The sequence below is a fragment of the Heptranchias perlo genome, chromosome 10, assembly GCF_035084215.1.
Source record: "Heptranchias perlo isolate sHepPer1 chromosome 10, sHepPer1.hap1, whole genome shotgun sequence".
In the NCBI taxonomy this organism is placed as follows: Eukaryota; Metazoa; Chordata; class Chondrichthyes; order Hexanchiformes; family Hexanchidae; genus Heptranchias; species Heptranchias perlo.
In genome coordinates, this window is record NC_090334.1 from 2,218,838 (window position 1) to 2,462,630 (window position 243,793).

At 42.5% G+C, this 243,793-nt stretch overlaps 1 protein-coding gene across 2 annotated transcripts; it reads left to right on the top strand.

Moving 5' to 3' along the window:
• Nucleotides 1–14,180: 14,180 nt before the first annotated feature.
• On the top strand, nt 14,181–238,678 carry ttbk2a (tau tubulin kinase 2a). Of its 2 annotated transcripts, XM_067991120.1 has the most exons (16): nt 14,181–14,499; nt 37,236–37,395; nt 78,537–78,684; nt 105,294–105,367; nt 116,601–116,741; nt 120,272–120,376; nt 132,937–133,002; nt 137,655–137,747; nt 143,574–143,699; nt 150,153–150,310; nt 170,287–170,518; nt 176,922–177,133; nt 190,614–191,061; nt 207,113–207,358; nt 230,156–231,600; nt 234,749–238,678. In XM_067991120.1, exons 2-16 carry the CDS (start codon nt 37,288–37,290, stop codon nt 235,224–235,226), a joined length of 4,080 nt encoding a protein of 1,359 aa, XP_067847221.1. In that variant the 5' UTR covers nt 14,181–14,499; nt 37,236–37,287; the 3' UTR covers nt 235,227–238,678. The 2 variants fall into 2 exon arrangements, with proteins under 2 accessions (XP_067847221.1, XP_067847222.1); XM_067991121.1 differs by lacking the exon at nt 207,113–207,358.
• The last annotated feature ends 5,115 nt before the right edge of the window (nt 238,679–243,793 follow it).

The following is a 243,793-nucleotide window of genomic DNA, read 5'->3' on the forward strand; positions in this document are numbered from 1 at the left end:
CCTCTCCCCCCCCGATCTTCCCCTATCCCCCTCGATCTTCCCCTCTCCCCCCTCGATCTTCCCCTCCCCCCTCGATCTTCCCCTATCCCCCGGATCTTCCCCTCTCCCCCCTCGATCTTCCTCTCCCCCCTCGATCTTCCCCTATCCCCCTCGATCTTCCCCTCTCCCCCCCCGATCTTCCTCTCTCCCCCGATTTTCCCCTCTCTCCCCCGATCTTCCCCTCTCCCCCCTCGATCTTCCCCTCTCCCCCCTCGATCTTCCCCTATCCCCCTCGATCTTCCCCTATCCCCCTCGATCTTCCCCTCTGCCCCCTCGATCTTCCCCTCTCCCCCCTCGATCTTCCCCTATCCCCCTCGATCTTCCCCTCTCCCCCCGATCTTCCCCTCTCCCCCCGATCTTCCCCTATCCCCCTGATCTTCCCCTCTCCCCCCCAGATCTTCCCCTCTCCCCCCCAGATCTTCCCCTCTCCCCCCTCGATCTTCCCCTATCCCCCTCGATCTTCCCCTATCCCCCTTGATCTTCCCCTATCCCCCTCGATCTTCCCCTATCCCCCTCGATCTTCCCCTATCCCCCCAATCTTCCCCTCTCCCCCGATTTTCCCCTCTCCCCCCGATCTTCCTCTCCCCCCTCGATCTTCCCCTATCCCCCTCGATCTTCCCCTCTCCCCCCGATCATCCCCTCCCCCCCGATCATCCCCCCTCCCCCCTCGATCTTCCCCTATCCCCCTCGATCTTCCCCTCTCCCCCCGATCATCCCCCCCCCCCGATCATCCCCTCTCCCCCCTCGATCTTCCCCTATCCCCCCGATCTTCCCCTCTCCCCCCTCGATCTTCCCCTATCCCCCCGATCTTCCCCTCTCCCCCCTCGATCTTCCCTTCCCCCCTCGATCTTCCCCTCTCCCCCCTCGATCTTCCCCTCCCCCCTCGATCTTCCCCTATCCCCCGGATCTTCCCCTCTCCCCCCTCGATCTTCCTCTCCCCCCTCGATCTTCCCCTATCCCCCTCGATCTTCCCCTCTCCCCCCTCGATCTTCCCCTATCCCCCTCGATCTTCCCCTCTCCCCCCTCGATCTTCCCCTATCCCCCTCGATCTTCCCCTATCCCCCCGATCTTCCCCTCTCCCCCCTCGATCTTCCCCTCCCCCCTCGATCTTCCCCTCCCCCCTCGATCTTCCCCTCCCCCCTCGATCTTCCCCTCTCCCCCCTCGATCTTCCCCTCTCCCCCCTCGATCTTCCCCTCCCCCCTCGATCTTCCCCTCTCCCCCCTTGATCTTCCCCTATCCCCCTCGATCTTCCCCTCTCCCCCCCCGATCTTCCCCTCTCCCCCCTCGATCTTCCCCTCCCCCCTCGATCTTCCCCTCTCCCCCCTTGATCTTCCCCTATCCCCCTCGATCTTCCCCTCTCCCCCCCCGATCTTCCCCTCTCCCCCCTCGATCTTCCCCTCTCCCCCCTCGATCTTCCCCTCCCCCCTCGATCTTCCCCCCTCCCCCCTTGATCTTCCCCTATCCCCCTCGATCTTCCCCTCTCCCCCCCCGATCTTCCCCTCTCCCCCCTCGATCTTCCCCTCCCCCCTCGATCTTCCCCTCTCCCCCCTTGATCTTCCCCTCTCCCCCCTCGATCTTCCCCTATCCCCCCGATCTTCCCCTCTCCCCCCTCGATCTTCCCCTCCCCCCTCGATCTTCCCCTCTCCCCCCTTGATCTTCCCCATCCCCCTCGATCTTCCCCTCTCCCCCCCCGATCTTCCTCTCTCCCCCGATTTTCCCCTCTCCCCCCGATCTTCCCCTCTCCCCCCTTGATCTTCCCCTATCCCCTCGATCTTCCCCTATCCCCCTCGATCTTCCCCTCTCCCCCCGATCTTCCCCTATCCCCCTCGATCTTCCTCTCCCCCCTCGATCTTCCCCTATCCCCCTCGATCTTCCCCTATCCCCCCTCGATCTTCCCCTATCCCCCTCGATCTTCCCCTCTCCCCCCGATCATCCCCTCTCCCCCGATCTTCCCCTCTCCCCCCTCGATCTTCCCCTATCCCCCTCGATCTTCCCCTATCCCTCCGATCTTCCCCTCTCCCCCCTCGATCTTCCCCTCCCCCCTCGATCTTCCCCTCTCCCCCCTCGATCTTCCCCTCTCCCCCCTCGATCTTCCCCTCCCCCCTCGATCTTCCCCTCTCCCCCCTTGATCTTCCCCTATCCCCCTCGATCTTCCCCTCTCCCCCCCCGATCTTCCCCTATCCCCCTCGATCTTCCCCTCTCCCCCCCCGATCTTCCTCTCTCCCCCGATTTTCCCCTCTCCCCCCGATCTTCCCCTCTCCCCCCTTGATCTTCCCCTATCCCCTCGATCTTCCCCTATCCCCCTCGATCTTCCCCTCTCCCCCCGATCTTCCCCTATCCCCCTCGATCTTCCCCTATCCCCCTCGATCTTCCCCTATCCCCCTCGATCTTCCCCTATCCCCCTCGATCTTCCCCTCTGCCCCCTCGATCTTCCCCTCTCCCCCCTCGATCTTCCCCTATCCCCCTCGATCTTCCCCTCTCCCCCCGATCTTCCCCTCTCCCCCCGATCTTCCCCTATCCCCCTGATCTTCCCCTCTCCCCCCCCGATCTTCCCCTCTCCCCCCTTGATCTTCCCCTATCCCCCTCGATCTTCCCCTATCCCCCTCGATCTTCCCCTATCCCCCTCGATCTTCCCCTATCCCCCTGATCTTCCCCTCTCCCCCCCCGATCTTCCCCTCTCCCCCCTTGATCTTCCCCTATCCCCCTCGATCTTCCCCTATCCCCCTGATCTTCCCCTCTCCCCCCCCGATCTTCCCCTCTCCCCCCTTGATCTTCCCCTCTCCCCCCCCGATCTTCCCCTCTCCCCCCTTGATCTTCCCCTATCCCCCTTGATCTTCCCCTATCCCCCTCGATCTTCCCCTATCCCCCTCGATCTTCCCCTATCCCCCTCGATCTTCCCCTATCCCCCCGATCTTCCGATCTTCCCCTCTCCCCCCCGATCTTCCCCTCTCCCCCCGATTTTCCCGTCTCCCCCCCCCGCCCTGGATCTTCCATTCCAGCGCCTCTTTCTCTCCCCCTCCCCTCTCAGCGTTGCAGCTCCTGTCAGCAGCCAGCCTGTCAATCAGGGGCTGTCAGGCGTGAAACCCTGAAAGAATTTTAATCCCCCTCGATTACATCGCGATTGCATTGGAAAAGGTAAGTTTTTTTTATTTGGGTTTGTCACGCGCCCCTTCACCACCGCCCCCCCTCCGCTGCCAACCCGCCACCATTTCAAAATTGAGGCCCTAGTAGTGTTTACTCCAGCAGTAACATAAAAGAAAATGGTATAAAAGGGGATACATTTCACTCAGGAAGAACTTTTGCCTACCTTCATGATCAGGTAACATGAACATAAACCATGCTTGTAATTTTCCCTAAAAGTTCCCTGCACAGATGGTTTTAAATATAGAACTAAATGTTTACTATTCTGTATGAAGGTTTAAGATGAATGTTTTGAAACAATAATAAGTTTAAGTTAATTGTCAGAATCTGTTAAAAGAATAAGGATGGAATTATCCAACACAACTGAGCTCCATTTGGCTGGGCGAAATTATTAACTAAGATCCTGAAGTGTGCCAAGTCCGCTGGCATTGACCCGTGCTGATGAGAGCAATGCTGTCCTGGTATTGACCCGTGCTGATGAGAGCAATGCTGTCCTGGTATTGACCCGTGCTGATGAGAGCAATGCTGTCCTGGCATTGACCCGTGCTGATGAGAGCAATGCTGTCCTGGTATTGACCCGTGCTGATGAGAGCAATGCTGTCCTGGTATTGACCCGTGCTGATGAGAGCAATGCTGTCCTGGTATTGACCCGTGCTGATGAGAGCAATGCTGTCCTGGTATTGACCCGTGCTGATGAGAGCAATGCTGTCCTGGTATTGACCCGTGCTGATGAGAGCAATGCTGTCCTGGTATTGTCAACATCAAAGATTCCAGAGTGCCAAAAAAAGAGTCCTATACAGAGAGCTAGAATGGGGTAAGTAGAATCAGAGCAGGCAGTGAAAGAGAGACAAGAACATTCAAATAGGACCTCGAGCTATGGCGTGTCAATGGTGAGAGCTGCCGAGCAGTGATACACAGTGGTGTCAGCGACAACAAGGACAATCGGCAACAGGAGAAATGTGAACAGCAGCAAATTGTCAATCCCAGACAGTTCATTCGGGTCTTCAAAACATGTGGGAGAGCTTACCTCTCCCCTACTGGCCTTGATTCTGAAATACTTAAACTCTATTTAGCCCAAACTCAAAGTACTAATTTTGGAAGCAAAGATGATTAAAACTGGATGACATATATTTATGGTTCCCCAAATTGTGTGTTGGAGGGAAGTTTCCCCCAGTCACTGCGTTTAGTGATTGCCAAAAATGCGGCTGTGCTGTAGATGGTTTATTGGGTTCAATGGCATCAGTTGGTCCTGTAAACAGTCTGAGCATATTACTATTCTGGAAGTTGACTCACACCAGTCTGTATCTCCTTGCACTGTGGCGTAACCCAGAGGCATAACAATACCACCCTTTTATGATCTGGACTGGATATACGTATCTTTCCTACAAATGCTTCTTCAGTTTCTCTGTTTGAATTAATTTTAAGAGGGAGTCAACGGAAACCCTCAAGGCTATTTCTTTAGAAACCTGATTGTGTGCACAGCTTTCTCTGCCAGTCTCTGTCCCTATCTCTATCTCAGCTATATCTCTGTTCACAGCTTTCTCTGCCAGTCTCTGTCCCTATCTCTATCTCAGCTGTATCTCTGTTCACAGCTTTCTCTGCCAGTCTCTGTCCCTATCTCTATCTCAGCTGTATCTCTGTTCACAGCTTTCTCTGCCAGTCTCTGTCCCTATCTCTATCTCAGCTATATCTCTGTTCACAGCTTTCTCTGCCAGTCTCTGTCCCTATCTCTATCTCAGCTATATCTCTGTTCACAGCTTTCTCTGCCAGTCTCTGTCCCTATCTCTATCTCAGCTGTATCTCTGTTCACAGCTTTCTCTGCCAGTCTCTGTCCCTATCTCTATCTCAGCTGTATCTCTGTTCACAGCTTTCTCTGCCAGTCTCTGTCCCTATCTCTATCTCAGCTATATCTCTGTTCACAGCTTTCTCTGCCAGTCTCTGTCCCTATCTCTATCTCAGCTATATCTCTGTTCACAGCTTTCTCTGCCAGTCTCTGTCCCTATCTCTATCTCAGCTATATCTCTGTTCACAGCTTTCTCTGCCAGTCTCTGTCCCTATCTCTATCTCAGCTATATCTCTGTTCACAGCTTTCTCTGCCAGTCTCTGTCCCTATCTCTATCTCAGCTGTATCTCTGTTCACAGCTTTCTCTGCCAGTCTCTGTCCCTATCTCTATCTCAGCTATATCTCTGTTCGCAGCTTTCTCTGCCAGTCTCTGTCCCTATCTCTATCTCAGCTATATCTCTGTTCGCAGCTTTCTCTGCCAGTCTCTGTCCCTATCTCTATCTCAGCTATATCTCTGTTCGCAGCCAAAAACGGAAACTCACAATAGAACGGATGTGAGGTAATTTTTGATTGCTGACAGCCTAACTAATTGCTTATTTACAGTCTATGGGGAAACCTCATCAAAGCTCGCTCATTAACATCTTAACTGCCTATCATCCCAGCCTTTTTTGCTTGCTATTTTTAGTGAAATCATGAATTAATTTTGCTAGAAGTAGGAACTGGAGTAAATCTTTATGCATGTGGGGGTGCGGAAAGGAGGCTACAGAGAGAGGGAAAATCACCCTGGGTTTGCTCTGCTGCAATGGCAGGTAGTGGAGTAAATTTTTGGAGGCACAGGGCCGGATCTCCAGCCCATACTTTCATTCTGGGAGAGACATCCAATGATGATTTCTCCCCGTCCCTTAATTCACCATGTTTGATATTAATGATATTAGAATAATATTTAATGTGTTAGAATAATTTTAAAAGTACTCTTACCGATAATCTTTCGTAAAGATAACTCAAAGCATCTGACACTAGTGAGGCCCCTTTTAAAGAATCAATTGCAAAGAAAAGCCCATAGGATTATAATATAAATCAGACCTATCGCTCATATTTTCTCATGGAGTATTGGCTTTTGCTGCAATAGCTGCAGACTCCAACACAATACCTGTATTGAAACAAACAGAAATGATTACAGGTACAGCACTAATTTAAAATTAAACCAGGTTTAAGACTGGGTGTATTATCAATAAGATTGGTGCACACATGGACTCAGATACTCTTTACTGATCCCTCTGTCAATTTCTCCAGCTTTAGAATGAAGAGCTTTTTCAATAATACTGATGTTCAACTAGTAAATGTTTTATTTTATTATTTTCATTGTGATTTTTGATTCCACACGTTTCCTAGCTCTTGCCCCTCCTTTTGGTATTCCCACACTACATATTCTAGCAGAGCTGTGGGGGAAGAAAGTGACCTTTACTTTTCCTCTTTTCGCTGTGCCAAACTTACAAATTTTTCTACAGCAACAACACTGAGCCAGAGGCCATGCTTTATATATAATAAATGAGTGGAAGTGAAGTGCAAGGATGTTGAAAGATGGGCTGAATGAGCTGGATGGGCTGAATGGCCTACCTCATTATACTTGGCTTTGTGATGTCATTGACTGAAAGCATTTGTGAACTCACAGTTTGGGAATATATGAGTGACTTCATCATCATACTATCCACATTGCAGTAACTTGGTACATCAATTCATTGGACTCCCTGCCTCTCCCTATCTCTGTAACCACCTCCTACCCTAAAACCCTCCCGAGAACTCTACCTTTCTCTAACTCTGGCCTCTTGCACATTCCCCTTTCCTTCACCCCACCATTGGCGGCCGTGCCTTCAGCCATCTACGCCCCACGCTCTGAAATGGGGACAGTCAGGAGTCAGGACTGTGATGGAATACTCTTCGCTTGCCTGGATGAGTGCAGCTCCAACAACACTCAAGAAGCTTGACACCATCCAGGACAAAGTAGCCCGCTTGATTGGTATTCTATCCACCACCCTAAACATTCACTCCCTTCACCACCGGCGCACTGTGGCTGCAGTGTGTACCATCCACAGGATGCACTGCAGCAACTCACCGAGGTTTCTTCAACAGCACCTCCCAAACCAGCAACCTCTACCATCCAGAAGGACAAGGGCAGCAGGCACATGGAACAACACTACCTGCACGTTCCCCTCCAAGTCACACACCATCCCGACTTGGAAATATATCACCGTTCCTTCATCGTCACTGGGTCAAAATCCTGGAACTCCCTTCCTAACAGCACTGTGGGAGAACCTTCACCACACGGACTGCAGAGGTTCAAGAAGGCGGCTCACCACCACCTTCTCAAGGGCAATTAGGGATGGGCAATAAATGCTGGCCTTGCCAGCGACGCCCACATCCCATGAACTAATAAAAAAAATTCCTTCCCGAAACCTCTACGCCTCTCTACCTCCCTCTTCTCCTTTAAGACCCTCCATAAATCCTACCTCTTTGACCAAGCTTTTAGTCACCTCATCTCATATCTCCTTCTTTGGCTCTGTGCTAATTTTTGTTTGATAATCGCTCCTGTGAAGCATCTTGGGATGTTTTACTACATTAAAGGTGCTATATAAATGCAAGTAGTTGTTGTCATGTTTGACCTATATGACACCTCACAACAGATACTTTAGTACTGAGAAATTGTTTGATTCCTAGCCAGTGACTCCCAGCTGGAAAGTGTAAGTGTGCACACATCAGGATCGGAGTCAGTTGGATCGTCCTCAGTGGTTGAATATTCTGCTGACTTTCACTATCTTGGTTCAAGCGTGGAGAATGGTCTCTTGGTCAAGGTGTCAGATGCCTGAACACACCTGTGGAACTGTGCTTCCTCGCTTTAAATACAGGAGCAATGGAGAAAAAATATGGAAAAAAAACAAATCAACTTGTACGAAAAATGATAAATTTGTGTGGCAAGATTCCAAATGATATAATTATGTAATCACTTGGAGGTAATTTTGACTTTGTGCAGTAGTGTAAAACGGATGATAACAAGTCCGGAGCTCATTTTACATCTCTCCCTATTCTCATTTCCATTAAGCTGAATGGAAATAAAAATCAGGAGAGGTGTAAAACAGGCTGCGGTTCACTACCACACATTTTACATTACTGCACAAAGTCAAAATTACCCCCTGTGTGTTCTTGTCCTCTTTTTAAGAAATATATTTAATTGTCTTGCTAAATGAAAGTAGCTCTTTGGAACACAAGAGAACATAAGATGAGAAAAAGCTATGTGGTTCATTAAGCCTGTTCCTTCCATAGACCACCGACAGCTTGTTCCACCATGGCTCTCTCCTGCCTGTGGAATCTCCTGAGGAAAGACTCTACAGACTTTCTCCCTGTACACTCCCCACTCCCCAAAGATAAATTGAGTAAAACTCGAAACTCCAGAACTCCTAGAAATAAAAAGGATTGCTGAAAATCTGACTCAAAACCTAGAAAATGCTGGAATGATGTAGCAGGTCGGTCAGCATCTGAAAGAGAATGGCAAGATCGGGTAGGAGTCCTCATCATCAACAGAATACTTATGTCTAATCTTATGTGAGATAAATACGAATGTGGATTGCATTTCAGCCCATTGTAGTTTTCTCATTCAGTAAGAATCTTTATCCCCCTCCTTACAGCATCCAACTGTTTCTTAAGCTGCCAGCCGTGGCTCAGTGGGTAGCACTCTTGCTTCTGAGTTAGGAGGTTATAGGTTCAAGTCCCACTTCAGAGATTTGAGCACAAGGCTGATACTTCATTGCAGAGGTAGAAAGACTTGCATTTATACAGAGCCTTTCAGGACCTAGGACATCCCAAAGCTCTTCACAGCCAGCTGTGCAACACACAGCCAAAGTGTAGCCAAACCTAGGGGCCAGTAATGCTGCTGAAATCCATAGTGCAGGCAAGAGACCTCCTGGGCTTTTGTGTATTGACAGTACAGCCGATCAAATGAACCTGTCTATATATTGACCAAAGCACCTTTCAGTTTACACGCTGTTAAATGAACCAGATCACAAGTCCAGCCATGGTTGTAGCAGTGTTGTCACTGGACTGTGTTTTTCAATTTATAAAGCTTAAAATTTATAGTCTCTAAAATTATGAAAGTGTTTGATAGAGTCAACATAGAGAAGATGTTTCCACTTGTCGGGGAGAACAAAACTAGGGGCCATAAATACAAGATAGTCACCAATAAATCAAATAGGGAATTCAGGAGAAACGTCTTTACCCTTCGTGTGCTTATCTACCTTCTATGCTATTTGCCTCAACTACTCCTTGTGGTAGTGTGCTCCACATTCTTACCACTCTTTGGGTAAAGAAGTTTCTCCTGAATTCCCTTTGAATTTATTAGTGACCATCTTATTGATGGACTTCCCCACAGTGGAAACATTTTCTCTACCTTTACCCTATCAAACACTTTCATTATCTTAAAGACCTCGATCAGGTCACCCCTCAGCCTTCTCTTTTCGAGGGAAAAGAGCCCCAGCCAGTTTAGTCTTTCCTGATAAGGATATCCTTTCAGTTCTGATATCATCCTTGTGAATCCTTTTTACACCTTCCCCAATGCCTCTATATCCTTTTTATAATACGGAGACCAGAACTATGCACAGTACTCCAAGTGTGGTCTAAGAACATAAAAACATAAGAAATAGGAGCAGGAGTATGCTATACGGACCCTTGAGCCTGCTCCGCCATTCAATCAGATCATGGCTGATCGACCTCACTTTCCCACCCTATCCCCATATCCCTTAATTCCCTTAATCTCCAAAAATCTATTGATTTCAGTTTTGAATATACTCAACAACTGAGCATCCACAGCCCTCTGAGGTAGAGAATTTCAAAGATTCACAACCCTCTGTCTAACCAAGGTTCTATAGAAGTTTTTCAATTCTATCCCTCTAGAAATGAACCCCAGTGCTTGGTTTGCCTTTTTATGGCCTTATTAACCTGCGTCACTACTTTTAGTGATTTGTGTATTTGTACCTCAAGATCCCTTTGTTCTTCTACCCCATTTAGGCTCCTATTATCCAAGCAATATGTGGCCTCCTTATTTTTCCTATCAAAATGCAGCACTTCACACTATATTGAAATTCATTTGCCAATTGCCATTCTGCAAGTTTATTAATGTCTTCTTGCATTTTAACCCATTCTTCCTTTGTATTAACTATACCTCCCAATTTTGTGTTGGCCGCAAATTTTTAAATTGTACTTCCGATTCCCGAGTCCAAATCATTGTTGTAAATTGTGGACAACAATGGTCCCAGCACTGATCCCTGTGGAACATCACTTCCCAGCTTTTGCCAGTCTGAGTAACTACCCTTAAACCCTACTCTCTGTTTTCTGTTTTGTAGCCAGCTTGCTATCCATTCTGCTACCTGTCCCCTGACTCCACATGCTCTGACCTTAGTCATGAGTCTACAATGCGGTCCATTATCGAAGGCCTTTTGAAAATCCAAATATATTACATCTACTACATTACCCTTGTCTACTCTTTCTGTTACATTAGCTGTCCGCCAGTCCTCTGGCACTATTCCCTTCTCTAATGAATTTTATATATATGTAATAGTGCCTCTGCTATCTCTTCCCTAACTCCTTTTAATATTCGTGGATACGATCCATCCGGACCAGGGGTTTTATCCTCTCTAACTTTGATTAGTTTATCAATTATCTCCCCCTTTCTATCTTAAATGTCTTTATATCATTTTTGTTCTCTTCCTCTTCTGTCGTGCCCATCATGTTAGTCTCCCTGATAAATACTGAGGCAAAGTAACGATTCAATATTTCTGCCATTTCGCTGTCATTACCTGTGAGTTTATCTTGTGCATCCCTTAGTGGCCTTATCCCTATCCCTAGCCTGATTTTTCTTTTGTTAGTGATGTGTCTGTAGAATACTTCACTATTTCTTTTTATATTCCTTGATAATTTAATTTCATAGTTCCTCTTTGCCTTCCTAATTGTTTTTTTGACTTCTTTCCTAACCTCTTCCTATTCCCTTTTGTTGTTCTCGCCATTATTGTTTATGTACTGAGAGTATGCCTTTTTCTTTAGTTTCAATTTTACCTTTATCTCTTCATTCATCCAAGGTGTTTCATTATTGACTAGTTTGTTCTTGCTTTTCAGAGGAATATATTTCTCCTGAACTCTATTGATCACAGTTTTAAATATTTCCCACTGCTGTTCTATCTCTTTGCCTATTGAAATTTTTTCCTGTTTACTTCCCCTAGTTCAATTTTCATCCCCTCAAAATTAGTTATTTCCCAATCTATTACTGTGGTCTTTGTCTTACTTATGTCTTTCGCAATCATTATTTTAAACCTTATTATGTTATGATCGCTATTGCCTAAATGTTCCCCTATGCTTACTTCTCTTATCTGCTCCAGTCCATTTCCCATTACTGGATCCAGCAGTGATTCCTCTCTCGTTGGGTTTCTCACATACTGCGTGAGAAAGGAGTCATGCACACACTGTAAAATCTCCATTCCCCTTTCCCCACCTCTTCTTGCCAGTTTATTTGGGGGTAGTTGACATCTCCCATGATTATTATTCGCTGTTTTTTACTCATTTCATAGATTTGCCTACATATTTCATCGTCCATTTCCCTTCCACTATTAGGTGGTCTGTAGAATATGCTTATAAATGTGATTGATCCCTTTGTCTCAATCCATATGGATTCTGTTTCTATCTTAATATTAAATATTATAAAACTACTTTTTTCTATTGCCATTATGTTGTCTCTAATTAGTATGGCTACTCCACCACCCCCTTCTTCCCTCCTATTCTTTCTAAATACGTTATATTCAACAATATTTATCTGCTGGTCCTGTTCTTTAAGTAGCCATGTTTCAGTTATCCCTACTACATCTGGCTCCTCACTACAAATTATTGGCTCCAGTTCCCCCATTTTGTTTCAGATGTTGTGCACATTGCTGTACAGGCAGTTTAATTTGTTATTAACAATTGTTCCCCTCACTTTATTTTTAACAGTCATTTTGTACTCATGTCCTATAACTATAATTGTGCCCCGACCATTTATGTTACCCTTGTTCCTTACCTTGGCCTGCCGTTTACTCTCATTTTTTTTTTGTCCTCAGACTTATGTTATTTTCACTAGATTACCCCCCTCCTCCCCCTGCCTTACTACTGGTGCTTGTCTTTTTGAGTGCTTAGCTTTTTGGAGCTGCATCAATTTTTTTTTGAAGCTGTTCATCAGTTTTTGCAAGTTTTCTAGGCTGTCATGAATGTCTCCACCACGTCATCTCCTTTTAAGGTTTGAAAGACCAAGTTTTTCCAGCCTTTCTTCATAACTCTGACATTAGGGGTAGATTTCATTGATTAATTGAAATAGAGTCTGCCTATGGATACACTGTAGGGTGCCCCATGCTTCAGCCTTTGGGTACATGAATGTCTCTTAGGGAAATAATAACTTACCAACCACTGACCTGACAAACCTGATTGAATTTTTTGAAGAGGTGACTAAAGTAGTGGACAAGGAAATGTCAATGGATGTTATTTATATGGACTTCCAGAAGGCATTTGATAAGGTCTCACATAAGAGACTGTTAGCTAAGATAGAAGCCCATGGAATAGAGGGAAAAGTACTGACTTGGTTAGGAAGTTGGCTGAGCGAAAGGCGACAGAGTGTAGGGATAATGGGTAGGTACTCGCATTGGCAGGATGTGACTAGTGGAGTCCCACAGGGATCTGTCTTGGGGCCTCAATTATTCACAATATTTATTAACGACTTAGATGAAGGCATAGAAAGTCTCATATCTAAGTTTGCCGATGACACAAAGATTGGTGGCATTGTAAGCAGTGTAGATGAAAATATAAAATTACAAAGCGATATTGATAGATTAGGTGAATGGGCAAAACTGTGGAAAATGGAATTCAATGTACACAAATGTGAGGTCATCCACTTTGGATCAAAAAAGGATAGAACACGGTACTTTCTAAATGGTAAAAAGTTAAAAACAGTGGATGTCCAAAAGGGACCTAAGGGGTTCAGGTATATAGATCATTAAAGTGTCATGAACAGGTGCAGAAAATAATCAATAAGGCTAATGGAATGCTGGCCTTTATATCTGGAGGACTGGAGTACAAGGGGGCAGAAGTTATGCTGCAGCTATACAAAACCCTGGTTAGACCGCACCTGGAGCACTGTGAGCAGTTCTGGGCACCGCACCTTCGGAAGGACATATTGGCCTTGGAGGGAGTGCAGCGTAGGTTTACAGGAATGATACCCGGACTTCAAGGGTTAAGTTACGAGGAGAGATTACACAAATTGGGGTTGTATTCTCTGGAGTTTAGAAGGTTAAGGGGTGATCTGATCAAAGTTTATAAGATATTAAGGGGAACAGATAGGGTGGATAGAGAGAAACTATTTCCGCTGGTTGGGGATTGTAGGTGTAGGGGGCACAGTCTAAAATTTAGAGCCAGACCTTTCAGGAGCGAGATTAGAAAACATTTCTACACACAAAGGGTGGTGGAAGTTTGGAACTCTCTTCCGCAAATGGCAATTGATACTCGCTCAATTGCTAGATTTAAATCTGAGATAGATAGCTTTTTGGCAACCAAAGGTATTAAGGGATATGGGCCAAAGGCAGGTATATGGAGTTAGATCACAGATCAGCCATGATCTTATCAAATGGCAGAGCAGGCACGAGGGGCTGAATGGCCTACTCCTGTTCCTATGTTCCTATGATCTTTGTGATTTAAGGACTACCATCAATGATCATTGTATTATTTTAATAATCATAATTTGGGGGGGAAATATTAACTATTTTTAGAATTGTAACCACAGCCAGTAGCACCTAAATTTTATTTGACAGTAACTTCAGGCAAAGCAGCAAACTCCCTGGGCATCCTAAACAACTACAATACCCAGAATGCGCGGCGCGCGGCGGCTGGCGTGGTGGATTGTGGGTGAGTGGGGGGGGGGGGGGGAGATAAAGGATTTTCCAATCAACCTAAGCTGCATGCGGCAGTACTGTGACGACAGGTGATGGGCGTCGCTGTGCGCCAATCATAGGGAGGAGCGGGCGAGCGTGCAGGCGTCGCCCCGCCTCAAGGCGAAGGGCGCCGTCCAATGGTAGGAGTCGAAGCGGAGAAAGTGGGCGGGACAGGGGTTTGTGGGCTTGAGTTGCCTGGGCCGGTTGCGATGGTACAGTGCGACGTAAGAGGTTGCTGCAGTAATGGAAGGAGAGGGAGGGGGAGGAGCTGGAGCCGCCGCCGCCTGGTCCTGGTCCTGACTGAGGAGGAATTTGTTTTATTTATTATTTTGAGGTGTTTTTCTTTCCCCCTTTCACCCACCCACACCCCTCGTTAGGAGATGAAACAAGGACGGAAGAAAAGTCCGCGCCGGTTTTAACGTGAAGGGAAAGCGCGGGGCGGCGGGCCGGGTGATTAACCCTGTGAGGTGGGGTGATGATGGTGTCGATGGCGGTGATGATGATGATGATGATGATGATGATGGTGGTGGTGTCGAGCTATTTCACAGGTAAGGTTCTTTATTGAAGCCGCGGGCCCTCTGCCATTGTTTTTAGTTACTGACACAGGGGGGGGGGGGTTTAATGAGCCTTTAACTACCTAACAGGAGAGAGAAAATGTCCTGATCAAGTGTGGTCAATATATTAAAATGGAGTGAGGGGGGCAGACAAAGGTGCTGCTTGTGTGTATATTTCTCTCTGGCTGATTTTGCTTTTAGTTTCTGAGTGTTGCCCGAGGGGCGTTTTTATTTAGAGTTTCGACTGATTTATGTTTATTTGGGGTTAAATGTTACTTTCCCTGGAGGAAGGCTTCATGGGAATAAGCCTGGCCTGCTCATTTTTTCCAGGGTTTTTAAAACCACAACCTGCTGAATCATGCACATAATCTTTTAAATATAAACATTCATATATATATATACACTAGCACCGTGTTTTTATATATATATATATATATACACACACACATATACAGCTGACCAGATCCAAGAATAACACAATTAAATGAAGCACTCCCACTCAACCTCTCCCTGATTATAATTTCATCAGGCCTGTTGTCCCATGTTCTGATTGACACACTGTGTAGTCACTCAGCGTGGATCTGCTTTTTACTGAAACCCCCCTCTCGCCTCCGTTTGGAAATTACGATGGCCATTATTTGCAGTGCATTATTTGCAAGGCCTTCCTGTTCCTTTTTGGTTTTGGCAAAATGATTTGCGGGACCGAGCAATCTACTCTCCTCTTCCAAATATTTGGAAGGAGGCTTGCTTCAGTTTGCGATCATGTAAAATACATTTGACCTTGAAGCGTTGCATTTGTTTAGAAGTAATTGGAAGTGAAACAGCCGCAGCCTTTGATTTATTTTGTTGTTGGGGGGTGGGGGAGCCATTTGGTCCTGACAGGACGAGATGTTCCTAGAATGGATCTGTGAAATAAGGAACGACGATAGAGCTGCCATTGGCACAAGTGAAGATGCCGCAAAAATGCAATTCCACTGCAATATTATTGTCTCATGGTGTATTCTGTTCATGCCTCAGTAATGTGTGTATTCAATGTCTTGATTACTTTTAAAATAAAAGGGATTTATTTGGATTATTGTATTTTCAAAATGACATTCGTTATGCTTATTTGTATTCTGTGCTAAGTGGTTAGGTATAGCACTCCCTCATGGCTTTTAAAAACATTGGGTTTATGTATTTAGGAGATAATGCAACATAAGATGTTATATTTTTGTGCAGTATGATGCCCAGTTAACACATTAACCTGTTGAACAGAATGCAATGATAGTTACTGAAAATTTAATTCAATATGGAGTTGAGTTGAACGTGCTTCATGTCAAGACAGCTTAATTTTAAAACACTTTTTTGTTGTCTATGAAATTTATGTACTGTTTTGGATGTAAGTGAAAATACTTTTTTCAATGTTTATTGGGTGTTTTTAATTCACAATACAAAAATAAGCTTCAAGTGTATGTGGTATAATCTGACTGATAGTCATGGATAATTATAGGTGTATAAATTTAGAAAAATGGTGCATGTTTGCATGCATCTTGAATTAATTCATAGTGGTTTGTTAACTTTCTACTGGGGTCTTCAGAAAGTTATTTTGAGCTAATCCACCCTGGCTTTTGCAAGCTAATACTTTGACTGCCATTTTCCAGGACAGTAAGAATGTAGGTACCGTAGATTGAGTGAATTTTTATTTTAAAAACTAATCCAATTGTTTTTCTGGACTGCCATTGTCCTTTGCTAAGATCTGTCCAGAATAATCAATAGTAGATAATAAATTGGATGAAATCCACAAATGGAATGGTAGTTGGTGAGATTTATGTAGTGCTCCTGACTAGGTAAGTGATAGGCTTCTGGCAAGACTTCTTTTGAGGTTCCTGACTAGGGTATCCAACAGAGTACTGGTGAGATTTCTGTTGGGGTCGTGAATAAGTATGTAATTGTCTTGTTTGTGTGCCTTTTCTGTGCTCGGAGGAGACGGATCAAGGGCAGGAATGTGTGATTTGAGCTTGGATGTTTAAAATGGATGCAGCTTTGAATTTTTATAACTTATTTGGGACCTGGGTACTTGCTCATTTTCATGGCATTAAGTACGTGTGCAAAAAAAAAATAGAGTTTTCAGTAACAGGTTTTTGAGGTTTGAAAATATGCAATGGTTGGATAAGTCAGCAGCTCCAAAATAGTCATTTGTTCCCAGGAAATACTGGTGAATGTTGGTACTGATTTGTATTTGAACAGAAATCAGGTAGTTGTCTCTGAAGGTAATAAGCAAAGGTAGTGACAGTGTGGGTCAAGATCAAGATTTGAGTTCCTGCACTAGGTGTCTGGTTCAATTAGTTAGTGGTTTTCTAGTTTTGCATGCATCTTAGAACTGTAGGCTAATTTTTCATAGCATCTATTTTAATCATGGCCAACATGAACTGATTGCGAACTTGGAATGTGACTTTGACCACCTGTTTCATGAACCCCCCCACCAAGGCTTTTGTGACCGCCATGGCCATTTAGTCACAATTTTATTCTAAACATGGTGTACTGTTGTAATTAATCTGTTAAGGATGGTGAGTATTTTAACGCCTGGAAGGTAAAAGATCTTCCAGGCAAGTTAAAGTAGGTGAGCAATTGTCAGAATGTTTAGGTACCAGTGACAGTAGCTCTCCAGAAATTAAACATGGACCATATTTTTACTGACACTGATCAGTAACCTTCAGGTTCATAGACAGTTACCACTACAAAGTATAAAACTCTTGCTGTCCTAACTGGAGTAGATTTCAAGCTGATATGTGAGGTAGTAAAGAGCAAGTCTTCTCCAGTGATGTGGAAATCAATCCCAAAAGATAAGAGTATGTTAATTTTAAAGGAGATGACCCACTTTCTTTTATATTTGAGGGACATGCATCAAAAGAGCTTTTAGTGCTACTATCTGAGAAGTTATGAACATTAGTCTCTGTAAAGTGGACCTCTCATGCTAGTTGTACGGCCATTGGTTAAATATGCTTGTCAAGTATTATCCTTATTGCCGAGGATGGAACTAATACGAAATCCATCAAACAGCAAGGAATGAATATTACACAGGGTTATAGAATCATGGAAAGGTTGCAACACAGAAGGAGGCCATTTGGCCCATCGAGTCCGTGCCGGCTCTATGCAAGAGCAATCCAGCTAGTACTTATCCAGTTTCCTTTTGAAGGCCATGATTGAATCTGCCTCCACCACCCCCTCGGGCAGTGCATTCCAGATCCTAACCACTCGCTGTGTAAAAAGAAAAAAGATTTTCCTCATGTCACCTTTGGTTCTTTTGCCAATCACCTTAAATCTATGTCCTCTGGTTCTCAATCCTTCTGCCAATGGGATCAATTTCTCTCTATCTACTCTGTCTAGACCCTTCATGATTTTGAATACCTCTATCAAATCTCTTTGCAACCTTTTCTGTTCCAAGGAGAACCCCAGCTTCTCCAGTTTTCTCCACGTAACTAAAGCTCCTCATCCCTGGAATCATTCTAGTAAATCTCTTCTGCACCCTCTCTAAGGCCTTCACATCTTTCCTAAACTGGACACAATACTCCAGTTGTGGCTGAACCAGTATTTTATAAAGGTTCATCATAACTTACATACTTTTGTACTCTGTCTCTATGCTTTTTTAACCACTTTCTCAACCTGCACTGCCACCTTCAACGATTTGTGCACCTATACCCCCAGATCTCTCTGTTCCTATACCCCTTTTAGAATTGTGCTCTTGTTTATATTGCCCCTCCTCGTTCTTCCTAGCGAAATGTATCACTTTGCATTTTTCTGCGTTAAATTTCATCTGCCACATGTCCAGCCCATCTATATCCTCTTGAAGTCTATCACTATCCTCCTTACTGTTTACTACCCTTCCAAGTTTTGTGTCATCTGCAAATTTTGAAATTGTGCCCTGTACATCCAAGTCATTAATTTACATCAAGAAAAGCAGTGGTCCCAGCACTGACCCCTGGGGAACACCACCATACATCTCCCTCCAGTCTGAAAAACAACCCTTCACCACCACTCTGTTTCCTGTCCCTTAGCCAATTCTGTATCCATGTTGGTACTGCTCCCTTTATTCAATGGGCCGCAATCTTGATGATAAGCCTACCATGCGGTACTTTATCAAAAGCCTTTTAAAAATCTATATACACCACCTCAACTGCATTGCCCACATCTACCCTCTGTTATCTCATCAAAAAACTCTATCAGGTTAGTTAAACATGATTTGCCTTTAACAAATCCATGCTGGCTTTCCTTAATCAATCCACCCTCGTCCAAGTGACTGTTAATTCTGTTCCGGATTATTGTTTCTAAAAGTTTCCCCATCATTGAAGTTAAACTGACCGGCCTATAGTTGCTGGGCTTATCCTTACACCGTTTTTTTGAACAAGGGTGTAACATTTGCAATTCTCCAGTCCTCTGGCACCACCCCTCGTATCTAAGGATGTTTGGAAGATTATGGCTAGAACCTCCGCAATTTCCACCCTTATCCGATCCGGATGGGATACTGGGGGAATAAATACAGCTAGCCTTTCTAGTACCTCTTTATCAATTTTTAGCCATCCAGTATGTCAACTATATCTTTCTTTACTGAGACTTTGGCAGCATTTTCTTCCTTGGTAAAGACAGATGCAAAGTACTCATTTAGTACCATGGCCATCCCCTCTGCCTCCATGAGTAGATCTCAATTATGGTCCCTAAGCGGCCCCACCCCTCCTCTTACTACCCGTTTACTGTTTAAATGCCTGTAGAAACCTTTTGGATTCCCTTTTATGTTGGCCGCCAGTCTGTTCTCCTACTCTCTCTTTGCCCCTTTTATTTCCTTTTTCACTTCCCCTCTGAACTTTCTATATTCTGCCTGGTTCTCACTTGTGTTATCGACCTGACATCTGTCATACACCCCTTTTTTCCATTTCATCTTATTCTCTCTTTTGTCATCCAGGGAGCTCTGACTTTACTTGCCCTACCTTTATGCCTTGTGGGAAAGTGCCTAGACTGTATGCAAACCATCTCCTCCTTAAAGGCCGCCCACTGTTCAATTACAGTTTTGCCTGCCGATCTTTGATTCCAATTTACCCAGGCTAGATCTGTGTTCATCCCATTGTAAATGGCCCTCCTCCAATTGATTATATTTACTTTAGAGTGGTCCGCATCCTTTTCAAAACACTTGCACAACTGGAATTATGTGGTTTGGTTACATTAACTGATTAACGTAAAAAAATGTGTCACACAGTCTTTGGTGAAATTGAAGCCCCTTTGTGTGGTTTTATTTTGCTCCCCCTACCCCCCATAGATGGAATACAATGTATATTAAAGAAAGAACTAGTATTTGTATGATCACAGTCTCAGGACTTCTGAAAACAATTTTATAATTGATGGATTACTTTTGAATTGCAGTCACTTATGTAAACAAATGCAGCAGCAAATTTACAAAAAACAAGGTCTCTCAAACAGCAGCAACAACAACAACTTGCATTTATATAGTGCCTTAAATGTAGTAAAATGTCCCAAGGTGCTTCACAGAAGACACCGAGCCACATAAGGAGATGTTAGGATAGGTGACCAAAAGCTTGGTCAAAGCGGTAGGTTTTAAGGAGTGTCGTAAAGGAGGAGAGAGGTGTAGAGAAGTGGAGAGGTTTAGGGAGGGAATTCCAGGGCTTAGGACCTAGGCAGCTGAAGGCACAGCTGCCAATGGTGGAGCGATTAAAATCGGATGCGCAAGAGGCAAGAATTGGAAGAACGCAGAGATCTTGGAGGGTTGTGGGCTGTACGAGGTTAGAGATAGAGGGGTGAGGTCATGGAGGGATTTGAAAACAGGGATGAGAATTTTAAAATCGAGGCATTGCTGGACTGGGAGCCAATGTAGGTCAGCGAGCTTGGGTGATGGGTGAACGGGACTTCACCCGTTAGAATACGGGCAGCAGAGTTAGGATATGGGCAGCAGAGTTTTGGATGAGTTCAAGTTTATGGCAGGTGGAAGATGGGAGGCCGGCCAGAAGAGCATTGGAATAGTCAGGTCTAGAAGCAACAAAGGCATAGATGATGGTTTCCGTATCAGATAAGCTGAGGCAGGGGTGGAGACGGGCAATGTTACGGAGGTGGAAGTAGGCGGTCTTGGTGATGGAGTGGGTATGTGGTTGGAAGCTCATCTCAGGGTCAAATAGGATGCCACGGTTGTGAACGGCCTGGTTCAGCCTCAGACAGTGGCCAGGCAGAGGGATGGAGTTGGTGGCTAGGGAACGGAGTTTGTGGTGGGGACCAAGGACAATGGCTTTGGTCCTCCCAATATTTAGTTGGAGGAAATTTCTGCTCATCCAGTATTGGATGCTGGACAAGAAGTGTGACAAATCAGAGATAGTAGAGGGAACGAGAGAGGTGGTGGTGAGGTAGAGCAGGGTGTCGTCAGTGTACATGTGGAACCCGACATGTTTTCAGATGATGTCTAGGGGCAGCATGTAGATGAGAAATAGGAGGGGGCCAAGGACATGACTGGATAGATAAGAATGGAATCAGGCCAGTGCAGTCCCACCCAGCTGGATGACTGAGGAGAGGTGTTGGAGGAGGGTGGTGTGGTCAACCATGTCAAAGGCTACAGACAGGTCGAGAAGGATGAGGAGGGGGCTAGTTTACCACGGTCATGTAGTTGTCATTTGTGACTTTCATAAGGGCTGTTTCAGTACTGTGCAGGGGTTCAAACATGGAGTTGTGGGAAAGATGGGCACAGATTTGGGAGGTGACAGCACATTCAAGGACTTGGGAGAGGAAAGGTGAGAGATGGGAGTGGTAGTTTGCAAGGACAGAGGGGTCAAGGGTGTTTTTTTTTTGAGGGGGTGATGACAGCAGATTTGAACGGGAAGGGGACAGTATCTGAGTAGAGTAACATCATCAGCTAACGTGGGGGCTAGAGAGGGAAGTTGGATGGTGGGGTGAGGGTCGAGGGAGCAGGAGGTGGATTTCACGGTCAAGATGAGCATGAGGAGAGAAACTCGAGAAAGGTGCGAGTTCAGGGCTGGGGCAGGGGGAACCATAGGGGAAGTTTGGCTTGGTGGGCTAGGGGAAGGGAGGGAGGCAAGCACCAGAGGCAGCTGACCGGATAGTTTCAATCTTAGTGACTAAGAAGTCCATGAGCTACTTGCACTTGTTGGAAGTGAGGGTGGAGGAGGCAGGGGAGAGGGGTTTATAGTGAAGAGGAGTCAGTGGTTATCTTTGCATTCCAGGATGATCCTGGTATAGTAAGCAGTTTTGGCAAAGGAGAGCAGGACCCGATAGTGCTTTGTTAGCAAATGAATCATAAGAATATAGATAGGAGCAGGAGTAGGCCATCTGGCCCCTCAAGTCTGATCGCCATTCAATAAGATCATGGCTGATCTTCTACCTCAACTACACTTCCCTGCCCGATCCCCATATTCCTTCATTCCCCTGGAGTCCAAAAATCTATTGATCTCAATCTTGAATATACTCATTGACTGAGCATCCACAGCCCACTGGGGTAGAGAATTCCAAAGGTTCACAACACTGAGTGAAGAAATTCCTCCTCATCTCAGTCCTAAATGACTGACCCCTTATCCTGAGACTATGCCCCCTAGTTCTAGACTCTCCAGCCAGGGAAACAGCCTCTCAGCATCTACCCTGTCAAGCCCTCTAAGAATTTTATACATAAGAAATAGGAGCAGGAGCAGGAGTAGGGGATGAGGGGGTGGACGTATGAGGAGAGGTTGAGTAGATTGGGACTCTACTCATTGGAGTTCAGAAGAATGAGAGGCGATCTTATTGAAACATATAAGATTGTGAAGGGGCTTGATCGGGTGGATGCGGTAAGGATGTTCCCAAGGATGGGTGAAACTAGAACTAGGGGGCATAATCTTAGAATAAGGGGCTGCTCTTTCAAAACTGAGATGAGGAGAAACTTCTTCACTCAGAGGGTAGTAGGTCTGTGGAATTTGCTGCCCCAGGAAGCTGTGGAAGCTACATCATTAAATGAATTTAAACAGAAATAGACAGTTTCCTAGAAGTAAAGGGAATTAGGGGTTACGGGGAGTGGGCAGGAAATTGGACATGAATTTAGATTTGAGGTTAGGATCAGATCAGCCATGATCTTATTGAATGGCGGAGCAGGCTCGAGGGGCCGATTGGCCTACTCCTGCTCCTATTTCTTATGTTCTTATCACCTCTCATTCTTCTAACTCCAGAGAATATAGGACCACTTTACTCAATCTCTCATCCCAGGAATCAATCTAGTGAACCTTCGTTGCACCCCCCCCCCCCCCCCCCCCGGTAAGTATACCCTTCATTAGGTAAGGAGACCAAAACTGTACACAGTACTCCAGGTGAGGTCTCACCAGAGCCCTATATAATTTCAGCAAGTTCTCCTTACTCTTATACTCCAACCCCCTTGCAATAAAGGCGAACATATCATTTGCCTTCCTAATTCTTTGTTGTATCTTCATGTTAACTTTCTGTGATTCGTGTACATTGGCACCCAAATCCCTCTGAATACCAACCTTTCTTAGTGTCTCACCTTTTTAAAAAAAAAATTCCCCTTTTCTATTCTTCCTACCAAAGTGGATAATTTCACATTTCCGCACATTGTACTCCATTTGCCACCTACTTGCCCACTCACTTAACCTGTCTAGACTTTTCAGACTCTTGTCCTCCTCATAGCTTACTTTCCCACCTAGCTTTGTATTGTCAGCAAACTTGAATACGTTACACTTGGTTCTTTCATCTAAGTCATTAATATAGATTGTAAATAGCTGAGGCCCAAGCACTGATCCTTGAGGCATCCCACTAGTTACAGCCTGCCAACCTGAAATGACCTGTTTATTCCTACACTCTGTTTTCTGTCCATTAACCAATCTTCAATCCATGCTAATATATTACCCCCAATCCACCACCGGTGCACTCTGGCTGCAGTGTGTACCAGCTACAAGATGCATTGCTGCAACTCGCCAAGGCTTCTTCGACAGCACCTCCCAAACCCACTACCTTTACCACCTAGGACAAGAGCAGCAGGGGCATGGGAATACTACCACCTGCACGTTCCCCTCCAAGTCACACACCGTCCTGACTTTGAAATATATCGGTTGTTCCTTCATCGTTGCTGGGTCAAAATTCTGGAACTCCCTACCTAACAGCACTGTAGGAGAACCTTCACCACGTGGACTGCAGTGGTTCAAGAAGGCGGCTCACCACCACCTTCTCGGGCAATTAGTGATGGGCAATAAATGCTGGCCTTGCCAGCGAAGCGCACATTCCATGAATGAATTTTAAAAAAATCCCACGAGCCCTAATCTTGTGCAACAACCTCTTGTGTGGCACCTTATCGAATGCCTTTTGAAAATCCAAGTATACTACATCCACTGATTTCCCCCTTAACTTCCCTGCTAGGAAAGCAAATGGCATGTTGGCCTTTATTGCAAGGGGGTTGGAGTACAAGAGTAAGGAAGTCTTATTATTGTACAGGGCTTTGGTGAGACCTCACCTTGAGTACTGCATACAGTTTTGGTCTCCTTTATCTAAGGAAGGATACACTTGCCTTAGAGGCGGTGCAACAAAGGTTCACTGGATTCATTCCTGGGCTGAGAGGGTTGTTCTATGATGAGAGGTTCAGTAGAATGAGCCTCTACTATCTGGAGTTTAGAAGAATGAGAGGTGATCGCATTGAAACATATAAGATTCTGAGGGGGCTTGACAAGGTAGATGCTGAGAGGTTGTTTCCCCTGGTTGGAGAGTCTAGAACTAGGGGGCGTAGTCTTAGAATATGGAATTGGCCATTTAAGACTGAGATGAGGAGGAATTTCATCATTCAGAAGGTTGTGAATCTTTGGCATTCTCTATCTGAGGGCTGTGGATGCTGAGTCATTGAGTATATTCAAGGCTGAGATCGATAGATTTTTGGACTCTAGGGGAATCAAGGGATACGGGGATCGGGCAGGAAAGTGAAGTTGATGTTGACGATCAGCCGTGATCTTATTGAATAGCGGAGCAGGCTCGAGGGGCTGTATGGCCTACTCCTGCTCCTATTTCTTATGTTCTTACACCCTCTTAAAAAAACTTCTCAGATTTGTCAAACACGATTTCTCTTTCATAAAATCATATTGACTCTGCCTTATCATATTATGATTTTCTAAGTGCTCTTAATAATAGATTCTAGCATTTTCCCTATTAATTATGTCAGACTAGTTGGCCAATAGTTCCCTGTTTTCTCTCTCCCTCCTTTCTTGAATAGCAGGGTTACATTTGCTACTTCCCAATCCACAAGGACCATTCTAGAATCTAGGGAATTCTAGAAGATCAAAACCAATGCCTCCACTGTCTCTGCAGCCACCTCTTTTAAACCCTAGGATGTAAGCCATCAGATCCAGGGGATTTTTAGTCCCATTAATTTTTCCAGTATTTTTTCTTTACCAATCTTAATTACTTTAAGTTCCGCACTCTCATTGGACTCTCGGCTCCCCACTATTTCAGGTATATTTTTTGTGTCTTCTACTGTGAAGACAGGTATAAAATATTTGTTTAACATCTCTGCCATTTCCTTATTCACCATTATAATTTTTCCTGTCTCTGCCCCTAAGGGACCCACGTTTACTTTTGCTAATCTCTTCTGTAGAAGCTCTTACAATCTGTTTTTATATTTCTTGCTAGTTTACTCTACTTTTCAATTTTCTCCCTCGTTATCCTTGAGTGAAGAATCTTTTTTGGGTGGCATTGGTTGAGGGAGGTTTAGTAACCAGTACCGGGAGAACTCAGTGCTCTTCCAGTTAGTGCTATGGGATTTTTTATGTGCACTTGAGAAGGCATTTGGGGCCTAGGTTTGTTGGCGCAGAACTTACTTACCTTGGACACCGCTCCATAACGGTGTCCATCCCAACTGCTGTCGAATCCATCGGAGCAATGTTGCCAATGCGCATTAAAACCCGGAAATTGCGAACTTGCTCAGATTGGTTTGACAGTCCCGAATTAAAGGGCCAACCATGCCACAATCAATACAATTAAACACAGTCACCAAACAATCGTAAATTTGCCCAGCTGCAATGAAGATACTTATGCCACGAGAAGGTACGCTTGAAAATACCAACCCTGCACTACTTTTTAAAAGCGCGGAGACTTATAATTGCAAAACAACAAAAAATTTAAATTTTAAAAGTGTGGAATGTCTAATTATTCCTATTTTAATATTTTAAATTTTTAAAAATGTTTTAAAACTTTTAATTTCTCTTTCAGAACATTATAAAAAGGCAAGGAAATGATTTATAATGTATGCTATTATGTTAAATTTTTATTTAGACTAACAGGGAATGTCACTTTAAATGAGTATTACTTGCCTGCTTGTGGGCGGGCTTCCATTCTCACAGTCTTTGCATGCACACGTGGCCTGCGCTGATCTCGGAGCGCACTACTGGAGAAGATTTCATAATTAAGAAAATTGACGTCGTGGTCTACGCAGAGAGTATATTTGTATTTTTTTATCCATATGTATAGATGTATTGAGAGCCTTGCCATGCCATTCGGAGCAAAGAGCACTCCCTCAATTACTGCACTGGAGTGTCAGCTTGGGTTATATGCTTAAGTCTGTAATGGGGCTATGACCTTCTGACTTGGGCAAGAATGCTACCAAACAAACCAAGCTGATACTGAGATTAAGACAATTTGATAAATTTGTAAATGTTCTTTAGCCTTTTTCCTATTGCAAAAATGGGACTCAGGCTAAGAATAGCCTGTACATAGAAACAGGAGAAGGCCATTTAGCTTCTCGAGCCTGTTCCGCCATTCGATGAGATCATGGCTGATCTGTTACCTAACTCCATGTACTCGCTGTAGCCACATATCATTTAGATTTTTGATAACCAAAAGATATTATCAATGTCAGGTTTAAAATTAACAATTGAGCTTGCATCAACTGCCATTTGTGGAAGAGAGTTCCCAACTTCTTCCACCTTTTGTGTGTAGAAGTGTTTCCTAACTTCATGCCTGAAAGTCCTGGCTCTAATTTTTAGGCTATGTCCCTTAGTCCTAGACTCCCCAGTCAGCGGAAGTACCCTATTATCTCGATCTACCCTATTAGTTCCCTTTAATATCTTGAAAACTTCTATCAAATCAACCCTTAATCTTCTAAATTCCAGGGAATCCAACTCTAGTCTGTGTAATCTCTTCTTGTAATTTAACCCTTGGAGTCCAGGTATCATTCTAGTAAATCTATACTGCACTCCCTCCAAGGCCAATATATCCTTCCTAAGGTGCCCAGAACTGAACACAGTACTCCAGCTGTGGTCTAACCAGGGCTACGTACAGCTGCAGCATAACTTCTACCCCCTTGTATTCTAGTTCTTGAGATATTTTTGTAGAGGTTTGTAAGGTTTAGACCTATTGATAAATCTGGTTGATATGCCTGTGTTTTGAAAGATGTTAATATTATAATGCTGGGGTAGGAAGCCCTGATGATTGGCTTTAATTATAGCAATTATTGTAATTTAATGTTGTAATTGTACTTTAGCCTTTGGGTTTACCAGAATATCATGAAGATGATGTGCCATTAGTGACGCTGTTCTTTATTACTGTAGATGGTGTGCAGAAGGAACGTAGAAATTAAACTGTTTGTACATTATCTGCTTTGTTTCTTCCCAAAAATCCACTGACATCACTTTCCTTTTGAGTAAAATTAAGGTGAAAATCAGTGTACGGCGATATCTTGTTCACGTGATCAGTAGCTTTAATGGTAAAACGTTGAATTCTCATTTAGCGGTCCTGGTTTAAATTGAATCATAGATTCTTGATTGGACTGCTGGATGACTCAAAGCATTCCTGTCACTGGGGAGGATAAGTAGAAATTGAGATATAGTGCAATCCATTTAGTGTGACTCCTGTTGAGTGATTGTGCAGCAATATTAACGGTGTAAACGTCTATATCTTAGTGCTCCACCCCAACAATTGAATGGACACCGTATGGAATACTGAAATAGGATAAAAGGAAAGATTTTAAAAAATGATGTAAATATCTTTTGTATATTAAATTGTAAGAAACAACAGGCCTGTGAATACATTGTTGTGAGCTGTAAATCGTGCCACAATACTGAGTGATTACAATTTTCACTCTAGGTTATAATGTAACCACCTGTAATATGCAGATTGTACTAACTATAACATGAACTTTTAGGTTAGTAGCCACTAGTCTACCAAATTATAACAGCCTTGTCTTGGATGCTTTTAATCTCAATTTAATAGTGAATTGTACCTTTTCTAAGAAATGTATTGGAGTGTTTTGAATACTTGAGTCCATTTAAATTGTTGACACTCATGCACAGTACCTTAGATGCAACAGACCAAAAAAAAACCCTTTGTTTGCACCAGTAAGGAATATATTTCAGGAATAATTTCCTTGCACTAACACAGTGGCAGTTAAAATTGATTACTGTACATTGTCGAAGAAAAGCAGCAACAATTTCTGTTTCACCTTTGGGAAGAATCAATATAATGCACTCAAGTGATGCTGAACAAAGGAGCTAGAGCTTTTTTCCATGAATGTTAATTGAAGATTCTATATCTGAATTCATAGATTTCAAATAACAGCTTCCCAATGATCTACCACTCTTTCATATCCAAAATGAACAGTTCTGTCTTGCGTCAGTGGGTATTGATTGTTCTCAGACTCTGTTGCTGTGTGACTTATTCTTGCTGTTTCTCACTTTCTTTATTGCTCATTCCTGAGTGTCTTTATCTGGATGGAAGGTGTGGATGTCTCTTGCTTTGTGTGCCTTTAATCCTTTTTTTCTCTCCCTCATTTTGGATGTGTTGGTGCTTGTGTCTTGTTGATGCTTGAAAGCGTGAACTTACATTTATATAGTGCCTTTCACAACCTCGGGACAACTCAAAACAAAATACTTTTGAAGTCTCTTGTAATGTAGGGAAGCATGGCAGCCAGTTCGCTTACAGCAAGATCCCACACACAGCCATGAGATAATGAACAGATGATCCACTTTAGTGATGTTGGTTGAGGGATAAATGTTGGCCAGGACACCTGGAGAACTCCCCTGCTCCTCTTCGGAATAGTGCCATGGGATCTTTTACGTCCACCTGAGAGGGCAGACGAGGCCTTGGTTTGACAGTGCAGAACTCCCTCTGTGCTGCCTATTTTCATGTGCATATTTTGATGCAATTATGCAGTCTTATACATGCAATTTATGATAAGAAAACTCACTTGGTTGCAAGCTTGGGTAATCGATTGTTTGCAGTGTAAAACCTATGTAAATCATGAAGAGATATTCAATTATTGATGCAGAGAACATTGAAAAAAATTGGTTTATGTGCTCGAGTCTCTAGAGCGGGACTTGAACCCACCATCTTCTGACTCAGGTGAGCGTACTACCACTGAGCCACGGCTGATATTATGAATAAATTATTCATGTTGCAAATTCAGTACTCTGAACTTGTAGCACAGAAGGAGGCTGTTTGGTTCACCATGCCTGTGCCAATTATAGTTCTTCACCTGGATTTATCTGCTTTAATCCCATTGCCTTGCCTTTTCTCCTATCCTTTTATATTCCCTTTCAATACTTTCAAATACAAAGGAAGTTATGATGAACCTTTATAAAACACTGGTTCGGCCATAACTGTCCAGTTCTGGGCACTGTACTTTCGGAAGCAAGTGAAGGCCTTGGAGAGGGTGCAGAAAAGATTTACCAGAATAGCTCCAGGGATGAGGGACTTCAGTCACGTAAATAGACTGGGGAAGCTGGGGTTGTTCTCCTCAGAGCAGAGAAGTTTGAGAGGAGATTTGATAGACGTGTTAAAAATCATGAAGGGTCTAGACAGAGTAGGTAGAGAGAAACTGTTCCCATTGGTGGAAGGGTCAAGAACCAGAGGATATAGATTTAAGGTGATTGGCAAAAGAACCAAAGGTGACATGAGGAAAAACTGGAATGCATTGCCTGAGGGGGTGGTGAAAGCAGATTCAATCATGGCTTTCAAAAGGGAATTGGATAAGCACCTGAAGGGAAAAAATTTGCGGAGCTACGGGGGAGTGGGACTAGCTTGATTGTTCATGTAGCGAGCCGACACGGACTCAACGGGCCGAATGGCCGCCTTCCGTACTATAACCATTCTATGATCCTACTTGTCCAATTCCCTTTTAAATGATGCTTTCTCCACACCGCCTGAGGAAGGGGAAAGCCCCCGAAAGCTTGTGGGATTAAAAATAAAATCGTTGGACTATAACTTGGTGTTGTAAAATTGTTTACAATCTGCTTTAATAACCACTTGTAGTAAAGGATTCCATGTCCTAATAACCTGTGTAGAAAAATACTTCCGATTTTTCCCTTTGTTCTTTTGTGGCAATCAGTGGCAACAGATTGCATTTATGTAAAAATTCAGATGCGCTTCACAAGTAGATAAGAGAATGGCGGCTGAGCAATGTTGGGAGAGATTAGGATGGATGACTGCAAGCTTGCTTGAACCTGTTAATAACAATAAACCAGTTGGGGTGGGGGAGGAATACACAGAAGGCCAATGTCAGAGAACTAGACAGGATATAAGACTGGAGGGAGTTGTCGAGATGGGGTGGAGGCAAGGCATTTGAGAGGGTTGAGGGTGAAGATTTTAAATTTAGTGCTATGTAGGACAGGGAGCCAGTGCAAGCCTGAGAATGGAGTGGTGGGTGAGTAGGACCTAATGCAGTGGAATGCTATAATTTGTGAACAAGAAATCATATTGTAATAAAAGTTTAATGAAATATGAGGTGAAAAATTGCTGCAGATGTGAAAACTCACTGAGTAAGGTATGAGGTGGCTGCTTATAATGTATCTCCTGTTAATAACAATAAAATGGAGGAACAATGTTTGCCCTGGATTTTGGGGTGACACCACCTGTGCGATCTGATGTTTGAATAGGGGACTTATCTGACTGCTTTAGATCCTCAATTCTAGTGTAGAACTAAAGAAGTTCAGCTCTACAGCTGTGTGAAGATAGACAGCTTGGAAGTTTTGGAAGTTTTCAGAGTGCTAGAACCATCGAGATTGATAATTATTATATATTTTTTTCGATAATCCTCTAATTGGAAACAGGAAGTGGAAATTGAAGCTATGTGATCTGCTTCGTCTTCTGAAAGCCATTTTCTTAGGACTGGAAAGCCAAAAGGTCATTGGAGTGGGGAAACATATATTCAAAGTGGATTGCAGCTGAACAATTAGATCCTTCCTTGTTTGAAAAACATGCCCAGCTTGAAAGCCTTTGGCAACATTTAATTTGCTGGGACTATTCCAGTAACTCTGTTGTATCTATCAACATTGAGTTTTATAGATTGTTATTCCTCATAATTTCAATGGATGACTTGCATTTTAATTTTTTTTCCCCTCCTATTTTTGATGATCTTTTTTCCCAGAACTTAACCATGTTGATTTGTGACTGGGTGTTAGGAGGTGCCTGAGATCAGTTCCAGTTGGCTGTCTGATTTTGCATTTCTGTCCAGTGGAGAAGTGCCATGACATCTCCCTGGAATGATCCGGCTGAGCTTGGTAGCTCATTGAGCAATTGAGGTAGAAAGCTGCATTATACCACTTGTTGGCGAAGTGCATTAAGAGTCCAGTGCACTGTTGCCCCTTAAATTGACTGTTTCTAAACTTCAACAAAATTCCACCCAACATCCATTTTATTCTGCTGGTCTTGGAGTGGTGCGAATGCATAGTTCCATAGATTCAGTTGAAACGAATTAGATTTTACTAAGACAATAAAAATATAACCCTTAACTTAGATAATTAAAAAGGAATGAACAAAAATCATCCAGTGAGCACTGCTGAAAAGTAAACGTGTGTTTGTCTGGTAAAGATAGAATTGTGCTGCGATTTGCCCTCAGTCAAAATAGCCAATCATTACTTATTATCTGGTTCTAACAAAGAATGGCCAGTTGACTAAAGGTACTGAGTGGCTGCTGGTGCCCATGGAACTGTACCTCATGGTCACCACCTTCGAGAGAAAGTGGGGGGGGGGGAACCTCGCCTTCACCCCCTTCCCTCCAACTTAACCATGCTGTTCTATATCCTAGTTGATAAATAGCTAGCACCATAGACATAGAAGTTACAACACGGAAACAAGCCATTCGGTCCAACCAGTCCATGCCAGCATTTACCCTCTACGCAAGCAAATAATTCTAATAATATGTACGCACTCCCTTCCCATATCCCTTCATTGAAGCTACAGCACAGAAACGGACTATTCGGCCCAACTGGTCTGTACTGGTCTCTACACGAGCCGCCTTCATCCATCTATCCAATCTAATCTTGAATGTTGACATAGTTTCTGCCTCAACCACTAACCCTGGAAGTGAATTCCACAGTGTCACAACTTTTTAAAAAAAAAAGTTTCTTCTTTCTGTTCTAAATCTCTTGCATTGAATTTTGTAACTGTGGCCTCTCATTCTTGACCCCATAGCTACTGGAAACTGTCTGCTTCTATCTACCCTGTCCCATCCTTTCATAATTTTAAACACTTCTATTAAAGTGCCCCATAACCTGTATTCTAACTTTTCAAATCTTTCTTCGTATTTGTATTTCCTCATACTAGGCAGCATCCTAGTGAATCTGTGTTGTACCCTCTCTAAAGCTTCGATATCCTTCCTATAGTGTAGAGTCCGATACCGTACACAGTGCTGTTAAGTGAGGACTTATTAAAGTTTTATATAGGCTCATCATTACCCTTTTTAATATTGCTGTTGATTTCACCTGGACCAATAAACCAAGTTAAATTACTGAGAATAGCCATATATCCTCTCTACACCAATCAATAATTGAAATGTAATTATACGTTCCATCTGTTAATCAGTACTGTAAATTGATTGAAACTGGACAGTGATTTTGACTTGGTTCTTAATTTGCCTGCTGTGCACCTCCTGATAGTTTAAATTTTCATTGTTTGATGGTGGATGAACCAATAGATGCATCTTAAAAGTTCTGAGTTTTGTTATTAAAAGAATCCTGTTTCCATTAGAATAAAACGTGTATTCATGGGGCTCTTATTGATGAGCAGATGGGTAGAATATCCTGCAGATTCCCTGTGGATTTACTACAGCTCTCATTAAAACTCCCTTGAAGGCTTTGCTGACATTTTCCCAGATTTCTGTTGACCCTGACTGTTAACCTTTAGGTAGTCCCATGCAAAACATTGGTGATTAAATGCAGTCTATATCAGGATCTCTGGATGGTCCAAGTGATTTTATTCGTTGTGTGGCTCAGCTACATGAATAAAGAAGTGCTGAGTTAGCGAATCTCAGCTGAGGAGTTGGTAGGGGTGTCACAATTGCTGTCAATGCCCTTGGTTTAGTGGTGGGGAAAATCAACTAGATTTACTGACCCCTTGGCTATCCAGCAATTTCCGCTGGCCATGTATGTTTGCACATCGGGTGAGGACACAATCAAGCTTGTCTGTGATACCCCTGCAGCTGAATAGCTTGCTGACACTGCCGAAGCTCACAGCTGAATAATGGCCACTCTGGTGAAGCACTGGATGCCTGTGGAACGGCGTCCTGGCAAGGGAGTCGTCATCTTCAGTGGGTGGAAGAGCATTGTCAAGGTGGAAAAAATATTGTATAATCTCTTTGTACTGTTTTAAACCCCAGTATCGTAATTTCTCCTTGTCCCAGCATCTTTTCTTTACACAGCCGCCATTTATGAGGCTGTTTAAATGAGTTGCAAATAGCTTAACTCGTCATTGTTGTATGATTCACAAAAGACAGATGATGTTTCAGTTAGTTGACTGGTATTGACAGGCTGGTCAGTACAGGGAATTGAGTTACCATAGGAACGCTGAGTGTTTTTTGATGCTTATATATGTTAAGTTACTATTCGATCTCCCCTGGCATTGAACATGGGGAGCCAAGACCAAGTGTCGGCTTCATGTGAAGTGGGGTTAGAAGGCGGGAATTAATTGGACTAAGATGTGCAGATGTAATGCAGTCACCATTTTAAAAACATACATTAAAAAAAGTGATGAGTCCACATATTTGCTTTCCTTTATAATGGAAAAAGTTGACATCAGAAGTGTCACAAAAACATAAGTTAAGTGGTGCAGACAGGAACATACGTAGATGTGTGATAATATAGATAGGTCAAATGCAATAATCAGTAAATATTAAGAATTTAAGAGAAACAGTGTTTAAATATGAAACATTCAATAATTGCTATAACAAGTAATGAATAAGTATTTTTAAAAAATAGTTCAGTATAGATGTTTGTACAAATAGGTTCAACCAAAAACTAGATCTGTTTTTGAAGGGAATAAAGATTGGGGAATGTCCCCCTCCTTTTGGTTCACTTGCTTGATCAGATTGAGTGATCTTTTTGTTAAGCTTTCATTTGTTAAGGAACAGGCCCAAATCACATCTAGTTTACAGAACTGATTGGCAGGTCCATTATACTTTTGCATTTTCCTTGATCTATGTAAAAAGGACATATAGCCATTCTCAGGGATGCAGCAGCCAATGAGTTTATTGGTCCAAGTGAACACAAAGTTAGCATTCAGCATACTGCTAGAATTGATCAATGAGAAAGGGACAGGCTTGTTGAGCCAAATTGATTTGTTCTCAAGCTAGAGAGGGAAGTACTTTCAATGTGAACATGGTGAAAAAAAGTTGTTTTTTGTTGTAGCTGAGAGCCTCTTCAGTGACAACATTAACTGTGAGAGGCCCAGGGGTAGCAATACAGATCTGTGATGTCTGCCCGACTCAAAATATCTGTTCCACTGCTGCTCTTGACCAGCAGATCAATGCCTAAAGCACAGGCACAAAGGAGGACCAGTACCAATAAGCTTATGAGTGTTTCTGATTTAAGATTGTGACAATTCAATAGACTATTCTTGCATTTTAAAATGCTTGTTTCACATCTCTGTGGCTAACTCTAGATATATACATCAGGATAAGGAAGTTCTAATGATTATATCTTCATGTGTCTATCAGGCAATTTGGTATACTTTCCATGGGGGAAAAAAAATTGGAATCAATGTTCATCATATAACTCTATAGCTGCTTTGAAATTGTGACTCTAAACTTTGTGCAAAAATAGCAGAAAGCTTTGTCAGTCAATAATTGACTTCCTCATACCGGTTGTGATCGACCTGTGGGAGATATGCTTAGAATGTTCACACATTGTTCAATATTATTTACAGTGCACAGTTGATGGATGAAACTGCTTTTGCATTTTTTAACCAGGATAAGTGGATTTTTTTTTAAGGGGAGTATTCAAGAGCGAGCTTTGGCAAGCACTTTGTTCAATAGTTCACTTTCGGTTACTTCTACCTAAATCGCTGCTCATTGCTCTTGGCGCATTGTCAACAGGTGCACATCTTTTTATTTACGGTTGTTAGAGAATCTTTCTCTTAGAAGCTAACTGTAATACAAGAGGGGTCCAAATGTTAGAAATAATTCAGTTTGTGCAGTTTCTGGATGTATGCATCCAGCCCCCTCCCCTGAGTTACTCTTCTATTTATCATAGCCTGGTAAAGACCATGTGAGTCTTTGCTTGGATATAAAATCAATTATGTCAAGACAAAACTACTTGTGCTGATTCCATTTGCTCCCCAGAAACATGAAGGAATCTTTTTTCTGTTTCTTTGGATCCTTTCAATGGCTGATCACCCGAGATTTTGCAACTCCTACTTACCTTAGCACTCTGATTATATTGCTTAAAGACATGGCCGGCCATTCCAATTTTATTGGTAGGGAGAATAAGTTTTAAAGATGCACACTTCTCTGTTTTGCATTTTTCAATTGTCCAAATTTACATTCCTCAGAACACCTTCATTGATTTCCAGTCAAATTATTCATTTTATTTGGCACACCAAGAAATCTTGGCTGCGGCTTAAATTTTGCACGTCAGTTGTGTTACTATATTTTTTTGTCTATGCTACATCTGCTGCATGGTGGACTGGATTTTTCTTGACTATTCCATTGTTCAAAACACTGCACCGTCTCATTTTCTGACCTGTCATATGGACATGAAGGAACTGTTGTCACTACTTCCATTTTTTTGCTGAACTTATTAGGCAGTTTTCCCTGAGGGAAAACTTTGGTATTTTCCTCCTCCTCGTCCTCCCCTCCTCCCCCCCCCCCCCCCCCCCACTCCAAAACTGATTATGGAAAAACTTGGAATCGAAGGCCCAAAAGATTACAGGATCCAAGATGAGAGATCTAATTGCCCATTTATATGTGATAATATCCCATTCGAGGCTCATTCTTCAGTTACCCTGAGATACCTGACTTACTTTCAAATCTGGAAATGGTGGACAAGATTACCTGTTCCTTGATTACACTGACTTTTCCTTTGTGTGCAGTTATACATCAGTGAACTTGTAAGATCTCTTGCGATTCTTCAGTTTATGATTGACTCTTTGCGAGACAACTCAACATACATATTAACACAGTTTGAGACTTCAGAGCCGTTCAAGATCTCCTTCATGTTTCGGATTTGCTCCTTCGTAGTCATTCTGGGCTATAATTCTGCAAGAGGTTAAGACAGTTAAACTTTATTTGAGTCAGCTCAGTGACTTCCTTTTCTGTGTTACTTATAATTGTGTTCCAGTTATCTGCTGTCACCTGGATTTAGAAGCTCTGGAAAATAACCCAGTTGAAACAGATCATGTATTTTCATCAAATCAATTCTTCAGATAAGGCTTATGTCACTGTATTTTGTGTACTAATCTTCAGAAACCTTTCCTTTCGAGGTGGTAGTTGGGCACTGTTCATTGGAGCCGAGAGCAAGGATGGTGGGATTCAGAAGCCTGTTGATCTTCTGAATCTGTCCCATCACATTTTTATCCAGACTGTTTAGCTTAGAACAGTATTTTGGGTCCTTAGTTAGATCTTGTTAACTTTCCCCAGTACCAAGCTCTCAATATATTGTACTTGTAATCTGTTTCGTATCCTTTCTTTCTATCTATTGTGTACCTAAGTTGAGTCATGTCAGTATCGATAAGTTCCATTGTCATCAATACCACTGTGCTGTGTTATACTTTTATGCATGTGTGACATTTTCAGCATAAAATTGGAAAATAAAAATCTTAAAACAATAAAGGGAGTGGTGATGATATAGGTAGATGTATAAGAGACCCTGTCAGCAAATTGTTATGGGATTGAATCATAATGTGGGTGACTTTCCAGTGTGCTTGCCATGTGCATGTGATGAATTGCATTAGGCTGATGGTGAGGCCGTCCTATGATGGTGCTAGGGTTGGCCACGTATTACAGGTCACCTTCATGAATTGTCGTCACCTGCTTTTGTAAAAAAAAAGTACTTTTCAAGCATTTCTTTTTTACTGGCACATAAAATGTGTTATTTGTTAAAGGATGTGGAAGAATATGCTGTATACTCTTGGAGGGAGGCGAGTGCTAGAAAATACTCCTTTTTGGGAAAGGTTCAGTCCTGCTATTCTCAACTTCAGATGAAAGGAAAGGTTAAAATGCCCACATTATGGTGTCATTACTTTGTTTAAAACTAGCTTGCATATCTTAAATTCTCATCAATCTTGTGTACAACGAACATCATTGTTTTAAATTTTGTTTTGAAATGTTTGTATTGTGCAATGTGCAAATTGTTTCCTATTGTTCAAGCACATACCATTTTTAGTCTGTACTTATCAAACAGTACAGTCCTGTTACATATTGTAATTTATAATTTGGATGTTTTCTGCTGTAATACCATAGATATGAATTAATTTATTGTCAATTTCAAATGCTGATGCATTTTGATTTATTTCTCTAGCCTCTGGTTAAATGGAACCTGCTTTTGGAACCCTGAAGATCCAGGCTGACTTATGCACTGCATAGCAGCTATTCCAAAAGGGACCACAGACATGAGCGGGGGAGGTGAGCAGCCTGACATATTGTCAGTCGGTTTCCTAGTAAAGGAACGATGGAAAGTGGTGAGTACAGCTGCTTTTTGATATTTTGTGCATTTTATAAAATGTGGAAACTGAGGGCTACTTTAGCTTAGGGATTTTTAAATACTACAATGGAATCACATGCTTTGGGTGTCCACAGTACATTTCATCTGTAGTCTTTAATTTCTTGTGAATTATAGTCCTTAATTTGATCTGTTTTTCAGCTCCTTTATTAAAATCCTTTCTTTACGTCTTTGTTAGAAAACCCTGTATCACGCATAAACAAATGTCAATCTAGTGAGCTCAAAGCATTTGCTCAAATTTGTAAGTTCAAATTAGTTTGCACTTCTAAGTTGGGATATCCTCTGAACTCCCTCAATGGCTTAACTACATTTTATAACTCGTGCATAGACAGAACTTTGTGGAAGGGAGACTATTTAAAAAATAAATTTGTATTTATATACCACCTTCTCAGTGAAACATCTCACAGCACTTCAGTTTATTTTGAAGCGCAGTAACTGTTGTGTCTATCTACATGGGTTGTAAAAGATTTTTATAGCAATGCATTAAAATGTGGTTATTGTGTAAAGGGACATGGAGAATGGTTGACTGGCTTAATGCCTTTGGACACCGATTTCTCATTGTTTAGTGACAGCAAGTGAATCATAGTTGACTGCAGGATTGTATTAAACACAGGCTGACTAGCAAAACGCTTGTGCAACTTGAGTTCTTCAACGGCCAATGATAGATGCCTTTTACTTTTAGCTTTGTAACCTGGTGTGTTTGCATATGCATTTTGTCAGGAAGGTGTGCATAGTGAATGTGTTTCTGCTCTGGATATTCCTAATGGTTTGTAGACTTTCCCCAATGTTTTCCAGGCTTCCTCCAGTGCCATGATAAATTGGTCAGTAGGGACTGTGTGACACTGGCCTGGGAACAATGCTGGCCCATCCAATTTTTGCTTTCTTGATACCCCAGCCAGTCTCCCCCATCACTCACTTTAGTTGGCTTGTTGTTTGGTACTCTTGCCTGATGACTCAACTTAACTTGAACAGCCATCCACCACCTGGAGCAAACCCAAGTGCAGATGTTTGCCAAGGCTGGGATCTGAATTCAAGTGCCTCGTCTGTGGCATACGGGATGGACCAAGGATGTGTGCAATGTTAGCAGGATGCTTATTTTTGCTTTTCTACTCTTTATCGAATGGGTAATTTAACATTGCCAGTTCAATTGTGGATTTCTTAATATGGATTATGGTTCTATTCAGCACCAAGGTTGAATTGAACTTTCAGATGCTATAATTGGAAATGAACTTGTTACAAAATATTTTCTGTAAACAAGCTCCATTTTTATCCATGGAGGTGTTACCTTTGGGGGTCTTGCTTTTTGTATGTATGAGGAAGTCTTGTACTTTGTGCAGATATGTGACTTCCCATATACCAATCATGAAACCCACTCGCTGGTTTTCGCATGTTTATTCAGTCCCCAGCTCCAAAAGCTTGGGTATTGCTACCCCAGCTCACCATTGTGCATCTTTTTCTTCCTTTGTGCTGTTTTTGGAATTAATGTTGATGGATTTACCAATGGACGAATAGTTATCTGCTAGAGGTTTAAAGCTATAGTAAATGGAAACTTAAGCCAATTGGTAATTGTCAGCCTGGCTTTTTTGGTAGAATGCTCACCTGAGTCGGAATGCTGGGGTTCAAGCCCCATTATGGACCTGGACTTGAGCACCTAATGTAGGTTGATGTTTCAGTGCACTACTGTGGGAGTACTGAATTGTTGGAGGTGCTGTCCTTTTTGGATGAGGCTCTGTTTTCATGTATAGATGGATTTTTAAAAAATCCTGTAGTATTCTTTGAAGAAGAATAGGGGAATTGTCCTGGCCAACATTCATCTGCCCCAAACAATACCAGATGAAAACAGATTAACTGCTCATTCATTCATTTTGCTGTTTGTGGAACTTTGCACAAATTGGCTGCTGTGGTTGCCTACCTCAAAAGTAATCCTTTGGCCTTAAAGTGCATATTGGGGTGTCTGAGGGTGTGATAAAGCGCTATATAAATCCAAGTTTGTTCTTTCTAAGAATTGCAAGTACTGATCTTGAATAACTGCCAGCTAATTATCAGTTTTAATCAGTTAATTAAATACAACAACTTGCACTTGTATAGCACTTTTAACATCGAATAACATCCCTGAGGAGAAATGGACTGAGCACTAAGCCTTTGCATTAATCTTCGAGGGAGTTCCAGAGGGGAGGACCAAAGCAGCTGAATACTCTGCCATGAAGGTGGAGCAAAGGAAATAGATGTACAGGAGATCAGAGTGAGAGTGCTGGAGGACAAGATTTGACGTGCGGAGAAGGTTGCAGCGGCAGGTTGGAATGAGGCCATGGAGGACTTTGTAGACAAGGGTGAGACTTTTCAATTTCATCTGATGGAGGAATGGGAAGCCAAAGTAGATCAGCAAAGGTGGGGTTGCTGCTGAATAGGGCTTAATGTGCAAGTGGTGGAGTTTTGAATTTTAGAATTTGTGGAGGTTGTTAAGGAGGTCTAGAGAGAAATCGAGTCTAGCGATGATGAATGAGTGGACAAGGGTTTTGGCGGTTGTGAGAGTGAGGTAGGAGCAGAATTACGCAATGATGTGCAAGTGATCTTTGTAGTTGGGATTTGAAGCTCTGCTTGAGGTTGTGTGTCACTTGGACGCCATTCCCTTCCTTGGCTGCTCATACAGGTAGAACCATGACAATGAAGTGGGACCGATTTAAAAGCATCTTCAGGATTCTCAATGTTCACTTGGAGGAAATTCTGCCTCATCCATGACTTGGTGTCAGATAGTCATCCTTACAGCATAGAGGTAGTTGTAGGAAGAGATGGTGAGGGAGAGCTGGGTGTTGGCAATTGCAGGACTCTTTTATAGAGCCCTTTAGTTCTTTATTTCAGTTAATATTCTCTTAACATAGTGCATTTGGAATTGTCCTGCTCAGAAAATGTTGTGGGTTATTTCTTTCCCTCTCTCTCCCCAGGGCATCACAAAATATATGTTTTATCAGATAGTGCTGTTGGGAGTTGCGGGGGTGGGGATGAAAGTCTACATGATCGGACTACAAACAGATTGATTGGATTGACACCAGTTCTGTGGATCAGGTGCCTCTCTGGAATGGATGAATAATCTATAGCTCTGACCTAGGTTTATTTCAACAAATTATAAAACCTGTCTCAGTTATCTAGCTGTAAGCCCTTAAAATCCCAAGTATGTACCCCCAAGATTGTACACCCCATTACATTTGGACATTTTACAACTTTCAGTATTTCCTGTAAGATTCACTTGTACATTTGCTAATTTGTTACTTCAGTAATTTTTCAAGAGGTTAGCTGTCAAGATAAAGCTGCTGTGATTAACGCATCATCTAGCAGTTTCAAGAGTAAGGGGTAACATTTGGGGGTTTATTAGTATTGTTCTTTATTGACATCTGTGCCACTACAGAGAATGATATACATGGAAATAAGTAAAACCTTTTTGAATTGATGGGATTAAAATGCTAAATTCCTGGCAGAGAAAATCAATATTTAATTGATTTCCTTTCCATCCCTTCTCTCTCTTTCTCCCCCACTTACCCCAGTAAAATAATTGTACTGAATGTAAGCCAAGCTTTCTATTAAAATTGGCAGACAAGATTATAAGAAAAGGAGAAAGCTGGAAATCTGAAACTTGTCATTTGTAAGTCGATGGCTTCATTAGCATTCTCACATTGTAGGATATGAGGTGTGCTGCAGGAGCATTGTTTGCAATTAATCATCTGCACTTAACTGGCGGTCCCTTATCACTAGGCATTAATTAGTTTGAGCACAGCTCTTTCAGGAAATCTGGATGCTGTGGTGTATGTTACTTTTTGAGAGCACAGCAGGATGTTGTCCTTGTATCCTGTTGGGAAAACTGATAGTTTTGACTTATTGTTTGCCCTTTGTCCCTGATTTGTGCCTCTTATGGATTTTTTGCTTCTACCTCTGATTTGTCTCTCAAGTACCTCCTAATTCTCTCAGCACAAGAGAACCTAAAAAAATAAGTTAAGGGGAGGAACTTAGTGGATTTAAAACAAGTTTTTTAAAAAATGGTAATGGAGAAAATAATGGGACTTAAGATAGACAAGTCTCCAGAACTTGTTGTTTCCACGCCAGGTAATTAAAAGGAGTAGGTGAGGAAATTGCAGATGCATGGGTCATAATTTTCCAAAGCTCTTTAGATTCTGGAATTGTGCCCTTGGATTGAAAAATTAGAAGTGTCACTCTGTTATTTGAGGGAGAAACAAGGTAATTACAGACCTGTCAGTTTAACATCAATTGTATGGAAGTTACTGGAATCTATTATCAGAGACCAAGTGACTGAGCACTTGGACAGGTATTAGTTGTTCAGAGAGTCAACATGGATTTGGTAGGTCATGTCTGACTAATCTAGTTAAATTCTTTGACGTCACTAGCATGATGGATAGGGGAGTATCAATGGATGTTGTCTATATGGGCTTCCAGAAGGCATCAGATAAGGTTCCACACAAGATTATTAGAAAAAACGAGAGCGCATGGAATTGGAGGTAACCTTGTGATCTGGGTTGATAATTTGTTGGGAGGTAGGAGATAGAGTAGGGATAAAGGGTTTGATCTCTGATTGGCAGCATGTGACAAGTGGTGGTCCCCAGTGATCTGTACTTATGCATAAGCTTTCCACCATATATGACTTAGATGATGAAATAGTGTTGAAAATCCAAGTTTGCAGATGACACGAAGTTGGGAGGCACAGCAATTTGTGTGGATGGGAGCAGGAAGTTACAAAGGGACATAGACAGATTAAGTGAGTGGGCAAAATGGTGGCAGATGGAGTTCAATGTGGGGAAGGGTGAAGCCGTCTACTTTGGATCTAAGAAAGACAAACCGGAATATTGTCTTAATTATTAGAGACTAGGAGTTGTGGAGGAGCAAAGGGATTTAGGTGTGCATGTATACAAATCACTAAAAGCTAGTGCACAGGTACAAAAGATAATCAAAAAGGCTAATGGAATGTTGGCCTATATCTCAAGAGGGCTGGAATATAAAAGTGAGGAAGTGATGCTTCAGTTGTAGAGTCCTGGCCAGACCCTATCTGGAGTACTGTGTTCAGTTTTGGTCACCGAACCTCAGGAAGGATACATTGGTCTTGGAAGGGGTACAGATTTACTAGAATGGGACCAGGGCTTACAGGGTTAAATTCTGAGCACAAGTTGTATAAACTTGGCTTGTATTCCCTTAAGTTTAGACAGTTGAGGGGTGATCTAATTGAGGTATTGAAAATTAAGGGAATTGAAAGGTTAGATAGAGAGATTATTTCCTCTGGTGGGCAAATCCAGAATAAGGGGTGTAATCTTACAACTAGAGCTATGCCAGTTAGGATCAGTTTCTGAGGTGCCTACACAACCATGTGTTTGTCTCTATATAGTGCCCAGCACGAAGATATAATAAATGTCGTGGGAGGCTGTTTGTAACTCGCTAGTAACATTGTCACTTGTGAGTTATTAAACAGATCTACAAGTGAGCCTGACTCATCATGTCTCATAGTTGGCCATGGCATATATCCTTTGTAAGTCCTTCCCTCTCGCTAAGGTGATGTCGTAAAGGGCTCTTTGAAGGATGGCGCAGCAGCTTAACGCAGTGGTGCGTGTGCTATGCTGCAAAATGGTAAGACTCCAAGCTCTCCTACCTTGAGTTGTAGACTGCATCAGATGAGAGTAACTTGGAAGCGAGAGCTGAATTGTTTAGCTCAGCTGGACTCCATATCATTGTAAGGAAAATGGCATTATTTTTGAAGCTGCTACGGCTGCCTATTGTAGGGCTATGATGAACACTCTTTACAATTTTTTTTTTAAGATTGATCAAGTTCAAATTTGAGAGCATTCTATTTGCATTCATTTAATGCCGCCACATGTGAGTGGAATATGGGTGATGTGTCTTACCAGTAACGAGTCCATTTGAGTTATTGCAATACCTAGTCTGTTGAGGGACATGTTTTGAAAGGCATGCTTTAAAAAGTCAGTGGTTGGCATCCCAGCCCTGGTTTGTGTATGGCGAGCCTGCTTTTCCATTTCAATTTTGAGTCCTGTGACAGTTAAGTAACCTACACCAGTATATTCTGTATAACCTACATCCAAGGGTTCTAAAAGAGGTGGCTGCAGAGTTAGTGGATGCCTTGGTTATGATCTTCCAAAGTTCCCTAGATTCTGGAACGGTCCAGCGGATTGGAAGGTAGCAAATGTAACCCCGCTATTCAAGAAAGGACGGAGAGAGAAAATAGGGAACTACAGGTCAGTTAGCCTGACGTCAGTTGTCGGGAAAATGCTGGAATCCATTATTAAGGAAGTGGTAACAGGGCACTGAGAACATCATAATATGATTAGGCAGAGTCAACATGATTTTATGAAAGAGAAATCGTGTTTGACAAATTTATAAAAGTTCTTTGAGGATGTAACTAGCAGGGTAGATAAAGGGGAACCAGTGGATGTGGTATACTTGGATTTTCAAAAGGTATTCGTTAAGGTGCCACATAAAAGGTTGTTACCCCCAGTCTCTGCTAAAGTCTCTGGTAAACAAAACTAACTTTTCCAGCAGAAACTTAGTTAACAGGCAAAAGCTAAAAAGTAAGAATTAACCGTTTCCTTACAATTTGAAAAAGAAAAATTTAAAAGGGTATGATAGAGCAGGAAATTGGGACGATTGGGTCTGGGCAGGTGCATTTGGCTGAAAGGGCTCCTTCTGGTTCGTAATATTCTAGGTAGTGTCTACTGCCACCACTACGGTGGCAGTAACACATTCTGGTATTGCCACCGACAAGATGTGGGAAGACAATACTCACCCAACCCTTTGTCTGCGATGTGTAATTTGATCCAGTCTGCTGTAGAGTAATTAAAGTTCTCTGGAATGTGTAATTTGATCCAGTCGTTGTCAGGCAGGCTGCAGAGTTCAGACAAGGCACAGGCCTAACACTACCGATTTCAGAGAACGAAAGGCGCTGATGCTACCGAGTTCAGACAAGGCACAGTGCTGTCGCTGCTGAGTGGGTGGACAAGACTTGCTGTGAGTTAGGATATGGGCAGCAGAGTTTTGGATGAGCTCGAGTATATTGAGGGTGGAAGATGGGAGGCCGGTCAGGAGAGCATTGGAATAATCAAGTTTAGAGGTAACAAAGGCAAGGATGAGGGTTTCAGCAGCAGATGAGCTGAGGCGGGGCGGAGACACGCGATGTTACCGAGGTGGAAGTGGGCAGTCTCGGTGATGGAGCAGATATGTGATTGGAAGCTCACTTCAGGGTCAAATAGAATGCCAATGTTGTGAACTGTCTGGTTCAGCCTCAGACCGTGGCCTGGGGAGGGATGGATCGGTGGCTAGGGAACTGAGTTTGTGGTAGGGACCGAAGACAATGCGTTCAGTCTTCCCAATATTTAGTTGGAGGAAATTTTTGTTCATCCAATACTGGATGTCGGACAAGCAGTGTGACAAATGAGGCAGTGGAGGGGTCGAGGGAGGTGGGGGTGAGGTAGAGCTGGGTGTCGTCAGTGTACATGTGGAACCTGACGTTGTTTTCAAATAATGTTGCCGAGGGGCTGCATGTAAATGAGAAATAGGGGGCCAAGGATAGATCCTTGGGAGCTCCAGAGGTAATGGTGCGGGAGTGGGAAGAGAAGCCATTGCAGGAGATCCTCTGGCTAGGACTGGATAGATAAGAATGGAACCAGGCGAGGGCAGTCCCAACCAGCTGGATGACCGAGGAGTGGCAGTGGAGGTGGGTGGTGTGATCAACCATGTCAAAGACTGCAGACAGGTTGAGAAGGATGAAGAGGAATAGCTTACCATGGCCACGGTCACAGTCACACAGGATGTCTTTTGTGACTTTGATAAGGCTCCTTTCAGTACTGTGGCAGGGATGGAAACCTGATTGAAGGGATTCAAACGTGGGAAAGATGGGCACGGATGTGGGAGATGACAACAAGTTCAAGGGCTTGGAGAGGTAAGGGAATTTGGAGATAGGATAGTCGTTCACAAGGACACAGGGATCGAGGGTGGGTTTTTTGAGAAGGGGAGGGGGAACAGTACCTGAGGAGAGGGAAAAGTTAACAATATCCCCTGGTGGGTCTCATGGTAAAGATGAGCTTGGAGAGCGCATGAGGGGAGATAAAGAAACTAGAGAAAGATGCAAGTCCAGGGTTAGGGCAGGGGGGATCCTTAGGGGAAGTTTGGCTTGGTGAGCTAGTGGAAAGGAGGGAAGCAGCAGAGGCAGCTGAACAGATGGTCTCAATCTTAGTGACTAAGTAGTCCATGAGCTCCTCGCATTTGTTGTTGGTGAGGGTGGAGGAAGCAGGGGAGAGCGGTTTAAGAAGACTGTTTGTAGTGAAGAGAAGCCGGGGGTTATCTTTGCATTCTAGTGCGATCTTGGAATAGTGAGCAGTTTTTGCAGAGGAGAGCAGGACCAAATAGTGCTTTACGTGCAAAGAATGACTAAACCAATTGCCCACCATAAATGTTCAAATCTGCATCCCTTGAACTTAAGGAAGCAACCAGGGTAAGGGAGAGTGATGGTTTCAATGGGGACATGGGCATCAAAGGTGGAGGTGAGGGTGTGATTGAGCAGATTGGTAACTGATTGGCAATCATCCACAATAAACTCATGCAAGGGCTTTGTTCATAAGTGAAGAACATTCCGGAGGGTAATAGCTGATCTGCTAAAGTACACCGGGTCAGCGCTGGGAGGGGTGAGTGGGATGGGAAGGAGATTGGCAAGATTAGACCTTATTGGGTGCGCTGGACGGGAAAGTCAGTGGGAGTGTACAATTGGGCAGTTAGGGTTGCAGCTCGTAAGAAGACAGCGATGAGTGCCTCGATGGGCCTTTCAGAGGATGCGAAGAGAGGCACTGAGGGAAGCTGCAGGCTTATCTGAGAGGGAGTCAAGCCAGGGATGGTGGCAGGAGAGCAGGAGGTTGAGGAGTGCTGAAGGATTGGGTTAGGGATTTGGTGGGGGCAGAGTACTTGAGAGGGGGAAAAATGAAAGGAGGCATGACAACAGGAGAGAGGGGCCTTGGAGGGATAAAGAGAAAAGAAGGAAAAAGGGAAAATAAAAGCGATTGGCTCGGGTCCAGAACGGCAGCCAAAACGTGCATGTGAATGGACACAGGGAAACTCAAGTTACATGGGAGTGGTTACATAGCAAGATTAGAATAAATATGTCCTGGTAATAAACAGGGAATAGAGATGCGACAATAGGAGGGAGTCCAAAGTTAGTCAGAGGTCCTGTGGTAGGATAAGGTTGATGTAGATAGGGTGAAGTCAGCCTGGAGCATCGGCGAACTGATGTCCCGGTTCGGAGACAGGTGGAGGGCAAGTCAATAGGTTGCCTCCAATGTGATGTGCTCTTGTTTTTCTTAACGGTCTCTTATGTGGAACCTTGTTGAATGCTATCAGCATGATCTGATTTTAAAAACTCCCACCAAACTCCCCTGTGCTTTGGGGGAGTGAGGCCTGCCCATTGAACAGCCTCCCACCTCACTTTGACTCTGAAATCACTCCATGCCAGGCCAACCCAGCAATTAACTTGTGGGCCCCATCAAATATGTGGCCCCATGAACGGACACTGAAAGGTCATGCAGGGGGCTGTGGACGTTCCTCTGTGAGGCTGAATTTGACGAATCCACAGCATTGACTATTTGACCTAATTTGAGCTACAAGGTTGGTTTAGTGAGGACGCATTTCATTCATCGAGAAGGGGTGAGGGTGACGTCATTGGAAGTGGGATCACGAGCAGAGCCATAGCTTTTTAGCATGCGCTGCAAGTGACATCATCGGGTGGCCCGGCACATGCGCAGGAAGACGTCACGCGTCGATCGGAAACCGGAAGTACCCACACTCACTAATCACTCCCGTCAAACTAAACACTGTGGGAGAGAGCTGTGGTGACTGATGGAGCATTGTGTGTGGGTCATGGATTATTTTCTGCTTTTTTGGTGGGGGGGGGTCACATTTTTACATTATAAAGTGAATAGTGACACTGCTTCTGATGACCTCACTTACCTGGCATTCCGAGAAATCAACTTGCTGCTGTTCATGCTAGAGCACGATCCAGCTTTGGGATGGAGGGGTGAGGTGGAGGGAGATCGAGATCTCTAACCAGCCTCTCTCTCCACACTTTAGATCTGGATCACATTCCCCCTTCTTGCACTGCTGCTTCTCACCATGTTGCTTCTGCTCCCCACCCCTTGCTCTTGCTCTCTCCCCCCCCCCCCCCCCCCCCCCCCACCGTGCTGCTTCTCTTTTCTCCCCCCCCCTGCGTCTTCTGTGTTTCCCCACCCCCACTTTTTTTTTTTGTTCGTTCATGGGATGTGGGCTTCGCCGGCAAGACAAGCATTTATTGCCCATCCCTAATTGCCCTTGAGAAGGTGGTGGTGAGCCACCGCCTTGAATCGCTGCAGTCCGTCTGGTGAAGGTTCTCCCACAGTGCCGTTAGGTACGGAGTTCCAGGATTTTGACCCACCGACAATGAAGGAACGACGATATATTTCCAAGTTGGAATGGCGTGTGACTTGGAGGGGAACGTGCAGGTGATGTTGTTCCTATGTGCCTGCTGCGCTTGTCCTTCTATGTGGTAGAGGTCGCGGGTTTGGGAGGTGCTTTCGAAGAAGCCTTGGCAAGTTGCTGCAGTACATCATGTAGATGGTACACGCTGCAGCCACGGTGCGCCGGTGGTGAAGAGAGTGAATGTTTATGGTGGTGGATGGGGTGCCAATCAAGCGGGCTGCTTTGTCCTGGTTGTTGTCGAGTTTCTTGTGTTGTTGGAGCTGCACTCATTCAGGCAAGTGGAGAGTATTCGATCACACTCCTGACTTGTGCCTTGTAGATGGTGGAAAGGCTTTGAGGAGTCAGGAGGTGTCACTCCTGAAGAATACCCAGCCTCTGACCTGCTCTTGTATCCACAGTATTCGTGTGGCTGGTCCTGTTAAGTTTCTGGTCGATGGCGACCCCCAGGATGTTGGTGGGGGATTTGGCAATGGTAGTGTCAAGGGGAGGTGGTTAGACTCTCTCTTGTTGAAGATTGTCATTGCTTGGCACTTGTCTGGCGCGAATGTTACTTGCCACTTATCAACCCAAGTCTGGATGTTGTCCAGGTCTTGCTTCATGCGGACATGGACTGCTTCATTATCTAAGGGGTTGAGAATGGAACTGAATACTGTGCAATCATCAGCAAACATCCCCATTTCTGACCTTATGAAGGGAAGGTCATTGATGAAGCAGCTGAAGATGGTTGGGCCCAGGACACTGCCCTGAGGAACTCATGCAGCAATGTCCTGGGGCTGAGATGATTGGCTTCCAACAACCACCACCACCTTCCTTTGTGCTAGGTATGACTCCAGCCACTGGAGAATTTTCCCCCTGATTTCCAATGACTTCAATTTTACTTGGGCTCCTTGGTGCCACACTCGGTCAAATGCTGCCTTGATGTCAAGGGCAGTCACTCTCACCTCACCTCTGGAATTCAGCTCTTTTGTCCATGTTTGGACCAAGGCCGTAATGAGGTCTGGAGCAGAGTGGTCCTGGCGGAACCCAAACTGAGCATCGGTGAGCAGGTTATTGGTGAGTAAGTGCTGCTTGATAGCACTGTCGACAACACCGTCCGTCACTTTGCTGCTGATTGAGAGTAGACTGATGGGACGGTAATTGGCCAGATTGGATTTGTTCTGCTTTTTGTGGACAGGACATACCTGGGCAATTTTTCACATTGTTGAGTAGATGCCAGTACTGGAACAGCTTGACTAGGGGCACGGTTGTTCTGGAGCACAAGACTTCAGCATTACAGCCGGGATGTTGTCGGGGCCCATAGCCTTTGCTGTATCCAGTGCACTCAGCCATATCACGTGGAGTGAATCGAATTGGCTGAAGACTGGCTTCTGTGATGGGGGGGATATCGGGAGGAGGCCGAGATGGATCATCCACTCGGCAGTTCTGGCTGAAGGTGGTGGCAAACGTGTCAACCTTATCTTGTGCACTCATGTGTTGGACTCTGCCATCATTGAGCATGGGGATGTTCACGGAGCCTTCTCCTCCCGTTAGTTGTTTAATTGTCCACCACCAATCACGACTGGATGTGGCAGGACTGCAGAGCTTTGATCTGATCTGTTGGTTGTGGAATCGCTTAGCTCTGTCTATAGCATGTTGCTTCTGCTGTTTAGCATGCATGTCGTCTTGTGTTGTAGCTTCACCAGGTTGGCACCTCATTTTTAGGTATGCCTGGTGTTGCTCCTGGCATGCCCTTCTACACCCCTCATTGAACCAAGGTTGATCCCCTGGCTTTGAGTGAGGAATATGCCAGGCCATGAGGTTACAGATTGTGCTGGAATACAATTCTGCTGCTGCTGATGCATACATACGAACATACGAACATACAAATTAAGAGCAGGAGTAGGCCATTCGGCCCCTTGAGTCTGTTCTGCCATTTGATAAGATCATGGCTGATCTGATTGCAACCTCAACCCTATTTTCCCGTCTACCTACTATAACCTTTGACTCCCTTGTTAATCAGGAATCTATCTAACTCAGCCTTAAAAATATTCAATGACCCTGCCTCCACCGCTGTCTTGGGAAGGGAGTTCCACAGACTCATGACTCTCAGAAAAAATTTCTCCTCATCTCTTTAAATGGGAGACCCCTTATTTTTTAAATTGTGGCCCCTAATTCTAGTCTGTCCCACAGTTGGAAACATCCTCTCAGCATCTACTGCTTCTAATCCCCTCAGGATCTTAAATGTTTCAATAAGATCACCTCTCATTCTCCTAAACTCCAAAGTATACAGGCCCAACTTGTCCAACCTTTCCTCATAAGATAACCCCCACGTCCCAGGAATCAGTTGAGTGAACCGCCATCAAAGCAATTATGTCCTTTCTTAAATAAGGAGTCCCCAACTGCACACAGTATTCTCGATGTGGTCTCACCAATGCCCTGTATAACTGTAGCAAAACATCTCTACTTTTATATTCCATTCCCCTTGCAATAAATGACAACATTCCATTTGCCTTTCTAATCACTTGCTGTACCTGCACACTAACTTTTTGTGATTCATGTACTTGGACACCCAGATCCCTCTGTACCTCAGAGTTCTGCAATCTCTCTCCATTTAAATAATATACTGCTTTTCTATTCCTCCTGCCAAAGTGGACAAGTTCACATTTTCCCACATTATACTCCATCTGCCAAATCTTGCCCACTCACTTAACCTATCTATATCCCTTTGCAGACTCCTTATGTCCTCTTCACAACTTACTTTCCTACCTACCTTTGTGTCATCAGCAAATTTAGCAACCATACATTCGGTCCCTTCATCCAAGTCATTGATATAGATTGTAAATAGTTGAGGCCCAAGCACTGATCCCTGTGGCACTCCACTCATTACATCTTGCCAACCTGAAAATGACCCATTTATGCCTACTGTTTCCTGTTAGCATGGATAAAGGATTGGTTAGCTAATATGTTGCCCCCTACACCATGAGCTCTTATTTTGTGTAGTAGCCTTTGATGTGGCACCTTGTCAGATGCCTTCTGGAAATCGAAGTATAGCACATCCACAGGATCCCCTTTATCCATGTTGCTTGTTACTTCCCCAAAGAACTCTTAATAAATTAGTCAAACACGATTTCCCTTTCACAAAGCCGTGTTGACTCTGCCTGATTGCACTGAGATTTTCAAAGTGCCCTGCTATAACCTCCTTAATAATAGATTCTAGCATTTTCCCTATGACAGATGTTAAGCTAACTGGCCTGTAGTTTCCTGCTTTCTGTCTCCCTCCTTTCTTGAATAGAGGAGTTACATTTGCTATTTTCCAATCTGTTGGGACCCTTCCAGAATCTAGGAAAATTAATACCAATGCATCTACTAGCTCTGCAGCCACTTCTTTTAAGACCCTAGGATGAAGTCCATCAGGGCCTGGGGACTTGTCAGCTCTTAGTTCCAATAATTTTTTCAGAACCCTTTCCCTGGTGATTGTAAATGTTTTAAGTTCGTTCCTCCCTTTCAACTCTTGATTCGCAATTATTTCTGGCATGTTATTTGTATCCTTTTACAGTGAAGACGGACGCAAAATATCTGTTCAATCCATCTGTCATTTCCTTATTCTCCGTTATTAATTCCCCAGACTCTCACTCTAGAGGACCAACGCTCACTTTACTTACTCTTTTCCTTTTTAAATACCTGTCGAAACTCTTACCATCTGTTTTTATATTTCAAGCTAGCTTTCTCTCATACTCTAATTTCTCCGTATTATTCTTTGTCATTCTTTGCTGTTTTTTATATTCTGTCCAATCTTCTGACCTGCCACTAATCTTTGCGGAATTGTATGCTTTTTCTTTCAATTTGACACTATATTTAACTTCCATAGTTAGCCACGGATGGTACGTCCTTCCCCTAGAGTCTTTCTTTCTCACTGGAATGTATCTTTGAGTTATGAAATATCTCATTAAATGTCTGCCACTGCATCTCTACTGACATATCCCTTAACCTAAGTTCCCAGTTCAATTCTGTCTTCATGCCCTCATAATTGCCCTTATTTAAGTTTAAAACACTAGTCTTAGACTTGCTTTTCTCTCCCTCAAATTGAATGCGAAATTCAATCATATTGTGATCGCTGCTACCTAGCGGTTCCTTTACAATGAGGTCATTAATTAATCCTCCCTCATTACACATTACCAGATCTAGAATAGCCTGCTCCCTGGTTGGCTGTAGAACGTGCTGCTTTAAGAAACTGTCCTGAAAGCCCTCTATGAACTCATCCTCCAGGCTACCTTTGCCAATCAGATTCTTCCAATCTATATGTAGATTAAAATCACCCATGATTATCACTGTTCCTTTCTCACAAACCCCCATTATTTCTTCCTGTATACCCTGTCTTACAGTGTGGGTACAGTTAGGGGGCCTATAAACTACTCCCACAAGTGACTTCTTGCCGTTACTATTTCTTATCTCCACCCAATCTGATTCTACATCTTGGTCTTCAGATCTAAGATAATTTCTCTCTTATACTCATGTCATCCTCAATTAACAAAGCTACCCCTTCACCTTTTCCTAGCTTTCAGTCCTCATGAAATGTCAAGTACCCTTGAATATTCAGGTTCCAGCCTTTGTCATCTTGCAGCCATGTCTCTGTAATGGCTATCAGATCGTACATATTTATTTCTATTTGAGCTGATGGCCCACAGCACCTCATGGATGCCCAGTTTTGAGCTGCTAGATCTGTTCTTAATCTATCCCCTTTAGCATGGTGGTAGTGCCTTACAAAAGTTGGATGGTATCCTCAGTGTGAAGATGGGACTTCATCTCTTTTCTTCTCTCCCCCCTTGCTTTTTCTCTTCCCCGCCGCCCCTTGCTGCTTCTCTTTTTTTTTTTTTCCCCCTCCCTTTTTCATGGCTACCTGCATTGGCTGCATTTTTGGTGCCCTGCCTCTGATCAGCGTTTTTAGTGAACGGCACTGCGGGAGTTGGTGACCTAAAGTGTGCATGTGTGGTCCAACACTTTCCGGGCTCGAGTGAGCATGCGCTAGTACTGGTGCTAATCACAGCGCAAACATTAATGTGGTGAGGATGTGCAGCAAGGAATGAATCTAGCTGTAGGGGTGGCTGTGTACAATGATTTTGGAACTTTAAGTGGGGGGGAAAGGAGCTTGGAGCTTTTCGGAACCACTGCACTGCCATCATATAACCATTGAGATTGTAACAACCTAACTTGTTCGACCAAAAAAGTAACCTCCCCACTCTAGGCAATTTTCATGCTGAAGCTGAATGTGCTGCTGATTAGGGCGAACTATATTCCATTGTGATGGTGATGTTTGGGTACTTGTGGAATAAATATTTAAAAATGATACTCTATGGCCTGAAAAGGCACATGACTGGCATAATGTTTACTGTTTACACTGCCCACACTTTGATTAAATGTGAACAATTGTTCTATTTTCTAGTAATGTATGGATTGGCTCCTGAAATTACTGGTTTATAAATATTTCTAGCATCTGCATTTTGTTTCAGCATAATTTAGGTATTTGGTGAAAAAACTCTTTGAAAACATCCCTAATTACATTGGTGTGGATGGCCGGACCTGTGTTGCAAGGTTGAAACAAGCCCAAGGGGTTTGGGTGATGTAAACCACAGCTGTGCGGCACTCTGAAAATTAAATCACCAAGCAATTGGTAACATCCCAGACGAACAGCATCTCTGTCATTAGAACTGGCAGATAAAAGGATGAATGCTTCCAAGATACCAACTCGTTAAGCAAAAGGCCTATGAAAAGGACTTTGTTAATGGGTTGGTCTTAAAATCTGCTTTTTGATCTTTTTAGAGTTCCATCGTGATAGTCCATCCAGAACAGTGTTCCTGACAAGGTCACAATTTATGATAGTTGTGAAAGATAAATTTACAAATGAGATGATTCCTGGCAATCTCACTTTTGCTGGAAGTTGTCATGCACTCACAACACATGACTGCACCTGATATAGGAGTCTTCTCTCTAAGGGGTTTGAGGCGAAAATGTTGGGAATGGAATGTGAGCACTCTGCTGTCAACGTTTCGTGGCTGGTCTGTCTGTTAAGTACATTTGCTGCTCACTTCTAGTCACACAATACTTTTGGAACTCTTGCTATCATTATAGTGCATCCATTTGAAAAATGATCCATTCTCTCTTTCTTTTCTCTCTCTTTCCCCCCCCCCCCCCCCCCCTTCCCAAAAATGATGCGGACAGTTCAGGGTAAGTTGAGCTGAGGGCTCAGATTTAACACCAAGTTGTAGCGTTTCAATTTTCCCAGTCAGCTTTTTAGCACCAGAAGAATTTTTGCTGTTGACCTGGTGTGTTTGTTAATTGTGGTAACATTAATATAAGATTAAAAGGTCAGTCTACGAAAATGAATGAGCTTTTATCTGTCTCTTCTCCCATATCCTGCTAGAGACCTGCCTTTTTATCAATTTTTAAAAATAAAACATTCATTTTTACGATTATTTTGTAATTAAGATGAAAAATTGATTCAAACACCATTTTTGAGTGGAGTTTTCTTCTGTCTTTAGTGTTTACAAATCTTTCTGATCTGAAAGGGAGGGTCTCAAAATTCCTACAAATATTGACATGCTCCCAGGGACCCATTCTCCTACTTTCCAAAGGACAGTGTAAGCTGCCCAAAGCAAAAGAGTCCTATCGTTATAGAACTCGTTTTAAATTTATGAACAGCAAAGGAAATAACGTGCTAGTAAATGAACAGATACAGAAAAATGCAGAAATCCAATGGTAAATGACAGACATTTGATGGCCTCGTGGACTGACTGGAATCCTTTTGTGGGCGCCTAATTTGATCTAATATCTAAATTAAAAAGCATGTTCTGCACAAGTTGGACCAAGTTGGGCTTTATTAATTAAAATGTAACATTGCAACCTTTTCTGAACCTTATTCCCTCTTAATTTCCCCCTGTCTGTCATCTGCTGCTGAAATACTCAACTGTGCCTACGAGATCTCCAAACTTGATTATTCCAAAGTTCTCCTGGCTGGCTTCCCATCCTCGACCCTTCATAAACTTCAGCTTGTCCAAAACTCAGCTGTCTGAATCCTATTCTGCATCATTCGGTCACCCATCACCCCTGTCCTCACTGAACCGCGTTCTCTCCCCGTCCCCAATGTCTCCAATTTAAAGTTCTCATCCTTGTGTTTAAATTCCTTCATGGCCTCACCCCTCCCTATCTCTGTAACCTTCTCCAGCCCTACAAACTCCGCCCTCCCCCGCCCCCCCCCCCCCCCAACTCTCTGTCCCTCTGACTCGTGCACTGCCCCCTCCCTTCACCCCACCATTGGCGGCGGTGCCTTCAGCCGTCTAGGCCCCACACTCTGGAATTCCCTCTCTAAACTCCTCTGCCTCTCCACATCCCCAACTTCTTTTAAAAGTCACCTCTTCGACCAAGGTTTTGGTCACCCCATCTAATATCTACTTCTGCTTGCTGTTAATTTTTTCCTTGGATTTCTGTTAAGTGCCTTGGGGTGTTTTTTTTTTGAAGTGTTATATAAATGCAAGTTGTTGAAAATCTTCCTCCCTAGTATAGAACTTTACACCCATTGGGTATTTCCTGTATCTCAAATTCAATTAGATTTAGCATAGTGATGGAAAAGGACAAAGATAGACCAGGAGTAAAAGTTCTCAATTGGGGAAAGGCCAGTTTTACTAAGCTGAGATGTAATTTGGCAAAAGTGGACTGGAAACAGCTACTTGAAGGCAAATCAGTGTCAGAGCAGTGGGAGTCATTCAAGGAGGAGATAGTGAAGGTTCCGAGCAAATATGTTCCCACAAAGAAAAAGGGTGGGACTCCCAAATCTAGAGCCCCCTGGATGTCCAGGAGCATAGGCAAAAAAGGGAAGCTTATGTCAGATACTGAGAGCTCAAATATTGCAAAAAAGCCTATAGGAGCATAGAAAGTGCAAGGGTGAAATTAAAAAAGGAAACTAGGAAAGCAAAGAGAGGGCATGAAAAATATTGGCAAAGAAAACCCAAACCTGTTTTAAAAATACATAAAGAGCAAGAGACTAACTAAGGAAAGAGTAGGGCCTATTAGAGACCACAAGCCCATTTAGACCTGTGTGTGGAGGCAGAAGATGTGGGTATGGTTCTTAATGAATATTTTGCGTCTGTCTTCACAAAAGAGGGGGACAATGCAGACGTTGTAGTTGAGGAGGATTGTGAAATATTGGATGGGATAAACATAGTGAAAGAGGAAATATTAAGGGGCTTAGCATTTTTGAATGTAGATAAATCACCAGGCCCGGATGAAATGTATCCCAGGCAGTTAAGGGAAGCAAGGGAGGAAATAGTGGAAGCTTTGACCATCATCGTTTTCCAATCCTCTCTGGCTACAGGTGTGGTGCCGGAGGACTGGGGGACTGCTAATGTTGTACCGAAGTTTAAAAAGGGAGAAAGGGGTAGACCGAGTAATTACAGGCCAGTCAACCTAACCTCGGTGGTGGGCAAATTATTGGGAAAAATACTGAGGGATAGTACGGATTAATTAAGGACAGTCAGCATGGATTTGTTAAGGGAAGGTCATGTCTGACTAACTTGATTGCCTCCACAAAAAAATTCAGTGAGGAGGGTCGATGAGGGTAGTGTGTTTGATGCAGTCTACCTGGACTTTAGCAAGGCTTTTGACAAGATCCCACATGGCAGACTGGTCAGAAAAGTAAAGGCCCATGGGATCCAAGGGAAAGTGGCAAGTTGGATCCAAAATTGTCTCTGGCAGGAAGCAAAGGGTAATGGTCGATGGGTGTTTTTGTGACTGGAAGACTGTTTTCAGTGGGGTTCTGCAGGTATTAGGTCCCTTGCTTTTTGTGGTATAGATCAATGATTTAGTCTTAAATGTAGGAAGCATGATTAAGAAGTTTGCAGATGATACAAAAATTGGCCGTGTGGTTGATAGTGAGGAAGAAAGCTGTAGACTGCAGGAAGATATCAATGGACTGGTCAGGTGGGCAAAAAAGCAAGGTAATGCATTTGGGGAGGGCAAACAAGGGAAGGGATTATATGATAAATGGTAGGATCCTGAGAGGTGTAGAGGAAGTGAGGGACCTTGGAGTGCATGTCCATAGATCCCTGAAGGTAGCAGGACAGGTAGACAGGTGGTTAAGAAGGCGTGCGGGATACTTTCCTTAACCGAGGCATAGAATAGAAGAGCAGTGAGGTTATGTTAGAACTGTATAACACACTAGTTAGGCCACAGCTTGAGTACTGCATACAGTTCTGGTCACCACATTACAGGAAAGATGTGATTGCACTAGAGAGGGTACAGAGGAGATTTACGTGGATGTTGCCAGGACTGGAGAATTTTAGCTATGAGGAATGATTGGATAGGCTGGGGTTGTTTTCTTTGGAACAGAGGAGGCTGAGGGGAGATTTAATTGAGGTGTACAAAATTATGACTGGACTAGATGGAGTGGATAGCGAGGACCTATTTCCCTTTGCAGAAGGATCAGTGACCAGGGGGCATAGATTTAAAGTAATTGGTAAAAAGATTAGAGGGGAGCTGAGGAAAAACTTTCACCCAGAGGGTGGTGGGGGTCTGGAACTCACTGCCTAAAAGGGTGGTAGAGGCAGAAACCCTCGTTGCATTTTAAAAGTACTTGGATGTGCACTTGAAGTGCCATAACCTACAGGACTACAGACCAAGAGCTAGAAAGTGGGATTAGGCTGGATAGCTGGCACAGACACGATGGGCCGAATTGCCTCCTTCTGTGCCATAAATTTCTATGATTTGTGAGAGATTTCTGTATATCTGTTTAGTTCTGCCTCTGTGTCAAGTGGAAATGAAGTAAGGTTGGCTGATCAGCTCTTTTTTGTTCAACATTGTTGGAAAAAAACATTTGGGTTCTGAATACTGTTGTTTTTACTTGGTGAAATCACTGCATGCAAAATCTAGCTCTGTGCGTGTGTGTGTTTTTCTAGTTTCAGCAGCATGACTGTTAATGTGTGGGCAAAATTGTCAATGCCACACTTCGAGTGCATTTTAATTGCATAGGTTTAGTCCCCTCTTGTCAAACGTATCATTTTTCTGGATTCTTCTGATTATAAACTGGTGTGCTAACCTTCATTTTCCTTTTCATTTTGAGTTTCTTTATACCTATTGGGTATTTCCTGTATCGCAATGCCTTTGGTGTTCGATCTCTTTCTGATGTGCACTGTTGGCATTTGAATGAAGGGCAAATTAATGTGTATGGCAGAACAGGTACAGCCATACAGTTTGAACAGGGGACGTTGCTTGATTGCTGGAACATTTCCACAAGGCTGGCCACCCTCCAGATTTTTTTTGGCGGGAGGATTCAAGTACCTTTCCTATTTGTTCCATTACATAAAGAACTATTTTCTGGTGGGAGGGGAAGGAGAGAGAATGAGTTGTGATGTATCCCCTCATTCCTTCCTTTTCACAGTACGGTCTGGTTTGTACACATAACTTGGCCAGTCTTCCTCCCCAGACCAGCTGGGGTGATCGAGCTAATGATAACTCTCTTTTCTGTTACTGTACTACTCATTACCTGGGAAACAGGACTGAAACTACAGGTGGGTGTGACTGTACAGTTGCAATTTGATCATTTTAACCATCTGTTCAAAATGGTCATCCTGGTGGTTAACTAGAAGCTTGAAATTTCACATTTAAAAAAAAAATTATACTTGATTCATTGTATAATCATTATATTAGTGAAGCAGTGTTCAAAAGTTTAAAATTCTGAATCTATGCCTTAAACTTTATTGCTCCAGTTATATCTTTTCATTGAAATTGTTCCACTGGATGATGAGATGGGTTGAAGAGTTTAATAAGAGCAAAGACAACAACCAAAATGCGGGTACATATAAAAGATTTAAAAACTTTTGAACATTATAAATTTAATCCTTCAATTCCTGCAGAGGAATTCCCATCCACTACTTGCCAGAATTTAAATATTTTTCTAGTAATTTTAGGTTCAGGCTTTATTTCGGCAGTCAGATAGATACCTTGCTGTCCTTGTTAACATTTATTGAAAATATTGTTGCCTTAGAATGGAATTACAAATAAAATGTTGTTACCTGATGCCTAAGCCTTGTTATTTCCTATTGATTTACTGTGGTAGACTATGTAATGAATGTTGACTTATCTGAATCTTTGAGCTGGGCTAACACTACAAACTTTTGTTTTTCGGGCAGTATATTCGATTTTATTGGATAATCGTTAATTCATGTAAGAGCTAAGGTATTGGAATGTATTTTATGTGACAAAATTTGCAGTAGTCTGTCGGTAGTAAATTAACTTATTTTCACACCTCCTTCGCGTAGAAATTGTGTGATCCTCTTTCAATGCTTAGATCATGTGTTTTTCCACCAACTTCTCAAGCACCTAGGATGATGCATGTGATGGCACCATGACCAGACTTTAGTTTACGTGCCTCCTGGAAGAGTGGTTCTGAAAGTTAATGGAGCCTTTTGGCACTTTTGCTGATAGCTTTACCAATCATTTGGATATTTCCCACAGCTCCTTGCGTTTTTCCCTCCCAATTTTTGCCATCACTCATCTCTTGTGATGTGGTGAACCATGATGGTTGTCTTTTTTTCATTCGTTCATGGGATGGGGGCGTTGCTGGCGAGTCCAGCATTTATTGCCCATCCTAATTGCCCTTGACAAGATGGTGGTGAGCCGCCTTCTTGAACCGCTGCAGTCCTTGTAGTGAAGGTTCTCCCACAGTGCTGTTAGGTAGGGAGTTCCAGGATTTTGACCCAGCGACAATGAAGGAACGGCGATATTGTTCCAAGTCGGAATGGTGTTACTTGGAGGGGAACATGCAGGTAGTGTTATTCCCATGTGCCTGCTGTCCTTGTCCTTCTAGGTGGTAGAGGTCGTGGGTTTGGGAGGTGCTGTCGAAGAAGCCTTGCCGAGTTGCTGCAGTGCATCCTGTGGATGGTACACACGGCAACCACAGTGCGCCAGTGGTGAAGGGAGTGAATGTTTAGGGTGGTGGATGGGGTGCCAAAAAAGCGGGCTGCTTTGTCCTGGATGGTGTCGAGCTTCTTGAGTGTTGTTGGAGCTGTACTCGTCCAGGCAAGTGGAGAGTATTCCATCACACTCCTGACTTGTGCCTTGTAGATGGTGGAAAGGCTTTTGGGAGTCAGGAGGTGAGTCACTTGACGCAGAATACCCAGCCTCTGACCTGCTCTTGTAGCCACAGTATTTATATGGCTGGTCCTGTTAAGTTTCTGGTCAATGGTGAACCCCAGGATGTTGATGGTGGGGGATTCGGCGATGGTAATGCCATTGAATGTCAAGGAGAGGTGGTTAGACTCTCTCTTGTTGGAGATGGTCATTGCCTGGCACTTGTCTGGCGCGAATGTTACTTGCCACTTATGAGCCCAAGCCTGGATGTTGTCCAGGTCTTGCTGCATGCGGGCTCGGACTGCTTCATAATCTGAGGGGTTGCAAATGGAACAGAACACTGTGCAATCATCAGCGAACATCCCCAATTCTGACCTTATGATGGAGGGAAGGTCATTGACGCAGCTGAAGATGGTTGGGCCTAGGACACTGCCCTGAGGAACTCCTGCAGCAATGTCCTGGGGCTGAGATGATTGACCTTCAACAACCACTACCATCTTCCTTTGTGCTAGGTATATCTCCAGCCACTGGAGAGTTTTCCCCCTGATTCCCATTGACTTCAATTTTACTTGGGCTCCTTGGTGCCACACTCTGTCAAATGCTGCCTTGATGTCAAGGGCAGTCACTCACCTCACCTCTGGAATTCAGCTCTTTTGTCCATGTTTGGACCAAGCCTGCAATGAGCCGAGTGGTCCTGGCGGAACCCAAACTGAGCATCAGTGAGCAGGTTTTTAGTGAGTAAGTGCCGCTTGATAGCACTGTCGAGGACACCTTCCATCACTTTGCTGATGTCTAGGAATGCTGGCAGCTTGATGGGTACCTTTTCCCAGTAGTCATTTTTCATGGGTAAGCCTAGGCTAATTGTTATCAGGCTATTTGACCATGGGGAAGCATGACAGCTGAGACCGTATCCAGTGTCCATATGCAGTCTCCAACAGGGACCACCTTAACAGCAATTAAGACTGGAAACCTTGGCTGATTTTTATTTCTTTTCCTAGCCTGATTTTAATTTTCTTCCTAGCCCAAGGGCCCAATGACACAGACATCAATTGCAGAGCTCCCAATACTGTTCAGCTGAGATCAGCACAGAGCCATTTTTGTTTCAGGTTTTCTTACTTTGAAGAAATTTAACTTTTCAAATAGTGGCCAGTGGTTACCAATTGAAATAGGTCTGATATGAGGCCTATATTTCAGTAGCTGAACCAAATATTGGTGATAAACTGTTGTGGATAGCAATATAAATAATTACATTTTGGTTGTTTACTCTGTAAATAAATCAATTTACAGTCTCCCTGATGGCTGTGAATCGAAGCACTGTAAACTGTTCTAATTAGCCATCTAGTTAGGTGATTTCAGTCACGATGGTAATAGGGACACCACAGATGGCTTCTGAATTGGGAGGCCAAAATTAGTCTCGAGGTCCTGATTCTGCCCCCTGGGTCCTGATAGAGTTCACGTAGGGACTTTGGATGAGGATATGGCTTGGCTGTGATGCCCTTCCTGCGTAAATATTCAGTTGACAATTATCTAGGTTCATAATGAGGGGCCACTTATCGGAGGGCTCCTACTGCTTTGGAACCGTATCCTAGCGTTGGCTGAAACCTTTTGAGAGGAGAGAAGAAATGGGCAGTGAGGGAATCGAATTTTAATTATTTTGTGGATTGTCTGGCTACAGTGGAATATAGTCTTGATTCCAGTGGCTTTTCAAATTACAAGGTAGCTTTACTACACTGAGATATTAGGAATTTGGAATTGTCACTTCAGGCAGGATCTGAAGTGTTTTTGTCTCATGAGTGTTCTACTTCCATCAATTGATATTGAGGATGAGCAGGATAGTAGTTACCTTCCACCAAACAGGCAATGATCCAGTTAGCTACTGAGACTCCTATAGCAGTGTTGTACAGTAGAAATTGCTGACTAGCCACAGGTGTTGCTAAGGCGATAGCGTCCTAGCCTCGTGCACTAATTTTAGTAGAAAAGGCCATACACACAATACAGGTAAACGTACTTCATTTATATGTACACTTAGCAAACCTCTACCACCATTCAGTGTGAAACTTTGCAGTCTTTCTCTTTCATCAAAGTTTGTAATTCTGGCATGAATTTATCAGACACACCACATCTTAGTATAGCTTCTAGGATTTTGTCCAGCAGTTCCGATTGGTACTTTGACTTCACCAGAGTCGCACCAGAATGCGGTTGAATGCTACTTGTTCTTTGTCATGACATGCCCTCCTGGAGCTGCTTTCTGCTGGCTTGGAGTGGTTATTCCAATTGATCAAGCTGACCATGATAATATTAAAGGAGAACATGGGAACAGCAGTCGGCCATTCAGCCCTTCAAGCCTGTTCTGTCCGCCATTCAATTAAGCTGTTCCAGTACAGCTACAACACTGGTATCTACCCGACAATGTGGAAAATTGCTCAGGTATGTCCTGTCCACAAAAAGCAGGACAAATCCAATCCAGCCAATTACCGCCCCATCAGTCTACTCTCAATCATCAGCAAAGTGATGGACGGCGTCGTTGACAGTGCTATCAAGCGCCAATAACCTGCTCACCGATGCTCAGTTTGGGTTCCGCCAGGACCACTCGGCTCCAGACCTCATTACAGCCTTGGTCCAAAAGGGCGTATGACAGATGTCAAGTTGATAACACAAGTGAGAACCAGGCAGAATATAGAAAGTTCAAAGGGGAAGTGAAAAAGGAAATAAGAGGGGCAAAGAGAAAGTGTGAGAATAGACCGGCGGCCAACATAAAAGGGAATCCAAAAGTCTTCTACAGGCATAGTAAGAGGAGGGGTGAGGCCGATTAGGGACCATAAAGGAGATCTACTCATCAGACGGGATGGCTGAGGTACTCAATGAGTACTTTGCAACTGTCTTTACCAAGGAAGATGCTGCTGCCATGGTCTCAGTAAAGGAAGATATAGTTGAGACACTGGATGGGCTAAAAATTGATAAAGAAGAGGTACTTGAAAGGCTAGCTTAAAATAGATAAGTCACCTGGTCCGGATGGGATGCATCCTAGATTGCTGAGGGAATTAAGGGTGGAAGTTGCGGAGGTACTGGCCATAATCTTCCAAACGTCCATAGATATGGGGGTGGTGCCAGAGGAGAAATGCAAATGTTACACACTTTTTCAAAAAAGGGTGAAAGGATAAACCCAGCAACTAAAGGCCAGTCAGTTTAACCTCAGTGCTGGGGAAACCATAAGAGATAGGAGTAGGAATAGGCCACTTGGCCCTTTGAGCCTGCTCCACCATTTAATGAGATCATGGCTGATTTTGATTTTTACCTCAACTCCACTTTTCTGCCTTTTCCCCATATCCTTTGACTCCCTTGCTGATCAAAAATTTGTCTAACTCAGCCTTGAATGTGTTCAATGACTCTGCCTCCACAGCTTTTTGGGGTAAAAAATTCCAAAGATTCACGACCCTCTGGGAGAAGAAATTCCTCCTCATTTCCATCTTAAACGGGGGACCCCTTATTCTGAGACTATGCCCCCTAGTTTTAGATTCCCCCATGAGGGGTAACATCCTCTCAGCATCTACCCTATCGAGTCCCCTCAGAATCTTGTATGTTTCAAAAAGATCTCCTCTCATTCTTCTAAACTCCAATGAGTATAGACCCAACTGTTCAATCTTTCCTCATAAGACAACCCTTCCATACCTGGAATCAACCTAGTGAACCTTCTCTGAACTGCTTCCAATGCAAGTATATCCTTCCTTAAATAAGGGCACCAGAACTGTACGCAGTACTCCAGGTGTGGTCACACCAGCACCCTGTACAGTTGAAGCATAACTTCCCTGCTTTTATACTCCATCCCCCAAGAAATAAAGGCCAATATTCCATTTGCCTTCCGGATTACCTGCTGCACCTGTATGTTGACTTTTTGTGTTTCATGTACGAGGACACCCAGCAGTACTCTGTACCGCAGCATTTTGTAGTATTTCTCCATTCAAATAATATTTTGTTTTTTTATTTTTCCTCCCAAAGTGGATGACTTCACATTTTCCCACATTATATTCCATCTGCCAAATTTTTGCCCATTCGCTTAACCTGTCAATATCCCTTTGCAGACACTTTGTGTCCTCATCGCAACTTGCTTTTCCACCTATCTTTGTATCAGCAAATTTGGCCAAAATACACCCTGATCCTTCATCCAAGTCATTGATATATATTGTAAATAGTTGAGGCCCCTGCGTCACCCCACTAGTTACAGATTGCCATTTTGAAAATGACCCTTTTATCCCGACTCTGGCTAACTAACAGAAAACAATCCTGTATCCATGCCAGTATATTACCCCCAACACTATGAGCTCTTATCTTGTGCAGTAACCTTTTACGTGGCACCTTATCAAATGCCTTTTGAAAATCCAAATATACTGCATCTATTGGTTCCCCTTTATCCACCCTGCCCGTTACTTCCTCAAAGAACTCTAATAAATTTGTCAGACTTGATTTCTCCTTCATAAAACCATGTTGACCCTCCTTGATTGTGGTATAAACTGGGCGACATGGACATGTTGGGCCGAAGGGCCTGTTTCCATGTTGTAACTTCTATGATTCTATGATTCTATGATTCTATGATTCTATGATTGTATTGAGTCTCCAAATGTCCTGCTCCTATTTCCTTCATAATGGATTCTAGCATTTTCCCAATGAGAGATGTTAGGCTAACTGGTCTATAGTTAGTTACTTGCTTTCTGTCTCATTCCCTTCTTGAATAGGGGTGTTACATTTGCGGTTATCCAATCTGCTGTGTCCTTTCCAGAATCTAATGAATTCTGGAAGATCACAACCAATGCATCCACTATCTCGGTAGCCACTTCCTTTTAAGACCCCGGATGCAAGCCATCAGGTCCAGGGGACTTGTCAGCCTTTAGACCCATTAGTTTACCTAGTACTTTTTCTCTAGTGGTTGTTTTTAGTGCCTCCCTCCCCTTTGCCTCTTTATTTTCTACTATTATTGATATGTTGTTAGTGTTTTCTACTGTGAAGACAGATACAAAATATCTGTTCAATTCCTCTGCCATTTCCTTGTTTTCCATTATTATTTCCCCAGTCTCATCCTCTAAGGGACCAATGTTTACTTTAGTTACCCTCTTCCTTTTTATACACCTTGTAGAAACATTTACTTTCAGTTTTTATATTTCTTGCAAGTTTACTCTCATCATTTATTTTCTCCCTCTATTCTTTTAGTCATCCTTTGCTAGTTTTTAAAGTTTTCGCAATCTTCGGGCTTATCTTTGCCATGTTGTATGCTTTTTCTTTTAACCTGATACCATCCTTGACTTCCTTAGTTAGCCATGGTTGGTTCACCCTTTTTGTGGAGTCTTTCCTCCTCACAGGGATATATTTTTGTTGCGAGTCATAAAATATCTTTTTAAATGTTTGCCAGTGCTTATCCACCATCATACCATATAATCTGTTTACCCAATCCACTTTAGCCAATTCCGCCCTCATTCCTTTATAATTGCCCTTATTTAAGTTTAATACAGTAGTTTCAGACCCAAGATCCTCGCTCTCAAACTGGATGTGAAATTCATCATGTTATGATCACTGCTTCCCAAGGGATCCTTTACTTTGAGATCATTAATTAATCCTGTTTCGTTACCCATTGCCAGATCCAAAATGGCCTGTTCCTTGGTTGGTTCCCTGACATATTGGTCTAAGATACAGTCCTGAATACACTCTATGAACTTCTCAGGGCTACTTTTGCCAATTTGATTTGTCCAATATATGTGAAAGTTAAAATCACCCATGGTTATTGCATTATCTTTTTTACAAGCCCCCCCTCCCCTTGTTTCCTGATTTATATTTTGCCCTACAGTGTAGCTACTGTTAGGGGCCTATATACTACTCCCACCAGTGATTTCTTTCTCTTGCTATTTCTTATCTCCACCCAAACTGAGCCAAGATCATCTCTCACTATTATACCAATTTCATCCTTTATTAACAGAGCTACTCCACCACCTTTACCTTTTTTTCCTATCCTTCCGAATTGTTAAATAACCCTGAATATTTAAGAACATAGGAACAGAAGTAGGCCATTCAGCCCCTCGTGCCTGCTCTGCCATTTGATAAGATCATGGCTGATCTGTGATCTAGCTCCATGTGCCTGCCTTTGGCCCATATCCCTTAATACCTTTGGTTGCCAAAAAGCTATCTATCTCGCATTTAAATTTATAAATTGAGCTAGTATCAATTGCCGTTTGTGGAAGTGAGTTCCAAACTTCTACCACCCTTTGTGTGTAGAAGTGTTTTCAAATCTCGCTCCTGAAAGTTCTGGCTCTAATTTTTAGACTGTGCCCCCTACTCTGAGAATCCCTAACCAGCGAAAATAGTTTCTCTCTATCCACCCTATCTGTTCCCCTTAATATCTTTTAAACTTTGATCAGGTCACCCCTTAACCTTCTAAACTCTAGAGAATACAACCCCAATTTGTGTAGTCTCTCCTCGTAACTTAACCCTTGAAGTCCGGGTATCATTTTGGTAAACCCACTCTGCACTCCCTCCAAGGCCAATATGTCCTTCCGAAGGTGCGGTGCCCAAAACTGCTCACAATACTCCAGGTGCAGACTAACCAGGGTTTTGTATAGCTGCTGCATAACTTCTGCCCCCTTGTACTCCAGTCCTCTAGATATAAAGGCCAACATTCCATTTGCCTTCTTGATTATTTTCTGCACCTGTTCATGACACTTCAATGATCTGTGTACCTGAACCCCTAGGTCCCTTTGGACATCTACTGTTTTTAACTTTTTACCATTTAGAAAGTACCCTGTTCTACCCTTTTTTGATCCAAAGTGGATGACCTCACATTAGTTAGGGCATCTGCAATTTAGCTCCCAACCTTGGTCACCTTGCAACCATGTATCTGTAATGGCCACGAGATCATACCCATTTGTTTCTATTTGTGCCGTCAATTCATCTACCTTTATAACGAATGCTGCGCCCATTCACATAAAGAACCTTTTATTTTGTCTTTTTACCGTTCTTTCCTCCTCCGGCCCCATTTGCAAGTGCACTCTTACGTTTGTATGCTCTATCCCTTCCTGACACATTCTATCATTACCCCCATCACTTTCCTGTACTACTTTCTTGTCTTTTCTCTTTATCAATCTAAACTTCGCCCCACCTGAACCCTCCCCCCTTCTATTTAGTTTAAAGCCTTCTCTACCGCTCTAGTTATTCGGTTCGCCAAGACACTGGTTCCAGCATGGTTGAGATGAAGCTCGTCCCAACGGAACAGCTCTCTCTTTCCCCAGTACTGGTGCCAGTGCCCCATGAATCAAAACCCACTTCTCCCACACCAGTCTTTGATCTGATTTACCCTGTGCCAATTTGTTCGTGGCTCAGGTAATAATCTGGAGATTATTACCTTTTGTGGTTCTGCTTTTTAATGTAGTCTCTAGCTGCTCAAACTCTCTCGGCAGACCCTGTTTCTTAGTCCTACCTATGTCATTGGTACCTACGTGGACCATGACAACTGGATCCTCCCCCTCCCACTCCAAGTTCCTCTCCAGCCCTGAGGAGATGTCCGTAACCCTGGCACTGGGTAGGCAACTCAGCCTTCAGGACTTTTAGAAACGATAATCTGGGATAGAATTAACAGTCACTTGGACAAGTGTGGATTGATCAGGGAAAGCCGGCATGGATTTGTTAAAGGCAAATCGTGTTTAACTAACCTGATAGTTTTTTGATGAGATAACAGAGAGGGCAGATGATGGACTTTCAAAAGGCGTTTGATAAAGTGCCGGACAGTAGGCTTATCAACAAGATTGCGGCCCATGGAATAAAGGAGGCAGTAGTAACATGGATACAGAATTGGCTAAGTGACAGGAAACAAAGAGTAGTGAACAGTTGTTTTTCGGACGAGAGGTATACAGTGGTGTTCTCCAGGGGTCGGTCGCTGGGACCACTGTTTTTCTTGATATATATTAATGACTTGGACTTGGGTGTACAAGGCACAATTTCAAAATTTGCTGATGACACAAAACTTGGAAGGGTAGTAAACAGTGAGAAGGATAGTGATAGACTTCAAGAGGATATAGTCAGGCTGGTGGCATGGGTGGACACGTGGCAGATTAAATTTAACGCCGAAAAATTCGAAGTGATACATTTCAGTCGGAAGAACGAGGAGAGGCAATGTAAACTAGAGGGCACAACTCTAAAAGGGGTACAGGAACAGTACAAAAATATGGAAGTCATGATGAACCTTTATAAAACACTGGTTTGGCCACAACTGGAGTATTGTGTCCAGTTCTGGGAACCGTATTTTAGAAAAGATGCGAAGGCCTTAGAGAGGGTGCAGAAGAGATTTACTAGAAAGATTCCAGGGATGAGGGGCTTAGTTACGTGGATAGACTGGAGAAGCTGGGGTTGTTCTCCTTGGAACAGAGACGGTTGCGAGGAGATTTGATAGAGGTATTCAAGATCATGAAGGGTCTAGATAGAGAAACTGTTCCCATTGGCAGAAGGGTCAAGGACCAGAGGACATAGATTTAAGGTGATTGGCAAAAGAACCAAAGGTGACATGAGGAAAAACTTTTTTATACAGCGAGTGGTTATGATCTGGAATGCACTGCCCGAGGGGGTGGTGGAAGCAGATTCAATCATGGCCTTCAAAAGGGAACTGGATAAGTACTTGAAAGGAAAAAATTTGCAGGGCTACAAGGATAGGGCGGGGGAGTGGGACTAGCTGGATTGTTCTTGCATAGAGCCGGCGCAGGCTCGATGGGCCCAATGGCCGCCTCCTATGATTTTCTAATCAAAAAATGCAATTATCTATACATGGATTCAGAATTTGCCACTAGCGACAACACTGTCCTGTAAGATTCTTTGACTTCAAGAATTTCCACGTCTCGAGAGACCTTATGGAGCAAAACGGGACTTATTTTTGGGGGTGGTAACTGTTTGATGCAGAGTTCAAGTATTCCTTGACATTTGTGAACTGCTATATGTAAAGCTATCCCTTAACACTGAAATGGGCGTAAGCTAAGTCACGAATGACATTCTCTGTAACTGTTACTGTGGTGCATTATCCCTCTCCATCCTTCTTGACCTCTCTGCAGCCTTTGACACAGTTGACTGCACCATTTTCCTCTAACACTTCTTCTCCATGGTCCAGCTTGGTGGCACCAACCTCACTTTGTTCCACTGATGCCTATATAATTGCAGCCAGGACATCTCCAGCAGTGGCTTCGCTTCTCACCTCTGAGCAGTTGTTTCGTTGGCCGTCTCATCTACATACTCCCCCTTGGCGGCATCATCCACAGACATGGGGTCAGCTTCCACACGTGCACTGACACTTAGTTATGCCAATGGTCTCTCTGGCATGGTTGTATATTTCTACAGTTAGACTGCCATGTTTACTTGCAATATTTTAACCTTGTATGGAAATTGTTTTAAAAAAACAATGTTAAAACAGAGAGCATTCCTTAGCTAGATAAAGCAGACTATTTAAGAAATATCACCATCATGCTCTTCCATAATATTTTATATGCAAGGCATTGGAGATAGAACATTAGCAAAACTAAATTTCCTGGAAGTTTGTCAATGTTGGAACTACACAGTGAGATTAGTTTTATGATTTAAGGACTGTTTAAACAGGCAGCTGAAAATTAGTTTGAACTCAAATAAAATTATGGAGAAAATAACAGTGTGGAACATTTAGGAATATTTTCATGTGCCATAAATAGATAGCAATGAAATAGCAAGGAAAACAGAAATATGATCCCTCTAGATGTTTTTCTTCATGCCAGCCTCCTGGCGAATGTGCCCAAAGCAGCCATTTTGGAGCTTAGTTTGCGCCTCGAGTTCTGGGTACCAGTACAAACTGTACAGATTGACATTTCCAAGATAATTACACTTTTAATGATCAATAAGGAATGAGCTGAGTTGTCAGTTTGCCACTGTGGCAGTGCAGTGATGTTTTTAAAGTGTTTCCTGCGCATCTGGTCTATTGTTTAGTTTACTGCCTTGTCTTTGTAACTCATATTGTACTGTCTCTCTAACCACCTTGGTGAAATGATTATTTCTGTTGGGTTTACTACTTTATATGTAAAACCTTGTAAAGGATGTAAAATGAAGTGTTGCTTAGGCCACAGCTGGAGTATTGTGCACAGTTCTGGTTGCCATACTCCAATGAGGTTATCTAGGTATTGGAGGTAGTGCAGAAAAGGTCAAGCAAACTGATATCTACTGTAAGACATCTGTGCTATGAGAAGTTGAAGAGCCAGGGGTTGTTCATTCAGGAGAAAAGACTCAAGGGAAATATTATTGAAGTATTCAAAATTCTGAAGGAAGTAGATAAAATGAACCCCAATCACCCTTACCTGAATGCCAGGGACGGTAGAACAAAGAAACATGGGCTCAAGCTAAGAAAAGGGATGCTACACAGTTCACATTTAACTGGTTTATGCAGAGGTGGTGAATGTGTGGAATGGACTGCCCAAGGAGATAGTGGAGGCAGAGTGTGGAAAATTTAAAGGGAAACTTGGATAGATATGAGAGAATGGACGATTTGAAAAGTATTAGTTATTGGAACTGGCCAGATGGACTGCAACCTTTTTCAGTCCTGCACTTTCTTCTTTTCCTTTCTTTGTTCCCATCCTAACAGCATTTAATATTTTTACCTACACGTCATGGCTCCTAAATGAAGCGTGTTCAGACATGAATTGTAACTTTGCCCGCCAAACTGGAAGCGCCTATCCATGCAGGGAGCCAGTTAAATTGGGAATTTCATAAGCATCTGCTAACCTGCCATGTGTAAAGCTTACAGCCACATTGGTTAATTGATTATCGTGATCTTCAATTGATCTTCTTCCCAGTGGCCCTCAAGTACAAAGGGCAACATAGAGAATCCTGAAATTTAATAAGTTGTCTGTCTCTCGGGACAATTGATTGCACTCATTTGGAACTTCTGTTAATTACATTTCTTTCTGCAAAGCTAGCTTGTGTTGGCAGCCTCATGTAACACACATCCATTTGCTTCTTCTCTAGGATTGTCAAATCTAGGAGTCCATGCAGATTTCCATAGATCACTGTTAGGATTACATACTGCATTCAAGGAATAAAAGTGGGGGTGGATGGGATTTATCCTCTTGCATCCTTAGATAACTGTAGAATGTGTTGTCAAATATGAGACAGTGACAGAAAGTGTTAATATCTGTAGCAGACTATCAGTACTGTAGTGGTGTTTTACACTATTGAGACTATCCATTTGATCATTTTTCATAGTGGCCAATTGACACACTAATCATTAATTCAGCACTTGGATTTAAAACCTGATCAAAATACTGCTTAGAGTCCTGCTATAACATCTACAATTCAGGCATTCTTTGAACATCTATACTCACAGATAATTTTCAGAAGCAGACTTGAGTGAACTGTGAGCTGAAACCAGTATCTTTATTCACTGTGCTGTTTGGGTTAGTGTAGCCTAGATCTAACAATTAATTCTGAATCATGGTAAATTGCTTACTGGAGAATATATAAGTTGGTTGTGACATCTCCAATCACCTTGAATAGTAGAAAATACAATACCACTGGATTGCTTACAGGTTAATGTACTGTTTTGGGTTTATTTGCAAGTAAAATGATACTTGGAAGCAAAAAAACGCAATCTAGTTACTAAATAGTACAATACTTAAGTGAACTGGAATTGGTCCAAAAGCTGCCTCTTGTCTCTTGGCACCTAACTCTTCCTTTGGACAAAACTGGACTTCTCTTTCCGCACCCATAGTCATTTGAGATGAGGTATTACAAGTGGAATGTGTGAGTGACAACCTCCGAATCATTGAATTGAAAAGATTATAGATGATGGTGCCTGAGGTAATTCAGGGTATGTTACCTGGAGATTGAGTCTTAGTGGGCATCTTTGAGATGATTTTCAATCTCACAATCCTGCAATCAACATCACTAAAACAGGTCATTATCTCATTACTGTTTGTGGGACCTTGCTGTGTGCAAATTGGTTGCCGCTTTTCCCTACATTACAATAGTGACTATGCTGCTAAAGTATTTAATTGGTTGTGTAGTACATTGGGACGACCTGAGATTGTGATAGCCAGCCTCCCTCCCTCCCTCCCAGGCTCAACTTTCAGTTCCACTTAGCTGTACTGTCACAAATCTCCATACTTAAAACAACTGACTAGTGAGAGCTTTTTCCTGAGAGGCTGCTTGTGTGACTGTAAAGCAGGGTCACTGTATCCCAGGACTTTGGCTTCTTTGTCATCTATAAGAAGTCTCATCTAGATCCAAAGCAGGTGCGTTGTTTTGGACTTTACTGAGGAAAAATCTTTCCCGGGTCATAACATAAGAAATAGGAGCTGGAGTAGGCCATACAGCCCCTCGAGCTTGCTCCGCCATTCAATAAGATCATGGCTGATCTTCAACCTCAACTCCACTTTTCCGCTCGCTCCCTATTCCCTTAGAGTCCAAAAATCTACCTATCTCAGTCTTCAATATATTCAGTGAATATAACCCTCTGGGGTAGTGAATTCCAAAGACACTCAACCCTTTGAGTGAAGAAATTTCTACTCATCTTAGTTCTAAATAGCTGATCCCTTAACCTGAGATATGCCTCCTAGTTCTGGATTCTCCAGCCAGGGGAAACAGCCTCTCAGCATCTACCCTGTCAAGCCCTCTTGGAATCTTATATTTCAATGAGATCACCTCTCATTCTTATAAACTCCAGAGAGTATAGGCCCATTCTACTCAATGTCGTCTCATAGGACAACCCTCTCATCCCAGGAATCAATCTAGTGAACCTTTGTTGCACCACCTCTAAGGCAAGTATATCCTACCTTTGGGTAAGGAGACCAAAACTCTACACAGTACTCCAGTTGTGGTCTCACCGAAGTCCTGTACAATTGCAGTAGGACTTTCTTACTCTTGTACCCTCTTGGAATAAAGGCCAACAGGCCAACGTACTATTTGCCTTCCGAATTGCCTGCATGTTAAGTTTGTGTTTCGTGAACAGCAACATTTAATAGATTCTCCCTATTTAAAAAACATTCTGCTTTTCTATTCTTCCTACCAAAGTGAAGAACTTCATATTTCCCCACATTATACTCCATCTGCCACCATCTTGCCCACCCACTTAACCGGCCTAAAATCCCTTAGAAGCCCCTTTGCGTCCTCCTCACAGTTTATTTTCGCACCTAGCTTTGTATCATCAGCAAACTTGGATACATTACACTTGGTCCCTTCATTTAAGTTATTAGAATAAATTGTAAATAGCTGAGGCCCAAGCACTGATTCTTGCGGCATATCACTAGTTACAGCCTGTGAACCTGAAGGAGGAATTTCTTCACTGAGGGTTGTGAATCTTTGGAATTCTCTACCCAAGAGGGCTGTGGATGCTGAGTCGTTGAATATGTTCAAGGTTGCGATAAACAGATTTCTGGACTCTAGGGAAATCAAGGGATATGGGGATCAAGCAGGTAAGTGGAGCTGAGGTCAAAGATCAGCCATGATCTGATTGAATGGCGGAGCAGGCTCGAGGGGCCATGTGGCCTACTCCTGCTCCTATTTCTTATGAAAATTGGCAATTCAGCATCCTTTTAATGGCTGGTGTCTCTCTTCGCAAGGTCAAAATTCTTAGTGGGATATTATCACTGTACTCTGTTTGATGACATAAGCCATCTTTATCATGCTCAATGTGTGCCTATTTGTGGATCTGCTAATGGTCATCTCAGTTAGGGTTATCACAGTTAATAGAGGTAAATTAGGTGTCTGCTAGAGATCTGAAGTGGTGGCCCCAGAAACGCAATCTTCAGGTTGTGCTGCTACAGCTGCTGCTTCCTTAGCTGCCTCTAGTAATAGATATCTTCCTGTACGAGTGGGGAGCATAAATCCACTGAACTTAATGGAGGTAGACTATGGATGGTAGTTGTGATTATTCAGGCATATCGACTGCTCAGAACTCAGTTATACATCTGGCCATGCGACAGCTCCAAACTGTGGTTCAGGGCAAGTTGGTACATCTCTGGTAAAACGGCACTACTGTCATCCAATACATGATCAAATAGTTTGAGACTCATTCTCAGTCCCTCTGTCAAGGTGTGTTCTGTCTGAACCACCGAGTAATGCTCAGCACATCATCTAGAATCAGAGAGACAGGACTGAAACTGATACTTCAAGCCTGGTAATTCATAGAATTTTACAGCACAGAAACAGGCCATTGCCCCAACCTGGTCTATGCTGGTGTTCATGCTCCACATGAGCCATCTAAATGAATTTAAGATCAAGGTGTTCAGAACTTTTTATGGACTTGGTGTTACCCAACAATATACCTCTTCACAGCTCCGACATTCACATTTCCTTTTTTTCTGCTTAAGTTCTGCGGACTAGTTGGTGGTGAGGTTTCTGTGTACTTTTCTTCCATTACTCTGTATTATAAAACGTAGAGCGAAGCAGTGAACATAATTCTGGTAGCAACTTTTTGACATTGAAAAGAATGGTTCAAAGATAGTTCTAATTTTCATGGCTTCTAAGCATTGAAAAGTGCCTGCCCAAACTCTTTACTCTGCAAGAGGAACATCTCTCAACTGCTGGACCAAGCTCTGCATCCTGACCCAGCAGGTTATTTATTGGCTTGGCTGTTGAAAGGGAAACCTGGATTTGACATTGTCAATAATTAACACAATATTGACCTACTACTAATGCCTATAGTGAAAAAGTTTGTCCACTTATGCTCAGCTAAGTATATTTCCCCCTCTCCTGTAGCACACCAAACATTATAGAATATGTTCACCATCTTGATTTGTGCCTGAAACCCAGTTAATCATGTGTATATCTTTTTGCAATTTGTTTTCTTTGACCCTCTGACATTAGGTTTATTAAGATGATATCCCTTGATATCTCATTTTATGAATGTCGAGTCCTAATAGACAATTGCTCACCTAAAATGGATCCAAATTGATGTAACCTCCATTCAAACCTCTTGGCACATGGAGCTTATAGTTCCTTTCATGGAACAGTTCATTGCATCCTGATCGGGCAGTTCTCAAGACTTGCCCACGTTTTCTGCCAAAAATAGTTCTAATTTTCATGGCTTTTGTCCGTCCCTCACAAATCTGTATAAAAGCACTATCTTCTCTGTGGATGCTCGTTTTACTCTTGACTTTGTACCAAGCCAATTCACAGGTATGCCAACTATTTGTTAGTATGGTACTGAAGTCCAAGATGTCCTGTTTCTAAACACAGGCTTGCAAAATGGTTAGTAGCATGTATTCTTAATTACCTATTTTGGCATGTAGCCTAGTGATTCATTGAAAGATCATTCCACCTGTTCTGTTGGCTGCTTCTTGGGCAGCCTCAATTCATAACATGTGCAGAGCCACCACGTGAAATAATCCACACACTTTTACACTAAACACTACTGCTTGCATTTTGCAACCATGAAAGTTGCCATTGGCAGATCTATCATGATGGTTGGCGTCTGTCCCTCACCTCCCTGCTCACAAAAGTCCCTATCTTCGTAGAGCCAAGTACTGTAGCAACTCGCCAAGGCTTCTTCGACAGCACCTCCCAAACCCGCGACCTCTACCACCTAGAAGGACAAGGGCAGCAGGCACATGGGAACAACACCACCTGCACGTTCCCCTCCAAGTCGCACACCATCCCGACTTGGAAATATATCACCGTTCCTTCACCGTCGCTGGGTCAAAATCCTGGAACTCCCTTCCTAACAGCACTGTGGGAGAACCTTCACCACACGGACTGCAGTGGTTCAAGAAGGCGGCTCACCACCACCTTCTCGAGGGCAATTAGGGATGGGCAATAAATGCCGGCCCCTCGCCAGCAACGCCCACATCCCATGAACGAATAAAAAAAAACTATTAGGTTAATGTGTTGAGGATTTGGATGTATATTGATTGTTAGCTAGTAGGTTAAAATAAACTGCTGCTTCATTGCGCGTCAGGACCTTGGATATGGTGGGGGAACCATGTGGAACTACATTCCTTTATGTTGGCACCTAATGATGTTGAAAACATCATGAGAAGCACTGCCCCACCAAGTGGTTTCCTCAGGACAGTTTACTGTCCAGCTCAACTTCGGTGGGTGGGTGTTTTCTGTTTGAAAAATGCTGAATACCCCACAAGTTAGTTAATTTTTCTATTGTATAACATAACTTGGGGAATTAGACTTGCATATAATATTGTAGTAGAAAAATGTGATTTTGTTTTGTAGTGCTACTAATTTGTTATACATTGGATAATAAAGTAGAAGATTTCATGAATAATGATTACCAACCAATTTAGCAGTCCTATGTACAGATTATTTTATGTTTAATACAGAAAGGATATTACAATTGAGTGAATTTAGAGCAGTAATGGAGGATATATAACTTCTTGCTAAGAATGTTCAAAGGATATACAGTTTAATTTATATCAAGTTCATTAATTGACCTACAACAGGCATCGAGTACAAAAGCAAAGGTTATGATGAACCTTTTATAAAACGCTGGTTTGGCCACAACTGGAGTATTGTGTAAAATTCTGGGCCTTAGAGAGGGTGCAGAAAAGATTTACTAGAATGATTCCAGGGATGAGGGACTTCAGTTACGTGCATAGACTGGAGAAACTGGGGTTGTTCTTGAAGCAAGGGAGTGAAAGGATATAGGGAAAAGGCAGGAAAGTGGAGTTGAGGTAAAAATCAGATCAGCCATGATCTCATTGAATGGCGGAGCAAGCTCGAGGGGCTGAATGGCATACTCCTGCTCCTATCTTTTATGGTCTTATGGTTCTCCTTAGAGCAGAGAAGGTTGAGAGGAGATTCAATAAAAGTGTTCAAAATCATGAAGGGTCTAGACAGAGAGAAACTGTTCCCATTGGCAGAAGGGTCAAGAACCAGAGGCTATAGATTTAAAGTGATTGGCAAAAGAACCAAAGGTGACATGAGAAAAAACTTTTTCACACAGCGAGTGGTTCTAATCTGGAATGCACTGCGTGAGGGGTTGGTGGAGGCAGATTCATTCGTGGCTTTCAAAAGGGAATTGGATAAGTACTTGAAGGGAAAAAATTTGCAAGGCTATGGGAATAGGACGGGGGAGTGGATTGCTCTTGCATAGAGCCGACGTGGATGGATGGGCTGAATGGTCTCCTTCCGTGCTGTAATCATTCTATGATTCTAACAGCAGAAAGTGATTAACAAACAATTGCTAGGTACAGTGTTTTCTCTTTGCACTGCATACATAGTCTTTAATAAGGTGTTATCTCCTTTTAACAAGCTTGTGAGTCAGTGGTTTTTAATATTATGAAGAAATGTTTTACACTGCTTGTTTGCATTAGTGTCTATGAAACTGGAGTTGGCATACCCCACAGAGCTTTGGAGACCGACCGCCTTGTTAGTTAGGGGCTGTTGAAAAGGAGCAACATTTTCTGTAGGAGGGGACAACTGTTGTGTATTTTTTGGAGACCAGGCGGTTTTTGTGGGGCATGGGTAGAGCTTAATTCATAGAAAAGGATAAAATTATAGGTGAACAGGTTCAAAGAACTTTTCAGAAGTTAGGTAGCTAATGGGACATTTTTTTAAATCAAAAGCTAAATACTACAGATGCTGGAAATCTGAAATAAAAACAGAAAATGCTGGAAATACTCAGCAAGTCAGGCAGCGTCTGTGGAGGCAAACATTTAGCATTTCAGGTTGATGACCTTTCGTCGGAACTGCAATTTTTTATATTGAACACACTTTCAGTAGCGCCTTTACACCTGTGGGATTTGTATGAGCATATGGGCATATGCAGTTCTTTGGGAGGATAATTGAGGAAGTACTTAATGGATTGAAATATTTTTTAACTATCTTTAGAGTTTTGTGATGAAGTAGTCTGCTTACAATGTTGTCCGGCAAACTTCATATTACACACGTTAAAATATATTGAAAGGAAAGGCCTTGCTTTTATATAACGCCTTTCATGACCTCGGGATCTTCCAAAGTGCTTTACAGCTAATGAAGTACTTTTTTGAAGTGTCGTCACTATTGTAATGTAGGGAAACGTGGCAGCCAATTTGCACACAGCAAGGTCCCACATACAGAAATGAGATGCATGACCAGACAATCTTTTTTTTAGTAATGTTGGTTGGGCAATAGATATTGGCTATTGGCCAGGACACTAGGAGAATTCCCCTGCTTTTCGAATGGGATCCTTTACATCCACCTGAGAGGGCAAATGGGGCTTTGTTTAATGTCTTAATTGGAAGACGGCACCTCCGACAGTATCCACGACCTTCTGACTCAAAGGCTACCACTGAGCCATGGCTGACACTACTTGAAGGTTTATTCATCTTGTATATCTTCTATTGATTTATGTCAATGAAGGTGTGAAAATTATAAATATCTTGGCAGCTTTGCAAATGAGGTGCAATTGATAGCCATTTCTGGTTCAACCCAATAAAATTTATAACTGTGTCTAGTGACAGATGTCAGATGTACTATGTTGTGTTTTATAAGGGTGGTTTTAGTTATTAAGGTTTAATATTTTTTGTTTTGCAGTTGAAAAAGATTGGAGGTGGGGGCTTTGGAGAAATCTATGAAGCCGTAGACTTTTTGACCCAGGAAAATGTTGCTCTCAAAGTGGAGTCAGCTCAGCAACCAAAGCAGGTTCTCAAAATGGAAGTTGCTGTTTTGAAGAAACTACAAGGTAAGTTCCGAAGTTATGTGTTTAGACTTTTTTTTTAATTGGGTCAGTTACAGTGACTCTGAACCATCCATTACCACAGTTGTACCCAAGATCTTGCATTAGTATGATTAAGAATGGTATTCGTGCAACATGGTTTGCAATGTTTATAATTTGAATAAATAATATAGTCCATTTCCTGTGTGGTTGTTGGGCAACAAGCATTATCGCACTTCAACATATAGTGGGTGAACAAAGTTAGATGTTGGAAGATGGAAGAAGTTACCTGGTCGCTGTAAATGAACTTGATGTGCATTAGGATTAATCATACACTGCAAGATTAGATTCAACAATAGGATTGACCTGGTTACTAAAGTAATATGGATCTCTCCAATAATTAATCTCTAATATACATTTAAAACATTTCAAGACCAATGCACTCCAATACTCTTTTTAAATGCAACTTGCTTTCTGGTCCATAGGACATTGATACTGAATGTGTTAACTCCTGGACTAAATGTAATTTTAAACTTCTTCCCATATATTAAAAATGTAAATGAACTACTTTGTATCACTGACAAAACACAGAAGAATTTTAAATCTCTTAAGCTGCCTGAGATTGCATTCTTTCAAGTATGTAATCCATGTAGTGAGAAGTGTGGAAAATTTATTAATAGAAGTAAACATTTTGCCATACATTTATGGTAAATTGCACAAGAGAAGTTGTAACAAGATCAGGATCTGCACTTTTTGGCATGATAAAACTAAACTTGGTAAGCAACATTCATTTAAATCATTGTAGCATGCTGTGCTAAAGGAATCCTTTTTGGTTCTGGTTTGGAAATATTCATTAAAAGATTTTTTTTTAAATGTTTTATTTGTAAGTGCACCTGGAAAAATTAAGTTTTGATTGGGAGAACTTTAAAAAAAAAATGACAGTTTTGTATTATGTGCATCAATGCCCAAGTGGCTGTTTAGTTAATGAGACTGTCAAATGCACTAAAAAAGGTGAGAGACCTTCAGTTATACTTTTTTTTTGTGGTCAAGATATGGGTGACGATGGCAAGGCAGCATTAATGGCCATCCCTAAAAATTGAGTGGTTTGTGAGGCCACTTCAGAGGGCATCAAGATTCACTACTTCGTGTGGGATTGGAGTCCTGTGTAGGCCAGACCAGGTATGGGATGGTAGGTTCCTTTCCCTGAAAAGCATTAGTGAACCAGACAACAATCTGGCAGCTTTCACCGTAATTTTTTTTCACCCTGGTGTCATGGTGGAATTTGAATTCTGACCTCTGGGTTGCTAGTCTAGTATCATAACCACTACACTACCGTACTTTACTGCCACTTTCTTCAAGTATACAGCCACCTCTGCTATCTACATGTATAACTGCAACCTAAATGACTGCTAGGAACAGTGTTCCACTCTGGAGGAGTTTGTGATGCCATTAACTGAGACTGAAGCTTGAACTATAATTCATCTTCACATCCTGTTTGTGATGTCCCTTTATAAAAGGTGTAAGGACCTTGCATGGAATGCTTAGAGTAAACACTCTAAAGAGGCTAACCTTTACCAATGTGGGCCCATTGTGCTGGTATCAGGATGTGAAATACAAAGGTGTCCATTTTTGAAAAGGACTTGCATGCAACACCAGACTATTATCCTTTGTCTGGTGACAATGCTGTTCAAAATATATGAACACTAATATCTGTAAAGTGCTCGTATCCCCAAATGGCAAATTGAAGGAGCATAAATCAGACTTGCTCGTAATTTCTGAGTGCCACTATACTTGGCTGCAAACAGTGAATAATCAAAGCTATAATTATCTGTGCCCAAGCCTTATTTTGCTATTATAAGTGATTATATTTCTAGACAAGAGTGGCATCAAGCCTATAGTTCAGAGTGAATGAAAGTGAAAATTTGCTTGCTGCTAGTGTTTGCAGTAAAAATATACTTTAAATATATCTCTCTTAAAAGACACTATGGGCTTGTTCAGTGCCAAATAAGGTAACACTGAGGATACACATCAGGATCTGGTTGGGTACAGTATTCAATTGGGACAACCAACCGATACACCGTTGAACAAGTGTGTTATGAAGCTGAGGATGGGTATTGCATAAATATGGAATCCAGAGGAACCTCAACATTTTTTTTTCTTTATGCATAAACAGAAAGATGCACTTTTTAAAAAAAAACTTTCAAAGGAATATAAAAGATTAGGAATAAGTAATAAAAATCAAACTTAATGTTCTTCTGATGCCTTAGTTGGTAAAGGAAGTAACTGAGCCCCACACTCCATAGGTGTACGTAGATTCACATTTCAGGTTTGATTTCTGATCTGTGCTGAGTTAGTTGATATCAGCCAGGATAGCAGTTGACATGCTGCAGGGTATTGGGGTTTAAGGTGTTCGAGCCCCATTTGGTGATGGTTAGCCAAAGTAGATACTCACCAGTTATGTTCAAGTCTTCAAATTTGAGCTCATTGAGCGGCTGTTGTATCGAGGGAGTCGTGGGGATGGGAGACTGTCTGGAAACTGAAGGGTGTTGAAGATGGAGGCAACTTGGAACACGAATTTCGTCACAACTAAGGGTGGCAGATTTGAGTGCCAGAGTGCCGTGGAACTCAAATCTATAGTATTTGGGTTGTGAATCAAGTGCTTTTACCATAATGTAATCCTGCTCTTCACAGTGGTTTCAACATTTGGTGGATGTGATCTTTGTTTTCGTACCTTTACACTCATCCCATGCATTCATAGGGGATGTTTTGTCGTGTAGCAATTAGAGTCGATTGCATTGGGTATAAGTTGTTTTGTTCTATGTGCTGTTTATACACCATCAATTTACAACTCTGACCAAATTATAGAGCAGTGTTTTGTGTTGCAGGCTATGGAGACATTCATAGCATGTTCTTCAAGTCATGAGTCCCTGTGTGGGGTTGGCTGGTTGTGAAGGAAAGTGAAGGGAAATGGGATAATTGAATCAAAAAGAATGGGGGTGGAGGGGGGGGGGGGGAATATCTTAATCATGAAAGTATACACATCTGTGTTAATTCACTATGATAAATGGACAAATGCAGTGAATGTGCTTAGTAAGTGCCTGTTGAGTTTGATTAACACAAGGGCTAGGACACAGGAGAATTGGCAACTTCCAGAAGATTGATGAGCGGAGCTTTTGAGGTGGCAATGCTTTGTTTGTTAAAAGGCAATACGATCTCTGTTGCATCAGCAAAGCTCAATGCATAGTCTTGCAAATTAAGTAGTATTTTCTGGCCTTGTATAAGCATGAATGATTTGCAGATGTATAAGTGTTGCACTACAATTGCAAATGCTTATCAGATATGAAGTTATTTTAATAATTGAAGTACTCGAAGATTTTGGAACACTGGCACAGTGTGTACCTAAACAGTTAGCGGAATTTTGCATCGATCAATTGAAATAGCCATCTCACCATGTTATGTCGAAGTTGGGGGTAAATTAGAGACTGCTTGCACAGTTATAAGTTGTACTGTTCCCTGAAAGGCTAAAATGCATTCATTGTTCTCACAGAATTTTAAGACACTTGAGGTTAATTCCATGTTCAAGCCAGCCTGCCATGCACATTTACCTGGGAGATTTCATCCTAGTTTTCATGGGGCTTTCATGATTTAATTTCAATTAAGTGAAAGAATTTTGAAGAAATTCCAAAACTTCCCACACATTTTTATTTCTTAAAGGGAACTTTAGCTACATGTGTAGTGAGAGCGTAACCAAATAGCTTGCATGCCATTTGCAGATGATTACCTCAGTGCCTTGCTTTCCATGCAGAACTTTTATATTTTAGAACAAATCGTCTTGTGTCAAATCTCCCTTCAATATCCTCTTACTCTGTGCATTCTGAAATAGGGAAGTGTGTACAGATTTCTCCATGCTTTCTCATGCCAGCGTTGACTGACAGGCATTGATATGTGACTATAGCTAGAATTGTTTTCTCTTCCTTGCCCACCCCCTCATCATCTGTTAGGCATATTACTGCCCCTTAACACTGGATATGACAACCCAGATGCGATCAGCTATTTAGTGAAGGCCTGAGTACAAATCCTATCTGAGGGTGGTACTTCAAACCTGATTTGCTGGATAAAGAAAAAGAAAACCTGCATTTATATAGCACCGTTCACAACCTCAGGACATCCCAAAGTGCTTTACAACCAATGAAGTACTTTTGAAGTGTGGTCACTGTTGTACTGTAGGAAGCGTGGCTCCCAATTTGCGCACAGCAAGGTCCCAAAAACAACAATGAGATAAATGACCACAGCATCTGTTTTTGGGTGTTGGTTGAGGAATAAATATTGGCCAGGACACTGGGAGAACTTCCCTGCTCTCTGAAATAGTGCCGTGGGATCTTTTATCTCCTCCTAGGAGGGCAGACGTTTAACGGTTTAACGTCACAATCAGTACTGCACTGACATATCAGCCGAGATTATGTGCTCAAGTCTCTGGAGTGGAGTGGGGCTTGAACCCATGATGGCAAAATAACCCATTAATTACTGTTCAGTCACTACAACCTACATTTTATTTAAATTCCTCTTTATTCTGTCTTTGGTTTATAAGCTGCTACTTTTTTTGAAGGAGAAAAGGTTGCTTACATGTCATCTCGGTTGGAAAATGGTGTATAGCAGAAAGGGATGGTAATGCCATGCCCCATTGCAGGACTGAGAACAATCCTTGTCTAAGCCAGCCCTGGGCTTGGCCTCTCTCTTAAACTGCTTACTGGGAGGAGTGAAAGAATGGCTTTGTTGTAATTCTTCATGATTTAAAAAAGTGACTTTCTCAAGGTGAGTGATATTGGACATGGGGACTGGGAACATTATTCTCATTACGGTTCCTCTTAGCATTCCTCCTATTTCAACATCAAGAACTCAGATTAAGCATAGCACAAGCAAATGCAGAGTAACAGTTCCTCTGTTTTCCCCCAACAATGTTTTTAACTGCCTCAATACAGAACACCATGTGCTGAGCAACATTTACCATTTAGCAACTCAGTGTTCTCTCGTCTCTTCCCTCTCCCAAATCCCAAAAGAAAAAAAAACAATTTTGTTTCTCTTTTGTTTCCCTTTGTCGCATTCTGCACCCCCCCCCACCCCGTTACCTAACTGAAAGTGGGGCCCATCATGTGATCTCAGCACTAACTCGCTGCACTAAGCATTTGGAAATATTTCCCTTCCATTATTTACATTTTCATTTTTTTTCTAGTGACCAATGCAGGTGAAATTAATGTTACATTTTTAACACCAATCACACAATTGATGGTGCACATTAGAATCTTATCACAGAAATTGACCGTCAAAAAATGTTTTAAGTTGATTTTATCTGAGTTGTGGGCTATAATATAAATCAGACTACAAAGCGTATTGCATAGCGCAAAGGTCAGTGAAACTGCATTAAGCTTATAACACACAGCCATGGATCATTTAATATGATTACAGTGATGGCAGTAAGCTGACCCAGATGAGATGATTGGATGAGGCGTGATGCAAAGCATAAGGCTATTTTCATGAGGCTGTTTGGACTAAGTGTTAAACTTCATTATATTTATTATTGAATTTTTTTTAAGGTACATTTTAGTGTCTTTCTCGATAGGTGAAGAGACTCAGTCGTTCGGCTGGAAATGTTTTTGATGGGCTATAGAAACTACAAGTCTGGAGGAGTGGAGGCAAATATGGAGTGAGAAAAGACTAAGAGGCTAGTGACTGATGGCCTTTTGCCAAGGGAAGCACAAAGGCACAGAAGCACAAGCTGGATGTTTTTACAATGTGCTGTGCAAGGAGAATGTTGAGGATCAGCTAGAAACACAGGGCAACCAACACTGAATTAATGAGCGTGTGATCTGTGTGCCATTATGGTGAGGGTTATGATGACATTGCAGTGTAGAGAGTATGTATGCTGTGTGCCTGATGATCAGTACCCTTGAAACTGTTGGAATGGATTCCAGCTGGAAAAGACAGTGTAATAGAACAAAGCTGAGCTGGTAAAATAGTGTACAAGAGGATCTGAATGGAAGAGAGATGCTAGGCAGAAAGCAAGCTGAGAGGTTAATGGATCAGCCTTGTGCTGTCATTGGCCAGATTGATAATGATGACTGACAGACTTGGTATTAGTATTATCAACCCTGAAAAGATATTTTTCTTTTCCCTCTATAATTTAATGTGTAACTTAAATTTGATGGGCTTGCTGTAAAGTCTCTAATGAAAATGTGTTTTTTCAAAACCTATTTCATAAAATTGTCCTTTTAATGTGAAATGTTTTTGTATATAATCTTGCTGTTTCAAATGCGACTGGAGCAAACGATCTAACTATTTTGTAAAATAATGGTATTTTATATTTAATTTTGTTTTGTGAAGTTGTATTTTTCGTAGGCATGTCCTCCCTTTTATAAAACACTGCATGCAAAAGGGAAATAGTATGAAGGTTTTAAATAAGGTTATGCTTTGAATTGCAGCAGGTTTGGAGTTCCCATATAAATTGGTTTTGTGTAGCTGAAGACTTTTAGAATTTAGTCATGATTTCAAGCCTGTGAAAGCAATGATAATTTCATTGATTTCCATTTCTCTCCGCATAACATGTCATTCCAACGCCACTAATTCCCATGGTTGGGTGTATGGCACAAGGATACTTGTGCTTCACTAAGTGTTGCACATATATTCTTGCTATGGCTCATTCCTCTGACACCCTTTACATAGTACTGCCGAGTACCATCCCTCACTCTATTTTCCTTCATTGCTTGTACCAGTTGCATTCATGTGGATCCTGTTACAGATTAAGATAAAGGATTTTCCAATTGTTCAGCTCTGTATCTGCCCGTGGACATCAGTTCTTTGTATGGTGGAGAACTCTTGATGCAAGCCCTGGCACAGTCTTCCTACCCATTCAACCACTATTGGTGGTTTCTCCAGATTATGACATAACATTACCATTTTTTTTCAAGTTTGAAGGAACATCCATCGCAAAGTGAATGGAACAGCTTGAGATAATTATCAAGGAGAGAAATGACGAGGCAGTGATGGCTTCAAAGCTCTCTGGGTCATCCTTGTCCACCTTCCTTACTCCAGCCTGTGTTTTTTTATTCGTTCATGGGATGTGGGCATCGCTGGCGAGGCCAGCATTTATTGCCCTTGAGAAGGTGATGGTGAGCCGCCTTCTTGAACCGCTGCAGTTCGTGTGGTGAAGGTTCTCCCACAGTGCTGTTAGGAAGGGAGTTCCAGGATTTTGACCCAGCGACGATGAAGAAATGGCAATATATTTCCAAGTCAGGATGTTGTGTGACTTGGAGGGGAACGTGCAGGTGGTGTTGTTCCCATGTGCCTGCTGCTCTTGTCCTTCAAGGTGGTAGAGGTCGTGGGTTTGGGAGGTGCTGTCAAAGAAGCCTTGATTTGCTGCAATGCATCCTGTGGATGGTACACACTGCAGCCACAGTGCGCCGATGGTGAAGGGAGTGAATATTAAGGGTGGTGGATGGGGTGCCAATCGAGCGGGCTGCTTTGTCCTGGATGGTGTTGAGCTTCTTGAGTGTTGTTGGAGCTGCACTCATCTAGGCAAGTGGAGTGTAATCCATCACACTCCTGACTTGTGCCATGTAGATGGTGGAAAGGCTTTGTGGAGTCAGGAGGTGAGTCACTCATAGGAACGTAGGAATATAGGAACAGGAGTAGGCCATTCAGCCCCTCGTGCCTGCTCCGCCATTTGATAAGATCATGGCTGATCTGTGATCTAACTACATATCCTTTGGCCCATATCCCTTAATATCTTTGGTTGCCAAAAAGCTATCTATCTCCGATTTAAGTTTAGCAATTGAGCTAGTATCAATTGCCGTTTGCGGAAGAGAGTTCCAAACTTCCACCACCCTTTGTGTGTAGAAATGTTTTCTAATCTCGCTCCTGAAAGGTCTGGCTCTAATTTTTAGACTGTGCCCCCTACTCCTAGAATCCCCAACCAGCGGAAATAGTTTCTCTCTATCCACCCTATCTGTTCCCCTTAACATCTTATAAACTTTGATCAGATCACCCCTTAACCTTCTAAACTCTAGAGAATACAACCCCACTTTGTGTAATCTCTCCTCGTAACTTAACCCTTGAAGTCCGGGTATCATTCTAGTAAACCTACGCTGCACTCCCTCCAAGGCCAATATGTCCTTCCGAAAGTGCGGTGCCCAGAACTGCTCGCAGTACTCCAAGTGCAGTCTAACCAGGGTTTTGTATAGCTGCAGCAAAACTTCTGCCCCCTTGTACTCCAGTCCTCCAGATATAAAGGCCTATTATTTTCTGCACCTGTTCATGACACTTCTATGATCTATGTACCTGAACCCCTCGGTCCCTTTTGGACATCCACTGTTTTTAACTTTTTACCATTTAGAAAGTACCCTGTTCTATCCTTTTTTGATCCAAAGTGGATGACCTCACATTTGCCTACATTGAATTCCATTTGCCACAGTTTTGCCCATTCACCTAATCTATCAATATCGCTTTGTAATTTTATGTTTTCATCTACACTGCTTACAATGCCACCAATCTTTGTGTCATCGGCAAACTTAGATATGAGACTTTCTATGCCTTCATCTAAGTCGTTAATAAATATTGTGAATAATTGAGGCCCCAAGACAGATCCCTGTGGGACTCCACTGGTCACATCCTGCCAATGTGAGTACCTACCCATTATCCCTACTCTGTCGCCTTTCGCTGAGCCAACTTCCTAACCAAGTCCGTACTTTTCCCTCGATTCCATGGGCTTCTAACTTAGTTAACAGTCTCTTACGTGGGACCTTATCAAATGCCTTCTGGAAGTCCATATAAATAACATCCATTGACATTCCCCTGTCCACTACTTTAGTCACCTCTTCAAAAAATTCAATCAGGTTTGTCAGGCACGACCTACCTTTCACAAATCCATGCTGGCACTCTCTGATTAACTGAAAATTCTTGGTGTTTAGTCACCCTATCCTTAATTATAGACTTCAGCATTTTCCCCACAACAGATGTTAGGCTAACTGGTCTATAATTCCCTAGTTTCCCCCTCTCTCCTTTCTTAAAAAGTGATGATGTGGAGATGCCGGTGATGGACTGGGGTTCACAAATGTAAGGAATCTTACAACACCAGGTTATAGTCCAACAGTTTTATTTGAAAATCACAAGCTTTCGGAGGCATTCTCCTTCGTCAGGTGAAGTGTGGGATTCCTTGAAGGTTACCACATATATAGTCTGAGAACAATGCCCGTTGTCAAGGCAATCAAAGTGTTCAGACAGAGAGACATTACATACAGGACCACCGAATATACAAATGGCCAGAGACATCCGAAAGGAAGGAAGAGAGAGAGAGAGAGAATGACCCATTGTATCAAAAACAGATAACTTTTTTTCGCTGGTGGGGTTACGTGTCGCGTGACATGAACCCAAGATCCCGGTTGAGGCCGTCCTCATGGGTGCGGAACTTGGCTATCAATTTCTGCTCGACGATTTTGCGTTGTCGTGTGTCTCGAAGGCCGCCTTGGAGAACGCTTACCCGAAGATCGGTGGCTGAATGTCCTTGACTGCTGAAGTGTTCCCCGACTGGGAGTGAACCCTCCTGTCTGGCGAGTGTGGCGCGGTGTCTGTTCATCCGTTGTCGCAGTGTCTGCATGGTCTCGCCAATGTACCATGCTCCGGGGCATCCTTTCCTGCAATGTATGAGGTAGACAATGTTGGCCAAGTCACAGGAGTATGAACCATGTACCTGGTGGGTGGTGTCCTCTCGTGTGATGGTGGTATCTGTGTCGATGATCTGGCATGTCTTGCAGAGGTTGCTGTGGCAGGGTTGTGTGGTGTCGTGGATGCTGTTCTCCTGAAAGCTGGGTAATTTGCTGCGAACGATGGTCTGTTTGAGGTTGGGTGGCAGTTTGAAGGCGACCGCACTGCGACAACGGATGAACGGACACCGCGCAACAATCGCCAGACAGGAGGGTTCCCTCCCAGTCGGGGAACACTTCAGCAGTCAAGGACATTCAGCCACCGATCTTCGGGTAAGCGTTCTCCAAGGCAGCCTTCGAGACACACGACAACGCAAAATCGTCGAGCAGAAATTGATAGCCAAGTTCCACACCCATGAGGACGGCCTCAACTGGGATCTTGGGTTCATGTCACGCTACATGTGACCCCACCAGCTGGAGAGAAAAAAAAGTTATCCTTTTAATACAACTGGACATTGTCTGCCTGTCTGTCGGATCGGACCCATCGTGTATCCCGTATACCGGGATGTAATGTTTTCCGTGGCTAATCTGTCTGAACACCAACGACACCTTTGATTGCTGTGACTGGCTCCCAGCCTAATATGATATGCGATTTCAGAACCCTCACTCACCTGACGAAGGAGGTAAGCTCCGAAAGCTTGTGATTTTCAAATAAAACTGTTGGACTATAACCTGGTGTTGTAAGATCCCATTGTCAATGACAATATCCCCACTTTCAGTTTTTAAGGGGCCAACACTGCTCCTGACCACCCTCTTTTTCCTAATATAACTAAAAGTTCTTTGTATTGGTTTTGATATCCCTTGCAAGTTTCTTTTCATACACTCTTTTTGCAGCTCTTACTATCTGTTTTGTGACCCTTTGTTGATCTTTGTTCTTTCACATTCGCCAGGATCTGTGCCATTTTGTGCCTTTTTGTGTGCCCTATCCTTATGTCTTATACTGTCCCTTACCTCTTTAGTTGTCCATGGCTGTTTTTTTTTGGCAAGTAGAGTTCTTGCCCCTCGGGTATAAACTGATTCTGCATCAAGTTAAATGTTTCTTTAAACATTTCCCACTGATCATCAGTCGTTTTACCCATTAACAGATTTGCCCAGTTTACTGTGGACAGTCCCTGTCTCATCCCATTGAAGTCGGCCTTTCCCAAGTCTAGAATCTTAGCAGCTGATTCACTTTTTTCCCTTTCAAACACTATCTTGAACTCGATCATGTTATGATCGCTATTGGAAAGATGTTCACGCACAGTTAAGCTGTTAACTAAATCTGGTTCATTACTCATTACTAAATCTAGTATGGCTTGCCCCCTTGTTGCCTCTAGGACATACTGCTGCAGAAAACTATCCCGGATACACTCAAGAAATTCACTACCTTTCTGACAGTTGCTAGTCTGCTTTTCTCAATCTATGTGAAGGTTAAAGTCACCCATTAAGACTACTATGCCTTTGTTACACAGTCTAATCTCTGCATTTATACAATCTAGCATTTCAGAGCTGCTGCCAATGGTCCTATACACAACTCCCACTATAGTCTTAGATCCTTTCCTATTTCTCAAAACAACCCATAAGGTCTCTGTTGGCTGCTTACCTCTCGTTATATCCTCCTTTATCATTGAAGTAATTTCATCTCTAATCACTAAGGCTACTCCTCCCCCTCTTCCATTTTCCCTATCTCTCCTGTAGACCTTATAACCCGGTATATTTAGTTCCCAATCCTGACCATCCTGCGGCCATCTCTCAGTAATAACTATCATTTCATACCCTCCAATTTGAATTTGAACCTGTAGTTCATTTAATTTATTCCGTATACTCCGTGCATTTGTATATAGAACTCTTAGTTGGGCCACACACCCTAGCCTGACCTTCAGCTTTGATGCAGGGTTAATTGCTTTACGCCTTCTAGTTTTCACTTTATCTGTAGTGTCTAAAGTACACTTTCTTTCTGCTGCTCTACGCTTTTCCCTTTCACTTGTTCTTGAACAACTGTTTGTACTATTTGTATTGTAAATTTCCCCTGGATCTTCCCCTCTCTTGCTACTCTCAACTTTACTCCCTTCTGACTCCCCGCTCAGGTTCCCACCCCCCTGCCACTCTAGTTTAAACCTTCCCCAACAGCACTAGCAAACACCCCAACGAGGACACTGGTCTCGGTCTTGCTCGGGTGTAACCCATCCCGCTTGTATGGGTCCTACCTTCTCCTGAGCCAGGTCCCAATGTCCCAGGAATCGAAATCCCTCCCTCCGACATCATCCCTGCAGCCACGCATTCATCCAGTCTATTCTCTTGTTCCTATACTCATCAGCACGTGGCACCGGTAGTAATCCTGAGATCACTACCTTTTGAGGTCCTGCTTTTTAATTTATCTCCTAACTCGTTAAATTCACCTTGCAGGACCTCATCCCTTTTTTTAACCTATGTCGTTGGTACTGATATGGACCACCACTACTGGCTGTTCACCCTCCCCCTCCAGAATTACCCAGCCTCTGACCTGCTGTTGTGGCCACAGTATTTATATGGCTGGTCCAGTTAAATTTCTGGTCAATGGTGACCCCCAGGATGTTGGTGGGGGATTCGGCGATGCTAATACCGTTGAATGTCAAGGGGAGGTGGTTAGACTCTCTCTCTTGTTGGAGATGGTCCTTGCCTGGCACTTGTCTGGCGCGAATGTTACTTGCCACTTATCAGCCTAAGCCTGGATGTTGTCCAGGTCTTGCTGCACGCGGGCTCAGACTGCTTCATTATCTGAGGGGTTGTGAATGGAACTGAACACTGCAATCATCAGCGAACATCCCCCTTTCTGACCTTATGATGGAGGGAAGGTCATTGATGAAGCAGCTGAAGATGGTTGGGCCGAGGACACTGCCCTGAGGAACTCCTGCAGCAATGTCCTGGGGCTGAACATCTCTAAGATAGGGCCTACCAGAAATTCATTGTCCCCCAAATCCCAATGTCTTTGGGCATCGGCCAAGAAGACAACTTACATTTATGTAGCGCCTTTAATGTAGGAAAAGATCTTAAGGTGCTAAAATGGCCACCGAGCCAAAGGAGGAGATGTTGGGATGGGTGACTATAAAAACTTGGTCAAAGAGGTAGGTTTTAAAGGAGGAAAGAGAGATGAAGCGGTGGAGAGGTTTAGGAATGCAATTCCGGAGCTTAGGCCTTATACGGCTGACAGCACAGCTGCTAATGGTGGGGTGAAGGGAGTGGGTGATGCACAAGAGGCCTGAGTTATTGGAGGGTTTTAGGGGTGGAGGAGGTTATAGTTTAATTACAGCACAATTTTTAATTCTCAGTAGTATTATTTTCATTAAAGTCAGAGTGGCATTTTTTAATTAGAAGATAATAAGTATGTAACTTAATCCCTGAATAAAGATGTGGCCACCATCCACAATTTTATTCATAATCTGTGTGGGAAATATTGTTAGAAGTAAAAGCCCTACCTTTCCACAAGATTTATATCACAATAGCAAAGGTATGGTCACAAAGATGGTTCGATTGATTTCCTTCAAACTGCAAATCTGTTCATTCGAGATTGCTTTTGTTTAAAACCTGTTAAATGTTTTAAATAGAAAAGCTGCCAACCAGTGGGTTGTGTTTCATTATATCAACCCTAAAACAAACCCACTAGTGATTTTTCTGATCAACTTGAGATATTATATGGCACGCGGGCTGGGACTGCTTCATTATCTGAGGGGTTGTGAATGGAACTGAACACTAATGGGTACATACAAGATGTTGAATAGTCACACCCAATCCCAATTACTGGGCAAATTGAAATAATGGCCTCTCTGACATAAGTCATTCGATTTTTTTTTTCTCTTCCCCCCCCCCCCCCCCCCCCCCCCCATGCATGATGAAACACAGCAGCAACTATGCTCCATTTCTAAACCTGTATCTCCATTTATTTTATAATGGGTTTGATAAACTGATTTCCATTTCATTGTTTTGATCTAACTTTTCTTCTGCGAGCCCCATGAAGAGCTGATTAGGAAGTTTTATGCATAATAAACCATGAATGCTGCTTCTGGCCTAGGATTAGATATAGGGAGAGTCATTGTGCTAAAATAAAGGCGGCCTATCCACCCATTTATTCCTTTACAGTGATTGCACTATAATGAAAGCAATTTTGGGTTAGTAGGGAGGTGATTACAGGGTGTAAAGTGCCCTCACTGTTTTGAAAGTGGGGTGAAAACTGCAGTGTATAATGCATTTTTGTTAATGGTGAATATTGCAAAAACCTTATTGCTACATCATTGTTGGGTTATATAGGAGTTTTAATTATCTTCATATGGTTTGATGGGGAGTTTATAGCAAGCAAAGTTCCAAATTTAAAGCTTGACTTTCAAAAGCCAATTGGGGGTTAAATTGGACACGGCCAATAATCGGGCGCGGGTAGTGTGATCCGCAACTAACCTTTGCCTGGTGCTTTCTGTGCAGGCAGGATGAGACATTCGTCCGGCCTGAGTACTTAACTTCAAGCCGCATTAAAAACTCGGCCTGACGTGAGGATTCAAGAAAATGCGCACTTTCCACCAGCAGGGGAAGCCCGAATCTCTCAAAGGGAGAATGTCTCTTAAAATCTCAAAGGTAGCTGGTGCCTGTTATTTGCTGAAAATAACAGTCTGCTGTCTGAACGGAGATCAGACATTGCATACATAAAACACAGATGCAGGTCCCCTCCCTATCTTTACAAGCTGATGAGTTATGTTAAAACATTGAATAAAGGTTGCGCACTGCTAAATCCCACGTCCTCCAATCTGCAAGCCAGATCTCACCAATCTGCTGATCTGAGTTTGTACCAGGCCTGCGAGAGAGCGTGCACTAAGGTTCTCTGCTGATGCACTAAAGGCCTTGGTGCAAGAGGTGGACAGAAGGAGGGACATCCTATATCCGCAGGGGGTGGCAAGAGGCCCTCCAGACATATGCTCAAAAGGCAGCGGGGGATGAAGTCAATGCCAGGCGCATAGCACATGCATGTGGATGTAGTGCAGGAAGAAGTTCAATGCTTTGACACGAGTGGTCAAGGTAAGTGGCGTCTCCTACCAACTGCACCACTAGCTGCATCCGCTGCTCCACGCACTGCACCCCCATCACCCACATACCAACAAACTCTCATCAGTACTCAACTCTGCCAATCAGATGCTTCCTTTCACCCTTACACATTACCACTGTTGCAAGCTGCACACCCACAACTCACAGGCCACACATGCTGGCAGCTATTCAACCATGATAGGCACATCACCCAGACACACGTCCTGTTTTCTTGCAGGAGAAGGTGGCGCATAACTGGAGGCAGCAAGTGGCAGTGGCATTTAACCCCTTGAGCCTGTTCCGCCATTCATTGAGATCATGGTAGACATGTGACTTAACTCCATATACCTGCTTTAGCCCCATGTCCCTTAATACCCTTGGTTCACAGAAATCTTATCAATCTCAGACTTAAAATTCACAATTGCTGTCTGCAGAAGAGCGTTTCAACCTTCTCCCACCCTTTGCATGCAGAAGCGTTTCCTAACTTCACTCCAGCAAGGCCTGGCTCTAAATGTTAGGCAATGTCCCTGCATCCTGGTATTGAAGTCTAGGAGATCTCCAAAAAGTCACAAATGCATCAGCAGCCAGATGCAATAATCCAGCCACTAACCTGTAAATCCTGCATGGTCCCTTTAAATACTGCTGGTGGGGCGTCCTCCAGGCACTCTAAGACATGTTGTGGTTAAGACTCTGCGTTAAGTCCCAAAATGGTGTCATCACTTTAAAACAGCGTTGCACACTGTATCCATTTTCTCCTTACTTTACATGCTGCCGGCGTTCATTATTTGCGCATGCGCTAATACCTATACCAAGATGGTGGCCGGCACACGTCGCACTACAAATGTGCGTGCGCAGCCAAGATGCCATCTCGGCACTTCGAGAGGCCGCATAGCGCCGAAACAGGCGCTGGACGGCCCAATTTCTAGCCCCTTGTGTTTAAGCAGTGAGGTTATAATTTACATCATAAACTTTGTGAACCCATAACTATGCAAGACATTGTATAACTAAAGGAAAAAGGATTAACTTGATTTTAAATATTGAATCACTCCTAAACACTACTGATGAGCTCAGTGCCTTTTTCCTCTGAGAATGTACTTTTTTTTTTCACCACTCCTTTTCAGGATCACCCACTACTGACTCATATGCAAGAGTGGGGTGGTGTGAGCCACAGAAGTTGCCCACATCTGTACTCACCCCCTCTCCATGATGAGCTGATGGAAGGCATTGCTTTTATCCAGCCAGGGACCTGGCTGAGAACTGGAAAACTTGTCCAGTGACAGCAGGAGGGTTTGAATCTTGGTCAAAGCTGGCGCTTGAACCTGTGACCTATACTGGAGTACAGGTGCTATATTTATTACTGCACATGTGTGCAACCATGGATGAACAGAAGATTGTTGTGCATTCTTTTTAACAATATCTTATAGATTTCATTTTTCTAAAATTGAAAGCCATATTAATAAAACAGTACAAGACAATGTCTTGAATTATTTCAGCTATCGACTAAATGAGGAATAAACGTATACATTAAAGTTCCCCCATTTTCTCACCATGGACAATCCATGTAAAACTTAAACAACTATTACAGTTCTTGAAAGGAAACCAATTAAAATATCTGTCAAAGACTAAGTATCTGAAACAAAATTGTTTTCTGACAGTTATGCTGCATGATTGGGGCAAATCAGGTGATGTGTTTTTGATTACAAGATAATTGTGGAAGATGGAGAAGGTTTTCAATCTTGGTCATCATACATGACCATGAGAGCCTGTATCATTGACAAGGTTCTCTCCAACCTTTTCCATAACTCCACACTGCCAAGTGCCCACCCTCTCTGATGTTGCTTTCTACATCTGGGAAAAAAAAACTACCTCCAAACTTTTTCCCTAGTGCTAGCTCAAACTCTGACCTCTCCCACCTCTGGCAATGATGTGGAGATGCCGGTGATGGACTGGGGTGGACAAATGTAAGGAATCTTACAACACCAGGTTATAGTCCAACAGTTTTATTTGAAAATCGCAAGCTTTCGGAGCTTACCTCCTTCGTCAGGTGAGTGAGCGAAAGCTTGTGATTTTCAAATAAAACTGTTGGACTATAACCTGGTGTTGTAAGATTCCTTACCTCTGGCAATGACTGACATCTTGGTCAATCCTGTTCATAATCCCTTCAGCTCAGTCATCTCGTCCATGAAGGCTACTGACTCCTCCCTTGTTACGCTCTTATTCCAGTCCTGACTACCCATTTTTATCACATCCACCCCCACCACCCCTCCCCATGCTTGCTGGTGTCAATTCTCATCCAATACTTCAAATCCACCATTATCACTCCTCTTCAACTAACCCACCCTACCCCCCTCTAATCTCTCCAACTATTGCACTATCAAACCTTCTCTTCTCCCACCTCTCTTTGTTCCCATTAATCCCTCAATTCCATTAATTTTCCTAAGCTCCCACCTTGTGCTGAGTCAAGGGGGGTACACATTGGTGGTGAGTGAGTGAGGACAGGAAACGTGGAGAGAAGGGCAACATGAGGAAAGACCGTTTTACACAGCAAGTGGTTATGATCCGCCAAGCACAGCCTGAGAGGGTGGTGGAGGCAGACGCAATCGTGGCTTTCAAAAGGGAATTGGACAATTACTTAAAGGGAAAAAATTTGCAGGGCTATGGCGAAAGGGCGCGGAAAGTGGGACTAGCTGGATTGCTCTTGCAGAGAGTTGGCACAGGCTCGACGGGCCAAATGGCCTCCTGTGCAGTAACCATTCTATGATTCTAAGAGGTGTGGAATACTGCCCAACCTTGACCTTTGGTTCCCCATTCTAGCCATCCTGTTCTCCCACCCCCACCCTTCCTTTGCCGCCTTATACTAAAGTGCTCAGGGGCACTTTATAAATGCAAGTTGTTATTGCCAAATATGGATACACTTGGTGTTACATGACCCTGTCTTCAATTGGCAGTACTTTTCCATGCAGAACATGGGGACATGCCAAGGCTTGTACAAGTCCAGGACATGTGGTCACTGCGGCATAGATGCTGTGACTTCTATTATATTCTATTAAGCAAGACTGAAAGTATTTATCACTCTGTTGAGAGTACCTGTGAAATAAATTAAACTACCTGTCTTTTTTTTCTTTGTGGGAGAGAAGGAAAGCTAAATTTCTGTAAAATGTTTCCAGAAGCTAACAGCCCTAATGGCTTTACCGTGTTTTTTTTAAAAAATAGCTGCACAAAATGCTGGTTATGCTGATAGGGCTTAATGAAGAGGGGTGGGAGGAGGCTTGTGTGGAGCATAAAAGCTGGCATAGACCATTTGGGCCCAATGGCCTGTATGTACTGTACATTCTGTGTAATTCTTTGTAAAATATTTGGATTCCATGACTAGTGTTTTGACCACCAGTATATTTTAAAAAGCTAGGTTAGGGTTAATCAGTTAATCCAAATAGACTTGCATCAGCAGGTGAGGTAATGCTGTAGTTTGTCAAAATATCCTACTGTGTGACATAATAATAAGAATATGTAGCTCCTCAAGCTCTTTTCCCTCTCCAATTAAAGGTTTGCTCAATACTCTTTAATAGGCAAGTTGAAGATTTTATTACTTGAAAGAAAGGAAGTGCAGTGCTTTTTTTTAAAAAAACAAAAGCACCAAATAACCAGCATTAAATTTGCATTTATAGGTTCAAATTATTTTGCATGCAATAAATTACTTTAAGATGTAGTGACTGTTATAATAGACAGTTTACACACCAAGTTCACACAAATATCAGTGAAGTGAATGATCAATTAATCAGTTTTGTAGAGGTGGTTGAGATAGGAATGTAGACCAGGATACCAGAAGAATTTGTTCGAATAGTGCCATGGGGTCTTTTAACATTCAATCAAGCCTTGGTTTAACCAAAGATGCCACCAGAGCATTCCTTCAGTAGTGCATTGGACTGTCAACCTAGATTATTCACTCAGGTCCTCGAACAGTGCTTGAACTCACAGCTGTCTGATTCAGAGGCAAGAGTGCTGCTATCTGAGCTGAAATATTGGAAGAATTCTTTATAAATTGTGGAAATTCTGTGAATAGATTAACTTTCAATAGCAACAACTTGCATTTATATAGCACCGTTAATGTAGTAAAACATCCCAAGGCGCTTCACAGGAGCGTTATCAAACAAAATTTGACACCGAGCCACATAAGGAGATATTAAGACAGGTGACCAAAAGCTTGGTCAAAGAGGTAGGTTTTAAGGAGCGTCTTAAAGGAGGAGAGAGAGGTAGAGAGGCGGAGCGGTTTAGGGAGGGAATTCCAGAGCTTAGGGCCTAGGCAGCTGAAGGCACGGTGGAGAGATTAAAATTGGGGATGTGCAAAAGGCAAGAATTGGAGGAGCGCAGAGTTCCATAAATAGTGTCATAAATGTTGTCCACTGTAGACTCATTAGGAGTTGAAATTATAGCTATACTAAATATTCAAGAACAAAAAACAAATTAACTTTGCACAGACTGTAATTTTTCTTTTATGGATTTGAAAAGTTTTCCCATCTGAAAGATGTTCCCTAAAGTTAATGATAGAAGCAGTGCAAATAATTTTCATTGAAAGAATTTATTGCTCAACACTGCATCATCCCTAATTACTATGCCTGATGGTAATTGCTTGAGCTTTTCTCTCCTGGTAAAGATTCATTAACATTGTGCGCTTCAGTTTTCTGTCTGTGATTTTATAATAGATGAGTATTAAAAATGATATCTGTGTACTGTTAGCTGTCTTGTAGTAGAAGTATTATTGATAACAAAAATTTACTTTATCAAAAATTTAAAGATCATTTTGAAACCATTTGATTTTCAAGTTATTGACTTCTTCTTGAAAGCTTGTCATTTGTTACAGTATATGATTTGTTTGTACAATTACAGATTCCTTTGTGGACAGTAATACTTTGTGTCTTGTAGGCTGATCAGTGAAGTTTTTTTGCAATCTGATAAATTTTTTTAACATGTTCTATAGTGCAAACGGAAGCAAAGTTGATAGACTTGTATTAAATGTGGCAGTAAATTATCCTTAGAGCAGAGAAGGTTAAGAGGAGATTTGATAGAGGTGTTCAAAATCATGAAGGGTTTTGATAGAGTAAATAAGGAGAAACTGTTTCCAGTGACAGGAGGGTCAGTAACCAGAGGACACAGATTTAAGGTAATTGGCAAAAGAACCAGAGGGAAAAAAATTATGCAGCGAGTTATGATCTGGAATGCACTGCCTGAAAGGGTAGTGGAAGCAGATTCAATAATTTTTTTAAAGGGAATTGGATAAATACTTGAAGGGGAATAATTTGCAGGGCTATGAGGAAAGAGCAGGGGAGGAGGGCTAATTGGATAGCTCTTTCAAAGAATTGGCACAGGCGCGATGGGCCAAATATCTGCCTCCTGCTTGTGCTGTACTGATAGTATGGTACAACAATTAATTTCAATTCATCGCTCCATCCGTCTAGCTCTGAGTGGGATTACTGAATTAGTGCCAGATTCACAGTTTTATGTCCTTAGAGTAAGGCTCATGATATTCAGCCCACTTAGGGCCCTGGGAGCTTTTGGAGAATCACATGTTCAAACCATCTGTGTGAATTGATTTTATTTGCATTGATCAATTGCATTAGCTTGGCATTTTTATGATGGAGGTGTAGGGGGAGAAAGAAGCTTTTAGCTTGCCTTAATATTATCATGTCCCCCTCAAATAATGAGCTAATGCCTTAAAATTCTCATCACTGATGACCTTGATTTAGTTCAAATATGGCATCCTGGTTTTGTTCTAAACTAGATTCTAAGGGAATCAAGGGATATGGGGATCGGGTGGGAAAGTGAAGTTGAGGTCTAAGATCAGCCATGATCTTATTGAATGGTGGAGCAGGCTCGAGGGGCTGTATGACCTACTCCTGCTTCTATTTTTTATGTTCTTTTAATGGTTTCAGAAATGTTTTTCTCTGAGCCAAAATCATTAACCTCAAGGGGTGACTGGTATTATATCTTAAAGGCCCATCAGCCTACATCTCCATATTTGGAAGTCAGCTTTTGATTATAATCTCCTGTTTATAAGTACAGGTCTCATTTAAAAGCAGTGTCCTTCAGTGTTGAATGAAGTTCTGATTCTATGTTTAGCAGTTAACTTTCTTTAATGAAGATTGGTGCTAGCTTTTCATACCTGTTTCTAATTAAATATGGTCTTTTATTCTAATGTGTGGCTCGCTCTCTGGTTCACATGACAGTTTTGAGTTGGTTCTGGTTGGCTTCCAAACTGGAAATAAATGTGCAGCACAGCTCCATGTAGTGTTCTGTTTGTTTGAAAGAAAATAAATTGAGCCAACACCAGGATGGCAAGGACACTGCATCAATTTGTCATCAAGTATGGAAATTATTTTAGTTTCCCTAGCTCTGGTACCACATCGGGAAAGATTAAATCCCAACTTCTGTAGTTCTCCCCAAATCTCTGCGGTATTTCCTCAAGACCATGAGAGATCAGTGGACCGTATGAAGTGCCAGAAAGGGTAACAGTAAGGTTGTTTGTTCAATGTTTCTTTTTGTATGCCCAGAGTTGCAGAATATTAGAAATTCTAAACCTAAAATGAGAATATCTTGGAATTTGTGTTTAGTATTTGTGTCAAATATCTGATTATTATTTTAATGTGGCTGATTACATTTTTGTTCAACTCGTTATCTTGTACCTTAATTTACAGGTGGTGCAGCAATTTACCTAAATTACATTTATTTATACAGAAGAATTTAAGCCCACCTCTCCAAAAAAAAAATGGGGGATATATTTTGACACAAGTTAACTTGTCTTATTGATGAAAATTTCACTGTCCTCAGTTATGTTTTCTAGATTTATATTTATTTTTATTTGTATACTAGCGGATCCCCTGCTCATGGGTTGTCAGGAGCACAGTTGTGAAATTTAGCTGCTAATATCACTTTAAGCTGGATCTGCCCTAATTTTGCAGCGCTGAAAGTGCATCACCAAGTGCAATTGCTTTGCATTATGCAGCTTGTGATAACTTGCTCGAATAGATATGATAAATTTGTTTTTCTAGCCCATTTTGTCAGTAGGAATTGGCCTAATATTTACACTTCTATGAAGTATTATAAAGAATAAAACATAATTTCAGGTGGTAATTGTGTGAAAAGAACACATTTAAAAGCAAGGAATGGTTAAAATGAACACTGGTTTAAAAAAAAGCTTCCTCATAAAGAGGCTTTTCCTCTTCAAAATGAAATGTGTAATTTCAGAATACAGGAAGCTTGTCAGAAATTTTACATTGTTATTCTTACTCTATTTTTGATGGAAATGAATAAATATTATTCATATCTGCCAGTCTAATTTGCTTAAGTTGAAAAATAACCCTGCACTAATTGGTTGGAATTCTTAAGTCAATTATAATTAAAGGTAATGGAATCTTCAGAGTAACTAATCTCAAATAACCAGTATGTGCTAAACTTTTGGTAATTTCACAAAAGAAGTCATTTTTTAAAATGTGCATGAGGATGAAAATCTGCTCCAGTCTCAACATAGACTTGGAATTACAAACATATGAAAATGAGGTGCAGGAAAAGATTAGCTGGTAAATCAAGCCTGCCCCACACTCATGATGGCTGGAGAATCATGTCTAGACATTTCCTACCCGCCCCCCCCCCCGCACAGCCATGTAATGTCCCGGGAGAGGGGAAAAAAAAAGAGGAAAAACCCAGGGGAAATACAGGAAAAAATACTCTGGAAAATTCCTCTCCGACCCCCTCAGGCGATTGAAACCAGTCCAGGAGATCGCACGGACCAAGTGTTATCTATAAAGATGCTTGCCTTCTATATGATGTGATCTCTGCTCCAGGCAGGAACCTGTCCAGCTCCCTCCTAAGACATGCAGAGAGTCAGTACCCACCACACCAGCTGGCAATATATTCCAGAGGCACACTACTCTCTGGGCAAAGAACCACTTCCTAACATCCAGTCTATTCCTACTTTTGCATAGTTTAAACACATGTGCCCTGGTCTTCCCAAATCTGTCAAACTGGAATAATCTATCAGGTACGCTATCTGGCCTTTTCATTATTTTATAAACCTTTACGTCTATGCTGCTCTAAAGTAAATAGACCCAGCACCATAATCCTATCTGAGTAACTGTGGTTCTTTAAGCTAGGAACCATTCTCGTAGCACCCATTTGAACCTTTTCTAAGGCCACTATCACCCACCATGTGAGGGGACCAACATTGGACGCAGTGCTCCAGATGTGGCCTAACCAGAAATCTGTTGTTTTTTGTGTAACTTTTTATTTTCGAACAATACAGATGGAGGTGGTGTAACAGAAAGTTTGTTTTCCTTAGCATTCTTGCTCCTGAGGCAGAAGATTCTAGGTTCAATCCCTACACTAGGACTAGAGCACGTAATCTAGGCTGACACTCCAGTGTCCTGGCCTATATGCCTTTTTAGACCACCACCAAATCAGATTTGCTTATTATTAATCTCTCTTGTGAGATCTTATACTATGTAAAATGAGTGTCCTGTATCCGTACATAATAACATTGAGTGCAATTCAAAGTAATTCATTGTGTATGAAGTGCCTTGAGACAAGAGAGACATAATCTAGTACAGAAATGTAAGTCTTTCTCCTAAGGGAGAAAATTCTGAAATATAGATTACAAAGAACATATGCAGAGCTAACACTTTCCTTCATCCCTTCATCCCTTCCCTCAGTTTTCTTTCCTTTTCTGAAGCACTAACTCTTATTGGAGCATTGTTCCATGGGTCCCACTTGTCCTCTTGATAGTTCACCCAAGAAGCTATGCAGTATTGGCAAGTTGTTCAGCTGAGCATTGACATGTTGTTTTACCATAGGATCCATCACAGTTGAGCCTGATCTTTCCTCACCATGTGCACTTTCAAATAGGAGTGGGAAACCTGGCTAATTTATCTCACTCCTTCCCCAGGGCACTGAGGTGACTCTTAGTGCCCAAATGCTGCCCCATCCAAGATCAGCTAATTCTGCACAAACAAAAGAGCCAATACTTTGAACAAATGGAAAGGTGCAGCCATCTGTCCATTAGAGAGCCAATTATATTAGAGCTTTGCAGCCAAATTGAATTCAAAAGTGGTTAAGTAAATAAGCAGTGAAATGTCATCCATGATGAAGGGTCATTGGTTGCAGAAAATGCCTAGCCTGAAATCCAGCTCAAAGGTCAACCAGTTTCACATTGAGAAGATGAGGAACATCTGCATCTGGTACCCAGTGCCAAGACCGTTTCACTTAATCAAAAGCAAAATACTGCGCATGCTGGAAATCTGAAATAAAACAGAAAATGCTGGAAATATTCAGGTAAGGCAGCATCTGTGGAGAGAAAAACAGAGTTAATGTTTCAGGTTGTTGATGAAAGTTAACTGTTTCTTTCTCCACAGATACTGCCTGACCTGCTGAGTATTTCCAGCATTTTCTGTTTCTGTTTCACTTAATTCTGCCCAAGAAAAGAAGGCTATATCAGGAAGGAAATTATTATTGACTGCTTCTGCCCACTTAACCCTGTCTAATACCCAACTTGTCGACTCCATGTTTGCTCTTCTAAGAGCTCGACTTTAATTATATTTATTCAATAGAAATATCCAGCAAACACAAGATCTCAAGTCGAATGCTGAATAGTATTTGCTCCAGTACGTGCTTCAGCTTGCATTAAACAGTTACTTATTACAGGTCAGGTATTTCAACTAGAATTTTTTTTTAAATGGACTCCAATAAGTTTGTGCCAGTTTGGCTTCAGTAATTGTAAAAAGGCTGCCAAATTAACACTGTTCCTTGATTCACTACTATTGGGGGTGGAGGAGGGAACTGATCTCAGTAAGCATTGTTTGCTGAAGCTTATCCAGCTGGAGGTTAATCCTTTTTATATGCTCTACAGTGTTCTGCACCTTTCTTGACAATAGAAGAGCTTGCCAATAGAACAATGCGTGTTTGTGTGTGAGTATCCAGGTACACAAATCACAAAGCTAGTGCACGGGTACAAAAAGTACAAGAAGGTGCAGAGTACAATTTATGTTTAGAAGTGCCATTGCTGGCAAATGGAGGTACTACTATATGTATTATCTGCATTTATTACTAACCAGAATGAAGTAATAGAACAAGAGTGTGTTTTTTAACGTTTTCTCCTCTCATCCCTAAAAGTGTGACTCATGCTGGAGTACAGTTCTGTGGATACCAGCAGGCCTCTAGGAACTCATCCAAGTGGCCATTCTTCATCTCCAAGTTGTGTTGGAGCTTAATCCATCGTAGGAAGTATCACTGCCGAATCTGCGCTGTATCCCCTCAAAGGCCAATATATCCTTCCTTTGGTGCTGTGCCCAAAACTGAACACAGTACTCCAGATGGGGTCTGACCAAGATTCTGTTCAACTGACGCATAACTTCCACCCCTTTGTACTCCAGTCCCTTGAGATAAAGGTCAACATTCCATTAGCCTTTTTGATTACTTTTTGTACCCATGCACCAGTTTTGTGATTTGTGTATCTGGATACTCAAATCCCTTTGATTTTCCACAGTTTCTAGTCAATCACCATTAATAAAATACTCGGATTTGTCTGTCTTGGATCCAGAGTGGATGAACTCACACTTCCCCGCATTGAACTCCCATCTGCCACAGCTTTGCGCATTCACTTAATCTGTCCTGTTGTAACTTCCTGCTCCTCTCTATGCAACTTTGCCTCCTAACTTAGTGTCATCTGCAAACTTGGATAACCAACTCCCTATTCCTTCATCCAAGTCGTTGATATACATGGTGAAAAGCTGAGGCCCCAGAACAGATCCCTGGGGAACACCACTTATCACATTCCCCCAATCAGAGTACATTCCCCTTATCCCTACACTGTCTCTTACCTCCCAACCAATTGAGTTTTTTTTTCAACATCCAAATTTTCATAATCAGAAATATTCTGCTGCAGAATGTATGATTAGGTAATTGGTAGAGGAATGGTTTGCACAGAAGAATGGCTGTTAGATGTTGCTTAAAGCAAAACTATGTATTCTTCATCATTTTTAATAATAGGGCAGGTGTAGAGATTATTTCCATAGTCCTTGAAAAACTCTTATGATTTGAGGAGTATTGAGTTGACATAGGCTAAAAGCTTTCATTTTATGCGTTCACATCCATATGCTGCTTTTGTACTATGCTGACCATAAAATAAATAAATAGTTTCAATTGAAATTGATCCGTTTTGTGAGTTTAATAAGAACATTGGAACTTACTAGCTTAACAGGTTTGTATTGTGTATATTTCATGTCTGTATGGATTACTGGTAAAGTAATGATGCATTACATTGTAACAGTCACCTGTTAAACTGTTTAGTCTAATCTCTGATAAAATGGTGCTACCTTGTGTTCTACAGACATCAAAATAGAGAGGTTATGTTTAACCTAAGCTTTTTCTAGCCTATGTGTTTGTCATCAATAATTAATAGACTTAGTGGACATATGAAAGGAGAAATCCCTGTAAATATTAATAAATCTTGAGTATTTCCCAACTCTGTAGTTTGTGAATCAGCTGAGGGCAAATTTTTCTAGCATCATTGAGACTAGAAAATTTCAATTGTGGAATAGGCTTATTATGGTTTTCCATTCTTACCATTGATGTTTAGTAGCCCATGGACTTCAAACTACAATTTATAGTATGGTACAAGATCAACAGTACTGCCTAATTCTCAAGAGAGCACTCCATGATGAAGGGGTTGAAATGAATGGTATTGGATGGTCTATGTCTGGAGCTTGTTAATTATTGCAATTTCCTGTTGTGCTGTATCCGCACCATGTTTCAGCTTTAGTCACATTAACTCATAAGTGTAATTGCTGATGGACATTTTTTTCCTCTTTACAATAGGGAAGGATCACGTTTGTAGATTTATTGGCTGTGGAAGAAATGACCGATTTAATTACGTTGTCATGCAGCTGCAGGTAAGTTCATTTTAAAAGCACCAATGACCTGTACAGATGACTAAAAGTTTACTCTTCACCTTGTTTTTGAAGTACCGAGTTTCTAATGCAGCTTAGAGCAGGGTCATTTTAATGCATTTGTCTTTATTCTAAATATAAATAAAAGCATTTATTCCAACTAGTTTTTATCTTAACTTTCTTAGAATGTCTGTGGAACTGTATTTGATTTGTGTTTAGACAAATAAAATGACTTTTGTAATGATCAGAATTTCTTTTTGATGTGTTGAAATTTAATTTGCTGTAATTTAAAATGCACTTTTACTGATTGTCTTTATAATCAACATTGTTTGTAGAGTCTCTAACCTCTGCAATTTCCTTATTCCACTTTATTAGTTTTGTATTAAATTGTCCAACATACTATTACTAAAACACAAGGCCAACTCAGTGGTGTCTTTTAGCTGGGTTCTGGAGCTGATACCACCCTCCAGTTGAGTGACCTCAGTAATATACTTGGAATGGGTCAGTACTGTCAAAGGCAATGTTCTAGTTGCTTGTAGAACAGGAATCTCATCGTGCATGTAAGGTCATTGCTGTGTATAGAATCATAGAATGGATACAGCACGGAAGGAGGCCATTTGGCCCATCGAGTCTATGCAAGAGCGATCCAGCTAGTCCCACCTCCTCATCCCATTCCCGTAGCCCTGCAGATTTTTTCCCTTCAAGTCCAATTCCCTTTTGAAAGCCACGATTGAATCTGCCTCCACCACCCCCTCAGGCAGTGCATTCCAGATCATAACCACTCGCTGTGTTTTTTTAAAAAAAAGTTTTTCCTCATGTCACCTTTTGATTCTTTTGCCAATCACCTTAAATCTATGTCCTCTGGTTCTTGACTCTTCGTCCAATGAGAACAGTTTCTCTCTATCTACTCTGTCTAGACCCGTCATGATTTTGGACATTTCTATCAAATCTTCTCTGCTGTAAGGAGAACAAGGCCAGCTTCGCCAGTCTGTGCACGTAACTGAGGTCCCTCATCCCTGCAATCATTCTAGTAAATCTCTTCTGCACCCTCTCTAAGGCCTTCACATCCTTCAAGTGAGGTGCCCAGAACTGGACTCAATACTCCAGTTGTGACCGAACCAGTGTTCATCATAACCTTGTGGCTTTTGTACTCTATGCCTCTATTTATAAAGCCCAGGATCCCGTATGCTTTTTTAACCACTTTCTCAACCTGCCCTGCCACCTTCAATGATTTGTGCACATATACCCCCAAATCTCTCTATTCCTGCACCCCTTTTAGAATTGGACCATTTAGTTTATATTGCCTCACCTTATTGTTCCTGCCAAAATGTATCCTGTCACAATTTTCTGTGTTAAATTTCATCTGCCATATGTCTGTCCATGTCCTCATGAAGTCTATTACTATCCTCCTCACTGTTCACTATCCTTCCAAGTTTTGTGTTATCTGCAATTTTGAATTGTGCCCTGTACACCCAAGTCCAAGTCACTCATATATATCAAGAAAAGCAATGGTCCTGGTACCAACCTCTGGGGAACACCACTCTATACCCTCAGATAATGAAGCAGTCCGTGCCCGCATTCAGCAAGACCTGGACAACATCCAGGCTTGGGCTGATAAGTGGCAAGTAACATTCGCGCCAGACAAGTGCCAGGCAATGACCATCTCCAACAAGAGAGTCTAACCACCTCCCCATGACATTCAATGGCATTACCATCGCCTAATCCCCCACCATCAATATCCTGGGGTCACCATTGACAATGAACTTAATTGGACCAGCCATATAAATACTGTGGCTACAAGAGCAGGTCAGAGGCTGGGTATTCTGTGGCGAGTGACTCACCTCCTAACTCCCCAAAGCTTTTCCACCATCCACAAGGCACAAGTCAGGAATGTGATGGAATACTCTCCACTTGCCTGGATGAGTACAGCTCCAACAACTCAAGAAGCTCGACACCATCCAGGACAAAGCAGCCCGCTTGATTGGCACCCCCTAAACATTCACTCCCTTCACCACCGGTGCACCGTGGCTGCAGTGTGTACCATCCACAGGATGCACTGCAGCAACTCGGCAAGGCTTCTTCGACAGCACCTCCCAAACCCGCGACCTCTACCACCTAGAAGGACAAGGGCAGCATGCACATGGTAACACCACCTGCACGTTCCCCTCCAAATCGCACACCATCCTGATTTGGAAATATATCGCCGTTCCTTCATCGTCGTTGGGTCAAAATCCTGGAACTCCCTTCCTAACAGCACTGTGGGAGAACCTTCACCACACGGACTGCAGCGGTTCAAGAAGGCGGCTCACCACCACCTCAAGGGCAATTAGGGATGGGCAAGAATTGCTGGCCTCACCAGCGACGCCCATATCCCATGAACGAATTTAAAAAAAAGCCTCCCTTCAATCTGAAAAACAACCGTTCACCACTACTCTCTTCTTATTACTTGGCCACTTTCGAATCCATGCTGCCACTGCCCCTTTTATTCAGGGGGCTTCAACTTTGATGACCAGCCCACTTTGTGGCACTTTATGAAACGCCTTTTGGAAGTCCACGTCCACCACATCAACCGCATTGCCCTCATCGACCCTCTGTTACCTCATCGAAAAAGTCAGTTGAGTTACTTAAACACGATTTGCTTTTAACAAATCTGTGCTGGCTTTCGTTTATTAATCAACACTTGTCCAAGTGACTGTGTTGATTTTGTCCCGGATTATTGTTTCCAAAAGTTTCCCCACTTCTGAGGTTAAACTGACTGGCCTGTAGTTGCTGGGTTTATCCTTGCACCCTTTTTCTGAACAAGGGTGTAATATTTGCAGTTCTCTAGTCCTTCGGCACCACCTCCGTATCTCAGGATGATTGGAAGATTATGGCCAGTACCTCTGCAATTTCCACCCGTATTTCCCTCAGCATCCTAGGATGCATCCCATCTGGACCGGGTAAAGTATCTACATCAGGTCCGGCTAGCCTTTCGAGTGCATCCTCTTTATCAATTTTTAGCCCATCCAGTATCTCAACTACCTCCTCTTTTACTGTGACTTTGGCACGATCTTCTTCCTTGGTAAAGACAGATGCAAAGTACTCATTTAGTACCTTAGCCATTCCGTCAACCTCCAAGCGTAGATCTCCTTTTTGGTCCCTAATTGGTCCCACCCCTTCTCTTACTACCCATTTACAGTTTGTGCTTATAGAGGACTTTTGGATTCCCTTTTATGTTAGCTGCCAGTCTATACTCATACTCTCTTTGCCCCTCTTATTTCGTTTTTAGCTTTCCCTCTGAACTTTCTATATTCAACTTGTATTATCAACCTGACATCTGTCATACGCCCCTTTTTTTGCTTCATCTTACTCACTGTCTCTTTTGTTATCCAGGGAGTTCTGGCTTTAGTTGCCCTAACTTTCTCCCTTGTGGGAATGTACTTTTTAAAAATTCGTTCATGGGATGTGGACGTCGCTGGCGAGGCCAGCATTTATTGCCCATCCCTAATTACCCTTGAGAAGGTGGTGGTGAGCCGCCTTCTTGAACAGCTGCAGTCCATGTGGTGAAGGTTCTCCCATAGTGCTGTTAGGTAGGGAGTTCCAGGATTTTGACCCAGCGATGATGAAGGAACGGCGATATATTTCCAAGTCAGGATGGTGTGTGACTTGGAGGGGAACGTGCAGGTGGTGTTCCCATGTGCCTGCTGCTCTTGTCCTTCTAGGTGGTAGAGGTCGTGGGTTTGGGAGGTGCTGTTGAAGAAGCCTTGCCAAGTTGCTGCAGTGCATCCTGTGGATGGTACACACTGCAGCCACAGTGCACCGCTGGTGAAGGGAGTGAATGTTTAGGGTGGTGGATGGGGTCCCAATCAAGCGGGCTGCTTTGTCCTGGATGGTGTCGAGCTTCTTGAATGTTGTTGGAGCTGCACTCATCCAGGCAAGTGGAGAGTATTCCATCACACTCCTGACTTGTGCCTTGTAGATGGTGGAAAGGCTTTGTGGAGTCAGGAGGTGAGTCACTTGCCGCAGAATACCCAGCCTCTGACCTGCTCTTGTAGCCACAGTATTTATATGGCTGGGCTGGTTAAGTTTCTGGTCAATGGTGACCCCCCAGGATATTGATGGTGGGGGATTCAGCGATGGTAATGCCGTTGAATGACAAGGGGAGGTGGTTAGACTCTCTCTTGTTGGAGATGGTCATTGCCTGGCACTTGTCTGGTGCGAATATTACTTGCCACTTATCAGCCCAAGCCTGGTCTTGCTGCATGCGGGCATGGACTGCTTCATAATCTGAGGGGTTGCGAATGGAACTGAACACTGTGCAATCATTAGCGAACATCCCCATTTCTGACCTTATGATGGAGGGAAGGTCATTGATGAAGCAGCTGAAGATGGTTGGGCCTAGGACACTGCCCTGAGGAGCTCCTGCAGCAATGTCCTGGGGCTGAATGATTGGCCTCCAACAACCACTGCCACCTTCCTTTGTGCTACATATGACTCCAACCACTGGAGAGGTTTCCCCCTGGTTCCCATCAGGGGGAAAACCTAGACTCCACCTGAACCACCTTCTCTTCAAAGGCCTCCCATTGTTCAATTACAGTTTTGCCTGTCAGTTTACCCGGGTCAGATCAGTTCTCAACCCACTGAAATTGGCCCTCCTGAATTGAGTATTTTTACTTTAGAGTGGTCCTTGTCCTTTTCCGTAACTAATCTAAACCTTATGATACTATGATCGCTGTTCCTTAAATGTTCCCCCACTGACGCTTGCTCCACTTGACCCATCTCATTCCCCAGAACCAGATCCAGCAATGCCTCCTTCCTCGTTGGGCTGGAAACGTACTGATGAAGAAAGTTCTCTTGGACACACTTCAAAAGTTCCACCCCCTCTTAGCCCCTTACACTATTACTGTCCCAGTCTATTAGGATCGTTGAAGTCCCCAGTTATCACTATTCTATGGCTCTTGCAGCTTTCTGTAATTTCCCTGCAAATTTGCTCCTCTATCTCCTTCCCACTAGTTGGTAGTCTATAGAATACACCCAGTAGTGTAATGGCACCTCCTGTTGTTTCTTAACTCTAACCAAATAGATTCTGTTTTTGACCCCTCCAGGACATCCTCTCTCTCCAGCACTGCAATATTCTCCTTAATCAATGCTGCCACCCCCCTCCTTTCTTTCCTTCCCTATCTTTCCTGAACACTTCGTATCCAGGAATATTTAGTACCCAATCCTGCCCTTTTTTGAGCCAGGTCTCTGTTATCGCCACAACATCATTGTCCCATGTGGTTATTTGCGCCTGCAGCTCACCAACCTTGTTTACTATGCTTCGTGCGTTTACACACATGCACTGTAAACCGATCTTAGACCTTCTTGTATTCTCTCTTAATCTGATACCACGTAATACTGAACTATTTCTTACTCTAGTGCTGTCGGTCTCATCCAATCCTTTGTGCACCTTGCTTCTCCTTTCCAATGCTACATCCTGGTGCCCATCCCCCTGCCAAATTAGTTTAAACCCTCCACCAAAGCACTAGTGAACCTCCCCGCAAGGATGTTGGTCCCAGCTCTGTTGAGGTGCAACCTGTCCGGCCTGTACCAGTCCCACCTCCCACAGAACTGGCCCAATGCCCCAGGAATCTAAAGTCCTCCCTCCTGCACCATCTCTCCAGCAATGCATTCATCTGCCCTATCCTCCTATTTCTATACTTAGTAGTGCATAGCATCGGGAGTAATACGGAGATCACCAGCTTTGAGGTCCTGCTTATTAATATCTTGCTGCAGGACTTTATCTCTCTTTCTGCCTATGTTGGTACCGATGTGGACTACAACCACTGATTGTTCGCCCTCCCCCTTCAGAATGTTCTGTAGCTGCTCAGTGACATCCTTACATCCTTGACCCGAGCACCAGGGAGGCAACATGCCATCCTGGAATCACACCTGTGGCCGCAGAAATGCCTGTCTGTTCCCCAGCTATTGAATCCCCTATCACTATCGCTCTCCTGACCTTTCTCCTCCCCGCCCCCCACCCCCCCCCGTACAGCTGAGCCACCCATGCCGCTGTGGTTGCACTCCCCAGAGAAACACTCTCCCTCACAATACTGGCTAGAGAGCGAGATGCACTCGGGTCTCCTGCACTATCTGCCTGGTCCCCCTTGTCTGTCTGGCGGTCACCCAGTCCCTCTCTGCCTGCACTTCCTTACGCTGTGGGGTGACCACCTCCTGAAACGTGCTATCCACGTAGCTCTCAGCCTCATGGATACACTACAGTGACGCCAGCTGCTGCTCAAGCTCCGAAACCCAGAGCTCGAGCTCCCCCAGCTGACGACACTTCCTGGGCTCTGAGGTGCTCTGCCATGCCTCGATTTATTAGATTGCTACGCAACTTAACAGAAATAAAGTAAAGACTTAAAAATTGTTAATTTACTTATCCCGATTAACCTACCTCTTTTTAATTTCCTAGCTCCTATTGTAAACCAATGCCCTAGTTTAGAGGAAAAAAAACGGTAATACTCACCAGCCAATCAATCACCTGCTGCCCTGTGAAGTCACTCCTTGAATGTTGTTGTTGTTTTCGACCTTAGTCCTCTGCTCTTTATGGGCCCCCTGTTGCCGCTCAGGTCCTCCATCGCCGGTATCTCTGGTCTCGAGGCCTCTTCCCCCGCTCTTTACAGGCCTTCTGTCGCCGCTCAAGACCCCCACCGCCGGTAGCTTTGGAGGCCTCTTCTCCCGTTTTTTATGGGCCTGCTGCTGCTCTTTCGCCGCTCAGGTCTCTGCTCTGCTGCTGTCAGTACCTCTGGTCTCGGCCTCTTTCCCCCACTCTTTATGGGCCCTCTTGTCGCTGCTCAGGTCCTCTGCCGCCAGTACCTCTGGTCTGGAGGCCTCTTCCTCTGCTCTTTGTGGACCAGTTGCCATTCAGGTCAGGTCTGCCTACACTGGCAGCATTTTGGATACTAGTGGAAGATACTACTGAGCAAGTTCAGTTCTCACTGATTTTTATTATTAACATAATTTTGAGCAGTTCTGATAGATGCCATCTTGAAGAAATTCTACCCCCATCCTCATTTTGTATTGCTCTGTTATCTCTCCCTTCCTCTACTTCCTCTGGAGTCACACATTATTCCTCACCTGAGGAGTTGGATTGCTGACCTGATTCCACCTTTTCCTAACTAGCAAGCGAGGTCCACTGGTTTCCTTTTTTCCTTGCTCACTTTGGTGAAGCACCTGGCCTCCACTCTGTATGCTTCCCTGACACAACAATTGAGATTGCTACTTTTTGCAGGTATTTAGCTCAGACTTGCTTGTCTTGTTTAGATGAGTTTCATCAGTCTTTATGTACCTGTGTAGTTGGGCCTTCCATATAGCAGAAGGAAAAAGTGACGATGTCTCACACAAATGCATTGTATGATATAACGTTGGTGCCAATTCCCCCTTCTGCCACTCCGGCTCTCTGGTTATGAACAGCCTGCAGAAGAAAAATTTTGGGGTGGGGGTAACTGAACTTTGAAAATTTATAAATCCATCCATTTCATACATGCAGTCTTGCCACATTATTAAGGTAAAGTGGATTATTTTTCTTATCTTTTATTGTCATGTCCCCACTTGTTTTTCAAATCTTTTGACCAGATTCCTATTGAGTTCCTTTCTGATAATACCACTTTATTATAAATTAGATATATTATAAATATACCACCTTTTTGTCACACCAGTTACAAGTATTTGCAGCTCCTTCTGAATTGGCAGTGTAAACAAAATTTCCCTGCAGTTCCCTTCAGCAGTCGCTGCTAAAGATGATAATATTTTTATTTATTATTGTGCGGCACAGCAACAGGATGCAGCCAGAGGCAGCTATGACTGTGACAGATTGAACAGAATTGAATTTCTGGTGGTTGCTGAGAGCAGAAAGACCTGGAGGAATTGGAGAGGGGGACCGGATGACTGGAAGCTCCGAGCTTTTCATAGTCTGTGCGCTGTTTGTGCATAGAATCATAGAATGGTTGCAGCACAGGAGGCGGCCATTCAGCCCATCGATTCCTTGCTGGCTCTTTGTAAGAGCAGTCCAGTTAGTCCCATTCCCCTGCTCTTTCCCTTTTAGCCCTGCAAATTTTTTCCCTTCAAGTATTTATCCAATTCCTTTTTGAAATTCACGATTGAATCTGCTTCCCATCCTTTCAGGCAGTGCATACTAGATCATAACCACTCGCTGCGTAAAAAAGATTTTCCTCATGTCGCCTTTGGTTCTTTTGCCAATCACCATAAATCTGTGTCCTCTGGTTCTCGACCCTTCCGCCAATGGGAGCAGTTTCTCTTTATTTACTTTATGTAAACCCGTCATGATTTTGAACACCTCTATCAAATCTCCTCTTAACCTTCTTTGCTCTAAGGAGAACAACCCCAGCTTCTCCAGTCTCTCCACATGACTGAAATCTCTCATGCCTGGAACCATTCTAGTAAATCTTTTCTGCACCCTCTCTATGGCTTTCACATCCTTCCTAAAGTGCGGTGCCCTGAATTGGATGCAGTACTCCAGTTGTGGCTGAACCAGTGTTTTATAAAGGTTCATCATAACATCCTTGCTTTTGTACTCTATGCCACTATTTATAAAGCCCAGGATCCCATATGCTTTTTTTAACCGCTTTCTCAACCTGTCCTGCCACCATCAAAGATTTGTGCACATATACCCCTGGGTCTCTCAGTTCCTGCACCCCCTTTAGAATTTTACCCTTTTGTTTATAATGCCTCTCCTCATTCTTCCTGCCAAAATTTATCACGTCGCACTTCTGTGTTGAATTTCATCTGCCATATGTATGCCTGTTCCACCAATCCTGTCTTGAAGTCTATCACTATCCTCCTCACTGTTTACTACCCTTCCAAGTTTTGTGCCATCTGCAAATTTTGAAATTGTGCCCTGTATACCCAAGTCCAAGATATTAATATATATCAAGAAAAGTAGTGGTCCCAGTTACGACCCCTGGTGAACACCACTTACACCTCGCTCCAGTCTGAAAAACAACAGTTCACCACTACTCTCTGTTTCCTGTCACTTAGTCAATTTCGTATCCATGCTGCCACTGCCTCTTTTATTCCATGGGCTTTAATTTTGCTGACAAGCCAATTTTGAAATTCATGATTGAATCTGCTTTCCATCCTTTCAGGCAGCGCATAGCAGATCATGACTACTCGCTGTGTAAAAAAGATATTCCTCATGTCGCCTTTGGTTCTTTTGCCAATCACCATAAATCTGTGTCCTCTGAAAGTCCATGTACACAACCTCAACTGCATTGCCCTCATCGACCCTCTCTGTTACCTCATCAAAAAACTGCATCAAGTTAGTTAAACACAATTTGGCTTTAACAAATCCGTGCTGGTTTTCCTTTATTAATCTGCACTTGTCCAAGGGACTCTTAATTTTGTCGCGGATTATCGTTTCTAAAAGCTTCCCCACCGCCGAAGTTAAACTGACTGGCCTGTAGTTGCTGAGTTTATCCGTACACCCTTTCTTGAACAAGGGTGTAACATTTGCAGTTCCCTAGGCCTCTGGCACCACCCCCGTATCTAAGGAGGATTGGAAGATTATGGCCAGCACCTCTGCAATGTCCACCCTTACTTCCCTCATCACCCTAGGATGTGTCCCATCCGGATCGGATGACTTATCTACTTTAAGTACAGTCAGCCTTTCTCGTACCTCCTCTTTTTCAATTTTTAGCCCATCCAGTATATCAACTACCTCTTTTACTGTGACTTTGGAAGCATCTTCTTCCTTGGTAAAGACAGATGCAAAGTACTCATTTAGTACCTCTGCCATGCCCTTTGCCTCCATGTGTAGATCTCCTTTTTAGTCCCTAATTGGCCCCACCCCTGCTCTTGTTATATGCCTATAGAAGACTTTTGCCCTAATTCAGGCAAAATTTGGCCAGTAGTTATCGTTACCCATACACAAGGCCACATACTAGACTGACATTTCAAAATCCCTACTGTCACTGCGTTATGGAGTCAGAGACTGGAGTCTGAAACTTTGGGAGACCCATCCCTCTACCAGTATTCCCAAGGAAGTTTCTCCTTGGCCAACCGTGCTGGCAGGCCTGGTACTGCCATACTCTTCACTGCCCGTTGGGAGGTGAGATTGATGCCTGATTAAAGACGTTAAGACAAGCTATGCATTCCATCAACTATCAGGCCCCAAGCCTGCCATCTCAGAGATTATTTACCGAGTTCATGTTTCCAGTGGGGAGCCTCACACGCTGGAAGTGGGTATGGGAAGTTTGGGCGAGTGCTGCCCACTATTTTCTCCATTAAAACAAATGGATGGGAAATAGCTTTCACCATGTGCCCAAATTGGCTCCCCATGGAAAATTATTCCCTCCCTGCACACCGAACAAGCCCAAATAAAGTTCCAAAATGACCCAGTGCTGTCGATCAACAGGACCATTCTAGTGCTAGAAAGGTAGATCATCTTTTCAGTATGTTGTTGTGGTCTCCATGTAGATTTGTATGCAAAAATATCACCAGAGTTTTCCTGAACCTTTCTAAATGTGGCAGCAGAATCTTACTGGAGTGAGATCCTGTTTGGAGAAGTATTTCACAGAACTCTTTCCCCCCAGAATTGCCCTAGGTGTTTTTTTTCCTGAATTTTTGCTCCTCCTAGGACATTACATGGCTGCTGATGGGTGGCACCATTAAGGGTCATGATGCTTAGTTGCAGCATGACCTAATGGGACTGGCTCGATAGACCAGCTGATTTTTTTCGTATGTTTATGTACAAGGGAAAATGCGCTGAGTCTGATCCTGTCCTCCTCCGACTTCCGGGCAAATGCTTCCAGCACGTGTCACTGGACAGTGATCAGGAACGACAGTTGTTTCCTCCCTGACTGAGGAATGCTGAGGCCAATTGTAATTCCTCTGTTGCCACTGCGGCTGAGATTGGTTAACCCTGCATAGACCGGGGTCAAAATGCTGACTTCCATAAACTACATTTTCCATCTCTTTCACCTTTGCACAGATCCTAATAAGGATAGGTAAATAGATAAGTATTAGCCTTAAATTTATGAAGGTGCTAATGTTGCATGCTACTTTTTAAAAGTATATTCTGGGCAAATTAATATCAAAAGTATCAATAAACAGCAATTAAAATGAAATCCCTCACCTCGGCTCCTGCCATGCCCCCAGTCTATCTCTTAGCACCCCACCCCCCCCTTTCATGAGTGGAGATATATTAATAATAATATCATGTTTTTTGGACTAAAAGAGAATTTCTCTTGCTGTTCAGGGTCGGAATCTTGCTGATCTACGTCGCAGCCAGTCTAGAGGTACCTTTAGCATCAGCACTACTCTGCGACTGGGAAAACAGATTCTTGAAGCAATAGAAAGTATTCACACTGTGGGCTTCCTTCACAGAGACATCAAACCTGTAAGTAATTCTCTGGGGAGTTAAAGCTGCTTTTCCTAGTCTGTTACTTTTAAGTTGGTCCAGATGCAGTTTGAGATGGAGCGAAATTAATCAACACTAACTGGGATTGCAGACTGTGAAGGTTGTTGGAATGTTCTCACCCGGTAGAAAGACTTGCATTTCTATAGTACCTTTCATGACATCCCAAAACCCTTTATAGCCAGCGAAGTGGAGTCATTGTTGTAATGTAGGAAATGAGGCAGCCAATTTGCACACAACAAGGTCCCACAAACAGCAGTGTGATAATGACCAGATAATTTATTTTAAGTGATGGTTGAGGGATACAGGGGAGAACTCCCCTGCTCTTCACAATAGTGCCATGGGATCTTTTATGTACACCTGAGAGGGCAGACAGGGCCTTGGTTTAGGGAAAGATGGCACTCCGACAGTGGAGCCCTCCCTCAGTGCTGCACTGGAGTGTCAGCCTAGATTATGTGCTCAAGGCTCTGGAGTGGGGCTTGAACCCACAACCATCCGACTCCGAGGCGAGAGTGCTACCCACTGAGCCAAGGCTGACGCCTTGGTAACTAGAGGTAATAAAGTTGTGGAGTAAGTTACCATGGAAAGCTATTGAAGCAGGTAGTGTAAATGGTTTCATGAGGCAATCAAATGCATTTTTGGAAAGAAAGGATTGAGGGATATGTTAAGGAAGCATGATTTTTTTTTTTTATTCGTTCATGGGATGTGGGCGTCGCTGGCAAGGCCAGCATTTATTGCCCATCCCTAATTGCCCTTGAGAAGGTGGTGGTGAGCCGCCTCCTTGAACCGCTGCAGTCCGTGTGGTGAAGGTTCTCCCACAGTGCTATTAGGTAGGGAGTTCCAGGATTTTGACCCAGCGACAATGAAGGAATGGCGATATATTTCCAAGTTGGGATGGTGTGCTACTTGGAGGGGAACGTGCAGGTGGTGTTCCCATGTGCCTGCTGCTCTTGTCCTTCTAGGTAGTAGAGGCCGCGGGTTTGGGATGTGCTGTCGAAGAAGCCTTGGCGAGTTGCTGCAGTGCATCCTGTGGATGGTACACACTGCAGCCACAATGCACTGGTGGTGAAGGGAGTGAATGTTTAGGGTAGTGGATGGGGTGCCAATCAAGCGGGCTGCTTTGTCCTGGATGGTGTTGAGCTTCTTGAGTGTTGTTGGAGCTGCACTCATCCAGGCAAGTGGAGAGTATTCCATCACACTCCTGACTTGTGCCTTGTAGATGGTGGAAAGGCTTTGTGGCGGTGAGTCACTCACCGCAGAATACCCAGCTTCTGACCTGCTCTTGTAGCCACAGTATTTATGTGGCTGGTCCAGTTAAGTTTCTGGTTGATGGTGGGGGATTCGGCGATGGTAATGCCATTGAATGTCAAGGGGAGGTGGTTAGACTCTCTCTTGTTGGAGATGGTCATTGCCTGGCACTTGTCTGGCGCGAATGTTACATGCCACTTATGAGCCCAAGCCTGGATGTTGTCCAGGTCTTGCTGCATGCGGGCTCAGACTGCTTCATTATCTGAAGGGTTGCGAATGGAACTGAACGCTGTGCAATCATCGGCAAACATCCCCATTTCTGACCTTATGATGGAGGGAAGGTCATTGATGAAGCAGCTGAAGATGGTTGGGCCTAGGACACTGCCCTGAGGAACTCCTGCAGCAATATCCTGGGGCTGAGAAGATTGACCTCCAACGACCACTACCATCTTCCTTTGTGCTAGGTATGACTCCAGCCACTGGAGAATTTTCCCCCTGATTCCCATTGACTTCAATTTTACTAGGGCTCCTTGGCGCCACACTCTGTCAAATGCTGCCTTGATGTCAAGGGCAGTCACTCTCGCCTCACCTCTGGAATTCAGCTCTTTTGTCCATGTTTGTACCAAGGCTGTAATCGGGTCTGGAGCCGAGTGGTCCTGGCGGAACCCAAACTGAGCATCGGTGAGCAGGTTATTGGTGAGTAAGTGCCGCTTGATAGCACTGTCGATGATACCTTCCATCACTTAGCTGATGATTGAGAGTAGACTGATGGGATAGTAATTGGCCGGATTGGATTTGTCCTGCTTTTTGTGGACAGTTATCCTATGCACATGAGGCAGGCTGATTTTTATTTTGTTCCTAGAAAATTTTGCCTGATGATCTAATGGTGGTAATGTTTATTGTGCAACCTCTTTCCAAGGAATAAGTAACCTGTAGCTGAGTACCCAAGCTTTTGTCTTCAAGGACCATTTGCATACATACTATATGGATTAACCATGAAGATTGAATTCATGATCCCATTAGTTTGCATGTATTTCAAACCACTGAGAGTAACCGATCTAGGTGTTCTGATTTAGAATTGATCCTTCAGTGGGGCAACATGTTAAGAACAGCCTTTTCCAAATCTTCAGGCCCATAAAACTCAAAAAGGACATACAACCAATAAGAAATACAAATGCAAATTGTAACCTGGATTCCCAAGGCCAAATGCTTTAATGCTCTGCTGGGAGCTTCATATTGTACCGCTGTTGGCTCTTATTTTGCCTCAGTTAACTGGAGCTGACTTGGAAAATGGCATCTTTGTTTTTACAACATTTGGCAACAATGATTTTAATTATCAAATTATCAGATATATATTACAGAAAAGGAGGGTATGAATGTTCTAATGCAATCTTGATGTTCAAATTATGACCATAAACTATTCCCATGTTTGCTCTTCTGGTTTATCTGGTTCATTGAGGCCAATCACTCAGTCACTACAGTCCTGTCCTCTGGAACTGTCTAACCAAACCACTTCACATTACAGAAAGAAAATTGTTGCGTTCAAAATCTGTGAGAACTCCAAACCTTTTTGTTTCTTTTGTATTGGGTTTAGTGGAGTGCTCAGGCTGCCAGTTCACAACATATGGGTCTCATGCAGCTGCCAGTAACCCCCAAAGTAAACTGGCTGCATTTGCTAAGGCCAGTGGCCAGGGTGGCCTGCTATACTGGGTCTTCCCTGCCATCAGTATCAACGGATCCAGCACCTTTAGCGTTTCCAGTTGCGCGAGACCCATATGTTGGGTGTTGGCAGCCCTAGCACCCACTAACCCCATTGCCTTAAGCTTTTCTCCCCCACCCCCCGCAGAATTTCTCCTTTTCTCTTGTTTTTGTGCCCAGTGATGTTTTTACATGGGTGCCGAATAAAACAATATCACGTGTCAATCAGATTATACCTTTTTAATTCACTCTCTGCTATCCATCTATATATATTATGTATAAATATTTATTCCTCAACCAGCATTACTAAAAAACAGTTTATCCAGACATGTATCTCATTGCTGTTTGTGGAACCTTGCTGTGCACAAATTGGCTGCTGTTTTTCCTAAATTACAACAGTGACTACACTTCAAAAGTCCTTCATTGGCTATAAAACGCTTTGGGATGTCCTGAGGTCATGAAAGTTGCTATATAAATGCAAGTTTTTCTAATTATGAAGGTGGGTCGATTTAAGTGGTTTCTGTCAATTTGTTTACTAAAACAAGAAAAATGTTTTTTATTTTCAGTCAAACTTTGCAATGGGCCGCTTTCCTAGCACCTGTAGAAAGTGTTTTATGCTGGACTTTGGTTTGGCACGACAATTCACAAATTCCTGTGGAGACGTTAGACCTGTAAGTATTTTTTTTGTTAGAGGTTTTTAAGTTGAATCAAACACAGTCATGTTGAGAACAGTTGGGTGATGCAGTGGGGCCCTGCCCTTTTTACCTTTTAAGACCTGGATTTAAATTTGCCCTTTTTAAAGTTAGTGTGTGTGTGAAACACGATGAAACTATTTCAACTCAGATTGTAAGTAGGCAGGGCCACTACTTGGAGCTGATCACAATTTGATATAACCGGGACAGTCACTCACAGAAGTTAACCGATGGCTAATGTGGGAAATAGAAAATTCGCTTCGAAGTAGGGCTGCGTTTCTAAGGTTAGGGTTATTGCAAACTGTTGAAGGAGCAAGATGCATTGATCAGGCAGAGCAGAAGGGAGCTTATGCTTTATTTTGTACGTAGAGATGGCCTGTTTTAGAAGCTGCCACGTTTGCACTAATTTAAGGTATGACATTTTTTTTAATGATTTTAAATGAATACAAGAGGGCAAGAAAGCACCATCAAACCTGCTCCATCCAGACAACGGTACAACCTCATACACTATTCCCCTACCCCCATACGATGCTATCTAGTAAGAGAGTCAAACAAAGAAAACCTGCGGAAAATTCTTCTTTGGCTCCTTAAGGCAATGATGCAAACTGCAGAAGACTATGTTAGCCTGTAACTCATCAACATCGCAACTAACTAACAACTTATCCCTTTTAACTGGAAATGTCCTCTTCACTCAGGGATGTATCACAGTCCCTGTTGAAGGACTGTAGCAACCCCTTATCCACTGCATGTTTTGGCATGTTGTTCCGGAGAGCAGTGACTTGATGCAAAAGGAAATACTTCCTGGATTCTAACCTGACTTTGTTTTCGGATTCTTTAGGCACGCTCTCCAGTCAAATAACCTACCTGACCAATCCCTTCATCTTTTTAAAAACCTCAGTCAGAACCCTTCTAACCTTGTGTTTCTCCAAAGTAAATGACCCTAACTCTAGATGTATATCCTGTTTAATAAGGGCTCTAGGGTTAAGCATAAGTGGTCATCCTCTTGTGTACCTTTTCCAGAACCTTGACACCTTTCACCATATGTGGGGATCAAAACTAGACATAGTAGTCCAAATGCAGATGTACCAGAACCTTTGGGACGTTTTTCTACGTTAAGTGTTCTATAAATGCACATTGTTGTTAAATAGCCTAAGTATTGTTTGTATGCCACATAAAAGATTATTACTTAAGATAAAAAATCACGGGATTGGGGGTAATATTCTGGCATGGGTGGAGGATTGGTTATCGAACAGGAAGCAGAGAGTTGGGATAAATGGTTCATTTTCGGACTGGTAACCAGTGGTGTTCCACAGGGGTCGGTGCTGGGTCCCCAACTCTTTACAATCTATATTAACGATTTGGAGGAGGGGACCGAGTGCAACATATCAAAATTTGCAGATGATACAAAGATGGGAGGGAAAGTAGAGAGTGAGGAGGACATAAAAAACCTGCAAGGGGATATAGACAGGCTGGGTGAGTGGGCGGAGATTTGGCAGATGCAATATAATATTGGAAAATGTGAGGTTATGCACTTTGGCAGGAAAAATCAGAGAGCAAGTTATTTTCTTAATGGCGAGAAACTGGAAAGTACTGCAGTACAAAGGGATCTGGGGGTCCTAGTGCAAGAAAATCAAAAAGTTAGTATGCAGGTGCAGCAGGTGATCAAGAAAGCGAACGGAATGTTGGCTTTTATTGCTAGGGGGATAGAATATAAAAACAAGGAGGTATTGCTGCAGTTATATAAGGTATTGGTGAGACCGCACCTGGAATACTGCATACAGTTTTGGTCTCCATACTTAAGAAAAGACATACTTGCTCTCGAGGCAGTACAAAGAAGGTTCACTCGGTTAATCCCGGGGATGAGGGGGCGGACATATGAGGAGAGGTTGAGTAGATTGGGACTCTACTCATTGGAGTTCAGAAGAATGAGAGGCGATCTTATTGAAACATATAAGATTGTGAAGGGTCTTGATCGGGTGGATGCAGTAAGGATGTTCCCAAAGATGGGTGAAACTAGAACTAGGGGGCATAATCTTAGAATAAGGGGCTGCTCTTTCAAAACTGAGATGAGGAGAAACTTCTTCACTCAGAGGGTGGTCGGTCTGTGGAATTTGCTGCCCCAGGAAGCTGTGGAAGCTACATCATTAGATAAATTTAAAACAGAAATAGACAGTTTCCTCGAAGTAAAGGGAATTAGGGGTTATGGGGAGCGGGCAGGAAATTGGACATGAAGCTGAGTTCGGATCGGTCAATGCCCTGTGGGTGGCGGAGAGGGCCCAGGGGCTATGTGGCCGGGTCCTGCTCCGACTTCTTGTGTTCTTTAGATTTGTGGTTGGGATCAGATCAGCCATGATCTTATTGAATGGCGGAGCAGGCTCGAGGGGCCGATTGGCCTACTCCTGCTCCAATTTCTTATGTTCTTATGTTCTTATGTTCTTATGCTGTGGTTCTAGCAACCCTGTCTGCTTTCCCTATAACTAACTCACATTGCTCTTCAACTTATTATCCCCAGGTCTCTTTCTGGACCTATTCACTTTAATGTGCTCACGCATGGTGTAAATAGGCCTGAGTTTCCTAACTCCAAGTGTGTGACATTATATTTGTCCACGTTAAAAGATATATGCCACACACTTGCTTATTCACCCAACTTGTCTAAATCAGCCTGTAACCCATGGATTTGATTTGAATTGCTAGCTCCATGCACATTTTTGTGCCATTGACGACTTAAGGATAGTTCCATTTCAGCCCTCCTTTTTAAATTAACCATGAAAATGTTGAACAGTGGTGACAGTACAGAGGCATGTGGAACCCTACCCATGGCAAGATCCCAATCAAATCCATTCCCGTTAATATCAACCCTCTGCTTATATGATCTCAACCAGCTGTCTGACCAACTTAGTAACTGTCCTATCATCCCATGTGATCAAGCATTATAGCAGGATGTTGAGGAAAGGTTTGAAAACTGGTTGTAGTTTTAATCTGTGGTAAATAGAAATTATGATTTAAGCAGAAAAAATTTTGACAAGTGAGTTACACTTATTGTGATTTTGATATGTTTTGTATTATCCTCCCTGGTGCTAGGGTCAAGGATGTCACGAAGCGGCTGCAGGACATCTGAAGGGAGAGGGTGAACAGCCAGAGGTCGTGGTCCATATCTGTACCACGGCATCGGTTTAAAAATAGGGATGAGGTCCTCAAGCAGAATATAGGGAGTTAGGCAATAAATTAAAAAGCAGGACCTCTAAGGTAATAATCTCAGGATTACTCCCATGCCACGTGCTACTGAGAGCAGAAATAGGAGAATAGACCAGATGAATGCGTGGCTTGAGAGATGATATAGGAGGGAGGGGTTTAAATTCCTGAGGCATTGGGACTGATTCTGGGAAAGGCAGGACCGGTACAAGCTGGACGGGTTGCACCCAAGCAGAACCGGGACCAATATCCTCGTGGGGCATTTGCTAGTTCTGTTGGGGAGGGTTTAAACTAGTATGGCAGGGGGATGGGAACCAAAGGGCAGGTACAGATGGGACAAATTCAGACTCGGAAACGGGAAGTAGAAAAACAGTTAGTGACATAGTTATCGACTCAAAGGCAAAAGGAGCAAAAGGTTAAATAGTGTTCAGCACAGGAATTTGACTGGGTTAAAGGGTATATACTTCAATGTTCAGGGAAGGTCCTGCCTTACAAATCTGATTAAATTCTTTGAGGAAGTGACGAGGAGGATTGATGAGGGTAGTGCAGTGGATGTTGTCTGCATGGATTTTAGAAAGGCATTTGACAAGGTCCCACATGGCAGACTGGTCAGAAAGGTAAAAGCCCATGGGATACAGGGAAATGTAGCGAACTGAATCCAAAATTGGCTCAACAGGAAACAAAGGGTAAAAGTCGATGGATGCCTTTGTGAATGGAAATACGTCTCCAGTGGTGTGCCACAGGGCTCAGTGCTGGGTCTCTTGCTGCTTGTGGTATATATTAATGATTTGGACTTGAATGTAGGGGGGCATGATTGGCAAATTTGCCGACGACACAAAAATTGGCCGTGTAGTTGATAGTGTAGCTGTAGACTCCAAGAAGATATCAATGGGTTGGTGGAATGGGCGGAAAAGTAGCAAATGGAGTTCAACCCGGAGAAGTGTGAGGAAATGTACTTAGGGAGGGCAAACAGTAAAAGGGAATACGCAGTAAACGGGAATATATTGAGAGGGGTAGAGGAAGTGAGAGACCTTGGAGTGCATGTGCACAGGTCCCTGAAGGTGGCAGTACAGGTAAATAAGGTTGTGAAGAAGGCATACGGAATGCTCTCCGTTATTAACAGAGGTATAGAATACAAAAGTAGGGATGTAATGATGGAACTGTATAAAACGCTGGTAAGGCCACAGCTGGAGTATTGTGCGCAGTTCTGGTCACCACATTACAGGAAGGACGTAATTGCTCTAGAGGGAGGGCAGAGAAGATTTTCAAGAATGTTGCCAGGACTTGAAAATTGCAGCTACGAGGAGAGATTGGATAGGTTGGGGTTGTTTTCTTTGGAGCAGAGGAGGCTGAGAGGTGACTTGATTGAGGTGTACAAAATTATGAGGGGCCCTGATAGAGTAGACAGGAAGTACCTGTTTCCCCTAGTGGAAAGTTCAAGAACTAGAGGACATAGATTTAAGCTGATTGGCGGAAGGATTAGAGGGGACATGAGGAAAAACTTTTTTACCCAGAGGGTGGTGGGTGTATGGAATTCGCTGCCCGAATTGGTGGTAGAGGCAGGGACCCTCAACTCTTTAAAAAGTACCTGGAGCTGCACCTAAAGTACTGTAAGCTGCAGGACTACAGACCGGGTGCTGGAAGGTGGGATTAGAATGGGCATCTGGTTGTTCTTTGAGCCGGCATGGACACGATGGGCCGAATGGCCCCCTTCTGTGCTGTATCTTTTCTATGGTTCTATCATTAAAATATCAGTAGTTTGTAATGAGCATTGCTTTAAACTTTATCAGATGTACTATTAGCTAGCAATGCTAGATTTTATGGGACCCAAGTTGGTAGCATGAATAATTCTGGTAGTTATACTACTAAGGCCAAGAAATTATATATCGAAAAATATGTATTTTGTTATGAATTGACTAGATTTTATGGCTTGAGAAGTAATGTTTTATAAGCCTGTGATGAAACTCAGCCTCTTACATTTTATAACTAACATTCCCACAAAATGGGGCAGGAATTCTGATTAAATCTTTTAACAGTAATAGTAGTTAAGGAAAGCCATTTGCTCATTACTTTATTTAACCGTTTGCAAATATTGACCAGTGGATCCAAGATTGTGTTGCCGTGGCACTGGTGACTGTTTTCTTTCTCTGGTAATGGAAGTATAAGGTTTTGTGGTCATTTGGAAGTTGATGTTTGGAGTTATTGGAGATTTGCTGTTGAAGTTGAACCCTATACAATGATTTCCAATAGAAAGCTGTGGTTGGCAATCTTCCTTAAAAATAATTTGGGTGGAAATTTGAACGTGGGGTCAAGCAAAAGTCTTTTGGATTTCTCATATTTGTTCCTACTTTCCTTGTATCAATGTTGTCTTTTTTTAAAAAAAAGTTGAAATATTGATTGTGGAGTAATGTTACTAAAGAATCGGTCTTGAGCATTAAATATTAATCAAGATATGCATCTGGTGATACTTAATACTTAAATGCTGATCTCTGACTCTTTGTTGTAGCCTGAAAGCTTGCTTTTCCATTGGGAAATAAATGCCAGAAACTAAAAGGACAAAATTTAGTTTGTACCAACTAGGTTTGATTTTACTTTACAATACTGAGTATCGAAGGTTCTTAATTTTTTCCCCCCCCAAATTCTAAAAAGGGCAGTTTTTGTGGTTCAAAATTTTCTCTCAATAATAAAAAAAAATGGATTTGTTTCTGTTCCTCCCTCTCTTTCTCCTCCCCCCACCCCAAAATACACTTCACTGTTCTCCTGAAGGCAGACTTCTAATGAGCTACAGTTTCACTGGTGCCTGCTGGAAAAGTGGCTGTTCTTAATGTGTGAGCCTATGATTCAACACTGTTTGACAGCCCATGCTGCTAAGAGATGGCAGAAAGATGGGTGATGAGAAATAAAGTTCACACTGGTATGGTAAGGCACATGCTTTCAAGATTGGAGTTAAGGCACTTTGTTAGAGGGTGAAAATATGTTGGATGAGCTGCAATTTCATTCACTTAAACATTGGGACGATCAAAGCCATTGTCTGTGGTCCCCGCCACATACTCCCTACCCTGGCCACCGATTTCAACCCCCTCCGCAGCCGTTGTCTCGGGGTGAACCAAACTGTACGTAATGTCAGCGTCCCTGCTCTGAGCTTTCAACCCCATATACTCTCCATCACAAGGACCGCCTACCTCCAACTACGTAACATTGCCCACCCCTGCCTCAGCCTATCGACCATTGAAACTCTCATCCATGCCGTTGTCCCCTCCAGGCTCAACTACTCCACTGCTCTCCTGACCGGCCTCCCATTTTCCAGCCCCTGTAAACTTCAGCTCAATCAAAACTCTGCTGCCAGTATTCTATCCAGCAGCAGATCCTACTCACGTATCACCATATAATTGCTGACCTTCATTGGCTCCCTGTCCCCTGAAATTTCTAGTTTTACAATTCTCATCCTTGTGTTTAAATCCCTTCACAGCATTACCCCATCCTATAACTGTAACTTCCTACAACCCTCCCAGTACTCTGTTCCTTCGATTCTGGCCTCTTATGCATTCCTCTGCCCTTCACCCCATCAAGGATGGCAGTGCCTTCAGTCGTCTAGGCCCCATGCTCTGGAATTCTCTCCCTACATTTCTCCACTTCACTCACCTTTTAAGGCCCTCCTTAGAACCCACCTCTTTGGCCAAACTCCTCTTTAGCCAAGCTCCTTTTTGACTTGGTGCCCGTTTTTGTCTGATTTTCTACACTAAAGGCACTATATAAATGCAGATTATTATTATTGTTTCATTCTATATCCGTTCTAATTAATGCTAACACTGGGGATCCAGAATTGTTCCATAACAACGTAAAAGCTGTCAAGGATAGGAAAATATCCACTCAGCCCATTGGATTTGCCCCTCCAGTACCCTGACTTTCCCAGCTTAGCATTCAACCGTATTTTGAACAACTGTAATGTTTTATGTGCTACCTTGTCTAGCATGTTATTCCAAACATTTGCCACACTTTGAATAATTACAAAATTATCTATCAATTTTAGGTTTACTTTTCACTAATTTAAATTTACATGCTTCGGTCCTATTGGCTTGGCTTACTTTGACGTAATATTCTAGGATTACCTTACCTCTCATGTGAAAACATTTAATATTTTATTAACGTTAGTGAGGTTCCTCACTTGACTGCCTTCTGTCTAGACTGTAGAACTTGAGCTTATCTGTTCTTTATTTTTTCTCTATTCCTGCACTTGGGATTACTGCTCATATGGAGGATCAACACCAACATGGACTAGTTGGGCCAAATGACCTGTTTCTGTGTTGTACTTTCTATGTAATTCTTTCCTCATAGCTCATCCCCATTATACTTGTCACTTGTCTCTTCCCTCCACTATCTGCAGTGCATGTACATCCTCTGGGTGGCATGGTAACTAGAATCGAGCACAGCAGTCCATGTGTGGTCTGGCCATTGCATTGTAAAACCTTTTTCAGTCCCCAGTGCTGACATCCCTCATCCCAGTGAGCATGAAAAATTACCCAACAGTTTAATGGGAAATTAAATAATAAATATTGTATCACAATCGTATCCCGATACAATTATTTATACAAAGGGGATGATTTTAAAACGGAGCCGGAAAGGGGGCGGGCGTGTCAAATTGAGGTCAGGAAACCCATTCGTTTGGGTTTCCCAGATGTCCTTATGATTTTGACATAAGGACGTCTTTTATTTTTTTTTTGTCTGTTTCCTGTCTGACCGGCTGGAGGCCAGCCAGGGAGAAGACGTCTTCAGGTAAGTCTTTGTACGGTTGGACACGGCATGGGTGGGCAAGGGGCATGGTTGGGCATAGGTTGACAAGGGGGTAGTGAGTCTTGGGAGATGGGGTCGAGGGTCAGTCATTGGGGGGAGGTGTCGGAATCTGGGGTCCGCGATCGTTGAGGGGTAGGTTCGGGGTGAGGGAAGGTCGGGGGTTGGAGGGGGAGGGTCGGGGGTCCACGGTTGGGGTGGGGGGGTGGTGGGGTGGGGTGTCGAAATCGGGGGTCCTCTATCATTAGGGGGTCGGTGCAGGTAGGCTTGTTGGGCATGGGGGAAGCACTCCTGCTCCTCCGGGCCCACAAACTGTGCCTCTAAGCACCTACCTGTTAGTCTCGGGCCTTCTCGCTCCTTTCACGAGTTGTAAAACAGAAGGCCTTGGAACCCCCCCCCCCGCCCCGGGGTTGAAATTGGGAATTGGTGAAAAATGGAGGCGTGAAGCCTCCTTGAAAGGTTTAAGGCCCATCCGCAACTTCGTCCCTCCCCGGTGTAAACCGGAAATGGGCAGGTTGGGGGGTGGGTATGAAATATTGGCAATTTTTAATGCCCTCCCGTCCCCAACCCACCGGTTTTTAATTTGAAAATTGAGCCCAAAGTCAGTATCCAGCATTTGAACTGTATGTGGATGATTGTGAGCTTTCTTTCTCTCTATTAACAAATAAATTTCACATTTAGACAGAATTAGATTCATTGCTGTGATTATTGAGATTTCAGGAAGGTGTATTGCACCAGGCATGTGATGTCATTTTATAATACCTGTTAAAGGCAGTGCTGTGCAGCAGTTCAGAGAACTCAATACGAGTTATGTAAAAAGATTATAATATCCTCTGTCAAACAGAAGAGTGCTATTTTGCCACATATAACCAAGCAAGGACAATCATTATTTAGACCGAGAAGGGTTCTTATTTGTTGGGGGGGGAAGGGGGGAGCCCATGCGATGTGATAGCTAACTGAGCAGATTGTTATTATATGGATGATGGTGATAGTGACTTTGGGGAGTAACAGCAGTCCGACGAAACCTTCAACCCTTATGGCATCATGCCAGGTACAGCACAGAAGGAAGCCATTCGGTCATCACACCAGTCTTAGTGCCAGCTCTTCAACTGGATCTCCTCTAATCCCTGGAACAATTAATTTTTTTCTGCTCTCTAGTTTTAAATAACGATAGCAGTCGTGTGTTGTGGTGTGGTGGAGAAAATGTCTATCTGTGCAGATAAATGGGGTGATGTGACCTTGATTGGAGCAAGAGTAATTAGCTTTTCAGTGTACATATGGTTTTCTTTCTGCAAAGGAATCTTAGAGTGTATCCTAATCTGACATGGGAGGTATTTATTTACTGTATGTTTCTCTGTGGTGCCAATAACTTAAAAATAGAATTCTCTGAAAAAACTGACAAGGCTAACTATATTTACATCTAGAAATGCTCTGCAGAAATTAATCCATCTGATTCGGAATTATTTATCTTCAAATGGATTTGGGGAGCTAGTAGTCTTCGGGGTGCTAGTCTTTGTTATTTGTACATTCCCCTTACTATTCTGTTTCCATTTGTTTCAGTAGCAGTGTACTTTCCATTGTAGATCTGTGACTCGCAAGTAGATGTCACAAGGCTCCAGAAGGATGCTTGTTGAAAATATTTTTAAGTAAGGTTGTGTTTAATGCAGCAGTCAAAAAAACCCTCACCGTCAAATGCTGCAGTAATCATTGTTTTTGTACTCCAGTCAGGGTGTCCTGCAGCAGTCATTTGTTGTGGTTGTGTAGTTTGATGTCTCCTGACGATAGCAGTGTATAGTGATGTAAGTGGTGATGGTGTCAGTTGACAGGATTGACTTCTCCCAGCTACCCCTCATGCGTTTGTTTCCTAACTTCTTTTTGGACCCAAGAAATCTTCACTTTGTGATGCTGGGGAATACAAGCCATTCCAACCATTAACCATATCCGTGCAGAATATACTTTATCTTGACTGTGTTGCAAGGTATTTTCACTAAGGTTACTGTTGTACTTCATTTTGATTACCAGCAGTAATTCTATGTACACTTGCTATCCTTTATTTATCCCCCTTTTATCTTGCCCTGTATAATAGGCATTGAGCTCTAAATGCCTGTCACTGATGCTCTGTATCCCAGGTGAAATGGTAAAAATGCAGGTCAGGCAAGCAGAAATGACCTTCAAAATGATCCTGGCAATCGAGCGTAGATGGCAGTAAACGGAACCTGTACTCATAATTAATACAGTGTGAGGTTTAACTCTTCTGCTCTGACCAAACCTTTTGCTGCATATTTACTTAGCCTCTCAAAATTTGCTGAAGAAAACCTTTCTTAAAAAAAAGTTTAAAGTTTTGACTATGCATCAACGTTTTTGCAGTGGTTTAAATATTTTTCCTGTTGTCAATGGGAGAAATAATTGTAAATGCCTTTGTGGTTAGACACAGGTGAAACTCTTTTAATCATTTTCTTGCTAGAGTTCACGCAGTTAATCAAAAGATGATATGACTAACATACACTAAAGAAAAATTTTATCCTGTATAAGAATGATCTGCTTTGAAAGGTTCCTCATCAATATAAACCTTTTTCCTACTTCTCTCAGTACTTGGCGATTTGTGCTGGAGAAACTTGGCTTCTGACACTTTTACAATGTATAAAACTGCAGTATTTTGCCTTGAGTGAATGGGAAGCACTATTTTCCTCCTTGCATGTTTGACTTTGTGACTGGGTTTCCCAGTGAGTAAGCAAGTTCCAGCATGGCGTACTCTCAAAAATGCACCATAGTTGTCTTGGTTGGAGTAGCATTTTACAACATAGGAACATAACATGAAGTATGGAACAAGAAAGGGACATTATTCCATTAGGTCCTGCAGACCATAGGTAACCTTGCAAAATTATGTACCCAATCCAGCTAATTCTGCAACCACAGGCAAAACCTCATGAAGCTCTACATTTATTTTCCTACTCCAACTCTGAAGACAATCTGGAAAAATTACAGGAAATCAATGCAGCAGGTACACTTCCTCCACGGGTACCCAGTGTTGTCGTCATCATTTCCAAATCAGGTATAGCACAACCAGATGCAGAGGAAAGCTCCCACTTCTCTACATTGTGCTTTGACACCAGCTTCAGAAGAGCAACTCGCTGTGCCAGTGTGAATTTTCCACTTTCCACATCAACCTTCCTTATGGAGTAGCTGATTGAGATTATAAACACTCTAGTGCTGTAGGCCCCATACCCATTAGTTAGACAGTGACTGTCTAAGCTCAATTCATATAGGACTCTATAGAGAGTTAATGCCCTTGATCTGGATTTTTTTCCAAAATCCAGGAGTAAGGGATTGAGCATCCACTAGCTCCATATTGTAAGCTTAATGCCCCTACAACGCATTGTCCAGAACACGCCAGAGACTTTTGTTCACTAGTAAACTATTGAAACTGTTTTAAATTTTCGCTAAGGTTTGTTTCTCATAATGCCTTATCAAGTTCTTTTAATGGTAATTAAGCTGTTCTTCAGCTCTGATTTATCCATTTTCACTACATTATTTGTGAATGTGCTGCAAATTGGAGTTTCTGTTGTGCTTATGCCACTGAAATGTAACTTTAAGTGTTGGCTGGTGGCGCTGATATGGGTGAGGGATACTACAAACTATAGGTGACAAATAAATCCTATGTGGTTGAGCTTCCATTTCTTCTAGATGAACAATTTTGACTGTTTGGTCCTTTTATATAAGGAACCCTAAATGAAGCAAGCTGTCAAGTTAGACAAACAGTTAGATTTTTAGGCGGTGTTCTTATTTCATTGCCTATTGATTCAAGCAGATCTGATGAAAGGTTACTGTTTTAGGGGGAGACAGAAGAACACATTGTCTTCTCAACAAAAGTTTCAAAGAACATAGCAAGAATTCATCCTTATTAAAACAAACCCTGTTAGTCAAATATTTGTTTCTGTAGATTAAAATTGTCAAAGTTTGTCACTTTGTTTTCATAAGCTATTAGCTTTAGGACATCATTTAAGTTGTCACTCAAAACTACAATAAAGGATGAGTGTTCATTTTCTTTTCCAACTGACGCACTAGCTTTATCTGCTTTTGAATTGTATCTGTCAGTGTTACAAAAAAAAATCCATATGTTTAAGGAAATTTAAAATAGATGCTAGATAACGTAATTGCAAATAGTCCACCACAGAGAACCTCAGCAAGCTGATTTAAAAAAAAAGTTAGGCTTTGCATTGCACTGGATATCCTTTAAGAGACTTCTGTATAATTTGTAAAACTGTAATTGCAGAAATTGGGCTGGGGTTACTGCTTAATCAACTCACACAATGCAGGAAGTAAACCATTTGCTTTTCTTTGGATTAATTTAGAAACAACTAATTAACAGTCACAATATTTATAGACTGACAAAGTAAATCATATTCCTTTTCCTTTCATTTTTAGTGCAGAAGTACTGCTGTAGTTCTTAGCTCTGCTCCAGAATTTGGTGAAACAATATACTTTGTTGTCACTCTTTAGTAATTATCGTCAAAACTATAGAAAATGATTAATTCTATTTTTCTTTTAATTTTTTCCAGCCTCGAGTGGTAGCAGGGTTCAGAGGCACAGTGCGCTATGCATCAATCAATGCACATAAAAACCGGGTATGTAAAGATGTTAAAGATTAATGCATGCAGAACTCACCAACATTATGATGAAACACAAATATTTTAGCGTTTACTTCCCCCGTCCCCATGATTATGTAGTAAGACTGTAGCCAGTAGCAGCTTCCTCTATTCAATACCATGTATCCTAGTGACTAAACTAGAAGTAGCATTTATCACCTGCTGCAAATGCAAGTAGTAAGGCACGAACAGAATTAAAAATGTTTACTCTTGCTCCATTTTGAAAGCAGAATACTCTTCACCACTACGTGGGCCAACAAATCAATGTGAGCTGTCAGTAGATTGGTGCTCAGCTATAGTCATCCAACCAGGGGCAGAATTTCATTTTAACTTACATTAAGAACAGCTGCAAAAAAAACTTAACTGCTCACCTGGGGAATGATTCAACTGTCTATACAGTGTTTGCTTACTGTATTTTCCCTGAATGTTGCATGGTCTCACTAGATTCCATATTGTGGTTCTGTAATGTTTGTATTGGGAACTCAGCATACTGAGGACGCTCAATATCTGACCAATAGCTAATCTTTTCATTTGTTCTCGAAACGAGGTCAACACTGGCAAAGCCGGGTTTATTGTTCATCCCCCGATGCCTTGAGAAGGTGGTGATAGACCACCTTCTCTTTGAACTGCTGCAGTACGATTGGCGATGGCGCTTCCATGATGATGTTAGGTAGTGGATTTGACCCGGCGGTGATAGATAAACAGTGATATATATCCAAGTCAGGATGGTGTGTGACCTGGAGGTGATGGTGCTCCCACGGCATTGCTGTTCTTGTCTTTCTTGGTGGTAGAGATTGCTGGGCTGGGAGGTGCTGTGGAAGTAATCTTGGTAACATCTGCAGTAAATCCTGCAGATAGTACATACTACAGCTATAATACACCACAGGTTGAGGGGGTGGGTATTGAATGCAGTGTCAGAGTGCTATGTTGGAAATTTTACTGTTAAAGGCGTAAATAAATGCAAGTTATTGCAGATCAAGTGACTGCCCTGCTCTGGATGATGTAGAATTTCTTGAGTGTCTTTGTAGCTGCACTCATCCAGATGAGTGGTGAGTATTCCATCACACTCCTGACTTGCTTTATTCATTCTTGGTATGTGAGTGTTGCTGGCAAGGCCGGCATTTAACAACTGAGTGGATTGCTAGGTCACTTCAGAGGGCAGTTAAGAGTCAACCATGTTGGTGTGGGACTGGAGTCACATGTAGGTCAGGCCAGTTAAAGACAGCAGGTTTTCTTCCCTAAAAGACATTAGTGAACCAGATGGGTTTTTACAACAATCCCAACACCATATCGAGCATTGTAGATGACACAGACTTTAAGGGGTTTGTAGTTAAGCCATTAATCAGAGTCCTTGGCCTCTGTTCTGCTCTTGTAGCCACGGTGTTGATATGGCTGGTTCATTTAAGCTTCTGGTGAATGGTGACCCTTTCCCCCCCCCCACCCCCCCACAACTTCCAGGATGTTGATGGTGGGGTATCATGTTTTCCATGAAATTTTCTCAGAGGGTACAACTTATTCCATGCATTCCCTTTATCCAGCAGCTATCTGTGTTCAACAGGGGGATGGCTTCAGATGGGCAGAAAAAGAATGTAAAAAAAAAGCAACAAAACAGCAATGCTGTAAGCGAATTGAAATGTGCAATTAATTACTTATTCAGTGTCAGGTTGGATATTACCTAAGCTAAAGAGGATAAAATATTTGGAAATCAAATCCCATTTTGCTCAACATACAATTATGTTGGGGTATAGACCATTGAAGCCATTTTTTGTACTCGGTAATTTTTTTATGTGCTGAGTATTCAAGCATAGGGATGTGGGCTATTATCCTACCCCCTCCTGTACCATAAAAACCTTCATTAATGCGCTCTCAGATGTTTGAATAATTAATTTCAGTTCTACTCTAAAATTCTATCCAGTTGGCTCATGATAGATAATTTGATATTTTAAAATCCAAGAGTTTTGGAAGGAACTGATGAGGGAAGGTGTTCCTGTTTCTGGCAGTAACTGTTGAGACTACTTGCTGGTGCCAATAAATATTTATCGATGTGTAAAATGTAGTATGCCAAGAGTTTGGAAGCCAGAAATTTAAAGGAGCTCCGTAACAAGTTATTAACCCAGTTGATTGCCAGGAGTGCATGTTCATAATTTTTAACTTTAATTCTGCTAATGAGATTTTTTTAAGATGAAGGGCAAAATCTCCTGGAGAGATGTGAATACTGGTTGTGAAGATTTGAATGTTTATTATAATGCAATACAATTGATGCCATAATAAAATTAAGTTTCTTGTATTTTGCACCTCACTTGAGATACAAATAGAATAACTTAATGGTATGCTGTTTAAGTATAGACCTTATTGCACGCATGACTGGACCTACACAAGAGCTGTTCATCCTAGTCATTTGAGGGATAAATTCTGTAAACTGCCTTTGAACGTCCTTTGTTTACTTACTGCCTCCCCTACTACTCAGCACTAGATACTTCTGGTATGCTTTATAATCTATTATCACCCATGGAGGAGAAGAAGGGCTATGTAGTATCATGTTTTATAGGATTGCTCACAAACCTCCAAATGTAGCATAATGATCTTTTATGAAATCGAAGATTGATTTTTTTTGTTTCCCCACATAGTTTATGTACAGTTCCAGGATGTAATGTAATATTTACATTAATTTTTCTAATGTGTTTTTTTTAAAAAAAGCTTCTACTGGGATCCTGTAACTTAATGAAAAATGTAAAAGGTTTAAATAATAAAAGGTTCTTTAAAGAGTGCAGTTGCCAAATGCATTTTGCACATTATACTGATTGCATTTTTGCATTAATCAGGATTAGAAATTTACAGGACATTTGTATTATATACAGTGAAATAGAAATAAAATATGTTAGTTGTAGAGTTTTTTTGCCCAAAATATATTGACCCTCTTTTCTACAATCGAAAGTCAGGCGTTTAAAAATAAAACCTATACCCATGGAAGTGCCTGTCCTTGCATCTGCAGAATAGGAACAGGCAACACACTTGAGGTGCCCACTTCTCTTTTGCTCATGCATGTGAAGGCTACTTTCTGATTTTTCTGTTCTTGCGCTTCCTCTTCTGAAGGTGGATACTCTGAGTGTAGACAGATGCTTGCAGGTCTGCATAACTATTCGAAGTACCTGTATAATCACGTATCAGTCAAGGCAGTGACTGATAGCAGGTTATTCAATGCTAAGAAAGCATCGCGGCAAATATCTGCTACAAGTGTACTACCCGCAGGAGTCGTTACATCAGGAGTGGGACTCCTCTATGATTCTTCTCCTGCAGCCAACTGTAGTGCCCTCACGCTGGCTGAGACCAGGGATCAAACTTGTGACCTTCCTGGTTGGTACAGCTCACTACAATGCATTTACGCATTTACTCAGCGAGCCTTTGGTGAGTGCTAAAACCTACTTGAGTATAAAGTTTTGATTTTGCTCAGTGATCCAGTTTAATGGTGCACAAATAGTTTTGCATCATTGTTGGGTCTCATGACACCTTCAACTTTTGTTAAAAGGCAAAATAACACTTCTACATTTTCAAAATGTTGGTATGTTTATCACTTGTGAAGGCACAAAAACTAATGTATGCCATTCAATTTTGATAATCTTTCAGACTACAGCCTCAATGGCATTGATAACACATTATTTATCTGACCAGAGGGAAAGTTCATGTGTGTTTATGGGCAACCTGACTATTATCTGGTGTTACACTTACAATAAGCTTATGCCCATTGAACGAAAATGCTGAAAGGCAATTATTCGAATAAGGTTCTGTTGTACCCTAAGTCAGGTAGGTGGTTGAAATGGTGAAGTAACCAAAGGAGAAATAACACATGATTGCTAGGAACTCTTTTCCGCAACTAACTTTATCTCTGTACTATCACTGTTACATCTTTCGATGAAAGTAAATAAATAGAATGAGAAACTAAGAATGAAAAGAATAGTATTTGAATGTTTTAATTAAATGATTTAACTCTATTCCCACTGTTATTTTAAGCTTTAAAAGTTTTCACACTTAATCCAATTTAAAGAAATCAGTGCACCCTTAATGAAGCTTGTTCCACTGGTCCATTTATTCCATTGTGCGGTGCCAGATGCAATTATACATCGATCCCAATGCAACATACTTTCATGGAAACTGAGGCAAAGTCTTAGGGGGAGGGTGCTGTGGGAAACTAAAATGTGCAGCTGCCGTTCTCAGCTGACAGGCCTGACCAACATTTTCTTTTTGTGTTGAACGTTTATTAGTGGAAGAATCGCCATATTACTGATTCCACCGCTAACCTATGTGACACAGTAGTACACTACTCCTTCAAAGGGCAATATCGTAGTACAGTTGATGCAAGTGGAACCCCATTTTTATATTTTATTAAGCTAAGGAAGTCCTTATGACAGAATGGCTGCTTTATTAACACTTGGACGCATTACAGGTCTCACTGTGATGATATTCAGTGAATTTTTTTTAAGAGTGAATGAAATAACTTGGTTAATAGATTTCATTGTTCATGACTGGTCTGAGTCCGTTACATAACAAAATCCTACTACACCGTTTGCTCCATCTATCCAGCGTTCTGATGGTATTTGAATTCCTCATGTTTACAGATCATTTTTTTAACACAGGAAATGGGCCGACACGATGACCTCTGGTCCTTATTTTACATGTTGGTGGAGTTTGTCGTTGGGCAGCTACCATGGAGGAAGATAAAGGACAAGGTATTTCTTAAAACAACAAACCGAAGCACAAAGGCAGAATGCAGTGTAGTACTGCAAGATTATAATGACTTCTATTCAATTAATTCTCTACGCAACGAATGGAGTGGAAGTAAATGCAAAGTGTCACGTCAGCAGATGTTAGGCTTATTGAGAACGTTTTAGGTGATCATCACATAGGGCCCTTTGTACTTGGTCTGATATCCTTACTGCATGGCTTGTATGTCTGCACAATGCCGTTCATCATTAGAAGCCATCTTTATTATTAAGGTGCGATTAAACACTGATGAGTCTGAGGTTGAAGTTATGAGTCTACTAGAAACAGCAAACTTGCACCTGCTGGTATTCATGTGTACAATCTGTAGTTTTGTAATCCTCAAATAATTCTGAGATAAAATATAAACTGAGGCCAATTATAGCATCCATAGTCCTATCCAGCTGAATCCGCTTACTCAGCACAGACTGGGGGCTAAACCTTGCCCTTCCTGGTCTGTATGGCTCAGCCACTTAATGAATAAATGTTGAGCCACCTGGAAAGGAATGGGTTTTACTTCTCTTAACTTAGCTATGAACCTTTCTATTAGTGAGGCCAACAGGTTTTGCCTTTGTTTGTAAATCAGTGTAAAATATATTGCCTGTATGAATGAAATTTGATGAGATTTAGTAAGTACGGATAAGCTTATATTTAATTAAACATCTTCCAACATCAAGGACGTTATTAAGAGAACCTCCACTGCACCCTTCACCCACAAAAAGTTGTATCTTCCTACAGAATGCTGTTATATGTTGTGGTCACAGCTAGCTGTGTTGTATACACCTTACTGTGGTCCAGTGCCCGTTAACATTTAATTCAAACAGAGAAAAAAAAAGCTTATCTGGTGTTTCAAAATCCCACCAAGGGGAAAGGGAATATAAATGTGGACTAATCATTAAGGACGAGTCATGTGAATACAGCAAGGACAACGAATGTACTAAAATACCAGGAGCATAAGAAATAAAATGGGTGAGTTAGAAGTGATGGTAAATAGGGAGCTGCTAGATATTATAGGAGTCAATAAAATCTGGCTAAAGAAAGACTGAGTGGGAAACAAATATGCAGGGTTGTGTACTTCAGGAAGGATCGAGAACGAAAGACAAGGCTGGGTGGCACTTTTTAATCAGGGAAGTTTTATATGTTGCTGAGAAGAAGGAACTGGGAATTGACACAGAATCTCTTTGGATGGATCTGGAAGATGGACAGTGGAAAAAGTTAGTGGTAGGAATTTGTTACAGCCACCACAAACTGAAAGGGAGGTGGTGCACTGCTGTGGGAAGTCTTTTATCAAAAGAAAATTAGAGTTAAAGCCTCCGTTATAATCAGAGGGGATCTTAATATTCCTGACATGGACTGGAACTTACAGTGGGGACAATCTATAGGCGAAAACATTTACTGAATTACTTCAAGATCCTTTTCTTAAACTGCAGATGAAGGAAACACAAGAGGGAAGGCAATACATTTCAAAACCGATTCCTTTGAATTATCTGTATAATTTAATTTTTTTTAAGCACAAAATTTCCACAAAAAGGGTCTTTGAATAGGAGTAAACTGCATTGGATTTGCTCCTAACTAATAGAGAGGTTTAAGTAAGGAAACTTTTGGGGTTTAGTGACCATTAAGCCTTAATTTTAAGGTTGAAATGAAGTCAGAACAGATAATAAAAGCTACCAAGAATTTGGATTTCAGGATAGCAGACTTGGAGAGGATAGAATATTGTATAAAAAATAAAACGGAAGAACTATTTAAAGGGAAGAACGTGGAAGGAAAATGGGAGTTTTAAGGAGATATGTTTTATGTTGCAGGGGCAGTTTAACCCAGAAACACATCGAGGATCAACCATGAGAGTAAAATTAACATGCATGAGAAGGAAAGTCGTGGAAAGCATTAGATAGAAGGGGCATATAAAATTCAGAAAGAACGAGATTGGGAGACTGTAGGAAGGTCAATAAAGTGATGATAGATGCAAAGAAGAAACATGAGAGGGGTATAGAAAATGTAAAGGGCAATAGCCATTCTTTTTAAATAAATCAGGAGCAAGAAAAGGCTGCAGAGAGATGTTGGACCATTTTCCAACGACAATGGTAAAGTACTGTCTGAGGATAAGAAAGTAGAATTACTAAATCATTATTTTGTGATTTGTTTTTACCATTGAAATGAAGGAAAGATGAGAGAGGAGTAAAAGGCAGAAAGCCCACTAGAAATCCTTAGAATCAGAAAGGAAGGCATTGCAAAAAGGTTTCGGAAGTTGAATGTAAACCAGACTTTTAACAATTTCCATCCAAGGCTGAGGGAGTTGGCTGAAGAAATTGCAAAACCTTCAATAGCTTTCAAAACTCATTGGAATTGGGTAACATCCCAATGGATTAGACATTAGCAAATGTGTAATCTCCACCTTAAAAAGAAAATAGGCAAAGCATGGAACCTCAAACACAACTGAAGTACGGCTCCAAGATCTGTAATTTAAGACTGAGGGATAAAATAAGGAATTATCTGAAAGGACAAGATCTGATGAGAAATAGGTTAAGAGGCAGGCTATATCTGGCCAGTTTACTGGATTTCTTGAAGGAAGTTACAGATTTGGATATAATCTGCCTGGATTTCAGGAAGCCATGTGTCATGGTCCATATAACAGACTGCCATGTGCTTTGTGAATCAATGAGGTAGATGACAATGCAATAGATTGACTACTGCCTGGTCAGCGTGGCAGTCAGCTCCCAGTGGTAGAGGCGCAAAGGTATCTGGGAATACAGATGCATAAATCGCTAGAAGTAACAACGCAAGTTGATAAGGCCATAAAGAATGCAAACAAAGTACAGGGGTTTATTTCTAGAGGAATAGAATACAAAAGCAGTGAGGTAATGCTACGAACAATGAACAAACACAGGAAAAGACCCTCTGGTTCACCCAGCCTGTCCCACACAATTGTGATGCTTTGTGCAGATCTGGGGGATAAAATAAATTCCTCTCTGACCCCTTAGGCAATCAAAACTAGTCCAGGAGATCACTCGGGCCCTGATATTTCTATGTATTACCTACCTTTTGTAAGAGGTGATCTCCGCCCCAGCTCTCACTTGAAGGAATTCAGCGAATTGGCGTCCACCGGGATCCGCTATTCTCTGGGGAAGAACTATCTCCTGACATCGAACCTCGATCTGGTCTTATACAACTTAAAATTGTGACCCTTGGCCCTCCCTAACCTGTTTTTTTGGAACAAACTGTCAACTTGAACACAATCTATTCCCTTCATCATCTTATAAACCTTGATCAGATCACCTCTAAATCAGCACTTCCCTAAAGTGTAGAGTCCCAACTCTTTAAGCCAACCTTGATAACTAAGATGCTTCAAACGGGGAATTAATCTAATGGTCCTCCTCTGCACTCTTTCCAAAGCCTCAATCACTCACCGTGTGAGGAGACCGCAACTGGACACTGTATTCTAACTGAGGCCTGACCAAGGTCTTGTACAAGGACAAAATAGAATACTTAGTCTTATAGTCAATTGTCCTATAAATGTACCCCAACACTCTATTCACTGTAGATATTGCTTCACGGCATTGCTCATGAACCTTTAAAGATCTAGGCACTAGAATGCCCAGATCTCTCTCTCTCCTCCACCTGCTTTAATGCTTTTCCCTGAAGGGTGTATGTATGTTCAGCAGTCACGCTGTCCACATGCATAACACTGTACTTTTATAAGTTAGACATCCTTTGCCAGTCACTGGCCCAATACATCAAGACCCACCTGAAGCAGTTGAGCATCGTCTACAGTCTTGACACTCGCACAAATAGTTGCACAATTGCAGATCATGCAATGATAAATTTGTATAGAACCTTGGTTGCATCATTCTTGAATACCGTGTGCATACTGGTCTTCGTACTACAAAAGGATATTGAAACACTGGTGAAAGTGCATAAAAGATTTACAAGAATGTTACCAGACTTGAGAAGATGCAACTGGCAGGAAAGACTGAGCAGGCTGGGGCTCTTTTCTCTGGAAAAGAGAAGATTAAGAGGAGGGTCTTTAAAATTATGAAAAGGTTCAACATAGTGGATGTAGAAAAACTGTTCCCACTTTTGGATGAGTCCAGAATAAGGGTGAATGCTATTAAGATAGCCACTAACAGATCAAATATAGAATTTAGGAGGAATTTCTTTACAGAGAATGTGGATCTCACGATCACATGGAGTGGTTGAAGCACATGGCATTGACAAACTTAAGAGGAAACTTGAAGGGAGTAGTATGTTAGTGTGAGGGCCTTGGATTTTGTGGGATGTTGTTGCTTGAATCTATTGGTAAGAAGCTATGAACCTAAGAGATAACTGTTTGAAAATACTGCATAAACTAAAGGTGTACTTCATGTGTTTTCTGTTCTACAAAAACTCAAAGTCTCTCTCAAAAATTAAAGGAGATTTTTTGCCATTAGTTTGCCTCGTGGTACTGTTAATAAGAAAAGTAAAGAATTTGTTATCCACCAAGCTATAAAGGTGATGCCGCTAGGGCAGGCAAAAGGGGGATTTAGTTCTTGCAATTTTGTCATCTCAAATACTTAAGGGGCTAGAGTTAGAGTTATACAGCACGGATAGAGGCCCTTCGGCCCATCGTGAATCTTCAATCTTAAATTGAAGGCTATGGAGAAAGGGCTTCCCTGAGTGGGGGGTCGGGGGGAGGAGCAGAGACACACCACAGCTCTGAAAAATGTGGCTATAATTATTGAGTATTTTTATTGTTTAATGTAATGAAGGGGTTGATTACTTCCCCACTGCCCAAAAATAGTATTTCAAGGTAATTGCAACCTCCTCTCCTGAAAGATGATAAAAGGAATCTGAATTTATCCTGATGAAGCATTGGTGGAGCCATGTAGGGAGTACAATTCCCAGCTTATGGCCACTGCGCTCAACAAAAAGACACAAATGCAGTGGAAAGCATTCAGAGAAGGGCAATAAAGGAGATTCCAGTAGACCATTGAGCAACAAAGAGGGAAATGAAACCACATCTAGTCTCGATAGGAAAAGAAAAACAATTGTGAATTAGCAGTTAAACTTTTTAAACAAGGAAAAGAATTGATAATTGAATGTGGAGAGGCATTTTATGGAATGAAAGACTGACTTGCATTAATATAGCGCCTTTCATGACCTCAGGAGGTCCCAGAGTGCTTTACAGCCAATGAAGTACTTTTTGAAGTGTAATCACTGTTATGTAGGAAATGCGGTAGCCAATTTGCGCACAGCACGGCCCCACAAACAGCAGTGTGATAACGACCAGAAAATCTGTTTTTTAAGTGATGTTGGTTGAGTGATAAATATTGGCCAGGACACCAGGGAGAACTCTCCTGCTGTTCTTCAAAAAGTGTCCTGGAATTTTTTACGTCCCTGAGAGAGTAGACAGGGCCTTGGTTAAAGGTCTCATTCGAAAGACGGCACCTCACGGTGCAGCCCCCCCTCTATTCTGGCACCAGGAATGTCAGCCTGGATTTTGTGTTCAAGTCTCTGGAGTGTGGCTTGAACCCATAACCTTTTGAATCAGAGACGAGAGTGATACCACTGAGCCACAGCTGACACCTGTTATGAAAAGAAACCGAATGAAAGAGCCAGGGGATAAAATTATAAAGCAAAGGAGCACAAACTATATTCAAGGTGTTTTTTTTTGCTTAGTCTTGAGTTATGAAGTAGGCAGTCACCTGTAATTAGTTGAAGTGATAGACAGATTGGAGATGAAACCTATGACCTCAATGTTGCTAATTCGATGTAAATGGATTAAACATGTCCCTGTCTTTTCTGTTCTGTGTTTACAGGAACAAGTAGGCCTAATAAAAGAAAAATACGATCACCGCCTTATGTTGAAGCACCTCCCCCAAGAGTTTGTTTTATTTCTGGAACATGTTCTCTGTTTAGATTATTTCACAAAACCGGATTACCAGGTAAATTACTATACAGTGGTGAGTGTGACAATTTTATACAGTCCCATAATAGTTCTAGGTGCAGAGTGGGTTTTGCAAAGTCTCTTCCCACTCTTCAGCTAATTGCTAGAAGATGGTGTAAAAGTGACAGTTTCCCCTCTTGTCTTCCAGTATTTATTTGTTTTCTTCATGTGGTAAAGGTCCTTGCCTCCTCTTGAGCCAGCTAAAATTAAGAACTCACCATGAGGGAACTTCCTGTGTGTACTGAGATGAAATTGTAAACCCATTCTTAAAGAATACCATTACAATTTTGCTACCCATAACACTCAGTGGAAATTTCCCCCCATTATGAATAATCGGAGACATGAAGCTCTATCTAACTAATTTGGGGTGAAATGTGTTTGTACACTTGCAGGCTTCACCACTGCACTAGTGCTTATCCCCTCTTTGTTTAATCATTATTCATTGTCATTTAGGCATTCCTCACACACTGTAGGAACTTGTCCAATCTTTGATCTGGGGAATCACGTGTTTTTTGTCCTGACCTCATCAGGACTGTCCCTTAATGTGACCACCTGTCCTCTATAAACATTTGCGACCTGCAAGATAGCTTTTACTCATATGGGACAGATGAGATGGACCAGTTTGTCTCTTCCTGTCCCCCATTTTTGTATGTTTGTAACTAGTTTTGGAAGTTTTCAGCGCCCCTTTTATTCAACTTCCAAAGCCAGGGGCTGCTGTTTTTTTGCAAGTATTAGTGGAGATAAATATAACTATCCTTTTATCTGTCTTATCTGATTTGCCTTCTAGTTGATTCATTGCATGCTGGCTTGTTGCTATAAGTCCAAGACTCCTAGGGGAGATTGTCACTGGCTCTGCTGGGTGGAAAAGGGATTGTAGTGATCTGAGATTGGTGGGAGGGCAATGTACTGCCCTGTTCCCACTCCCAATCCGGCCAGCGCCATAATGAAAGGGGACAATCTCTGGGCAGCTGGAGCGTCCACCTGTTGCAGAAGATTCGGCCCATTCGATACAAATGACATACCTAGGACCCCGATTGCCATTTCGGGAGACAGTTGGGCAGAGTGATTTTCCTCCCCGGGCTGCTGACCTGGGTTGGCCTTTGGGACACCCCACTGTGTGGCCCAGCGCCTGCAAGCTGCAGTGAGCTTCCTGTTTGATGTCCATAGCCTGTCGGAGGCATGGTAATGAGGCCCATCCCTCAAGCTGGACTGGAGCTCCCGCTGGTGCTGATGGGCAGGCAGCACTCCAACGGTCAGCCACCCACTGGTTAAAATCTGCCCCATAGTCTGTCTTGAGCACAGAATCCATTGTTCTCAAAATCTCTGTTAGAATATTGTACCTTCAGCAGGATGGGTCCATAAAACGAGATACTCCTGAAGTTCTCAGGCTATCCAGTGGGGACGAAAGGTCATCGACCTGAAAAGTTAATTCTGTTTCTCTCTCCACAGATGCTGCCTGACCTGCTGAGTATTTCCAGCATTTCTGTTTTCATTTCAGATTTCATCTGCAGTATTTTGCTTTTGTATCCTGTGGAGGTTTTGTTGCACAAAAAGATAACCTCCAGAATATAGCTTCTGTCTTTCAGTTTTTAAAAAAAAAACACATTCTTGGGATATGTGCGTCCCGGGCAAAGCCGGCATTTATTGCCCATCTCTAGTTGCCCTTAAAAGGTGGTGGTGGGCCTTCTCCTTGATTCTGCTCCAGTCCTTAGAAAGAATCATAGAAATTTACAGCACAGAAGGAGGCCATTCGGCCTATCGTGTCTGTGCCGGCCGAAAAGGAGCTATCCAGCCTAATCCCACTTTCTAGCTCTTAACTTCAAGTGCACATCCAAGTACCCTTTAAATGCGATCAGGGTTTCTGCCTCTACCAAACTTTCAGGCAGTGAGATCCAGACCCCTCTCTCCCTCTGGATGAAAACATTTTTCCTCAGCACCCCTCTAATCTTTCTACCAATTGCTTTGAATCTATGCCCCCTGATTATTGACCTCTCTGCTAAGAGAAATAGGTCCTCCCTATCCACACTATCTAGGCCCCTCATAATTTTATATACCTCAAGACTTCCCTCAGCCTCCTTTGTTCCAAAGAATACAACTCCAGCCTATCCAATCGTTCATCGTACCTAAAATTCTCCAGCCCTGGCAACATCCTTGTAAATCTCCTCTGTACTCTCTCTAGTGCAATCACATCTTTCCTGTAATGTGGTGACCAGAACTGTATGCAGTACTCAAGCTGTGGCCTAACTAGTGTTTTGTACAGTTCAAGCATCGTTGTGATGATGCTCCCATTATGTAGGGAATTCCAGGATATCAACCCAGTGATAAGGAAGGAACAGTGTCAGGATTTTGTGTGACATGGAGGTGATAGTATTCCTATAATATTGCTGCTCTTGTCCTTCTCAGTGGTAGAGGTTGCAGCAGAGAGCTCAGTACTCTGACTTTGAGCAGGCCCCTAGTCTCTAGAATGAAGACTCAATAAGATGCAAGAGATGGAGACCTCCGATGCACCACTTTGATCTCTGCTGCGATTGCTGTTGTCTAAAATTTTTGAGAAAAAACATAGTATCCTGGGTGGAGTCTTTGTTTTATTGTTCAGACCAAAGCCCAGTAAAAAATGTGTATAATAAGCTGCTGCCTCACGCTCTACCAAACTCTGATTGCAGGGGATGTACCCTAATGTTCTGTTGGCCAGGTAGGTGATCAAACAAAATCAAACGAAGGAGAATACATTGCACAGAGACTCATAATATTAGCAATTAAATCGTAGTTAAGAAATAAGAGACGGATTGGTTGTTCTCTACTCAAATCCATCACAAGGAGTGCTGTTATCAGGACCTTCAGGTAGGGAGATATCGCTGCCCCTGTTGATTGTCAAACAGTGCAAGAAATGTGATGGTCCATTTTCTGTTGAACATTGACATGAGAATTGCTCAAACTGTGTCTTCCCCAGTTCACAATCCACCAAATCTTGCCTACGAGTCTCTGCACTCTAGTATTAATAAAAAGGTGGACCTAAAAACAAAAAGTAAAAGTTCTAAGAAATCAAATTACAGCCACAATGTGTTGGGTCACTCTGGTCAGTCGTAGCCTTCCCCACCCTTCTTGGGAAGTTTCGGTTTTGCAGGCATCAATCAGTGTCGATCACAAGGGCTTATTGAATTGACTGATCTCGGGAAGAGAAGGTGGGATTCCCAGATCAAGGCCTATTGCTCACCAGTAACTCTTATCGATCCACCTTTAAATTGTCCCATGCTGTATCTGCTAAGGTTAGCATTACACTTAGACACAGCTGTGTTTTCAGCAGATGTTTTGGCAACAAAGATTGGGGCCAGCCAGGGCCTCCCTCCTCTGGTATGGCTCTTGCATTGTGTCGAAGATGCCTCATTGATATAATAAGATTACCTACCTTGTAGTATCTTTGTCGTTCTCTTAACAATAGCATCCCTCACACACCGGGATGTCTCCCGACCACCTCTGCTGGAATCATTATTTTTGTTTGATCATTAAGAAATTTGAAGAAACTTATTTTTGTGATCATACAAAAGAATTGCACAGGCACTGGCCTCTGTACAGGGCGGGAGCAGGGCAGTGAAGTAAGGAACAATCCCAATGACTTTGGAATTTTAAAAAAAGCACGAGTCCCCAGAGCCAAGCAAGATTGGGCAAGCTCCTACAGTTTGTGTGGGATTCTATTATTCAATGAATGATAAAACCCTACAAGGTAACTAAGCTTACTTTTTATTTACTATAATTAAGATTTCATTGTGAAACTGTAACCTTGTTCCAGAAGTGGCAAAACAATGAAGCTGACTACAGAGAGTACAGAGGAGATCTAAAGGAAATAAGAGGGGCAAAGAGAGAATATAAGAATAGATTAGCACCTAACATAAAAGGGAACCCAAAAGCTTTTTAAAAAAACATATAAATAGTAAAAGGGTAGTCAGAGGGAGGGTGGGACTGACTGGGATCATCTTGTAGAGGTAGAGGGTATGGCTGAGGTATTAAATCAATACTTTGCATCGATCTTCACTAGAGAAGAGGGTGCTGCCATTGTAGCAGTGAAGGAGGAGATAGTAGTGATGTTGGATAGGATAAAAATAGATGAAGAGGAGGTATTAAAAGATTGGCAGTACTCAAAGTAGAAAAGTCACCTGGTCCAGATAGGATGCATCCTAAGTTACTGAGGGAAGTAAGGGTGGAAATTGCGGAGGCTCTGGCCACAATTTTCCAATCCTCCTTCGATATGGGGATTGTGCCGGAGGACTGGAGGATTGCAAATGTTACACCCCTGTTCAAAAAAGGGGGAGGGATAAACCCGGCAATTACAGGCCAGTCAGCCTAACGTCAGTGATGGGGAAACTTTGAGACACAATAATTTGGGACAAAATTAACTGGCACTTACAAAAGTATGGGCTAATAAATGAAAGTCAGTATGGATTTGTTAAAGGAAAATCGTGTTTGACTAACTTGATTGAGTTCTTCGATGAAGTAACGGAGAGGTTTGATGTGTATGGACTTTCAAAAGGCATTTGATAAAGTACCACATAGTAAACTTGTAAACAAAATTAAAGCCCATGGGATTGAAGGGACAGTGGCAGTGTGGATACAAAATTGGCGAAGGGGAGAAAGCAGAGAGTAGTGGTGAACGGTTGTTTTTTTAGACTGGAGGGAGTTATTCAGTGGTGTTCCCCAGGGGTCAATATTAGGACCACTGCTCTTTCTGATATATATTAATGATCTGGACTTGGGTATAGAGGGTATAATTTCAAACTTTGCAAATGACACAAAACTCAGAAATGTAGTAAACAATGTGAAGGATAGTAACAGACTTCAGGAGGATGTAGACAGACTGGTGAAATGGGCAGACACACGGCAGATGAAATTTAACAGAGAAGTGTGAAGTGATACATTTTGGTAGGAATAATGAAGCGGAGCAATATAAACTAAATGGTACAATTTTAAAGGGAGTGCAGGAAGAGAGAGGCCTGGGGGTGGCAGGACAAGTTGAGAAGGCTGTTTAAAAAAAAAGCTTATGGGATCCTGGGCTCTATTAATAGAGACGTTGAATACAAAAGCAAGGAAGTTACGCTTAACCATTATAAAGCACTGGTTAGGCCTCAGCTGGAGTATTGTGTTCATTTCTGGGCACCACACTTTAGGAAGGATGTCAAGGCCCTAGAGAAGGTGCAAAAGAGATTTACTAGAATGGTGCCAGGGATGAGGGACTTCAGTTATGTGGAGAGACTGGAGAAGCTGGGGTTGTTCTCCTTAGAACAGGGATGGTTAAGGGAGATTTGATAGAGATGTTCAAAATTGAATGATTTTGACAGAGTAAATATGGAGAAATTGTTTCCAGTGGCAGAAGGGTTGATAACCAGACAACACAGATTTAAGGTGATCGACAGAAGAGCCAGAGGCGACATGAGGAAACATTTTTTTATGCAGCAAGTTGTAATGATCTGGAATGCACTGCCTGAAAGGGTGATGGAATGAGATTCAATAGTAATTTTGAAAAGGGAATTAGATAAATACTTGAAGGGAAAAAAATTACAGGGCTATGGGGAAAGAGCAGGGGAGTAGGACTAATTGGATAGCTCTTTCAAAGAGCCGGCACAGGCAGGATGGACCAAATGGCCGCCTCCTGTGCTGCACCCGCTATATGATATGATATACTATGATATATATGCTGCAACATGAAAAAAGCAGCAGGGAAGATCTTCATCTTCACAAATTAAATTGGAATTGCTTTTTATTTCAACTCATCAAATAAAATATAACAACGTGTGAAATGTTGAATGTGATGCAGTATTGCAGAAGGATGCAAATGCAAGACTCAACAAAGAGCTTTTACTGTTTTTCCCTGTCATCAGTAGTGTTGGACCTCTTGCGGTTGTTTTGCTATTTTAGTTGGTGATTTGGTAAGTTTACAGGTCTATCGATTTTTAGTATTTGAAAATATGGCTGAATTCAAAACTACACTGTTTTGAATTCAGCCATATTTTCAAATACTAAAAATTTGAGAAGAAATAGAAATTCTTCATTTCCTGTTTACTAGTTCTTGACTACTACTCAATGAACTTAAGTGATTCATCAATAATCCTTCAGAGTGGCCATGATTTTGCAATGGCATGGTATGTTGGTCATTGATTCTACAACATTTGCAAAAATGCAAAACAGAATAAAGTCTACCACATGAATTCCACGTTATTGTAAAATCAAATCTTAAGTGATTTCAAGGCAGCATTCTCATCTTGGGGACTCTGAAAACCGTTCTAAATCACTTGAGCTTTCCTGTAAGTGGTTCTGAATCTGCTGTTGAGATCCCTGGTTTGTAATCACTGCCAGCTATGTATCATTTTCTCTCTAACCATTTCAGAGCAGTATAGCTGGCCCATTATTGTATTTTAATTTAGTTAATTCTGATCTGCTTTTATTTCTCTTTATTCTGCAGTTGTTGATGTCTGTGTTTGACAACAGCATTAAAGCACATGGGGTCGTTGACAGTGACCCTTTCGACTGGGAGAAGACTGGGACAGATGGATCTCTTACCGTGATAACCACCTCTACCACTCCTCAGCCACATACACGGCAGACACCTGCTGCTCTTGGGTGAGTAGAGTACTGGTAGAAGATTGTTCTAATGCTGTGGTTGAGAATTTGAATCCATAGGAGGAATATTTCACATGAGAAATAATAACGCTGTTCACAACTATGCAGTGTTTCATAATTCGGGCAATGCTCAAAGTTATATCAAGGAGCATAGTCCTACAGAACAGGACAATTCATCATTGTATGTTAATTCCAGATATACTCGCGTATGAAAGACCCATAAGTGATTTAATACTTGAGATGCAGAATGAGTCTTTCATATTTGGAGTGGGGGTCGGAGATTGATGTAACTCTGTCAGTGATCCAAATTATAGTCAGTAGATGGTGTCATAGTATGTTATAGCACAGAAAGAGGCCATTCGGCCCATTTTGCCTCTGCTGGCTCTTTGAAAGAGCTATCCAATTATCCCCACTCCCCTGCTCTTTCCCCATAGCCCTGTAATTTTTTTCCCTTCAAGTAGTTACCCAATTCCCTTTTGAAAGTTATTATTGAATCTGCTTTCACCACCCTTTCAGGCAGCGCATTCCAGATCATTACAACTAGATCTTGAACACCTCTATCAAGTCTCCCCTTAACTACCTTTGTTCTAAGGAGAACAATCCCAGTTTCGCCACACAACTGACGTAACCTCATCTCTGGCACCATTCTAGTAAATCACTTCAGCACCTTTTCTAAGGCCTTGATATCCAAGTGTGGTGCTCAGAATTGAATGCAATACTCCAGCTGAGGCCTAACCAGTGTTTTATAAACATAACTGATATAAGCATAAGCATTTTATAAGCATAACTTCCTTGCTTTTGTACTCTATGCTTCTATTAACGCCCAGGATCCCATATGCTTTTTTTTTTATAAACGGCCTTCTCAACTTGTCCTGCCATCTTCAAAGATTTGTGTACATACACCCCCAGGTCTCACTGTTCCTGCACTCCCTTTAAAATTGTCCTATTTAATTTATATTTGCTTTCCTAATTCTTCCTACCAAAATGTATCACTTCACACTTTTCTGCATTAAATATTATCTGCCAATTTCACCAGTCTGTCTGTGTCCTCCTGAAGTTTGTTACTATCTTCCACATTGTTTCCTACATTTGAGTTTTGTGTCATCTGCAAACTTTGAAATATACCTTGAATACCCAAGTCCTGGCCATTAATATGTATCAAAAAGAGCAGTGGTCTTAATACTGACCCCTGGGGAACACCACTGTATACTTCCCTCCAGTCTGAAAAACAACCGTTTACCACTACTGTTTTCTGTCCTTTTAGCTAATTTTGTATCCTTGCTGCCATTTCCCTTTAATTCCATGGCCTTTAATTTTGCTAACATTTTTTTTGTGGTACTTTATCGAAAGCCTTTTTAAAGTCCATATATACAACATCAACTGCACAACCCTCATCCACCCTCTCCGTTACTTCATCAAAGAACTCAATGAAGTTTGTCAAACATGACTTTCCTTTAACAAATCCATGCTGACTTTCATTTTATTAGTCTATACTTTTCCAAGTGCCAATTAATTTTGTCCTGGATTATTGTGTCTCAACGTTGGGCTGACTGGCCTGTAATTGCCGGGTTTACCCTCCTCCAGTTTTTTGAACAGGGGTGTAACATTTGCAATGCTCCAGTCCTCTGGCGCCGTCCCCATATTTAAAGAGGATTGGAAGATTGTGGGCAGAGCCGTCACAATTTCCACCCTCTCTTCCCTACCGAGGATGCAACCCATCTAGACCTGGTGACTTTTCTACTTTTGAGTACTGCCAACCTTTTAAGTACCTCCTCTTGATCAATTTTACCCTCTCCAATATTGCTACTACCTCCTCCTTTACTGCTACATTGGCAACAACATCTTCAGTGAAGACCGATTCAAAGTACTCATTTAGTACCTCAGCCATGCCCTCTGCCTCCACAAGATGATCTTTTTTGTCCCTTATTGTCCCACCCTTCCTTTGACTACCCTTTTACTATTTATTTGTTTATAGAAGACTTTTAGGTACCCTTTTATGTTATCAGCTAATCGATCCTCATACTCTCTCTTTGCCCCTCTTAATCCCTTTTTTAGATCTCCTCTGTACTTTCTATATTTAGCCTGGTTCTCTACTGTATTATGAACTGTACATTTGTCATAAGTCTCCTTTTTCTGTTTCATTTTAATCTCTATATCTTTAGTCATTCAGGGAGCTCTAGCTTTGGATGCCCTTCCTTTCCCCCATTGGGAATGTGTCTACTTTGCATCTGAGCTATCTCCTCCTTGAATGCCTCCCATTCTTCAATTACTATTTTGCCTACCAAAGGGAATAGTGCCAGAGGACTGGCGGACAGCTAATGTGATTCCTGTATTTTAAAAAGGGAGATAGAACAAGTCCAGGAAACTATAGACCAATTAGCTTAACATCTGTGGTAGGAAAGATAATGGAATCCTTACTCAAAGATATAATAGAAAAACATCTAGAAACCAAAAATATAATAAAGAATAGTCAGCACTGATTTCAAAAGGGAAGGCCATGCTTGACAAACTTTATTGAATTCCTTGAAGAAGTAACAGAAAGGATTGACCAGGGTAATGCAGTGGCTGGACTAAATTTGGATTTTCAAAAGGCCTTTGATAAGGTACCGCATTGTAGACTCAAGACTAAGGTCAGAGCATGTTGACTGGGGGCAAGTAGCAGAATGGAGAGCAAGCTGACTACAAAACAGAAAACAGAGTAGTGGTTAAAGGTCGTTACTCAGACTGGCAAAAGGTGGGAAGTGGTGTTCCACAAGGATCGGTGCTGAGACCACTGTTCACTATTTACATAAATGATTTGGACTCGGGAATCAGAAAAACAATTTCAAAATTTGCGGACGACACCAAATTGGGCAGTATAGTTAATACTAAGGAGGACTGCGACAAAATACAGGAAGACTTTAATAAACTTGCAGAATGGGTGTGTAATTGGCAAATGAACTTCAATATAGATAAGTGTGAGAGATTACCTTTTTGTAGGACGAATAAGGGGGCCACATACTGCCTGGATAATAGACTCGATGGGGTAGAGAAGCAGAGATCTGGAGGTACAAATACACAAATCACTAAAAGTTTTGATGCAGGTTAAAGAGGCCATAAAATAAGCAAACAAAGCACTGGGGTTCATTTCTAGAGGGATAGAAGCAGGAAAGTTGTGTCAAACTTGTATAGATCCTTGGTCAGTCCACACTTGGAGTACTGTGAACAGTTCTGGTCTCCATACTATAGAAAGGATATACAGGTCCTAGAGAAGGTGCAAAAAAGATTTACTAGGATGATACCAGAACTGAGGGGATATACTTCGCAGGAAAGGGGCTATTTTCGCTCGAAAAGAGAAGGCTGAGGGGTGACCTGATAGAGGTGTAGAAGTAGAGAAAATGTTTCCACTTGCAGAGGAGTCCAAAGCTAGAGGTCATAAATATAATAAATATAAAATAGTCACTAATAAATCCCGTACGTGGGTGAGTTGCTATCGATGCCCGTTAAATTGAGTGTCAATTCCAAAAATAGAAACTCTGAACTTGTCACTAACTAAGGCCATTGAGGAAAGTCTGCAGTATATATCCCAGACAAAACAGCCCCGAATAAAGCATTGATCAAAGACGCTCCAGTACATGATTTATGTAGAATCACTTCGCTAGATACCTTTCACAACGGGCCCATGTTTTAACCATATTTAGCCATAGGGCAAAGTTTCTGCATCCCAGCTAGTCTGGGGACCGAAGAATCTGCCTACATATGGCAGACAGTAATTCCATCTTATAGCTTAGTAAGGAAAGACAGCATCTATCTTAACTCTATTCAGAAACAAGTTAACCTTGTATGCCCTAAGCGGCACATAGTATTAAAAAAAATACATTTTCTCTACTTGAAGGAGGACAAGAGCCCTGCTTTTGTCACAGGTGGCAACTCTAATATTTACCTTCCAAACAGCGTAACACTAGGTTTCTTAATTTGTCATTGCGCCTATATTTGTTTAAAAGAACTTGCATGTCCTATGTGCACTTCCTTACTGAATCTTATTGTTCCATCTCCTACTCATTCCTTCCCAGAACTCAAAACTGTGGAACTCCTTACCATCCTACAATCTACAGCTTTTTAAGACCCAAGCTTAGCTCTGCCTAATCACTTCTTGACTCACAATTACACTTTTGGGTTTTGCTTAGATATTCTTTCATGCTCTGCATCACACATAAATAAGCTTTTGGTCCCTGGTATTGTAGTGTTGCCTAGGGATTGAACAGATAACCTTGGTGCTGTATTTAGCTTGCTGGATATGGTGCAAGCCCTCTTAGGATTTCCTAGACTTGGGGAAAGCAGTAGAAAAAAAACCTATCAAACCATGCTTTAGGCTGTAAACTATGGAATAAGGTTATTAAAAGTAACAGATAAGCAGTAGCAATAGACAATACAGCAGATTCCAGTAGTTTATGAAACTTTACCTACATCACCTCAATACAAAAATAACAAACTGTACAGCCCTCTGCTCCAATAATTTGCTCATTAATACGAGACCTGGACCTGAGTCTGTAACATAACCTGTACACCAGCTTTTCTCAGACTACAGTCTCTAGTCCCTGTGATGACTGCAGAAGAACTGAATAACATGCTTGCAAAGCTTTCCAATATATACTTTTCTTCATCTTTGAAGTTTGACCAGCAACAGAAGTAATCAAATATGCAACCTTTAATCTCAAATACAGCTGTTAATCATACATGAGATTAAAGACAGAAGGAATGTCTGTACACTCGGGGACTGTGCCCTGGAGCGTTAACAGTTTCCACCTAACTGTCAACTTGCTGCAAACCCCATTTGACTTAATTGACCACTCCGCACAATGAAGCAAGCAGTTAACAAATATTAACACATCAAAGCTTATTTGTTTCAACTCAGCCAGTTTGTCTGGGTTTTTACATTCGCATAATGGTTCGATAGTGTTCTGCACTATGGGGCTCGGTTCGGTAGTGTTCTGCACTATGGGGCTCGGTTCGGTAGTGTTCTGCACTATGGGGCTCGGTTCGGTAGTGTTCTGCACTATGGGGCTCGGTTCGGTAGTGTTCTGCACTATGGGGCTTGGTTCGGTAGTGTTCTGCACTATGGGGCTCGGTTCGGTAGTGTTCTGCACTATGGGGCTCGGTTCTTCACCTTGGTTTCTCAGTTTAAAAAGTTAATTGGCCTGAAAACTTAACCACGAAAATCAATATCAGCATTTTTTTGAATGGTTAATAACTGCTAACATCATTAAAATGAAACACGGCTTAAGTTCTGTAAGTTACAATAATGGTGGAGTTAAGAGCAGTTTTGTTTTGATGTCCCAACAGAAGCAGTAATCTGCATGCACTTGGATTGCAGTGATGTTGATGGAGGGCAAAGCATGATGTTTGTGGGTCCAGGATATGGAGACTGGGGAAATGACAAAGTTAGGGACTATTCTAATGCTGTCCTGGCCGGATTCTCACCTTGCACCCTCTGTAAACTGGAGCTCATCCAAAACTCTGCTGCCCGTATCTTAACTCGCACCAAGTCCCATTCACCCATCACCCCTGAGCTCACTGACCTGCATTGGCTGCCGGTCCAGGAACGCCTTGATTTTAAAATCCTCATCCTTGTTTTCAAATCCCTCCATGGCCTCGCCCCTCTCTATCTCTGTAACCTCCTCCAGCCTACAACCCTCCAAGATCTCTGCTCTCCTCCAGCTCAGGCCTATTGCGCATCCCTGATTTTAATCGCCCCACCATTAGCGGCCGTGCCTTCAGCTGCCTAGACCCTAAACTCTGGAATTCCCGAAACTTCTCCACACCTCTATCTCTATCTCCTCCTTTTAAGATGCTCTTTAAAACTTACCTGCCCTAATATCTCCTTATGTGGCTTGGTGTCAAATTTTGCTTGCTAATTGCTCCTGTGAAGCATCTTGGGACGTTCTATTGCATTAAAGGCACTATATAAATGCAAGTTCTTCTCCTTCTCCTTCTTCTCCTCCTCCTCCTACAGCTGGGAAATAATAGGAATAAAAGATGACTGCAAATGAAGAGTTAAACTAGAGATAGCATGGATTGGGATTGGAGTGGGGGGAGGAGAATAGTATTAGAACTGGAAGATAGAAAGAGCCAGAGACAATTTTTTTTAAAAAGGAAAATAAAAAGTTTTTAACATTAAAGAATTTTTTATTTTTCTATTACAGAGAGAAAGCAACTGAGAGAAAGAAACTGAGAAAGAGTATATGGGATCTGCACAGACAGGCTTCACTGTGGACTGGGGGCTAGTCGAGCTTGCTTTAATACTCAGAATTAGGAAAGCTGAAGTGAAACTTTAAAGTAAAAGGATCACATTGGAGCCCTGATGAATTATATTCTCTGGTTGGGAATACCTAATTTGAAATGGGATGTTACAGAACAGCTGGTGTAACTTTCAAAATACACAAATAAAATGTTTACCATTAACAAATTTAATAAGGTTTATCTTATTTCATTTGTTAAATAGAAAAAAAAAATATAAACGGGTACATAGCATAAGACCCTTTATTAACCTGGGTATATTTGGGGCAAAAAAGCACTTGCCCACCCAAGGATCTGATGCAAGAAATCGATATTTCTGGGGATTTTGTTTCGAAACTTACACATTGGCTTCCGAATTAAACTATCTCTGCAGTTCCAAACCTTGCTGAAGAAATACCTTTGACTACTGGTTGTCTTCCCTGAACACCCCTCGCCCTGCTTGACTCCCACATACACTACTACTCTACTGACAGCAATAAGCATGATTTCACTATTCAGTTAAGGAAATGCAACATAACCAGGCACACCCCTGCAACTGGTTAAAGAGTTGGATTGCCAGAGTCGTACAGTTAATTTGATCTCTCCTATGCAGGAAATAATGTGGCACATTAGGAAGCTAAAGGGAGAGGGAACGATGCAAATTACAAATAACTTTTTTTTCATCAACATTTAGCAACAATTTGCAATTATACAACACACAACATCCAAAGGTGCTTCACAGGGGTGTGAGGAAAAATGCCACTGAACCAAAGAAGGGGAGATTAGGAGGGGGGGTTGGTGGTCAGAGGTGGGTTTTAAGGAGGGTGTTATAGGAGGTGGAAAGATGGATGAGAGAGGGAATTCTAGATTGTGGAACCTAGGTGGCTGAAGGCACGACCACCAGCGATGGAGTGAGGGGTTGCACAAGATGTTGGAATGCGATAAATGCAGAGATTGGGGCAGGGGTTGTAGGGTTGGAGGACATTAGAGGTGGGTAGGGGTGAGGCCATGGAATAATTTAAATACAAGGATGAGAATTTTAAATTTGAGGTCGTGGGAGACTAGGAGCCAATGTGGCTCAGCAAGGACAGGGATGATGGGCTAGCAGGACTTAGTGCAGAATAAGGTACATGCAACAGAGTTTTGGATGAGCTGAAGTTTATGGATAGTAGAGGGTGGAGGAAGGGAGTCCAACCTGGAGTGCCTTAGACTGGTTCAGTCTTAATTTAACTCAGTTTAAAAATGTATACAAAGAATACAGTTAATATAAATATCTTAACATTAATCAGAATTAATCACAAATCGGGATATACTCTTCCATTATTTTGTGAAGTCACTACGATTTTGTCTCAGTAGTTAGAGGAGAATACCTGATCAAATCGGGATTATTAGTATGATTGTGCACATGCTGGCAACAATAGCCTGTGATTCTAAAGTGCTCTCACTTGCAGGAAGATGTCAGCTTTATATTAAGGAGGAAAATAAAAAAATGGGAAGAATTAGGATGAAAGACCAAAGGTACAGTCGAAGAGAAGGCTTTTGAAACCAGGCAGGAACGTGGCAAGGCAGAGCAAGCTAAGCAGCATGCTGTTTGAGGATAAGATCATTTGATAGCAGTCCCTGGGGTACATACAAACATGCGAATTAAGAGCAGGAGTCGGCCACTCGGCCCCTCGAGCCTGTTCTGCCATTTGATAAGAACGTGGCTGATCTGATTCTGACCTCAGCCCTACTTTCCCGTCTACCTACTATAACCTTTGACTCCCTTGTTAATCAGGAATCTGTCTAACTCAGCCTTAAAAATATTCAATGACCCTGCCTCCACCGCTCTCTGGGGAAGGGAGTTCCACCGACTCACGACCCTCTGAGAGAAAAAATTTCTCCTCATCACTGTCTTAAATGGGAGACCCCTTATTTTTAAACTGTGGCCCCTAGTTCTAGTCTCTCCCACAGGTGGAAACATCCCCACAGCATCTACCCCTTCAAGTCCCCTCAGGATCTTATATGTTTCAATAAGATCACCTCTCATTCTTCTAAACTCCAATGTATACAGGCCCAACTTGTCCAACCTTTCCTCGTAAGATAACCCCCACGTCCCAGGAATCAGTCGAGTGCATCTTCTATGAACTGCCTCCAAAGCAATTATGTCCTTTCTTAAATAAGGAGTCCCCAACTGCACACAGTATTCTAGATGTGGTCTCACCAATGCCCTGTACAACTATAGCAAAACATCTCTACTTTTATATTCCATTCCCCTGGCAATAAATGACAACATTCCATTTGCCTTTCTAATCACTTGCTGTACCTGCACACTAACTTTTTGTGATTCATGCACTAGGACATCCAGATCCCTCTGTACCTCAGAGTTCTGCAATCTCTCTCCATTTAAATAATATACTGCTTTTCTATTCCTCCTGCCAAAGTGGACATGTTCACATTTTCCCACATTATACTCCACCTGCCAAATTTTTGCCCACTCACTTAACCTATCTATATCCCTTTGCAGACTCCTTATGTCCTCTTCACAACTTACTTTCCTACACACCTTTGTGTCATCAGCAAATTTAGCAACCATACATTCGGTCCCTTCATCCAAGTCATTGATATAGATTGTAAATAGTTGAGGCCCAAGCACTGATCCCTGCGGCACTCCACTCGTTACATCTTGCCAACCTGAAAATGACCCATTTATGCCTACTCTCTGTTTCCTGTTAGCTAACCAATCCTTTATCCATGCTAATATGTTGCCCCCTACACCATGAGCTCTTATTTTGTGTAGTAGCCTTTGATGTGGCACCTTGTTAAAAGCCTTCTGGAAATCGAAGTACACCATATCCACAGGATCCCCTTTATCCATGTTGCTAGTTACTTCCTCAAAGAACTCTAATAAATTAGTCAAACACTATTTCCCTTTCACAAAGCGGTGTGACTCTGCCTGATTGCATTGAGATTTTCTAAGTGCCCTGCTATAACCTCCTTAATAGATTCTAGCATTTTCCCTATGACATGTTAAGCTAACTGGTCTGTAGTTTCCTGCTTTCTGTCTCCTTCCTTTCTTGAATAGAGGAGTTACATTTGCTATTTTCCAATCTGATGGGACCCTTCCAGAATCTAGGGAATTTTGGAAAATTAATACCAATGCATCTATTATCTCTGCGGCCACTTCTTTTAAGACCCTAGGATGAAGTCCGTCAGGACCTGGGGACTTGTCAGCTTTTAGTTCTAATAATTTTTTCAGAACCCTTTCCCTGGTGATTGTAAATGTTTTAAGTTCCTCCCTCCCTTTCATCTCTTGATTCACAGTTATTTCTGGCATGTTATTTGTAACCTCTACAGTGAAGACGGATGCAAAATATCTGTTCAATTCATCTGGTTCAGCAGTGTCCTGATTTCTGTAGTCTTGCCTACATGGAATTGAGTTTTCCAGGATTGGATTGTTGCCCCGTGATAATCTCTAGGATGGGTCTGTTGGCTTGTGGCCCAATTCCAATATGGCCCATCCTTGCATTATCTGGGTGGTCTGGATATATGGGCTCCTAGGAATAGGCTCCAACTCTAGAGCTCCAGGTAGAGATAGTTCATGAGCATGTCGTTCAGGTCTGTGTTTGCACATTTCATTATATTAAGCTGGTTTTCAGCGAGATCCATCTCATGAAACATTCAATTACTGGACTGTATTGAGTGACTAATATGTGTTAACTCATTAGCAATCATCTCAAAATACTCTTGTTAAACCAATTCAGGTGTAGTTTGTTCAATAAACATTTTAAACAGTCTTGACATGCCGTCAATAAGGGAACTAGACACAAGTAACACATCTTGGACCAAACCAGATCATAGTATTTTCTCGCGTGTATAGTAATATCTACAATGAAACAATAGACAGAAAAGCACATTAAAGAAATAACTTTTACAGTACACGGATTTAAAAACTTCAGGGGACCAATTGTTATTATCTAAAATCCCATCCTTACCAAATAAACACACAATAGAAAATAGTTTTCTCTGCACTCTAAGCTTCCTTGAACATATGCTGGATACTGCACTGTGTGGGGGACTATAATTCTGTAATTCTCGTAGTATCATAGTAGGTACAGCACAGGAGGTGGCCATTCAGCTCATCATGCCTGTGCCGGCTCTTTTGAAAGAGCTATCCAATTAGTCCTACTCCCCTGCTCTATCCCCAGAGCCCTGTGAATTTTTTCCCTTCAAGTATTTAATTCCCTTTTGAAAGTTACTATTGAATCTGCTTCCACCACCCTTTCAGGCAGTGCATTCCAGATCATTACAACTCACTGCATTAAAAAAAATGTTTCGTCTTGTCGCCTCTGGCTCTTTTGCCGATCACCTTCAATCTGCGTCCTTTGGTGACCGACCCTTCTGCCACTGGAAACAGTTTCTCCTTATTTACTCTATCAAAACCCTTCATGATTTTGAACACCTCTATCAAATCTCCTCTTAACCTTCTCCGCTCTAAGGGGAACAACCCCAGCTTCTCCAGTCTCTCCACATAATTGAAGTCCCTCATCCCTGGTACCATTCTCGTAAATCTCTTCTGCACCCTTTCTAAGGCCTTGAAATCTTTCCTAAAGTGCAGTGCCCAGAATTGAACACACTGCTCCAGCTGAGGCCAAACCAGTGTTTTATAAAGGTTCAACATAACTTCCTTGCTTTTCTGCTCTATGCTTCTATTATATGCTTTTTTAACAGCTTTCTCAACTTGTCCTACCACCTTCAAAGATTTGTGTATGTGCACCCCCACTTCTCTCTGTTCCCACACCCCTTTTAAAATTGCACCATTTAGTTTATATTACCTCTCATTCTTCCTACCAAAATTTATCACTTCACACTTCTCTGCATTAAATTTCTTTTTTTTTTAAATTTGTTCATGGGATGTGGGTGTCGCTGGCAAGGCCAGCATTTATTGACCAGCCCTAATTGCCCTTGAGAAGGTGGTGGTGAGCCACCTTCTTGAACCGCTACAGTCCGTGTGGTGAAGGTTCTTCCACAGTGCTGTTAGGTAGGGAAATCTAGGATTTTGACCCAGCGACGATGAAGGAACGGCGATATATTTCCAAGTCGAGATGGTATGTGACTTGGAGGGGGATGTTCAGGTGGTGTTGTTCCCATGTGCCTTGTCCTTCTGCCAAGTCTCTGCCCATTTCACTAGTATGTCTCTCCTCCTGAAGTCTGTTACGATCCTCCACATTGTTTACCACATTTCCGAGTTTCGTGTCATCTGCAAACTTGGAAATTATATCCTGTATACCGAAGTCCAGGTCATTAATATTGTAACTAATACAATAACTAATCCAGGTCCTAATACTGACCCCTGGGGAACACCACTGTATACTTCCCTCCAGTCTGAAAACAACCGTTCACTACTACTCTTCTTTCTGTCCCCCAGCCAATTTCGTATCCACGCTATCACTTTAATCCCATGGGCTTTTATTTTGCTTACAAGTCTATTATGTGGTACTTTTTCAGATGCCTTTTGAAAGTCCATACACACATCAACCACACTGTTATAGAAAGTTATGGCACAGAAGGAGGCCATTCAGCCCATCGTGTCCATGCTGGCCGAAAAAGAGCTGTCCAGCTTAATCCCACTTTCCAGGACTTGTCCATAGCCCTGTAGGTTACAGCAGTTCAGGTGCACATCCAAATACTTTTTAAATGAGTTGAGGGTTTCTGCCTCTACCACCCTTTCAGGCAGTAAGTTCCAGACCTCCACTACCCTCTGGGTGAAAAAATTTCTCCTCAGCTCCCCTCTAATCCTTCCACCAATTACTTTCAATCTATGCCCTCTGGTCACTGACCCCTCTGCTAAGGGAAGTAGGTCCTCCCTATCCACTCTATTTAGGCCCCTCACAATTTTATACACTTCAATTAAATCTCCGCTCAGCCTCCTTTGTTCCAAAGAAAACAACCCCAGCCTATCCAATCTTTTCTCCTAGCTAAAACGTCCTCATCAACCCTCTCCGTTACTTGATCAAAGAACTCAATCAAGTTTGTCAAACACAATTTTGCTTTAAAAAATCCGTGCTGACTTCACTTTATTAGCCCATGCTTTTCGAAGTGCCATTTAGTTGTCCCGGATTATTGTGTCTCAAAGTTTCCCCACCCTCGGCATTGTCCCTATATCTAAAGAGGATTGGATAAATGTGGCTGGAGTCTCTGCAATTTCCACCCTTACTTCCCTCACTAACCTAGGATGCACCCCATCTGGACTGGGTGACTTTTCTACTTTGAGTACTGCCGATCTTTTAAGTACCTCCTCTGTATCGCTACTACTTCTTCCTTTACTGCTACAACTTCTCTAGTGAAGACTGATGCAAAGTATTTATTTAGTACCTCAGCTGTGTCCTCTGCTTCCACAAGAAAATCTCCTTTTTTGACCCTAATCGGTCCCACCCTTCCTTTGACTACCCTTTTACTATTTATGTTTTATAAAAGACTTTTGAGTTCCCTTTTATGTTAGCAGCTAATCTATTCTCATACTCTCTCTTTGCCCCCCTTCCCTTTTTTTAGATCTCCTCTGTACTTTCTGTATTTAGCTTGGTTCTCTACTGTATTATGAACCTTACATTTGTCATAAGCCTCCTTTTTCTGTTTCATTTTAATCTCTATATCTTCAGTCACCCAGGGAGCTCAAGCTTTAGAGGTCCTTCCTTTCCTCTTCGTAGGAATGTATCTACTCTGTCCCCGAATGAACTCCTCCTTGAAGGCCTCCCATCAATTACTGTTCTGCCTGCTAATTTTTTGATTCTAATCCACTTAGGCAAAATCTGTTTTTAACTCACTGAAATTAGCCCTCCCTCCACTTAAGTATTTTCACATTTGAGTATTCCTTGTCTTTTTCCATAAATATTCTAAACCTAATATTATAATCACTGTTCCCCAAATGCTCCGCCACTGAAACATGCTCCACCCTTCATTCCCTAGAACCACATCCAACATGTTTCCTTCCTGGTTCAGATGGAAACACACTGTTCCAGAAAGTTCTCTTGTATATTTCAGGAATTCTTCTCCCTCTTTGCCCTTCACACTGTTATTTTCCCAGTCTATGTTGGGATAATTGAAGTCGCCCATTATCACTACTCTATATAGTTTTTGCATCTTTCTGTAATTTGCCAGCAAATTTGCTCCTCGATTTCTTTCCCACTATTTGCTGGCCTATAGTATGCACCCAGTAGTGTAATAACTCCTGTATTGTTCCTTAATTCTAACTAAATAGATTCTGTCTTTGACCCTTGGACTACATTATCCTTTTCCAGTGTCACAATAGTTTCTTTGATCAACCACCCCACTCCTTTATTTCCTTCCCTTTCTTTCCTGAATACCTTGTAGCCAGGAATATTAAGTTCCCAATTCACCCTTCCTTTGAGCCAGGTCTCTGTTATTGCCAATATATTGTAGTCCCATGTGGCAACTTAGCACATAAGAACATAAGAAACAGGAGCAGGAGTAGGCCTTCCGGCCCCTCGAGCCTGCTTCGCCGTTAAACAAGATCATGGCTAATCTTCGACCTCAACGCCATTTTCCTGCACTATCCCCAAAACCCTTGATGCCTTTTAATATCTAGAAATCTATCGATCTCTGTTTTGAATGTACTCAATGACTGAGCCTCCACAACCCTCTGGGGTAGAGAATTCCAAAGATTCACCACCCTCTGAGTGAAGAAATTTCTCATCTCAGTCCTAAATGGCCAGCTCCTTATTCTGAGACTGTGACCCCTGATTCTAGACTCCCCAGCCAGGGGAAACATCCTCCCTGCATCTACCCTGTCGAGCCCTGTAAGAATTTTGTATGTTTCAATGAGATCATCTCTCATTCTTCTAAACTCTGGAGAATACAGGCCTAGTCTACTCAATCTCTCCTCATACGACAATCCCGCCATCCCAGGAATCGGTCTGGTGAACCTTCGTTGCACTCCCTCTATGGCAAGTATATCCTTTCTTGGGTAAGGAGACCAAAATTGTACACAATACTCCAAGTCTCACCAAGGCCCTATATAATTGCAGTAAGGCATCTTTACTCAAATCCTCTTGTAATAAAGGCCAACACACCATTTGCCTTCCTAATTCTTGTTGCATGTTAGTTTTCAATGACTCATGTACAAGGACACCCAGGTCCCTTTGAACATCAACATTTCCCAACTCTCATCATTTAAAAAAATACTCTGCATTTCTGTTTTTCCTACCAAAGTAGATAACTTGACATTTTTCCACATTCTCACTTAGCCTGTTTACATCTCCTTGAAGCCTCTTTGCATCTGCCTCACAACTCACATTCCCACCTAGTTTTATGTCATCAGCAAATTTGAAAATATTACATTTGGTCCCCACATCCAAATCATTGATATGGATTGTGAATAGCTGGGGCCCAAGCACTGATCCCTGCGGTACCCCACTCGTCACAGTCTGCCAACCTGAAAAAGACCCGTTTATTCCTTCTCTCTGTTTTCTGTCTGTAAACCAATTCTCAATCCATGCCAGTATATTACCCCCAATTCCATATGCTCTAACTTTGTTCACTAACCTGTGTAGGACCTTGTCGAAAGCCTTCTGAAAATCCAAATACACCACATCCACTGGTTCCCCGTTATCTATTCTACTAGTTACATCCTCAAAGAACTCCAATAGGTTTGTCAAACATGATTTCCCTTTCATAAATCCATGTTGACTCTGCCAAATCCTATTATTATTTTCTAAGTGTCCTGTTATCACATCCTCTATAATAATTTCTAGATTTTCCCTACTACTGATGTCAGGCTAACAGGTCTGTTGTTCCCTGTTTTTTCTCTCCCTCCTTTCTTAAAGAATGGGGTTACATTTGCTACCTTCCAGTCTGCAGGAACCATTCCAGAATCGATAGAATTTTGGAAGGTGACAACCAATGCATCTACTATCTCTATAGCCTGCAGCTCACCAACCTTATTTACCACACTACATGCATTTATGCACATGCACTCCAAACTCATCTTAGACTGACTTGCATTTGCCTCCTGTCTGGTCCCTTCTATTTCTGAACTATTCTTTAGTCTAGTGCTACTTGTCCCTCCCAGATCTCTCTGCACATTGTTTCTCCTCGCTACTGCTTCATCCTGACGCCAATCCCTTTGCCAAATTAGTTTAAACCCTCTGCTGCAGCACTAGTTAACCTCCCTGCAAGGACATTGGTCCCAGCTTTGTTGAGGTGCAACCTGTCCATCTTGTACAGATCTCTTCTGGCCCACAACTGGTCCCAATGCCCCAGTAATCTGAATCCTTCCCCCCTGCGTCATTGCTCCAGCCAAGCATTTATCTGTTCTATCCTCCTATTTCCATACTGGGAGTATGGCAGATGCAGTAGAATGTGGATAAATGTGAAGTTATCCACTTTGGAAGGAAAAACAGAAAGGCAGAGTAATATTTAAATGGTGATAGATTGGGAAATGTTGATGTACAAAGGGACCTGGGTGTCCTTGTACACCAGTCACTGAAAGCAAACATGCAGGTGCAGCAAGCAATTAGGAAGGCAAATGGCATGTTGGCCTTCATTGCAAGAGGATTTGAGTACAGGAGCAAGGATGTCTTACTGCAGTTATACAGGGCCTTGGTGAGACCACACCTGGAGTATTGTGTGCAGTTTTGGTCTCCTTATCTAAGAAAGGATATACTTACCATAGAGGGAGTGCAGCGAAGGTTCACCAGACTGATTCCTGGGACGGCAGGACTGTTGTATGACGAGAGATTGGTTGACTCGGCCTGTATTCACTAGAGTTTAGAAGAATGAGAGGGGATTTCATTGAAACATATAAAATTCTGACAGGGCTAGACAGACTGGATGCAGGGAAGATGTTTCCCCTGGCTGGGGGGTCTAAAACAAGGGGTCACATTCTCAGGATACGGGTAGGACATTTAGGACTGAGATGAGGAGACATTTCTTCAATGAGGGTGGTGAACCTGTGGAATTCTCTACCACAGAAGGCTGTGAAGGCCAAGTCACTGAATATATTTAAGAAGGAGCTAGATAGATTTCTAGACACAAAAGGCATCAAGGGGTATGGGGAGAGAATGGGAATATGATATTGAGAGGATCAGCCATGATCATATTGCATGGTGGAGCAGGCTCGAAGGGCCGAATGGCCTACTCCTATTCCTATTTTCTATGTTTCTAATCCAGAGATTACTTTTGCGGTCCTGCTTTTTAACTTCCTCCCTAGCAGCTGAAACTCTGACCGCAGGACCTCAACCCTTTCCCTTCCTATGTCGTTGGTTCCCACGTGGACCATGACTTCTGGCTGTTCCTTTCCCCCCCTCAAAATGTTCTGTACCCTCAGTGATGTCCTTTACCCTGGCACCAGGGAGGCAACACACCATGCGGGACTTAGGTTGGTGGTTGTAGAATCGCCCGTCTATCCCCCTGACTATCGAATCCCCTATAATATCTGCATTTCTTTTGCTCCCCTGTGCAGCCGATTCTCCCACAGTACTGTAGGTTTGCTCCTGACTGCACTCCCCTGAGGTGTTAGCACCCTCACTGGTATTCAACACTTAATATCAATTTGTGAGTGCCACATTCCCAGGGGATTCCTGCACTTCCTATGTGTTTCTCCCAGACTGTCTTCTGCTCACCCACTCCTTCTCCTCTTGAAAGCTCTTTAGCTGCGGGGTGACCACTTCCTGAAATGGGCTATCCACGAAATTCTCGGCTTCCCATATACACTGTATGATTAACGATACGTTCCTGCAAGCAGAGAAACCCGAGTAGTTTTATTTTATATATTTAGCAGTAAAAACAAACTCTTTCCCTGACTTGGCTTTCTAAATTTTTCTCATCCCCACCGTGCCCCCCCCCCCACCCGCTCAATTAAATGATCTTGTCCAACATACCAGTTCTTGCCAACTGAGTGATTTTGGTCCCAAATCACAATCAATAACTTTTGTTGCAGCTACAAAGAAGTGCACAATGTGCCCTCTTGGTTTTTTCACAATCTCTTTAAGCATCCTGGCTAGCCTTTCCCCCAATCACAATCCCAAAATGGGGAAATTGCAGGCATAATCCTGTGCCTTGCCATTATGTGGCAGAGTCTGTTAAACCACCATGCAACTGAAGCTGCTTAAAAGTAAATCGTTTTGTTGGCTGATGAAAAATCTTACTCTAAGATTGTAGCCATTTGAATAGCCAGGACATTAGATCCTTTGATTTCTTGTTGATAACTTGTTCTAACTAGTGAAACACGATTTGCCTTTAACAAATCCATGCTGGCTTTCCCTAATCAATCCACCCTCGTCCAAGTGACTGTAAATTCTGTCCCAGATTATCGTTTCTAAAAGTTTCCCCACCACTGAGGTTAAAATGGCCTATAGCTGCTGGGTTTATCCTTACACCCTTTTTTGAACAAGGGTGTAACATTTGCAATTGTCCAGTCCTCTGGCACCACTTCCACATCTACGGATGTTTGGAAGATTATGGCCAGTACCTCCGCAATTTCCACCCTTGCTTCCCTCAGCAACCTAGGATGCATCCCATCCGGACTGGATGACTTATCTACTTTAAGTATAGCTAGCCTTTCTAGTACCTCTATCAATTTTTTAGCCCATCCAGCATCGCAACTATATTTTCCTTTACTGAGACATTGGCAGTACCTTCTTCCTTGGTAAAGACAGATGCAAAGTACTCATTTAGTACCTCAGCCATCCCCTCTGCCTCATGTGAACGATGAGAGGCAATATAAATTAGAGGGCACTGTTTTAAAAGGGGTAGAGGAACAGAGATCTAGGGGTTTATGTGCACAAATCGTTGAAGGTGGCAGGGTAGATTGAGAAAGCTGTTTTTAAAAAAAGCATACAGGATCCTGGGCATTATAAATAGAGGCATAGAGTACAAAAGTACGGAAGTCATGATGAATCTTTATAAATCACTGCTTCGGCCACAACTGGAGTATTTTAGAAATACGGTGCCCAGAACTGGACACCGTAGTTCTAAAATACGGTGTCCAGTTCTGGGCACCGTATTTTAGAAAAGATGTGAAGGCCTTAGAGAGGGTGCAGAAGAGATTTACTAGAATGATTCCAGGGATGAGGGACTTTAGTTACGTGGATAGACTGGAGAAGCTGGGGTTGTTCTCCTTGGAACAGAGACGGTTGCGAGGAGATTTGATGGAGGTATTCAAAATCACGAAGGGTCTAGACAGAGTAGATAGAGAGAAACTGTTCCCATTGGCGGAAGGGTCAAGAACCAGAGGACATAGATTTAAGGTGATTGGCAAAAGAACCAAAGGTGACATGAGGAAAAACTTTTTTACACAGCAAGTGGTTATGATCTGGAATGCACCGCCCGAGGGGGTGGTGGAGACAGATTTCATCATGGCCTTCAAAAGGGAACTGGATAAGTACTTGAAAGGAAAAAATTTGCAGGGCTACTTGGATAGGGTGGGGGAGTGGGACTAGCTGGATTGCTCTTGTATAGAGCTGGCGTGGACTCAATGGGCCGAATGGCCTCCTTCCATTCTGTAACCTTTCTATGATTCTAAACAGGAAAAGTCATCTCATATTTCCCCAGCAAATTTACTCTCTTCCGGTTGCTATCCCACAATAGGAAAAATGTGATAGTGTGGTCAACTGACCCTTTCCTGTGCCTGTTGTTGCCTTGAACTCCACCTGCTCTGGCGCTATAATTGTTGAGGTATTGCTCATTTACCTTTGGCTGAAAAATACATTTCTTGGTCACAAGATACAGTACTTCAATATAAGATTCTGATATTCAGTAAAATTCTGTTTATAATTGAATTGATCCCTATAACCAACTGATCAGTGTATCATAGGGTAGATCCCCAATGTGTTCTGCTGATACCTTGATCTATAAAGTGTACCGTGCTGCTCAGTACTCACTGGCACTTCAAGCAGATAAGAAAATAGTTGCTCAGCCTCTCCTCCCCGGTGTGCTGCTCAGAATGTTAGTGCTTTAATGGCTCTGGACGTAAAACTAACATTCAGAGTGGAGCATTGCCTAAACTGCTGGTGAACGTAGAGGAGTCTCTTAGCTGTGCAGTCTCAGAGTCATCCTCAGGATTCTTTACAATTAACCAGCTAAAGACTGTTAGCTGCCCGTTAGCAGTGTCATTATCTATTCATATGCTAGTGGTGCACAAATAATTATTACAGCTGAGGCAGTAGACTTCTAGCAATGAGGAAATGTCACTAAAATAAGGACTACAACTGACCTACACTAATCACTAAGTGATTACAGGAACATAGCATCAGGTGGGATGTGTTTTTGGAAAGCAGATTTTGTTCAGCATAAGTGACCGGTTGCAGTATCTCCCTACGTAATAGAAGATCCATATAGTCATTGATGTAATTCATACAAAAAGCAAGTTATAAGACAGCTTTTTGAGAGAGGATCCTAGAACTTTACAGCACAAAGGAGGCCATTCGACCCATCGTGCCTGTGCTGGTTCTTTGAAAGAGCTATCCAATTAACCCCAATCCCCATCTCTTTCCCCATAGCCCTGTGAATTTTTCCCTTTTCAGGTACATAACCAATTTCCTTTTGAAAGTTATTATTGAAGCTGCTTCCACCAGGTCGTCATAAGATCTAACCTATCTTTTTTTTGTCAGACAAGTTTGCAGTCAAGAGAAATAATTTTTAAAATTAATTTTGGAAATTGAAATTTTTCTTTTGCTCCCTTGAAAAGTAAGACTGCATAAAGTATCTCACTTGTGTTTTGACAGAATTGCTAATGCATCACTGGTGCCAGGAGATCTGATGAAGGAAAACACTGATGAGGTACTGCAGGATGAACAGCTCAGCGATGGTGAGAATGTTATTCCAGGCATAATTTTCCCTGAAAGGATGGCAGGAATGCAAGGATCCCATAACCCACAAGCTCCTTATGTTGGAGAGAAGGATGTTTGGGAAGAAATGGACATCAACAGGAACAAAATGAAGATGGCTGGCTGTAAGGTAAATTGGGTTTAGCGTATTAAATAAGGGTGGTAGAATTTATTATAATAATAATAACAACAACAACTTGCATTTATATAGCGCCTTAAACGTAGTAAAAGGTCCCAAGGCGCTTCGCAAGAGCGGTCATCAAACAAAATTTGGGGCATATAAGGAGATATTAGGACAAGTGATCAAAAGCTTGATCAAAGAGGTAGGTTTTAAGGAGCGTCTTAAAGGAGGAGAGAGAGGTAGATGGGCTGAGCGGTTTAGGGAGAGAGTTCCAGAGCTTAGGGCCTAGGCAGCTGAAGGCACGGCCGCCAATGGTGGAGCGATTAAAATCAGGGATGTGCAAGATGCAAGAATTGGAGGAGCGCAGAGATCTCGGCGGGTTGTAGGGCTGGAGGAGGTTACAGAGATAGGGAGGGGGGAGACCGTGGAAGGATTTGAAAACAAGGATGAGAATTTTAAAATGGAGGCGTTGCCAGACCGGGAGTCAATGTAAGTCAGCGAGCACAGGGGTGATGGATGAACAGGACTTGGTGCGAGTTAGAATTTGGGCAGCAGAGTTTTGGATGAGTTCAAGTTTATGGAAGGTGGAAGATGGGAGGCCGGCCAGGAGAGTATTGTAATAGTCAAGTCTAGAAGTAAAGGCATGGATGAGGATTTCAGCAGCAGATGAGCTGCGGCAGGGCGATGTTAGAGGTGAAAGTAGGCGCTCTTGGTGATGGAGTGGATATGTGGTCAGAAGCTCATCTCAGGGTCAAACGCCGAGGTTGTAAATGGTCTGGTTCAGCCTCAGACAGTGGCCAGGTAGAGGAATGGAGTTTGTGGCGGGGACCAAAGACAATGGCTTCGGTCTTCCCAATATTTAGTTGGAGGAAATTATAGGATGTAATAGACTCCATAATGTTATATACAAATTATTGTATTCCTGCTTACCACCTTTTATGAAAATGACACTAAACTGTGTTCTCGTGTGGAAATGACCCTATTATAGCCCTGCAATTTTTCCCCCTCCAATCGTAGTCATTATAGGATGTGTCCTTTAGATCGTAGTTTTATGCTTTTACCAGTGATCCTCATTAGTGCAGATAGTTTACCTTGGTGTGCACTGGCTATTTTCAAGGGCAAGCAAGAAAGAAAAGATCTTGCGTATAGATTATGCAGAATAGCGACTGAGATGAATCATTGACGTACTTGGACTACCTTATTGATCTGGAGCTTGTCGGTGCTGTTGCTGCTTTGCCACTAGTATAAAACCCAGTGTTAGTTCGGGGCTAATAGGTGTAGATGTCAGCAGTTCACCCCTCACCATCTACTGGTTTATATATAATTGAGTTTAAGGGCATTGGTTTACTGAAGTAGGTAAGAGAAATAAAGCAAAAATAGTAATCTGAGATTTGGCCGTTCAAGCCTTGGCATTTGAATGTGAATAAGATGTAGGGATGGATGATTAAAGATAGTTTGGTTTTCCTTATCAGTTCTTCAAAACTGTTCTTAGGAGCAAAATCATTTTCATTTTATTTGAGTTAAGATATGAAAACCAAGTTTTGAGTATTTGTTAAAACATTACAAATCTTGTGAACTCATTTGTTCCACCTGTAGTCCAAGCATTTCCAGAATCAACTGCTGTCAATGCCATTGCAATGCATTAAGACAGGAAACAGGAGGTAAAATAGGGCAAATTGTTCTAAAAGCAGATTGTCTAAATGTTTTCTCCCTTTTTATTTCATGTTGATGTAGTTGGGTTTCATTGCTTTTTATAAAAATCCAATAACCATTAATTTCGCATATAGATTGCCAAATCCACAGAAATGGTACCCACTTTTTGCCAAGTTGCCTATAGACTGAAAGTCTACGTCGTTGTTCAAATAATACCTTTAAGCGTTTGGGATGAATTTGGACATGGAATTGCTTCTTTTTCCCCCTTTTTTTTAGATCCCCCTGATTCACATTTGTCAGATTAAAAGACTTGTTTCCACACATTTGTCATGATGAGAGATTAATAAAGTCAAAGACAGGGCTTTGCCAGCATTCCAGCACCATGAAACTATTGTTTTACTAAGCTCTAGTAAATTGCAGAGAATGCATCACAGTGCTGTTGCCTAACTCTTATGGTCATAGAGGGGGTAGAAGGGGAGAGGGGGAGAGGGGAGATGACAGGGCATGGAGCTGAAAGCAAAAGTAGGCATCGGGTGAAAAAAGTGGGGAAAACCAGAGCAAAGGGCTAAATGGCACCAAGAATCTTTGTCGCTATTTTCATATTGATGATGTTTTCCATTTTCCTGCTTGTATCTGTATTGGACTTGATGTTTCTTATTAAATATAGGAATCTTTAAAGATCTAGAATCACTAACAATTTTATGAAGTAATTTGCCAGGACTAACCCAGTTGTAGCATGTAGAGCTCATCGTGTAATGGTTTCAGCATGAATTTTCTACTATGTTAAAGAACCATAATTAGATTGTTGGTCATAAGCTCTGAATTTCTCATATTGCATAGTAATTGGTCATTTGTTTCCAGGGACTGATCAAATTAGAATTCAACTCTGTTTAGTTGCCCTGAAATACAAGATTAGTCTCCTTTAGTTTCCATGGAAATTGTTCTTGGTTTTGAAAAATATTTGAATAATTACTATATTGTATCTGCTTTTAAAGGTTGTTGTCTAGGAGAACTGGATTCAACATTTCTATAAGAAACATTTCAACTTTAGTGACATCCCAGAGATGTCTATGTTGACCGGGAGGAAACTGAAGCCAACTTCAGTGAGACTTTTTTTTTTGCCTCTCATAGAATGATCTCTTATCCAGACTTTTAATAAAATAATATCTAAGAGCAGTGTTAGAACTTCAACCTTTTGGCCAGTACTCTGCCCTAATATAACCACCCTTGAGGTCAAGAAGATAATGACCCTTTACCATCTGAGCTGGAACTTATTTTCTGTAGAACATAAATCCACTGTTATGAGCATAAGAAAATCAATAAACCTAGATGTCTGCGACACCTAGAACAGAAACAATTTTATTGCTAGTGGATCTTCTGTGACATTGCTTGTGGTAAATTGCAGGATACACTATTTAATGCAATGTAATGTATAATAAATTATCAAGGTCATTGACTTATGATGATTGAATAGGTGAAATTGTGCTTTTATCTTGGCTCAATAGTAGCACTCTGTCTTCTGAGTCAGAAGATTGTCGGTTCAAGTCCCACTGCAGAGACAATGAGCACGTAATCCAGGCTGATATGCCAGTGTGGTACTGAGGTCGTGCTGCATTGTCGAAGGTGCGACTTTCAGATGAGACATTAAACCGAGGCCCAATCTGCCCTCAGCTGGATGTAAAAGATTCCATGGTACTATTTAAAGAAGAGCAGGGGAGTTCTCCCCGGTGTCCTGGCCAATATTTATCCCTCAACCAACATCACTAAAACAGATTATCTGGTCACATCATATTGCTGCTACTGGGATCTTGCTCTTGATCAGGCAAATTGGCTGCCAAGTTTTCCTACATTATAACAGTACTTCAAAAGTACTTTGGCTGTAAAGCGCTTTGGGACGTCCTGAGGTCATGAAAGGCGCTATATAAATGCAAGTCAGTCTTTTATCTTAATTAGCTGCGTGATTCATAATTTATTTATTTTGTACAAATTTATATTTTCATTACCAAGGATTTCAGTACTGGATAATGAAACTTTTAAAATTTTCACATAATGTAAGCATTGAAAGATCCAAGGTCAGGCAAAGCTCAGCTGGATGGAGAATAAAGCTACTGTAGAATTGTACAGCACTGTATAAGGCCATTCAGTCCATGACAACGATGCTGGGTCTCTAAATGAGCTATCCACTTAGCCCCTTTGTGTGTGTGTGTGTGTGTGTGTGTGTGTGTGTGTGTGTGGTGTGTGTGTGTGTGTGTGTAATCTATCTGTCCGTCCATCCATCCATCCAGCAGCAGCATCTACTGCTGGCCAGATACCTAATCCAGAAGCACTGCCCCTTCTGCCTTCCTGACCGCCAACGCCTTGTTCCCGTCCAGCCTGAAACCCTAACCGCCACCTGCTCGCTCCCTTGTGTTTGCTATTACCTCACAGACAGCCCTTCTCTGCCTGATCCTGGTAACGTGTTGCCTACCATCTTGCTCTGCAAGGCTTTTATAATAAAAAAGGAGAGAGAAAATTGAATTCCTAGGTAAAGAAACAATACAGTAATTAAGGCTATTGACCGGTTTCATGGAAAAATGGCCTGAACCACAGAATTCAGTCGCCAATGTACTAGTAAAGATCTAGATGCCATTTAATAAAAATGGAATTTGATATATTCAGTCACCATAAACCAGCCGGCTATGGAAGGAGTGTTCATATTGCAGCCTGTCAGACTGTTAATCAGCCTGCAAGTCCTTCCACTACTTCACACTAATCTCCATGGGAGGGGTGTGATGATATGAAAACAAGAACAATGCCACCCTGTCAGGCTATTAATCAGCCTCTTCCATGGGAAGAGCGCGAAGGTACAATAGCAACCATAAACCAGTGGCCTTGGTAATACATTGTGCGCTACATGGTGCGACATCCTGTAGTTATAAAATAGCATATCCTCTGATTTCCTTATGAACAATTACAAAAGAGATCGGCTATCAACGTATGGCAAAATAGGACACCTGGTTGATGTGGATGTTTTTAGTTATTACGTGCTTTAATTATTAGGTTATGAAAATGAAGACAATTTTTTTTAAATGAAAGGCCGGCATTATCCTCTCACAGGCTTAATCTGAGGACTCCGTGGAGATCCTGAGTATTAAGTGCAAGTAATAAAGGCATCGGCTGGTTTCTTTACGGTCATACATTAACCGGCCTAAAGTTACTCATTTTAACAGGGACATTTTTGTGGGCATAGGTATTAAACTTTTAATTTTGTTCCAATTTTAACCACAGCATGTGGAAATCTAGATGTTTATTCCGTAATAAATGTGATACAGCTGCAACTTTTATTTTAAAAATGGCATTTCTAACATTGAAATGAGTAGATTTTGGCTTCATCTGACACCGATTTATTTACAGATTTATTGCCGATCCTCCCACAGCCTGTATTTCCGGTAACTCGACCACTTTAAAAACCATTGATAATACTTCTAGCCACGTTGTGATGAGGCTAAAACTGTAGTTTAAAACAAGAATAATCACTGCATAAACATTAAAAGTGATTTCATTTACAGTAGCAATTAAGGTTTTTTTTTAAAGCCAGCAGTTTATGTAACAACACAAAGCAGAATCCACGCAAAACCCTGGGGCAAGAATAATGAATAGGAGACAACCTCAAATAAGCCAGGCTTCTATTGAAAGATTAGCTGTTTATCATCAGTATGGTCAGAAAATCTGGAAGAAAGACTTCCAGGATCATTGGTTAATGGTGATGGAACAACACAGAGATAGCAAGAAATCATTTTTTAAACTTAATTATCCACTATCATTGCATCTCACAGACCTGCTTGGTGTTTCAGTAGGGTAGACTAAATTCAGAACAGTTGCAGATCTCAATTTTTGTGCAGTTTGCCCCAAGCTTTTTCTACATTCTTGTAAAATGCTTTTTTAAAGAAAGAAAGAACTTGCATTTATATTGCAGTTTTCATGACCTCAGGATGTCCCAAAATGCTTTACAGCCAATTAAGTTATAGTCCAGCAATTTTATTTTAAATTCACAAGCTTTCGGAGGCTTCCTCCTTCGTCAGGTGAACGATGTGAAAATGACGAAGGAGGAAGCCTCCGAAAGCTTGTGAATTTAAAATAAAATTGTTGGACTATAACTTGGTGTTGTAAAATTGTTTACAATTGTCAACCCCAGTCCATCACCGGCATCTCCACATCATTACAGCCAATTAAGTACTTTTGAAGTGTAGTCACTGTTCAATGTAGGAAACTCAGCAGCCAATTTGCGCACAGTAAGGTCCCACAAACAGGACGTCTCAAAGCGCTTCACAGCCCCCAATGAATTACTTTTGAAGTATGGTCACTGTTGCAATATAGGGAAACCCGGCAGCCAAGTTGGGCACAGCAAGATCCCACAAACAGCAAGGAGCTAATGATCAGATAATCTGTTTTAATGGGGTTGATTGAAAGATGAATATTAACTAGAACTCCCTTGCTCTTTGAATATTGCCGAGCAAACGGGGCCTCAGTTTAACATCTTATCTGGAATACTTTTAAAAATGAAATCTATAGCACAAGGAATTTTTTTTTAAAAAAAAAGACACTACACTCACTAAGTAATTGGACGGCCAAATGGGCTGCGAAGAGAAAGGATAAAGTAACAAAAGGGAAAGAAAGGAGGATAAGTGGGTGACTGGAAAAGATTAGTTTATTGGTGGCCCTCAGCCACCCTTTGTGGCCTATGTCAGATGCAGTAAAACATTTTTCTTTGGAAATGCAGGGTGTTACAGAGGAAGAGAACAGCCATGGTGCTGGAAATGGGCCTCAAAACGGGCCAAGTCTGGGCTCCCCTGTGAAGGTGCGTTCTGAGACTTTACAACTAGATCGGGATGTCCCACTGTTAAGAAAGTTAAGGTCCATACACAGCTTTGAGTTTGAAAAACGTCTCACCTTGGAGCCAAAGCCTAGCACAGATAAATTCTTGGAAGCTTGGTAAGTTTAAGTTTATTCAGTTCTGGCTTAACTTTTTGTTGCAACTATATTCGGCTTTTACTTAAAGGAGAAAACTCGAGCGAATCCTGGTGCTTTTGCTGAATGTTGCTCATTTATTAATGGAAAAACCTGCATCAATTTGAATTAAGTGAAAGACATGCACCTCATACTTTTAACAGTCAATTCATTTTCCCGATGCAAAGTTTTGTAGGTCTCATCTTTAATATTGGATATAATATTTTTGAAACCATTACAAACATTTTATATAGTTTGAAATCCAAACATTTTGGTTTTGAAATTGGTTTGTTGCATTGTTTTCTGTTTAGTAAAACTTGGTAGACCTAAGGGAGCAAAACAGGTAAGGAAGAGTGGGGGAAAAAAATAATCTCATATTTAATTTTCACACAATATATTTGTGGCGCATCAGAGACCTGTCATTTAAGGCCTTGTTCCCTTCAGAACCATTCTGTTGATGTCAGTGAGTCTAGTGATGTAATCTGCATCCCACAGTGACCCCATTCATTTTAATGAAGTCCTCAACTTTGGACCATCCTCTAGCTGATCCAGAGTTCCCCTACCACAGGGATGCAAGCTGGATATTGCTGTATAAGAGAAAGGAAGACTTGCATTTATGTAGCGCCTTTTATGATCTCAGGACGTCACAAAGCGGTTCGCAGCCAATGAAGTACTTTTGAAGTGGTCACTGTTGTAATGTAGGAAGAATGTTGTAATGTAACAATGGACTGAATTCTAAGTATTGTTCGGTTAGCATAGACGATGATGCTACAATGGAAAGAAGTAAAAGCAAAGACCCGCATTCATCAAAAGTAAAATGCAATAAATTGTTTGTTAAAATGGTTAAAGAAGAAGGTAACTAGAGGTGAGTATTTTCAATATACTGTACTTATGCCCATTGTGTTTCTGGTGGCTGTTTTGTTAATTCTTGATAAAATGTCAAGTCTACTCCATGGGGATGTTGTTAGTTGACATCACTGGGGTGTCCCTGCTTTTCTCCATCAATTAATATGATGTATTCTGGGCACCACGGAGGGACCCTATCATTTCGAGAAATAAAGATGCTCAAAAAAGGGCAGGATTGATTCTAAATATTCCTGGATATAAGATGTTCAGGAAAGAAAGGAGGGGGGGGCGCTGGTGGCAGTATTGATTAAGGAGAATATTGCCGTGCTGGAGAGAGAGGATGTCCTGGAGGGGTCAAGGACAGAATCTATTTGGTTAGAGGTGCTTTTACACTAGGTGTATTCTATAGGCCACCAACTAGTGGGAAGGATATCAAGGAACAAATTTGCAGGGAAATTAGAGAGGTGCAAGAACCATAGAGTCATAATAATGGGGGACTATAGCCTAATATAGACTGAGACAGTAATAGTGTAATGAGCAGAGAGTGGGAAGAATTTCTAAAGTGTGTTCAGGAGAACTTCCTTGACCAGTATGTTTCTGGCCCGACGAGGAAGGAGGCATTGCCGGATCTGGTTCTGGGGAATGAGGTGAGCCAAGTGGAGCAAGTGTCAGTGGGGGAACATTTAGGGAACAGTGATCATAGGTTTAGATTAGCTGTGGAAAAGGATAAGGAGCAATCTAATTGGATGAGGGCCAACTTCAGTGGGTTGAGAATGGATCTGGCCCGGGTAAATTGGAATCAAAAGTTGGCAGGCAAAACTGTAATCGAATAGTGGGCGGCCTTTAAGGAGTTGATAGGTCGGTTACAGTCCAGGTACATTTCCATGAGGGGGACAGGTAGGGCAACCAAAGCCAGAGCTCCCTGGATGACAAAAGAGATAGAGTAAGATGAAGCAGAGAAAGGGGGCGTATGACAGATGTCAGGTTGATAATACAAGTGGGAACCAGGCTGAATATTGAAAGTTCAGAGGGAAAGTGAGAAAGGAAATAAGAGGGACAAAGGGAGAGTATGAGAATAGACAGGTAACCAACATAAAAGGGAATCCAAAAGTCTTCTATAGGCATGTAAACAGTAAATGGGTAGTAAGAGGAGGGGTGGGGATTAGGGACCAAAAAGGAGGCCTACTTATGGAGGCAGAGGGCATGGTCAAGGTACTAAATGAGCACCTTGCATCTGTCTTTACCAAAGATGATGATGATGCCAAAGCCACAGTAAAAGAGGAGGTAGTGGAGATACTGGATGGGCTAAAAATTGATAGAGGTGGTGCTAGAAAGGCTGGCTACAGTTAAAGTAGATAAGTCACCAGGTCCGGATGGGATACATCCAAGGTTGCTGAGGGAAGTAAGGGTGGAAATCTTTCAATCATCCTTCGATACAGGGGTGGTGCCAGAGGACTGGAGAATTGCAGATGTTACACCCTTGTTCAAAAAAGGGTGTAAGGATAAACCCAGCAACTGAGGCCGGTCAGTTTAACCTTGATGGTGGGAAAACTTTTAGAAATGATAATCCGGGACAGAATTAACAGTCACCTGAACGAGAGTGGATTAATTAAGGAAAGCCAGCATGGATTTGCTAAAGACAAATCATGTTTAACTGACTGGATTGAGTTTTTTGATGAGGTAACAGAGTTGATGAGGGCAATGCGGTTGATGAGGTGTACATGGACTTCCAAAAGGTGTTTGATAAAGTGCCACATAGAATCATAGGTTACAGCAGGAAGGAGGCCATTCAGTCCATCAAGTCCGTGCCGGCTCTATGCAAGAGCGATCCAGCTAGTCAGACTCCCCCGCCCTACCCTTGTAACCCTGCAAATTTTTTCCTTTCAAGTACTTATCCAGTTCCCTTTTGAAGGCCATGATTGAATCTGCCTCCACCACTCCCTCGGGCAGTGCATTCCAGATCCCAACCACTCGCTGCATTAGAGAGTTTTTCCTCATGTCACCTTTGGTTCTTTTGCCAATCACGTTAAATCTATGCCCTCTGGTTCTTCATCCTTCCCCCATTGGGAATAGTTTCTCTCTATCTACTCTGTCTAGACCCTTCATGATTTTGAATACCTCTATCAAATCTCCTCTCAACAGTCTCTGCTCCAAGGAGAACAATCCCAGCTTCTCCAGTCTATCCACAAAACTAAAGTCCTTCATCCCTGGAATCAGTCTAGTAAATCTCCTCTGCACCTTCTCTAAGGCCTTCACATCTTTCCTAAAGACCACAACTGGACACAGTACTCTAGTTGTGGTCGAACCAGTGTCTTTAATAGGCTTGTCATCAAAGTTGAAGCCCATGGAATAAAAGGGGCAATGGCAGCGTGGATACGAAATTAGCTAAGAGACAGCAAACAGAGAGCAGTGGTGAACGGTTGTTTTTCGGATTGTAGGAAGGTATACAGTAGTATTCCCAGGGGTTGGTACTAGGACCACTGCTTTTCTTGATTATATATCAATCTGTAACCTCATGGCCCGGCATATTCCTCACTCTACCATTACCAACAAGCCAGGGGATCAACCCTGGTTCAATGAGGAGTGTAGAAGAGCATGCCAGGAGCAGCACCAGGTGTACCTAAAAATGAGGTGCCAACCGAGTGAAGCTACAACTCAGGACTACATGCATGCTAAATAGCAGAAGCAACATGCTATAGACAGAGCTAAGCGATTCCACAACCAACGGATCAGATCAAAGCTCTGCAGTCCTGCCACATCCAGTCGTGAATGGTGGTGGACAATTAAACAACGAACGGGAAGAGGAGGCTCTGTAAACATCCCCATCCTTAATGATGGCGGAGTGCAGCACGTGAGTGCAAAAAAAAAGGCCGAGTGGATGATCCATCTCGGCCTCCTCCCGATATCCCCACCATCACAGAAGCCAGTCTTCAGCCAATTCGATTCACTCCACGTGATATCCAGAAACGGCTGAGTGCACTGGATACAGCAAAGGCTATGGGCCCCGACATGGGCTGTAGTGCTGAAGACTTGTGCTCCAGAACTAGCTGCGCCTCTAGCCAAGCTGTTCCAGTACAGCTACAACACTGGCGTCTACCCAACTATGTGGAAAATTGCCCAGGTATGTCCTGTCCACAAAAAGCAGGACAAATCCAATCTGGCCAATTACCGCCCCATCAGTCTACTCTCAATCATCAGCAAAGTGATGGAAGGTGTTGTCGACAGTGCTATCAAGCGGCACTGACTCACCAATAACCTGCTCGCCAATGCTCAGTTTGGGATCCGCCAGGACCACTCGGCTCCAGACCTCATTACAGCCTTGGTCCAAACATGGACAAAAGAGCTGAATTCCAAAGGTGAGGTGAGAGTGACTGCCCTTGACATCAAGGCAGCATTTCACTGAGTGTGGCACCAAGGAGCCCTAGTAAAATTGAAGTCAATAGGAATCCGGGGGAAAACTCTCCAATGGCTGGAGTCATACCTAGCACAAAGGAAGATGGTAGTGGTTGTTGGAGGCCAATCATCTCAGCCCCAGGGCATTACTGCAGGAGTTCCTCAGGGCAGTGTCTTTTTTTTTTCAGCACGGATAGAGGCCCTTCGGCCCATCGTGTCCGCGCCAGCCATCAAGCCCTGTCTAATCTAATCCCATATTCCAGCATTTGGTCCGTAGCCTTGTATGCTATGGCATTTCAAGTGCTCATCCAAATGCTTCTTGAATGTTGTGAGGGTTCCTGCCTCCACAACCCTTTCAGGCAGTGAGTTCCAGACTCCAACCACCCTCTGGGTGAAAAAGTTCTTTCTCAAATCCCTTCTAAACCTCCCGCCTTTTACCTTGAATCTATGCCCCCTTGTTATAGAACCCTCAACAAAGGGAAAAAGCTCCTTAGTATCCATCCTATCTGTGCCCCTCATAATTTTGTACACCTCAATCATGTCCCCCCTCAGCCTCCTCTGCTCCAAGGAAAACAAACCCAATCTTCCCAGTCTCTCTTCATAGCTGAAGCGCTCCAGCCCTGGTAACATCCTGGTGAATCTCCTCTGCACCCTCTCCAAAGCGATCACATCCTTCCTGTAGTGTGGCGACCAGAACTGCACACAGTACTCCACACAGTACTCCAGCTGTGGCCTAACCAGTGTTTTATACAGCTCCATCATAACCTCCTTGCTCTTATATTCTATGCCTCGGCTAATAAAGGCAAGTATCCCATATGCCTTCTTTACCACCTTATCTACCTGTTCCGCCGCCTTCAGGGATCTGTGAACTTGCACACCAAGATCCCTCTGACCCTCTGTCTTGCCTAGGGTCCTCCCATTCATTGTGTATTCCCTTGCCTTGTTAGTCCCTCCAAAGTGCATCACCTCGCACTTTTCCGGGTTAAATTCCATTTGCCACTGTTCCGCCCATCTGACCAACCCATCTATATCGTCCTGCAGACTGAGGCTATCCTCCTCGCTATTTACCACCCTACCAATCTTTGTATCATCAGCGAACTTACTGATCATACCTTTTACATTCATATCCAAGTCATTAATGTAGACCACAAACAGCAAGGGACCCAGCACCGATCCCTGTGGTACCCCACTGGCCACAGGCTTCCAGTCACAAAAACAACCTTCGACCATCACCCTCTGCCTTCTGCCACTAAGCCAGTTTTGTATCCAAAGTGTCAAGGCACCCTGGATTCCATGGGCTCGTACCTTCTTGACCAGTCTCCTGTGGGGGACTTTATCGAAGGCCTTACTGAAATTCATGTATACCACATCCACTGCGTTACCCTCATCCACACGCCAAGTCACCCCCTCAAAAAATTCAATCAAATTAGTCAGACATGATCTTCCCTTGACAAAGCCATGTTGACTATCCCTGATTAATCCTTGCTTCTCCAAGTGGAGACTAATTTTGTCCTTCAGAATTTTTTCCAATAATTTTCCTACCACTGATGTTAGGCTCACTGGCCTGTAGTTCCCCAGTTTTTCCCTACTCCCCTTCTTGAATAATGGTACTACATTAGCGGTTCTCCAGTCCTCTGGCACATCCCCTGTGGCCAGAGAGGTTCTGAATATATGTGTCAGAGCCCCCGCAATCTCCTCCTTTGCCTCACACAGTAGCCTGGGATACGTTTCGTCCGGGCCTGGGGATTTATCCATTTTTAGGCCTGCTAAAACCGCCAATACCTCCTCCCGCTCGATGTTAATATGTTCGAGTATATCACAGTCCCCCTGCCGTATTTCTATGTCTACATCGTCCTTCTCCATAGTGAAAACAGATGCAAAAAATTCATTTAGAACCCCTCCTACATCTGCCGGCTCCACACACAGATTGCCATTTTTGTCCCTAATGGGCCCTATTTTTTCCCTAGTCATCCTCTTACCCTTAATATACTTATAAAACATCTTAGGATTTTCCTTTATTTTGCTCGCCAGTGTTATTTCATGGCCCCTCCTTGATCTCCTAATTTCTTTTTTAAGTATCCCCCTGCACTTTTTGTACTCCTCTAGGGCTTCCTCCGTCTTTAGCCTTTTGTATCTGCCAAAAGCCCTCCTTTTTTCCCTAATCCATTCTCGTATATCCCCTGACATCCAAGGTTCCCTGGAGTATTTGGAACCACCCTTGACCTTTACGGGAACATGTTGCCATTGTATGGTCTCAATCTCCCTTCTGAAAGACTCCCATTGCTCCGATGCGGATTTTCTTACAAGCAGCTGATCCCAGTCCATTTTGGCCAGATTCTGCCTTATCCTATTAAAATCGGCCTTCCCCCAATTTAGAACCTTTATTTCCGGCCCCTCCCTGTCCTTTTCCATGACCACCTTAAATCTCACCGAATTATGGTCACTGTCACCAAAGTGCTCACCTACGAGCACTTCTTCCACTTGGCCGGCCACATTCCCTAGAATTAGGTCCAGTTCCGCCCCCTCTCTTGTAGGACTTTCTACATGCTGGCTCAAAAAGCTCTCCTGGATGCACGTTAAGAATTTTGTACCCTCTAAGCCTTTTACACTCTGAGTATCCCAGTTAATATTGGGGAAGTTGAAATCCCCCACTATTATTACCCTATTATTTGCACAATTTTCTGAGATTTGCCTACATATCTGTTCCTCTATCTCCCCCTGACTGTTTGGGGGCCTATAGTACACTCCCATCAAAGTGCTTGCCCCCTTTTTGTTTTTAAGCTCCACCCATATGGCCTCATTAGAGGAACCTGCTAATATATCATCCCACCTTATGGCAGTAATTGATTCTTGAATTAATATTGCGACCCCCCCTCCTCTTATACCTCCCCCTCTGTCTCGCCTGAAGATTCTGTACCCCGGAATATTGAGCTGCCAGTCTTGCCCCTCCCTCAACCATGTCTCTGTGACAGCAACAATATCATACTCCCATGTGTTTATCAACACCTTCAGTTCATCCACCTTATTTGCAAGACTCCTTGCATTAAAATAGATGCCATCCAGCCTTGCCCTCACATATTTGCCCTGTCTTCCAAGCTGACTTTTTTTCTCTATATTTGGCTGCACATCACCCCCTATTGTAGCTCCACTCTGTATCCCATCCCCCTGCCAAGTTAGTTTAAACCCCCCCCCCCAACAGTGCTAGCAAACCTCCCCGCAAGGATATTTGTCCCGCTCTGGTTCAGGTGCAACCCCTCCGACTTGTCCTAGGCCCAACCATCTTCAGCTGCTTCACCAATGACCTTCCCTCCATCATAAGGTCAGAAATGGGGATGTTTGCTGATGATTGCACAGTGTTCAGTTCCATTCACAACCCCTCAAATAACGAAGCAGTCCGAGCCCGCGTGCAGCAAGACCTGGACAACATCCAGGCTTGGGCTCATAAGTAACATTCGTGCCAGATAAGTGCCAGGCAATGACCATCTCCAACAAGAGAGAGTCTAATCACCTCCCCTTGCCATTCAACGGCATTACCATCTCCGAATCCCCCACCATCAACATCCTGGGGGTCACCATTGACCAGAAACTTAATTGGACCAGTCATATAAATACTGTGGCTACAACAGCAGGTCAGAGGCTGGGTATTCTGTGGCGAGTGACTCACCTCCTGACTCCCCAAAGCCTTTCCACCGTCTACAAGGCACAGGTCAGGAGTGTGATGGAATACTCTCCACTTGCTTGGATGAGTGCAGCTCCAACAACACTCAAGAAGCTCGACACCATCCAGGACAAAGCAGCCCGCTTGATTGGCACCCCATCCACCAACCTAAACATTCACTCCCTTCACCACTGGCGCACCGTGGCTGCAGTGTGTACCATCCACAGGATGCACTGCAGCAACTCGCCAAGGCTTCTTCGATAGCACCTCCCAAACCCGCGACCTCTACCACCTAGAAGGACAAGAGCAGCAGGCGCATGGGAACAACACCACCTGCACGTTCCCCTCCACGTCACACACCATCCCGACTTGGAAATATATTGCCGTTCCTTCATCGTTGCTGGGTCAAAATCCTGGAACTCCCTTCCTAACAGCACTGTGGGAGAACCGTCACCACACGGACTGCAGCGGTACAAGAAGGCGGCTCACCACCACCTTCTCTAGGGCAATTAGGGATGGGCAATAAATGCCGGCCTCGCCAGCGACGCCCACATCGCATGAACGAATAAAAAAGAGGAGAGCGAGGCGGAGAGGTTTAGGGAGTGAATTCCAGAGCTTAGGGCCTAGATAGCTGCAGGCACGGCCGCCAGTGGTGGAACGATTAAAATCGTGGTTGCACAAGAGGCCAGATTTGGAGGAGCACGGAGATCTTGGAGGGTTGTAGGGCTGGAGGAGGTTACAGAGATAGGGAGGGGGAAGGCTATGGAGAGATTTGAAAACAAGGATGTGAATTTTAAAATCGAGATATTGCTGGATACTGTAGGTCAGCAAACACGGGTGATGGGTGAATGGGACTTGGTGCAAGTTAGGATACAGGCAGCAGAGTTTTCGATGAGCTCAAGTTTATGGAGGGTGCAACGTGAGAGTCTGGCCAGTAGAGCGTTGGAATAGTCGAGTCTAGAGGTAACAAAGGCATGGATGGAAGAATGAGGAAAGGCAATAACAACTAAATGGTACAATTTTAAAGGGGGTGCAGGAACAGAGACCTTTGGGTGCACATACACAAATCTTTGAAGGTGGCAAAACCAGTTGAGAAAGCTTTTTTTTTTAAAAAAGAAAGCATGTGGGATCCTGAGCTTTATTAATAGAAACATGGGGCTCGATATTAGCAGGGCGGCGGGCTCGTGGCGGGGGGTCTATTGGGTGCGTGGGTAACGCGCCCGGTGAAATCAGTCTGCCCCGCGCGCGATCGCAGGCTGATTGGATCCACATACCTGTTCTTCCAGGTTCCCCGCTGCTGAGCTGTGCGGCGGGCGGGCTGCACATGCGCAGTAAGGTCTGTCAGCTGGAGGAGCTCTATTTAAAGGGGCAGTCCTCCACTGACAGATGCTGCAACAAATAGAAAAAATTACAGCATGGAGCAGCCCAGAGGGAAGGCTGCTCCCAGGTTAATGATGCCTCACTCCAGGTATCATTGGATGGGGTGAGGGGGAGGACAGAGATCTGCCCCCCGGCGAGCGGGAGGAAGCGGCCTGCCTCTGCCACCAAGAAGTCCTGGCTCAAGGTGGCAGAGGAGGTCACCTGCACCACCAACATATCGCCCACCTGCATACAGTGCAAGAGGCGCTCCAATGACCTCAGTAGGTCAGCCAAAGTGAGTACACTTACTCATTCCCCTACACTCAGTCTGCCACTTCACCGCGCCCACCCCACATCTCCTTCTGCACTGCCAACACTACTCTGTCACATCACCCCTCACACCCACTCAAACCTCATCCTCATCTTACCTGCACTTACTCAACTCGCCAGTACTCATCCCGCCACTACCACTCAACCCAATCCTCATACAATCTCATGGCTCTATCTCATACTCACCCTCTCATGCATCTCTTTCACGGTCAGCCTCACTCAACCTGCCACTACCTGTGCTGCAGTCACAGGGCATGCATTACATATGTGCAGTAGGAAGCGTAAGGCAAACGTGTCGTGAGCATGAAGGGGATGCACAAGGGTGTTTGAGGGTTTGTCATGGTTTTTACTTATATTTAATTTCTGACCAACTCACATCACATATTCTATTGGCACCACTACTGCCACGTCTTTGCGAATCTTGTCTGGTTTGTGCAATAATGCCCTTTCCTGAGGATCACAATGAAGACCCACACCTGATGCCACCCATTGTGTCACTGCAGAGTGGGTGTAGGTGTATTTGCAGGGCTCTTTTGTGCAGACGACTGAGACATTGGCGATGTCCCCGGTGGCACCCTGGAAAGATGCGGAGGAGAAGTTGTTGAGGGCAGTGGTGACTTTGACAGCGACAGGTAAGAAGATGGTGCTCGGGCCAGCCAGGAGCAGCTCGGCATGAAGGAGGCTGCAGATGTCCACGACTACATGTCGAGTGACTGAGCCTCCGTGTGCACTGCTGCTCAGGGAGGTCCAGGAAGCTGAGCCTTGGTCTGTGGACCCTGTGGTGAGGGTAGTGCCCTCTGTGACGCATCTCTCTCTGCGGTTGCTCTCCCTCCTGCTGTGCAGGTGGATGTGTCACAGCACTGTGTTGTGGAGCTCCACGTGTCAGAGGTGGACGGCGTGGCCGACGAGGCTGGTGATGCTGTTCGCCCTCCGAGGAGGTCATGACTGCAGCTACGGCGGCCCCCATCCGGAAGATGTACATCAAGGTAGGTACATGTCTCTGGACCCTGGGTAAGTGTGCAAGTTGGTGAATTTGATTGTTAGGAGGAGGGTGGTGGAGGCCAAACTTTGTCCAAAGTGACAGTGGCCTCCTGCAATGAGTGAGGATCTCCCCCCCCCCCCCCCCCCCCCCCCCCAACCTGTCAAATGGACCTTTGCAGCTGCCACAGGCTGATGGCTGCAACACGTCCATTTGAACTGGGAGTGTTTCCCCCAGTACGGGAAACAGTCCCAGTTGTTTGTAAAATCCCACCCCTCCTGAAATATCTCCTTAATCAGGTCTGTTAACGACCTGAAATAGCAGAATAAATACTTTTAAGTGGCACCCCGCCGGCTTTAATTGCCTGCGGGAGTCCCACATGCGGGGGCTGTGCGCGCGCGTCACTGGGGAACCCGGAAGTGGGCGGGTTGGAGCCGGGCTCCCGACCCGCTCCGGGATTCCCCGATTTTCGGAGCCCCCACGCCAGGAACGCACCCGCTAAAATCGAGCCCATAGAGTACAAAAGCAAGGAAGTTATGCTAAACCTTTTATAAAACAGTGGTTAGGCCTCAGCTGGAGTATTGTGTTCAAATCTGGGCACCACACTTTAGGAAGGATGTCAAGGCCTTAGAGAAGGTGCAGAAGAGATTTACTAGAATGAGGAACTTCAGATATGTGGATAGACTGGAGAAGCTGGGGTTGTTCTCCTTTGAACAGAGAAGGCTGAGAGGAGATTTGATGGAGGTATTCAAAATCATGAATAGTTTTGATAGAGTAAATAAGGAGAAACTGTTCCCAGTGGCAGAAGGGTCGGTTACCAGAGGACACAGATTGAAGGTGATTGGCAAAAGAGCTAGAGGAGACGTAAGGAAACATATTTTTACGCAGTGAGTTGTTCTGATCTGGAATGTGATGTCTGAAAAGGTGGTGGAAGCAGATTCAATAATAATTTTCAAAAGGAAATTGGATAAATACTTGAAGGGGAAAAATTTACAGGGCTATGGGGCAAGAGCAGGGGAATGGGACTAATTGGATAGCTCTTTCAAAGAGCCAGTACAGGCACGATGGGCCAAATGATCACCACCTGTGCTGTACCTACTATGATACAATGATGCACTTTCACTGAAAGTACCTTCTCCTTTAATGCAGTAAAAGCAGATTTTTTGAAAAATTAGTGAAGCCTTTGTCTCAGGAGGGTATGGAGGATACATGAAATAAGGCATAGTGCTTATGGGGAAGTTAGTGGTTGATTTAGCCAAATGTTGAACCAGACTGCATTGGAAGCCTGAAGGGTGTGAGCAAAGGTTGGTACAGTTTTTTGTGGCTGGTTGTTACTGAGATTTATTAAGTAGAGCCATAGAAGTTTACAGCTCATGGTCCCTGTGCCAGAAATCCAAAATGATATATCCCACTGCCATGCTCTCCATATCCTGCATCTTCCGCTGCTTCAAATATTTATCCACTTTTCCCTTAAAAGGGCAATGACCTCTGCCTCAGCTACTTCTTGTGGCAAAGCATTCCATGCTCTAACAACTCTGCATAAAGACATTTCTCCTAACCCCCCCTCCTAATAACTATTTTAAATTGATGACCTCTCTCATTACTGACCACCCAACCAGAGGAAATATTCTTTCCCTATTCACCCTATCAAAGCACTTCATAATTTTAAAAACCTGTATTAAATTTCCTCAGCCCTCTCTGCTCCAGTGGAGATAGTCCCAGTATCTCGTCCCTCCTCATAACCAGTTTTGCATCCCTAGTATCACCCTGGTAAATCTAGCTGGCTTATAGAGCATACGGCATAAATAGATGCCACACTGTATGCTATTTATAAAATATTTTTAAAGATATAGTGTAGAGTATCATTGGTGTACCTATTTTCTCCACAATTTAGTTCCTGACATCAAATATTGAACTCACTAATTGACTCCCAGCTTCAAAATACTGCATCCAAAAAAGGATGAAAGACGGTCAGAAGTGTTGACTCAGTGGCCTGAAGTATAGAGCTGCAGACTGGACGCTTCTGGCTCTGTACGTGTTCTCTACCTCTCAACCCCTACCCAAAATAAATCAGATTAGATTTTCTGATCATTTCAATGTTCTCTATGTCAACTGTTCAGTGGATTTTTATCAGTCATATGGATTGTTGCTTAATACTGTTCGTCTGGTTCTACTCTTGTGATCCGCTACATGTGAATTCCAAAATATTAATGCATACCAGCAACATTGAAAGGAAGCTGAAATGCTTTTACCCACTAAATCTGATGAAGTCATTTTGATGGAATGTGTGGTTCCCACACAAGGTTGTAAAGGAAATACTGTGGAAAATAAATTACCATTTTTCTCCTTAAATAGCAAATTATCAAGCCACTAACTGCCACCCTCCCAACCTAGAATCTTACAAGTATGTAATCTCATTAAATTGATTTGTTCAGATTGTCGTCACACATGTTTAGTAGATCAGGCATTTATATCAAATGATATTTGTGCTAGTTGATTCCAGAATTTCGATATAACGTAGAATGTGTCCCTTATCCAAGCCTCGTTCCCAGTTAAGCTTTGGGTTGTAAATAAAAATCGGACAAGATGCCTAAACACATTAAAAAAACATAGTAATTAGTTATAATTGTATTCCACACCGTGGTTGGTTAGAAATGGGAAGGTTGATTAATAGCCAGGATTAATTTCAGTATCTTTGTCCCTTTGCCTATGCAGCTATAATGTCCCCGGAGCACAGACATGATATTCGGGGTTATCAGAAGAAGTCTGTCAAATAATTTAAAAAATACAACCTAGCATGCGCAGTATGGATTTACTTATTCCTAATAGTACTATAAGTTGTTTGGACTGTCTTTCTTGTATCTTCATTTTAAGTTTGTGTAATTTTTTTTTATGTCCAGCTTCACTAAGACACCGGAAGACTTGGGCATGGTTAAGGATGTTGCTGCTTCCCAGCCTCAGAAAGCCCCCGCTGCTGCTCGTACCGACAGAGTGTGGCACTTTGATGAGGAGTACGTCCCAGACAATTCAAAGCCTGTCTCTGTGGGATCTCCTGAGCAGGGTGATGCTGTCATTAGCAACGGATTTGTAGCAGTCAATCTAAGCTCCTGCAGGCAGGAGGTCGACACCAAGGAGTGGGTCATTGTGGATAAAGAGCGTGACCTCCAGGATTTCAGGACTGATGGGGGTCAGGGCCAGAAATTGACCAGTCCATCTGGACGAACAGATGATGAGGAGCCAGAAGTCCTGGCAGTAGATTCTCCTCAGGAGGACAGATTGAAGTTGGAAGCGGCCATTCCTAGTGAAAATGTGGGACGTCCAAGAGCTCCAGAAGCAGGGAGAGAACAGGTACCTGAAAAGACCAGCTTTAGAAGCACGTGTTTATGTAATTAAAGTACACCACTCAATGAGGGGTGTTGGTCAGTTACTGCAAGTTAGTGATGAGAGTGCTGAAAATGCAGTCTGGAAATCATGTACAGCTAAAATAAGGAATTAGTTTTATTTCAAAGTATTTTTGTAGTGCAGTTTGAAAGGATTGATACTAATTTTCCCCATCCCATCTGTCTGTCTGTCTCTGCCATTGTGTCTAACAGCATTGGGTAACAGCCCCAGACTCTCATCTGCATTAGTCAAATTCAGTGCCATACTGTTGAAGCCTAAAAGTTGAGCTTGAATTTTAAATGTTTCTAAAGCTCACATTTATATTGATGAGGAGAAAGCAGACCAGTATTTATATTTACAGTTTTTAATGAAAGATGTGCAGAAAGGCATCTAGTGGTGTAAATTTACAGATCTTTAAAATGAGAATGCAGGTAGAATAGGCCACAAAAATGGCAAATGAGAATTCTGGGTTTTATGTATGGGGTTTTGAAAGCAAGGAAGTGATGTTAACTTTGTGACCTAATCAATGTCTTGTGCAGATGGAGTGTTGTATGCCGTTCTGGGCATTTCATTACAGGAAGGGTATTAGAGCCGTGGAGAGGGTACAGCCAAGATTCACAAGAATGATACCAGGAATGAGAGGTTATAGTTATGAAGAAAGGTTAAAAAAAATTGGGCCTTTCTTCACCGGAACACACAAGGTTAAAGGGGGATCAAATAGAGGTTTTCACAATCATGAAAGCATTTGAGAGAATGAATATTTAAAGATTTTTCCCACTTTTGCAAATCAACAATGTGGCATAGGCTGAGGATAATCATTAGAATGCTTTACTACAAGTAGCTATTGGAGTAGAGATTATAATATCAATTAATTTAAAGTATTTGAAAAGAAGGAAATAACTAACTTGCATTCATATAGTGCCTTTCATATTATAAAATGATTCATAATCAATGAATTAATTTTGAAGTGTAGTTAAGGAGGCAAACATGATGGCCAGTTAGTGCACAGTAAGGCCCCATGAATAGCAAGGAGATGATCTGTTTTGGTGGGGAGAAATGTTGACCAGGCCACCAGAAGAACTCCCTGGTCATCGTTCAATAGTGCCATGGGATCTTTAGGAGGAACATTAAAGGATGTGTTAGCAAGAATATGAAAGGATGTAGAGAAATAGTATGGAAATGGGACTAGAGCAGATAGCCCCACTTGAAGAGCTAAACCAGCAGAGGCATGATAGACTTATTCCTGTCGTAATTTAAAAGTACAATAATGCAGTATTATAGAAACGTAGTACTAGTGTATTAAAAATTAGTATTTTTCATCTTTGGTAGTTTTTAAAAAAATATTTTTCTTTGATTTACTTTCTCGTTTCAAATAAATGCGAGCTTATCTCCCCTTCAAAGGATGTGTAACGAGAAGTAGTGTATCTTTCTGTAATAGTCAATAGGAAATTCTCCACTCCCACCAAAGATACGTCTGATCTGGAGCACCATGACGACTTAGGGAGAAAAACATTTAAAGAGCGGGCCATTAGCTTAGTCAGCATTATGTTTTCACTCTAGTCCAGCTTGTTCCAGCCAGCACAGGCATTGTGTACCTTTTATTTCTTAAAACAAAAAAATGTCCCAATTGATTGTAATTGTCAGCTAGACCTCAAACATTTCATTGGTGCGTGGTTGGTGCTGTAGCACAGCTGTCACTATATCTGTAGTGCATTGGTTGAGTGTTTGTCCCACTGTTTGGTATTGGTCAGATGTGAGTGTTTTTCTTTTCAGTTCTTAAGCCAAACTACTGTTCACAACAGTTTGCAAAAGATAAATCCTCACTTTAGGGGAATTCTGGGTCCACTGGGTCTTGTAATGACAGCATCTCTGGTGAGTCCATTGCATTAGAATTCCCCAAAGTATCTGCATTCCTATTGATTGCTAGCCATGTCACTGCAATGAGGAAGGCAGGGGAAGAAGAAAGGCAGGGATGAGAACTCTGTACTTAATCAATTTACATCACACATGGCCTGTAGTTTACTTCCATTTTCTGGCATTGTACCTGGAGTTGTTTTCTGTGATGCGACCCTGGGTTTGTGATCCCGTACCCAGGGAGCTCTGCTATTTTAAGGACTCTGAAATATCAGGATTCACAATCTAAAAATTCCACCATTTCAAAATGCAGCACAACGACATCATAGAGAAACTATGATCGTACTGACTGGGATTGGCAAGGATAGGGTATATCGTAAATCCTTAATTTACTATGCATCTGTGATGGGAATCAAGTGTTGAGAATTAAGGTTTGATGCTGTTTTCTTTGTAATAAAGAAGCTCCTCTTTGTCAGTCCATTGAGTAGGTTCAGGTTCCCTCTTACAATGAATGAGAAACAACCAGAATACAGATTGGTATATATCTGGGACACTGTGACGTCTAATGGCCGTGAACACTTGTCAAGATTGCTACCTATAGCAGCATAGTACTAACTCATTGGACAAATGTGCTCACACAACATTTGTTCACTATTTGGTCCCCTTGGATTAGCCAGCCTCCTATGTCTTTCTCTGATAAATCGAGGTCAGAATTTCTACCTGGGTCCAGGGATTTCCAAGGTAGGCGATCGGGATTGCAAACTCCACTGCCACCTGAGACCATAGGTCTCGCTACCACTTTAAATAGTTTGATTTTGTACTTTTCAATATCATCTTAATGAATAACCTAAACTTCATTTAACCAACAAATATAATATTGCCAATCTTTGTTAAACCATGGTGATACAAAAAGGCAGTAAAACTACACATTGCATAAGGAGGTCGACTCTTGGTGTATAATCACATGTCCATTGTTTATAATGAGAAGAAAATAATGGGTTCTTGCAGCTTTGTGTTATTTAACCTTTTTCTCCTTTTTGATCCTTCATGACCCTTTTACCTCATTCCCTGGTTGGGTACAGAAGTATGTGACCTGTTCCCCAATCTTTGTCAATGCCACAGTTGAATCTGCCATTAAGAGCAATATAGGAGCAACCTGCAGAAAGGCTTCCCTAGATCAAATGGCAATACTAGCTCACCACGCGTCAGAGCATGGGGTGTCAGCATGTTGCATTGCCACGTTTTCACCCCTCCCATTGTTGGATTTGTGCAGCTTCGCTTTCTGTGCTGAGTATTTTGAAATTCTCATCCTTCTGTTCAAATCCCTCCACGGCCTCGACCCTCCCTATCTCTGTGTAATCTCCTCCAGCCCTACAGCTCTCCGAGATCTCTGCATTCCTCCAGTTCTGATCTTTTGTACATCCCCCACTCACTTTGTCCCGCCATTGGTCGCCGTGCCTTCAGCTGTCTAGGCCATAAGCTCTGGAATTCTTTCCCTAAACTGCTACGCGTCTCTATCCCTCTCTCCTTTTAAGATGCTCCTTAAAACCTACCTCCTTGGCCAAGTGTTTGGTTCCAGTGTCTCCTTCTTTGGCTCGGTGTCAATTTTCGTCTTGATTACACTCCTGTGAAGCGCTTTGGGACGTTTTACTATGTTAAAGGTGCTATATAAATGCATGTTTAGTTCTCCTTGTGATTGCTCATCTTGCTAAACTATAAAAGGGTTGTTTCTGATTGGTTAATTTCTGGTAATAATTATACAAATTATTACAATTGTGTTCACATCATGTTAATTCATCAAACTAACTTTTATAGTAGTTTTAAGCATTTGAAATATTACACAGAATTGAGCAAAAAGATGAATAAGCCTTGGGGACCATTATATTGAGCACATGAACATGTGGAGGGACATACCTTGACCGATAGCAAGATTTTCTGCTGTGATGGCTATATCTAGTCGTATGGTGCATTGATTAGCTGATAAAATTACTGCTGAGTGTGTACAGAGATTCATAACCATTTTATTGGGTTAACTATAATTGGGTCCCTCAATCACCATTAGGCTATGGTGGAGACTTGACCTTCATCATCCATAATGGAGGTTGAGAAATAAGAAAATGGATGGAAAATCAATGTCAGGCTAAATCTGAGAAGCATTGAAGGAGAAGCAGCTGGAATGTGCATGAGTCACAGTAAGGTTACCCGCACCACAGTGTTTTAACGACTGTCAAGGACAGATTTTTCTTTCTCCCCCAATTTCCCAATAATGCTCGAGTAAAGAAATATTTTTAACGTGTTACACTCTTACTTTTATTTGCTGTCATTTTAAGATTGGTAGCCTGTTCTTTACATTGTCTTAATTTTTTAAAATTTGGAATTGCTGGAATGTTACAAAAGAAATATGATATCTGGTTTGCGAAAAGATTCATAAATTTTCTAACTTAACCTTCCTTGGAACAGGATAATGCCATTAAGACCAAACAAGACTCCATTTCGTTCAATCCAATCTGCATGCCTTTCACCATATCCCTCTATCCCTTTTCTCTCCAGAAAATCATCTTGTTGTCTCTTGAACCAGTTTATACAGTCCACTTCAACCCCCTTTCACTAGTAACTTGTTTCGCAAGAATGGGTGGAAAATACTGTAGACAAGTATGCATTGTCACTTGCATACCTAAAGGAGGAATGTTTTAGTGTATCACACACACAGCTACAGCCTTTCAGAATGAAATACTGAGTTGCTCAGTTGGTAAATATACTGCTCAGGGTGAACTGAGCCACACTTAACAGTAAGGTCCCAGGTTCAATCCCTGGTCTGGGTGTGACTTAGTTGATCTCAGTAGGGGTGCTACAACTAGCCTCAGTGGGCCTAGACTGGAGAAATCAGCCAAGGTTCTCACTCTTGTACCCATTTTTTGCCAGGTGAAGATCTGGTTAGGCTGTGTTCTGATGTGCATTTGGCAAGGTACAGCAGAGTGCCTAATGCATTGTATCATCCAATATAAGTTGGTTCTTTGAAGGAGAGGAGAAAAATAGTCATTTCTGGTGTTGGGGGCAAATGGTGCACATTTTCTTTCTCTCCTGCATTACCCCCACATACTTGACTTTCTGTCCTATATTGATATATATGGGGAAAGAGATGGGGAGTGGGACTAATTGGATAGCTTTCAAAGAGCCGGCACAGGCACAATGGGCCAAATGTGACAACATCCCGGCTGTAGTGCTGAAGACTTGTGCTCCAGAACTAGCCACGCCTCTAGCCAAGCTGTTCCAGTACAGCTACAACACCGACATCTACCCGACAAAGTGGAAAAATGCCCAGGTATGTCCTGTTCACAAAAAGCAGGACAAATCCAATCCGGCCAATTACCGCCCCATCAGTCTACTCTCAATCATCAGCAAAGTGATGGAAGGTGCCGTCGACAGTGCTATCAAGCGGCACTTACTCACCAATTAACCTGCTCACCGATGCTCAGTTTGGGTTCCGCCAGGACCACTCTGCTCCAGACCTCATTACAGCCTTGGTCCAAACATGGACAAAAGAGCTGAATTCCAGAGGTGAGGAGAGAGTGACTGCCCTTGACATCAAGGCACCAAGGAGCCCTAGTAAAATTGAAGTCAATGGGAATGAGGGGGGAAAAACTGTCCATTGGCTGGAGTCATACCTAGCACAAAGGAAGATGATAGTGGTTGTTGGAGGCCAATCATCTCATTGCTGCAGGAGTTCCTCGGGGCAGTGGCCTAGGCCCAAACATCTTCAGCTGCTTAATCAATGACCTTCCCTCCATCATAAGGTCAGAAATGGGGATGTTCGCCGATTATTTCAGTGTTCTGTTCCATTCGCTACCCCTCAGATAATGAAGCAGTCCGTGCCCACATGCAGCAAGACCTGGACAACATCCAGGCTTGGGCTGATAAGTGGCAAGTAACATTCACACCAGACAAGTGCCAGGCAATGACCAGCTCCAACAAGAGAGAATCTAACCACCTCCCCTTGTCATTCAACGGCATTACCATCGCCAAATCCCCCACCATCAACATTCTGGGGGTCACCATTGACCAAAAACTTAACTAGACCAGTCATATAAATACTGTGGCTACAAGAGCAGGTCAGAGGCTGTGTATTCTATGCCAAGTAACTCACCTCCTGACTCCCCAAAGCCTTTCCACTACCTACAAGGCACAAGTCAGGAGTGTGATGGAATACTCTCCACTTGCCTGGATGAGTGCAACTCCAACAACACTCCAGAAGCTCGACACCATCCAGGACAGAGCAGCCTGTTTGATTGGCACCCCATCCATCACCCTAAACGTTCACTCCCTTCACCACCGGCGCACCGTGGCTGCAGTGTGTACCATCCACAGGATGCACTGCAGCAACTCGCCAAGGCTTCTTCGACATCTCTACCACCTAGAAGGACGGGCAGCAGGCACATGGGAACAACACAACCTGCACGCTCCCCTCCAAGTCACACACCATCCCAACTTGGAAATATTTTGCTGTTCCTCCATTGTCGCTGGGTTAAAATTCTGGAACTCCCTACGTAACAGCACTGTGGGAGAACCTTCACCACACGGACTGCAGCGGTTCAAGAAGGCTGCTCACCACCTCCTTCTCGAGGGCAATTAGGGATGGGCAATAAATGCTGGCCTTGCCAGTGACGTCCACATCCCATGAACGAATAAAAAAAAATGGCCTCTTAGTGCTGTTATAGTCTCTGATTCTATATCTCCGTGTATTTATCACTCTGTGAACGCTTGTCACTTTCAATAAGTTACTAATACTTGATTTTCACCAAATTAGCCATGACATTTTCTGATCCTTTGCGCATTTTCTTTGTAAACAATCAAGCTTTTTGTGCGTCTATGAATGCTGAGCTCTTACCTGATTAACTTCAAAGTCACTTTCTGGATTGTCACCAGATCCGATAAATATCCTTCTCATATGTTGGACTCTGCATTTCTATCAAAAATTGTCATGTTAGCAAATGTTGTTTGTATTTGACTGCATTTGTGAAACCAAATACAGAAAAAATACATGTTGGCAACTGTCTATGCATCTACAATTGCTGACTTGCCACTTAACTGAGTTAATGTTCTATGACTTTTTCTAACCTAACTATACAAACAAATCTATCTCCTCTCGTGTTGAGAACCTTTGAAATTGAATATGCTCCATCTGGCTCCTCCAGAGCTAGAAATATGTCAGATTTTCAATTCATTTTTAAAAGCATGGGCAGATCTCCCATAGTTTTTTCCATGGTGAGTCAGAAGTTACATCTTGCAAGGTGCAAGAGTGGGAGTTGGGTGCACAGCTGTGCTGAAAGGATTTGGCAAAAAAAATGAGATCTCTGCTCAAACAGTAAAGAAAGTGTTTTCTTACTCAAATAAATTTGTTCTACTCACGTACCATAGTTACATTCATAAATAAATAAATCTGTGTATGTCCCATGGTTGGAGGGGGGGGGGGGGGGGGGAGGTGGGGGTAGGGCGGGGGTGGAAAGAGGGGGAAGTACTCAGGTTAACTCATGGGTCCACTGTCCCATCTTTTTAGGGTGTGGGTATTTATAGCGAAATACATAATTTTAAAAAACATTGCTTTAGTTTACATTTTTCCTTCTGTACCAAATTTCTCCACAATATTACTTGGTCATACTAAAAGGTTCTGCTTAAATAAACATGTTTACATCCAGGACTTCAGTTCAGGACCTCCCTGTTAGCTGGAACTAGAGTCTTTCGAGTGTTTGCCAATGTTAATTAATTTTCTTTTTTTGCTTTCAAATACTTACAAATGTGGAAACTATAATTACTTAGAATATATTACAAAATATTTTTAAAAAATAAAAGGCAAATTTCAAAGTGCAAAATTTCATTTGTCACATCTAAATGTAAATAACTCTGAATATAGTAACTTAAAATTGTTTTTTTCAGCAAAGTTACTGCAGGCAAAAATTGGAGATTTACCTTTTTTGACGCTTTATGGAGGGCTAGGGACTTATTTTCACTGGTCCTAAAAAAAATTGTTTCCCTCGATGATTTTATTTTCAATAATTTTTCCACTGATGAGGGGCGGGGCTTACAATAAATTCTGTCATGCTCTTTGAATCATCAGGTATTTTGTCAATCGTAAAAATAATTCTGAAATTTGTAGGCATGGATGCATGTTGAAAGTTGTAGCCTGATACTTTGTTGAGTGAGAAACCTGTGATGAGCTATCACTATCAAAGAGCCACAGACCTCCAATAGAGGAACATTGTTAGAGACATTTTAAACACAGAAAGGGCTATTTTTCAAGCAAGTTTAATCATCATACTTGTGAAATTTTGTATTTTCTTGGGCCATAATTTGCTGTAATAGGGTATCTAACACCGTCTGCCTTTAGTTAGATGTGCCCATGCAAGTTTAGATTTTTACATTTTTTTTTTGTGTGTGGCAAACTGCTGAAAGTGCGAGCTGGTAATGGCTCAGCGAGGGAAACAGGGCATCTGGGACCTGAGTGAACAGGGCAAGCAACTGGGTATCTCCTTAACCAACCAGATTGAAGGATTAAAAAATAAACAGCACAGGGACTGAGAAGGAAGTGTAAATTAGAATCATACAGTGCAGATGGAGGCCATTCGGCCCATCATGTCAGCTCTTTGAAAGAGCGATCCAATTAGTCCCACTCCCCCGCTCTTTCCCCATAGCCCTGCAATTTTTTTCTTTTCAAGTATTTATCCAATTCCCTTTTGAAAGTTACTATTGAATCTAATGTATGTAATGAATTTCCATAACTGGTGATATCTGTTCTCACACCCAGCAGGGAGCTTACTGGCAGAGTGGTGCATTATATTGTGATATCCAACTGCTCACTCATGGGATCATTCTGTATCTATCTCAGCAGCACAGATAGCTGCAGGGTCAGCCTTTGGTTTTGCCCGTGGCCTGTTGTGCTCAGTACGCACTGACTGGTCTGGTCATCTGATCCCCATCGTACAGGTCTTTTGGCCGTCTCTAGTCAAGAGCTAACGGGCCAATCCAGTGTGAGGGTGAATCGCTGCCCGTTCTGCTCCCTGAGGTCCACCAGAGTATTTGTGTAAAATGCGCCTGATTTCAATGTGATCCTTTCCAGCTCTGTGAGTTAGAGAAATCAAACTCTGGAAGATGTAGACACCACCATCTGCAGAATGGGTGAATTCAATGTCAAATTAGGTACAGAAAGAGAGGGAAAGAAAGATTGGATTAAGAGAGAGAAAAAAGACAGAAAGGAAAAGTAATAAAATAAATGTAAAAATTGAAATTTTTTACAAACACCACGCGAATACAACAACTTCACTCCATTCAATGCATTTCACTGGTGAGACAGACAGCGAGTTGCCGTTTTCGTGAAGCTAATGGTGGAGTGGAGCAACTTTCAGACATTTGAGTTGAACTGTGCAACTGCCCCTCGCAGTATCATTTTATGCATAAATAACAGCGAGTGCCATTAGCCTCACTGTTATTTTGACAGCAAAATCTGGGCCCTTATGTTTCAATGCTTATTTATAGCCATAAATTCTCAGCTTAGTGAAGGAATCATGGATGAAAGGATTTTCATAAAATATTTGGAGCAGTTTCATTCGTTCTGTTTTTTATTATTATTTGTTGTTGACTTCTCATTGGTTTTATTGCATCTTTAACAGATTTCATTGGAAGTTTATGTACTTGCTTTGCTAGGTTTTGATTGGTTTGCTTATAACTGTGAAATTGAGCCAATTGAATTGTGACATCTACCTTGCTGGTCAAATATAATGTCTGAGGTGTGACACCTGAATTATGATGAACACATCTGCAAGATGGAGAAAACCAGATGTGTTCTTCCTCTTTAGTTCTTTGCAGAAGCCTAAAAATTGTGTTAAGTGATAAGCTTCCCAGGCCATATGGCATCTTGTTTTTAGTTTTTAAGTGAGCTACGATTTGAGACTTTTTAAAAGGGGAGGTGGTATGTATGCACAGTCAGACAGGCATGCTTGATTAGTACTAATAAAAAGAAAAATATAGTTTACATAAATTCTGGGAACAGGACCTGGCCACCCACTGCTGGGGGAACAATGGAGGGAGACACTTCAGCCTGACCTATACAACCTCCATTGACTAAGAATGGGACAGCTCACAATCCTTCACCCCATATAAATGTGTAAATTCTACCTATCAGATGAGTGCTGGTGAAACTTTGATAATAAGGGCACTGTCATGTTTTGGGAGTGCAGACTATGGAGGGACCTAGGTGGAATATATGTTTTTTTCAAAAAATGCTGCTATTTAGATAAATTTAACTCTCCAATGGTTAAATTCACTGGACACGAAAGGCTAGTAGCTATATCTTAGATTTCAGTTGGAGTGTCTGAACCAGTGTCTTGGAGACAATGAAAGATTATTCGCTATTTCAGCAACTGTTCACACATTGCTGCTGCAATGATTCTATTTATTTGATCTCAGCAGGGGTCACTGCAAAGTTAGGCTGGTGGATTCCACTTCTGGGGAGAAGCAGAGGGTGGGTAGTCACTTGTGACTAGATACAGATGCTGGAGTCTTTTTTGTTGAGTGAGCAGTCATGCAGTGACGTACTGTGAGCAGTTTTGAAAAGACAGGAGAAGAGGTCCTGTCCTAGGCTATAGGACATAATGCAGAGGAGTTATTTTGTTTTAAGTAAGACAACCCATTATAATAGGGTAAAATAGCCCTATTAAAAAAGGGATTTTGTATATGTGTGAAAATGTGTTAAATTTATCTTTGCGTAAGAATATAAAAAATTTGAACTAAGTGAATCTGATAGCTATTGCTCTGTATGTTCACCTTGCTATGGAATAAGGCAGCTTAATGATTCAAGTCAAGCCTCACCGTACCCAGTGTTATCGTGATCTGCCTTTGGCTATACCTATCAGCTTGTTGGTACAAATGCGTTGCTCTCATTCCATGTTTTTTTGTGTTCTTGTTCTTTAGATTAGGAAAAAATTCAGTACATTATTTTTTTTGGAGAGTTTCAAAATTCTGTTCATAAAATAATGGTGCTCTGGAGACTGAACTTCTGAACCTTCACAGAAGTGAAACTCCCATTCAGGAGCCATCATTTGATGACCCAAATCCAGTTTTGTAAATTTAATTTCTGTTTTTGCAAGCTCAAAATTGTTAACTGCCCAGCTCTTTTAAACAGCAGTTATCAGCCACCTATTAGCAGAGTCCGAACTCCTGAATGATATTCCCATGCTAATGGCAGCTTTCCACCTTTGCCTCCTGCTGCCTTTAAGTGGGCCTGTCAGTGACATATGATAATTTCAGCTGTGATAGATAGCAAAATAAATTGATAGCACAAAACCAGAATTGAGATGTTAAAAAACTGGTTAGCACTGAGGAAGTTTGCCCTCGTAATCTCCATTCAGTGGAGAACACTCCATTCCCAGGTCTGAAATTATACTTTATTGCTAAAACTTCAATTTGTTTATAAATTGAACAATGCTTTAACTTGGTGAGGGAAAGGGAACTGAAGTAGTACTGCAGCAGTTTTCCATGTAATTTTATATTTTGCCATATTACTCAAAAAAAAATGTTAAAATGGCAAATGCTGCATAGAGTACAAGCAGGAAATAGAGCAACAATGGGGGCACAACAAAGCAGTTCATTCTGTGGTTTTTTTTAAAACGCATTTTTGGCTCATTTTGAAGTAGCCTTCAAAGAAAAGGTTTTGTATAAAGCTGATACATTTATTGCAAAAATGAACAGGTGGAAACATTTTCCTCTAGTCTGTGCTTTAATTGACCACTTTCAGATTACCATGCAGGGAGAGATTATTGCTCGCTGTTGCATCATGCTGCCTCCCTTATCAAATGACACAGAACTTATGGCTTCAGAAAACCCCCATGGTCAAAGACCCTTGGATGAACTTATTGATCTAACCGTGCAAATCGCCAAAAATTATAGTGTCCTTATATACTGATTAGAATCTCTTCCTTCTGAAGTGGTCTATAAATGGTTATCACCAGTGGTACCTCAAATCAGGAATATTTTGCCTTTACCTTTGCCGTACCTTTTTGCCCCAAACAAGACAATGCTCTACTATAACCGAAATAATCGTCAATGTCATCACATACGACACATTGAGCGATCACAGGCTTAGAGGTGGGCTCAAGAAGTCCCTCCCTGACTTTGAGTACCAACAGTATAAAAATCACGCATTCTTTCTCCCCCACCCCATAGAAATGATTGCACCATTTCTTACTCAAGGAATAAACTTGGTTCCCTGCTGTCTCCTACATTGATGACTGAAAGATTTACAACAAATGGGTTTTATGCAGTTGTATTTTGAAGTAGAAGCCATATTGAGGGAAAAAGTTCTTTCTGGCTGTATTGTTACCTTCCGCTGTAGCCTTGACCTCCTTGTCACAGTCGGTTTCTTTTTGATTCCCATCATCTTAAATGGTCTCTGCTACGAACGGATGCAGCCAAAAGTCTTTAATAGAGTCTGAAATGGGTCCGACCCAATACTGTGCACCAAAGCCGATTGGCTTTTTCCTCAGAATCCAGTATACCTTGTTTGGATGCCATTAAAAGTTTAATGATTATAATTAATTTTAATTCCATTCTTTTTGTTGACTCTAGTTCATCTATAAAATCCTGTTCTGCTGTCTTGGATATAGAGGTTACAATACTCACTCTGGCCATTTATTTAAGTCCCAGCTGCAACCCCATGAATCTGTTGTCCATATACACATATTTCTCCTCTCTCGATTTTCTCACCTTACCTCTGCTCTCCTGAAGGGGGTAACTCATGCTGAGGCTCCACAACCAGCTTCGAGCCTCCTGTACTTCACATGTAGCCATTCTGAGCCTAGTTAATGAGTATTGATGGGCCATTTGAGTATTGATGGGCCATGTCATAGCTGAGCTGGCTCCTATCCTCACTTGTAGAATTACAGAACCATTCACTGGTGATCAGGAGCAGGAACCTTGGCTGATTTTTTTTTTTTCTTTCCATCTCGCAAGCTGAGGAATACTGGATCTAATTGAAGCTTGCTACAAGCCACTTTGGCTGAAATCAGCTTAGGACCAACCTAAATCATTCTGTTGTTCAATTCCATATCATGCATGGTAGCATAGTAGTTATGTTACTGGACTAGTAATCCAGAGGCCTGGACTAAAATGAGTCATGAGTTCAAATCCCGCCACGGCAGCTGGCGAATTTAAATTCAATTAATTAATTAAATTCAATTAATAAAATCTGGAATTAAAATACTAGTATCAGTAATGATGGCCATGAAACTACCGGATTGTCGTAAAAACCCATCTGGTTCACTAATGTCCTTTAGGGACCCACAGCAATGTGGTTGATTCTTAATTGCCCTCTGAAATGGCCTAGCAAGCCACTCAGTTGTAAAATCTCGCTACGAAAAGTCATAATAAGAACCTTCACTGCAAGGACTGCAGCGGTTCAAGAAGGCAGCTCACCACCACCTTCTCAAGGGCAATTAGGGATGGGCAATAAATGCTGGCCTTGCCAGTGACACCCACATCCTGTGAACAAATTAAAAAAAAATAAAAAAAATTTAGCCAAGAGCCATCAGGAAGCAAGCTCCACATTCTTGACCATTTCATTAATTCTGTTCTGAACTCCTAGGTTGTGGTGAAGTATTTTACATTTGGGTAAAAGAAAGATAGATAGAGATATATATATATATATGTAGCAACTTTCATGACCACAGGACGTCCCAAAGCGCCTTACAGCCAATGAAGTACTTTTGAAGTGCAGTCACTGTTGTAATGTAGGAAACATTAGTGATGTTGGTTGACGAATAAATGTTTGTCAGGACACCAGGGAGAACTTCCTCGCTCTTCTTCGAAGTAGTGCAGTGGGATCTTTTACGTCTGCCTGAGAGGGCAGATAGAGCCTCTGTTTAACATCTCATCCGAAAGATGGCACCTCTGTGCAGCACTCCCTTAGTACTGCACTGAAGTGTCAGCCTTGATTATATGATCAAATCTCTGGAGTGGGATTTGAACCCGCGACCTTCTGACTCAGGTGAGTGAGACTCACTGAGCCAAGGCTGACGCTTTGTATGGAAGGTATGACCTGGGTTATGTTGTACTTCAACAGCGCGGGTCCTTTTTGTTTTGTGACTCTCTCTCCTGAAGGTGCTGATTGCTGCATATGGTTCCTGGGCACTAACCACCTTCCAGCACCTGGCCAGTAGCCACGCTTAATGTTTGAGTCTGCTTAAGCATCAACGGGCTATTTCACCAGGGAACACATCACAGACAACTTGTTCTTGTTCTCATATCACATCTACACCTGCACTGTCCAGCAGAGGGCCACTGGATTGTGATCAGGAGTGGAATCACTGGCTGATTTTTGTTTTCTCCTCTCCTTTCCCTACCCCAAGTTAACTTTCCTATGTCACCTCAGCTGAGATCAGTCAACTCAGCACTGACTGGGTATCGAACTTGGAACCTTCCTGGTTTGTATGACTCATTTTCACACTGGGCAATGCATTAAACCAACTGAAATATCAAAAAAACACAGCAAAATAATACTTGGGCTATTATGAAACCTAATGGTCTTTTCAGATGATTGAAATTAAAAGTCTAGTGAGGGTGAAAGAAATTAGGATTCGGTTTAAATACAACATTTTTATTGCAGATCAATTGGTGTTTGGCTTCTGCAGAACTACTATAGCCTTCACTGACAAAATTTGTTAAACATCACTAAACATTAAGTCAGGGAGTAAAGATTTTGTGGGGGGTGGGTGCTTTGTATAGATTTTTTTTTAGTAAAGGGATTTGTATAATCTATCTTTAATCAAATAAATCTCATAACACCGTCACGTTAACACACACTGCAAGAACGTTGACAGCATGCTTTCCTGTTGTGCTTTGCCAAGTAAAGACTAACATGAAACTAATTTTCAATGGTCGTTTACTACCATATGGGGCTGTTTGTGATTTTTCTTTTCCATTCAAATGTGTAACCAAAATGCAGATCGTTATTTATATCCTATCCTTTGGCCATTCAGTAATTCTTCATGACCAAACTGGCCTTTGAAAACACGCATTGGCTTTTTGTTCCTGGAATTTTGTTCTCAACGTAGCAGTGTAGATATTGCAACATTTCCACAACCTCCATTGCAGAAATTGTATTCAATGACTAAATAATTTTGAGACTAGTTATAAATTTACTTGTAGTTGCCAGCATGACAGCAAACAATTTGAACCAAATATGTTTTAAGAACATCTTGTGTCTTCGACAAGCCATTCAGAATTTCATACAATGGCCAGTTCTGTACTAAAACTCCTTTGTGGTATAATTTTCTCTAAAATATGTAGAGGGAGGGTCATACTGGCATTGGGATCAGAGATGGTACTGTAACACTGACCGACTCAGTACTGGATAAATGAAAGTATGTTTCACAGAATGCAGGAGTTGCAGCTCCCTCAATGGCCTCATCGGTGAAGTCTCCATACAGTGCAGCACTGAACCGTCCAGGCCAAAAGTCTGTGCTGTGGTAGCCAATCTCAGCCAGGGCAGATTTTGGAGTGCTGGCAATTAGTCTCAGCATGCCTGAGCTAAGGAGCAGAAAAATAAGCAGGGGTTGGAGCTCATGATCCCTATCTAGTGACATCTGCCAAGTCTATGTGTGTGGACATGCAGTGAAGACAGGGTTGGACTTGGGTGTTATACCCCACACGGTCGAACCACTTTCTGACACAAGTCTCGGCTTGCACATGAAGAATGGCCACTTGGGGGAGCTACTGAGCTGCTGGCACCTGTGAAACTGTATCCCAGCAAGAGTAAATGTGAAGAGCAGAGTGGCTTAAAAGGCAGGAGATAAAATTAAAGAATAAAGTGTATTTTCAGTGTTATCTCTTGCCTTTCTTCATCCATTCATTACCAGACTGTTAAAGGACGGCATCATCTGTTTTTTTCATTGCAAGTCAAGCATGGTTGGTTATATGTTTGAATGAAAATGTGTTTTTACTAATATATGTTTTCCATTGTGAACACTGACATCACTCCAGACTGAATTTTACCTGGATTGGATGTGCAAAAGTATATTAGAAATGTATGAGTGTTCCTCTAGTGTGCTTGCAATTTTTGTGAGCAGAAAGCAATCATAATCTTGAATTCACCAATATTCCCATCCATATGTTCTCACAGCTGAACACAACTCATTTGCCACATCCCGACACTCCAAGGATGCAGAGTCCCCTCCGATCCCCGAGCCCTGTAGTATTCTTATCCTCTGATTCGGATCCACTTCACAGGAAGCAGTCAGATTTGCACAGGAGCCAGTCTGCTGAGAGCGGTTATTCACGCTCCCCTGGTCGCAGGCAGCTGCCCTTCATTCCAGGCAACACCAAGCTGCCTTCTATCATTCGCATCTCCAAAGCTCAGCTCCAACAGGTGAACCAATAGATTATCTTGTTTGCAGTATTTACTATTGTAGTAGAGGATTTTTAATTTAAAATTTTCCTGCCTTGTATCCGGAATAAATGTTTAACTCATGTTTTTTTTAAATGCATCTGTCAGAATTTTGCACTAACCCTAAATTTAGTGACTTACAAATGTATTAATCATTTTATTGTTGCGATATGATTGAGTGAGTTAAGGAACAGTCCTTGTTTGGGAGGAGCTTCGCAGCTTTTAATGAATAGACCACCTGAATGAGTAGTTAATTGGTAAACGTGTCATTGACTTCTATTGGAATAAAAAAACATTTTTTTAAGTAAGGTCATACTTGAGTGCATTACCAATATTGAGTTAATAATGTTTTTCGCTACATCAGTAAAATAACAGCTGTCTGGCTGTATAGTGGTTTTAACTGGTCATTATAATGAGTCAGTCAGTGGCCACTAGTACCATGTCCAGTCTACCATATCTGGCCAGTAAACCCCTCATCTGTATTAGAATTGATACATTACATATATTTTTGTAAACGTGAAGCATAGTCAAACAAATAGATTGAAATGTATGTTCTGACAAGAATGTGCACTTTTTATAGAGACCAAGAATGGTGGATGGAGTCAGGTGGGAGGTCAAAATTGCGTCCGTAACCCGGCTCCAATGTGCCAACTTCCAGGTTTAATGTGGGTGCATTTGGAACGCACTGGACAAGGTCCCGTTCCCAATTAATGCCGGGGGATGGGTATTTAGCGTGGCATTTAACGTCGTTAAGAGACGTTAGGTCGCGTTTTTTTTAACTTGATATTTAACTTTAAATTTAACGTCTCCAGGGCAGCTTTCCTTGGGTTTGTGAATCTCGCCTGATAAATGGAGGTGAGAAGGGCCGGCTCATTCAGGTAAGTGCCTTTATTCAACTGCTTGTGGGCCAAGAGGAGCAGGAGTGTTTCCTCCAGGCCCAACAAGCTCACCTGTTGTGATTAGTCCCCCGTGATCGGCTGATCCTCCTGATGTCCGAGCCTCTCCATCCAGGCCCCGGGGACACTGATCTCTCCCCGTCCGGCCCCCGGGGACACTGATCTCTACCCGTCCTCCCCATCCGGCCCCCGGGGACACTGATCTCTACCCGTCCTCCCCATCCGGCCCCCGGGGACACTGATCTCTACCCGTCCTCCCCATCCGGCCCCCGGGGACACTGATCTCTACCCGTCCTCCCCATCCGGCCCCCGGGGACACTGATCTCTACCCGTCCTCCCCGTCCAGGCCCCGGGGGCACCGGTCTCTCCCCGTCCAGGCCCCGGGGGCACCGGTCTCTCCCCGTCCAGGCCCCGGGGGCACCGGTCTCTCCCCGTCCAGGCCCCGGGGGCACCGGTCTCTCCCCGTCCAGGCCCCGGGGGCACCGGTCTCTCCCCGTCCAGGCCCCGGGGGCACCGGTCTCTCCCCGTCCAGGCCCCGGGGGCACCGGTCTCTCCCCGTCCAGGCCCCGGGGGCACCGGTCTCTCCCCGTCCAGGCCCCGGGGGCACCGGTCTCTCCCCGTCCAGGCCCCGGGGGCACCGGTCTCTCCCCGTCCAGGCCCCGGGGGCACCGGTCTCTCCCCGTCCAGGCCCCGGGGGCACCGGTCTCTCCCCGTCCAGGCCCCGGGGGCACCGGTCTCTCCCCGTCCAGGCCCCGGGGGCACCGGTCTCTCCCCGTCCAGGCCCCGGGGGCACCGGTCTCTCCCCGTCCAGGCCCCGGGGGCACCGGTCTCTCCCCGTCCAGGCCCCGGGGGCACCGGTCTCTCCCCGTCCAGGCCCCGGGGGCACCGGTCTCTCCCCGTCCAGGCCCCGGGGGCACCGGTCTCTCCCCGTCCAGGCCCCGGGGGCACCGGTCTCTCCCCGTCCAGGCCCCGGGGGCACCGGTCTCTCCCCGTCCAGGCCCCGGGGGCACCGGTCTCTCCCCGTCCAGGCCCCGGGGGCACCGGTCTCTCCCCGTCCAGGCCCCGGGGGCACCGGTCTCTCCCCGTCCAGGCCCCGGGGGCACCGGTCTCTCCCCGTCCAGGCCCCGGGGGCACCGGTCTCTCCCCGTCCAGGCCCCGGGGGCACCGGTCTCTCCCCGTCCAGGCCCCGGGGGCACCGGTCTCTCCCCGTCCAGGCCCCGGGGGCACCGGTCTCTCCCCGTCCAGGCCCCGGGGGCACCGGTCTCTCCCCGGGCACACCCCGAGCTCCCCCCCCCCCCCCCCCCCCCCCCCCGGTCAGGCTGCCGGACGTGAAACCTGTAAGTGACATTTATTGCCTTCAATTGAGTTGTGATGTCAGATTCATACAAGCATACAACGTGGCAAAGCTTACCGGTAAGCCCGAAGATTGGGGAAACCCGCAAAGGATGACTAAAAGAATAATAAAAAGGGAGAAAATAAATTGAGAGTAAATGAGCAAGAAATATAAAAACTGATAGTAAAAGCTTCTGCAAGTATATAAAAAGGAAGAGGGTAGCTAAAGTAAACATTGGTCCCTTAGATGATGAGACTGGGGAAGAAATAATGGAAAACAAGGAAATGGCAGAGGCATTGAACAGATATTTTGTATCTGTCTTCACAGTAGAAGACACTAATAACATACCAATAATAGTTGAAAATCAAGGGCCAAAGGGGAGGGAGGAACTAAAAACAATCACTATCATTAGAGGAAAAAGTACTAGGTGAACTAATGGGTCTAAAGGCTGACAAGTGCCCTGGAACTGATGACTTCCATCCAATGGTCTTAAAGGAAGTGGCCACAGAGATAGTGGATGCATTGGTTGTAATCTTCCAGAATTCACTAGATTCTGGAAAGGTCCCAGCGGATTGGAAAACCACAAATGTAACACCCCTATTCAAGAAGGGAGTGAGACAGAGAGCAAGTAACTACAGACCAGTTAGCCTAACATCTGTCATTGGGAAAATGCTAGAATCCATTTTTAAGGAAGTAGTAGCAGGACATTTGGAGACTCATAATATAATCAAGGAGCGTCAACATGGTTTTATGAAAGGGAAATCGTGTCTGACAAATTTAATAGAGTTCTTTGAGGAAGTAATGGGCAGGGTGGATAAAGGGGAACTAATGGATGCAGTATATTTGGATTTCCAAAAGGCGTTCGATAAGGTGCCACATAAAAGGTTACTGCATAAGATAAGAGCTCATGGTGTTGGGGGTAATATACTGGCATGGAAAGAGGATTGGCTAACTCACAGAAAACAAAGAGTCGGGATAAAAGGGTCATTTTTCAAAATGGCAATCTGTAACTAGTGGGGTGCCGCAGGGCTTAGTGCTGGGGCCTCAACTATTTACAATATATATCAATGACTTGGATGAAGGAACAGAGTGTCTGGTGGCCAAATTTGCTGATGATACAAAGATAGGTGGAAAAGCAAGTTGCGATGAGGACACAAAGTGTCTGCAAAGGGATATTGACAAGTTAAGCGAATGGGCAAAAATTTGGCAGATGCAATATAATGTGGGAAAATGTGAAGTCATCCACTTTGGGAGGAAAAATAAAAGAGCAAAATATTATTTGAATGGAGAAATACTACAAAATGCTGCGGTACAGAGAGATCTGGGTGTCCTCGTACATGAAACACAAAAAGTCAACATACAAGTGCAGCAGGTAATCCGGAAGGCAAACGGAATATTGGCCTTTATTTCTAGGGGGATGGAATATAAAAGCAGGGAAGTCATGCTTCAACTGTTATAGAAAGGATATTATTAAACTAGAAAAAGTGCAGAAAATATTTACTAGGATGCTACCGTCACTTGTTGGTTTGACTTATAGGGAGAGGTTGGATCGACTGAGACTTTTTTCCCTGGAGAGTAGGAGGTTAAGGGGTGATCTTATAGAAGTTTATAAAATAATGAGGGGCATAGATAATGTAGATAGTCAAAATCTTTTCCCAAAGGTAGGGGAGCCTATAACGAGGGGGCATAGATTTAAGGTGAGAGGGGAGAGATACAAAAGGGTCCAGAGGGGCAATTTTTTCACTCAAAGGGTGGTGAGTGTCTGGAACGAGCTGCCAGAGGCAGTAGTAGAGGCGGGTACAATTTTGTCTTTTAAAAAGCGTTTGGACAGTTACATGGGTCAGATGGGTATAGAGGGATATGGGCCAAGTGCAGGCAACTGGGACTAGCTTAGTGGTATAAACTGAGCGACATGGACATGTTGGGCCGAAGGGCCTGTTTCCATGTTGTAAACTTCTATGATTCTATGATTCTAACTGTACAGGGTGCTGGTGTGACCACACCTGGAGTACTGCGTGCAGTTCTGGTACCCTTATTTAAGGAAGGATATACTTGCATTGGAGGCAGTTCAGAGAAGGTTCACTAGGTTGATTCAGGGTATGGAAGGGTTGTCTTATGAGGAAAGATTGAACAGTTGGGTCTATACTCATTGGAGTTTAGAAGAATGAGAGGAGATCTTATTGAAACATACAAGATTCTGAGGGGACTCGATAGGGTCGATGCTGAGAGGATGTTACCCCTCATGGGGGAATCTAAAACTAGGGGGCATAGTCTCAGAATAAGGGGTCCCCCGTTTAAGATGGAAATGAGGAGGAATTTCTTCTCCCAGAGGGTCGTGAATCTTTGGAATTCTTTACCCCAAAAAGCTGTGGAGGCTGAGTCATTGAATACATTCAAGGCTGAGTTAGACAAATTTTTGATCAGCAAAGGAGTCAAAGGATATGGGGAAAAGGCAGGAAAGTGGAGCTGAGGTATAAATCAGATCAGCCATGATCTCATTAAATGGCGGAGCAGGCTCGAGGGGCCGAATGGCCTACTCCTGCTCCTATCTCTTATGGTCTTACTCTGATGCGCTTACTTCTCTTCCGGGTGTTCCATGCAAAAATCTATCCCTACCCCCCGGCTCTCTTCTCAGGTTCAAGAAAAAATCATGCCCCTAATTTCCAGAAATTATAAGAGGAAGAGAACATCATATGTAATATAGAATAATGAATGGGAAAATGGAGAAATTAATCTCGAGAGGCCCCAGGTTAAACAATGCACTCTCACTCCAACAACCAATTTAAATCATGTATATTGTAACTGCTCCCACCCATGCATTTTAATTAATGTTCATAGCACTATAGTGAAATAAATGAAGTCTGCCCCTTTTGTGCTGCTGTCTGTAGATGGCGAGATGATGTTTGTATGAGAGTTTTTTAGGATGAGGTTTTGTTTTATTAAAATTCCATGCAAGCTTGGTACAATAATACTTGCCTTATCACATGGAAATGTCTCAGTGCTTCGCACAATTAATTGGCTTGGTATGTAGTGACTGATTTAGGCAAAATAATAGGAAATTAAGTGAAACAGTATTCAAAAAGTAACAGCAATTAATTCATTTGTTGACATCAACACTAAGGGAATAGAGTAATTTTCAGCAGATATATTTATATTAAATACACCGAGTTTACTCACAAGCTGAGATGTCGGTGCTGCAGGTCATCTAAACCCTGCTTAGACAGATATAGATATTTAAGTAGGAGTTGACAGAAGGTGATACTGTGGCACAGGCAAGCTGGAGCTCGACAGAACAGTTGGGTGAGGTTTGCCATTTGCCACAGATCAAGCCGTCATTCCCCATCATACTGCAGTGCAGAAAAAAAAGAACTTGCATTTGTATAGCGCCTTTCACATCCTCAGAACGTCTCAAAGCGCTTCACAGCCAATGAAATACTTAAAAAATGTTGTAATGTAGGGAAATGTGGCAGCCAATTTGTACACAGCAGGGTCCCATGAACAGCAGTGAGATCAATGACCAGATAATCTTTTTTAGTGGTGTTGGTTGAGGGATATGAATGTGAAAAATTGGGAATGTTTTCATTGAAACAGATGAGATTGTGGGATGATTTGATGGAGGTGTTTAAAAGTAGAGAGGGATGGGATAGATTAAGAAGCTAGAGAGTGTTTCTAGTGATTGAGTGATCTAGAACGAGGGGGACATAGATATAAGATTGAATGGAAGAGATTTAGGGCAGAGAGCAGGAGGAACTCTTTTTATGGAAACGATTGTGAGCAGAGATCAGGCAATTCCTTAAAGGGAATGAAGGAGGGAAAATTTGAGGACTGGTCACTGAACTGACATTGCACGCAACTCCCAGTGCTTGGCTGTGGAGCATATTTGGCAGATATCATGGAGCAGGCCCTTTGTATGTTCTTTCAGCTGGGCAGGATGCATGGCATAAGACTATTTAATGAAGGAAAAAGAGTAAAGTAAAAAGAAAAGAAAAAAGACTTGCATTTATACAGCACCTTTCACTACCTCGGGTCGTCCCAAAGTGCTTTACAGCCAATGAAGTACTTTTGAAGTATAGTTACTATTGTAATGTCAAGTAAGTCTCCAAAACGGGATTTAACAGTTAGATAATGCACAAATAAAACAGAATAATGCTGGAAACACACCAGGTTAGTCAGCATCTGTGGAGAGAACAGACAGGGTTATGCTTCGGGCACAGCCCTTCTTGAGAACCTCCTCTTAATCTTTGTTTTTCCTGTAAGCAAGTTATTAATTTCCTCTCTGCACTTGGAGTATTTTTTTTTGCCTCCTCTCACTCCCTTTTTTCCGATTGTATTAAAATGCTTGCTTGCCTTTTATTTCTCAGTTGAGCAGAAGGGCTCAGACTGAAAAGTTGTCCTGTCTGCGCTCTCCTGGATGTGGGCTGACTTGCTTTTGTTTCCAGCATTTTCTCTTTTGTTACTGTTAAATAGAAATTGCTTTAGTAGCATGTCTGAGGTATTCTTACTGCTACATCATTTCAGCACAACAGTTACTTTGAAACCTTTGCTTGTCTTTTGCTATAAACCCAATTATGGAACCACCCAAAATCTTCTCTGCCAGCATTTCCATCAAACAGTAGTTCAGCTTAACTGCTAATTCATGCTAAATTGTAGACCGTTTTGTGCTGTGTACTTGCTTCCAGAAGCAACTATATTCAAACTGTCCAAACTAATTTCACTTGAGACTTCTGCAGTTAATAGAGAAGGCTTTCACCCCATTTATGTATGGTCTGAATTCAGTTGGCTTGGAGAACAGTGTGCTATCCCAGAGTATTGTCCAATTCCCAATAAATAGTTTGAATAAAACAGTGGAGGAAATCAGATTTGTTTCTGCAACCTCTTTGCAGATAGTGGGCCATGTGTTGATATTTAAAATAAGTCCTATGAATATTAGTCCAGAGAGGCAGCCAATTATATTGATTTATGTGACATTCTTGACTCAGTGGTAGCACTTTGTCAGAAGGTCATTGGTTCAAGTCCCACTACAGAGACTTGGGCAAATAATCTAGGCTGACACTTCAGTGCAGTACCGAGGAAGTGCTGCACTGTCGGAGGTGCCATCTTTCGGATGAGACGTTAAACCAAGGCCCCGTCTGCCCCCTCAGGTGGGCGTAAAAGATCCCATGACACTATTTTGAAGAAGAGCAGGAGAGTGTTCTCTGATAAAAGTACTGAAGTTTTTCACTGCTTGTCCAGCAAGGAATACTTTATCTGTTGGGACATTGATTTATAGGGTTGTCAAGTACTTAATCCAGGCCTTGAGTGGCTTTAGCAAAGAGCCACGCATGGTGTGAGGCTGTCATCCTCTCCAGGGTATTCAGTAGCAGGTCAGTGTAAGCTGCAGCCTTCACTCCCTCGAGCCACTTTCCCTTTTTGCCACAAATCCACCTCACAACTTGGTCCCTGGATCTGGGCCAGAGGAAGTCCGTCCATTGTACATCCAGGAGTTCCGAACTGTGATGGAGAATTGTTCAGCCACGTGCCTTGTAGGCCATAATTTCAACCTGCATTGTGATGATGCTGCTGTTGAAGAAAGATATGCGACACCAAATCACGCTTCGCTTCTTGATGCAATCGTAGAGGCCCGTGTCCACTTGGACCCCTTGGTATCAATATGGATCCACAAATCAGACAGGATCCCATTGTATTTTTCAGTCAGTACTTTCAAGGTCTACTTGATCCATGCAAAGGATCAATATTGCATTTCAGGCACATCCCAGTGTTGAAGATGATGAGTAGAATGCGCAATATCCCGGGGAGCAGCACAGTAATGTCTGAAAAGGAAAGTTGCAATATTTTCAGAAATGCCTGGAACAGACACTCTGAGACCGTCCTGTGAAATGCAATCCAACATATTGTTGAAGACATTAAATAGGATGGACAATGATGGCCAACTTTGCCTTACTCCTCTATTGAGAGATAGTTTAGGTGAGTCTCCCAGCTACTCACGTGGCTCTTGGATAAAATCCATTGTACTCTTAGTTTTCAGCTTCATGAGGCACTAGATTGAAAGCCGAATGAAAATCTATGAAGACAGTGTACGTGGGATTTCCTTGAGCCTCAAATTTTCATACTAAGTTCTTAAAATGTGAAATAATCCCTGCAGTGCAACTGTAGAGCTCAAAGGGTGATGTACAATAGATTACAAGTGTTGGCTTAAGTGTAATTTCTTTTCTTCCTCTACCATTTTGGTACCAGTATGCTTAATAAGGTTAGTGATGCACATTTATTTTCTATTCTCAGTGTTGATGTAAGGATGTATAAAAGCCATTCTAACTCCATACCAAGCCCAAATTGGGTCAGGTTCCCCTATATGAATAGCCATAAATTTGTCGCTAATACTTTAGTCTTTGTTCACGATCAGCCACGTGCTGGATATGCGACCAGCGGTTGTCCCCTGGAGCCATCTCTTGATAGAAGGCCAATGTTTCAAAAATGAATGTAAAAGTTTAATGCAATGGCTGTTAAGTTCCTTGTCCCTGATTTATTTCATGACTTCTGAATGTACAGCCCAGTTGTACATGCTCTGTGTCAATAGGGTAATCCTTTGACTTCCTTGCACATCTGATAGTTCAGTTATATAGTACAGGTGAGTCTCAAAGAAAAACAGGTTGATATCTGAAGAGCATTTTATTGCAAGGCTGTCACAGAATTGTGGCTTTTGGATGACATTCTGACTGTAGAGTGCTGGTGAAGCCATTTGTAGTCACCCAAACCATAAAATTCTAATATAGTTTTATTATGTACACTCTTATTCCTCAGTTATCAGAAAAGTACAATGTATTGTGGTGCCTGCCAATTGATGATCTTGTTCTTCAGGTGTAACGACCTCAATTGGTCCTAAACCAATTATAGTTGGGTCCTTTCCTCCCTTATCTCGTCTTCCTGATGATATCCAGAAGAGGTACTGCATCACAAGAGAGAATTTTTATTGAAACACCAAAAGTACCATCGAAATATCAGGTTGTCCAGGCTGTGAATGGACATACAATTTGGCTGGATTCTCTTGCCATGTGTCATGACACTAAACAGTCCACTGGTGGGAAAAATAAGACATTAGTTCAAGATAACTACTGTGACCACCTAAAGGGAGCCACTTTACTTCTACAAATGACTTGTTTTTTTTCCTTCCTGCCCATGTCCCTGCAGTCAACACTGGTTTTCCACTCTCTTGCATGTACAACTGTAAGAACTCAATGTAGTAGTTGCACAAGATTTACTTAGACACAAAATAACAAAAATCTACAAGTAACACTCCTCAGTAAGGTTGGTTCATTGTAGCCCCCCAAAAAAGTCATTAAAATTGCCTATGTTGGGAGAAGACCTGAAGACTGCAGGAAGTGCAACAAATGGTTAGACAAAATAAAAGTTCATCAAGGATTCACTATGCAAGATCGAAACATACGCCTAAGGAAAACAATTGTCTGCAAAACTAAAGGTGACTCAAATCTTTTGGAACAAAGACTGGAATTATCGTCTGACTACTCCATTTCTGGTAAGTTTTTCCATTATTTTACGATGCTGTCTATATTATTTATAAAACCATCTCAGCCTTATTACATGATGCACAATATGTATTGTAATAATGCAACTTCTTTAAAGCATATTAAATGTTGTGATCCATAATCTGGTCCTTTTTTTCATAAATTCAAAAGGGTCTTTGATTATTTTTTAAATTTCATTGTCATGTGGTCCTTTGGTTTATTTATAGTTAAATTAATCAGAGGTCTGACCTTGTATCTCCACAGATGATTTGTCTACATATTTATCCTCCATTTTGGTGCAATAATAATTTATGTTGGCGGAGGAGAAAGTCTCTACCCAGCACAAGGAATCTGGTATAGCCGAAGAAGGCATGGAAAGAAAAGACACGTGGAGAGTAGATCCTTGAGTATACAGTTAGACAATAGGACGCAGTTTCTGTTGTGCAGTGGTATCATCCACATGGCCGTGACAGGTAAGAGAGAGAAGTCAGCCAGAGGGCACAGGTGTTGTCCCTTCATCCACATTATAGCCCCAGAGCAGAAGGAGGGATAACTTTGTGTCAAAGGCTGGATACAGTTGTAAACTTTGCAGTTCGATTTCAACCACGCCACCAGTACAAAGCATTGTGTAAAATGAGGATCATTTGTTGTAGAATGCTTAATATTGCACATACACACTGATGAGATATCTCCAGTCCTCCTCCTCACTGCTCCAGGATGTTGCAATACAGAACCTTGTGGAATCATCTGAAGGTAATCATCAATGGAATGTTGAGGTATCATCCAGTGACACTGGGGCTGATGTAACCCTCCATCCTGAGGATGACCATATGGAGAGTATCTGACTTCCATACTTTTACTTATTGTCTTCATAGTACTTTTTACAAAGTAAATTTTAAGCTAACTATTTTCAGCTTTGACATTGTATTTAATATAAATGTGCTACAAAAATAATTGAATTTTAAAATTTCTTGTCAGGTTTTATTTACATTTATCAGTTATGTTGTAAGTACAGCTTTGTTTAACTTGCATGATGTTGGCTTTCCAAAATATTCACCATTGTTTGCAATAAAAGTTTTGTATCAATCATCTTTGTCCTGTATTTATTGGTCATGATTTTCCTACCATTTTATCTTAAAGGTGCACATGAGCAGCAATTTGAGGTGTAGCTATTGAAGAGTTTCCTCCTGTGACCTTTTGTCCTGAATGGGTCCTGCCTTTATTTACATACTAGTAATAAAGTAGAATGTGCTTTTGATTGTTCGCGAACACGTATGCATTATTTATCCTCTCCATAAATGTTCAAAACTCTGTTGTACATAGCTAATATTTTTCCAAATTCAGCAGTGTAGCATTACTGCTATTGTCTACACCTCACAATCTATGCAAAGGTCTTTGCATAGTAAATGTTTTAATGAGCAAAAAACATTGTTCAGTGCATTACCTTAGGGCCACCTTGGATGTGCCTGGAAAAAAAAGACTCTGCGTTTATATAGCACCTTTTACGACCTTGTGACTTCCCAAAGTGCTTTACGGTCAACGCAGCAGCCAATTTGTGCACAACAAGGCCCCATAAACGGCAATGAGATGAATGATCAGATAATCTGTTTGTGATGTTGGTTGAAGGATAAATATTGACCAGAACACCGCACTGAAGTGTCAGCCTGGATTATGTGCTTCAATCACAGGTGTGGTGCTTGAACCCACAAGCTTTCTGACTCGTGCAATGTTTTATGCTATACTCAGCCCCTGCTACCCTCCTTTCCTTCTCTCGCACTGACTCAGACTCAAAAATCAACCAGTGTACCCATTCTGGATTTCTTTCCTGTGACCTCCAGTATGCATGTGTGGACATAGTGAGCACAGGATTAGGCTTGGCTGTGTCAACATTGCATGCAGATACACTGCATTCACACAAGAATGGCCACTTGGGAAAGATTAGTGGAAGGCTACAGTGCCCATAGGGTCATAACCCAATTACAGTCAGCAGAGAAGGGGAGAGATGTGGCAAAAATGAAACTGACAATTTGCTCCAAAAAAATTATAACCAGTGAGTGAGAGTTTGCTTAGTTGATAGTACTGTCATGGGATGAAGTCTTAGTGCAGAATCTGCCATCCATTTGTGTGTCTAATGTAGAAAAGTCTAGTGCAATTGAATGCTTCCAACACAATGCAGTAGGCTTTTCAGAAGTTGCAAGGAACATTGGGAGGGTATCAACAAGAGTGTGAAAGGTCCCATTCTTTTGGTGGGAATGGGAAGCAAATGCTGCTGACCATCTTCAAAATGGTAGTGAGGATTTGGATCAGAATGGAGGTTTTAATTTTGGTCATCTACAGTAAAATGTTTGTCTCAAACTGGGATCTCATTTCACTTGTGAAGCCTGGTCCTCCCATTCCATGGTGCAGTGAGTTGGAGCACCAGTTTTAACGCTGATTTAACAGCAGTACCTTTTGATATTTAATCCTTTAAAGCACTTCTGATTGGATGTGTAGTAGTAGTTGCAGGGGGCACTGCTGATCACAAAATAAAATGAGTGTTTCATTGGCTCTCCTGAGGCTGTGAGTGCAAATTCTTTGTTTCCATTACTTGCTGATTCTTGTGTGTTTATAGGAACATAAGAATCAGGGATGAGCAAAGGCTATTTAGTCTATCTTAGCTCACTTTTCTAGTCCCCTAATTCTAATAGGAAAAAATATAAATGTGATTTGGGTTCCACTGCTGCTAATGTTCTCTCTCTCTTATATTTTTGTTTCTCCATTTCATTGATACTGCTTTGGTCATTTTTCCATTGGACTTTCCTCTCTTGTTTTTCTTTAAGTTCCACATAATCTTCTACACGATGCTCCTCCTCCCTACATCCTCATTAATGAAATCTTCAGTCTTTACATATTCTTCTACTCTTAACTGGTTCTCTCCCAAAACTCCTCATTTTTCTGTCTTCCTCCTGTAATTGTCAGACTTTTAAAACATAACTGAGGAACATTAAGAATTCATGGGGAGGAAAACATGGATATCTATGACAAAGATTTAGTTGTATCAAAATGTTTTCTGCAGTTTTCAAATATTTTAAATTACTAATTTTTCTGAATGTATCAAAAGTCCATAGATAATCTAGATGGACTTTTCTAGATAAGATATTAAACGATACAGAAAAGGGAAAAACTGGAACACTGCTTCAAGTTAAGCCATGACAGTGGAATAAGAGAGCATAGGATAAAACTGCCTGAAGGGTCAAGGTAGGATGCAAAGAGTGATCAACACTTGGGAGTGATCTACTGGATTGGGAGGTGGAGGCAGAAACCTTAGCTGTGGCTCAATGGTAGCACATTTGCCTCTGGGTCCAGGGTTGAAGTCCCACTTCAGAGACTTAGGCAGAAAATCTAGGCCGACACTCCCAGTGCAGTACTGAGGGAGTGCTACACTGTTGGAGGTGCCGTCTTTCAGATGAGATGTTAAACCGAGGTCCCATCTGCCCTCTCAGGTGGATGTAAAAGATCCCATGGCACTATTTCGAAGAAGAGCAGTGGTGTTTTCCCCCGTGTCCTGGCCAATATTTATCATAAAATAGAATCTTACAGCACAGAGGAGGCCTTTCAGCCTGTCATGCCCGTGCCGGCTCTCTGAAAGAGCTGTCCAATTTAGTCCCACACCCCAGCCTTTTCCCCACTACCCTGCAAATTAGTCCTCTTCAATTGCCTTTTGAAAGTTCCTATGGTATCTGCTTCCACCACCCTTTCAGGTAGTGCATTCCAGATCTTAACAAGCCTCTGTGGAAAAAAATTCTTCTAGATTCCCCTCTAGTTCTTTTGCCAATTATTTTAAATCTGTGACCTCTGGTTACCGACCCACTTGCCAGAGGAAACTGTTTCCCCCTACTTGCTCTATCAAAACCCCTCATAATTTTGAATACCTCTATTAGGTCTCCCCTTGAGAACAAGTCCAGCTTCTTCAATATCTCCACATAACTGAAGTCCCTTATCCCTGGTATCATCCTGGTAAATCTCTTCTGCACCCTCTCTAAGGCCTTGACATCCTTCCTAAAGTGTGGTGCCCAGAATTGTACACAATACTCCAGCTGAGGCCAAACCAGTAATTTGTAAAGGTTTAGCATAACTTCCTTGTTTTTGTATTCAATGTCCCTATATACAAAGCCAAGTTTCCCATACCCTTTCTTAACCGCCTTATCAACTTGCCCTCTCACCTTCAAAGATTTGTGAGTATTCTCAACCAATATCACAAACAGATTATCTGATTATTTATCAAGTTGTTGTTTGCTGTGCGCAAATTGTCTGCTGCGTTTTCTACATTTCAACAGTGACTACGCTTCAAAAATACTTCATTGGCTGTAAAGTGTTTTGGGACGTCCTGAGATTGTGAAAGGCGCTATATAAATGGAAGTCTTTTTAGATTCTTTCATAGTCTGGACTGTTTTCTTTGAGTGGCCTGGCCTTCCTCATCTGTCAGTACCTTACGAGAAACTGTATTTCTCTTTTCCACATTTCTGATGTTACCTGTTTTGCGTAGGGCTATTTCAGGCTTTATGAAAGCTAATTCTTAAGAAGCCACTTTGACACACAGCAGCAGATGGAACATTAGCCATTGTGTTAGTGAATTACAAGCAGTGGGAGTCTAAAACAGTGTGGAGGAAGATATTACTGCAGTCTGATCTGAGGGGTATTATTGCCCACTATTCATCATGAGCCATGACCTCAAGTGTCATTCAACTACAATAAGCATCACAACCAATCATATCAAAGGAATATCAGTGCGCGCACACTTGCAGCAAGGGTTACTACATAGCAATCAGGAATGGGAACTCAGGCCAATTTTCCCCCCACTCCATCTCAAGGGTGCTGATACCGATCATAGTATCCCTATTGACACCACGAGCGATATCAGCTAACTTAGTACAACTCAGGGATGAAATCTGGGGCCCTCATGGTCTGTCTAGTTCAGTTCTTTTCTATTTCCATTATTGTTTTAGAATTACTGGAACACTGCCGTATTGATTTGTGACCATACGGATGACATGGAAGTAATCAACAATCCCTGCCAGCTGAACATGTTGAAAGCTCCTGAGTGAAATCCAAATGTGCTCTTAGGTCTTTAGATTTAAGTGATAATGAAGATGGAGAGGTGCATTGGAAGTGGCTTCCTGTCTGGATTATTATATCAGGACAGAGATGGAGATGAAAAGTGAAGCACCTCTGAAGATGACTAAATACAAATTGTCAGATTTTGCTCGCTTCCTTTTCTTGCTGTAAATAGTTTCAGTTCTAATTTTCGTTTTAAAAGCCCGTTTACAATATTTTTGTTTTCCTTACTCTCTCTTCCCTAGGAGTCATTCACTGCCATGCAACCTCCTGGACACAAAGGCAGGGGTGCTTTTGGCCACAGCTAATGATTGCAATGAGAGGCGAGCCTATTGTGTGGAAATGGAACTGTTGGTTTTCTATTGGCCTGAGATGGGCTACCTCACAACCGCAGAGCACTCTTTCTAGTCTGGCCAAGGTCTGGTGAAACTCCATGCCGACTATGGCAAGTGGATTTGAGTGAAGGCAACTCAAATGTGGCCACATAGCTTCTGCATCAGGAATGCGTTTTCCATCGTGCACCTTGATAGCTTTCTTCGGTAAAATCTGGTTGGAGAATCACATCCAGATGGTTTACAACAACTTCTTGTGTTTATTTAGCGTCTTTATTGTAGTAATACATCCCAGGGCGCTTCATAGGAATGTTATCAGGTTAAAAAAAATTGATTGAGCCAAAGAAGGAGATATTAGGACAGGTGACCAAATACTTAGTCAAAGAGGTAGATTTTAAGCGGCGTCTTAAAGGAGGAGAGAGCGGCGGAGAGGTTTAGAGAGAGAATTCCAGAAATTAGGGCCTATGCAGCTGAAGGCACGTTTATTGTAAACTTTGTGGCCTGGTTATTATTCTTGCTTTACCATTCAGGAAAAGATGTGCAGGTTTTCAATCGAGTGCACAATGATTCTCTGATGTACATCAGCTGTAAATTAACTAAGTGTGATTTTATAGCATTGGTATGAGTGCCCTTACATCGCAACAAAAAAAAATTACTTCCTTTTATAAGCAAGCTCGCTCCTTTTTTCACAACATTGTGTATAAAAAAACTCCATAAATTTGTGTAAGATAAGAACTACAGATTCCAAGTAACTTCCACAAGATGCACAGAGCATTCCTCCAGAATCTGGTTCCAACACGGATTTATTTCTATAGTTTCCTCTGTACAGGAAAGCTGAAGTTTTAACGTTGATGCTATTCATTTATAGAAAGCACCACGTTGTGGTTTGGAAAGATGGTAATCAGCAGATGAGCGGAGCGGATATATAATATATACACGCACATGAATAAAGTGGATATTTATCACTTACTGAGGGCAGCATTGATTGCTATGGAGAGATTGTTCACATTTTGTCACTAGGTTATATCATGCAGCAATCTGCAATTGAAATTACTTGCACTGACCTGCATTCTGACTAAAGAAAAGCGATTTAATTTGAAACCCTGATCACTTCCATCTTTCTACATAGTTTCAGCCACAAAATATTCTTTAGATAATGGTGGAAACCTTGAAATGACAGGGATCTCTGCGAGAACCTTTGCGTTCTCTGCCATGTTGGGAATTATTTTTTAAGTCAGCTTTGCTTTTAAATTTTGATATAATTATGGGAGATTGTGGACCAGTTTAGCATTACTGGGTTACACTTGTCATCAGAGTGTTTGGCAAATGGAAATATATAGTGCCTTTCCACATCTCTGACTTCTCAAAGCACTTAAAGAAAAAACTTAAAAGAAGTTGCATTTATGTAGCGCCTTTCATGCCCTCAGGGCGTCCTGAAGCATCCTGTAAGGTTCATAATACAGTAGAGAACCAAGCTGAATACAGAAAATATAGAGGAGATCTAAAAAAGGAAATGAGGGGCAGAGAGAGAGTATGAGAATAGATTAGTGGGTAACATAAAAGGGAACCCAAAAGTCTTTGACTACCTTTTTATTATTTACATGTTTATAAAAGGGAGGGTGGACAAAAAAATCTCCTTGTGGAGGTAGAAGGCATGGTTGAGGTACTAAATGAATACTTCGCATTGGTCTTCACTAGAGAAGAGGATGATGCCAAAGTAGCAGTAAAGGAGGAGGTAGTAGTGTTAGTCATCCATTGGCATCCATTGACATTCCCCTGTCCACTACTTTAGTCACCTCTTCAAAAAATTCATTCAGCTTCGTCAGGCATGACCTACCCTTTACAAATGCGTGCTGGTTCTCTCTGATGAGCTGAAATTTTTCGAGGTGTTCAGTCACTCCATCCTTAATTATAGACTCTAGTTATTTCCTGACAACAAATGTTAGGCTAACTGATCTGTAATTCCCTGGTTTCCCCCTCTCACCTTTCTTAAATAGTGGAGCGACATGTACAATTTTCCAATCTAAAGAAACAGTTCCTAAATTGAGAACTTTGGAAGATTATAGTTAGGGCATCTGCAATGTTCTCACCTACTTCCTTTAAAACCCTGGGATGGAAACCATCTGGTCCTGGGGATTTGTCACTCTTTAGTGCCATTATTTTCTTCATTACTGTTAATTTGCTTATGGTGAGTCCCCGTCCCTGATTCAAAATTAGTTTCCTTGTGGTGTCCCGCATGCTATCCTCTGCCTCTACTGTAAATACTGATGCAAAGTAATTATTTAACATGTCCGCCATTTCCTTATTTTCATTTACAATATCACCATTATCAGTTTTTAAGGGGCTCACATTGCTCTTGACTACTCTCTTTTTTCTAATATAATTGTAAAAACAAAATATGTTGATTTTGATATCCTTTGCAAGTTTCTTTTCATACTCCCTTTTTTGCAGCTCTTACTATCTGTTTTGTCACCCTTTGCTGTTCTTTGTATCTCTCCCAGCTGCCGTGATCGATGCTTTTTTTGCATTTTTGTATGCTTTTTCTTTTAGTTTTATGTTGTCCCTTACCTCTTTTGTTGCCCATGGCTGTTTTTTTTTGGCAAGTAGAGCTCTTGTTCCTTAGGGGTATATACTGGTTCTGTATCACGTTAAATTCTTTACTGAACACCCCACTGATCGTCTATCATTTTACCCATTAAGAGATTTGCCCAGTTTACTGTGGACGGTCACTGTCTCATCCCGTTGAAGTCGGCCTTATCTAAATTTAGAATCTTAGTAGCTGATACAGTTTCTCCCTTTCAATTACAACGTTGAACTTGATCATATTATGATCGCTATTGGATAAATATTCACATACCGTTAGGCTGTTAACTAAATCTGGCTCCTTACTCATTATTAAATCTAATATGGCCTGCCCCCTTGGTTCTAGAACATCTTGTTGCAGAAAGCTGTCCTGAACACATTCAAGAAATTCGCTATCTTTTTGACATGAGCTCATCTGCTTCTCCCAACCAATATGGAAGTTAAAATCCCCCATTAAAACTACTCTGCCTTTGCTACATGCTTGTCTAATCTTATACATTCTGCCACTTCACAGCTGCTACCAGGGGGCCTATAGACAACTCCCACTACTTAAATCCTTTTCTATTTCTTAATTCCTTTTCTATTTCTTAATTCTGCCTATAAAGTCTCCACTTCCTGCTTACCTCTCGTTATATCCTCTCTTCCTATAAAGTAATTTCACTGTTAATCACTCGGGCTACTTCTCCTCCTGTACCAGTTTCCCTATCCTTCCTGTAGACCTTATAACCTGGTATATTCAGTTCCCAGTCCTGACCGTTTTGTAGCCATGACTCCGTAATGGCTACCATGTTGTACCCTCTAAGTTGAATTTGCACCTGCAATTCATTCAGTCTGTTGCTTATACTCCAGGGGTTTGTATAAAGGGCAAACACACCCTAATCTGTCCTCCTGCTCTAATGTTGTTGTTTTTCTCACACATTTCTTATTTCTTTCTCCTGGTTTAATTATTTTATATCTTTTAGTTTTCCTTTTACCTGTAGTGCCTAAAGCTTAATTTCTGACTATTACTCTACTCTCTTCCTTTTCATTTGTTTTAGAATGATTATTTATATTACCTTTTCCACCTGTGCCTTACCCCCCCCCCCCCACCATTTACTAGTTTAAAGTCCTTGTGACTGCCCTATTTATCCTTTCCGCTAGGATCCTGGTCCAAGCTTGGTTCAGGTGGAGCCTGTCCCAATGGTACAGTTCCTTGCTGTCTCAGTACTGGTGCCAGTGTCCCATGAAATGGAACCCCTCTTTCCCACACCACTCCTTCAGCCACATGTTCACTTCCGTAATCTGTTTATCCCTATGCCAATTTGCACATTGCTCGGGTAATAATCCAGAGATTATAACCCTTGAGGTCTTGTTTTTTTAATTTAGCTCCTGGTACTCTCTGAACAGGACCTCTTGCCTATGATGGTCCCAATATGGAGCACAACGACTGGATCCTCCGCCTCCCTCTCCAATATCCTTTCAAGCCGGTTCGAGATGCCCCTCACCCTGGCACCTGGTAGGCAACATACCATGTGGGGCTCTTGATCCTGCTTACAAAGGATGCAATCTGTCTCACTAATTATTGAATCCCCTACAACTACAACATCACGTGCCCCCCTCCCCTCCCCCCTCACCCTCTCCTCCTCTCCCCCCCCCCCCCCCCCCCTGCTGTGGACAGCCTCCTGCTCCAGGGTGCCATAGTCAGCATTCTGGGTGTCCTTCCGACAGTTTTTATCCTTATCCTCACAGGTACCTGTTGGATAGGACCAGTTTCTGCAGATCCTCGTTCTCTATCTCACCTGGATTCCCCTTACTCTGCACACTATTGATCACACCAACCTGTTCTGAACCTGTACCTATCTACGAGGTGTGACCGAGGTCTGGAGAAAATTGTCCAGATACTCCTCTCCCTCAGTTATGTGTCGGAGTGTCTCCAACTCGCACTCCAGCTCAATGTCTCTGAGCTGGAGAGATTCGAGGTGGAGACATCTACTGCAGATGTGTTCGTTCGGGACATTCTGAGGACTGGAGGATTGCAAATGTTACACCCCTGTTCAAAAAAAGGGAGAGGGATAAACCCGGCAATTACAGGCCAATCAGCCTAATGTTGATGGTGGGGAAATTTATGGAGACAGTAATCCGGGACAAAATGCATTAGCACATGGAAAAGTATAGACTAATAAATGAAAGTCTAAAGGAAAATTGTGTTTGACTAACTTGATTGAGTTCTTTGAGGTAACGGAAAGGGTTGATGAGGGTAGTGCGGTTGATGTTTGTATATGGACTTTCAAATTGATGAAATACCACATAATAGACATGTTAGCAAAATTAAAACCCATGGGATTAAAGGGACACTGGCAGCGTGGATACAAAATTGGCTATGGGACAGAAAGCAGTGAGTAGTATTAATGGTTGTTTTTCAGACTGGAGGGAAGTATACAGTGACCCCCAGGAGTCAGTTTTAGGATCACTGCTTCTCTTGATATATGTTAATGATCTGGACCTGGGCATAATTTCAAAGTTTGCAGATGACACGAAACTCAGAAATGTAGTAAACAATGTTGAGGATAGTAACAGACTTCAGGAGGACATATGCAGACTTTTTTTCATTCAATCGTGGGACGTGGGCACCGCTGGCTGGGCCAGCATTTATTGCCCATCCCTAATTGCCCTTGAGAAGGTGGTGGTGAGCCGCCTTCTTGAACCGCTGCAGTCCGTGTGGTGAAGGTTCTCCCACAGTGCTGTTAGGAAGGGAGTTCCAGGATTTTGACCCAGCGACGATGAAGGAACGGTGATATATTTCCATGTCAGGATGGTGTGTAACTTGGAGGGGAACGTGCAGGTGGTGGTGTTCCCATGTGCCTGCTGCTCTTGTCCTTCTAGGTGGTAGAGGTCGGGGGTTTGGGAGGTGCTGACGAAGAAGCCTTGGTGAGTTGCTGCAGTGCATCCTGTGGATGGTACACACTGCAGCCATGGTGTGCCGGTGAATGTTTAAGGTAGTGGATGGGGTGCCAGTCAAGTGGGCTGCTTTGTCCTGGATGGTGTCGAGCTCCTTGAGTGTTGTTGGAGCTGCACCATCCAGGCAAGTGGAGAGTATTCCATCACACTCCTGACTTGTGTCTTGTCGATGGTGGAGACACTTTGGGGAGTCAGGAGGTGAGTCACTTGCCGCAGAATACCCAGCCTCTGACCTGCTCTTGTAGCCACAGTATTTATATGGCTGGTCCAGTTTAGTTTCTGGTCATTGGTGACCCCAGGATGTTGATGGTGGGGGATTTGGCGATGGTAATGCTGTTGAATGTCAAGGGGAGGTGGTTAGACTCTCTTGGGTGAAGTGGGCAGACACGTGGCAGATGAAATTTAACACAGAAGTGCAAAGTGATACATTTTGGTAGGAAGAATGAGGAGAGGCAATATAAACTAAATGGTACAATTTTAAAGGAACTGCAGGAACAGAGAGACCAGGGAGGTGCATGTACACAAATCTTTGAAGGTGGCAAGACAAGTTGAGATGTCTGTTTAAAAAGTATATGGGATCCTGGGCTTTATTAATAGGGGCATAGAGTACAAAAACAAGGAAGTTATGCTAAACCTTTCTAAAACACTGGTTGGGCTGCAACTATAGCATTGTGTCCAGTTCTGGGCACCACACTTGAGGAAATATGTGAAGGCCTTAGCGTGGGTGCAGAAGAAATTTACTAGAATGTTGCCAGGGATGAGGGACTTCAGTTATGTGGAGAGACTGGAGAAGCTGGGATTGTTCTCCTTCGAACAGAGAAGGTTAAGGGGAGATTTGATAGAGGCATTCAAAATCATAAACTGTTTTGATGGCAGTTTCTCCTTATTTACTCTATCAGTGGCATAAGGGTCGGTAACCAGAGGGGACCAATTTAAGGTGATCGGCAAAAGAGCCAGAGGCAACATGAGGGAACATTATTTTATGGAGCGAGCAGTTCTGAACGGGAATGCACTGCCTGAAAGGGTGGTGGAAGCAAGTTCAGTAGTAACTTTCAAAAGGGAATTGGATAAATACTTGAAGGGGTAAGAATTTACCAGGCTATGGGGCAAGAGCTCTTTCAAAGAGCCATCACAGGCAAGATAGGCCAAACGGCTTCCTCCTGTGCTGTACCTACTACGATACTATGAAAGTGCTGTACAGCCAATGAAGTGTAGTCACTGTTGCAATGTAGGATACACAGCCATTTTGTGCACGGCAAGGTCCCACATACAGCAATGTGATAATGACCAGATACTCTGTTTTAGTGATCTTGGTTAAGGGATAAATATTGGCCAGGACACTGGAGAGAACTCCCCTGCTCCTCTTCAAATAGTGCCATGGGATCTTTTACGTTCACCTGAGAGGGCAGACGGGACCTCGGTTTAAAGACCGTCCGAAAGACGGCACCTCTGACAGTGCAGCACTCCCTCAGTACTGCACTGAAATGTCAGCCTCTTTTGGTGGGGGCTGCAATTGTTTTATGGCTGTAGTACTTTAATAGGTGTCCCTCAGGTTGCAATTTCAAATGCGTGTGATGATTTGTTACAGCAAAAATAATGCCAAAAATGACTGGCAGTTGTGGTAGTCCTTAGGTCAGGTCTCGGTGCAGGCATGCTGCGTCAGTGGGTCTCTCCTCCTCCATTCTCCATGCTGTCGATTCTCCTCTTTCCCCTGACACTTTACTGACTTTGTTTCTGCTCATGTACCTCTGTTACATGCACTTGTTCTGCTCAAACTCGCTGTTGCAGAGTGAAACCACTGACCATTATCGGAGACATTTCATGCCACTTGGTGAATGTAGAAATTCATAGAATCGTGCAGGATTTTGAACCATGACATATTATTTGCCCTAGGCTCATAACCTGTATGGTTGAGTGTAACAAGTTTGGGTGAATTGTTCTCGATAGCAGTCTTTGAATATAATTCTTTGTAGTGTATGAAGTATTTAACATTAATTCTTCTGAATGGATTTCATATGAAACTCTCAGCGGCATGCAAGTAATTTGCTTCATATTTTCAAAGTCTTATTCATTTTGTTTCTAAGATAACTGCGTCCAAGCCTGCAGTAACACCAATTCATGCTGCCTCTGTGGTTGTACAGCATGACGAGCGGAGAGAGACTGACCAGCACACAGTAGAAAATGCCACTGATCAAACACAAAGACCTTCATCTCCACAAGAGAAATCAACACCAGCTGTGGCACTGCACGCCACATTGTGTAATGGTACCTCCAGAGCTGACCTTAAACTGGAATTGGACAAAGGCTCAACACAAAGAGGAGAGACCATCGTGACTGGTACAGTACAAAGCAGTAACAAAGGTGAGGTGCTTGCAAAAACTAGTGTCAAGTCTGACCACGGCAGAGATGACTCACTCAGTTCAGCACTGGACGTCGAACGTAAAGAAGGCCATGTGATTTCTGGGGATGTAGGAAGTCAACCTGATGAAGAACAGTGCCCTTCAGGTGAAAGTGAGCCCATGGGTGAACAACTACTCATGGGTAATGAACACACTCCACTAGCAAAACTAGGGACCTTGCCTTCTGTGCCAAAACAAGAGAATAAATCTCCTGGTCCTTGCTTGACTGGTATTGCAACCAGCCCAGTGGCAACTGGTGAAGTGCTTTCATGTGGAGAAGAGACTGCTTTATCTAAGCCTATGGAGTATACAAAGCTTGTAATGGATGGACTGAAAGATAAGCTGTATGATGGAGAAGAAAATGGCTTTTGCAAGTATATTGAAGACGAGGCGGGTGAGCTACAGTCTGCTTCGAACATTTCGTACGAATGTGTAAAGGAGTTGCTTCACACTGTTGTATCTGAGCAAGAGGACCGTGCAAATAGTGTTGGAAATGATGGGTTGGAAATGGGCTACATTTCTGAGATTATGCAGAGAAACATTCAGGAACAACAGAGCAACCTTCCAGAGCTAAGTGGGTTCAGAAATGGAGATCTGCTTCACATCTTGACAGTTGGTGACAATTCACTGCATCCCAAGAAGGTTGAAGCCAAACCATCCCTTCTCCGGCAAAGTCGTATCCCAGTCCTTGCATCAGACGTGGAAACAGTTTCCGAGTCATTGGTTCCTGTCTCGGCTAAAGAGAAACTGCTCCAAAAGAAAGCTCATCAAACAGACCTGACGAGGCAATTAGCTGAAAAGAGACAGCATACCCTCAGAACATCGCTTCTGGGTGATCTCTCGTCTGCTTCCGAGAAGTCCCTGGAGGAGAAGATGTCTGTCCCATTGGTGACTTTGTCAGATGATGGAACCCATTCTGGGCCTTCTCCAGTGAAAGCTGGAACGGAACAACAATCAAGCAAGCAGACTGATGAGGACTCTCTATTAACGAGTCTTCAATCCCGGAGGAGCAAAATCCCGAGACCAGTTTCATTGACCAGTACTGAACAAGTCTCCATTTCAACTTCATCCCAGTTTGTCCCAAGACCACCTCCAGGAAAGCCACCGACCAGACCCAGTGTGGAAGTCCGGTAAGTGCCAGCTTGCCCAATTACTTCATTTCAGCTTTTAAGTTAAGGACACAAACAGATGCCTTATTGGTAACTTTGAACCAAGCCTCCGTGGAGTGCGATGCAATGAAAGTTTGGAATGAATTACTTGGAGTTTGTTTTAAAGTTCCTTCAATGCATCGTGTAGCTCATTGCGAAACCAGCAGTTGCGCACACATTCGCTCGAACTTAGCTATTGGTGCATTTAGCTGATTGGTCCAGTAGTTTAGATTCTGATATAACAAACGCCTGAGAATCAAAAGTTTATATTTAAATTCTTGAGCATTGTACTTTCAAAATTGAGGCATACTCCGACTGTTGCCGGTGGATGCTCCAATGAAGACCGTGTGTGCACTGGTATTTGGCCGAGTCCTTTACACACATTGAAGACTGATTGCTCAATCGGGTAAATGTAAGAGATGGTGGAAGTCCAGAGCTCTTGGGTCTTTTCAGATATATTCTGTGGGAGCCTCCCCTGTTGGAAGCACACGGCGAGTGTGATTCTCCGACCATTCGCGTTGACTGACTGGAAAATCGTGCCTGAATATCTGATGCTTGCTGTCGGAGAGCAAGGCTCCGTTGGACATAGTGTCAGAACATTTACCTGTTCACTTTACAAATTTGTTCTTTGCACATGTTAAGAGTACGTGATCGATTAGACTTTTAAGAAGTAACAGAAAGACAGAATGTATACCTCTAAAAGAGACTGTGAAACATTGCTGATTGAATTGCTTTGTCCTCTACCATAAAACCATTGGAGATAGGAGTAGGAGTAGGCCATTCAGCCCCTCGAGCCTGCTCCGCCATTTAATGAGATCATGGCTGATCTGATTTTTACCTCAACTCCACTTTCCCGCCTGATCCCCATATCATTTGACTCCCTTGCTGATCAAAAATTTGTCTAACTCAGCCTTGAATGTATTCAATGACTCGGCCTCCACAGCTTTTTGGGGTAAAGAATTCCAAAGATTCACGACCCTCTGGGAGAAGAAATTCCTCCTCATTTCTGTCTCAAACGGGCGACCCCTTATTCTGAGACTATGCCCCCTAGTTTTAGATTCCCCCATGAGGGGTAGCATCCTCTCAGCATCTACCCTATCGAGTCCCCTCAGAATCTTGTATGTTTCAATAAGATCTCCTCTCATTCTTCTAAACTCCAATGAGTATAGACCCAACTGTTCAATCTTTCATCATAAGACAACCCTTCCATACCCGGAATCAACCGAGTGAACCTTCTCTGAACTGCCTCCAATGCAAGTATGTCCTTCCTTAAATAAGGGCACCAGAACTCTGTGCAGTACTCCAGGTGTGGTATCACCAGCACCCTGTACAGTTGTAGCATGACTTCCCTGCTTTTATACTCCATCCCCCTAGAAATAAAGACCAATATTCCGTTTGCCTTCCGGATTACCTGCTGCACCTGTATGTTGACTTTTTGTGTTTCATGTACGAGGACACCCAGATCCCTCTGTACCGCAGCATTTTGTAGTATTTCTCCATTCAAATAATATTTTGCTCTTTTATTTTTCCTCCCAAAGTGGATGACTTCACACTTTCCCACATTATATTCCATCTGCCAAATTTTTGCCCATCCGCTTAACCTGTCAATATCCCTTTGCAGACACTTTGTGTCCTCATTGCAACTTGCTTTTCCACCTATCTTTGTATCTACGGTTTGATAGTTTTCTGCAGGCTGTTGTATACAGCTTCATTGTGGATGGTATGTATGCATCAACAAATATCTACAGCATAAACAACATTTTGAGTACTTGAGCTCAAGCCGGAGGTCACTGAAAAGCACTCATCGTATTGGAGCCCATTATTTGCAGCACAGTGATTGCATGCAAGTTTGCATCCGTGATTTCCCAGCCTCTGAAGAGGTATTGCAGACAGCCAGCGGTCAGAGGCCTGGCAGAGGGACGTCACCCTAACATGTATTCTGCACTATCTAGTGGCTCTCTTTAGAGTGTCAAAGGTAGAGCAGGTGACCCATCTGTCTTCTTGCCTGGGGCTAGTATGTGGAACGGAGCAATCCAGAGCTTAGGTAGGGAATAATATTTTACAAAAAAAAATCTAAAATTGACCATTATTTTAATAGATAAAGGATCATAAAGTCACTTGGAATCTCTAAAGAGCTGTGCTATGGTTCTGTTGCATCTGTGTACAAATGATCAGCCTCAATTCATATGCGCATCATTACCAGTGCTTACTTGGCTCTAGGGACTTGCAACAGATTAGAACTTCCGTGAAATGTTGTGCAAGGTTTGATTTTTGCTTCAGCCCTATTGCCGGTGTGCAGGAATGCTTTAATTTTGCCGCTTTGTTTTGGGCCGAGCTCCTGTTTAGGTTGTACCAAAAATGTTAGTAGTGCTGACCGCAGACTTCCCTGTCCTGCAGAGAATCATAGAATCATACAGCACAGAAGGAGGCCATTTGGCCCATCGTGCCTATGCCGGTTCTCTGAAAAATCTACCAATTAGTCTCACTCCCCTGCTCTCTCCCCATAGCACTGCAAAAAAAGGTTAATAATTTGGCATTTACCCCTTATAAAGAAAGAAAGAAAGACACACTTGGCGTTATATAGCACCTTTCATGATGTCAGGATGTCCCAAAGCGATTTACAGCCAATGAAATGCTATTTTTTTTTAAGTTCTCACTGTTGTGATGTACAAAACGTGGCAACCAATTTGCACCCGTGGCAACATCCAACCAGATTTTGGTTGAGAGATAAATATTGGCCAGGACACGGGGAGAACTCTGCTCTTCGAAATAGTGCCATGGGATCTTTTACGCCCACCTGAGAGGACAGACGGGGCCTCAGTTTAATGTCTCATCTGAAAGACGGCACCTCCGACAGTGCGGCACTCCCTCACTGGAGTGTCAGCCTGGATTATGTGCTCAAGTCTCTAGAGTGGGAGTTGAACCCACGACCTTCTGACACAAAGGCAACATTTCCACCCACTGAGCCATGGCTGACACTCATGAAATCGTTAGTGATACACCAAAGAGCTCATGGGTGAACATGAGTCCACAATCAACTATGTAGTGAATTTGTATATAAATATGGAGCACTTTCAGTGCTAAATGTGTTGCGTTCTAATACGTATTTTCTGTTTCTTTTTCTCTTCAGGTTACGACGATACAGGGTAGTTGGAAGTGGTAGCTCTGACTCTGACCTGCTAACCCATCTTGCTCAAATCCTTCAAAATGGATCCCAAAAGACCAGGAGCTCCCCGCAGTCCAAAAGTCCACAGTCCCCTCGCAGCCCCAAAACTCCACCCAAAAGCCCAGTAATCCCCCGGCGAAGCCCGAGCGCTTCACCACGGAGCGCCTCGTTGCCGCGCACTGCCAGTTCCTCCCCTTCGCGTGGACGCCCGTACACAGATCAGCGAAGCTCGTCGCCGCATTTTGCCAGAAGCCGCTCCCCTCCCAGTTACTCTGGGTCCTCGCCCTCCCGAAGAAGTTTCCTGCAGGAGCATGGCTGTGGTAAACAGGGCAAAAATAGCTTGAAGGGACCTGGCAGTCCTCACCACTTGTGTCAAAGCAAATCCACAAAGGGAAAATGCTCAGGCAGAGATGGCAAAGTGTCCAGTAAACTCAGCAGATAGTAACAATTTGTGCAAGCGTCTCTTCCTCTCTTTTTCTCTCTCTCTCTCTCTCTCCTTGTTGCATGTTATCTTGTCTTTACTAAAAAAAAATCTGCTGTTGTCTCTCCCTTACTGGACAGTAGCTTATATGCCATTTTGAATCCAAGTGTCGGACAGGTGCTGCTTTGTATAAACTAGGATAGCTATCCGAGAAATTAAAATTGATCTATAGCACAGTACACTTTTGGTCATGCGCTGTGAAAGAGTGCTGCTAGGTTTCATTTCGGCTTCTGCTGCCTTGAGCTACTTGAGTAGGGAATACTAGTCCAGTACTTCCATCTTTTTCACTGTGTAGTGTCCTCCTCCAAAACCTTATGACTTGACCTGTCCTTGTGCCATTGTAGATCTTGAGGGAAACCTCGGAAGTTCGTAAGTAGAAGAAAGGCTGCTATAGCATTTTCAATCGCCAATAGTAATTTAATGTTTTTTGCCATCTTTTTACGCGAATGTCAACTGTGAGTTTTTTTTTAATGTACAGTGTGTCTAGATATAAATAAAATTTAATTTAAGTAACTGAATTGATTCAGAATTCATAGGAAGTAGTTGAACTCGAAATAGTTGAAGGACCAGAGCATATATGTTTGTTGCATAGTACTGGCATCTGACACAAGTTAGGTAGTTTTCCTAGATTTGTAATTGTCCTCTGGAATTAGAAGTGAAAATCCTGAATTACCTCTGTTAAAAGGATGTAAGATACTAGTACTTTGAAAACCGGCATGAATGGGTGGGGTGGGGGTGTCAGTAAGCCTCAATTTTTCCATTCCTCCTAAATTTTAATTTAAATAAAATGGTGACAGTCCAGTCCAAGTAGCATATCCTACCCTCAAAAGTGACCATAGATGTAGACACCTGATAGAAATGAGGACACTTCTGCTTTAAATGTTTACTAACCCATTATCCTTGCTACCACTGTGATATCAGACATCATCCAAATAAATAATCACCAAAAGAAGAGAAAAATCAATGAGAGATTGATTTGGTAGTGATAGTACCTAGTGCAACAAAAATTTAAGATTTAGAGTACTTTATGCACACATCATCGTGCATAAACTATTACCGATCAGCATTTGATTGCCATGTGCCTGTCTAAAAATATTAATGTATTTTAACTATATATTACTTTGCTGCCAAGGCAAGAATCTCTGGTTTAAGTAAGAAGTAAGAGCTTCCTACAAGACACTAAGTCACATGAAGCCTGATTGTTGTTAAATGGAAATCATATCAGCCATCACTTTTTTGCAAGCTTTCATTGGGTGGGTAAATTATTTAATATGTGTAATATTTTCCATCTGTAATGTAACATGCTGGGTCATTTAAATTTCTAAGCTTTTGAACAACTATTTTGAATGCTTAAAAAGAAATTGAAGCCCTAATTTATGGTTTGTATATTATTGTATTATAGATGCTAACAATAACTGCATGTCGTACAGTAATATGTATGTATTTATTGATTTCATATGGATTAAACTTTATTGGCTACAGGCTGTAAGATTGTTTTTGCGTGCCTGAATGCTATTTGCTTTACATTTTCTTCCTGGCATGCAAAACCTTACAGTGTCACAATTGGAGAAACATGCACTGCAAAATAAAACTTAAAAAACAAAATGATTCTGAACCACTAAGATGGGGAACAGCAGAGGTATACAGCCTGTTAATCCTACAGGGTCTGTAAATGTGAAAAATGTCGAGATTGGAAGTAGAACAAATAGGATTTTTTTCTTTCTTTCTGTAACTGTACTGTAAAGGCAAAAAAGAAACACACAAAATATAATAATGTTATCCAAGCTGCTGTTTTTATTTGATTGCCCAGACGTTGTGCAACTGTTAACCCTCCAGCATGGACTTTTTTAAAGCTGCAGTATTTTTTTTGGTTTCCCTCAAACAGCTGTGTTTAAAAGATTAAATCTACATGAGATTCTTCTGCGTGCCCATACCCATGTAGCTTCCTTCCAGAAGACAGTCAAAAAATCCGCAGTGTTTCATAAAAGTATTGCTGTTTTCAAAACAGGGATTTTTTTAAAAATCTAGTTGCGATGAAGAGGGAAAAAAAAGAGACTTCAGCAAAACAGGAATTTTTTTAGTGTGACAACAAAAGGAACTGTGGCAGCTTTAACTAAGTTTGGAAACGTTTGTGCAGAGGGCATGAAATAGTGTCACCTCCGCTGAATTCAAATGGATAGTGCAACATTATGCACCTTCTCTGAAAGTGGAATTACTGCACTTTTTAAACCTGTAAATTGAAGTGACTCTAGATTAATAACCGCTCATATTACCTGAATATTAATCTAATCTCTGATAATTATATAATATGTAAATTAATATCAATGTAATAAGTTCAAAAATGGGTCAGTAAAGCTTTATGCATGCATTAATTAAAAGTTAATCTGAAGTCATTTCAAACTTTGTATTTTATGTTAACAGTTAAGAAAGGGACGGAGCGATTACCGAGCTAATGGCCTTTTTCAGTCTAGGTCTGTATTAGTTGGCCAACATGTGAGCTCCACTTACAATTTGTGTGCACTGAAAGACTTGGTTGGCCATGTCACTAGTAAATGGTTGCATTGAAGGTGCTAAAAGATTTTTTACAAAAACTGCTTGCAGCACCAAGTTCCTTTTTAAAATGTTTTTCCTTCAATCATATCGGGCTTATTGTTTAACTGCTCTTGAGAATATATAGCATAATGCGCACACGTTTTTTTTAAAAAATGTGAGTGAAAAGTGGGCTCCGTACAGCTCTATCAAACCTCTTTCCTGGCAGAAGACCGTATTTACATAGATGGCATTGCTCAAGATATCATGGGCATCGTGGCTATGTCATATGAGGAGACGCATGTACAAAAGGCTTGACTACGATCCACAAGTTTCTAAACTCTTAACAAGCTAAAGAATAGTTTGCTAGTTGTTTCCATGTGATGGGTTCTATTCATTGTCTTCGTAGTTCAATAAAAAGATAAAATTTCCAATTGTAAATTGCATCTAGTAGGATATTTTGAATTGTCTCCATAGCGCAACTTGAAGGGGACGGGAAATAAAGGTATTATCGCCCTTCAAGCCACTTTTGATTATCTTGGGCAAGAGGTTGTGATCTGTTTTATGGAGCCCTGCTTAGAGTCATAACAGTTTACAAAAGCAGCAATGAGAATGAAATGGTCTGGCACGTTTCAACTGCAAAGTATATACAGATGAACAAAATGGCATACATCGTTTGAAGGTAGGGTGTACATAAAGCTGTAATTATTTAAGTTCTTTGATTTGTATCATATCAAAGCCTTGTACAGTGTTTTATGTTGTGTTCTAAAATTATTTTGTATTTTATTTTTATAAACAAGTAAAATAAAATATTCATTAAGCATGCCAACATATAAATATTTGTTGTCTTGTGTATTCCAATAAAAAAAAAGGCCGATGAATAATGGTTTGCTTTTTATTTGACCCCACATTACATAATCTTTGTCTCCTGTGGTTTGAAGAACATTTTTCTGTTGTTTGAAAATCTAATTATAGAGCCATTAATTTAGTGAGAGTGACCCTTCGTTCTACATTTCATCTTGCTAATAGAAATGAAATGAACATTTTAGTTGTACAGATGTCACTCTTTGCTTAATATCCGTGACTCCATCTCTACTGCAATTTGTAAACAGCTGTCCAATCCACTCTTCACAATTGCATTGTAGATGTATGGTCCTGGATAGCACTGTAGAATTCTGAAACTAATAGTTCATTCAGCCTCCTGGGTTCAATTTTCAGGAGTCAAATGATAAAGGGATTCGATAGGGTAGATACAAAGAGATTATTTCCTCTGGTGGAGGAATCCAGAATAAGAGGACATAATTGTAAAATTAGAGCTAAGCCAGTTAGGAGTGAAATTAAAAAGCACTTCTTCACACAAAGGGTAGTGGAAATCTCTTCCCCAAAAGGCTGTGGATGCTGGGGATCAATTGAAATTTTCAAAACTGAGATCGATGGATTTTTATTAGGTAAGGATATCAAGGGATATGGATCAAAGGCAGGTAAATGGAGGTATAGATCAGCCATAATCTATCCCACCCTGGAATGAAGTATGAAAAATGGAGAATTTTACACATGGTGCAGTATCTGAGGTTGGGGCCAAAGTGCATTGGAAAAGTGTAGGAAGCTTTAGTTTGCACTTAATTCATGCTGCAACCAATTGGAGAGTGTTTGATACTGGATATCTAAAAGGGAAATTGTTCAATTTAAGAACATAAGAACATAAGAAATTGGAGCAGGAGTAGGCCAATCGGCCCCTTGAGCCTGCTCCGCCATTCAATAAGATCATGGCTGATCTGATCCCAACCACAAATCTAAAGAACACAAGAAGTCGGAGCAGGACCCGGCCACATAGCCCCTGGGCCCTCTCCGCCACCCACAGGGCATTGACCGATCCGAACTCAGCTTCATGTCCAATTTCCTGCCCGCTCCCCATAACCCCTAATTCCCTTTACTTCTAGGAAACTGTCTATTTCTGTTTTAAATTTATCTAATGATGTAGCTTCCTGGGGCAGCAAATTCCACAGACCTACCACCCTCTGAGTGAAGAAGTTTCTCCTCATCTCAGTTTTGAAAGAGCAGCCCCTTATTCTAAGATTATGCCCCCTAGTTCTAGTTTCACCCATCTTTGGGAACATCCTTACTGCATCCACCCGATCAAGACCCTTCACAATCTTATATGTTTCAATAAGATCGCCTCTCATTCTTCTGAACTCCAATGAGTAGAGTCCCAATCTACTCAACCTCTCCTCATATGTCCGCCCCCTCATCCCCGGGATTAACCTCTTGGTAACATAACATCTGGGAGACTATGCTAAGACAACCAGGATACATTCTGCATCTCCAATTTCTCAACACTCCCACCTTAATGATCACAAAGATTCATACAAAAACAGTAATTTTATTGTAATTACATTTATTAAAAAGAAAGACTTGCACTTACATTGCTCCTTGCATGACCCCAGGATGCTTTACAGCCAATGAAGAACTTTTGAAGTGTAGTCACTGTTGTAATGTAGGGAAATTGGCAGCCAATTTGTACACAGCGAGATCCCACAAACAGCAATGAAATAATGACCAGATAAATTTTTTGTGTGTTGCTTGAGGGATAAATATTGGTCAGGACTCCCTTGCTGTTCTTCGAATAGTGCCATGGGATCTTTTACGTCCACCTGTGAGGGCAGACAGGACCTCGGTTTAACATCTCATCTGGCAGACAGCACCTCAGGCAATGTAGCACTCCCTCAGTACTGTGTTGGAGTGTCAGCTTAGATTATGTGCTCAAGTCTCTGGAGTGGGACTTTGAACCTATGACCTTTTAACTCAGAAGTGAGTGCTATCACTGAGCCAAGGCTGACTCCTTATACATGGTCATGTATGTTATCAAAAAGACTGTTATGTTCAGGGAAATTACAATGTGCACCTAAATACAAACCACAAAAACAATCCTTACTACATTTTACTTTTTGCTTTTTTTCAATAAAGAAAGTAGAACCTAGTTCATCCTATTCCAGCCTCTTGGTAACATAACATCTGGGAGACTATGCTAAGACAACCAGGATACATTCTGCATCTCCAATGTAAAGAGTCTAGAACTAGGGGTCACAGTCTCAAGATAAGGGGTCGGCCATTTAGGACTGAGATGAGGAAAAGGTTCTTCACTCAGAGGGTTGTGAATCTTTGGAATTCTCTATCCCAGAAGGCTGTGAATGCTCAGTCGTTGAGTATATACAGGACTGAGATCAATGGATATTTGGACACTAAGGGAATCGAGCGATATGGGGATTGGGCGGGAAAGTGGAGTTGAGCTAGAAGATCGGCCATGATCTTATTGAATGGCAGAGCAGGCTCGAGAGGCTGTATGGCCTACTCCTGCATAACATAATTTCTTATGTTCTTATGAACTGTAAGAAATGCACAAAGTTAACGATCTCCATGGTTCTGAATCAACAATTTTGACATCAGAATTATGTGGTCATTATCTCATTGCTGTTTGTGGGACCTTGCTGTGCGTAAATTGGCTGCTGTGTTTCATTGGCTGTAAAGCACTTTGGGACGCCCTGAGGTGGTGAAAAGCGCTACATAAATGCAAGTCATTCTTTCTACATTACAACAGTTACATTGAATCTACAGCTCAGAAACAGGCCATTCAGCCCAACTGGTCTATGCTAGCATTTATGCTCAACACGAGCCTCCTCCCAACGTCATCTCACCCTATCAGCAGATCCTTTTATTCCTTTCTCCTTCATGTGTTTATCTAACTTCCCCTTAAATGCATCTATGCTATTCGCCTCAACTACTCCTTGTGGTGGTACGTTCCACATTCTTACCACTCTTTGGGTAAAGAAGTTTCTCCTGAATTCCCTATTGGATTTATTTGTGACCTCTAATTTTAAACTCTCCCACAAGTGGAAACATTTTCTCTACACCTACACTATCAAACCCTTTCATTATCCTAAAGATCTCTATCAGTGACTACACTTCCAAAAAGTACTTCATTGGCTGTAAAGTGCTTTGGGACATCCTGAGGTCGTGAAAGGCACTGTATAAATGCAGGTTGTTTTTTCTTTTCCCTTCCTTCAAAGATTAGGGTTTTTGGATGTATTCCTGAGTTGGTAAAGTGAATGAGTCCATGCCCACATCTGTGGACACTATCAATACTGCTTCTAGATCAGCCTAACTGGAGGACATGTGATCAAGGATTCCCAGACAGATTCCCTTTTCACCTGCAGGTGACCTGGCAGAGAGTAATAAAATTCACCAAGGAGAAAGCCAACATTGAGCATCAGTTAAGCCCAGGATTTTAGCACTGCAGTTGTTCAAATGCTAGTTTACCTTGATATGAATACAGCACTGGCCAATCAGTTGATGCTGCTAAAGACTATATCAGAAAACCTGAGTTTTTAACCTTGTTCCCATTTTTTTGTGCCTGCAATTATACCACCCACAGGGCTGCTTGATTTTCTTGCTTTCAAAAAATAATGCAATCATTTTAACACTTGGGCATGTTGATTTTTAGGGACTGAATGACAAAATTGTGTGATCATGGCAATTCTTGTTTAAAGGGTTTGCAATGAAAGTGATCATTTTTTCATTATAATTGGTTTCTCAATTAAATCATTTCATAGACCATTCTATAAGGTAGGTAATGGGTGGGGAAAAAAACTTGAATTGCCCTGACTATAATTTGTACTCCCCATAAAAACCTAATTATTATTGATCTCAGGATGCTCTCACTTTTGGGAAATCAAATATTATTGATTTTACTAATTAGATTCTTTTCGCTGGAATCGATTCAAAACCTAACAATTATAAGACTTGATATGACCAATTTGACCCATTTATCCCATTGGGAGAATGTTGGAAAATTACCAGCAGTCCTGGCCAATGTTTATACCTCAACCAACATCACTAAAACAGATTATCTGGTCATTATCATATTGCTGTTTGTGGGACCTTGCTATGTGCAAATTGGCTGCCATGTTTCCTACATTACAACAGTGACTAGGCTTCAAAAGTACATCATTGACCGTAGAGTGCTTTGGGACATCCTGAGGTCATGAAAGGTGCTATATAAATGTAAGTTCTTTCAATGTACGTGGATGCTAGTGCTGTCAACATTATGAATGGTATTTATCAGCAAGAGTATTGTATATTGCACACCAACATCCTTTGAATGTGGAGCTGTGTTAATTCTTAATCTTTGGAATTCTCTACTCCAGAGGGCTGTGGATACTGAGTCGTTGAATATGTTCAAGGCTGAGATAGATAGATTTCTGGACTCTAGGGAATCAAGGGATGCGGGGATCGGGCAGGAAAGTGGAGTTGAGGTCAAAGATCAGCCATGATCTGATTGAATGGTGGAGCAGGCTCGAGGGGCCTTGTGGCCTACTCCTGCTCCTATTTCTTATGTTCTTATATTGTTAGCAGTAACATACGTCAAACTAAGTTATATTTTATGTCAAGTTGAGTGATTGTTACTTTTAGTGTGTGACAAGTTGCATTTATGTAGCACCTTTAATGTGGTAAAATATCCCAACGCACTTCACAGAAGGTGGCATCGAGCAGGAGTAGAAGAGTTAGGGGACATAACTGAAGGCATGGTCAAAGAAGCAACATTTGAGGATGGTTTTGAAGGTGGGTAGGCGGGGACACAATGTGTTTAGAGAGAGCATTCCAGAGTGTCAGCCGGAACAGTGGAACGCTGTGGAACGATGGGGAAAAGCAAAGAAGGCCAGATATAGACAGTGGACTGAGGTAAAGAGGGACAAGGTTGTAGAAGGATTTTTAAAAGAGGATCAGTATTTTGAATTTATTGTGCTGGAGACCAGCGTGATGGGGAAGTGAGACTTGAAGTGGGTGATACCTGGTGAATGTTTGAAAATAAGCACAGTTCTAGTCATAAGTACCGACTACCCTTATGAAAATCACTTCTTTTAATGTATTGAAGAAAGCAGTTTCTGAGGCAATGAAATTATTATCAAATGCCAGTGATATATTGGAAACAAAGTTGCAAATTG

What these genes read in the sequence shown, in the direction of transcription:
- ttbk2a (XM_067991120.1), top strand. Translation starts at nt 37,288, where the DNA reads ATGCACTGCATAGCAGCTATTCCAAAAGGGACCACAGACATGAGCGGG. An exon ending in TAAAGGAACGATGGAAAGTG is followed by an intron (nt 37,396 to 78,536) that starts GTGAGTACAGCT and finishes TTTGTTTTGCAG; the next exon opens with TTGAAAAAGATTGGAGGTGG. An exon ending in CAGACACCTGCTGCTCTTGG is followed by an intron (nt 150,311 to 170,286) that starts GTGAGTAGAGTA and finishes GTGTTTTGACAG; the next exon opens with AATTGCTAATGCATCACTGG.